A 288,358-nucleotide genomic window follows, 5' to 3' on the forward strand; every position below is an offset into this window, starting at 1 on the left:
TTATTTCCAAAGGAAGCACATTATTGAAGTATTCAATGTATTTTATTTGAGCTTGTAAGCCTAACCTGCCAGTTGTTATAGTTGTATTTTTATTTCCGTTAAATTGTTTGTGTAGGTCAGGGAATTGAAAAGCCTATATGCTTATTTTTCATAAATTACAGTGTATATCGTATGTTGTTAAGGCATGCACCTATGCATCTGGCTCGTATTAGGTCAGAAGTAAGAATTATCATGTGTCGCAAAAATAGACTGGAATTATAAGGCCTATGTGAACTAAGCCTGTTCGAGAACTTTATAGGCCTATAGACGTCCATCCATATTAACATGAATCACCTAAACAAATGATGCATTTGATTAGTAAAATAAATCAATTTAACAATATAGGCCTATGCCTATGAATTGGATAAGCATGATAGCACATGCTGTGAGGTTGAGGGTCTAGGATTGACATTTAAAAGAAAATAATAATGTGAAATATATTATTATAATTTTATTATATTATTATATATTTCTCTTAAATAAAATATAGGATGTGAATAGCCATAGCCATTCGAGCATTTTCGTAATTTAGATAATTATTTCGAAATAGTGGTAGGCCTTGTGGTTTACAACACGTCAACGATATTAGATATAGGGTCATTCCATTTGATTTCAATCACTTTTGACCGCACCCCTTTTGATTTCAATAAAACTTTCTATATATATTTGCCCATGGTAGAAGTGGTCAGAAAGTAACTTAGGGGACCTGAATGCCAAAACATTTAGGAGAATGAGGTGCTCAAAGTTGACTCATTTTGCATACTCCACCCTACCATGAGACATAATATTAATCAAATAAATTTTTCAATCAATCAAATGTATTTATAAAGCCCTTTTTACATCAGCAGATGTCACAAAGTGCTATACAAAAAAACAGCCTAAAACCCCAAACAGCAAGCAATGCAGATGTAGAAGCACGGGTACAGATGTAATATGTGTGTGTCTTCATCTCTGGATCGGATAAACATTTGAGTTTGACAATTTAAAAGCTTACAAACAGGGTTGTCAAACTATTTTATAAAAATGTATCTAAAAATGTCTGAACTCTGTTTTTATTATTCATTTTAGCATATGTTGTAGCTTAGACCCTATTTTACATCATCTGAGATGTTTGTGTTGTGCCCGCCATTGGTTGAGACACAGCATGCTCTTGAATACGGGGTGGGTGCACCATGCGTGCCAAGGTTTTGGCTGATAAATGTACTAAAATGGAATAAAATAACATTTTCAACTTTCAAATGGTAGCACAAAGATGGTTGCAGGTCCACACATCAGAGAATGTGGACTTGAATGGGAATATCCGTTGTTTTAAATTATACTGTCGGTCTTCAATGGGAAACCTATTGAAATCATAGAAATTTAGATAATAGAATAGAACTTCCTATTTATATGGATATTCAGGTGGGTTGACCGGTGGCCATCAATTGTGGTAGTAATTTAAAGTTTCATTTCTCGCATTCCTGATGGCAATTTCCCTTGTCACAACTGTGTTCACTGTAATGCTATGACCACAGGTTGGAGGTGGAATAACTTGTAACACAAATATGTTGTACATGTCCTTAAGTGTTGCTGTAACTTTCATTATGTGGGTAAGACCAAACGTGAACTTAAGACAAGGATTTGTATGCATGATGCCTCCATTCGTAACCAAAATGAAAAATCACCTGTTGCCAGCATTTCAATTGCAATAATCACGAACTGTGTGCCTTACATTATTTGGGCATTGATTAGTGAAGGCGTCACGTAGGGTATAGGAGATAGGGATAAATTACTTCTCCAAAGATCGACACATTGGATAGATCGCTTGGGCACCCTTGCCCCAGCAATAATGTTCCTTTTCTTGTTTTTTTTGTAGAAGGCTATAAATATGTAGGCTGAGTATACGCTCCCAACATTTAGGCTGATATCATAATGTATCTTTATTGTGTGTTTTGTGTATACACTGAGTATACAAAACATTAAGAACACCTGCTCTTTCCATGACATAGAGTGACCAGGTGAATCCAGGTTAAAGCTATGATCTCTTATTGATGTCACTTGTTGATCCACTTCAATCAGTGTAGATGAAGGGGAGGAGACAGGTTAAAGAAGGATTTTTAAGCCTTGAGACATTGATTTTTTATGTGTGCCATTCAGAGGGTGAATGGGCGAGACAAACGATTTAAGTGCCTTTGAACAGGGTATGGTAGTAGGTGCCAGGCGCACCGGTTTGTGTCAAGAACTGCAATGCAGCTGGGTTTTTCACGCTCAACAGTTTTCCGTGTGTATCAAGAATGGTCCACCACCCAAAGGTCATCCAGTCAACTTGACACAACTGTGGGAAGCATTGGAGTCAACATGAGCCAGCATCCCTGTGGAACGCTGTTGACCGACACCTTGTAGAGTTCATGCCCCAACGAATTGAGGCTGTTCTGAGGGCAAAAAAGGGTGGGGTGGGGTGGGGTGGGGGGGTGCAACTCAATATTAGAAAGGTGTTCCTAATGTTTGGTATACTCAGTGTATTTTCATGTTTTCCCCAAAGCTCCCTCTGCTGGGATCTCTTGGGCCAATATTGACTTTGTGAATCTATAATTATGCCCTCTTGTGTGTAGCCTGTATTGTTGTTGTAACATTACCTCCTATGCATTCTGAAGAAGGCGTCATACCCAAAACGTTTGTAAGGCAATACAAATATGTTAATTTAAGTTTATTTAGCGGAGAGCTGTCTTATTTTTGCTAAACTTCAATTTCAATAATGTACCAGCTAAATTGCAGTGATCTGAAGGAACATGTCCATTCTATTAATTATATTTCTATGATTAAAATGATGCCCGCCCTGTATTCAAGAGTATGCTATGTCTCAACCGATTGTGAGCACAACACAAACACCTCAGATTATGTAAAAAGGGTCTAAGCTACAACATATAGATGGGGAAAAAACACGAGTTTACATGTTTTTAGACTATTTGACAGCCTTGTTTGTAAGCTTTTGAATGATATAAAACTCAACCGTTTATTTTTTCCAGTGATAAAGACATGGATGCCTCGTGGTAGGGTGGGGTATCGGTATCACTTTCAGACAACTTCTACCATGGGCAAATAGAATGGAAAGTTATTGATGTCAAATGGAACGACCCAAAATGCTACTGGTTGACGACAATAGGAGACATGAATATCAGTGATGTACGGCTGAGTAGTGACATCTAGTGGATGATTCAGTGTCTGGTCAACACACATACGCACTTCTTATTCCTAGTCCTAGAGATATAATTGTTAAGTGCGCTCACAAGGTGTAGTTTACGGTAAATTCAATCGTCAAAATTATCCAAAACGGATCTCAAATACCTGGATGGGCTAAAGCAGTATGGTGTAAAAAAATTGGGCCAAAATGTATTACAAAATTCTACTTTATTCTGTCAAATCGCATACAAGTCAGGGGTAAAAGTAACGTTTAGACAAAAGCCCACAAAGACGGTCGAGGAGGAAGTGTTTGTTTGCACAACGTTCCACTCTGCCATAAAATAGGCTAGAAATCACGCATAGGCTATTGTTTCGCTGAACACCAAAGAAAAAGATGATATTAATATGGAAATTGTTCATTTATCTGTCAATGCCATGTTTATTTTGCTTTGCGTTCATGAAATTTGTCTTTCTCACGCTTCTGAATTTGATTTCACGAAGCTTGACCAAGAAACTTATCTTAAAAATGGGCGAAAAGGTAACTATGACCCAGAATCCGAAGTTCAAGTATGAAGATTGGGGACCAACTTTTATGTCATGGAATTTTGTCAAGACCATCCTAGGGCACATGTGGACTAATGTCGGTCAAGAAGCTTTTGTGGGCAACAATGCTCCCGACTCACCAGTGATTACATTGGACGGCAAGATTACCAGTATCTACAACTATTTGAAAGGTGAGTAGACGATTGCTCGTGTGCAGTAAGTATAGTCAATAGTATCATGCCAGTTATTTTATCAATTTCCTTTCTAAATACTAGGCTACTATAATGTTCTCTCTGTTTTTTGTCTGTCAGACAACAGACCACTGGTGTTGAGTTTTGGAAGTTGTACCTGACCCCCGTTCATGTATAAACTTTGCGAGTTCAAGCAACTCGTCAAGGACTTCAGCGATGTGGCAGACTTCCTGGTGGTCTACATTGCCGAGGCGCATTCAACAGGTGAATGATGTGGAGGTGGTCATTGGTCAAATATCCGGACACTTCCGCCTTTGCTCAATTAGCCTGGGAACGATGTTATTGATCAAACGAATAGTACTAGACCATATAGACCTATGTGATGATGTAATCTATCCTAAACCTGGAGAAATTATTATAATGATAATTTAAGAATTTAACTGATTGTGGCTTTTTTAAATAATCGGTTGTATTAAACTTTATAAGGTATATAGCCTAGGCTACACATATCAAGCCACTACAATCCTCACTGGGATTTTGTCTCCGCTTCAGATGGTTGGGTCTTTGCCAACAACTTTGACATTACTAAACACCGAAACCAGGAGGAGCGTCTGGCTGCAGCACAGTTCCTGGTCAAAGAGGACCCCCTGTGCCCCATCGTAGTGGATGAAATGAAAGACACCACAGCTAGTAAATATGGTGCTATTCCAGAGAGGCTGTATGTGCTGCAGGCAGGAAAGGTTGTTTATAAGGTAAGGACAGTTAAGAAAATTAAGAGTTAAGAAAAAAGGAAGTAGTAAAAAGACAACACATAGAATCAAATGTCATTTTTTTCTGCATAACAAAACTGATGGTGTGCAAAGGTAAAGAGAAATCAAGGTGCACTTCTTGTCTTGAGTTTTTGGAATCCTACCAAAGCATTCTTTGCTTTCTGGCTCACATGGACACATCCTGACTCAGTAGTTTTTCAGAATTATGGGAAAGGATATTTGGAACACAGTGAAGGCTGTTGAACTTCTGTTACACAGGTATTTTATTGTATTTTTATTTAACCTTTATTTAACTAGGCAAGTCAGTTAACAACAAATTCTTATTTACAATGACGGCCTACCAAAAGGCAAAAGACCTTCTGCGGGGACAGGGCCTGGGATTAAAAATATATAAAGAATAAATAACAAATATAGGTACAACCATATCATACAAAGGTATAGGCCTATAAGACCTGTTAGGCACCTGAATCTCACTTTCTTTTGTGAGCCTCAAAGAGAGGAGTCTGTCACTCACAGTTCACCAATAAATCCACTTGTTGCTCCTGTCCAATCACCAGTCTTCTGTCTGTTACCAGGGAAAGATTGGGCCAAGAGGCTACAGCCCTGAGGAGGTGCGCTCCTTCCTGGAGAAAATGAAGTAGGAAGAGGTGAATCACATCTGTCACTTAAACTCTGTTTTTCTGTTATTTTTTATTATCTTATCCCATATTATTGTGTGTAATTCTGCTCTCTGGGATCCCAATTATTCACCTTTGAGTTTGGAGACTGACGGACACAGATCAAGCCTACGGCCTCTGTAACCCGATGAAGAGAAACATGGAGAGAGACCATTCAATCAGAATGGGTGGGTTGATAAAACAAGGAATTTATCATAGGAAGTAAAGGTGGATGTTAATCCTGACTTTTTATAAATCCAGGTTCAGGTCAGAGTTATTATATTGTATTGACATAACTACAATATCATACCTTCCCAATGGCTGAATGTGAAACAAGCCCTTTGGCTGCTAGATTATCAATATATATGTTGTATTTGACATAACATTAAGAATTTCTCAAATGTAGGTAGGTCTATTTGATGTGTAATAGCCATATGGTAATTGCACTGGCATGTCTGTAACCATTCTCTTGATACATTGTCTATGAATGTTCGTAAGTTACTTTGGGATACAACTGCTTTTTCCATGATGGTTACAGTGCAAACCTCTGGTCACTGTAATTTGATGAACTGAAAGCAGTTTTTTGCTAAATCATTTAGGAGCATTTAGAGCATGTGGTGATGAGGATATACCTGCTTATTACTCTTCATGAACTGACGTTGCCCTTGGGATCATTGTTTATAAATAAAAATTTAAAAAATTGTTGCATGTTTTCATTATATGATTAATTGTTCAGAATTCTCACAAGATTATTGACTTCATACACTGAGTATACCAAACATTAGGAACACCTTCCTAAAATGAGTTGCCCTCAGAACAGCCTCTATTTGTCAGGGCATGGACTATACAAGGTGTCAGTCCTCGGCTGCTGACCCATGTTGACTCCAATGCTTCCCACAGTTGTGTCAAGTGGGCTGGATGACCTTTGGGTGGTGAACCATTGATGCACACAAAACTGTTGAGTGTGAAAAACCCAGCAGCATTGCAGTTCTTGACACACACCGGTGTGCCTGGCACCTACTACCATATCCCGTTCAAAGGCACTTAAATCTTTGTTTTAAACAGCAACATCAATAAGGGATCACAGCTTTCACCTGGTCAGTATGTCATGGAAAGAGCAGGTGTTCTTAATGTTCTGTCAACTCAGTGTCGTAACAGAAGACGAGACACAAAGAAGTTGTTCTCATCAGTCCATCTGCACATCACATGACTGTGCCTCACCTTGGACCTGTCCCAATGGCACCCTATTCCCTATATAGTGCACTATATGGGAATTGACTACCATTTTGGGACAAGCCGCACCTCACCTTGTTATTGAACAGGTCACCACTCAAGCAGGAAAAATAAATATTGCAGACGCCTGCCAGATCTAAAAACGCCTGGATAGGTGTTTAACAGATCAGCTAAACACATATGATATAGGAATCTGATAGCCGACTGCACAGTCGATTACGTGGCATGCCACCATTGGTTAATGCAATACAATGTCGGCCTGGAACAGGACCAAGGCCACAAACAGAACAAAGACAGAAGGAACTTTGGCCCAGACATCCACCCATTTTTACAAGATAAATCAATAATCTGGCTCCATGCAGTGTATACTATTCCCATGACAGCCTCAGCTCGTAAGACATAAACACACAAATAAAAAAGCACAGTGGGAAAATCAAAGAGAAACCTGAGGCATCATAACTCAAGGTTATATGTGAATTACTAGGATACAGTGAACAAACTGTTTAGTGTTGCTACAACTTTCCAAACAATCTTGTGAGGAGGACCTAAGCCAGCGAGGGAGAGGTTGGTTGGCTCGTCCCCAGCCAGGCCACATCCTGTTGCAGTGGATGTGTCCCAAATCACATCCTATTTCCTTTATAGTGCACTGCTTTTGACCAGCTCCCTATGGGTCCTGGTCAAAAGTAGTGCATTGCAACAGGACTAGCGTGCCATTTGGGATGCGTAAAGTGAGGAAAAACGACTGGATTCACTGGAGCAGTTTAGGCCTAGTTCCTATTGTGAGGCAGGAGCCAACATGCTAGATGTCTGTCAGACCTCTCCCCTATAAGACTGGCTGCATTTGAATCCAAAAATGTTGTATCCTTCCACACTGTTCTCCCCCTTAGCAAATCTGAAATAACTAAATACGTGAGAGCTATATAAAACTCTATACGAGCAATATGAAGCTATTGCCTAATCACCACAGCTATCCAGTGGTTACAGAATCAGAGAGGAGAGAAGTGGGCAATAGCTGGGACAAGTGGATGAGCTTTCGGATTGGAATACAGCCCTGAGCATAGTAGAGTGATGGGCTTGCCCAATGTGCAGAATACATGCAGAGCCTTATATTGGTTTGCTGTAAATATTTTGTACAGTGACAGGAGCTTGGCAGTGCTCCAACGCAAGGTGAGGGGGGCTGAGTGGCAAAGGCAACCCACAGAAAGCACATAAGGGGGAGGGAACAGGTACGAGTGTAACGATTGCTCCTGTCCATTCCCCATTACAGCAGAGCCAACCTGGGCAGGTAAGAGAAAAACCTCAGCAGAACCATCTATTCATCTGTAGTGGGTCACCGAGCTCTATCGGATCAGAGCTATGTTGCATTGTAAAACAAGACATTTTTTATAGTAGATATTGATTATTTGCTTAGCATCAATATCAGCTACATATTTAACAGTTTACAGTTGTTTAAAATTGAAATTATTTTCAAATGTGTGGTTTATGGGCAAAAAATATATAATGTGGTGTGGACATCATCACTTGTACTTACCACTACCGTTTAGAAATGGCAGCCAAGCACGCCAGAGGCAGCGAGGTTCCAGCCACTGCCTCAGTGAGAGAGAACCAGGAGAAGAGCAGCAAAGCAGTAGAGGTACAACAAGGGACCATATAAACCTATAACTATTGTAACGGGGGACAACATTTTATAATTTTTTTTAACAGTACATGAGTGTTGCCTGGTCAATTTCAAATGTTTTCGTGTCCAGCCTTGAAACAGAAAGTACACAATGATGAATGTCTTCCCAGTGGATCTACTAGATGTTTATTATTCAAATGGTTACCACCAAATGGGGTGTCCACTGATCTTTTGTGTCTATATGTTAAATCACAGGTGTCAGGGGGAGCCCCTTCATTGCTCCGTAGGCTGTCGTCTAGGCCAGCTCCCAGCCAGGCTCATGCCCACACTAAACCCCAGGCCCTCTTCAGCCTGAAAGGGCTCGTCGCCACCCAGAAGTTCTCCAAGGCACTCAAGGTGGGGGCACAGTATTCCCTACATAGTGCACTTACTTTTGACAAGGGCTCTGGTCAGAAGTAGTGCACTACATAGGGAATAGGTTGTACTTTGGGACATAGTCAAGGTAAAGCCCCTCAAGGAGCCAGAGGACCCATTCAAACCAATGGGACATGTTCAATAGGAAGAAAACATTTAAGAAGAGTGAAACTGGGAAGTTCACTATGAATATAAACGCATGTTGATGCAAACTGTTTTGCAATGGTGTGCCCTACTGAACACGACCCAGTGTTTCTTATTGAATACCTAATTGAATCACTACAGTCTGCCTGTTAAGTATCTCTTTTTAGCTTTCACGTTGTATTAATTCAGATGAATAAATGATGGATATAGAACATAAGTAGACATTGGTCGTATTCACTGGGAACAAAATGGAAGCAACGGTATGGGACAACCTGAACTTGTCCTGTAAGAAACGCTTGTTTTTGTATTTTGCTACGGTGTTCACTAATGAATATGACCCTGTTGTCATACTGGATCTCTCTGTTAAGTTTTTAATTGTGTGTACTCAGGAACGCATTGCACTGAAGATTGCAGTGAGGAACATCCCGGCAAGGAAACCTATTGTTATAGTCAATGAGCAGGTCAGATCAACACATTCATATGGCTACACACTAAAGTTGAACAGAACAGCCCTGATCTTTCACCAGTAGTCTAGCCACTTAGCCAACAGTTACCCCTCTCCCTGGCCTGGGCATCTCTCAGTCTAAAGTGGCTTCGTTTCATCTCATTTCCTTCATCTGCACTGATATAGAAGAAACCGGACAGACAAAAGCAAATTCCTGGTGGCCAACCGCCATGTTGCATTTACCTTTCCTCTGTTTTCAGAGCAGTGCCTATAAATGAGATAAATAAGACAATATAAATAAATAAGACAAAGGAATTTTAGACTGTTAAGACACATCCCTGGCTGTCTCTTCAGATTGAATCTCAATTTTAGGTCCTTGATTCCTCGTGTCTTCTCTCCTCACCTTCCCAAAGTGCATTGGAGGAGAACAGCAGAGGGGAGGAACCACAGATCTTGTCCTCCAATGCATTTGGAGAAGTAAGTGAGGAGGACTTGAGAAATCAAGGAAATATAATTGGGTTTCACCTCTGCTCTTCAGGTGCCAGCGGGTTCGGCCCAGCCTGCCGAGAAGTTCCCCTGCGGCCTGGTCCATCAGATGCTGCAGGACTTCCTGTCATCTCGGCTGGAGGCGGTGGGTTATAGCGCCCCCTCCTGTGGTGGTCTGGTCAAGGCGCTGAGTGAGGAGGTGAAGGCTCTGGTGAGGACTGTGTGTCCTGACCGCTACCGGCTGGTGTGTACTGTGGCGCTAGGCCAGCTGGGTCCAGAGGGGCAGCAAGGATATGGAGGGCTGGTACTGGCTAGTCGTAGTCTCTGGGATCCCCATACAGACACCTGTGTTGCCCACACCTACCGGAGCCAAGAGATATTCTGTACTGCAAATGTGTTTGCTGTGTACTTCGAGTAAGGTAGAAGTTGACAAAGGCACTAATCCGATATATGAAAGTGGTCCAAAAAAATTAAAAAAAAAGCTGTGACACAGGGTATGCATCCCAAATGGCACCCTATTCCCTATATAGAGCTCTGGTCAAAAATAGTGCACTATGGTCCCTAGTTGAAAGTAGTGCATTAAATAGGTTAAAGGGTGCCATTTGGGATGCAGACTCTTGAACTAGAGGTCACCAGCACTAGTCACTTCCTGTCTGTCCAATTTGTATGAAAGACTCATCTGCTGTTCTTTATAAAAACAGCAATAATCATATTTGGAGTGTACTTGAATAAAACAAATGTATTTATTTATGTATACAAGTTGTTAGGTTTAAATATTTGTTACTAGTTCTTCTCTTGGACACTTCCCTGATATCTATTGTCAGACATGGAGTGAGTCAGGGCGTTTTGTGTGTGGCTGCTTGTATTACTATCCTCGTGGGTACCAGAAATCCCCACACAGATAATGAAACAGTTATTTTAGGTTAGGGGTCAAGGTTAGTGTAAGGGAAAATAGGATTTAGAATTGAAATTAATGTGTTCAGACAAGGATAGTAAAACATGTGAGTGAGAGAGTGTCAAGGTAATTAAATAGTATCCAAATCACCCTACTTGCTTTGAAAAGTGGCAAACAGGAAAAAAGAAAATGGACAAGAAGTTAAGTTATTGTAAAATTATATTAACAGCACTTTCCCCAAATTTGAAAAAAAATTATATATACCAGCAACAGGTGTATAATGCTTAATATTCACAGAAAATGAAATAAAAGTTCACATTTACAAGACTGCCGCTAAGTTTATGATACTAGAATTGGTTTACAAAGCTTTAACTAATCTTGAAATAACTGGGCCAATATATGTAGTCAAATTTGTATCAAAATATATATAAAAAAAATTTAAAAAAATACCTTAAGAAAAAAAAAAACTGCCAATCTGCATCTCAGGTTACAATGGGTTTAACTTTCATCATCACCGTGATGGAACAGTAGGAAAACACTGACTGCTACAACGATGGCGAGAAAAAAAGGGCACAGAGTGTTAAGCACAGGCAGGGAAGAGGTTAAACACACCACATGTGGACTGGAGCAGCACTAGGTAGTATGATGTACAAAGATCTTAGTCATGCACCCCCCCCACCTCCCCCCCCCATTGCATCCACACCCATGGTTTAGCCCAAGTTAGCTTTCCCCTTGACAGAACAAGAACAGCAGTCCGACTGTTTAAATAAAAAGCAACATAAAACCAGAGCAGAATAAGATCGCTCTCCTCGACAAAAACAGAACCCACAAAACACATTCCCTATCGACGCGTCGCATCCGAGCCGACATTTTAAAAACCTCACTGAGCACTTCCAAACTGTTACAGGCCCTATTCTTACTGAGGCCCAATTCGATCACGCCACTTCCCTTTGAAAATGTGGCTAAATAGTGCGAGCTAGTACATCGGGACAGTCATTCAATGGAGTGGTCAGAGTAACAGGCAGATTCAGACTCCATGTTTTCAGACTAGTTTTGTGACATACTACCTGTGGCTGAACACGGGACCTGAAATATGAAAACAAAAAGATACATTTCTCCTAGTTCACAATGCACACTTCAGTGTTTTAGGTGGCAAAAACTGACACGTGTTCTGCACATCTTGCACTACAAAGCAATAATTAAAGCACGTATGCAGTAGTTTCCGTCGCTGGTTTCGTCACACTTGGGGTGGTGATTATAGAAGAACTGTCCTTCATTTGGAACGAGGAGGAGCAGAAGTCACCAGCCATTTTGAAAATGTGTATATCAGCATTCTGGAATTGTGTGGAACCAAAATGGCACCCTGTCCCTAGTTCTGTGCTGATGTGTTTTGGCCATGTCCTGTTATGAGCGCAGATCCTCAGTGATGGCAGATGGAGGGGGATGTCACACACTCATCGTCATGGTAGGGGAGTACTGCTGAGGGGTACAGACGGGAAAGAGTTAAAAATCAGGAAAGCCTATTAGAATGGCCTGACACAAACAAACAGTAGAGCACATACCGCAACCGTAGATATGAAGTGCACTTTCTCACTCCAGCCAAAACTGTTACTTGGCAACCGCCCAGTGCCCCCACACTACACCGCCACTCTAGTCAATGATGCGGTCACTGTGGCTTTGCCTGACTGTCAAGGTACCACCACTGGAGTCAATACTGCCCTCTAAGCCCTACAGTACATATAGGCTTCTTCAAAGCTTTTATTACTGGCAACAGTGGCCTCAGCTTGGTCGTGTTCATTAGGCATCAAACGGAACAAAATTGGACAGAAAAAAGTAGGGGACAACTCTTTTTTAAAACGTTTTCTATTGCATGCCCTAATAAAAACGGTCCATAGAGATATATGGTGGGGTAGGGAACTTACATTCTCACTCTGAAAGGAGTGCAGGAAGTTTCCGCCCAACTCGTCACCATCCCTCGGGGTTCCAGGAGGGTTGCTAATGCCACTTAGATTGTTTGGGGAGTTCTACGATAGGGCAGGAAAGAGAGTAAGTAAATTGGGCAACTAGCAGTAGCCTCAGTGCCAGTCTGTTGTGCCATCATGCCCACTCTTGACATTGACAGCAATGGAGTTGGCAAGAGCATAAACAGATCTGGGACCAGGCTAAACAAGTAGTAGTAGATGCAAACAAATGCATTGCTTACGTTTTATGAAGGAAGTCAAAATGATTTGATAGGAATCTAGATATATGGCCGTGTTATAATATTCACCTTGTTGAGTCCGTCCATGTCGCCAGAGCCTAAGAAAGAGAGAAAACAATTCACAGTCCAAAATTAAAACCTTCCTTTCTAACTTGAACTCGTAATGCAAAAGGTGCCCCCGGTGGAAGCGTTCCTTGCATCTTTGGCCAGATTAAGCGAAAGCCTGGCACCTCTGCTGAGAATCCGCCTCCTTGCTTCACATCACTGGTTTGTCTATTACACGGTGTTCGTCCCATAGGACACCCTATTCACTATATAGTGCACCCCTTTTCACCAGAACCCTTTGGGCCATGGTCAGCAGTGCACTACATAAGGAATAGGGTGCCATTTGGTACCGTACCATATGTTCAGATTGACTGAGTCTGCAACTATTCTCAACCAGTCATACACTAGTCAATACTGTTATTCCCTAAACCAAATCCCAAATTGAGACTTGCAGCTCCGGTGTTGTTGTGTTGTAACAGTGGCGGAGTAGAGTGTTACCTAGCGATCCATTCATGTGGTGTGGCTCCATGCCCGCCATGGCGCCTAGGGGTCCGTCAGAGCCGGGGCCCATAGGGAACTGCAGCATAGGAGACATAAGCACTGCCTTAGTGGTGCTTGTCCTGTTGACATGGGTACTATCAAACGAGACTGGGCCAGGGAGAAACCGTGTGCATCCCAAATGGCACCATATTCCCTACATAATGCACTACTTCTTACCAGGGCCCCCCTAAGGCTCTGGTCAAAAGTAGGGCACCATGTAGAGAATAGGGTGCCACTTGGGATGCAGCACAGTTTCATTATGGAGGACGAGAAAACTCGTAAAGATATGACTGGAAGAAACATCTGGCGATCATGAAACTACGTGACTGCAACAGATGTGAGGAGAGGGCTGGGGCGAGAAGGAGACTCACATTTGATCGGTTGCCAGGTCCAGTGTTGATCATAGTGTAGAGATTGTCCCCAGAGTTGTTAGAGTCTGAAAAGTGGTTCATACACAAGTCACTCTAGATTATGATGATCAATAGACTAGTGTACGTTGGGTAAATGAGAACAGACAGTCATTGAAGACTAAGGTTGACATGCATTCCTGTTCCTCCGTGAAGACTTGGTGTACCTACCAGCAGGGCTGGGCATAACGGGGGTTCCAGGGGGTCCCCCTCCACCAGAACCTCCCTTTAGAGTGGCAGGAGAACAAAGAATTATTACAATTCAACAGGAAATCACAATACCGGCAATGCATCTGTATCAGGTCAGATTCTACCTACACCAATACAATCAATTAAGAACCTTGAAAGACAATACTACAATAGTGGCTTCAAATGGGTGAAATATAAACACTGCCGTAATGGCCAGTGTGTGCGTTTGTGTGTGAGAGCTCATCAGAGAGAGTGCTTACCCCATACGCTCCAGGAGAAGGTGATGAGTAAGGCATCTGAATAAATCACAACAGAAACATTACCGCCCAGGAACAGGGAATGGGATTTATGTACTCACCTCTCAAAACATCACCATTCATCGTTTTAGCATCATCCTATCATCGTCAGTATCTATGGGGTGTGTCCCAAGTGTCCTTATTCTCCACGTAGTGCACTACTTTTGAACAGAGTCAAAAAGGCCCCTGGTCGAAAGTAGTACGCCAGAAAGGGAACATGGCGTAATTTAGGACGTAGCCTGGGATACATAATACTACAATTACATCCAGAACTGGGTAACTTGGTAATGCATTGGGCCTCCAGAGCTCTTACTGAGAGAGGACAGACACAGACCGGTGCAATCTGAGCCGATAACATCATGGTGTGTGTGTGTGTCTAAAGTGGAAATTGGACTCACAGAGTTGCCATTGTTCGGATTGGGCCATGGCCGTCCAGCACCTGGGCCCCTGCAATACAGCGAGAGAAACCCGTTAGATATCAACACACAGTGGTGATGTATAATGTATTAAGATGGAGAGGAGGCTCACATGTTCACTCCTGGCATCCCGGGGCACATAGAGTTGTGTGGTGGCCGCATCCCACCACCAAAGTTCTGCAATGACAACCAAGGGTCAGACTACCATAAACAAAACCAGAGAGGGGGGCGGGGGGGGGGGGGGGGGGGGGGGGGTTGGAAAGACATGGTTCGTGGGGAGGGTGTCTGAAGCGTAATCAACAACTTGGAATCCAAGGAGACCGACTGGAAGGGTGATGTTGCACGGGCAGTTTCAAAAACAAAATGGGCTAGTCTGAAAGACTACACGCAAACTGCTGAGAAATACTAGCTGCTCATAGATGAGTGTGTGTAACAGTACTAGTCTGACAAAAATAATAGAATTGGGGCATATCAGTAGTGTGGTCTACCTGGGGTCCTGGCCCCATAGGGCCCATGCCTCGAGGGCCACTCATTCTCTGCATCGGTCCCAAGTTAGGATGGCCTTGTGGTCGTGTGTGGTCCATGTTTTGGAGCATGGGATGGGGGCCAGGGCCACCGCCAGGAGGCTACAAGGAAGAAGAGGGGTGAACACACGTCAAATAAAAACGACGACTAGACATGTTATCAAACAGCAACTCATACTGAAGTTAGGCTCTTTTGTTAAACTGATGGTAGTACTGGTGGAGAATTATTACATTTACATTTAAGTCATTTAGCAGACGCTCTTATCCAGAGCGACTTACAAATTGGTGCATTCACCTTTTGTAAAGTGGTTGTTCCACTGGATATCATTAGTGCATCTAAATCTTTTAAGGGGGGGGGGGGGGGGGGGGGGGTTAGAAGGATTACTTTATCCATTATGGGTGCAGTAGTTTGTTTACCTGGTTGCCCATCCGGATAGGGGGACCTCGCGGGCCTCCAGCGACGCGTAGGTTCATGAAAGACTAAACCGCAATACATTTATCATTGTTTCCTTCACAACAACAACTACACTGAACAGCCATGCATTTTTCCCCCCCTCACTGATTTTTCAGACGGAGTAATACGTTTCACTTTTAATAGAACATAGCCTAGTTTATAACCTAAGCAAATACACAACACAAGAACTAGCTACACAAAATGGCGATCCTGCGTAGCTGTATCGTGTTACAAATATGCTATGAGAGTACGCAGAACGGCCATTTTGCGTAGCTAATTGCATAGGGTATAAATGAGGCTTAATGGTATAGTTTCCGATAACATTTTAAAACGAGTGTGATTATGCACTGCCGCATAAGCATCAAGCCAAATGACATAGATGGTACAGACATACATCAAGTGGGCATGGGTGGGGTGAAATGACCGTAGTCTTCCCAATATGAAAGCATATAAAGAAACAGGAGTGCCAACAGAGAGCAGTTGTGTCCCAAATTACACCCCATTTCCTAGATAGTGCACTACGTTTGACCTGGGCCCTGGTCAAATGTAGTGTACTATATCATTTGGGACATCCTGAGAGAACATCGGTACCTGGCTGTGGGGTCCCATCATAGTGTTAGGGGGAGGAGGCTGGGGATGAGGAGAGCCTTGGGGACCAGGTGGACCCTGTGGCGTCACAGAGAAAAAGTGGGAGGGAGAAAGAAGCAGAGAACGGAGGGTTACTGAGCGGAGGAGAGTGCAAGAGGGTGGTGGGCAAATGCAAAAAGCTGTGCTTAGGAAAGAGGGTTGGGTGTTTCCGTTGATCATTCTCTCCTTCAAGGCGCAGTAAGAGAGTGTGAAAAAAAGAGACGTGCAAGAGAGAAGGGTGGGGTGGGGGGGGTAGAGCGAGGCAGAGAGGATGTGTGCTAGCCAGAACAGCAGCCAGCTTGTGATCACTGGCAATTTACCCTATCTGCCAATTACCACCGAATCAATTAAGCCCTGCTTTACAGCAGCTGCCCCAAACACTGTCACTATGGAGCTAATGACTGGGTTGTCTAATTAACACCACTTGCATATTCAAATGACTGATAAAGAGTGTGTGTGTGCCTGCAGCGTTTCCCCTAGGGCGTTTTTCAGCAGCGGGGATTTACAGAACAACTGAGGTCACCTCTGGTGACTTTAAAAAGACATTCTACTCCGAAATGCATGGACATGTTGACACCATCTGAATAACTGATGCGCGCCACTGCGCTACAGGGAGCTGAGGAGAAAGCGGTGGCTGTGCGCTCGTGGCTCTCATTCGTGCCACTGCTCGCTCTGTTTGCTACAAACATAAGCCCCATTTCTACTTACCCAGAGTCAGATGAACTCATGGATACCATTTTTATGTCTCTGCATACCGTTTGAAGAAAGTTTCTAATTAGCGTTAGCGCAATAGCTAACTAGCATTAGCGCAATGACTGGAAGTATACAGGAACAGCTAGCATGCTAGTAAAAGTATTAATTTGAAATTATTCACACCTCTTTTCCACATTGTGTTGTGTTAGACTGAATTGAAAATGGATACAATTTAGATTTTTTTGGTGACTGGCCTACACACAACACAATGTCAAAGTGGAATTGTGTCCAAATTTTTACCAATTAATAATGAAAAAGCTGAACTGTCTTGAGTCAATAATTATTCAACCTCTTTGTTATTATGGCAAGCCTAAATAAGTTCAGGAGTAAATAAATGTACTTAACAAGTCACATAAGTTTGTGACGACCCTCCCACTGTCTGCCCAATTCTCTCTTTGCTCTTGTTTTCCTTAACAGGATGCCGGTGGGCAGAGCCGGGAGGGTCGTCAGCGACATGGGACACACCTGGGCCTGGGTGTGTCCTGGAATAAATAGACCTCTTCCCCATTATTGAGGAGACTCTCCATGCAGACACACTTATAGATGTTGGTTTGTTGCTGTTTTGTTTGTTCGCTTTGGCACTTTCAGCATCTCTCATTATCACATGTGTGTGCAACCACTCACACTACTGATTACACACACCATTGTTAATTGTATTTAGTTTACTTCAGTTAATAAATATATTTTGTTATTCCTTATCTCCACGTTGTCTCCCTCTTTGTTACGAACTTCGAGCCGGTTTGCGACAAGTGGGTTCTCATCCGGGATCTTGAAGGTATTGTGTTCGGGAGAAAACGTGGAGTTAATGTTGAGAACTCTAGGTGCTTTAACTTTTGTTACAGCTTTTGAGTTGTAATGTTTGGTAGGCCCAGTGTTTGCCTTTGTTTGGTAAACTTGCCACTGTGGTGGATAGTTGTGTGCTACGTTGGAGAAAGTATATCGGTTAGTTTCCAGGACCGAGGCTGGAGACTCTTGCTCTACTCGCTGTTGGGACATCGGTCTGAGGTGAGTACAAATCGGCTGTGTACCTCAGTGGGAGATTTGGGTAGGGTAGTGAAACTTGCTTCCGGGAGATATTGCCTTTCCTTTTCCCCTGTTAGACTTAGCGATGTGTTTCACTTTGGAATATGTTGGGCATGGTTATTTTGTTTATTTTTGTGTGGCATCTGGACGGCGCAGTTGTCTCGGGGGCACATCCATGGCTTGGGGGAATCTGCCAGCGTACTGGGTGGTTTATTTCCTTATCAGCGGGCTACAGTGCGTAATTACCCACCGCAAATCCGCACGAAGACTAGGGTTGAGTTACTGTAGATTATGGGGAAGCTCCATATCATCTCTATTCTGTGGTGCCCAGTGTGATTGTTATTTCTCTGGTTGTGGTCCGGTCTGGTGAGCTCAGCAGAGGGGAAGAGTGATATTTTCTTGTGACTATGGTGTCTTACGTACACGAGTTCATTCGCTTTCCGTCAGAAGAACTGTTAGAATTATGTACTAAAGAACAGCTGTTGAAGATTGCTGAACGATAAGGTTGAAATTAGTGAGATGTCAAATTCTATTAGGTTAATATTGAAGGCCAATCTGATGGAGTGTTAGTCTTGAAGTTACCACTGGGGCAGCCTCTGCTGAGGACTCGCCATCTCCCGGTAACATTACAATAGCCACGCCATCCGTTAGGCCGTGTCTTCTTTTTGAACAGCAGAAATAACTGCTTCTGTTACAGCTAGAGCATGATAGTGTAAAGTATGAAAAAGAATTGGCATTTAAACAAGATTTGAAGCGTGCTAAAATCAAGCTGCGACTAGAGCTGGTTAGGGAATATAAAGCTCTCAAGGGAGTTTGCTCTGGGAAGGTGACCCAGATTTACCTAGGGGTCGCTCCTCTTTTGGTCGTGCCCCGGACACATTTGACATGGTTGGGAACTTACGGTTGTTGCCTAAATTTAATGAGAAGGACCCTGAGACATTCTTTTCGTTGGAGCGTGTTGCTGACGCTAGGAGTTGGCCTGATTCTGACCGCACTTTAATGTTGCAGTGTCTGGACTGGTAAAGCGCAGGAAGCATTTTCAGCTCTTAGTGTAGCCGACAGTGTAAGTTATGTTAAGGTTAAAATGGCTGTTACAGATTTACGAATTGGTTCCTGAGGCTTACCACTAACGAATTAGAACTTTAAAAAAAGGGATAAACAGACTCAGGTTGCGTTTGCGCGACTTCTGTCTTCAGTTTAATCGCTGGTGTTCCGCCTCTGCAGTTATGACTTTCCAAGGGCTGTGTGATCTGATTATGCTAGAGCAATTTAAAGGACACAATCCCTGATCGTATAGCCACGTACATTAACGAAAAGTGAAGACTGTCGCTGAAGCTGCGGTTTTGGCGGACGAGCATGTTTTGACACCCAAGTATCTTTGCAGAGCCCCGTATTCGGAGTGGGGGCTTTCGGAGAGTTTTGGGCCTCTCTCACCGAGATACTCTGCTTCACGGGCAGTTTCATTCAACTAGGGTTGAGCCTGACTCCTGTGGTAAAGCTGACTTTGGTCAAGAGTGTCACTACTGTCAAGATTCAGGTCATTGGAAAAACAAATGTCCGGTTCTCAGGGCTAAGGGTAAATTCAGTACTTGCGCTTACGTTAAATCTAAGCCTACGGCATTAGAAGCGCCTGTCCCACATCAGTTCACTCCTGACACATTGTCTCAGGCGCAGGGGCATGTGAAAGTCCATATTGACCCAGACTATTTACCTTTCATTACAGATGGTTTTGGGTCTATGTTAGGAAGTAAGGACTTAGTGCCAGTGAAGATCCTGAGACACAGGTGCCTCAGTCCTTTTGTGTTGGAGTCTGTTACCCTTCTCTGCTGAGTGAGTCCGGAAGTGTTCTAATTAGGGGAATAGGTTTGAACACTCAGTTCCATTGCATAAACTGATGTTGGATTGTGGACCGGTGAGGTTGTTGTGGGGGTGCATCCTTTGTGGCCTATTGAGGGGATCAACGTTATCCTTGGGAATAACTTGGCTGGTGAGCGTGTATGGCCTGTCGTGTTTGCATATCTAGTGGCTTCTGCTAAGCCGTCATTTGTAGGGATTCCTGATGAGTGCCCAGAGTTTCCCCAGAGGTGTTCTCTGCGTGTGCAGTGATGCGTTCTATGAGCCGTGGCGACCTGGTCACTGTACCGGCTAACAAGAATGGCACAAAGAAATGTCACTACTTTCCCTGTTATCAGTACCCCGCTCTGATCTAATCAAGGAGCAAAGGGCTGACCCCACATTAAAGACTTGTGACCAAATTGTGCCTGTGGAACAGTTGGGAGATGTTGCCCATGGCTATTTTCTCCAAGAGGATGTCCTGATGAAAAAGTGGGTGTCATGGTAGTTTTCTGGGGGAGGCGATTAGTCAGGTTGTTGTACCAGTTAAGCTTCGTGAGTTGGTGTTGACAACTTCCCACAACAACATTGCTGGGCATATGGTGGTGAAGAAAACCTACAATCGCATATTAAGACATTTCTTTTGGCCTAGGTTAAAGAGGGATGTTTCTGAGTTCATCAAAACTTGTCAACTGTCAATTAATTGGTAAACCTAATCAAACTAAGCCGGTACCACTGTTTCCTATTCCTGTACTCAGCCAACCTTTTGAGTATCTGATTGACTGTTGGGCCTCTGCCCTGTTCTAAAAATGTACTAAATTGTTTCACCCCCTCCATACTGACAAAGCAAAAACCTTTTTAATTGCTACATTATATATATATATATAAACAGAAATTACATTTACAGTTGAGGTCAGAAGTTTACATACCTTAGCCAAATACATTTAAACTCAGTTTCACAATTCCTGACATTTAATCCAAGTAAAAATTCCCTGTCTTAGGTCAGTTAGGATCACCACTTTATTTTAAGAATGTGAAATGTCAAAATAAGAGGGATTTATTTCAGCTTTTATTTCTTTCATCACATTCCCAGTGGGTCAGAAGTTTACATGCACTAATTAGTATTTGGTAGCAATGCCTTTAATGCAATGTTGGCCCATTCCTCCTGACAGAGCTGGTGTAAGTCAGGTTTGTAGGCCTCCTTGCTCGCGCACGCTTTTCCAGTTCTGCCCACATTTTATATAGGATTGAGGTCAGGGCTTTGTGATGGCCACTCCAATACCTTGACTTTGTTGTCCTTAAGCCATTTTGCCACAACTTTGGAAGTATGCTTGGGGTCATTGTACATTTGGTAGACCCATTTGCAACCAAGCTTTAACTTCCTGACTGATGTCTTGAGATGTTGCTTCAATATATCCACAATTTTCCCTTTCATCTATTTTGTGAAGTGCACTAGTCACATGGAGACAATCTTTGTCCCCATGTGCAGTTGCAAACCATAGTCTGGCTTATGGCAGTTTTGGAGCAGTGGCTTCCTTGCTGAACGGCCTTAAAAAGGTTGTTGATATAGGACTCGTTTTACTGTGGATATAGATACTTTTGTACCTAAGGTCCTTTGCTGTTCTGGGATTGATTTGAACGTACTTTGGTGCGGCTGCGTGGTCCCATGGTGTTTATACTTGCGTAATATTGTTTGTACAGATGAACATGGTACCTTCAAGCTTTTGGAAGTTGCTCCCAAGGCTGAACCAGACTTGGAGGTCTACAATATTTTAAAGTCTTGGCTGATTTCTTTTGATTTTCCCTTGATGTCATGCAAAGAGGCACTGAGTTTTAAGGTAGGCCTTGAAATGCATCCACAGGTACACCTCCAATTGACTCAAATGATGTCAATTAGCCTATCAGAAGCTTCTAAACCATGACATTTTCTGGAATTTTCCAAGCTGTTTAAAGGCACAGTCAACAGTATATGTAAACTTCTGACCCATTGTGATAGTGAAATAGTCTGTAAACAATTGTTGGAAAAAATTACTTGTCATGCACATAGTTGATGTCCTACCCGACTTGCCAAAACTATAGTTTGTTAACAAGAAATTTCTAGTGGTTGAAAAACGAGTTAATGACTTCAACCTAAGTATGTAAACTTCGACTAACTGTACATAAGTATTCAGACCCTTTACTCAGTACGTTGTTGAAGCCACTTTGGCAGTGATTACAGCCTTGTGTCTTCTTGGGTATGATGCTACAACCTTGGCACACCTGTAATTGGGGAATTTCTCCCATTGTTCTCTGCAGATCCTCTCAAGCTGTCAGGTTGGATGGGGAGCATTGCTGCACAGCTATTTTCAGTTCTCTCGGGCTCAGGTCGGGCTACAGCTGGGCCACTCAAGGACATTGAGACTTGTCCCGAAACCACTTTTGCATTTTCTTTGCTGTGTGCTTAGGGTTGTTGTCCAGTTGGAAGGTGAATGTTGGACCCAGTCTGAGGTCCTGAGCGCTCTGGAGCAGGTTATCATCAAGGATGCCTCTGTACTTTGCGCCATTCATCTTCACCTTGATCCTGACTAGTCTCCCAGTCCCTGAAAAACATCCCCACAGCATGATGCTACCACCACTATGCTTCACCGTAAGGATGGTGCCAGGTTTCTTCCAGATGTGACGCTTGGCATTCAGGCCAAAGAGTTCAATCTCATTTCTCATGGTCAGAGTCCTTTAGGTGCCTTTTGGCAAACTCCAAGCGGGCTGTCATGTGCCTTTTATTGAAGAGTGGCTTCCGTCTGGCCAGTCTACCATAAAGGCCTGATTGGTGGAGTGCTGCAGAGATGGTTGTCCTTCTGGAAGGTTCTCCCATCTCCAGAGGAACTTCAGCGCTTTGTTAGTGACCATCAGGTTCTTGGTCACCTCCCTGACCAAGGCCCTTCTCCCTGACTGCGCATTTGACTGGGAGGACAGCTCTAGGAAGAGTTTGTGGTTCCAAACTTCTTCCATTTAAGAATGGAGGCCACTGTTCTTGGGGACCTTCAATGCTGCAGAAATGTGTTGGTACCCTTCCCCAGATCTGTGTCTTGGAGCTCTACAGACAATTCCTTTGACCTCATGGCTTGGTTTTGTTCTGCCATCCACTGTGGGACCTTCTAGACAGGTGTGCCTTTCCAAATCATGTCCAATCAATTTAAATGTACCACAGGTGGACTCCAATCAACTTGTAGAAACATCAAAGATGATCAATGGAAACAGGATGGACTGGAGCTCAATTTCAAGTCTCATATCAAAGAGTCTGAGAATACCTATGTAAATAAGGTATCAGTTTACTTTAAAAAAATATATACAAACCTGTTTTTGTTTTGTCATTATGGAGTACTGTGTGTAGATTGAGGACATTTTTATTTAATCCATTTTAGAATAAGGTTGTAACGTAACAAAATGTAGAAAAAAGGGAAGGGGGTCTGAATACATTCCGAATGCACAGTATATATATTTTTGGGGAGTGGCGGCAATGTTTTAGCAGTGGTGAGCGAAAATGGGGGAAATGCTGGTGTGTGTGCTTTGGCTCTCACCACACCATGCTACAAAGAATTGCTTCTCAATAAACATCTATGACTAAATTCCCATACACAACATACCTGCAAGTATATACTTAAAGGTCCAATGCAGCCATTTCTTATTATCATAATGTTCACAATATTACCTCAGGTGTGGAAATAATATATAGAAGATGCAGGAAAATCCCATTTTACTGCAATGGGCCTTTAAAGAAACAGAAGTGGATGCTTTGACTTGTGCTACAGAATAATACTGCATGGAATGTTGAAGTCAAATCCTCCACGGCTGCCAAGCGTTCATTCTCATGAGATATTGATCTACGGCAGGTGGTGCAGCACCTTTTAAAATGTCTTGAGTAAGGGCTAGGCCCAACCGCGCCTCCACGTTTCACTACAGTACACTGGAGTGGGTAGTCAGACAACAGCACTACACGGGACACGTCCCAAATGGCACCCTATAGAGTAAGTGCACTACTTTTCACCAGGGCCCATAGGGCTTGGTCAAAAGTAGGGCACTTTGTAGGGTGCCATTTGGGATGAAGACAGGCTCAGAGCAGAGACGAGACACAGCCTACAGACCAGAGCAGAAGCAGCATCATCATCATTGACACACGCAGAGCTTTAACACATCCTGATAAGCCCAGCCAAGTTCACAGGTACGAATGTGGAATGCACATCAGCAGGGCGGTAGAACAGGTGAGAGACAGAGCAGATGCCAATGTGAGGAGCAGTTGCGCAATAGTGTGTTCCATGCATGCACATACAGGCTAAATTCTTTACTTGAGAATCAGACATACAGTAAATCAACCCTATATTGACGACAAAGGAGTTCAGCAGTAATTGAAGTCAATTTTTCATGCTGGCGGAGCCCAAATTAGGATTCAGCCCATAGAGCAGTGGTCTACAACCTGAGAGACAACTTGTGGTCCACACATTCCCCCCATAACATGATAAAGATATGTTGGTCCTCAAAGGAAAGGGTTGGGATATATATACACACACAGCAAAAACGAAACAGCCCTTTTTCAGAACCCTGTCTTTCAAATATAATTCGTAAAAATCCAAATAACTTCACAGATTTATTGTAAAGGGTTTAAAGCACTTTCCATGCGTTTTCAATGAACCGTAAACAATGAATGAACATGCACCTGTGGAACGGTCGTTAAGACACTAACAACTTAGACGGTAGGCAATTGAGGTCACAGTTATGAAAACTTAGGACACTAAAAAGAAGCCTTTCTACTGACTCTGGAAAAACACCAAAAGAAAGATGCCCAGGGTCCCTGCTCATCTGCGTGAACGTGCCTTAGGAATGCTGCAAGGAGGCACGAGGACTGCAGATGGGGCCAGGGAAATAAATTACAATGTCCGTACTGTGAGATGCCTAAGACAGCGCTACAGGGAGACAGGACGGACAGCTGATCGTCCTCGCAGTGGCAGACCACGTAACAGCTGCACAGGATCGGTACATCCGATCATCACACCTGCGGGACAGGTACAGGATGGCAACAACTGCCCGAGTTACACCAGGAACGCACAATCCCTCCATCAGTGCTCAGACTGTCCGCAATAGGCTGAGAGAGGCTGGACTGAGGGCTTGTAGGCCTGTTGTAAGGCAGGTCCTCACCAGACATCACCGGCATCAACGTTCAAGTTTCCTATGGGCACAAACCCACCGTCGTTGGACAAGACAGGACTGGCAAAAAGTGTTCTTCACTGACGAGTCGCGGTTTTGTCTCACCAGGGGTGATGGTCGGATTCGCGTTTATCGTCGAAGGAATGAGCGTTACACCGAGGCCTGTATTCTGGAGCAGGATCGATTTTGAGGTGGAGGGTCCGTCATGGTCTGGGAAGGTGTCACAGCATCATCGGACTGAGCTTGTTGTCATTGCAGGCAATCTCAACACTGTGCGTTACAGGGAAGACATCTTCCTCCCTCATGTGGTACCCTTCCTACAGGCTCATCCTGACATGACCCTCCATCAGCCATACTGCTCGTTCTGTGTGTGATTTCCTGCAAGACAGGAATGTCAGTGCTCTGCCATGGCCAGCGAGGAGCCCGGATCTCAATCCCATTGAACACGTCTGGGACCTGTTGGTTCGGAGGGTGAGGGCTAGGGTCATTCCCTCCAGAAATGTCTGGGAACTTGCAGGTGCCTTGGTGGAAGAGTGGGTTGGGTAAAATCTCACAGCAAGAACTGGCAAGTCTGGTGCAGTCCATGAGGAGGAGATGCACTGTAGTACTTAATGCAGCTGGTGGCCACACCAGATACTGACTTACTTTTGACTTTGACCCCACCTTTGTTCAGGGACACATTCAATTTGTTAGTCACATGTCTGTGGAACTTGTTCAGTTTATGTATCAGGTTGTTGAATCTTAATGTCATACAAGTATTTACACATGTTATGTTTGCTGAAAATAAATGAAGTTGACAGTGAGAGGACGTTTCTTTTTTGCTGGGCACATACTTGTGTATATATTGTATGTGGACACCCCTTCAAATTAGTGAATTTGGCTATTTCAGCCACACCCGTTTCCGTCAGGTGTATAAAAATCGAGCACACAGCTATGCTATCACCATAGACCAACATTGGCGGTAGAATGTCCTTACTGAAGAACTCAGTGACTTGCATGGCACAGTCATAGGATGCCACCTTTCCAAAAAGTCAGTTAATCAAATTTCTGCCCTGCTAGAGCTGCCCCGATCAACTGCAAGAGCTGTTGTGAAGTGGAAACATATAGGAGCAACAACGGCTCAGCCACGAAGTGGTAGGCCACACAAGCTCAGAGAACGGGATTGCCGAGTGCTGAAGCGCATAAAAATCATCTGTCCTCTGTTGCAACACTCACTACAGAGTTCCAAACTTCCTCTGGAAGCAACGTCTGCACAATAAGTTTGTCGGGAGCTTAATGAAAATGGGTTTCCATGGCCGAGCAGCCACACCATGCACAATATCAAGCGTCGGCTGGAGTGGTGTAAAGCTCGCCGCAATTGGAGCAGTGGAAACGCGTTCTCTGGAGTGCTGAATCACGTGTCACCATCTGGCAGTCCGACGGATGAATCTGGGTTAGACAAATGCCAGGAGAACGCCACCTGCCCCAATGCATAGTGCCAACTGTAAAGTTTGGTGGAGGAGGAATAATGGTATGGGGCTGTTTTTCATGTTTCAGGCTAGGCCCCTCAGTTCCAGTGAAGGGAAATGTTAAAGCTACAGCATACAATGGCATTATAGATGATTCTGTGCTTCCAAATGTGTGGCAACAGTTTGGAGAAGGCCATTTTCTGTTTCAGCCAGCTAATCTTTATAGTTTAAATTTAGCCAACTAGAATCTATTTGCTAGCTAGCAAGGTAGAACTGTTGAATTATTATAAACACACCCTTCTGCAGTGGTGTAAAGTACTTATGTAAAAAATAGTCGTTTTGACAACTTAAATCACTACATTCCTAAAGAAAAGGTACTTTTTACTTCATATATTTATCCAGACACCCAAAAGTACTCGCTACATTTAGAATGCTTAGTATGACAGAACATTTTTCCATTCACACACACACTTAAGATAACATCCCTGGTCATCCCTACTGCCTCTGATCTGGCGGCGGAGTCACTAAAACACAAATGCTTAGATTGTAAATTGTCTGAGTGTTGGAGTGTACCCCTGGCTATCCGTAAAGAGAATTTAAAAAAACATTAACATTGTGCCATTTGGTTTGCTTAATATAAGCATTTAGAAATTATTTATACTTTTGATACTTAAGTTTATTTCACAGATACTTTTACTGGGTGACTCACTTTGAGTAATTTTCTATTAAGGTATTTTTACTTTTACTCAAGTACTTTTTCCACCACTGCCCTTCTGTCAGTCTCCAACTGTTTGAACATAATTCTAGCCTGTCCACTTATGTCGAAATCAAGTGGCCTAACTTATTTCTCAGAATGATAACAAGTAGTCAATTAACTATATACAGTGCATTCGGGAAAGTATTCAAAGCCCTTGACTGTTTCCACATTTTGTTAGGTTAAAGCCGTATTCTATTCTAAAAATGTATAACATTTTTCCCCCTTATCCACACACACAATACCCCATAATGACAAAGCAAAAACAGGTTGTTAGAAATGTTAGTAAAAATAGAAAACAGAAATCACATTTACATAAGTATTCAGACCTTTTACTCAGTACTAAGTAAACCTTAGGCAGCAATTGGCCTTGAGTCTTCTTGGGTATGACGCTATATGCTTGGCACACCTGTATTTGGAGAGTTTCTTCCATTCTTCTCCGCAGATCCTCTCAAGCTGTTAGGTTGGATGTGGAGCGTCGCTGCTTAGCTATTTTCAGGTCTCTCCAGAGATGTTCGATCGGGTTCAAGTCCGGGCTCTGGCTGGGCCACTCAAGGACATCGAGACTTGTCCCGAAGCCACTGCTGCATTGTCTTGGATGTGTGCTTAGGGTCATTGTCCTGTTGGAAGGTGAACCTTCGCCCTAGTATGAAGTTCTGAGCGCTCTAGAGCAGGTTTTTAAATCAAGGATCTGTGTACTTTACGCCGTTCAACTTTACCTCGATCCTGACTAGCCTACCAGTCCCTGCCGTTGAAATACATCCCCACAGCATGATGCTGCCACACACATGCGTCACCATAGGGATAGTGCCAGGTTCTCCAGATGTGACGCTTGGCATTCAGGCCAAAGAGTTCTATCTTGGTTTCATCAGACCACAGAATCTTGTTTATCATGGTCAGTCCTTTAGGTGCCTTTAAGCAAACTCCAAGCAGGCTGTCATCTGCCTTTTACTGAGGAGTGGCTTCAGTCTAGCCACTACCATAAAGGCCTGATTGGTAGACTGCCGCAGAGATGTTTGTCCTTCTGGAAAGTTCTCCCATCTCCACACAGGAACTCTGGAGCTCTGTCAGTGACCTTCAGGTTCTTGGTCACCTCCCTGACCAAGGCTCTTCTCCCCGATTGCTCAGTTCTAGGAAGAGTCTTGGTGGTTCCAAACTTATTCCATTTAAGAATGATGGAGGCTACTGTGTTCTTGGGGACCTTCAATGCTGCAGACATTCTTTGGTACCCTTCCCCACATCTGTGCCTCGAGACAGTCCTGTCTCGGAGCTCTACAGATAATTCATTCGACCTCATGGCTTGGTTTTTGCTCTGACATGCACTGTCAACTGTAGGACCTTATATAGACAGGTGTGCCTTTCCAAATCAATTGAATTTACCACAGGTGGACTCCAATCAAGTTGTAGAAACATCAAGGATGATCAATGGAAAGAGATGCACCAGAGCTCAATTTCGAGTCTCATAGCAAAGGTTCTGAATACTTATGTAAACAAGGTATTTCTGCTTTTTATACATTTGCATTCTAAAAAAAACTGTTTTCACTGTCATTGTGGGTTATTGTGTATATTGTTGATGATTTTTTATTTCATCCATTTTAGACGTAACGTAACAAAATGTGGAAAAAGGGAAGGGGTCCGAATACTTTCCGAAATCACGGTAATTGTGTTTTATGCTTAATGGCACATTTATAAAAACAGACTAGACAGCTAGTATAACAGTCTGTTTAAAATGCTGCTAGCATTACATGTTACGATATTCTGGAAAATGAATGCTCAGTTTCAATGTTCATCGAAAGTCCGTTTTAGTAGTCAGCTCACAATTTGAGGAGTTGACATAAAAAGGGTATCATTAGAAAGGCTAACCTTTATTACAATGAAATAATGTCTCACCGTGTTCCAGTGTCCATATGATCTATTCTGTTGGACCAAATAGCAAGTTGAAACCATTTGTCAGAGTACAAAGTGATCTCTCGTCTTCGCGGTGAATTGCAGGGGTAGGGGCTTGGTGTGTGTGTGTAAATGAGAAGGTGCACACAGCCTACAGTCACTGCACACAGCACAGAAGGAGCGAAGGAGACAAGACTAAAAAGACAACGAGAACAATTGGACAAACGCTAAAAAAATGGGGAAACCCCCCAAAAACAACACACTTGATGCACAAAAACGTAGATATCACCCAGCCCTAAAACCACTGCCATAGAGTGTAGATGGAGGTGTGTGAGAGAGTAGGAGGAGACTGACCTGGAAGAATCCGGGGGGCATGGGTCCACTGGGCATCCCCTCTCCAGGGGGCATCCCCCCCATCACTGGACTGGGGGCTGCAGCCGCACTCTGTAAAGATAAGACAACACAGAGGGGGGTTAGGGGGGTTAGAACTGAGATAAGGATATTTGGTAGTCACTATTGGAGTTTAATACCAGAGTTTCAGCATGAAATATCCTTTATATTTTTTCAGATAGGAAAATAAACTATGTCAAGGTCTTTGTTGCAAATGTTTTTGCGCCAAACTGGTGGCAGTTTTGAAAAAGTCAATAGTTGGAAGTGTTGCAGAGTTAATTGAAATTGTCATTGTTTCTCAGATGCTTTTTTCATTAATTAGGCAAATTCTCGACCCATATGGTTTATCCACTAAACTCAGACAATATGGACACAAATAAAATATTTTATTTCTTAAAAGCTATTCAAGTATAAATCACCTAAATTACCATAGATTGATGGTTACTTTGGTAAATTACCACTAGCGTTGCAACCAGTCTGGTATATTGATCGTTCAAGTTTATCATTGACTGGTTGGCTCTATGAGCTCTTTAAAGTTTAGAAAACCGGTCAACGTGTGTTATTATGCAAAATGCCAGAAGTCAAACCTTTAAAACAATTTGCATAGACAGAATGGTAAACATGATTTCTTAGTCCAAGACTAGGCTTAATCTGTGTCCATGAAACGGGCCCTTATAAGTATCACACACACCAGACAGAACAAGCCTCTCAAGTTTGACCGGGGTGGAATCTAACTGCACAGCCAAACGTGCTGATCCAGCAAGTACCCAGTAGATTTGATAAGAATCTGTGGGATTCATTCCAAAGTGCTCATATACAGCAAGGTCTCACTGCTAGGCCATTTCCTGTCCCAACCACAGCCATAATTCACTAATGTGCCATTTGCTTTGGTCGCACACTTGTAATTGACTTTTTTTTGTAGGAGCATTTCAGCAGAGGCTAATGCCTACATTGCACACTTGTATTAGCATCTGGTATCAAAGGCTAGTTATGACAGGTGGTTTGTGAGAGCATGGAGTAGTCACAAGTAGGGTAACAGGATATAAAGTACCGCCACCAAAAACGCACATCTTGAGAAAATGAAGTCACATCCAGGCACACACACCTTACCATCGCCCTCTCACCTCCCTGCACTCTCTTAAGTGCTCAACCTCCACAGACAACATAAGTGGATATAACCGAACACACTCGCAGTCCCTGGTATATCGACTGACTGCACCCCTTCCTAATTATATCTGAGCCGGGTCCTGCAGGTCCACTGTGAAATACCACAGTAGGGGGAGAAGTGAGGCCAGAAGGACCCATCCAGCCCAGCTGTACCTGGAACACTGACAGAGTTAGCTACATTCAGGAGGCATCCGTCAACCCTATGACACCTGGGGGTGGGCTGTGTCACAAAGTAGGACCAATGACAACCAGTCGACTTGCTTGAATGTTCAGAAATAACTTCACATTTCTAAGAAGATATTGTTAAAAATGGGACTATATTGAAATGTAGATTTGTTATATGACCCAGAAACAATGTATTTGTTTATCTAAGTTAGCTGGCTAACATGATCCTGCTTTGTAGGATCACTGGGTCGTAAGCTATTCACTGGGAACCAAACGGAAGAAAATTGACTAAAAACGGAATGGAGAGACTAACCTAAAAGGTAATGGGTAATGCTGGGTTTGGTTGCAAAAGGTTTTGCAACAGAGTACCCTAATGAGTACAACCCTGCCTTGAGCCTACAGGAGGCAGACCTGCCAACCCTGTCCAACTTTTGAGTACCAGACACGCGCGGCAAATTGGCGCTTCAACTCGCACGCATGGTATGCGCCGAGTTGGGGTCCCCCCCCCCTCCCATGCTCACGGGCTGTCTGTTAGTCTGATCGCAACTACAGAATTGTACCAAATGAAGTCTATAAAAAGGTTGGAATACTTTCTTGAAAGCATTCCATTTACACATATGGTCAAAGTCACTAACAAGATCTATTTAGAACACACAAAAGGGCCTTTATTCTTGGAGTTATTTTATTAAACAAGTTATTTGTTTAGGTACAAAATGTACAAAGGTCTTAGCCACGATAAAAAAAACAATTACTCTGATATGGAAACAAATGTTTGAAGCAGATCATCAAATAAATATGTTATCCATAATCAAAACGAAAAAGCTATGATAGGAAACAGTGGGTTAGATCCAATCTTCTGGAGACCTTCAAAATGTAGACAGATTTGCCTGGTAGCTAGCAGATTTAGCATTTTAGAGCCCACTGAATGTCCAGCTTATGTTCGCTAACGTTAGCTTGAAACAATTAGTGTTTACCTTCCCACAACACACAGAGTCAAAAAGGGATTGGTCCTTGTGTTGACGTACAGCTGACAGTCTGCAAACTCAGCATCACAACAAACAGGAGGGGCAGACACGGCGATTAATTATGTATTAATGTCCGTTAACAAACTCCGTACATGTCTGTGTGTTGCAGCTCGAGAATCAGGATGTTAGATTTACTCCATTCATGATTCATTTTTTTAAATTAAAATGTTTAAAAAAAATACAGGCCCTATTAATTTCTGCATATTTTTAACTCGGATCTCGTACCTTCGAACGTGGACAGAGAATAGGTTTATAGATAAAATGTCTCTGGGAGACTAGTATGGTTGTCATAGAATAGTGTGATCATCAAATCAAATGTATTTATATAGCCCCTCTTAGATCAGCTAATATCTCAAAGTGCTGTACAGAAACCCAGCCTAAAACCCCAAACAGCAAGCAATGGTGGCTAGGAAAAACTCCCTAGAAAGGCCAAAACCCTAGGAAGAAACCGAGAGGAACCAGGCTATGAGGGGTGCCAAGTCCTCTTCTGGCTGTGCCGGGTGGAGATTATAAACAGAACATGGCCCAAGATGTTCAAATGTTCATAAATGACCAGCATGGTCAAATAATAAGCACTGCTATGCATGAAATGGATGTCAGGTAGCTGTGGAGGGATATTAGAGCGTTGACACTTCATGGACTATGGGGATGTTAGTGTTACACCTAAGAATGATCTGTTACTTCAAAATGGTAACAATCATATTTATGTTCTAAAACAAGTCTACATTGCTCTTGTACCTTAACACATGAACTGTAAGCTCTCAAATGCACTAGTGTGCATGGAAAGTCTCCAGGAATGTTCCTTCTGATACTTATCTTCTGGTACTAGAGCCCACTGCGGTGCATATTCAACTGTAGCTCTGCATCCCCCACCAAATACCCTCTGGGCCCCTTGTGAAAAGTAGTGCACTCTAAAAGGGAATAGGGTGCCATTTGGGATGAACCCACTGTTCTGCTGCGGGAGGAGGGCCAAGACTCCCAGATGCTTTGGTACAGGAGGGGGCAGATGTCAGACTCCGCTGCCTGGGGGGCAGCTGAGTGGGGTGGTGCGGGGGCCCATCTCTAAACCTCCCCTAGGGGGGGGGCTTCTTTTTGACAGACTAGACCCACCCCCCTGGTTGTGTGTGTGTGTTGTAGGTCACAGCAGCTGTTGTCTCTGTACAAAGACAGCCAGAGAAAGTGGGGGAGCGAGGACAAATAAAATAGGAAAGTGGTTGACTAAGGTAGCTCTGAGAAGGTAGAGACAGAAAGGGACAAGGGGGATGCAGCACAGCTCGGAGAAAAGGGGACGGGCCAGAGAGACCACACTAAACTAACTGTCCATGACCTAACCTGGGCCGTATGTATCAAGCGTCTTGGAGTGTCAGTTGTCTTTTACGTCACAATGAATAAAACGTCACGGACAGTGATATCTCTAAGACGCTTGATACATACGGCCCCTGGACTGCTTTACCATCTCACTTCATCCACCTGAACCAAGCTATAAAAAGGAAGCCTGGGCCTAAGCTAGTCGATCTTCAACCATCCACCAACTCCATAAAAATTGCTTTGTTGTTTTCATAGCAGTCTCCTCCTTGTCCCTGATGGTGAAAGGTCTGGCAGTAGGACCCAGAGAAGAGAACTCAGGCTCTCTACCACTCCCCATCCCCCCCCTTTCACATATTCTCTCTGCTCCTCCCTTGGTTGCCAGGCATATGCCACAGTGGCCACTCCCCTTTTCTAGTCTGTCCCTCAGCTCCCTGACAGCCATCAATCAGCTGCTGACACCATGGCGACGGAGCCCCGGGGGAGCATCCATCCGACCAGGCGTGAATACGCCAGGGAGGAAGGGCCCTGCGCTTTACGAGCCGCGATGCATCACTGCTTTCCTGCTAGCAGCCCAGCCAGCCACCTCCCCCCACCTAAAGAGACAAAGACAGCACTGGGACTACTGGCCATGGAGGGAGAAAGATAGAGAACGAAAGACAAACCCTAGGCCTACTGTACGCAAACAGAGAGCAGAGAAAGAGAAAGTCTGGGCCCACGCAAACAAAGAGAGAGCACTGGACTCACATACATGTATTAGCCTAAGATGAACACAGAAAGAACCAACATCGATTCACAGAGATCCCATCTCCAAATGGGATCCCCGTTTGATGAACAGGACCTTTATTTGAATCTAGGTTTCTCTGTAGACAATTACAAATGATCTATAAAACAGAGGGTGGATAGGGCCCTGTATCAGTTTGACCAGATAGATCACCTGTTAAATGGTTATAACGAGGTTTGACCGTGTAGACAAATCAAAATGACCTTCGGAGATATGCTAAGTTGCAGTCAAAACAGCTCATAAAAGTCAGTCAGTGGTATGAATACTTAGTAAAACTCTAATACAGATACCAGTTACCCTCAAATGTACACAGTGCTGTATTGGTGTGTTTTTTTTTACTGAAAATGTGATATACAGTGAGCTGCAGAAGTATTGGGACAGTGACACATTTGGTTTGGCTCTGTACTCCAGCACTTTGGAATTTAAATGATACAATGACTAGGAGGTTGTCATCTTTAATTTGAGGGTATTTTCATCCATATCGGGTGAACTGTTTAGAAATTACAGCACTTTTTGTATTAATATATTAGGTTAGCATGTCTTAGGGGTATGATATTTGTGCATCTAACTTTCTCACTCATTATCCATAATCATGCTAGCATCCACATTAATGTAGAAATGTTTAGAAAAACATTTACCATTAGTTTCTATTGGGCACAAAAAGAAATCTGAAACCAAACGTAGTCATGGCGTGCTATAAATATGAGACCAAATACTTATGTTTATTAAAAAGTTAAGAGAATTTGTCCTAATACTTTTGGTCCACTAAAATGGGATTACAGCACTTTCTAAATACATGTTCCCCCCCCATTTTAGGGGACCAAAAGTAGGACAAATCCACTTATGTTTATTAAAAAGTTAAGTTAATGGCCCCCATATTCATAGCACGCAATGACTACGTTTGGTGTTTTCAGTTGTTGCCCTGTCCCTTTCTCTGCGATTATTAGTCTAGTGGAATCCAGAAAGAACAAGACCTTGTCCTCAAACATTTACATCAGAAGGTGCAATGTTATGGGCAAAGCAACCAAACATCCACAAATTAAATATTTTTCTTGATCAAATAACATGGAAACAACCACTTATTGTGCAGTATTAAATTGACCATCCATACAAACCAGTTAATGTAAATCACTGTATTGTACATAGGCTAGTCATCTAGGGTTGGTACCTTTAGACTTTGCATCACCATGAAGAAAAAGTGATTGAGACATCAAGGGGTTTGTGATGATTTGATATGTGGCTCAGTTGGTACAGTAGAGCTTAGCGCTCACAACGCTAGGGTTGAGGGTTCAAATCCCACAGGGGACCAGTATACACTCACTAGTGTAAGTTGCCCTGGATCAAAGCATATGCTAAAATGCCAACGGAATGAATATACCATTTCAGGTTACACAAAAATAAGTTGCATTTGCAAAGTATTTCAGGAAATTGGAAAACATAACAAGCAAGTATTTTTTATGCTCCACAAGTATTATCAGATTCACTGTTTTGTACAGATAATTATCAGACTCAAGTTACAAATGCTGGTTAAACACTCAAATACAAATATACAGAACAAAAATATAAAACGCAACATGTAAAGTGTTGGCTCCATGTTTCATGAGCTGAAATAAAGATCCCAGAAATGTTCCATACACACAAAAAGCTTATGTCTCTCAACTTTTGTGCACAAATTTGTTTACATCCCTGTTCGTGAGCATTTCTCCTTTGCCAAGATAATCCATCCAACTGACAGGTGTGGCATATCAAGAAACTGATTAAATAGCATGATCATTACGCAGGTGCACCTTATACTGGGGACAATAAAAGGCCACTTAAATGTGCAGTTGTCACACTTCAATATCACAGATGTCTCAAACTGAGGGCGCGTGGAATTGGCATGCTGACTGCTGGAATGTCCACCAGAGATGTTGACAGATAATTGAATATGAATCTCTACCATAAGACGCCTTCAATGTCATTTTAGAGAATTCGGCAGCATGTCCAACCGGCCTCACAACCGCAGACCACGTGTAACAATGTCAGCCCAGGACCTCCACATCCGGCTACTTCACCTGCAGAATCGTCTGACGGGGTGCTGAGGAGTATTTCTGTCTACAATAAAGCCCTTCTGTGGGGAAAACTCATTCTGATTGGCTGGGCCTGGCTCCCTAGTGGGCCTGGGGCCCTAGTGGGTGGGCCTATGCCCTCCCAGGCTGAACCATGGCTATGCTCTTGCCCAGTAATGTTAAATCCATAGATTAGTGCCTAATTAATGTCAATTGACTTATTCCTTATATGAACTGTAACTCCGTAAAATAGTTGCCTGTTGTGTTTATATGTTTCTTCAGTATACATTTAGTTTAAACGTTCACACAAAAGTAGCGCACTGGGCCTTCACTAGTCCTATATTAGCGGACTGATGTAGATGTCTCCAGCGCCGGCTTGGTAAAAGCACGGGCTAGTAATAGTTCACTTCCTGCCAAATTTCTTATACCAGTAATTTCTTTTCAAATCAGTAAAGGGAAGTGAACAAGTGCACACTTTGGGAGGAAGAGGAGATAATTGGGATGTAGCCATGGTTATTTGGATGCTTCCAATGGGGTTTCTGACTGCCTGTCCTGGGGCAGACTGACCTGACCAGCAGTAGTACGAGATAGGAATGAAGGAAGACTAAAGCCATTTCCCCAAATGCTGTGTTCTGAACATGTAAAGACCGTATGCAAATTGTCAATATGCAAGAGCAGAGTTTAGTGATAGGCCACAAGCACTGTGCATCCATTTTGGGAAAAATTATCTATTTGAACAGAAGAATCTTTAAAAAGTAACAGGCTCCGTAAATGACAGTTCCAATGGAGTACTACTATCCTGTTAGCTCAGGAAAAAAGCCCAATGTAGCTCAAGATGGAGATGGGTTCATCTAGAGTTTAAAATAACAACTCTTGGCCCCTGCCATCCTCAAGATAGTTGAGAATCTGAACCCATCTCTGCTCTTGAACATTGTGCAACAGTGACTGGCCACAACAAAGGGAGAGCTGGATCGTGTTCATTAGTACACACTTCGCAATGTTAAAGAAAAATAAGCATTTATTATTGGAAACATCTATAAGCAGAAGTGTAAGGTAACATGAGGTAACTAGCCCCCCTAAAAACAATGTCCAGTTGCTGACACAAAAAAGCAAAGGGAAATAAGTGGCTACAGTTTACACTTTAGTTATTCAATTAAATGTTTTTAGAAAAGGGGCATTTTTCCCCAATCACCGGAGTAACTGCCCCCCCACCCACAAAAATGTGTTATGGTTTTATTATGATTTTTTTTTGTAATACTCTTAAAAGCTCAAGGTACTTAATTTTTTATTAAATAAATAAAATATTGAAACAAAATGTCATGGCACATGTCCCAATTAATATCCACACTATGAGGTTGATGCAAGATCCCTACTTACATTTTCACACCAAAACATATATATTTTTAGATACTTTAAGATGAGCAATAGTGGCAGCAATGGAATGTGTGGGGGGATGTGACAAAGTAGTTTGTGAAAATTACAGGGGGGGGGGTCCATTTAAATTAAGAGTAGAAACAAACAGTCAGAAGAACATCTCTCCATTGCCACTACACATGGCATCAAAACTGTATGAGGTGGAACAAGGAAGATAGGTCTACATCAACAACAAAAAAGGTACTGATGGAAAATTAAAAAAAATTGCGTAAGCTGGGCTGAGGCCCATCTGGGTGCAATCTCATTCTACATTTGAAAATGTAGTAGGTGCAAATGAAACCAGGGTCCGTATTTATAGAGGGTCTCAGAGTAGGAGTGCTGATCTAAGATCAGTTTCCACTTTTAGATCATCTTCAAAACAATTATATGTACAGGAGGGGACCTGATCCTAGATCAACACTCCTACTCTGAGACCCTTTATAAATACTGCCCCAGGCTCTTCAGCAGAACCCCAGCAACATGTGCAGCAGCAAGTCTCATGAGGAGCAGAACTCACATAATCATGGAAGGCTTTCGCTTCACTGGAGTGGTCACATGTCTCTCTTCTCTCTGGTGCGGCACAATACAGGTCCCAAAATACACTGTGGACAAGACACACAAGTCATAAAGCAATAGAATACTGTACACGGTAGAACTTGGTGCATTGTTAACAGTGACATAAGTAACACTTACCACCACCAAGAGTGTAGGAACCCAGGGGGTTCCCCAAGTGTGATGTTCTTTTCCCATCTTATCTGGAAAGTAGAGAATAATTTATTTTTTTAACGTACATGAACAATAAGGCCTACTTATTTTTTTAAATAATGGCTTCATATGGAAATGTGTTTGTTAGTATGCTACCGTGTTTGGTAGTACGATACTCACCTCTGATAAAAAGGTCTGTGCGGACTTCTGTGCTCCTATGTGTAACAAATATTCATAGACGTATAAAGCTAACCTGTGAACACATTTTAAAAAAACAGTTTGAACAATACAACAACAAAAAGTGTTAGAACCACACAGTTTAGCCAACTCTAAACTAACCTACTTTGACTCTATTAGGACTAATGAGTGTCACTAATAAACTAATATTTCTTGCACTTTGGGGTACATGATCGACAGACATTCATTCTTCAGTAGTTTGCATGGACCGCCGAATCCAAAAGGCCTTTCTGACAATGGCTTTTCAAACACTTCAAATCGGAAACACTAATCAAGAAAACGCGTTATTATAAATAAAAGAGATTGCGTGTTGGAGACTGCCCTCATAGCCGCGAACTGAAACAAAGTAACGTTAGCAACCGAAGCACTGGTGGAAGCAAAAGTGTATCAATTAATGCAACAGAAACGACGTAAAACCAAATTGGACAGTACAATTTTTTTACGCTCATTTCACGTTTTCCGTAAAAAAAAAATACAAAGATAGTTAGACGCTGAATTGCAAATACAAACACCAATTTACGTTCAGTAATGAGGCCCAGGAATAATATAAAGCCGAAGGCAGGGCAAGGAAGGAATGGCGAGCAGACAAGGCGGTTCATTCAATTCCATCCTCGAATGAGGAAATTCGCTCCTTTAATTCAGCTGTCCAACAAACCACACACCCGAGGGGGGAAACAATTTGCATTAGGTAAGACATAGGTTTTAAAACTTACTTTTCCCGTGCTTGGCCATCCGACGGTACAGCGGACACTTTGCCTTTAGGGAACATGGTTTTCTGAGGGAGGAGGACGCCCGTCTTCTCTTTCTGTATTTTCGCTATTTCATCTGTCAGACCATCAGTCAGCCTCGGCCGCGACCCTCTCACACTCCAACCGCACTTCTCAACCGAGCCTGGTCAATGGGAAGAGATGGGGCTAAATTGACTGGCGATTATTTTTCACCAATGAGCGTACAGTACTTCCATCTAGTCCTGCCCTAAAGTTATGTCATGCCTTTTGTTGCCAATTGGAGGTGGTTGTTACAGTAGGCAATCTACTTTACATATCCCAACGTTTATTGTCATGCAATGTTAGAATAAAAGGCAAGCTATCTTCAACATTGAGAGGTATCATCTCTAGACGATTATTTCAGCATTTCAACAAATCATTACATACCAGCACACTCCAGTTTCAGCCCTCTCTATGATGACTTATTAAATTGTCAGTTATTATTAGAGCCTTATCCATAGTATACCTTATCCATAGGACATAAGCAAATAAAACACATTTTATGTATTTTTACCCATATCCTGTTCCATTTCCATGGTTAAAATAGCTTTTGTGAAATACAAAGGTTTTAGTCCCTTAATTTAATAGATAGGCTATTAAATTGTGTGTTTTTATCATAGGCCTAGGCTACCACCTGTTTCCATCTAGTCTAATATGTATAATTGACCATTCAAGAGACTAGGCTAGATCTGAACTGAAGTAACAGCATCTTCCCCTTTAAGGACACTCAAAGTAAAAAGAGACATCTTATTGGTTGTTGATATGGAATCAGTTCACGGGTTCCTTAAAACCGCTGACTGTTCTACACGCTCTTTCACGCGTCTGTCTATCACAATTGTTGCAATTAGAATGTCCTGTTATCACATTTCTACCGTTTGTATTGTCATTAGCCTTCTGCTATTGGGAATTTTGAAAATTATAGCCTACTGTAGGCTCACATGTAGTTGATCATTTTCCCAAAATGATTTAAGAATGTATTAATGTCTTCTCATTTTGTTTAAATCCGATTTGACTCAAACTAGGTCGCTGAAATACATTTTTCAGTTGTACATACATTTATCATCATACCTGGCGTTATGTAAATCAAATAGGCCTACAGTAGCCTTCAGATATGATAATGAATTTCAACTAAGCAGTCGATGTTCCACTATGAGAACCCACAGGATTCTGTCTAACTGGTCACAGATGGTTTATAGGGGGAACTTGAAACCGACAGTAGACTATTACTCATAGGGGTAAAATGTGACAGGACAAACCTGCCATAGTGCGGCGCTCGTTTCACTCTGCAATGAAGAACATGGCTTTAGGCCTACAGTAAATATGACCTATAAAACAATGTAACCTGTAACCTATAACCTTATAACAACTATAGACTATTTAAGCAATAAGGCACGAGGGGGTGTGGTATATGGCCAATATAGCACAGCTAAGGGCTGTTCTGATATCTATTAAAGGCAAATAACTCAAATAACAAAAATTAATTTACTATCTGTGTAAATAAAGTGATATATCCACGTTTCCATTTTTATTTTTTTGATGTATAGGGCCTACTTTCCTCCCAAACAGACTAAACAAATAAAAAAGCATGATTTGTGTGTGCCTATGCTACCACAGCCTCGGTCAAGAGGTCTGAACCCCTATGGCACAGTTAATAGTTCAGTACAGGGTCATTGGATCTGGATTAACTGGTGTGCCTGACTAACTGGTGTCTGTATGTAGCCTTGCTACTTTTATAGCCTCGCTACTGTATATAGCCTGTCTTTTCACTGTTGATTTATTTCTTTACTTACCTATTGTTCACCTAACACCTTTTTTGCACTATTGGTTAGAGCCTGTAAGTAAGCATTTCACTGTAAGGTCTACTACACCTGTTGTATTCGGCGCACGTGACAAATACACTTTGATTTGAAGCCCCATTTTTGGTTGTTTTCTCTCAATCGCTACATTGTTGTTAGTAGGCCAGCAACCGAAAGGTCGCTGGTTTGAATCACCGAGACGACTTTGTGAAAAAACAGTCGATGTTCCCTTGAGCAAGGCACTTAACCCTAATTGCTCCTGTAAAATCGCTCTGGATGAGAGCATCTGCTAAATAGCTGAAATGTACATTTAAATAGGGCCTAGGCCTAAGGCTTTTGATGGAAGTGTCCCCTGTTCACATTGGGGTTTGTATATGGAACACTTCAGGAGAGTGGATTGTTGTTACCTCCCTTGTACACTGCCAATAGGTCTGGACCTATGGCACGTGTATGTATGTGTGTCTTTCGGAGGGGTTGGGTTAAAAGCGGAAGTCAAATTTCGGTTGGACCTTGTGTGCAATCAGTGGCGGATTTAGGTATAGGCGACATGGGCAGCCGCCCAGGGCGGCATCTTGCCGGGGGAAGCACAGGGCACCCGCACAAAAAAAATCGGAATGTTGACATTTGGCGATCGGTTTTCTATCGCTCATTTGCACGTCACGTCAATGATATCATGTCACTGTGTGGGACTGTGGGTCAATTAACCTTGTCGGAGTGGGCGCCCTGATTCTAGTGTGAGCTAGGCAAGCTACTGCCTGGGAAGGTCTCCCACTCAGAAGTACTAGATGCAGAGGGGGGCGGGGGTAGGTTGACCTCCGGTCTCCCCACTGGAAGCCCGAGGTAGGGGGAGCAGGGGAATCTATCAAATAGCGCATCTCTAACTTTTACAGTACTAATGCAACTAGGAAAATCAGTCACACTACGAAATGCTACCAAATAAACCACAATTCATTCATAATACTGTGAATATATAGTTTCACAGACATATTGTTGCAATTTTTCTGGTTTGTGCGAAATAGTTAAGAATAATATAAAACCAGTCTACACACCACCAAGGTGAATTGGTTTAGTCTTGACTCTTGGTTGACAGTGTTGGGGGATGGGTAATGTAGTCTTGACTCTTGGTTGACAGTGTTGGGGGATGAGTAATGTATTGATGCTCAAGTGCCAAATCAACACAAATTTGCCAAATCAACACAAATTTGTTTATATTTGTCTTTATTACTTATTTTTAGATAATTATTAGTATAATTTTTGTATATATATTTTTTTATATATGTGTTTTAAATGTTATGATTATTTGTGTTGTTCCAAATGTCTGAATAAAAATTACAGTTAGTGCAGAATGGTGCTTTTTTGGGGGGGGCAGGGGGCGCTGAAGAGGGGAGGTGAGCCATGCAAGCTAGAACCGCCGCTATGTGCCGCCAATAAAGTGATATTGATCTTAAAATTCCACCTTAAAAAGTTTAAATTAAATTGGTCACGCAACTCTAACAACAGGAGGTGTGTGGTCTGTTTAGTGGCGACACCACACTGTTACGTCCGAGGAATGGGCAGAGAGGGGGTGGTGTTTGTTGTGCGGACTTTTCTCGGTGAGACTGCCTCTACGTACGTTTTGTTGTGCACATTCATTCAAGCAAATGTGACCGGGTCGTCTGCATATCATTTCAGTTTGGGTAAGTACTTTTTTGTGTCTTGGGAAAGTATGTAAAACGTTTAATAAGCGATTGCCTAATCTTTGTTTTTAGTCTGCTCTGTCAAATTACTCTGCAGACAGACTTGAGACTTTGTGTTGTGTGGATATATACCTATAGTTTTCTACTCCCTCGGTAGTTTCACCACGCTAATAGCCTATAGCCTATCTCATGAGTGTGGGATGATAACCGGATAATCGAATAACGGGATTGATAACGGGACCAATCCAGTTATTGGAGGTCACTGCTACTGCTCCGCTATGTCGCCATGTCCGGTGAGCACGAGACAGGAAACCATTCCATGAGAGCTGGAACAGACAGTTGATAACTTTATGCCAAATGGCCCTATGACGATTCTATCCTTCTCAGCCGTGATGGATGCATAGTCTTTAAATTGACTGTGTTTTAACCAGATAATGTGTCGAACATAAATACTGCTTTTCTTTGGAACTAATGTGTGGAATAGATTCCAATCCAAAACGATATTATACAGTATTTCTCACCATTCTTCGAGGAAGAAATAATGGTTTTAAACATATGTCAGAGGACAAACTGAGCTGCAGATTACTCCCCAGTAAAGCATCTTGTTTTGTGAAGCACAATAACTTTTGTTGGCGCAGTGGTCCAAAATTACTGCGCTGCTTGAGCGAATTGAACTGTAAAAAACAGCAATAAATTATTTATTTAGTTATTTGTTTCATTGAGAAATGTGACTCCTTCAGAAGTTATTTTTGAAATTTCGACGAGACCCATTGTATAAACACAGCAGTTTAGGGTGGGAATTGCCTCTTGTTCACCTCGAGCATTGTTTTAGACAGATCAAAGCCAAATCCTGCTGAGAGCCAAATTGTTTTCAGACAGGAAAAAAACTGTTTTGTTCTGTTTTCCTCATACCTAGTCATGATAGATTAGGATTTCCACGAATGGGGTGCTATTAAGACCTTTGCATAATGAAATAATATATTCAAAGAGCTTGATACAACTACAATATTCCTTGTTTGTGTTTTAAAACTATTCTAGGAGCACCTGTATGATGACGAAACGTTATAATATATAATTTCGTCCACCAAACAGCTACATCTCGGGTAACAATTGAGCCTGGGGTCAATGCTATGTTGTATTATGATCCGTGACCGAATTGCAGTGGGATCGCGAAAGTACATACAACTGTATGGGACGATATACTGTCCAGCAGGGGCACAACTTTGGTTTTAGAAGTGGGGGGGACATAATTATTATTATTTAAAAAATTATCCAGTCTGAAAAACACTCCAAAGGCCTACTTGATGCTCGGAGGCGTCCGCATGGTCCTAAAGCACACCGTTGCCTCGTTTTGTATCACATTCCAATGATAAAACTGGGGGGGACAAAAATACAATTTCAAAAGAATGTGGAGGGGACATGTCTCCTCCGTCCCCAGTGACAGTTTGCGCCCCTGCTGTCCAGTATGTAATAGTTATGCTCTTCTATGTTGTCACAGCTGAAAGACACACATGGTCTCCCTGTATTACCAACTCTGTTGATGACATCCACTTTGACCGCAGTATAGGGTAAGTCTTTCACTCCCTAAAACAAACCTTTTCAGTATGTTTATACTGCCTTTTAGGCTTTTGCTCAGCCACAGAAAGGAGGGCCTGCCATTCTTCCGTTTACACAGTAACCACTGTCCAATGTTGATTCTATAAATATAAATGCTTCTGTCTGTTTGCACGCAGAGTCGGACAGGTTGTCAACATCAAAGCGAAAGTCAACAGAGCCTTCACATCCAGTATGGAGGTTTGTGGGGACATCTTTTTTTTATTTTTTTTTATCTTTGTGTAGTACAAAGGAGAGAGAGTATAGAGTATTACTTTATTAATCCCAACTTGGGAAATTGTTTTATCACAGCATGCATCATCAATGACCAACACATGATAAAAAAAAATATAAAATGAACAGATTAAGACAAAGGCACATGTCCCTAAAATAATAGTCTGATTCAAGTGCTGTTTTCATTAAAAAGCCTCATGGCTGTGGGTAAAATTGATCATTTAAACCTCTCTGTGGAACATCTGGGCAGGATGAACCTGCTACTGAAGCTGCTTCAATGTGAATCCATGGAATAGTTGGTTTGATATAATGAATAATGTATGCAAAATAATATTTGCATACATAATGCTGCTTCACAATAGATGATACAGGTCTAGATCATGTGTTCTTTACAGTAGCATCTTCTCCTGTTTATTTCACTAATTACTTAATCTGCATCCTAAATGGCATCCCTTTCCCTATATAGTGCACTGCTTTTAACCAAGGCTCATAGGGCAGTGCTTCCCAAACTCTGGGGCGTGAGGCGTCGGTGGGGAAGGCGCAGGAACTCAAGTCGGGCTTTCAACTTACTCTTGAAAGTTGTAATTGTAGAAGGCACAAGGTGCAATCTTGAAATTGGGTAGTGCCTCAGCAGTTTTCCCTTTTGTCATTGCAGACCTTAGAGAGCTATTTCTAACTTGTCAATAATGTCCAGATCAACTAGCCCTTATCAGCTAACTTTTTTTAAACTAGGTTTTTAGCCCATGGATTCTGTTTGAGTCACTCAGATATCACATGAATACACATAAGACATGGCCAAATGTGTAGAATTGCAGGAAATTAGCTTTAAACCTGCAACATTTTCTCCACCAACAAACATGGTGTGTACAGTTTGTTTCATGTACAGTGCTTGTGCCCATAGAAATAGATGTGGTGTGGGGCAGGGGGTTACCAATTGATGGAATGGGGGGGCCAGAGGGAAGAAGTTTGGAAACCACTGCCATAGGGCATATAGGGTGCCATTTTGGATGCAGACTTAGTAATAGATGTGTTGTAAAAATATATCTGACATGATGTGATGCCATGTGGGCACTACCCTCAGGTGGGCATCGCAGTGAGCTGTGAGGACCCGTTCAGTAACTGCCAGTGGAACGTGCGCAATGCCACCTTTTGTGGTGTGACGCACTGAGGCGGGGAAGGTGAGGGCTGAAGAGCGAGAAAGAGGGAGAGAAATCACCCATCTAGGTTTGACAGTGTTGGACATATCAACCACATCAATATGTCATGCTCCAATAGGAGGACACACACCGCCCACCAACACTCTGTGTTTGCGTGTGCAGATGCAGGTGACTCAGGGGACGCAGACAGAGCAGATGGAGTACAGCATCGCGGCAGAGAGGAGGATGAGACTGATCCCCGCTGAGATCATCACAGACCTACTGAGCAGCAGCACCGCTCAACTAGGTACAGGCCAAACAGGAAGCATTGGAACTAAGGCATGGAGTTTTTCCTTACATGACCCGACCAGGAAGGTCACAAAATGCTTTAGACGTCCAATTTCCCTCTTATCTCGAATGTAAAATAGCTGCCCTTATCAGTGGTAGTCACACCCATGCCACAGCCTGTTGTCCAGTGCAGTTGCATTGCGCTCTCGCGTGTGTGTGTGTGTGCGTACTTGTGTGCCAGGAGTACAAGGACGCAGTGCCAGCCGAGCGGACGCAGGTAGAGAGCGTGGCGCTGGTGCTGCCGCCCCATGCCAACCACCAGGTCAGCACCGTGGGCGGGCAGATCCATGGCCTGGATGGAGAACGTGGCCACCATCGCAGCCCATTGAGTCCTATTATATCTGTGACCTGCCCGTCTTTCTGAACTCATAGAGATACTGAGGTTTCTTATTGTGTCAAAATGTGGATGTAGTTGTAGTAGACTGAGTAGATTGGCCACAACAGGGTTGAGCCTCCGTAGAAGAAGTGAGATGGATTAATAGTCTCCCTCCCGCCTTGTTCCTCTCCCCTCTTTCTCTCTCGCTCTCTTTCTCCCACTTTCGCACACACATCCATTCTCCAGTCGTCTGTGTAGCGCTCACCCCACTCTGAGGACCATAGATATGTTCCACTTTCGGGCTCCGTCTCACATTGGTGACCGGCTGGTGCTGAAGGCCATTGTTAATAATGCCTTCAAGAACAGGTGAGGAGGAATTAGTCTGAAAAGTACACTGAACAAAAATATAAACAAAACATGTAAGAAAACTGAACAAAAATATAAACGCAGCATGTAAAGTGTTGGTCCCCTGTTTCATGAGATGAAATAAAACATCCCAGAAATGTTCCATACACACAAAAGCTTATTTCTCAAAAAATGTGTGCACAAATGTATTTATTTACATCCCTGCTAGTGAGCATTCTCCTTTGTCAAGATACTCCATCCACCTGACAGGTGTGGCATATCAAGTAGCTGATTAAAGAGCAGGATCATTGCATAGGTGCACCTTGTGCTGGGGACAATAATAGGCCACTAAAATGCGCAGTTTTGTCACCTAACACAATGCCACAGATGTCTAAAGTTTTGAGGGAGCGTGCAATTGGCATGCTGACTGCAGGAATGTCCACCAGAGCTGTTGACAGAGAATTGAATGTTCATATCTCTACCATGAGCCACCTCCAACATCATTTTAGAGAATTTGAGAGTACATCCAACCGGCCTCACAACCGCAGACCATGTGTATGGCGTTGTGTGGGCGAGCGGTTTTCTGATGTCAACATTGTGAACAGAGTGCCCCATGGTGGCGGTGGGGTTATGATATGGGCAGGCGATTATCGATTGGCAATTTGAATGCACAAACTTTTTTTTGAATCTGTAACCAACAAATGCATATCTGTATTCCCAGTCATGTGAAATCCATAGATTAGGGCCTAATGACTTTGTTTCAATTGACTGGTTTCCTCATATGAACTGTAACTCAGTAAAATCGTTAATTGTTGCATGTTACATTTGTATTTTTGTTCAGTATAGCTACTGGACTAACAACAAACAAGAAATGGGAAACTGGTCTCATTCTATTTAACCTGTCAATGCGTGTTTGCTTGTCGGTGTGTGTGTGTGTGTCTCTGTGTGTTATGTTTCAGTATGGATGGTAGGTAGGTGTGTGCAGAGGCCTACCAGGGTGCGGGTGCTTTGCGGCACATCAACAATGCCTTTATGATCTTTTGAGGTGCTGGACAAAGGCAGAAAGCCACGCACGTTGCCCCGGATACGACCTGAACTGGTGGTGAGTTCTACAGAATCCCTCTGATGCACAGGCTACTGTACCTGTGGAGCGAGACAGTTTGTGTGTGTGTGTGGGGGGGGGGGGGGGGGGGGTACGAGTATGCATGTCTGTGTTTGAGAGAGATAGTATATGTATACGTGCAAGAAAGTGTGCATGTACGTGTGTATGGAGGTCAATTAAGCAATAAGGCATGAGAACCAGTGGACTATGAAGCAATAAGGTCTGAGGAGGTGTGGTATATGACCAGTATACCAGGGCTAAAGGCTGTTCTTAGGCACAACGCAACACAGAATGGCTGGACACAGCCCTTAGCCGTGGTATATTGTCCATATATCACAAACCCCCAAGGTGCCTTATTGCTATAATAAACTGGTTACCAACGTAATTAGAGCAGTAAAAATACATTTGTCATACCCATGGTATACGGGCTGATATACCATGACTGTCAGCCAATCAGCATTCAGGGCTTGAACCACCCAGTTTAGAATAGTGAATAACACACGGCTGTAATTAGGGGAAATAACCCTTAGGAGTGTCTTATTCACCATAATTCATGGGTCAAGTACCTTATTGCTTTTATCAAATGGTTAGTCAAATACAGTTGAAGTCAGAAGTTTACATACACTTAGGTTGGAGTCATTAAAACTTGTTTTTCAACTACTCCACAAATATCTTGTTAACAAACTACAGTTTTGGCAAGTCGGTTAGAACATCTACTTTGTGCAGGATACAAGTAATTTTTCCAACAATTGTTTACAGACAGATTATTTCACTTATAGTTCACTGTGTCACAATTCCAGTGGATCAGAAGTTTACATACACTAAGAAGTACTCTGTGCAGGCTTCAGTATCTGCGAGGAGGCCGACTCAGGGTGGGCCAATGGGGCTCTTTGTTAGCTCAGCGAAAAGCTAGCCTGGTCCAAGATCTGTTTGTGCTGTAAAGCCTACTTTGGTCGTTCTCATGCCAAACATGACAATGACCGTAGTTGGCAAGACAGTATAAATAGATCTAGGACCAGGCTAACTGTGCTTCTTTTCTTCACACTGTGTATTCACCCTTATTCTATAAGCTGAGAATGTGGAAATCTATATGGACCACTGATCTCATTGTCTCTGTGTATTTTGCCTCAGATCTCCTACTACAACCAGGCCACACCGGGAGTCCTCCATTATATCTCCAACGACATCGCAGGCCCTTCTTCCAGCGTCTACGGCACCTTTTACTCCTGCAGCAAGTACCGAGAGGAGAACAGAGACAGCCTAGCCACCCTGCCCCCTTCTGACCTGTGACGGAATGGTATCATCCTGATCCCCTCTGTCCTGTCACAAATGGTACAGTCCTGGAAGCTCTGCCCCTTTGACCTATGATAGAATGGTACCATTCTCCTGGCCGCCTTGCACCACTCTGACCTGTGAAAGATGGTATCACCCAGCCCCCTTCTGCCTTGTTACTGAATGACACCGTCCTGCTGCCCTGCACCCCTACCAATATGTGCACTTGGAAAGGACCAGGTAGCTTCTCCTTGGGAGACCTGATAACGCCAGTTCTGGAATATCCCCCGACCCCAACTGCCAAGGAAATCTGTACTTTTGCATTTCTAAAATGTGGGATTTTCAAATGTGGGACTAGTTTTGGGATTACTAATGTTTGTTACTCTTCCAGACCAGTGTACATTTCCACGCTACAGGTTACTCTTATCTCTTAAGACTGTCAGCTGGTGAACATTCATTAGAATAATATTATATAGAATTCACCTCACCTTTTGATATTATGTGCAATACTTAACAATACTTGTGTTTAGTTAGGACTTATGTGGACATTAAACAGTTAGTAGCCCTATGAACAGGAGAAGTATGCAAACTGGTTTGCTATGCAGTTGAGTCTGACATGTTTGTGCATGTTTTTGTCATGTCTCTTGCTACCGAACTGTGGATAAAAAAAGCAGACTAGTTCAAGTAGGAGTATTTACATGCAATTTTTTTTTATAATGGGCTATTTTCTACCTCCTTAAATCACATTCTTAATCCACCATTTGCCTTTCGAATCTGTAGTCGAGATATACATATACTGTATTTGTGATAGCATTTTGATTTGGGAGACTAGTGTACTGTATAATCTCAGAATGAGCCAAATACACTTTGCTTCACAACAGGAATTTCAACAAGAGTAGACGCCACGAGGTGAATAAATAGCCATGATTTCACTCAACAATAAACACAATAGACCAGTGACCCCTTTGTTCGACCTCTCCCTTGTGCCTTACTCCTTGTGGTTTCATAAACAGAATAAAAGAGAAACAAATACCCCCAAAAAACTGTACATAGCATTTAACCCTTGACAAGCGCTGCAATGGCGGATGGATACCGGGGGGACCAGAGGTGGCGATTATAAGACCTTCATAGATGCCTCTCAAATGATCAATAAGCTTGCGATGCTATGTAGGTGGTGGGGGAAAAGGGTCTGTTTTAACATCTTTTATACATTATGATTATAAATGTCATGTGAAGCATCTATGTTGGCTTTATAAAGGGTTTTCGAAATCATTCTGAATGACAATGATGAGATTAAGGTACATTTAGAGGTAGAGAACAGTTACAATCCACCTGTTGACCGTACAGTACCTGTCTTCTATGCATCCCTTGATGAGTTTCCAGTTTTCAATGATCTCCTCGTCAGAGATCACAAAGTTATCCAGAGTCTCCAGTGACCAGATGCTGTTGACGATGCAGTGTCTGTATTTACCCTTTAAGCACAGGGGGCTTGTCGTAGAGGGTCAACGCTGTGAGGTTAGGACAGCCTGACAGATCCTCAATGTTCTTCCTAGTCCCCATGTTGTTATCATGGAGATGGAGAAGCTGGAGTCATCTCAGGCTGTCCTAGAACACTACGCCAGGCAGGGAAAAGACAGATGGAAAACATCTAGCTCTGGTCCAGGGCGTTAGTGCTCGTTCCTCCACCAGTGTACCTCATGAACACTAGTGGAGGAACGTGTACTAATGCCCTGGACCAGAGCTAGAATGCATCATGCTCACATTTCATGTTCTGCAAAATGTGGAACAAGTGTTCCACATGTCACACACATGTTGTTCCACATAATTTAAAACTCCTTAAAAAAGGGGTAGAAGTCTGGCACATCCAAAGCATCCGTAAAACTCAAAGGCTGTATCTCATGACCAGAGCCCAATGAGGCATATATGGGACAATAGTGAATAAGGTGTCATTTGGGACAAAACATTTAAGAGAGTGAGATATTAGTCATGACTCATGATGTTATAGTACGATACAGAATATAAATGGATCACTACATTAAACAAATCACATACACAAAGATAGAGACAGTAGCATCCAGGTATAGCGAAGTAATAAGATATACCACATAAATATCAAGTGAATTGAGTCGTATCCAGGTCTCCCTTCCGAAAGAGGTCTTCTGACCTCAATGGGACTTCCTGGTTAAATAAAGGTTAGGCTTAAATAAATAAAAAAGTTTCATTTTATTCTAAATTACCTGCAGCATGCCCGATTGTCCAGGTTTTTCAGCAGTAAGCTGCCATAACAACCTGTTTAGGGTCAGTTTATTTCTCCTCCTTTTCCAAACCTGCCCATGGCTCAGTATAAAGTGCTCTGGGCATTGAGTGAATCATTTTCTCCAGGGGTATTCATATTTTCCCTCTGATTTGTTGAGGCATATTATAGGCTAGTTGTGAATATTACAATAGTAGCCTAGCCACATTTGTTGGAATTTACATCTAACAAAAAGTTAATAAAACCAAAAGTTGGGAATAAAGAAAAGACCCTACAATGATATTAAATAAAATATTAAGTTAAATATTCAGCTTTTTTTGTTGAGAATTAGATTTCTGATAACAATTAAGGTATTCACTGTGCAGTGTTGCCATCCCAGTGTCAGTGAACATCAATATGTTTCGTGTTGTCATGGCTACAATTAATATGCACACCTTCAAAGGTTTGGCTTTGCAGAGGCAGAGAGCAAGCAAGGTGTGTTTCTCGCTTTGTTGTCACCTTTTATCAAATAAAATACAAAGGTATTCTCATAACATTTCGTCCAGTTCCAATAAAAGACAACCAACAGTTGTAGGTAATGGGGCTAGGGCTATTTACATGGCTGAAAGAAATAAACGGATGACTAAATGTTGAAAATAAATGTTTCTCTGAATGTAGGCTATGAATTGGACTGCATTCATCATTGAACCTTTAGCATACACATTTCTACAAGCATCACAACTAGTCCTACACTAACTAGCCCAATTGTTTTGGTCTGTTGCCTGTTACAGCCTATGTTGCGCATTTTACACATGGCAGCACTGACCTGTGTGACCAAAAATTTATATGGAAAATCCAGTGTTGGGGAGTATAGTTACATGTAGCTAAACTAGTAATTTAACTACATCTTGCAGTGCCTTGGTGGTAGTTTAACTACATTCAAATCCTGGTTGTGTTTTTAGTAATAAATAACTTTTTTTGTGATGTAGCGGTGTAGCTACTGGAACTACACATTACTTATTTTGCAAAAATAAAAAACATATGGGTGAGGTAGGCAATAATTTGCTTTCTTTGTCAGCATCAGACCTGACATTTTTCTGTTAATAACATATGACTCCAAAGTGATTTGTTATTGCAATTTTGTAGTCTACATTTGACTCCAAAGTGATTTGTTATTGCAATGCTGTAGTCTACACATGACTCCAAAGTGATTTGTTATTGCAATGTTGTAGTCTACATATGACTCCAAAGGGATTTGTTATTGCAATGTTGTAGTCTACATATGACTCCAAAGTGATTTGTTATTGCAATGTTGTAGTCTTCATATGACTCCAAAGTGATTTGTTATTGCAATGTTGTAGTCTATGACATTGAAGATTTAGATATGATGATTCATCACAAAGTACTTTGGATATAGCCAACTACTTTTTTAAAGAAACTTTAGTTGAGTAAACTATATTTTCTTACAGGTAGCTTTAGTGTATCTTAACTTCTTCCAGTGTGAAATCATTGGTAGCTTGGTAAACTATATTTTAAGAGTAGCTTCCCAAACACGGGTAAAATCCCAAACGCTCTTCGTTACGTTCGTTTTTACAACTCACCCTGTTGCTTGTTTTGTGATGGATATGATGTCCACACCTTGTTGCCTACTGACACTTTTTCCTTTTTCTTCTTCTTTAAATTTGTATAGGCAGATCGCAACCAACAGAAAGGTGCATACACGCCACCTACCGTACTGGAGTTTGAGGCCGTTCCTATTCATCTATTTCGCTTATCTCGCCCCGTGTTCCCGCCTACTGTTCTGGAGTGTGAATTTGTTACACTGTGACACAAAAGGGAAGAGAAAAAAGGACAGGAAAAAGGGAAGAAAAATTGCCCTTCCAGCTAACCCTACACCCATTAAAACCCCACCACTATTCCACTACTTGACCCTATCTGATCCTACACCAGGCCGGCAGCCTGGGAGAACGGGACACTATCATTCAACACAACTTGTAACTCCTCTGCAGTAACACATCTTACACCCAAGTACTTCTCTGCAGCTGCCACCACAACATATATTTTCTGTGATTTATGTTCACTTTCTACAGTACAGTTGATAAACCATGGCCATAAACCTCGACCTGCCTTTCTCTCACCGGACACTTCTGATCTCCAGCACCATGGGTACCCCTACAGTTAACAGCTTTTTTAAACTGATACTACACATTCCTTTGTCTCATGCCCTCCCGTACACTTCTCACTTCTATGAACCTCCCTCCTACGCCCTGCTGCAACATAAGCATAAGCTTGACAAACTGTAATGGGTTTGGGACAAAAGCTCTCACGGGATAACTGACACATGCTAACTTGACTTTGTCGGGTAAAGACGGCATCAAAACTCAGCAGGACAGACAGCGTCTTCTGTTTCACCACGCTCTACACCAGGTCTGCGTCGCTCCAAACAGCGGGCATCACAGACACTGGGAATCTTCCATTTCAGTTGGTCCTCCTCAACACGTAACATCATTCGAGTTATCACTCCTTTCAATGGCGGCCTGATCCGGAAAGCAAAGCAAGTCACAGGTCTTGTCCCAAGGCACGTGGTGCGGAGCGCCTGCTACGTCTGGACAAAAAACACACAACAAATCATCACGATTTAACAGTCCCCAACCTCTTCTCCACCCACCCTGATACCCAGGGGCACAACTTTCACTGGGGACAGGGGGAGGACATGACATTCTGAAATTGCCCTTTTGAGCCCCCCCCAATTTTATGATTGGAAAGTGATACAAAATGAGTCAACAGTGTGCTTTAGGACCATGCGGACACCTCTGAGAGGTCGGGTAGGCTGTTTATTATAATTATGTCCCCCCCCACTTCTAAAACCAAAGTTGCGCTCCTGCTGACACCACATATGGGTCAGCCAGAAGGCAAGGATTCCTTCTCTCCAAAAATCTCACTCAAACTGGGCTCCCACAGGCGTGAACTCGGCGGTGTTTACCGCACCTCAGGCCCTTCTCGGAGGTCTCTGAAGATGCTCTGGGTTCAGTGCAGGGGGCAGTGGACTCCGAACTCAAATCCACATGTTGTGCACTTTTCTTTCTCTTCTTCTTCTCCAGGACGGTCCGCACGAGCCCAAAGACTGTCTCATTGATGTTATCAGCAGGGCTGTCTTGGGGCCGGGCAGCCTTCTTATCAATGGTCTTCCATATCACAACCTATGTGTTGTGACAATTGCTTTGTTTGCTCTATAACCTGTTAATGCATATGCCTTGCGACTATGATATAGAAGCCTAAAGGCCGAGACAATAAGACAGTGGCGGAATAAATTCAACACCTTTGATTTATTGCAAAATTGTATCGCAACCTCGTCCGGTGAAGTCCACAACGCATATTGCACGTAACAAACAGTTATATGACCTACAACATGGTCAAGCAAGTTAATGTTTCCGACATTTTCGGACCACTAAACAACTATTGATTTAGAACCACAGAGATTTACCACACGTCGCAAAGAAAAGCTGCCTCCAATATTCCAGCACCATTTCAACTTCAACATCATCAAATCACCTCTGCTTAGTCTAATACAGTGTCAACTAAAAGATACCAAAAACGATTTAGCCCAATCTCCATAAGCTAAATATGATGTGTCTGGCCATGGTTCTGTTTTCTGTTTGCGCATGTCTGCACGCGCGTTCGTGCAGTAGAAAAACATGTTGACTCACCCTACTTGTAGAGAAACGCCGATGTCATCCTCCTCTCTTTCTTGTTGATGAAACGTCTATCAACCACTCTGTCATATAGTACACGCTTTTATTTTTTGTTGTCCTAGTCTAACTTCCATTCATGGACAACGTGAGCTAGTTAACATTAGCCTTCTACATCTAGCTACATATTGCACTTCCACCCTCACAGGCCAGGAGCACAATGTATGAATTAATGGTTGGAGCAGAATCGCCGTTATAATCATTGGCCAGTACGGAGAACTAAGTAAAACCACAAGTCCAAATCACTATCTCCATCCATGGGTAATTTAGGAAAGGGACAATTTTAGCTAGCTAGCTAGCCACCAGAGGACAACAACACAATGAGACGCACCAATTCAAGTTGTTTATGTTATCTAAGTGATTTGATTGGAGAGACGCCAAATCCAAGCTGGCTTCCTTTCACACTTTTTTCAGGCAGGACCATTCACAGCTGAGCTAAACGCTGCTTGGCAAATGTTTTATACTTTTTTTGTCAAGTGATGCCAACTGCTCACTGCGTTCGCTTACATTCAATGCAACGGACGGCAACAATGTCATACTCGTTTGGACCAGACAGCATCAGATAGATGGCCTTCAAGTAGAGAGACAGAGGGGCGCTGTTTCGCTCGCTCGGATGCTTTCTCCTGTAAGATACATTCAGCCTCTTGCGAATTGAAGGAAAATTATGAAACACAAAAAAATATGAGACAAAAGATACATTATTATTATTTTTTATATATATTTTTTGGGGGGTACATTTTTGGGGGAAGCCTGGCTTCCCTTGGCTTCCATGAATACACGCCACTGCTCATCAATGTCATTTTCAGCCTACTGTAGCACTATATCAAACATGTTCTTGCAGGTGTCCATGTCTGATGGATTTATTTATAAAGACGAGTGTGCTCGCATACTCCCTTAATAAAAGACATTCGCTTGAAAAACGCCAGAGTGGTGGTCTAAGGCACTGCATCTCAGTGCAAGAGGTGTCACTACTGTCCCTGGTTTGAATCCAGGCTGTATCACATCTGGCTGTGATTGGGAGTCCCATAGGGCGGTGCACAATTGGCCCAGCATCGACAGGGTAGGCCGTCATTGTAATTAACTGACTTGCCAAGTTAAATACACTTTAAAAAGCGGCAATAGTACTGTTTGTCCATTGTGAGACGCCGTAGACAGTATACACTTCCTCAAAATAGCCAGAATTAATCTAAAATAACTCAAGAAATCGGTCATTAATTGCAGTATTTCTGGTGCAGTATTTCCAAGAAAAAAAATGCATTCAAATGATTCGTCTCTTGTTGAATGACAACAATGACTTTATTGAATAATCCCTATATATATATTTTTTTTTTTTATGTGTGTGTCGGACACCGCCAATCCACTAAAAACCTCTCGACCCACCAGTTGAGAATCGCTGGGCTATGTTGTAGCCAAAACCTTCTGTGTCATTGAATCGATTAAATAATTAGTTACTTTGTAACTAGTCTCTCGCTGCCAGACAGAATGGCTACTTTTTTGCAGTCTTGTACAACATTGTGGATAAATAAAGATGTCCTTTACCATTGAATAAAATGTATAATTTCCGGTCTACTTAAGGTCCCATAGACACCAATGCGATAGCAGCTGGGCCTGGTCTACTTAGTTCTTTGAATGTATATGAACGAGAAGAAAATGAGGGAGTGGGGTGTCTCGCATCCTCTTCTGTCTCTGATTGTAGCCCTCGGGCATAATAATAACCATGTGACCAAACCCGGAAATTAGGCAGGTGACATCACTGCACCAGTTTCGAGTCAGAGCATTTAAATTTCAATCCATTCCATATCCACAAGAACTGAATAGGCTACATTTAAAAATTGAATGACGCAAATGTGATGTTAGTTGTTCTGCGGACGCCCGTTTCGTATGCATTAGACCACTTGACTTTGAGCCAGGAGAATGAACGAACAAGGAAGTAAAAAGTTGCAAATTGCAACAATGGAGAAACTTGAGAGATTCGATACATTACGTGGTAAGTGTAGCCTATTGTAACTATTCAAACTGTAAGGGTTCAATGTAAAAGCTTTAGGATAGTGACTTCTACAAAATTTGATTGGCTGATTGATTGATAGGCAGTAGTAGCCTAGTCACCAGTCTTAGGCTATCAGTGTCATTTAAGTCATGTTTGCTTGTCATTTAGGTAAGCAGGTGCAACCTGGAGAGTTTTGGGATCTAGTTGTTTTAACCGCTGTAGATGACAACCAGAGAGAAGCATACGAGCTTCAGATCTCAGAGAAACTTGAGAGGAAAGAGATCCCACTTGGCATTTCATATCACGTGTTCTCAGATCCACCTGGAGCCAAAATAGGTGAGGATAACCCACCCTGATTTGTGCTGATTATGGACCAGTTTTGCCGGGTGGGTATAATTTGTGGAACGTTCCAACAGGAATCTGTTCTAAAAACGTAAAGTACAAGGTTGCCAACAAACAACGCATACAAAGTAGCACGATCAACTCACCACGTAGCTTATTCTTAATGTTTGTCCATAGGCTACCAGAGTGAGAACAGACATTTTCGGAATAAACATGGTGAGTGAAAAATGGAATGAAATAGCCCTCTCCCTACCCGGTGTCTCATTGGGCCGCTATACAACTTTGAATGCGTTGTTTGTTGACGACCTTGTTATTTACGAAGTTTTTGGTACAGATTCTCGTTGGAACGTTCCACAAATTATACCAACCCAGTTTTGCCTTTTGAATCACACTGAATAAGATTACATGGACAAGGCGGACCTGATCCTAGATTCCTACTCGGAGAACCTTGATACATACTGCCCCTAATTTCACTGAAGCATTTCACTTTGACTGAATTGAACTTCTCTCGCAGGAAACGGAGGCGCAACACTGTACTCTCTGCAACGGCTGGAAGACATCTATGGGAAGGCGCTGGGTGGATACAGGGTCCTTCTGATTCATGCAGGTATAATCGCTCATTACATTGTAAAACTGTATATTAGTTGGAAATTATTTGAAAGTGATATAAATGTAAGATAGGCCTATATTATTTAAAATAATTATGCAAGCACTACTGTAAGTCTATTGTAGGTAACTGCTAAATGGTGTATATTTTTGACTGTTTTCAAATAACTTTGATTTTCCTAGGTGGATTCAGTCAGCGTTTGCCCAATGCCAGTGCCCTGGGGAAAATCTTCACCCCCATACCCCTGGGTGACCCTCTTTACCAGATGCTAGAGCTCAAACTGGCCGTGTTTGTGGATTTCCCCAAGCACATGAAACCGGGTGTGCTGGTGACCAGTGCGGATTGCATAGAGCTCTACAGCATAGCGGAGGATGAGAACATCAGGTTTGACAGGTCTGGGTTCACCGCTCTAGCCCATCCCTCCCCCATCTCCATTGGAACAACCCATGGAGTATTTGTGCTGGACCAGAAGGAGAAGTCTGTATTGGCTGACATGGAATACAGGACCTGCCTCCATTTTCTGCACAAACCTAGCGTCAAGAAGATGCACGAAAATGGTGCTGTGTGTAAGAACCAGGATAGCTGTATGTCACTTCTGAGTGATGCAGAGTTTGTGTACACAGACAGTACATATTATGTAGATTACAACACTGCAATGTCATTGCTTAGTCTATTCCGAGAAGTGGGTCCTTTGGGCTGTGAGATAGATGCCTATGGGGACTTCCTTCAGGCCCTGGGTCCCCAAGCCACGGTGGCTTACACCAACAACACTGTCAACGTCACCAAGCAGGAGAGCAACCTGGTGGAGATGCGTCAGAAGATCTTCCACTGCCTTAAGGGAACCCCGCTCAACCTGGTGGCTCTCAACCACTCCAAGTTTTACCACATCGGCACCACCACAGAGTACCTCTTCTACCTCACAGAGGACCCGTGCCTGAGGGGTGAGCTGGGACTATACAAGGTGCTAGGCTACAGCCAAAACTTTAGCTGTAAGGTCTGCTGTGCGATGCACAGTGACGTGAAGCCCGGCTGCTCTTTAACACCAGGCTCGGTGGTAGAGTACTGTAGGCTGGAGGCCGGCGCTCATGTTGGCGGGCGGACCATTGTCAGCGGCTGCTGGGTAGGTGCGGGCCTGAAGGTGCCTGATGGAACCTTCATGCACTCCCTCTGCGTGAACCGGGAGGGCCAAACCTGTTTTGTTACCGTCGCCTTCGGCATCGAGGACAACCTCAAGAAGAGCGTGGGGGCCCCTGCGAATATGGAGAGCTTGAACCTGTTCGGGGACAGTTTGGTCGAGTGCCTGGCCAAGTGGGGCCTGAGTCCCGAGAGCCTGAGGTTTTCTGGTGACACATCGAGTTGTAGTCTTTGGAACGCCTGTCTCTTCCCTGTGTGCCCGGACATGCGCGACTCGTTCTCCCTGACTCTGGAGATGCTGCAGCCCGGCGGGTCCACTATCACGTTGCCCCCAGGCACCAAGCTGATGTCTCTACAGGAGGCCCTGCAATGTAAAAACTTGGAGGAGATGCTCAAGTACAGGAAGAAACTAATGGAGGATGTAAAGATGAAGAAATGGAGCTGACTGTGATCTATAGTGATAACTAGGCTACTATTGATTGTAATACCATTGTGCCTTTTGTAATCATGATGGGAAGGATTGTGTGTTAAATTGAACAGAAGTAGGGATACAATGTGGTGGGCATTTGGTAGCATTCAGGTACAATGGTTGGATCAGCTGTTTGATACAAACGGGACATTTGGATGTAGCTTTTTTTGTTACAAAGATGTTATTTCTGTTGTATTAAAAAAAATTGTCTATGGGGAAATTATTGGGTAAGACGATCCATTTTGTAATAATGACAAAAAATATTTGAAATTTGTGTTTGTCTCTTCATTGTCCTATGCTGGTGTGGGACACTTTCCTCAGAATTAAAATAGATTCTGGTACTGTGCTCAATTTTAGAGCGCAAGTGCAAGGGACAGCTTTTGACATCCTGTACAGCAGCGCAGTGCCAGCTCTAGCCTTTTGGGGGCCCTATGAAGCAAGATTTGGTTGGGGGCCCCCCACCAAGTGAGCAATTATTTTTGGTGGCCCCCCTCTTGACAACGGAGAGAACATTTGATGTTTTAAAGCAAGTTTTCTGCAGTTCTACTAATTTTGCAATGGGGCAGAGAGAATTATCTGCAGTTTTAAAGCTAATTTCCTGAAATTCTACACATTACTTATTCCATGTTAATGATATCTGAGTGAGAGTGATGAACAAAATCAGTATGGGCCCCCTGGAGGTCAGGGCCCCTGGGCACGTGCCCTGCTTGCCCGGTCGGTAATTCGGCTATGATTACTACAAGATTAGCAAACTGACTAGATTAATATATCAATTTAAAAATTGTCAGATGACATGGTTAATTGAGTGACTGAAAAAAACAAGAGGAAAACTGCTGATGCACAACCACATTTCGAACTTGCATCTTGTGTATGCTACTATTCTAACTCAACAGTAAGTTGAGCCCCGACTGTCGCTTATGCCTGGAGCCGGCCCTGCAGCAGTGGTTCCCAACTCCAGTCCTTGAGTACCCCCAAAGGCACACAATTTTGTTGTAGCCCTGGACAAACTCACTTGATTCAACTTGTCAACTAATCATCAAGCCCTGGATGAGTTGAATCAGGTGAGTTTGTCTGGGCGGGGCCCACAACAAAAGTGTGTGCTGTTGGGGGTACTCGAGGACAGGAGTTGGAGAAACAATGCTACACAGTAATATATAGGTAGTGGCCTATCGGCATTCATTCGGAGGCAAGTTTCTAGTCTATGATGTCATGCTGGTATGATTGTTTGGTTTCCCCAGAGAGAATATCAGATATCCACCAGTCTGAGGTCCTGAGGGCTCTGGAGCAGGTTTTCATCAAGGAACCCTCAGTACTTTGCACCGTTCATCTTTGCCTCAATCCTGACTAGTCTCCCAGTCCCTGCTACTGAAAAACATCCCCACAGCATAATGCTGCCACCCCCATGCTTCACCGTAGGGATGGTGCTAGGTTTCCTCCAGACGTGATGCTTGGCATTCAGGCCAAAGAATTCAATCTTGGTTTCATCAGACCAGAGAATCTTGTTTTTCATGGTCTGAGAGTCTTTAGGTGCCTTTTGGCAAACTCCAAGAGGACTGTCATGTGTCTTTTACTGAAGAGTGACTTCCGTCTGGCCACTACCATAAAGGCCTGATTGGTGGCGTGCTGCAGAGATGGTTGTCCTTCTGGAAGGTTCTCCCATCTCCACAGAGGAACTCTGGAGCTCTGTCAGAGTGACCATTGGGTTCTTGGTCACCAGAGGTGTAAAGTACTTAAATAAAAATACTTTAAAGTACTACTTAAGTCGTTTTTGGTGGTATCTGTACTTCACTGAACTATTTATATTTTTGACAACTTTTACTTTTACTCCACTACATTCCTAAAGAAAATTATATCATTTTTACTCCATACACTTTCCCTGACACCTAAAAGTACTCATTACATTTTGACAGGAAAATGGTCCATTTCACACACTTATCAAGAGAATATCCCTGCCTATTCCTACTGCCTCTGATCTGGTGGACTCACTAAACACAAATGCTTAGTTTGTAAATTATGTGTGAGTGTTGGAGTGTGCCCCTGGCTATAGGTAAATTTAAAAAAACAAGAAGATCATGCTGTCTGGTGTGTTTTAATATAAGGAATTTGAAATTATTTATACTTTTACTTTTGTTACTTAAGTATATTTATAACCAAATACTTTTAGACTTTTACTCAAGTACTATTTTACAGGGTGACTTTCACTTTTATCTTTACTTTTACTCAAGTATGACAATTGGGTACTTTTTCCACCACTGTTGGTCGCCTCCCTGACCAAGGCCCTTCTCCACCGATTGCTCAGTTTGGCCGGGCGGCCAGCTCTAGGAAGAGTCTTGGTGGTTCCAAACTTCTTCCATTTAAGAATGATGGAGGCTACTGTGTTCTTGGTGACCTTCAATGCTGCAGATATATTTTGGTACCCTTCCACAGATCTTTTCGTCGACTCAATCCTGTCTCGGAGCGCTGCAGACAATTCCTTCAACCTCATGGCTTGGTTTTTGCTCTCACATGCACAGTCAAATGTGTGACCTTATATAGACAGGTGTGTGCCTTTCCAAATCATGTCCAATCAATTGAATTTACCACAGGTGGACTCCAATCAAGTTGTAGAAACATCTCAAGGATTATCAATGGAAACAGGATGCACCTGAGATCAATTTCAAGTCTCATAGCAAAGAATCTGAATACGTATGTAAATAAGGTATTTCTGTTTTTCATTTGTAATACATTTGCAAAAAATTCTAAACCTGCTTTCGCTTTGTCATTATGGGGTATTGTGTATAGATTGCTGAGGAAAATGTTTTTTAAAATCTATTTTAGAATAAGTCTGTTATGTAACAAAATGTGGCAAAAGTCAAGGGGTCTGAATACTTTCCGAATGCACTGTAACTCAGTAAAGCAGGCTAACAATGTATAATGCTAACTCATATTAAGATGAGTGGAAGAAGCTGAGTGAGTCATACTGCGTGATCATCGAGAGGCTTGAGGATTACCTACGCATCAAAGACAGAGAGCTGATAGACCTCAAACTGGTTTTCAGGAAACAGTAGCTCTCTGTGACTAAAGTGATGCATTCATCCCTATTCCTAGTCTTTCACATGTCATGATATCGCATCATCATAACATCACAGAAATAATATGAGACTCATGCCCTGTCTCCATGTACATTTCATATTTCTAGACAATGTCCAAAGTTTTTGCAACAGTTGTGTAAAAAACGTATTCTGGGATGATTATTACTATTGGTATATGTTTTATTAAATATATTATATTTTAATGGCATTGATTATGTTTTACGTGAGTGTCCTTATTACAGTGTAAAGTACAATGTAATAACTATTGGAATTATACGTTTTTACACTCGATTTACAGTATGTTGTATTTGTACTGCTCAGCTCTGATTAAGCTCCCCAAAAGGTGAACTTCAATTACCGGACAGGGAGTGGGCTGTCCCTGTTGCGTCTCTGCTGCATATTTGGTGGTATGAATGACCAATTACTGTTAATATCCTATTGCCAAAACATGACAGCGTTTTGGCCTTTCATACAGTGATTGTGATGCATGGGGATATTTTATGGTGTTGCCACATGGTGGAGCACAAGTCACATCAAATATCACACATTATTGTCCTATTTTTCTTTCCTGATAAAATGCCTAGAGTGTGTCCTGTCCTGAGGTTTCAGGGAATCAGCAGTACAGATTTAGCCAGATCCCTGATCTGTTTGTGCTATCATGTCAACTCCTTGTCACTCATTGTCATGCCAAACACTCTGCTCAAACACTACAAGCGTCCCCTGGATGACTCCCCTTGCAATGAGTACTACCAGCCCGGAGGAGATGAGTGGAGGAGAAGGGGGTCACTGGGATACTCTGTCATACTCACTGACTGACTAATGTTCTCTATCTGATATTATACACTATATATACAAAAGGATGTGGACACCCCTTCAAAGTAGTAGATTCGGCTATTTTAGCCACACCTGTTGCTGACAGAGGTATAAAATTGAGCACACGGTCATGTAATCTCAATAGACAAACATTGGCAGTAGAATGGCCTTACTGAAGAGTTCAGTGACTTTCAATGTGGCACCATCATAGGATGCACCATCATAGGACGAAGTCAGTTCGTCAAAATTTTCCCCTGCTAGAGCTGCCCCGTCACTGTTATTGTGAAGTAGAAATGTCTAGGAGCAACAACGGCTCAACTGTAAATTGGTAGGCCACACAAGCTTACAGAGCGGGACTGCCGAGAGCTGAAGCATGTAAAAATTGACTGTCTTTTGCAACACTCAATACCGAGTTCCAAACTGCCTCTGGAAGCAACGTAAGCACAAGAACTGTTCGTCGGGAGATTCATGAAATGGGTTTCCATGGCCGAGCAGCCGCACACAAGCCTAAGATCACAATGTGCAATGCCAAATGTTAGCTGGAGTGGTGTAAAGCTCACCGCCATTGGACTCTGGAGCAGTGGAAACTCGTTCTCTGGAGTTATGAATCACACTTCACCATCTGGCAGTCTGATGGACGAATCTGGGTTTGGCGGATGCCAGGAAATCGCTCACTGCCCGAATGCATGCCAACTGTAAAGTTTGGTGGAGGAGGAATAATGGTCTGGAACTGTTTTTCATGTTAAGGGCTAGGCCCCTTCATTCCAGTAAAGGGAAATCTTCACGCTACAGCGACATTCTAAACTATTCTGTGCTTCCATCTTTTGTTTCAACAGTTTGGGGAAGGCCCTTTCCTGTTTCAGCATGACAATGCCCTCGTGCACAAAGCGAGGTCCATACAGAAATGGTTTGTTGAGATCAGTGTGGAAGAACTTGACTGGCCTGCACAGAGCCCTGACCTTAACCACACCAAACACCTTTGGGATTTGGACCAAGTCCAAATTAATGCCCATGATTTTGGAATGAGACATTTGATGAGCATTTGTTTTTTAGCAGACACTCTTATCCAGAGGAACTTACAGTAAGTAGTGAGTGCCTACATAAAAAAAAAAAAAAAAAAAAAAAATCATTCTGGTCCCCTGTGGGAATCAAACCCACAACCCTGGCATTGCAAGCAGCATGCTCTACCAACTGAGCTACACAGAAACAGGTGAGCACATATTTTTGGTCATGGAGTGTATATAATGTATATCTAATGCTAAACTCAACAAAACAAGAAATGTCCCTTTTTCAGGACCCTGTCTTCAAAGATAATTAGTTAATATCCAAATAACTTCACAGATCTTCATTGTAAAGGGTTTTAACACTGTTTCCCATGCTTGTTCAATGAACCATAAACAATTAATGAACACACACCTGTGGAACGGTCGTTAAGACACTAACAGCTTACAGACAGTAGGCAATTAAGGTCACAGTTATGAAAACTTAAGACACTAAAGAGGCCTTTTTAAAAGAAAGATGCACAGGGTCCCTGCTCATCTGTGTGAACGTGCCTTAGGCATGCTGCAAGGAGGCATGACAGGACTGGCAAAAAGTGCTCTTCACTGATGAGTCGCGGTTTTGTCTCACCAGGGGTGATGGTCGGATTCGCGTTTATCGTCGAAGGAATGAGTTTTACACCGAGGACTGTAGTCTGGAGCGGGATTGATTTGGAAGTGGAGGGTCCGTCATGGTCTGGGGTGGTGTGTCACAGCATCATCGGACTGAACTTGTTGTCATTGGAGGCAATCTCAATGCTGTGCGTTACAGGGAAGACATCCTCCTCCCTCATGTGGTACCCAACCTGCAGGCTCATCCTGACATGACCCTCCAGCATGACAATGCCACCAGCCATACTGCTCATTCTGTGCGTGATTTCCTGCAGGACAGGAATGTCAGTGTTCTGCCATGGCCAGCGAAGAGCCCGGATCTCAATCCCATTGAGCGCATCTGGGACCTGTTGGATCGGAAGGTGAGGTTCAGGGCCATTCCCCCCAGAAATGTCCAGGAACTTGCAGGTGCCTTGGTGGAAAAGTGGGGTAACATCTCACAGCAAGAACTGGCAAATCTGGTGTAGTCCATGAGGAGGAGATGCACTGCAGTACTTAATGCAGCTGGTGGCCACACCAGATACTGACTGTTACTTTTGATTTTGACCCCCCCTTTGTTCAGGGACACATTATTCCATTTCTGTTAGTCACTTGTCTGTGGAACTTGTTCAGTTAATGTCTCAGTTGTTGAATCTTGTTATGTTCATACAAATATTTACACATGTTAAGTTTGCTGAAAATAAACGCAGTTTACATATCTGTTGTAAAGGAGAGGATGTTGCCTATTAACATTATTCATGTTTAAGTCTAAGATAACACATTACCAAGAGTACTCATACAACAGAAGTAAATATGTGATTTTCTTCAAAGGAATAGATGTTGAGCTAGCTTGGTCGCCTGTCTGTTTCTGCTCTCTTGACAACCTTGTGATAGCACAGACAGATCTGGGATCAGGCTAATGTTGAGCATGGTTTGAGCAGAAAACATGGGTGTTTCAGTGAACATCCTGTCTATCTTGTCACTACTCTTTCAGATTGGTCCTACGTGTCTGTGCTGTCCCCCCCTGGGCAAGATCAAAAGCATGACTAAAAGTACCCCAGCACTTCAGCTGATACACACACACACACATATACACATGCACATACACACACTCTGCGTAATCCATCGTCCCAGCAGCACGTCACATCCCTGTCAGCTGGCAGTGACTCACTCACCGGTTCACTGGTTACTGTTGCTATGGGACTTATTACAGAGTGTCTACCAAATAAAATAATATGGTACAACAAGCCAATGTAAAAAAAAAGAAAATGTTCTCTGAAACTCCCTGGATACTTTATTTAACTAGGCATGTCAGTTAAGAACAAATTCTTATTTACAATGACAGCCTACCCCTGCCAAACTCAGACAATGCTGGGTCAATTGCACACCACCCTATGGGACTCCCAATCACAGCTAGATGTGATACAGCCTGGATTCAAACCAGGGACTGTAGTGACACCTCTTGCACTGAGATGCAGTGCCTTAGACCACTGCACCACTCAGGAGCCCACTGTTGCTATGTCACTCAGTAGAGTGTTTCTCCTAATTATTGGTAATCAATATATTAAACACCAAGCTAAACTCTCAGGAGCTCCTGAGTGGCTCAGTGGTCTAAGGCACTGCATATCAGTGCAAGAGGTGTCACTACAGACACCCTGGTTTGTGTCAAGGTGGTCTTTAGTGGGTTAACTTTGTCATCAAAGTCTGGCATTCTCTGGATTTATGGTGCTTACAAGGTCAAATCATGATGATGTCAGAGCTCTAGAGAGAGAGACCCGACTTGCAATTCCAAATTGGGTGACCGTTTAAAATATTTTTTCCCAATCGGAGCTTGTTATTTTCCGAGTTCCCAGTTTGTCTTGAACTCACTGAAGTCTGAGATTTCCCAGTTCCAAGTTTCCAGTTGTTTTGAGCACGGCAGAAGTCATGCTGGATTGAAAGCATGGCCAATGTTGAATGTTTATCCTTTTAAGATTGGAGAAGAGACCTTTAAACCCAGACTTGGACCACACACCCACTCCACTGAATAGCAGGCTTGTGATTGCTTTTCAAAGCTTGCAGTTAGCCACTAATTCCTTCCAAACCAGTCATTGTTTAATTGTTGATTTCCAACATGTTGTGTAATGTTTTTGGCCGATGAGCACTGATACGTTTTATCTATAATTTCTCTTAATTTCAAGGATTGAAAAGGATTTGCCAGTAGATTGTCAAGCGTGTGCAAAGCTGTCATCAAGGCAACAGGTGGCTACTTTGAAGAATTTCACATCTAAAATACATTTTGATTTGTTTAACACTTTTTTAGTTACTACATGATTCCATACAGTATGTGTTATTTCATAGTTTTGATGCCTTCACTATTATTCTACAATGTAGGAAATAGTACAAATAAAGAAAAAACCTTGAATGAGTAGGTGTGTCCAAACTTTTGACTGGTACTGTACATATTGGGGTGGTACCCTAAAAAAGCACATTTGAACCATAATAATCAGGGGCGTAACTTTGGTTTTAGAAGTGTGGGGGGGGGGGCATTTAAATATATATACAGTTGAAGTCGGAAGTTTACATACACTTAGGTTGGAGTCATTAAAACTCGTTTTTCAACCACTCCACAAATTTCTTGTTTGCAAACTATAGTTTTGGCAAGTCGGTTAGGACATCTACTGTGTGCATGACACAAGTAATTATTCCAACATTTGTTTACAGACAGATTATTTCACTTATAATTCACTGTATCACAAATCCAGTGGGTCAGAAGTTTACATATACTAAGTTGATTGTGCCTTTAAACAACTTGGAAAATTCCAGAAAATTATGGCTTTAGAAGCTTCTGATGGGCTAATTGACATCATTTGAGTCAATTGGAGGTGTACCTGTGGATGTTTTTCAAGGCCTACCTTCAAACTCAGTGACTCTTTGCTTGACATCATGGGAAAATCTAAAAAAATCAGCCAAGACCTCAGAAAAAAAATTGTAGACCTCCACAAGTCTGGTTCATCCTTGGGAGCAATTTCCAAACGTCTGAAGATACCACGATCATCTGTACAAACAATAGTATGAAAGTATAAACACCATGGGACCACGCAGCCGTCATACCGCTCAGGAAGGAGACGCCTTTTGTCTCCTAGAGATGAACATACTTTGGTGCAAAAAGTGCAAATCAATCCCAGAAGAACAGCAAAGTACCTTGTGAAGATGCTGGAGGAAACAGGTACAAAAGTATCTATATCCACAGTAAAATTTGTCCTGTATCGACATAACCTGAAAGACTGCTCAGCAAAGAAGAAGCCACTGCTCCAAAACCACCATAAAAAAGCCAGACTACGGTTTGCAACTGCACATGGGGACAGTGTGGTCTGATGAAACAAAAATAGAACTGTTTGGCCATAATGACCATCGTTATGTTTGGAGGAAAAAGGGGGAGGCTTGCAAGCCGAAGAACACCACCCCAACCGTGAAGCACGGGGGTGGCAGCATCATGTTGTGGGGGTGCTTTGCTGCAGGAGGGACTAGTGCACTTCACAAAATAGATGGCATCATGAGACAGGAAATGATGTGGATATATTGAAGCAACATCTCAAGACATCAGTCAGGAAGTTAAAGATTGGTCGCAAATGGGTCTTCCAAATGGACAATGACCCCAAGCATACTTCCAAAGTTGTGGCAAAATGGCTTAAGGACAACAAAGTCAAGGTATTGGAGTGGCCAACACAAAGCCCTGACCTCAATCCCACAGAAAATGTGTAGGCAGAACTGAAAAAGCGTGTGCGAGCAAGGAGGCCTACAAACCTGACTCAGTTACACCAGCTCTGTCAGGAGGAATGTGCCAAAATTCACCCAACTTATTGTTGGAAGCTTGTGGAAGGCTACCCAAAACGTTTGACCCAAGTTAAACAATTTAAAGGAAATGCTACCAAATACTAATTGAGTGTATGTAGACTTCTGACCCACTGGGAATGTGATGAAAGAAATAAAAGCTGAAATAAATCATTCTCTCTACTATTATTCTGACATTTCACATTCTTAAAATAAACTGGTGATCCTAATTTACCTAAGACAGGGAATTTTTACTAGGATTAAATGTCAGGAATTGTAAAAAACTGAGTTTAAATGTATTTGGCTAAGGTATATGTAAACCTCCAACTTCAACTGTATATTTTTTTATCCAGTCAGATAAACACTTCAAACCTGCAGGTAGATTTAAAAAAATATTTTTTTAATATCTGTGTTTTTGCATGTACATTGATTGATTAATCTTATGCTACACAAAGACAAATAAAAATGTGTAAACTAATCCATTCAGTTAGTTCGATTTTTTTTATTTTTTTTTTAGGTAGGTTCCTCACAATGTCCCTAACCCTGGTAGTCATTATGAATGCAGTTTGAGGGTGAATAAAAATTCCAACTGTTGGATATCCTTACTCTAGCTGGATTCCAAAAAGGAATTACACATCACTTTGCAAGCCAGAATAATGTTACATTTCTGGAAAAAATTGAAGGTTGGAAGATTTGACCACACGTAAGTGGAAATGTTGAACCGCTTTAAGTGGTTTATGGTAGAGGTACATTGTACTTGTGGACTACAGTATATGTAATAAAGGTACTATCTGAGGTATGAACTGGGAAATGGTGACCCGTCATTCAGGGCAGTGCCCCACCTTTTTTGAGCGCCACCTGCTTAGCAATTTTTATTTATTTTTATTAACAACAATTAAAAATCTTGCCTGTTTTGCATGTTATTTTGGCATTAATACGTGTCACATATCAGTTTGCGAACAATGTAAAAAATAAATAATAATTGAGTTAATAAAGTTGTATACAAACTTGGTCTCTTTTTTGCTTTCTTGAGTAAGGCAGCTTCAAAATGCAGGTGTTTCAGCCTAGCTCAGTGCTTTCTGTGGTGGTGGGGCAGCCAGCGGAAAATACGGAGTGTAGGGGTTGGTAATGTTATCTAGTTGCGCCATGATTGAATCAATGTTCTGTCACTCATGGGGACACGAAGGCAATGCACAATCTATGGGTGCTGCCCTAGAGTTACATTAGAAGTGCCCATCCAAGAAGGCTCAAGGTCATTGGCCACAGATAAAATGATGTCAAATCACGTTATATCTACAGTAGCTTTGATTGGACTGAACATGTCAACATCATACTTTCAAAATCTTAGCTAGCAGTCATCATCATGAATCAAGCAGTTTAAGGTCAGACCATTACTTTTTCACATCAGCCACAGTTCTGTCTTGCTGCCCCACCTCGTTCACTGCAGCGGCGACAGACTCCCAAGCTACCTGTTTAGCTTTGTTTGTCAACCCACTATTTAGTCCACTGAATATGTGTTGCCTGTCTTCAATCTCCTCTACCATCGCCTTGATCTCATCTTCCAAAAAGTTTGCTTTTCTCTTTTGGTCCATGGCTATTCCTGACTAAACCCTCATTTGTGCTAGCATTCTATAAGGGAAAATCGCTGATTGTAAGGGACGTTCAGGTGCCGCCAATTTTAAGATAATTTCAGATTTAAAGATCACAGGTGCGTAAATTACAAACGGGCTTCTTAGAACCTGCGTAAGCTAGGTTTTTTATGCTCAGTATCTTTTATGAATCGAATGCAAGCACACCGTCGGAAATGATCTTACGACTAAGTTCAGGTATAAATCTAAGATTTTTTTTAAATAAACGAGGCCCCTGGACTTTATTTGAGATAGGCACCAAAACTGCTCTGACACCAACGGAACTGTTATTGAGCTTCCTTGATAGATTTCTATCGTCTTCAAGAAGTGATTTTTTCTTTCAGTAATGCACGCCGGTTAGAAAAATTTGCATTCAGATGTTTTGAAAACAATTTGCCCAATGAGCTACAGATGCAGTTTTGCAGTCTGGTATAAACAGACTGGGTTTTTTCTCTTTCAATGAGAAAATAATTTCCTTTGAGTCTGTTTTTGAAACAGTGTTGACACTTTCAATCACAAAACTTGATTTATGGAACCATGAAATTGGGAACTACTCGATCGTCTGCAGTGGAAAAACTGTCAAGGGGTACAGGTACTCAGCTTGAATTTTCCTGATGGTGTTAAGGCCCGTGTTAATCTGATCTTGATCCATCATTTAACGAATCTCACCAACACGATTTCAATGATATCCCTTCTGAGCTCCCGAGTGAAATTAGCTTTGTGACACTCAGACGATTCCTGTCACACGGTTGAAGATACTTTTGTTTCAAGACTATCCTTTAGCAAACATCACTCAGATAACTTCTGTGGCTTGATAAATTCAAAATGGCTGGATTTAAGACGCTATCAAATCACCACTACTGTGGACTTTACATTTACGGGACTTGGTGAATTGGGATTCCTAGACCTAGGGGATAACAAGATCTCCCAACAGTTTATTTGGCCTGCAAAGCTTAGAGACCCTATTACTGGTAAATAATCCACTCATGCAAACTTCAGAATTTGCGTTCACCCGTCGCTGACGAACGTAGATTTAGGGAACATTCACCATCCATCCATCCATCCAGCCAATGTGAGAAACCTGCTAGTGTGAGTATGAATCTGACGCATATGTTCTGCTAAACATCACCGTCGGCAGTGACAGCACCCCGAAACCAGGCTTCCCCCTACAGCTCTTCACTCAATTGAGTGTGATCTTCCAGGACTGCTGGAGACCATTATTTCAGTCTGTTGTCCACTTTAAGGCTGTCACATGTGGGCCTAACTTCATCGCAAAGTACTTCCTCTCCATTGTCGTGTCTTTGCTATCGTTAAATTGAAGACTTATAGTTTTTATCAAAGATTCCTGTAATTAGGGATTACGCGATCACTTGAGTAATAACGTAACTAATTAACTATGAATTCGAGGGCACCAGGGAAAGTTATTAGATTATAAAGTTATAATTTCCCAATATAACCTTTCAGATATTTTCATATCTGATCAATAGTCTTCTGATTAATGATTTATTTATTTTTACCTCACGTTAGTCTCATTCCAAACGTCGTAAATTGTTGATTATCTGCACGAACCCAGTCTTCACTATGAGTCATCCATACATCAATTGTCTTAAATCATTTATTTATTACTAACTAATTAATTCACAGAAATGCATAAACAAACAAACTTAAAAATAGTTACATGAAATGGGAGAAATATGCCCTAGTGGCTGAACCGGCATGGCGGCTCGTTAGACAAAAGGGAGAAGGGGGGGGGGGGGGGGGGGGTCGATTCAGAAGTCACTACAGAGTATACTCTTTATAACAATTGACATGCTAATCCTTACACATGAACGCTCACTCATTCGGGAACAATTGCAATCAATATATATATATTTACGCTCGGTGTGTGTCGTCTTGATCGTTGGAGAGAAGTTTGTTTCTGTTGGAGATTCGTAGGTCTCTGTCTTGGCTATTGTGGATAGTTCAGAGTGACATTCGTTATAGAATGATTGTTTCGGCGGTTGTCTTTCTTCGCGTTCAATGATACCGAATTCCTAGCTGCAGACTAGTAGTCAATATCGAAACTTGTTCTTATTCGTATAAGAGTTTAACCACGTGGTATGGTTAAAGATTCAGCAATGTTACCTTAACCTTCGTTCTCCCCATGGAGAGAAAACATGGTCTAATGGTAATTTCTCAGAGTCGACTTTTATTCAGATAGCAGGAAGGGGCTGTCCTTGGATGTCTGACGCAACTGGCTCAGGGGCGGGTCCTCGGGTTTAGTTCAAATCAAAAAAGGGATTTGTATTTTTCTTAATTAAACAGTCCAAAATCATATTACACAATTATACAAACAGTATCATACTCACTCATTCATTTTATACTGCAAACAGATGTAAACCTCATATCTGAGGTTATTATATAAACAGCGGTATGGTAATGTAGTCCCACAGTCTCTCATGAGTTTCCCACGTGGTGGCCAATGGGCATGTTAATAGCTGGACTCCTCACCGATCTTTTATACTTTTGCAGGAACATGAAATATGTTCGTACCTCAAGTTCTGTGAGGTGGGAGAAAATTCCTTTGTCCTGAAAGTTTACCCTCTCTCTTAATACTGTTTGGCCATGAGGAGATTCTCAGGAATTTACGGCGTCTCTGTGATCACCGCACGGGTTGTGGTGGAAAGGGAGAGGCAGGGAGAGGGGGATGGGGTTTGCAATACCCAAGCAGGCAACATCATGACATACCCCCCCTGGTGGTTTGGATCTTGTTTGTCCTGCAAGTTACAAATCAACATAAAATCATGAACACGTGGTGTCCTGTTTGTAGATCTTCATTGCAGTCCCCTCTGCTGGTTGAACTTGGTAGGCTTCTCTGAAAGCGGAGCAGTCCACCACAAGGATGGCAGTTGATGTCTGGTTGGTGATCGCCGTTGCGGTCCCTTCTAGTGATGTACCTTGGTAGGTTCCCTGGAAGCTGCAAAGTACCCCAGGGAGGGCCAGGGGATGTCCTGGTTGGTGATCGCCGTTGTGGTCCCGCCCTTGGTGGTTTACCTTGGTAGGCTCTCTGACAGCGGGCATGCCGCCACAAGGATGGGCCGTGGGTGTCCGGATTTGGGGTCGCCGTTCCGGACCCGTTGTCTGGTTGTCGTCCAGACTGGAAGATCTGAGCAGTAACTTAGGCAGATGTTAACAACGCACACACACTCATGAAATATATATATAATTACATTCATTCCCCAATGAGTGGCGTTGTGGCACTAAGTGAATGTTGTATGGGGAAGTTGTTTATGGCTCTATCACTTCCTAAATGTCAAAGGAACTGAACCGAAAAGGAATGAAAGCATAAACAAAAAAAATATACAAAATATAGTTCTCACACAAAAATAATCTAATTGGACTGTATTCTATATACGTCCAATGTTCTGGCAAAATGACTATCATGGCATTGTCTCTAACGCCATATCTAGGGTTTTCCTACTTGGTGTGTTGCTTAGGCACTATCCTAAGTTGATAACTATATGATAACTTTACAGCTGGAAGGCACTAGTTTGGGCAGTCTACAGGGATGACCTATGGACTTCTGGGAAGAAAACTGGTGAGTGCTGTAGAGACAAAGGCCTAGAAGTAAATGTTCAACTTTACTGAGGCTGATATTTTGCTTGGACCCTTAAGTGATCCTAGCATAAATCCTAATTGGATGTTCCGTTGTGCATGTGCGTTTATGCTTAAACAAGCGCGCATGTCAAGGGAAGAAAACCAAGTATCCTGGCAGATTACAACTTGTCCAGAATGAGTCTGACGTAGTCAGGTAATTTTCAGGTCAATGCCTGGAGGTCAGTCAGAGTTGGTGTCGAGGGAGTCTGTAGTAGTTTTTATTAAGTCACTGTGTCTTCCACTATTGTAGTGGTGATAGGTATGAAGTCTATTTCATAGCTATGTTATCCACGGAGGAGCTAACCTCACGACGGAAGTACTATAAGTATTGGACCAGTCGTACGTGGTGTGATCATGGTTAATAATTCTAATAATTTTCCTCCTGAATGACGGATTCTATTTATTAGTGGCATGCGTGTTAACCATTGGAAGAGTGCACTGGAGATTCCCTTCCCCGTGTTGCACTCTGAGTGACTCCTATGTCGCTATTGTCAAGGGTAATTTGATTGGTTAGGTCTCTAACCTTCTTACTGATTGTAGCTAGACTGACTGTTGCTGGTATTGGTACTGGTGCTCAAAGGGACCAGTTATCCTACCGATTTATTCTGAAATATTATACTACCGGAACACATGATTGGAGCATTTTACTAGTTGTATTGTAGTTGAACCTACACATGGCAAGGAATGATTATTGTTGCCATTTGTTTTGGAGGTGGACAAGTCAACTGGACTTCCTTTACGACCAGTGTGGTACACCTCAGTAGTATTTTAGATGTGCTCTAAGATAATCCCCGTCTAGGGGCCTGTCTGCTCCTCAATGTTCTCATAGGGGAGTTTACAACTAGATTTGATTTATGCTCTGGCGGCCTCGTACGGTGTTGTCCGTAGTCTTGACCCCCCCCACCGGCCTCGATGAGGCTCATCATGGGTCTGGGCTACTATTCCCCCCCTTTGTGTCTCGGGACCCCCCCACCAGCGGGTGGTGTTGGTGTCCGAGGCGCAAATGAAAAGATCGGACCCTATGTACGAGTTGTCAGCGGCCGCGTTATGAGAATGGCTGTAACCTTTCAACCAAATTTCCTGGTGTTTGTGCTTCAAAACGCTCAGTGGCTGTCGAGGCATGTCAGTCACCACCGCGTCCGCGTGTGGCAACCTCTTCAGTACCTGCGAACGGAGACGAGGATATCGGTCTGTGATATCGCAAAGTGTTTCACCAGTGGGAATCATCGGGTCAGTTGCTGGACTGACGCCATTAGTGTCATTGTAAGGGTTGACAGTCCCCAACAAAGCGGAAGGTGTATCATCGGAAGCAGAGTATACTCTGCGCATCGATGTTTTTCTTGCTGAGACGGCGACAGTGCTTGGGGAAATGTCTGAAGGGCAAGAGGAGTTCATCTCAACTACCATATTGCACGACTGCACGGAGGAGGGAAGTTGCTTATTAACAGAGACAGCTGGCTCGAAATCATGAAAAGAATGGTCAATCAGGTTGGCTGTTGGAATGTGTCGAGATATCGTAATATCTCCTTGGATCTGATTCTGCCCCAAGAGGTTTTTAAACGTCTTTTTCCCAAGGGGTGCTTTTGACAGATATCCCTCGTGACTGACTGCGTTGCAGCTAGCGTTAGGGGAAGACAGTGTGGTCAGTGGAGAAGGCACTGTGGCCTGTGACCATACCTGGTTGGTTTTCCAATCCATCAATGGGAGTAACCGATCCATCAAGTCTGCTCCAAGTAGCAGGGGTACAGTTTCGAGGCTGGTAACATACACAGGGTGAATGAGCGATACGTCCTTGAAGTGTAGTTTCAGCATGACTCTCAATGTGAGAGCCGAGGTAGTCTGAGTGACCCCTCGAAGTGTAGTGTCGCATCGTTCCACTTTTAACCAACGTTTAGTTGGCTTCAAAGCCCTTTTTAGATCATCAAACAATGTTTGAGAGATGAGTGATATTGTCGCACCCGAATCAATTAGGGCATGACAAGTTAAGCAATCCTCCAGGACTGTTTCCAGGTACGGGCGTTTAGATTCGTGGTTAGTGGACATATTCCCCACAAAGTGGAGTGATTGTTCGCAACAACGTGAAGTGTCAATTCTGTTCAAGGTGGAAGCAGATCGACTTTTCAGATTTTGAGTAGGCTTGGCTTTAACGAAGCGTTTGACCTTTTTCTTCGCAACCTTTGTATCAGAGTCTATAGACAAAGCCCGGGGGCTTGTTTCTTGATCAAGCGGGCCCTGGATAGGGTCTTGAATGAGAGCGGGAGAAATTTGAACTTTAACGTCCTTGCTATGGGTGTTAATTCCTGCGGACCTGGTGTCCGGTAATTCCCCGTCTAGTCCTTGTGACTTATCTTTTACCCTTTTCTCAAATTGTTCTCGCTTTAGTTATTCCCGTAGTGGAACTTCTGGAGAACATTGGTCTACGTTTTGATTGTCCTTCAACCCTTTGTTACCCTTGTGCTCTGACACTTTTTGTGGGTTGGGTGCAGGAACGTAGCGAACAGGTCGATTGTAGCGGTAGTCATGTTGATTGCGACGTACTTTACAGTTATTTCGACCGCGGAGGTTATTGGAATCATGGTTTCGTGGTAGAAACTGTTGTTGTGCGTCATCTCTCAACGCTCCAATACCTGATAATGCACCCTCTAGCTGGAGTGAGTGCTCCTGGTCAAACTTCAAAACCGAGTGGTCAGGGCTCTTAGCGTTGTGAACTTTTGATGCCTCAAAAGCTGTGCTTGCAAGCTCTCTGAGTTGTAAGATAGGCAAGCCAACGTGGGCGGCAGGGCCCAAGTAGGTAATGAAGGTAGGATACATGTTCGACAGGAACATTTGTTTAAAAGGTAACAGGTCTTCCATGCCTGTTTCAGTGAGTAGACCAAAGTAAGCTGAACGAAGCCTATGATAGTAAGCTTGTGGGTGTTCGTTCCGAGCTTGTTTAACGGTGTTAGCCAGTGAGCTATTGTGTTTGCGAGTCGCAGAACCACTGAATTATACTTTCAAAGCTGTGGCAAGTTTAGCGTAGTCATTTAGCACGTGTTGCTGTTGTAGACGAATGAACCTTGTCACGTGTCTATTTGACGTTCGCTTCAACAGGTAAACCCTGTCAGAACCTGTAGCGTTCGGGTAGCCATCCAACGCGTCCTCTATGTCAGTTAGGAACGTCTCAGTATCGTTCGGCTGACCTGGAACGGGGTCAAAGGTGGGGAAATACTTGACGAGTTTGTCAAGGTATTCCGCGCCAAGCGGGCGGAGAGGGTTGGCTTCATCCTGTGGAGAGATTGGGGCCGAAAGGCCAAGAGGAGAAGCCAAGCCTTGTTGTTGTTGGCCAAGAGGTGCAATATTACTCAGTGCCGAATGGCCAAGAGGAGAAGACTGAGGGACACATGAGGGAGGCAAGGTCTGAAACCTATTGTCTTTACTCCTGTGAGTACAGGGCTCCGGTTGCTTGGATTGGTAGTCGCGCTGTAGAGCGTGACCATTCTGGACTTCATCCAGATGGTACCTAAGGGTGGTATTCTGCTGCATTGCAGAGTCCACTTGAGCGCTTAGAGTACTGATTTTGGACACGTGAGTGTCACACTTGCTCCTTTCGGTCTCAAACTTATCTGTCATGGTTTGCAAATAGAGGTCTCGAGTACGGAGCGAGAGATTCAGTGATGAGATTTCCGCTGCTTGCTTAGAAATCAATATTTCCATCTTCATCACCTGAGTTCTCTCATCATTCATTTGGTCAGCGACTTCAATGAGTTCTGCTGATTTGTCATCCAACTTTGTCATTATGTTCATTAACTGATCGTCTTTGGTCTGCAGCGTTTTGAGTAGAACCGTGTTATTTTGAGTAACGTTCAACATAACTGCATGCATGTTATCAAGTTGAGCGCTCCTGTTTGTAGATAACTCTTCAGATTTATCTAGTTTGGCGTGGACATCATCGTATTTAGTTTTGTATAAATCGAGTTGTTCCAATAGCATTTGATTTTGTTCCTGTAGAAAACGATTTTGTTGAAGAGCTTGTGCTTGTTCATCGTCATACGTTTTTGCAATTTTATTTAATTGTTCAGTTTTCAAGCACAGCTCCATAGCTAGCAGAATTTTTCAATTTTCTGCATTTGTCATTAGTTTCCCGGTTCTCTCCACCTGTCCCTCCATGTCTACCATCACCTGCTCGTGCTTCAGCTGTGCACTGCGGTATTGGACAGATGCCAATCTCGGGTGGCAAGACATCAGGGCTAGACTGGAGAGAACCTTTACGAGGCCTGCGCTTGATGGTTGATTTTGGAAAGCGTTGTTGTCTGCTTTTCCACTAAGGGCATAATTAGTGTTGGTATCGCTGCTGAGGTCAGAGATCAATACATTTGCGGGTGGAGGTTCACTAATTAGCGGGCGGGTGGGGATTACCCCCTCTGATTGCTTGCACATTATTAGAACATTTTTGAAACTAAAAATGTTTTTCCTAATTTTCCTAAATTTGGTTTTGGAATATATTGGGAGCTGCAAAGACGATTTTAATCTATTTATAGACGTTAATGAGCTATCAGTACTGGACAGTACTGTGGAAGTTGGACGTGAATGAATTTTGCAAAAGCAAATTGAATGAATAAATGATCATGATTAATCATACCTGGATAGGCTATCTGGGAATTAAACCTTAAATTAACCTGGGAAGTTGGTTCATCTAGGTTACTATTGCAAAGCTTAAAGTGTTTCATTTAACAGAAGAACCTAGAAAGGTATGTTCGACAATTTAAATAAATAAATTGAATGAGACAATAATGCCCAAGCAATTGAGATTGCTGGATTATTATAAAGGTAATGTTAGGTACATTTACAACTATGGTACACTTTCCCCTCAGGCCAAAGCCATATGGGATTCCCACTGGAGGCGGGACTGATTGATTATTCTTTGCAGAAGCAAATTTTACTGATTTATCAAATTTAATGAATAATCAAACCTGTATAGGCTATCTGGGAATTAAACTTTAAATTAACCTGGGAAGTTGGTTCATCTAGGTTACTATTGCAAAGCTTAAAGTTGTCTCATTTAATTGGAAGAACCTAGAAAGGTATGTCCGACAATTTAAATAAATAAATTGAATGAGACCCAAGCAATTGAGATTGCTGGATTATTTAAACATGATCCACGTTTGGATTTCGCCACCTCTTTTAAGGGATGTACTTGCGGTTCTTTACCACCAGGATGCGAAATGCTGAAATCAAACGGAAGTACAAAGGGCGGGACTTCCGACGCGCGAGGCGGAGGAATTTAAACAGCACACAGAAAGTGGAAAAAAAATTCCCTCTATGTTAGCTTGCATCTCGTGGATTTCCCCCCTCGTGCTAGCTTACCCTATGTTGTTCAGAAATATCACGCACAAAAGGGTTCCTCTCACCATGGAGAGAGTAGGTTTACTAGTGACGTCTCACGTTAAACCATTCGGCCTACTTTGCTAGCGTTATGTTGACCGGAGCGACACGGTACATAATAGGGTATGCCTGTAGTCAGTCCACACTGGTTTAGTTTGGTAGGCGGACAAAATACTTTCCGGCTCGGTCACCGAACGAATATCTTCTAATTTCTAACCTTATTGGCTCTAGAAGTTCATATTGGCCTACAGAAATAGTACCGTTTGGCCTAACGGACTAAGTCTGGAATTTATGACTCACTGCTCTGACGCTAAAAGACCGCTACCAGAGGCGCTAATGTAGCCTCTTCAAATAGGAATACGCATCAAATTTCTATTGAAAGTAGTCTGTTTGTTTTGTACGATTTCTGTTTGCACAATTGATATTTGGAATTACACAGCAGAGTCTAATTCTATTTTAGATCCCTCACAGGGGGCGTCATATATGTCGTGTTTTTGCTATCATTAAATTGAAGACTTATAGTTTTTATCAAAGATTCCTGTAATTAGGGATTACGCGATCACTTGAGTAATAACGTAACTAATTAACTATGAATTCGAGGGCACCAGGGAAAGTTATTAGATTACAAAGTTATAATTTCCCAATATAACCTTTAAGATATTTTCATATCTGATCAATAGTCTTCTGATTAATGATTTATTTATTTTTACCTCACGTTAGTCTCATTCCAAACGTCGTAAATTGTTGATTATCTGCACGAACCCAGTCTTCACTATGAGTCATCCATACATCAATTGTCTTAAATCATTTATTTATTACTAACTAATTAATTCACAGAAATGCATAAACAAACAAACAAACTTAAAAATAGTTACATGAAATGGGAGAAATATGCCCTAGTGGCTGAACCGGCATGGCGGCTCGTTAGACAAAAGGGAGAAGGGGGGTCGATTCAGAAGTCACTACAGAGTATACTCTTTATAACAATTGACATGCTAATCCTTAGACATGAACGCTCACTCATTCGGGAACAATTGCAATCAATATATATATATTTACGCTCGGTGTGTGTCGTCTTGATCGTTGGAGAGAAGTTTGTTTCTGTTGGAGATTCGCAGGTCTCTGTCTTGGCTATTGTGGATAGTTCAGAGTGACATTCGTTATAGAATGATTGTTTCGGCGGTTGTCTTTCTTCGCGTTCAATGATACCGAATTCCTAGCTGCAGACTAGTAGTCAATATCAAAACTTGTTCTTATTCGTATAAGAGTTTAACCACGTGGTATGGTTAAAGATTCAGCAATATTACCTTAACCTTCGTTCTCCCCATGGAGATAAAACATGGTCTAATGGTAATTTCTCAGAGTCGACTTTTATTCAGATAGCAGGAAGGGGCTGTCCTTGGATGTCTGACGCAACTGGCTCAGGGGCGGGTCCTCGGGTTTAGTTCAAATAAAAAAAGGGATTTGTATTTTTCTTAATTAAACAGTCCAAAATCATATTACACAATTATACAAACAGTATCATACTCACTCATTCATTTTATACAACAAACAGATGTAAACCTCATATCTGAGGTTATTATATAAACAGCGGTATGGTAATGTAGTCCCACAGTCTCTCATGAGTTTCCCACGTGGTGGCCAATGGGCATGTTAATAGCTGGACTCCTCACCGATCTTTTATACTTTTGCAGGAACATGAAATATGTTCGTACCTCAAGTTCTGTGAGGTGGGAGAAAATTCCTTTGTCCTGAAAGTTTACCCTCTCTCTTAATACTGTTTGGCCATGAGGAGATTCTCAGGAATTTACGACGTCTCTGTGATCACCGCATGGGTTGTGGTGGAAAGGGAGAGGCAGGGAGAGGGGGATGGGGTTTGCAATACCCAAGCAGGCAACATCATGACACCATGCAGGAATTAGAGTTTGAGTTGGTTCTCACACCAGAGTTTCTGAGAGAACAAACTGTGGACATGAATAACCTGAACAGGCTTTTGCAGCTGAGGTATCTCAAGATAATAGAAGTGGATCTCAGTGTGCAGCTAGTGCTGGGCATCATGTTCCATAACTTGACCAGGCTGGAGAGCCTCTGTCTGATTGAATGTAGGATCCTCACTTTGGAGGAGGAGCTGAGCAGAGACCTGCACTCCCTCAGTGTGATTCAAGTTCAATCCCGAGAGGAGTTTAGCATGTTTGAGGTTTTCCCAGAGCCCCTGACCAGCCTGCGGTAGTGTGCATGGACTTCTTCGGTCCTCGCCTATACCACTACTGTCATAACGCCTGGCTGGACAACTGGGCCAGAGAACAGAAAAATGTCCAGGTCATCTTTTGGCTTAATGGGGGGTTGCTTCTCTTTTAGCTGGTGGTCCTGCTCCATCAGCTGGCTTGGGGACTATGTTGGTCCTGGGCCACATTGCCTGTGGCTGGCTGGAGTAGGCAGTACAGAGGCCCAACACCAGAGGGCACCACCCCTACGATGCCTTTGTGTTTTACAAAGTGGGAGAGACGAACGCTGGGTGGTGGAACAGCTGCTGCCTGGAGCAGGGGGGGCCTCCCTTCCTGCGTCTCTATCTGCATAGCAGGGACTTCCAGCTGGGGAAGGACATTGTGAACAACATCACAGACAGCCACTACAGCAGCCACCACACCCTGTGTGTGGTGAGTCATCACTACCTGCACAGTAACTGGTGCTCCCTGTCCCTGGAGCTGTGACTGGCCACCCTGTGTCTGCTGGTGGAGCACAGGGACATTCTCATCCTGGTCTTCCTGTAGGACATCCCCCCCTAGGCAGCTGTCTACCCAAGACTGCCTGGCTAGGCTGGTCAAGACTAGAACCTACCTGGACTGGCCCCAGGACCCGGACCTGTAGCCTACCTTTAAGGACCGCAAGTGGACCAAACAGACTCCTCCTGAACCAGGCCCCAGATAGTAACACAACACACAGATGCACGATTATCAACAGCATTATTCAGGGCCGGATTAATGCAGGGTCTTACCAGGGCTGAAGCACTTGTGTCTAGGCTTGTACGGGGCTGAAGAGGCAGAAAAAAATACAGTAAAAAATATATATAATAATAATAAAGGAAATATGTACTGTATACAGTGCCAGTCAAAAGTTTGGACACATATACTCATTCAAGGGTTGTTTTTTGTTTTACTATTTTCTACATTGTAGAATAATAGTGATGACATCAAAACTTTGAAATAACACATATGGAATCATGTAGTAACCAAAAAGTGTTAAACAAATCAAAATATATTTTATATTTGAGATTCTTCAAAGTAGCCACCCTTTTCCTTGATGACAGCTTTGCACACTCTTGGCATTCTCTCAACCAGCTTCATGAGGTAGTCACCTGGAATGCATTTCAATTAACAAGTGTGCCTTGTTAAAAGTTAATCTGTGGAATTTCTTTCCTTCTTTAATGTGTTTGAGCCAATCAGTTGAGTTGTGACAAAGTTTGGGCATTATACAGAAGATAGTAAAAGACCAAGTCCATATTATGGCAAGAACAGCTCAAATAAGCAAAGAAAAACGACAGTCCATCATTACTTTAAGACATGAAGGTCACTTAATACGGAACATTTCAAGAACTTTGAAAGTTTCTTTAAGTGCAGTTGCAAAAACCATCAGGCGCTATGATGAAACTGGCTCTCGTGAAGACTGCCACTGGATAGGAAAACTCAGTTACCTCTGCTGCAGAGGATACGTTCATTAGAGTTACCAGCCTCAGAAATGGCAGCCCAAATAAATACTTCACAGAGTTCAAGTAACAGACACATCTCAACATCAACTGTTCAGAGGAGACTGCGTGAATCAGGCCTTCATGGTCGAAATGCTGCAAAGAAACCACTACTAAAGGACACCAATAATAAGAGACTTGATTGGGCCAAGAAAAACAAGCAATGGACATTAGACCGGTGGAAATCTGTCCTTTGGTCTGATGAGTCCAAATTTAAGATTTTTGGTTCCAACCACCGTGTCTTTGTGAGACGCAGAGTAGGTGAACGGATGATGAGGCATGGAGGAGGAGGTGGGATGGTGTGGGGGTGCTTTGCTGGTGACACTGTCTGTGATTTATTTAGAATTCAAGGCACACTTAACCAGCATGGCTACCACAGAATTCTGTAGCGATACGACATCCCATCTGGTTTGCGCTTAGTGGCACTATCATTTGTTTTTCTACAGGACAATGACCCAACACAACTCCAGGCTGTGTTAGGGCTATTTGACCAAGAAGGAGAGTGATGGAGTACTGCATCAGATGACCTGGCCTCCACAATCACCCGACCTCAACCCAATTGAGATGGTTTGGGATGAGTTGGACCGTAGAGTGAAGGAAAAGCAGCCAACAAGTGCTCAGCATATGTGGGAACTCCTTCAAGACTGTTGATAAAGCATTCTAGGAGAAGCTGGCTGGGAGAATGCCAAGAGAGTGCAAAGCTGTCATTAAGGCAAAGGGTGGCTACTTTATTAGTTACTGCATGATTCCATATGTGTTATTTCATAGTTTTGATATCTTCACTACTATTCTACAATGTAGAAAATAGTACAAATAATGAAAAAACCCTTGAATGAGTAGGTGTGTCTAAACTTTTGACTGGTACTGTATATATACAGTACATCTATTGCCTCTTAATATTGTACAATCTGTGTGTCGCTTCATTGGCCTGTGCTATTGTTTGTTTGAATTCAAGACCAGCTTGATCTCGGTTTGTCAGTATCAGAGCAGCCACTCATTTCGTTCATTTGTGTGGTATTAAACAAGATTCAGCTAATGTCTTCTGTCATGTAAAATAACGAAGAATTGCATGAAATGCGTTTTTAAAAAGCAGATTTTTTTTCGGACCCGGCAGCAACAAAAAAAGACTTGTGGAAATCCTAAAACGCCTCTGCTCAACTGTAGCCTATGCCACATGGCAATCATTATTATGGCTTTATTATAAAGAGGCTTTTTCTTCAACAGTAAATTTACCACGCATCCAATTGCATCTTGGTGCACGATTTTTTACAGAAAAGGGGGGGGGGGGTAGTGTACCTATAAAAAAAAACAAGGACCCAGACAATTTGTTAATCCGACCCTGCCATTTTTCCTTCCTCTTACATACAATATCAAACTGTATCACAACAGAACTATATAACAATTTAAAGAGTATGTTTGTGTAACTGGCTCTTCGTTAAATATTAGTATGTTATTATTTTATTAAGGATTGGCCAGTAATACATTACTTATAATGTTTGAATAAGGAAATACTTAATTAAAGCCTAATAAGACATAAGAAAGGCCTCATTAGCTACTTATATACACACTTATAAATTACACATTAGTTGCTAATATGTATACCTTAAAATAAGGGATACCTGTACCACAAATGGTGCTAGCAATGAAGAACAAAGTAATTCACAGTGCCCAGCTGGAAACGTGTGTATCATGATAAAGGTAGGCTATGCATTATAAATCTACGATGAATACTGTCTGTCTCCATAGTAACTGTTTCAAGTCTCATTTCTTGGTACTGTCTCTACATCAGTCTTTCCCATCATTGATCTATACTAAGTGTTACTCTGCGTCTAGATGAAGTCTAACAGTCTATGAGCTGGCTCATTGATCTACTGCTGTGTAAAGTGGTATCAGTTGATTGGCAGGGCCAGGGAGCATCGATCTGCGTTGCTAAGTGTCGCTGTTGCTCCTCTAATGATGTGTAATGATGTGTCAATGGACAGGATCATCGACCAAGCTCATCATCGCCATTGACTTGGCCAAGGGCATGGAGTACCTGCACAACCTTAGCCAGCCCATCATCCACAGGGACCACAACAAGTAAATGTGGAGGGTGGGGGTCACTGTGTGTGTGTAGGGGGGAGGGGTGTGTGTCAGATTTAGTAGCATTGGTAGTAAGGTTGAATTGTGACTATGAAATGAACTGTTGTGAGTTATTCTACTTATGATGATATTTGCCATTTCTAGTCACAACATTCTACTCAATGAGAATGGACATGACGTGGTGGCCAACTTTGGAGGTAAGCAGTTACAACAAACCTTTACAGTATAATGAAGACAGATTACAGTAAAATAGCTATTTCCTGTAGTTAATTAGTCATTGACATCACTAACATCATTATCAAGATCATGAACCCTTTTGTTCCCTCTTCAGAATCCAGGTTCCTGTCACCTGAGGTTGTGGACAATATGACCAAGCAGCCTGGGGTTTGTCCAACTTCCTTATTCACCATACTATAAATTACTACATAATGTGAATTAGGACCTGGAAGAAACTGCACTCAGGCAGAATGGGTCTAGATTTGCTGTGTCACCATTGGGGATAGTGCTAGGTCTGTGCTTTTCAGCTCAGATGCTGTGTGTGTGTGTGTGTGTGTTATGCTCACTGGGGGAAGCCTTCGCTGAAGAACAATTTGTATTCGGTAGCCAGAGTGTTTGTGCTGGTAATTGAACCTGGCATGGATGGCCCCAGAGACATTCACTCAGTGAACCCGCTACACTGTCAACGCAGACATGTTCAGCTATGCCCTGTGTCTGTGGGAGCTGCTCACTGGAGAGATTCCCTTTTCCCACCTGAAACCTGGTATTCCCTGCATGAATACAAACACACAAATCTGAAACGGTATTGGGAGAATGTGAAGCAATATGAGTAAATATTGAATTGTTCCAAACATGTAATGTAAACTCAGCAAAAAAGAAACGTCCTCTCACTGTCAACTGCGTTTATTTTCAGCAAACTTAACATGTGTAAGTATTTGTATGAACATAACAAGATTCAACAACTGAGACATAAACTGAACAAGTTCCACAGACATGTGACTAACATAAGTGGAATAATGTGTCCCTGAACAAAGGGGGGTCAAAATCAAAAGTCAGTATCTGGTGTGGCCACCAGCTGCATTAAGTACTTCAGTGCATCTCCTCCTCATGGACTGCACCAGATTTGCCAGTTCTTGCTGTGAGATGTTACCCCAATCTTCCACCAAGGCTCCTGCAAGTTACCGGACATTTCTGGGGGGAATGGCCATAGCCCTCACCCTCCGATCCAACAGGTCCCAGACGTGCTCAATGGGATTGAGATCCGGGCTCTTTGTTGGCCATGGCAGAACACTGACATTCCTGTCTTGCAGGAAATCACGCACAGAACGAGCAGTATGGCTGGTGGCATTGTCATGCTGGAGGGTCATGTCAGGATGAGCCTGCAGGAAGGTTACCACATGAGGGAGGAGGATGTCTTCCCTGTAACGCGCAGCATTGAGATTGCCTGCAATAACAACAAACTCAGTCCGATGATGCTGTGACACACCACCCCAGACCATGACGGACCCTCCACCACGAGTACAGGCCTCGGTGTAACGCTCATTCCTTCGACGATAAACACGAATCTGACCATCACCCCTGGTGAGACAAAACCGCGACTCGTCAGTGAAGAGCACTTTTTGCCAGTCCTGTCTGGTCCAGCGACGGTGGGTTTGTGTCCATAGGCGACGTTGTTGCTTGTGATGTCTGGTGAGGACCTGCCTTACAACAGGCCTACAAGCCCTCAGTCCAGCCTCTCTCAGCCTATTGCAGACAGTCTGAGCACTGATGGAGGGATTGTGCGTTCCTGGTGTAACTCGGACAGTTGTTGCCATTCTGTACCTGTCCCGCAGGTGTGATGTTCGGATGTACCGATCCTGTGCAGGTGTTGCTACACGTGGTCTGCCACTGCGAGGACAATCAGCTGTCCGTCCTGTCTCCCTGTAGTGCTGTCTTAGGCTTCTCACAGTACGGACATTGCCATTTATTGACCTAGCCACATCTGCAGTCCTCATGCCTTCTTGCAGCATGCCTAAGGCACGTTCACGCAGATGAGCAGGGACCCTGGGCATCTTTCTTTTGGTGTTTTTCAGAGTCAGTTAAAAGGCCTCTTTAGTGTCCTAAGTTTTCATAACTGTGACCTTAATTGCCTACCGTCTGTAAGCTGTTAGTGTCTTAACGACCGTTCCACAGGTGCATGTTCATTAATTGTTTATGGTTCATTGAACAAGCATGGGAAACAGTGTTTTAAACCCTTTACAATGGAGATCTGTGAAGTTATTTGGATTTTTAGGAATTAACTTTGAAAGACAGGGTTCTGAAAAAGGGCTGTTTCGTTCCTGAAAAAAATGTGATTTTTCCCATCCTCATCACAGCTGCAGACATGGCCTACCACCACATCCGGCCTCCTATTGTCTACTCGATCCCCAAACCCATCTCTGAAATGCTAATGAGGGGCTGAAACGACTGTCCAGAGGTCAGTGTCCTCGTACAATATATAGCCCCTTTCAGAGAGTGTGAAATGACACAAACTCATGTGAGCTTAGTTCAAGTATGCTATGTATGCTATGTTCATATGAGCTGAATGCTAATTATGCTAAGTTGAAATTAACTGAAAAAACATTTGTATAGTCACATACACCAGATAGGTGCAGTGAACTGTGTTGTTTTAAAGGGTCAGCCATAGTAGTACAGAACACCTGGCGCAAATTAGGGTTAAGAGCCTTGCTCAAGGGCAGATTTTTCCCCTTGTCGGCTTTGGTATTTGAACCAGCGATCTTTCGGTTACTGGCCCAATGCTCTAACCACTAGGATACCTGCAACTATATGTGACAACTGATTTCATGTTCTAAGTATGCTAAATTCATGTTGTAAAGTATGCTAAGTTCATATGAGCTAAGTTTACTGTACTTGTATAGACCTGTAGAGGTGTTTCCACCAGAGTCAATGCTAAGGTCAGATGCTAGCAGAGGGGTTTAGAACGTATCATCAAACCTATAATTAATGGAACTCTATTCCCCAGGTGCTGTGTTGTTGCATGAATCCACACAGCCACACAATCTACAGCTACTCATGAACCGCATGGCCATCCCATAGAGTCAGGCTGTGACGAACCCACTAGATGTGGCATAGCTTATTATTCCCTCATTACCTGTTGCGGGCAGGTTGCGGCATTCATCTCGTATCTCCCATGATGCTCCAGGGTCCTAGTTCTTCTGTTTGTAGGGCTGGGTTGCCAGACAACCGTCTCTCTGGACTGAAATGTTGTGCTGTGGTGCTGTTATCAGCAGCTCTGCTCTCACGATCTCAACCGTAGTTACCTTCTCTTGTTAGGGCTTGAGTGTCCCAGCCTACCCATTCCGAAACTGTGCCAAAGGTCATGTGCTTGAATTTAAGGTCCAGTTGGGGGCAGAATCAACATGCTTCCATTTTTTTGAGGGTCGCCATGTACACATAGTCCAACCATTTCTAGGTGTCCACGGTTGTTCATTTTTGACTTTCATGTTTAAAAGTGTAGAAACATGTGAATGAACGTTGATTAAGATGATTATTAGCAATATACATTGATTAAAGCCTTTTAATTGTTGATAAGGCTGATGAATATTGTGCATTTTAATAATAGACACTCTCAAGAAGCACAATTTGGATACTCTCTTGGGTTTGTTCAATGAAAACAGCACACAGACCATGGCCACTGTGAATGCAATGTATTATTGAGTACCTCTTCTCTGGTCTGTGTTAGTTCTCTTACAGTGAAGTAGGAGATCTAAAGCCTGCTTTTGAAGCAGGGTTCACCTTGGATGTATGCGTGGGTAGATCCAAATGACCACACAGACAGACTGAGAGAGCGCAGGTGTGTGTGTGTGTGTGTGTGTGTGTCTTTGTTCTGTTGAGAGTTGCTTAATATTATGAGGTGATTTAATTCTGCTTTGTCTCCTCTGAATCAGGATAGGCCTGAGTTCTCTGAGGTGCTGGCCACACTAGAGGTATACCTATGCAATGTTGAAGTATGGAGTTACTGCTTGGCTATCCACAAACATACAAAAAGCTTTCTAAAGTAAAAATCTAAATCAGGTGGGAATAAACATAGATGCGTGCTGCTTACATTTCAGACGTTTCCAGATTCCTTTCCTGACTGTCCTTATGATATGATACTTGTTGGATATAATGTCATATTTGTGTGTGTGTGCTTTTTTGTGTGTGTGATCCACAGTTGATGTCACTGGCCTCCCGTAACAGCAGCAGGTCCCTGTCGCCCTCGTGCTCCTCTGACTGCCTGGCGAGGGGCAGTCCTGGTCGGAGTCACGTGGCCGCCCTCTGCTCCTGCTTCGGGCTGGAGTACGCACTCAACGCCCACGCATACGCAGTCTGGACTCTGAGGTAGGGCATCACTATTTTGATCCTAGATCTGTCGTAGCCTGGCATTGATAATGATCGTAGGTGTTGACTACACAGCACAAAGTTATCTGGGACCAGACAAGGATAACATCCTCTCCTAATCATGCAGTGGGGGTTAGAGTAAGAGTGGGTTAAATTAAAGTTTCACTTAGGGAGTTAAGACATTTATCTCTTCTCTATCTGGGCATGTTGGCTTGCGTTTCCTTTCTCTAAGTGCACAATAAACTGGATTGCTAGGCATAACCAAGTTGAGTGTAAAGTCCAGTACTAGTAGGAATTCCATGAATGTCATGTCTGGGCCTGTAATGATAAAATTGAGCTTTGTTGCAGATATAGCACTCGCCTTGACCCATTGTTTGAGCAGGGCACAACACTAGAGATACTTTACTGCAACGGTTAGAGGTGGAGTTGCCCGGATACGGGTCAGGGAAAACAAATGCAAGCAAATGCAATAAAACATGAATGATATTCTGACTAAGGACTAAAGACTCCACTGGTGGCCAGCCCTGTGTGTGTGTGTGTGTGTGTGTGTGTGTGTGTGTGTGTGTGTGTGTGTGTGTGTGTGTGTGTGTGTGTGTGTGTGTGTGTGTGTGTGTGTGTGTGTGTGCGTGCGTGCAAGTGCAAGTGTGTGTGGAGAGAGAAGGGAATAGAGAGCAGTGAGCCTGGCAACGGTCTCCAGGGACACAGTAACTGGAGTTGGATTTGTGTATGTGTGCTCTACCGCTGAAGTGTCTGTCTGTCCGTTAGAAATGTCCTGGCAGTAGATCAAAAGTTTCATAAATTGTGTTTTTACTCAACGTGAAAGTGAGAGAGCGTGGTTATTAGGTCCTGGGGTGTCATGTTTGTCACGGATACACCCCGGTACTGATGCTCATTCTGTTCACCAGTTCCGGAGGTTTACGTCACCGGCTTTCTAGGCTTCACTGAACGGGATTCATTGTCATCAACCCCCAGACTGTCTTGTGTGATTACACACACACCTGGTTCCCATTTCCCCTGATTAGTATGCTATATATGTGCCCTCTGTTCCCTCGGTCTTTGTGTATTCCTGCGCCTGTCTCCAAATCCTTTATACCAGTGTGACAATGTTACCATCACACAGGGGGGGGGGGGGGGGTCATGCTAGATTCATCAGAAGACATCAGAGATGTGTTTATACCTGCCTCATCTAACTCAACCTAATTTATCTTTCATTGGGGAGCACATGCGAAATATACCCCAACCCTATGGCGCAGAATTGTCGTTTTAAGTTCCTTTAAAGTTGGAATCCATTGCGGTGACACGGCCACGTCCGTTTGCGATATTACAACAACAAAGACGCTACTTCACACAACCACCACGGTTTTCTTTTCCTCTGACATCATTGCACACAGGATAGAACAGCAGAGTACCACGGCACTGGATGCACATCGCCTCTGTTCGATAAACAAAACAAACAACAATAACAAATGCGCCAAGGCAAACAGTGCCAAGGCAAACACCTTTAGTGCAACTCAGCTTTAAAGTAAGTGGTGTAGTAGGGGTTATTTACTCTTTAAGCCATGGCATTGTTCAATACTCGTTTCTGATTGGCTAGAAGGGCATTCTAGAGTGGGAAGTACATTACAACCTTATAACGACTCGTGTATTTTTTGTTTTTAGCGAGGATGACGTGATTCCCAAGGTCCATCTCTGGATGAACTGAGGAGGAATATGCCGTTTCCACCAATTGACGGAAATGGTAAGAAGCATAGTAATGAATATACACAAAGCCATAGCCTTATTTATACGTTTATCACATAGACATATTGGTTTATCTAGTCTTGAGTGTTCAATTTGGGTAAAAGAAGAATAAGCTATATCGCTATCTGTATTCCTAAAGCTATCTACTCCGTTCTCTCTGTTCATGGTGTTGAACTATCTGAATAGGTTTTAGTTGGTTTTTATATCTTGTAAATATTTAGGCATTTTGGGGGTTTTGAAAATAGTATAGTATTCGGTTAAAACCATATTTCAGCCTCAGAATGCTCAGTCAATTTGTGCTTTTATTTTCAATAAAATAGAGAAATCACATGGAGTTTCATTCTAGATGATTTGACATTGATATAATATATATGTAAACAATTAATACGTAAACAAGAAGAATCCTAACCAAACTATGCCAAACTAGGCGACAGGTAGCCTAGTGGTTATAGCGTTGGGCCAGTAACTGCAAGGTCGCTGGTTAGAATACCCGAGCCGACAAGGTGAAAAATCAGTCGATGTGCCCTTGAGCAATGTCACTTAACCCTCATTTGCTCCAGGGGCGCCGTACTACTATGGCTGACCCTGTAAAACACCACATTACACTGCACATATTCGCTGTTTGTGACAATAAACACCTTACTTATTAAATACAGGATTCATAATGAATGGCAACTGAAGAAATAAATGAACCAAGAATGATACAGGTATTAAATGTGTTAGCCTCAACATATTTTGACACAAACTGTTTCCTACATAGGGCATTTCACAATTTCTCCAACTATTATTACTTGTATGTTTAACCTTTAACCTTTTATTTAACTAGGCAAGTCTTTATTATTACTGTTTGTGTAGTTGTGTACAGTAGGCATTAATTGTATGTTTTATGTATGACATACAATGTTTTCAAATGAACGGGGTGAATTTTATTTCAACGCATGTCCATTAAATTGGATAAGAAAATTCTCTAAAGGAATACATTGTAATTACTTTGAAAGTTGAATGGAAATGCAGGGATACAATTTGTGGCAACAGATCATGTACACATTACAGATAAAGTTAAACAAATCTCTGGAGAGTTATCACAATGTAAAATATGGAAATCTATCTCCTAAATCTGTGTATAAATAATGAACATTATCTGTGTAATTAAGGTTATACATCCAGTATAAAGAGCCAACTGTATTTCCTCGCCAGTGCCAAACTATAATCCAATCAGGTCTTTGTCATCAACGCAAAAGTGTTGTGGTGCTTTAAGTCAGTGGTGGCCGGGAGTATTTCATTTTCTCTCCAAACCAATCATCACACAACCATGCCTTGCGAAGTGTGTTAAGGTGCTTTGGGGCAAGCTGACCTCCACAAGGCTTAACAACTATGAATGATTTATGTTTTTGTGCAGTGTGAATTGAGGGGTATCTGTTTACAGGGGGCTGGTGACAGCACCTGTGCTTGATACCTCCAGCAGACAAGGCCTCACTGTTTGTCCCCAAAAAGGGATGGTTGTAAACATCTATGCTACTATCAAAACCTTTATAAACACACACATTTTCATGACCCAGACTTTTTTGTTGGTAAAAAGGGGGAAATCATTAAAGCTCTTAGTAAACTCAAACGTGCATTCACAATTGTGGAGCGACTGTTCCTGCAGTGTCATCTCATGAGAACCATTACAGCAAGTTCATCTCAAGAATAACGCAACTTCGGAAAGAATGTGATGTCGAAGAATACCCTTCCAGGCCATCCTGTAGTCATCTGATTGTCTCACGTGCTTTATAATATAGATAGAGCAAACGTCATTCAAAATAATAGGCCTATGTGTTATCTTACTTTCTTGTTCAGATGTCAACAAATCTCCGATATATAGAAATTGAATAATTGTGCAGCTTACCCTTGTGCCAGCCTGTTGCTTTCTTCTAATAATTACCGTCAGTCGGTGCAGTTGTCAACAGAGGGTATGAGGTGTGGCCAAACAGCGAAGAGTCTTCCACTGAGCAGGTGCTCAGCTGGTCAATCAGCTGTAGGTCTTCTTTGTCTCCACTCCTGCTTCCATCCAGTTGTTTGGAATGGAGCTGTACACTTTGGGAGTATTCCTGGCTCTCATTCTCAGATTTCGAAATGACTCTTAGCTCTGTTATTTCTGTAACCTCTGCAGCCTCTTGCTCTTTCGGTTCCTTTGTATCTTTGGTGTCTTCTGGTTCTCTTGATGTTGTGCCAGATTCAGAGTGATTCTTTGGACTCTCAGACGTTGTCAGGACGTTTATCTCTTCCAATGTTTGTTGCTCGTCTAACCCAGAATTGTCTTTGGTTTCTTCAGTCTCTGCTGGATTCTCAATGATATTTTCAGGCCTACCACTGGCAGCTGAATGGTTAGAGCCCTGTATACTTTCAACGTCAGTTTTGGACATTTCTGTCAGATCAGTTTCTCCCTGCATTGTCATATCTTTGTCCTTGTCATCCTCAGACATCCCTGCTGTTCCTTTGAGCTCCTCTGAAGAACTCTGACCCTCCTCCTGTGGCCCAGCTGTGTCTTCTCTGCTGCTGTGTTCAAGTTCAGTAGAGAGTGTGAAGAGAGTGACTTCTGTTTCTTCTTTCACCTCGAGAGAGTATTTCGTTATCCCAGTTTCACTGGCTGCATCGTCTCTTGAGTGAGTACTCCTGAGATCTGATTGGATCACTTCCACCTTGTTATTACTGTGTGACTCATTTGCATCTTTTGTTGATGGGGCTGCCTCTTTAAGTTCTGTTACTGTACTCTCAACAATGGTGTCACCTCCGCCTCCAACGGCTGCGCTCCTCTCTGAGGCATTGGTATCATGATCGTCAGGTTTCGGGTCTGGTGTCTTTGCCGTTTTAGTAGGTCTCTCTGGTCTAGAAAGTTCGGTCACGTGTGTTGGCGCTATAGCCCTGGCATCCGAATTAGACTCACTGATGACATTGTCAGAAGTAAAGTCATCTAGGGGCTCTATGAATGTCTCGAAGAACTTTGAGGATTGATGTACATTCACCCAGTTAGTTACAAGATCCCTATTGTCTCCTTTCTCCAAGGTCTCTGGAGTTGCAGCATGGTCCTCAGCTTTAACACTTTCCTCAAGTACATTAGCTTCTTTACCTGATGCACTGCTTTCTTTTTGTGGTGTTTCTGACTGAGGTTTGAGCACAACGCTGGCTCCGTCTTCAGATGGCTTGCTTGACCCTTCTGTGGATTCGTCTTCCGTTTTATGTTCTTTTTCCTTCAGATCTGATTCAGTCTCTGTAGTATCTTCTAACTCCATAGCTCTGGGTTCTGAAGCTTGAGCTTGTGTCTCTTCAGAAACAACAATCACCTCTGTAGTAGCATCATTAACTTTCTCTTTGCCGTCATCCAAGCTATCTGTGCTTGTATCTGGGTTCTTATCTTCACTCTCACGTGTAGCATCTACAATTCTGTCCTTTGACTGAGTTTTTTGTTCAGACTGCTCTTGAGACTCCACAGATGTCTCTATCTCCTTGACATTCTTAGTCTCCTTATCAGCATTCTCTGACATAGCCTCTTCTTTGGATTCAGCCCCAGTGTTAACTGGCTCTGGGTCTCCAACATGTGAACCAGCATGGCTATCTCTGTTAGATTTCTCAGCCTTAGATTCTTTGTCTTCTTTGTCTGCATCATGATCTACTTTGGTATTTTCACATTTGTCATTTGCCTCTTCCTGGTCTTTAGGATCTTCCTCTGTCTCCACCTTGTTTGGGTCATCTGTCTTTGTTTCTGCCTCCATGTCCTTTTCATCTACCTTGTCCTCTCCTGTATTGTTTTTGCCTTGGGTATCTTGGTTTGTGGACTCTGTCTCCTCTCTTGCAGTGTCACTCTGAACTTCAGAGGCTGCAGCTGTCTCTCCATTCTCAGAATCTACCTCACTGTCCTTTTTCTCTGTTTCTTTCCTGCTGACTCGGGTCTCATCTCTGGCCGCAGTGCTATCGCCAACAATTGGAGAAGAGCCATTCTCTTTATCAGATTCATCATTCTCGTCCACATCACATGCAGATTCTTGAACATTGTCTTTGATCTCAGTCTCTTCAACTTTGACCTCAGTTATTGTCATGTTTTCTCCTTCCTCTGCTTTAAGTTCACCGGCTTCCTCTGCATCCACAACATTTTCCTCAACTACTTCCTCTCCCTCTTTCTCTCCTGTTTCATGCTCAGATACATTTGCTGCTTTATTTTCTTCAACCATTTCCCCACTTTCTAGCTTGCCCTCTTCTTTTACAATTTCTTCTCCATCACTGTCTTCCTTTTCTGCCTGTCCAGCCTTCTTCTCTTCACACTCCACCTTATCTTCTACTTCTGCTGCTTTCTTGCTATCATCTGTTTCTTCCTCCTCTGCCTTATTCCCCTCTGCATTTTCTCCGCCCTGTGTACCCTCTTCTGCGTTATCCTCCCCATCTTTCTCACTTCTGTCTACCTTACCCTCACTAACTTTCTCTTCATCTCTCTTAGCTGCTCCAGTATTTACTTCCTCAGTCTCTTCCTTTTCTTCTTTATTATCATTTCCAGTCTTTTCACCGTCCTTTACTTTCCCTTCTTCAATTTGGGCAAAATCATTTTCTACCTCATCCTCTGTAGTCGTTTCTCCTCCAACTTCATCCTGACCAGCTTCTTTTTCTAGGCTGTCTTCCTTCATAGCCTCCCCTGTGTTCCTCTCAAGTTTGGCTTCGGTTTCTCCAGGTGCATCCTCACTCTTCTCAGCTCCCCCTGCTCTCTTTTCAGCACAGACAGTAGTATCTCCACTTTTCTCTGACACGCTGTTGGAATTATCTGCTGTGACTTCTGTCTCTGTGCCTCCAACCGTGTCCTCCTCCTCATCTCCCTGCCTGTCTTTGTCAGTTATAGACATCTCTTTATGGCTATGGGACTCTGAATCCTCTATGGGCTCTGCTTTCATCTCTACTGTTTCACTCTCTGCCACCTCAGTCCCTGCCTCACCCGTCACAGCTGTTTCTATCTCAGTCTTGCTCGCTGGTTCTTCTGGTGCAGATGACTCATCATCTTTAGTGCTTTTCATCTCCTCTGACTCACTAGGTGGTATGTCAGGATCTGCTGTGGTGTTCTCTTCCTGCTGCTCTTTACTAGTTACAGAATCTCTTGCTTTAGCTGGCTCGTCTGCCTGAAGATCCACAGCCTCATCTTCTTCCTGGTTGCCCTTAGTTTCTTCACCCTCTTCTTTCCCCTTTGTTTCTACTTTGCTGTCTGTCTCTTCTTGATCATCCGTCTCTGGACTGGCTTTTGGATCCTCCTCTTTCTCCTCTGTCACACCACTGGTTTCTTCAGTTATCTGTTCAGACTCCGGTGCACCATCTTCCTCCTCTTTCTTCAGCTCAGTCCCGACTTCTTTTCCCTCGGCAGCACTCTGTGAGGTCATTTCCTGTGCACTGAGTGAACTTTCCTCACAATTCACTTCCTCTGTACTGATCTGACGCTCCAGAGTAAAAGCCCCGGCTTGCTCTGGTTCCGTACCTGCGGAAAAAATAGGCGGTAGGTGAGTGACCAATGAAATTTTCTCACACACTAAATATACTGCACAGGTGTTAAGGACAAATAACTGGAGCTCTTACCAATGGTGTCCTGTTGTTGGTTTTTCTCAGTGGGGTCTTCCTCCGTCTCAGTGCTGGTGTCACTCAGCTCTGGCTCTGAGTGACTCTGAGCCTCCTTCAAAATGGCCTCTGCTAGTTTCTCCTGCACAGACTTGGCTTGGGTTTGGCGTGGGAAGGAGACAGAGACGTGAAGCATGCAATGAATGACTTTTACATGTCAACAAACACAAGCAGTATAATCATATACAAAAAGAACATCATGAGGAGCCATTAAAACAAAATAAACTGAAAGCAATGATTGGACATTAGACAGAACAAAGTAAAATGAAACTTCATTTCAGAGAGAGACTCATTTTAATATTTACATTAGCCAATTGAAGGAGAATAGTATAATGTATATCACATTCAGATGTTCAGCATGCATGAAATAAATGCAGGTTGACGTTTATTGTCATGAATCTGGCCCTGGAGGCAGAACTGACCAATTTCTGCTAGATAGGCCAGCTGCAAAGTAAAAATCAGCTATATTGTACAAATTCATGAAAACAAACATTTGCTTTTTGGTGTTAATTTAAGGTTAGGGTTTTAGGCATTAGGGTTAGCAATGTGGTTAAAGTTATGGTTATGTTTAAAATCAGATTTTATGAGTTTGTGGCCATGCCAGCTAGTGACCACTCTACAGAGCTGCCCCCAGACCAAGATTCATGACGAAAAACGCTAACCAGCTAAATAAACAAGCAAAAAGCAATACAGAGATAAAGTTCATGGGCCCAAACAAATAAAAAAATATATTTTGTGTTGGCCAAAATTACATCAACGTAACAAAGAACACAGGAGAGCAAACCCAAAACAGACCTCAGCTCAGTATTTTCAGACGTAATTTGTCAGGTATACAGTACAAAGTTGTTAATTAAGAATGTTAAATCTGTTCAACCAATTCTGAGGAAGAACTACGGCGAAGTAATACAAATTCCTCAGAGGCACTCTACAGATGTAGGATCTTAATTTGATCACGCTGTTGCAGGAGAACTTTCCTGCAATCCAGGAAATGTAAAACTTGTAGTGTATTTGAGGTTTAAAAAGCCTCCTGAAGTTCGTAATTTCCACTTTGAAATTTTAGACTACAAAAAGGTCCTTGAATTATAATCCACATAATAATTCACATTTCCTGTTGCTTTAGGATTATTTTCCTGCTGTAGCAAACTGGCTCAAATTAAAACCCTACATCTGTACATTACAATGTTTATCAAATTAAAGTCCAAAAACACTGGCACGCACTTGAATACAAACACAAATGAGACCAAAAAAAGCATGTTCCCACTTAGCTCCAACAGCCATCTTATTCATTATCACAATTACAAGGCGTGAAGGAGAATGAGAAAAGGACAGGCAGGTCCAAAATGCAGCAGGAAATGGTTTCTCCCAAGCAACACACAGAATCACCTTTTCCACCATCCGAACTGACCTGTTATCTCACAATACTCAGAATTAAATCGATGGATTCTTATGTAAAGGCCTGTATACATGGAAATATATAAAGCTCAACTAATGTATTATATAGAAAAACTGACAGCTCTGATTATGGAAAAGGCCCCAGAGAGGGGAGGGGTACAGCGCTCATTCAGGCGAGTCTGGATGTGACGGTACATACTTACCCCTCTCAGGCGCCTCCTCCTGTGTAGACTCACCCTCCGCCTTAGCCCTACTCTCCTTGTCTTCCTCCTTAGCCTCAGCACTCCCATCATCATCCCCTTTCCCCTCCTTCTCCGACAGCCCACTTGTGTCTGACACCTCAAGCTCTGTGGGTCTCGCTGTGCTGTCCCCAGGGCTGTACCCCAAGGTCCCTGTGTCTTCCTCCCCAGTCGAGGTGGTCTGGGGTGGGGTAGGAGAGCTGCTCTCTGTGGCTGTGGTGGGATCCTCTGTGGGTGGTTGGTCCGGATCAAGTGCTATGGTGGTGGGGTTGTCTTTTGCCTGTTCAGCCTGGGGAGGAGCCTCCTCTAGGTCAGCTGCCTGGTTGACTGCTTGGTCCTCCTTGGCCTCAGCCTCACTGTCGTCCATGTCACTTCCTGAGGAGCTGGAGTCTGACCTTGACCTTGACCTTCTCTCTTCTACAAGGGAGACAGTGTTAACAGGAGACAAAGGAATAGAACATTTATCATTTGAAGAGCTAAGATCTACGATGAATGGATGAAGTGGACTATATTTGGATTGAGATCTACGATGAATGGATGAAGTGGACTATATTTGGATTGAGATCTACGATGAATGGATGAAGTGGACTATATTTGGATTGAGATCTACGATGAATGGATGAAGTGGGCTATATTTGGATTGAGATCTACGATGAATGGATGAAGTGGACTATATTTGGATTGAGATCTACGATGAATGGATGAAGTGGACTATATTTGGATTGAGATCTACGATGAATGGATGAAGTGGACTATATTTGGATTGAGATCTACGATGAATGGATGAAGTGGACTATATTTGGATTGAGATCTACGATGAATGGATGAAGTGGACTATATTTGGATTGAGATCTACGATGAATGGATGAAGTGGACTATATTTGGATTGAGATCTACGATGAATGGATGAAGTGGGCTATATTTGGATTGAGATCTACGATGAATGGATGAAGTGGACTATATTTGGATTGAGATCTACGATGAATGGATGAAGTGGACTATATTTGGATTGAGATCTACGATGAATGGATGAAGTGGACTATATTTGGATTGAGATCTACGATGAATGGATGAAGTGGACTATATTTGGATTGAGATCTACGATGAATGGATGAAGTGGACTATATTTGGATTGAGCTCTACGATGAATGGATGAAGTGGACTATATTTGGATTGAGATCTACGATGAATGGATGAAGTGGACTATATTTGGATTGAGATCTACGATGAATGGATGAAGTGGACTATATTTGGATTGAGATCTACGATGAATGGATGAAGTGGACTATATTTGGATTGAGATCTACGATGAATGGATGAAGTGGGCTATATTTGGATTGAGATCTACGATGAATGGATGAAGTGGACTATATTTGGATTGAGATCTACGATGAATGGATGAAGTGGACTATATTTGGATTGAGATCTACGATGAATGGATGAAGTGGACTATATTTGGATTGAGATCTACGATGAATGGATGAAGTGGATTATATTTGGATTGAGATCTACCATGAATGGATGAAGTGGACTATATTTGGATTGAGATCTACCATGAATGGATGAAGTGGACTATATTTGGATTGAGATCTACGATGAATGGATGAAGTGGGCTATATTTGGATTGAGATCTACGATGAATGGATGAAGTGGACTATATTTGGATTGAGATCTACGATGAATGGATGAAGTGGACTATATTTGGATTGAGATCTACGATGAATGGATGAAGTGGACTATATTTGGATTGAGATCTACGATGAATGGATGAAGTGGACTATATTTGGATTGAGATCTACGATGAATGGATGAAGTGGACTATATTTGGATTGAGCTCTACGATGAATGGATGAAGTGGACTATATTTGGATTGAGATCTACGATGAATGGATGAAGTGGACTATATTTGGATTGAGATCTACGATGAATGGATGAAGTGGACTATATTTGGATTGAGATCTACGATGAATGGATGAAGTGGACTATATTTGGATTGAGATCTACGATGAATGGATGAAGTGGGCTATATTTGGATTGAGATCTACGATGAATGGATGAAGTGGACTATATTTGGATTGAGATCTACGATGAATGGATGAAGTGGACTATATTTGGATTGAGATCTACGATGAATGGATGAAGTGGACTATATTTGGATTGAGATCTACGATGAATGGATGAAGTGGACTATATTTGGATTGGGATCTACGATGAATGGATGAAGTGGGCTATATTTGGATTGAGATCTACGATGAATGGATGAAGGGGACTATATTTGGATTGAGATCTACGATGAATGGATGAAGTGGACTATATTTGGATTGAGATCTACAATGAAGGGATGAAGTGGACTATATTTGGATTGAGATCTACGATGAATGGATGAAGTGGACTATATTTGGATTGGGGTGTAAACTCTTCTATTAATGAATTTCCCTTTGATTATAAATCAAGATTTTTCAAGATTATTAACTAACCATCTTTGTCATCATCCTCACTGTCAGACCGGTCGTCTTTCTCTCTATCCTCTCCGTCTCTTTCTCTGGAGGGAGGAACACTTTTCTTGTCCTCAGCCTGCCCCTCGTCGTCCGCCTCAAAGTCCTCTTCATAGTCTGTTGGGAAAAACAAATAGCGCCTTATGACTCCATAGCATAAAAACTATTCTTGACATGATTAACTATCTTATTAAGATGATTTTAATCGTGTACCATAGATAGTTAAACAGAGCAACTACTATGCTTCTATTACGGGGCGGCAGGTAGCCTAGTGGTTAGAGTGTTCGGCCCATAACCAGAAGGTTGCTGGATCAAATCCCTGAGCTGACAAGAAAAATCTGTCTTTCTACCCTGAGCAAGGCAGTTAACCCACTTGAGCGCTGAAGACGTGGATGTTGATTAAGGCAGCCCCCCGCACCTCTTTGATTCAGAGGGGTCGGGTTAAATGCAGAAGACACATTTCAGTTTAATACATTCAGTTGGACAACTGACTAGGTATTATTAATAATTTTCACAAAAATATTGGTAACTTATGCCTTGTTTATGACAGCCTATGATGGATGTTATGTCTTCATGTACAGTTGAAGTTGGAAGCTTACATACACCTTAGCCAAATACATTTAAACTCAGTTTTTCACAATTCCTGACATTTAATCCTAGTAAAAATTCCCTGTTTTAGGTCAGTTAGGATCACCAGTCCCTCCTGCATCAAAGCACCCCCACAACATGATGCTGCCACCCCCGTGCTTCATGGTTGGGATGGTGTTCTTCGGCTTGCAAGCGTCCCCCTTTTTCCTCCAAACATAATGATGGTCATTATGACCAAACAGTTCTATTTTTGTTTCATCAGACCAGAGGACATTTCTCCAAAAAGTACGATCTTTGTCTCCATGTGCAGTTGCAAACCATAGTCTGGCTTTTTTATGGTGGTTTTGGAGCAGTGGCATCTTCATTGCTGAGCGGCCTTTCAGGTTATCTCGATATAGGACTTGTTTTACTGTGGATATAGATACTTTTGTACCTGTTTCCTCCAGCAACTTCACAAGGTCCTTTGCTGTTGTTCTGGGATTTATTTGCATTTTTCGCACCAAAGTACGTTCATCTCTAGGAGACAGAACGCGTCTCCTTCCTGAGTGGTATGACGGCTGCATGGTCCCATGGTGTTTATACATGCAGACTATTGTTTGTACAGATGAACGTCGTACCTTCAGGCGTTTGGAAATTGCCCTCAAGGATGAACCGAACTTGTGGAGGTCTACAATTCTTTTCCTGAGGTCTTGGCTGATTTCTTTTGATTTTCCCATGATGTCAAGCAAAGAGGCACTGAGTTTGAAGGTAGGCCTTGAAATACATCCACAGGTACACTTCCAATTGACTCAAATGATGTCAATTAGCCCATCAGAAGCTCCTAAAGCCATGACATCATTTTCTGGAATTTTCCAAGCTGTTTAAAGGCACAGTCAATGTAGTGTATGTAAACTTCTGACCCACTGGAATTGTGATACAGTGAAATAATCTGTCTGTAAACAATTGTTGGAAAAATGACTTGTGTCATGCACAAAGTAGATGTCCTAACCGACTTGCCAAAACTATAATTCGTTAACAAGAAATTTGTGGAGTGGTTGAAAAACGAGTTTCAACGACTCCAACCTAAGTGTATGTAAACTTCCGACTTCAACTGTAGCTGTTATAAAGGCTTTATAAATGCATGTAAGTGGGGCTACAGTAAAGTGTGACCAAAATGTCAATATAATATTGATATAACTCTCAGGTCTCCATCTGTGTAGCTCAGTGTACCGTCTTTGGGTTTGTCCTCCTCTTGTGGAATGTCTTCTTTGATCTCTGTCTCCATGTCCTGTGGCTGAGTTGTCTCAGGCTCTGGTTGAGAGTGACTGTCTTTACCAATCATCTCCTCCTCCACCTCTGCAGTGTCCTTCCCAGTGTCTAGAGGGCGGGTGCCTATGATTTCCTCTTTGACTCTCTTTGGAGGAGGGGTGGGCTTCTTGTCTAAACCCAAGGCTATGATACACCTGGAAAATGAAAATGGACCTCACATACTGTATCCTTGTGCACCTGATAAGACTGCAGACATTGAACGTGTATCACTGAGATTTCATCATAATTGGTGATTTATTGACAAATTCAGATAATAGAGGTGCTAAAAAAAAAGAGTTTGGATTGAATATACATTTTCGAAACACTCAGGATAACATCTTTGCTTTCGACATGACCACTCCATTCACAGACAGTAACACGTACTTTTGAAATCCTGCTGTTACTGTATCTTACCTGTAGCAGGGCGTGGCTCCCTCCGTGCTGGAGAATCCAAAATGTCCGTGGCGGCCGCCTAGCCGGGAGCCCTTCCTGTGTTTGAACTCACAGCAGGAGCTGAGGCGCTCCACCTGCAGCCCGTTGAGAAAGAACGTCAGGCTGAAGGGGAAGCCACGGTGGCGCCGCGACACAAACTGGAACGTCTCTAAAATAAATAGAGGTAAAGTAGATACTTTGTATTGTAGTATTTCATATTTTATGGGATGTTTACGCAATCTGCATGCAAATGGTTTGAGATTAGGAAAAAAATTAAGTGCTATTAAAAAAGTGTCTTTTTTAAATTTGGGCAAGACCGAATAGATCTGAATCTGTCTGTCACACACTCACTGACCTCCCTTCCTGCATGTTCCCATACTGACCTCCCTCCTGGACTCTGCCCTTGTACACACACAGGTTCTCTCCCCCACAGTGCTGCTGGAACACCTTCACCTCATCCCTCATGTCCATCAGGTCATGTGACAGGTGCACTGTCTTTCCAAAGAACACCATGCTCACACATACTTTACTCTGCACAGAGGTCCGCAGGAGGGTAGAGTCCTGGAAGCAAAAACAGATTTGTTTTCAATGTGTCCTGCGGCTTTTCTAATACTGCAAAGGAAGAATTAAGTCAGTAAGTACCTGCTTGGGCCATTCGTTCAAAATGTATATACGCATGACTGTAAGTCACTTCAGATAAAAGCATTTGCTAAATTGCACATATTATTATTATATTACACTAAGTAAGCACCATAAAACCTGAATGGTTTCTATTGGGTATGATAGAAGTAGGCAGATAACTTACAGTCACTGTGCCTATCTGGAGAGCCCTTGTAATCAAACTGTACTATAAATTACAGCTGTGCACTGGTACTGGAGCATAGTATATCTGAGAGAAGTGTGATTTGGTCTGACATAAAAATGGTTCACTGTATGTTTATTGTAGAGAATAAAAGAAATTATGTGTAGAATGTCCAATCAAAACGCATATTTTGACAAATGGGTAGAATTATGTTAATTATGTAGATAATCCTCTAAGAAAAGCAATGGTCCAAACCTAATTTCTGTATCAGATAAAAAAAGTTTTTTAAAAATCTGGAAAATTGCATCGCGTCAGCTAGGCTGGATTCTGTGCAAGAATTAAGGCTACTGGCTACCTGACAGGCTCACTTTCCCGTTGAACTCATCATCTTTCTTCCCGAATCCACAGGACATAAAAACAACATAGAGGTAAGATGGATATCGAGTTTGAAACATGACATGTAGTAGTTTCATATTGTAGTATACGATTTTAATATTAAGCGTATCTCTGTGAAATATTAACAGAGCTTATACCAAGCTTTTTATTTTCAAAGCCTTTTACATTTAATTCAGCTCGTGTCATGCTAATTTAGCTCTTTGCAACCCGCAGATAACGATTTTGAAGACGACGACCCCGAAATGTAAAATCCTCAACAGTTGTTACGAGAACCCTGCACCACTATGCCAACAGAGCTCAGTGATTATTATCGGATGTATTAGGTTACGAAATCTGACTTCTTTGATATAATGTTAATGATACGTTAGAGAAAGACCCCAATGAACAATTCAAAACATGAATAATCATATTTGTCTTGGTAAAGTGTATTTTATATCATAAGAAAGTGAAATTTGACAACCAAAGCACGTCTCCAACAACTCTGTTTGTTTATTAATAAAGGTACGTGGTGGAGCTCACGACTGTGCTGATTCTATTTATTTTATACCAACTTTTTTCGCCCAGCACCCCATAAAATAGTGTGCGTTTGATCAGACTTGACTATAGAATGGTTGGACACTCTACCATTTGTCATCTGAAGGGTGTAGGGAACTATGGCTGAAGAGGTAGAGGAGGGAGGAAGGGAGAAAAGAAGAGAGAGACCTCCGTCATTCCGGGGCCACTTGGGGCCGTGGTGGGGCGCAGTCTCCGTCCCCTGAAAGTGCCATTGGGGGTACCCTTAAAACCACCCCTCTCTTTCCTCTTAGTCGGAGGTGGCACTGGGGTAACAAAGTTGTTGATGACTGGAAGGCGGTAGGGGGATATACCACGGGAAAACTCTGTCCCGGTCAAATGTCTTCTGGAGTCTTTGTCCATCTGGAAAGAAAATACAAAATTCCTGTGATAATTCCGCTTCAATTACAAGTTGCCCGGATACGGGTCCGGGAATACAAAGGCAAGCAAGTGCAATAAAACATGCATGGAATTCTGACTAACGAACGGCTAAAGACTCCACTGGTAGCCAACCCCGTAAGTCTGTGTGTGTCTACGTGCGTGTGTGAGTGCTATAGTGTTATAAATAATACAGTCGACGTTGGTGGTCTCACAATGCAGTTGAAAGGCTGGTCCGTTTCATTGGAGGAGTCATGGGGCCTGTAGGGGGAGGTGTGTCTGTGGGAGGCTGTGGTGCTGTTACTATGGATGGGCTTCAGACGCACCGGCCTCTGCATCTTCCCTGGAGCCGTGTTGGGTCGAGACGAGCCCGGCTGAGGCACACACACACATCAACCATATATTATTTTTTTTCTTTCTTTTCTTTTTTTACCCCCTTTTTCTCCCCAATTTCGTGGTATCCATTTGTTAGTAGTTACTGTCTTGTCTCATCGCTACAACTCCTGTACGGGCTCAGGAGAGACGAAGGTCGAGAGCCATGCGTCTTCCGAAACACAACCCAACCAAGCCGCACTGCTTCTTAACACAGCGCGCATCCAACGCAGAAGCCAGCCGCACCAATGTGTCGGAGGAAACACCGTACACCTAGCGACCTGGTCAGCGTGCACTGCGCCCGGCCCGCCACAGGAGTCGCTAGTGCGCGATGAGACAAGGATATCCCTACTGGCCAAACCCTCCCTAACCCGGACGACGCTAGGCCAATTGTGCGTCGCCCCATGGACCTCCCGGTCGCAGCCGGCTGCGACAGAGCCTGGGCTCGAACCCAGAGTCTCTGGTGGCACAGCTAGCACTGCGATACCCGGGATGCCAACCATACATTCTAAGCAGGATACGTTTAAAAATAAAATTCTAATGGACATTTAAATGCTCATCATAGTAAATGTTTCAATATTTTAAACATGCTCTTATCTACACATTAACTATACTGAACAAAAATATAAATGCAACATGCAACAATTTTAAAGATTTTACTGAGTCACAGTTCATATAAGAAAATCGGTTAATTTAAATAAATTCATTAGGGCCTAATCTATGGATTTCACATGACTAAGCAGGGGCGCAGCCTTGGGTGGGCCTGGGAGGGCATAGGCCCACCCACTGGGGAGCCACGCTGAGCCAATCAGAAGGAGTTTTTCTCCATATAAGGGCTTTACTACAGACATAAAAACTCCTCAGACGATCCTGCAGGTGAAGAAGCCGGATGTGGAGGTCCTGGGCTGGCGTGGTTACACAGGGTCTGCGGGGTGAGGCCGGTTCGACTTACTGCCAAATTCTCTGAAACGACGTTGGAGGCAGCTTATGGTAGAGAAATTAACATTCAATTCTCTGGCAACAGCTCTGGTGGACATTCCTGCAGTCAGCATGCCAATTTAACGTTCCCTCAAAACTTGAGATATCTGTGGCATTGTGTTATGTGACAAAACTGCACATTTTAAAGTGGCCTTTTATTGTCTCCAGCACAAGGTCCACCTGTTTAATCAGCTTCTTGATATGCTACACCTGTCAGGTGGATAGATTATTTTGACAAAGAAGAAATGCTCATTTACAGGGATGCAATCATATTTGTGCAATTTTTTGTTGTTGAGAAATAAGCTTTTTGTGCATATGGAAAATGTCTGGGATTTTTTATTTCAGCTCATGAAACATGGGCCCAACACTTTACATGTTGCATTTATATTTTGTTCAGTGTATGTTTAACCAAGTGCTTTTAATGATATTTGAAGTATTTTCGGCAACACTATATAGTAAGATTTGAACAAGCCCCGACATGCTTGTGATACATCTGTTTGCAGATTTTGTCAAGAGACAGCATCTAACTTCTAGTAAATACAACGATCAAAGCCAGAAAAACCCAGGCAGGCGTTCACCCCTCGACATATGTTGATTCAGCCATTAAGCTGAATCTTACATTACCACATCTTACATTTCAAAAGCGTGAGATAAACTTGTGTAATCCCACCACTTCACGTTGAATACACTCTTAAACGAGACATTGAGCAAACACAAGAAGTGTTCTTCAGACCTGCTGACTAGAATGTCAACACCAACCTGGCAACTATCTCAGCACGTACAGGCTATGTTTGCATCCTAAATGGCACCCTATTCCCTATATAGTGCACTACTTTTGACCAGGGCCCATCCCTATATATGGAATAGAGTGCCATTTGGGATGCACAGGCCATGAATCAGCTCCACACACATCCATCAACATACAGCCTATAGCTACCAATGAAATACATTTTCTATGGCTGCTGTGTGGTTGAAACAAAGCTCAATTTGCTACATGTGTATAACTCTGGTAACAATAACTCTTAAAACTTCAAACGTGATCAAGTTTAAAAACAAACATCATAATCGCCAACACTGATACTTATTTTCCGAACCGTTGTCACAACTGTCCGGCTTTACCTTGTCACAATAATGCGACTCTTGAGCAATCATTATCAAAATTGTTATTAGAGATCCTAGTTGTGCATTTGCCTTAATTGCTATAGTCTCAGAGGCATCACTCACAGATTCCGAGGATTCAGAGCGCTCCCCCTCTGGCCCAGAATGCTGTGCGTGGGAGACCCTGGGGCCCGTGGGCGGCCGTGGAGACAGGATATGGATTACCTCCTCCTCGTACCTCTTGGAACGTTCCACCTTCACCAAGACAAAGACTATGGTTATAATGGCTTTACTCACGACTCCCTCCAAAATGCATGAGAGACATCGGGTTGCATACGATTATGTTTGATACAATAAATTCAAAGGAGTCACAGGTTATACAGAATATTAATATCCAAATGAGGCACCTTGATTTTATGCACTCTCTCCCTCCGGGCAAAATCCTCCAACTTCCTCTTGATCTCGATCTGATGGAGACGCTGGATGACAAGGACAATGTTTACGTTACATGCAGAGGCAGGAAGAACCCACCAATCGGAACAATGGGATCATGGTCTCTAGGACAGGGGTCATATTCAGGAGTGTAAATGCAATTTTATTTAGGCTAAATCATATTCTTATTGTTGTATGTTTGAATTATTTAATGTATTGATTGTTGCTGCCTTCTTGGCCAGGTCTCTCTTGAAAAAGAGACTCTGGCTCTCAATGGACTTTCCTGGTTAAATAAAGGTAAAACAATTACTAAAATAAAAAACACTAGTGGGGGAGAGGCAAAACTGACCCATGGTCAGCGTCTAGGGGCAACTTCTCCCTACTAGCCCTCTCACCTCCATGTCCAGCACCTTATGGAAGATGGCCTGGGCCAGGCATTCCCTCACATGCCTCTGGTGCGCTCTCTGCATCACATTGTGTCTGTACTCTTTGTCTGGGACAATCCGCCCACTCCTGGTGATCTGATAGAATATCACAATTCACATTAGGAAGTGTTATTATTAGCCTGTACGGTCCTCAAAAGAAGATTTTTACTATCTTACCATTCGGTCTCCCATACACTTCAGTATCATCACTACATCATGATCATCATCAATACAAAACTGGTTGTTTGGATCCTGGATGCTGATTGGACGAGCAACCTTCCAAGCCGTGCTGTATTGGCCGTCGCAGACACACCTATGCCTGCTATCTCAACTCTGTATTATTTCCCCTTACTTCAAAGCCTACAGTAGCATTTCGTTTGCTTCAGCGTTGGTTAATATAAGACTCGCTGTCTGCCTGTCCAACCTCAGAAACAATGTTTCACTTTTGAATTTCGATCTCTGTAGTACCATACATAGAGTGAACCGTGCCCAAACGAGACGATACAACTTTTTATGAGCCAGTCGAAATCACGCATCAACATCATTATCATGGACATACAGGCTGGTTCCAGGTATAGCGAAATCCTTAGCCTGACCAAAACATTAAGAACACCTTCCTAATATTAATCCCCCCACCCACCTTTTTGCCCTGAGAACAGCCTCAATTCGTTGGGGCATGGACTCTACAAGGTGTTGAAAGTGTTCCCCGGAAATGCTGGCCCATGTTGACTCCAATGCTTGACTGGGTGTCCTTTGGGTGGTATACCATTCTTGACACACACGGGAAACTGTTGAGCGTGAAAAACCCAGCAGTGTTGCCGTTCTTCACACAAACCGGTGTGCCTGGCCCCTACTACCATACCCACTTCAAAGGCACTTAAATCTTTTGACTTGCCCATTCACCCAATCGATGTCTCAATTGTCTCAAGGCTTTAAAATCCTTCTTTAACCTGTCTCCTCCCCTTCATCCTCACTGATTGAAGTGGATTTAACAAGTGACATCAATAAAGGATCATAGCTTTTTCATAGCTTTCACAAAGAGCAGGTATACTCATTGTATATATATATACAGTGGGGCAAAAAAGTATTTAGTCAGCCACCAATTGTGCAAGTTCTCCCACTTAAAAAGATGAGAGAGGCCTGTACTTTTCATCATAGGTACACTTCAACTATGACAGACAAAATGAGAAGAAAAAATCCAGAAAATCACATTGTAGGATTTTTTATGAATTTATTTGCAAATTATGGTGGAAAATAAGTATTTGGTCACCTACAAACAAGCAAGATTTCTGGCTCTCACAGACCTGTAACTTCTTCTTTAAGAGGCTCCTCTGTCCTCCACTCGTTACCTGTATTAATGGCACCTGTTTGAACTTGTTATCAGTATAAAAGACACCTGTCCACAACCTCAAACAGTCACACTCCAAACTCCACTATGGCCAAGACCAAAGAGCTGTCAAAGGACACCAGAAACAAAATTGTAGACCTGCACCAGGCTGGGAAGACTGAATCTGCAATAGGTAAGCAGCTTGGTTTGAAGAAATCAACTGTGGGAGCAATTATTAGGAAATGGAAGACATACAAGACCACTGATAATCTCCCTCGATCTGGGGCTCCATGCAAGATCTCACCCCGTGGGGTCAAAATGATCACAAGAACGGTGAGCAAAAATCCCAGAACCACACGGGGGGACCTAGTGAATGACCTGCAGAGAGCTGGGACCAAAGTAACAAAGCCTATCATCAGCAAGGGCATTGAAGATGAAACGTGGCTGGGTCTTTCAGCATGACAATGATCCCAAACACACCGCCCGGGCAACGAAGGAGTGGCTTTGTAAAAAGCATTTCAAGGTCCTGGAGTGGCCTAGCCAGTCTCCAGATCTCAACCCCATAGAAAATCTTTGGAGGGAGTTGAAAGTCCGTGTTGCCCAGCAACAGCCCCAAAACATCACTGCTCTAGAGGAGATCTGCATGGAGGAATGGGCCAAAATACCAGCAACAGTGTGTGAAAACCTTGTGAAGACTTACAGAAAACATTTGACCTCTGTCATTGCCAACAAAGGGTATATAACAAAGTATTGAGAAACTTTTGTTATTGACCAAATACTTATTTTCCACCATAATTTGCAAATAAATTCATTAACAATCCTATAATGTGATTTTCTGGATTTTTTTCTCTCATTTTGTCTGTCATAGTTGAAGTGTACCTATGATGAAAATTACAGGCCTCTCTCATCTTTTTAAGTGGGAGAACTTGCACAATTGGTGGCTGACTAAATACTTTTTTGCCCCACTGTATATATATATATTACTGTACCAGTCAAAAGTTTGGACACACCTACTCATTCAAGGGTTGTAGAATACATTGTAGAATAATAGTGAAGACATCAAAACTATGAAATAACACATATGGAATCATGTAGTAATCAAAAAAGTGTTAAACAAATCCAAATATATTTGAGATTCTTCAAAGTAGCCACCCTTTGCCTTGATGACAGCTTTGCACACTCTTGGCATTCTCTCAACCAGCTTCATGAGGTAGTCACCTGGAATACATTTCAATTATCAGGTGTTCCTTGTTAAAAGTTCATTTGTGGAATTTCTTTCATTCTTAATGCATTTGAGCCAATCAGTTGTGTTGTGACAAGGTAGGGGTGGTATACAGAAGATAGCCCTATTTGGTGAAAGACCAAGTCCATATTATGGCAAGAACAGCTCAAATAAGCAAAGAGAAAAGACATGAAGGTCAGTCAATCCTGAAAATATCAAGAATATTGAAAGTTAATTTTGTACCTTTATTTAACGAGGCAAGTCAGTTAAAGAACAAATTATTATTTACAATGACAGTCTAGGAACAAAATAATAAAGAAAAACCCTTGAATGAGTAGCCGCGTCCAATCTTTTGACTGGTACTATATATATCTTAGGAACTCAGTCTGGATCTCAACTTACTATTGAGAGTAAGAATAGTAGAATACACCAGGTGCAATTTCAAAATGTGTTTGTGCATCAGCAGTTTTTCTCTTGCTATGTCAGTCACTGACAGTCACTCAATTTGCCATGATCTCCACTCCATGGCAAAATGAGTAGAATTGCAGGAAGCTTGCTTTAAAGGTCCAGCTCAGCTGTTTTTTTAATCTCGATATCAAATCATTTCTGGGTAACAATTATGTACCTTACTGTGATTGTTTTTAATTAAAAGGATCAAAAAAGAAACAAAAAATTGCTTCTTAGCAAAGGCATTTTCTAAAGAAAGAATTTAGCTAGGACTGTAGTCTTGTGCCTTATTGCTTAATCACCATCATCATCATTAGCTCTGGTCCAAGGCGTTACGTGTGGCTTGTAACGCCCGGGACCAAAGCTACATCCTCATCAACTAATACAAACTTTGAGGGGAATGTTGCTGATGAGAGTTAACCACTGGTGTACTTGACGTACCAGGCCAACTCTCTGGAGATGTCTCCTGATCCGGGTGTTGTTGAAGTATCCAGTAAGGTGTTTGTCTGTCAGACTGTTGTAGGCTGAGAGTAGCCTAAAGAGAGAAGGCAAGTCCTATTACATTATGACAGAAAGGCTATTTATTTTGTTATGTGAAAACATCATACGAACTGTATCCATTTAATGTGCCTAATATGTCATGTATCAGTAACGTAATTCATTTGGGCTGTTCTCCTTTATAGTGGGTTGTATTATGGATTGAGAATACCTCTCTAATGAATTATAGTGGTTCACCAGTCTGCATCACCTCTGAAAGTAACAATTATGCTTCATTTCATCATTACAACATCTAGCCTAAATGTCAATGAATCATCTGCGCCATTAGTAAAATTAGTTTAAAAAAAAAATACTTCCATGTTGTTGTTTTTGTCATTAACTAGGCTATCATGGTGTCAGGTCTACCCTCGGATGTGTTCAACTTCAATGCTGCCTAGCTCTTTCCAACACAGGCTTGATTTCCTGAAGCGTTAGTCATTGGGATGACAGTATCCCCACAACTATCGGCTCTATTACCGGTGTCTGATGACCTTAGGAATTAAGGGATGGATAGCGCACTTAACCCAATCGCCCTTTTGTGCCCATGTCTTTCTCTCCTGCTCTAAATAACATCGGTACGGATTTCTCTTCCGGATAGGGTCACCAGAGCTTGTCCAAGAGCATGGGATACATTGTCATCCTATACAAAGATATTCTGAGTGGCCAAATGATTTAGATAAAATACTTAATAATAATATTGCAGCGAACTTAAAGGGATAATTCACCAAATTATAAAATTACATATTGGTTTCCTTACCCTGTAAGTACTCTATGGACAAGGTACGAAGGCAATCCTTGCTTTGGTTTGCTAATCTGACCACATCTTTTTTTCTTTTTTTACGTGTTTCACAAATCCAGTACAAGTCAATGGAAACAATATAAGCATTTTCACGCTTCACGTCCAAATCATCTCTAAGTAACAAAATCATTTAAATATTTTATTTGATACTTTAGGACGACTTGGACATAAAGTGTGAAAATGCTTATATTGTTTCCATTGACTTGTATTAGATTTGTGCCACAAATGCTAAAAAGTTATAATTTGAAACAGTGGCCAGGTAAACAAAACCAAAGTATGGATTTCTGTCATACGGAAATTAATATGTATTTTGTAATTTAAGTAAACTATCCCTTTAACACAACACCTAGTGAGTTTGTTAAGATCGGATCTCTTGGTGTAATGGCTAAAGTAAGGTGATGAAATTCACTGGACCAGCGTTCAAGTCCCGGTTGGGGCGACCCCCTGAATTCACAAAAAAACAGTTTTTGTCATAAGAGGGATGACGGACTTGAAGCCATCGGAGAGGCGTATACACACGAGGAACTTGGTTTATAGAAGCGTGGGACACGCTTTACCGAAGGAAGGGGTAATGTAGCGACCTGAACGCAACAACTTGCGATCTCGTCAAGAGGTTCGGATCTCTTGGCCTAACTGCCAAGGTGTTACAATGACAGTAGCTGGACCAAGGTTACGTTGCTATTTTCTAAACTATGATTAGCTATAAAGTCCTTAACAACTTTTATATTGTATATGAGCCACGTTACAATTCCCACCAATTCAGTTACGCCTAATGGCGAGATGCGTAGGGTGTAGGCTATGCCTTTCACGCCGGTGACCCGAGTTCGCGTCCCGTTCTTTCCATTCGCTACTAATATTTAATGTTCACTCAATTCCATAAAGCCAAGCATTTTTTAAACAGAGTCCAATAGCCTATGAATAAAAAAATATTTCAAACATGAATAATAAAGTCTTAGAATTGTCAACAAGTAGGCTACCCTATCGTTCGCGTCAGTAGACAAGCCCTACTAAAACCTCTATCATCACTAGGGAACGTCAACCTGTAGAAAATTTCCAAAGAATGGCACCTACCCTGGGTATAGGTGACTCATGATTTCGGGATGCAGTTTCATATAATAAACGGAGCACTCCGGGTCGGAAGACTGTCCTCCTTGCTCAAATACATGCAAATATAGAACCAGACGATAGAATACTGTCCTATTCGAATCCCCGACTTGGTAAACCCAGACTGCACTTGCTACACTTCTTTCCGAGCGGAACTGATGACAATTTCCCCGTTGCTATGGAAAGTCACGTGACGATGCTATCGAGGAGGCTGGTCTCCACTTACAACTACAGTAAGGATTATTTTACTTTTTCTGCAGGGTATTTTTCTATTGTATTTTATTCTAGAATAAAAAAACATGTCTGAATTATTGGACCTAAATTATATTATATTCTATCCATTATCAGATATGCATGGACCCAATCTGTCGTTTTTTTGTTTAATTTATTTTGTATTTTATTTGTTATTATAATGATGTAGGTAGCAACCCTGGACTGTATTCAGAGCCGGACTGGCCATAGGGCAGTTCTGGCAAATGCCAGATGGGCTGGGTCATCTTTAGTCTACTGGGCCTGTTGAAATTGGGGGTTTTGCACAAAATGTATTTATTGGGCTGATAATGGGGGCATAGAGGTATAAATAATGGTCCGGTGTCAAAAATGCCCGAGACGATTTCTGGTCCCAGTCCGTTCCTGACTGTATTCAATTCACCTCTACACTATAGATGTGTGTGGAACCAATATTGAACTTATGCATTGCACTACTGTAGGCCTACTACCAAGAACCCCTCACGGTATCCTTCTGCTGGAGATGAGAGACCAGACACAGTGATTACTAGTTACCAACAGCCCATGATATAGGAAATAACCCCAAATCCTCCTTATTGCAATGCATACCGTTGATCAAGTGACAAATTATACAAAATGCACTATTATATAATAATTAGGTGGGTGCTTACATTTGTCCTGTTTCACACATGTACAAGTGTGTGAACTGTAAATTGGATTGATGTGCAAAACAACAGCAACCCTGGAGCAATTAGGGTTAAGTGCCTTGCTCAACGGCATATAGACTGATTGTCACCTAGTTGGTTGTAGGGATTCAAACCAACAACCTTTCAATTACTGGCCCAATGCTCTTAACCAATAAGCTACCTGCCACCCAACACAACAGGTCACCGAGCTCCACATCTATGGTCCATTCCACACAATATGAAAAGATGTAATTAGGAATATGATGTAATCTATCTCTGCCAGACAGAGCCTGTGTCTGTCTCTTTGATCAAGGTTGCCAATCTTTGCTCAGGAACAGTTCCTGGTCCTTAAGAAATGCCTCTCGCTACTGTCAGAGAGCAGCTGTTTGCTGAAGAGGCCTCTGCAGTGCAGCAGTTGACCAGTAGATAGAGCCATAGGTCTTATACGAATGTTTGTGGCTTACAGTATGATGACAATAATCCTCACTGACCCTAGAGGCCAGCCAATCAAGGTATGGGTGTTGATTAGTTGTTTTTGTGCTAGGTTGAGACAGGAGCCTGCACATTCTGCAGCCCTCCAGGCAGGGATGGACTGGCCAAAGGGCAATTCTGGCAAATGTGTAGGAAATGCTTGTGATCCCAGTTTGTCAATGGTTGAAGAGCATGAGCTACTGAGTTCAGCATCTTCTTCACCCTCACAGCCCATACTCGTACAGTGCATTCAGAAAGTATTCAGACCCCTTCCCTTTTTCCACATTTTGTTACGTTACAGCCTTATTCTAAAATTGATTGAATTATATTTTTCCTCATTCTACACACATTACCCCAAAATGACAAAGCAAAAACAGGTATTTAGAAATGTTTGCTAATTTATAAAAAATAAATAAATAGAAATACCTTATTTACATAAGTATATAAGATACACAAGAAAATATTTAAAATATTCCTATAATTGTAATATCATATTTGATCATAATTATGCTAATAAATCTATTCATTTACGTCTCAATAACATTGAAATACACTACCAGTCAAAAGTTAGGACACACCTACTCATTCAAGGGTTTTTCTTTATTTGTACTATTTTCTACATTGTAAAATAATAGTGAAGACATCAAAACTATGAAATAACACACATGGAATCATGCAGTCACCAAAAAAGTTACCACATGATTCCATGTGTGTTATTTTATAGTTTTGATGTCTTCACTATTATTCTACAATGTAGAAAATAGCCAAAATAAAGAAAAACCCTCGAAGAAGTATATCCAAACATTTGACTGGTACTGTATATAAATTCAATATCAAGCTATTTTGATTGGTTTTTGTTTTCTAGTTAGATATTGAGAGCACAGAGGAGCAGTAATGAAGTCTGCTCTTATCTCTAGATTCCTTGACTTAGCTAGTGCCTAATTTGGTAATTATAACATAGTTGAAATAGTTAGAGTATTTGCAAGTACTGTAAAATCCAAGTATTGTAAAAGGATGTGGTACCAAAATGATTCCCTTTATGGTGAGTCAGTATGTACATTGCCTGTTCCAGGTATAAGACACATACAGTTGAAGTCGGAAGTTTACATACACTTAGGTTGGAGTCATTAAAACTCATTTTTCAACCACTCCACAAATTTCTTGTTAACAAACTATAGTTTTGGCAAGTCGGTTAGGACATCTACTTTGTGCATGTCACAAGTAATTTTTCCAATAATTGTTTACAGACAGATTATTTCACTTATAATTCACTGTGTCACAATTCCAGTGGGTCAGAAGTTTGCATACACGAAGTTGACTGTGCCTTTAAACAGCTTGGAAAATTCCAGAAAATTATGTCATGGCCTTAGAAGCTTCTCATATGCTAATTGACATAATTTGAGTCAATTGGAGGTGTACCTGAGGATGTATTTCAAGGCCTACCTTCAAACTCAGTGCCTCTTTGCTTGTCATCATCAGAAAATCAAAAGAAATCAGCCAGGACCTCAGAAAACTAATTGTAGACCTCCACAAGTCTGGTTCAACCTTGGGAGCAATTTCCAAACGCCTGAAGTTACCACGTTCATCTGTACAAACAATAGTATGCAAGTATAAACACCATGGGACCACGCAGCCATCATACTGCTCAGGAAGGAGACGTGTTCTGTCTCCTAGAGATGAACGTACTTTGGTTTGAAAAGTGCAAATCAATCCCAGAACAACAGCAAAGGACCTTGTGAAGATGCTGGAGGAAACAGGTACAAAAATATCTATATCCACAGTAAAACGAGTCCTATATCGACATAACCTGAAAGGCTGCTCAGCAAGGAAGAAGCCACTGCTCCAAAACCGCCATAAAAAGCCAGACTACGGTTTCAACTGCACATGGGGACAAAGATCGTACTTATTGGAGAAATGTCCTCTGGTCTGATGAAACAAAAATAGAACAGTTTGCAAACTGATATGTGACACGTATTAATGCCAAAATAACATGCAAAACAGGCAAGCCGTTTTTTTTTTTTGCAAAAAATGTGGGGCTCAAAACAGGTGGGGTTCTGGCCCACCTGCCCTGAATGACAGGTCGCCACTGATGCCAGGCCTAAATAAGTTCAGGAGTAAGAATGTACTTAACAAATCGAATAATAAGTTGCATGGATGCGTCCTGTGTTCAATAAAAGTGGTTAACATGATTTTTGAATGACTACCCCAACTCTGTACCGCACACATACAATTATCTGTAAGGTCCCTCAAACGAGTAATGCATTTCAAGGACAGATTCAACCACAAGGTGAGGTTTGTCAATGCCTTATAAAGAAGGGCACCGATTGGTAGATGTATAAAAATTTAAAAAAGCAGATGCTGAATATCCCTTTGAGCTTGGTGAAGTTATTAATTACACTTTGGATGATGTATCAATACACCAAATCACTACAAAGACACAGGCGTCCTTCCTAACTCGGTGTCCGGAGAGGAAGGAACTCTTTAGAGATTTCACCATGAGGACAATGGTGATTTTAAAACAGTTACAGAGTTTAATGGTTGTGATTCGAGAAAACTGACAATGGAGCAACAATATTGTAGTTACTCCACAAAACTAACCTAAATGACAGAGTGAAAACAAGGAAGCCTTTACACAATAAAAATATTCCAAAACATGCATCTGTTTGCAACAAGGCACTTAAGTAATACTGTAAAAAAATGTGGCAAAAAATATCATTTTTGTTCTGAATACAAAGCATTATGTTTCGGGCAAATCCAACACGACTGAGTACCACTGTTCATATTTTCAAGCATGGTGGTGGCTGCATCATGTTATGGGTATGCTTGTCATCGGCAAGGACTAGGGAGTTTTTTTTTAGGATAGACAGAAACAGGATACAGTTATAAGCACAGGCAAAATAATGGAGGAAAACTTGGTTCAGTCTGCTTTCCAACAGACACTGGGAGACGAATTCACCTTTCAGCAGGACAATAACCTGAAACACAAGACAACCAAGACAACATTGGATGTTCTTGAGTGGCCTAGTTACGGATTTGACTTAAACTGATCTAGCAATGATCAACAACTAACTTGACAGAAGGGCACAATGGCAGTAGGTGGCACTCGATATTCTGATGCTAGCAATTCTCTGGTTGCCATCTCATACTCCTAACAGATTTCCCATCTAACCCTGGGATTCAAACCATCAACCCTGCAGTTACTGGACTGCTTCTCTAACTTGGAGGCTAGTGTAGAAGCAGGAATCATAGACAGACAGACAGACACTGGCAGATGGGCAGACAACCAGACAGACAGACAAACATGGGCAGATTGACAGACAGACAAACAAACAGACAGATAGCCAGGTAGACAGACATGGACAGATAGGCAGACATACAGACAGACGGGCAGAAAGACAGACAAATATGTATTTAACGTTCCCCTCTCGTCAAGTTGGTGGACTCGAGAGGTACAGTGTGTGTGTATGAATACCTCCAATGCCCATATTAAACATAGTAATCAAGGCCGACATTTCCCTGGAAATAAACGTCTAATATAATTCTTAAAATAACAATTAGCCTGCAAATAGATGTGGGGTGATTATAAATTCCTTTCAGGAGGGGCGGCTTGGCTTTAAGCTGGGGGAGGGGTAGCAGGGAGATCTAGAGGAGTCATGCGGTTTGGGGATGAAGGGGGGGGGGGGCAACCAGTCTTTGCAATCAGTGTTAAATAGAGCAGTTTTGTGCCTGTGTGATTGTCAAGTGGGCCATTACTGGCTGATAAGGGCACTTTTTCCCCCACGTCGCCCTGATTGGGCCCGAGTACGTCGCACCACCTTGCATGCTGTCCTGATGCAATCAGAGCCCTTTTGCCACTGCCATTTTCACCGCCGTGATTTCTACTGAATCCCTCATCGGCCCCCAGTCAACACCAGGCCCCCTTGAGCCTCAACGAGGAACCATTCACATCAAGGAGAAAAGGTCATGCCAAAGTCATTGTTTCAATTATAAACCACCACAATTTGGCCTCATTTCAATGAAACAAATAAGTAGTTGAAGCCCCAAAGTTTGAAAGAAAGCAAGGAAGTAGCAAATTATGGGATTTTAGAAACTCCTTTTTGGCCAATGCTTGTAGTTTCTATTATCAATGATGCTCCAAATCTTGCACCGTAATCTTGATTTGATCAAGCTGAATTATTATCTGTTCAAAACCCCTTGAATAAAACTATTGATATAATGACAATGTTTTGTTTCAATCAAATTCTTAGAGGAATCTCAAATAATCTACTACACTTACATTTGGTTGTGTGTGTGACTGTGCCCGGTTCCCCAAAAGCATTAAGGCTATGTTCATCGTTAGAACCTTTGTAGGAGCATTGTTAAATCTCTGAGCTGTTTCCCAAAATCATTGTTACTAAGGTTGCTCTTGAAAGTCCTTGTTATTTAAGTTCATCGTTAGAACCTTTGTAGGAGCATTGTTAAATCTCAGAGCTGTTTCCCTAAACTATTCTTGCTAAGGTTGCTCTTGAAAGCGCTTGTTATTTAACGACTGTGTTTTTTTGTATATATGAGGATTGCCAAATCATTTTGGAAGTAGGCCTACACGGGGCACGTGATGTCACCGTGTAACTATATACACTACATGACCAAAAGTATGTGGAGAGCTGCTCGTCGAACATCTCATTCCAAAATCATGGGCATTAATACGGAGTTGGTCCACCCTTTGCTGCTATAACAGCCTCCACTCTTCTGGGAAGGCTTTTCACTACATGTTGGAACATTGTTGCTGGGACTTGCTTCCATTCAGCCACAAGAGCATTAGTGAGGTTGGGCACTGATGTTGCGCACTGATGTTGCGCAATTAGGCCTGGCTCGCAGTCGGTGTTCCAATTCATCCCAAAGATGTTCAATGGGGTTGAGGTCAGGGCTCTGTGCAGGTCAGTCAAGTTCTTCATCTCGACAAACCATTTCTGTATGGACCTCGCTTGGTGCACGAGGGCATTGTCATGCTGAAACAGGAAAGGGCCTTCCCCAAACTGTTGCCACAAAGTTGGAAGCACAGAATCGTCTAGAATGTCATTGTATGCTGTGGTGTTAATATTTCCCTTCACTGGAACTAAGGAGCCTAGCCTGATCCATGAAAAACAGCCCCACGCCATTATTCATCCTCCACCAAACTTTACAGTTGACACTATGCATTTGGGGCAGGCAGGGTTCTCCTGGCATCCGCCAAACCCAGTTTCGTTCGTCAGACTGCCAGATGGTGACGTGTGATTCATCACTCCAGAGAACGTGTTTCCACTGCTCCAGAGTCCAATGGAAGTGAGCTTTACACCACTCCAGCCGGCACTTGGCATTGTGCATGGTGATCTTAGGCCTGTGTGCGGCTGCTCAGCCATGGAAACACATTTCACGAAGTTCCCGACCAACAGTTATTGTGCTGACGTTGCTTTCAGAGGCAGTTTGGAACTCGGTAGTGAGTGTTGCAACCGAGGACAGATTATTTTTACGCACTGCGCGCTTCAGCTCTCGGTGGTCCTGTTCTGTGAGCTTGTGTGGCCTACCACTTCATGGCTGAGTCATTGTTGATCCTGGATGTTTCTGCTTCACAATAACAGCACTTACAGTTGAAGTCCCTTGGTCCTGTGTGGCTCAGTTGGTAGAGCATGGTGCTTGCAACGCCAGGGTTGTGGGTTCAATTCCCACGGGGGGACCAGGGTTCAATTCCCACGGGGGGACCAGGATGAATATGTATGAACTTTCCAATTTGTAAGTCGCTCTGGATAAGAGCGTCTGCTAAATGACTTAAATGTAAGTCGGAGGTTTACATACACTTAGGTTGGAGTCAATAAAATTAGTTTTTCAACCACTCCACAAATTTCTTGTTAGCAAACTATAGTTTCGGCAAGTCGGTTAGAACATCTACTTTGTGCATGACACAAGTAATTTTCCAACAATTGTTTACAGATTATTTTACTTATAATTCATTGTATCACAATTCCAGTGGGTCAGAAGTTTGCATACACCAAGTTGACTGTGCCTTTAAACAGCTTGGAAAATTCCAGAAAATGATGTCATTGCTTTAGAAGCTTCTGATAGGCTAATTTACATAATTCGAGTCAATTGCAGGTGTACCTGTGGATGTATTTCAAGGTCTACCTTCGAACTCAGTGCCTCTTTGCTTGACATCATGGGAAAATCAAAAGAAATCAGCCAAGACCTCAGAAAAAAAATTGTAGACCACAAGTCTGGTTCATCCTTGGGAGCAATTTCCAAACGCCTGAAGGTACGACGTTCATCTGTACAAACAATAGTACGCAAGTATAAACCGTTCAGGAAGGAGACGCGTTCTGTCTCCTAGAGATTAACGTACAGTACTTGGGTGCAAAAAGTGCAAATCAATCCCAGAACAACAGCAAAGGACATTGTGAAGATGCTGGAGGAAACAGGTACAAAAATATACATTTCTTCAGTAAAACGAGTCCTATATCGACATAACCTGAAATGCCGCTCAGCAAGGAAGATGCCACTGCTCCAAAACCGCCATAAAAAAAACAGACTACAGTTTGCAACTGCACATGGGGACAAAGATCATACTTTTTTGAGAAATGTCCTCTTGTCTGATGAAACACAAATAGAACTGTTTGGCCATAATGACCATCGTTATGTTTGGAGGAAAAAGGGGGAGGCTTGCAAACCGAAGAACACCCTCCCAACCATGAAGCACGGGGGTGGCAGCATCATGTTGTGGGGGTACTTTGATGCAGGAGGGACTGGTGCACTTCACAAAATAGATGGCATCATGAGGCAGGAAAATTATGTGGATATATTGAAGCAACATCTCAAGACATCAGTCAGGAAGTTAAAGCTTGGTTGTAAATGGGTCTTCCAAATGGACAATGACCCCAAGCATACTTCCAAAGTTGTGGCAAAATGGCTTAAGGACAACAAAGTCAAGGTATTGGAGTGGTCATCACAAAGCCCTGACCTCAAAACTATAGAAAATTTGTGGGCAGAACTGAAAAAGCGTGTGCGAGCAAGGAGGCCTACAAACCTGACTCAATTACACCAGCTCTGTCAGGAGGAATGGGCCAGAATTCACCCAACTTATTGTGGGAAGCTTGTGGAAGGCTACCCGAAGCGTTTGAACCAAGTTAACAATTTAAAGGCAATACTACCAAATACGAATTGAGTGTATGTAAACTTTTGACCCACTGGGAATGTGATGAAAGAAATAAACATTTCACATTCTTAAATAAAGTGGTGATCCTAACTGACCTAAGACAGGGAATTTGTACTCGGATTATATGTCAGGAAAAGTGAAAAACTGAGTTTAAATGTATTTGGCTAAGGTGTATGTTAACTTCCGACTTCAACTGTACAGTTTACCGGGGCAGCACTAGAAGGGCAGAAATTTGACGAACTGACTTGTTGGAAAAGTGGCATCCTATGATGGTCGAACGTTGAAAGTCACTGAGCTCTTCAGTAAGGTATTATACTGCCATTTTTGTCTATGGAGATTGCATGGTTGTGTGCTCGATTTTATACAACTGTCAGCGACGGGTGTGGCTTGAATATCCGTATCCGCTAATTTGAAGGGGTGTCCACATACTGTTGTATATATAGTGTAGCTCCCCTACACATTTTATTGTAAATGTCTACTGCTTGCAAAATCATTTTTTTCAACTAGGTTATGAAATAACGTTTTTTTGCAGGACAAGAATTGTCTTGACTTTCAAGAATGCCTAAATTGGTTTGTCTTACTATTCTGGTTGGCTGGCAAGTTTCACCATCAACTATTTCAGATTTACAGGTGTGGAGGTTTCACCATGGCACATACCGTGGGGACAAGTTGGCACATGATAATTATTAGAATATGGCCAATATTAGTCAATTATTACATTCTAGCCATGCTGGCTTTCACGACCTAGGCCTACGTGAGACATGAAACAGATATGCCCTCGAACCTACCGCGGATTTGTTTGCTTAAAAGGGTAATGGAAAAACTTCAACCACTACATTTGTATTGCAATAAAATACATGTTATTTATCTACACAAGATAGTTGGGCTGAATAGAAACACACCCTAGCATGCAGGCAATTGTGGCATCTATTTTCTGTCCGAACTTAAATGTCGAAAGAAATATCACTGGACAAGTTCATGGAAACATTGCTACTGATAATAATACAAAGTTACCAATTTCTTTGCATATCTAGTGAAAGATATAGATGCTCCAAATGAAAACCGAGATTACTGTATTAAAATTACTGTAATTTTTGCCTTGATATATTTCGTGATGTGTAACATGTGCGCAATGATGTGCCAAATCTTGATGTAGTACATTATTATAGGGTAAGCATTAGAATAAGCCTCAATATTTGTAACCATAGGTGATAATATTTCTCTAGAACAGTGGTATTCAAACATTTTCAGCAGTGACTTCTTTTTTTGGCACCAGAATTTCCGGGGACCCCATTATATCCCCAAGAATGTAACGATCGTCTGTGGTGGTAGAAGGATCGGACCAAAGCGCAGCGTGGTAGGTGTTCATGTCTTTAATATAAATCCAAAACTGAACACAGGAACAAAAACAATAAACGAATGATCAAACAAAACAGTACCGTGTGGCGACAAACACTGACACGGAAACAAACACCCACAAAACAAAAGTGAAACCCAGGCTACCTAAGTATGATTCTCAATCAGGGACAACGATTGACAGCTGCCTCTGATTGAGAATCATACCAGGCCGAACACAAAACCCCAACAGAAAAACACACATAGACTGCCCACCCCAACTCACGCCCTGACCATACTAAATAAAGACAAAACAAAGGAAATAAAGGTCAGAACGTGACAGTACCCCCCCCCCCCCAAGGTGCAGACTCCGGACGCAAAACCTGAACCTATAGGGGAGGGTCTGGGTGGGCATCTGTCCGCGGTGGCGGCTCTGGCGCTGGACGTGGACCCCACTCCACCATTGTCTTTGTCCGCTTTAGTGGCCTCCTAGGAACGGCGAGGACCTTGGCCTGGGAACCCAACTAAAGGGCCCCACTGGACTGAGGGGCGCCTCTGGACTGAGGGGCGCCTCTGGACTGAGGGGCGCCTCTGGACTGAGGGGCGCCTCTGGACTGAGGGGCGCCTCTGGACTGAGGGGCAGCTCTGGACTGAGGGGCAGCTCTGGACTGAGGGGCAGCTCCGAACTGAAGGACAGCTCTGGACTGAAAGGCAGCTCCGGACTGAAGGACGGCTCTGGCGGCTCCTGACTGGCGGGCGGCTCTGGCGGCTCCTGACTGGCGGGCGGCTCTGGCGGCTCCTGACTGGCGGGCGGCTCTGGCGGCTCCTGACTGGGCGGCTCTGGCGGCTCCTGACTGGCGGGCGGCTCTGACGGCTCTGGACAGACGGGCAGCTCAGACAGCGCTGGACAGACGGACAGCTCAGGCGGCGCTGGACAGACGGACAGCTCAGGCGGCGCTGGACAGACGGCCAGCTCAGGCGGCGCTGGACAGACGGGCAGCTCAGGCGGCGCTGGACAGACGGGCAGCTCAGGCGGCGCTGGGCAGACGGGCAGCTCTGGCCTGCTGAGGCGCACAGTAGGCCTAGTGCGTGGTGCCGGAACAGGTGGTACCGGGCAGGGAACACGCACCTCAGGGCGAGTGCGGGGAGCAGGAACAGGGCATACTGGACCCGGGAGGCGCACAGTAGGCCTGGTGCGTGGTGCAGGCACTGGTGGTACCGGGCTGGGGGCACGCACCTCAGGGCGAGTGCGAGGAGCAGGAACAGGACGTACAGGGCTCTGGAGACGCACAGGAAGCCTGATGCGTGGTGTTGGCACTGGTGGTACTGGGCTGGTGCGAGGAGGTGGCACCGGATAGACCGGACCGTGAAGGCGCACAGGAGGTCTCGAGCACCGAGCCTGCCCAACCTTACCTGGTTGAATGCTCCCCGTAGCCAGGCCAGTGCGGCGAGGTGGAATAGCCCGCACTGGGCTGTGCTGGCGAACCGGGGACACCATGCGTAAGGCTGGTGCCATGTACACCGGCCCGAGGAGACGCACTGAAGACCAGATGCGCTGAGCCAGCTTCATGACACCTGGCTCGATGCCCACTCTAGCCCGGACGATACGAGGAGCTGGAATGTACCACACCGAGCTATGCACACGCACCAGGGACACCGTTCGCTCCACCGCATAACACGGTGCCTGCCCGGTACGACGCTCTCCACGGTAAGCACGGGGAGTTGGCTCAGGTCTCCTACCTGGCTTAACACCAGTCCCCGTGTGCCCCCCCAAGACATTTTTGGGGCTGCCTCTCGGGCTTCCTTGCCAGCCGTGCTCCCTCGTAACGCCGGTTCCCTTTAGCGACTACCTCCGCTCTCCTGGCTGCCTCCACCTGTTCCCATGGCAGGCGATCCCTTCCAGACAGAATCTCCTCCCATGTGTAACATCCCTTGCCATTTAGAATGTCCTCCCATGTCCATTCCTCTTCAGATTTCGCCCGCTGCTGCCGCTGCTGCTGCTGCCCGTTACCACGCTGCTTGGTCCTTTTTTGGTGGGTGTTTCTGTAACGATCGTCTGTGGTGGTAGAAGGATCGGACCAAAGCGCAGCGTGGTAAGTGTTCATATCTTTAATATAAATCCAAAACTGAACACAGGAACAAAAACAATAAACGAATGATCAAACGAAACAGTACCGTGTGGCGACAAACACTGACATGGAAACAAACACCCACAAAACAAAAGTGAAACCCAGGCTACCTAAGTATGATTCTCAATCAGGGACAACGATTGACAGCTGCCTCTGATTGAGAATCATACCAGGCCGAACACAAAACCCCAACATAGAAAAGCACACATGGACTGCCCACCCCAACTCACGCCCTGAACATACTAAATAAAGACAAAACAAAGGAAATAAAGGTCAGAACGTGACAAAGAATTTCTCCCCACCCCAACCTAAATAAAAAAATTGGCAAATTTTTTGGTATTTGTCGATTTTTTACATCAACAAATATCATTCAACTCTAATGCATTTTCATCTCAAAGAAACCAGTAAATACATTTACTCAATATAATTTTTTCCCCTCAAATTATGTTTCTCAAAAACATTGTCCCATGGAATAATCTGTACTCTTAATTTTTGTTCCAAATTTTTTTTACGACTTTGAATATCACTGCTCTAGGAGCTGATCTATCATCAGTAGGCTATTGGGTTTGAAGGCTCCGTTGCGAGATCGACACGGCATACTTTTATTTTTTAACCTTTATTTAACTAGGCAAGTTAGTTAAGAACTAATTCTTATTTACAATGACGGACTACTGGGGAGTCCAGTAGAACGACATATTTTTACCTTGTCATCTCGGGGATTCTATCCAGTAACCTTTCGGTTACTGACCCAACACTCTAACCACTAGGCTACCTGCTGCCCCACTTGCTCTGTATACTTGCTCTGTATAGCTCCGCATTGACGTGATTGGTTGACGGTAGGTGAGGGCGGGGAGGTCCTGTATAAACACAAACTCACTTCCTTGACACTTCCTTCACAACAGCTCTGCACTGCTCGGCTAAGCACAATAAGTATTAATACCCTAACTTCTGCAGAGGCCATATAACCATAAATGCTGCACGGACGATGCAAACGTTGGATTGGCCATGTAGCGCTTTTAAGCCTAAAAGGCGCTGCAAGGTCAATCTGACGTCTGCATTGGCCGCACAGCATTTACGGTGATGAGCAGATGAGGTCCCAACATGTTCAGCATGTTTTTACCAAAAGATAGATTTAGAGTTAGATAAACTTAGATTTTTTGGAAGGGACATATACAGGATGCTACCCTCCACAACATAACCTTCACTCCAAATCAAAACTCCCAACCTACAACCTGATTTTGGACGGAATTACCTGGAAGGCTTCCTAATACCAATGATTATTATTCCCAAGCTATACAGCAAATGCTCTGGCAAACAAACAGAAACCTGAAAACACCATCCAACCTGGAACTGAGTGAGTAATGTTGAGTCTGAAGTAATTTTTTATTTTCAAAAGCCAAGAAGAAAAATACATTATAATGATATATTTTACTTTATAAGGACTGAATGCTAAGTTAAGGCTACCAAGCTTGCTAGGACAAAGAGATACAACTTAATTTAGCACTGACGTGGGAAGTGAGAGGCGTCAAAGCCCTTGAGCCCAACAATGGCAGGAGAGTCGCACAGCCTGCCCCAACCAAATGCAGAGGCCTTTGAAGCCCCCTCCTGCTGTTCAGAGGTAATTAAAATACAGTACCCTCTGTATGTAAAAAAACAATAAGGCACAAAAAGAGTACCAAATGAAACTCCTTATGGAAAATCAAGAGACACTTTTTGCTGACTGTTATAAAAATGGGAACATAAGCAACTTAATATTCCACACAGACCATCCCCACAGACAATGTTACCGATGGGTGGAAACTCAGGATACTAGACAACGAGGACTCTGAGTCAGCAAATGTGAACGTGTATACATCTGGAACAGTAAAGGTACAGGGAAACCCCAAACAGTTTCAGCTGGACTTTCACATTATCAAAGAGATAGCTCAGCAGGATAATCTCTCTCTTGAGAAAGATACCCCCACCCCGAACGTGTCATACCAGACCTCTTCATTACACAACCCCGCAGATGAGCAACCCCAAGCGGAAACCTCCCAGCACAGAGTACTACTGGTTGCCCTCTAGGTCACAGAAAGCTGGTAGTCCCATCCACCAAACTACCAGGTGTGAAACAGGGAAGGGACTCAGGGGGTATGCTAATTTGTTATAGAGCAGACCTAACTCACTCTATTAAATTAATCAAAACAGGAACATTATACATTTGGCTAGAAATTTCAACAGAGAAAAATGTCCTCCTGTGTGCTGCCTACAGTATATCCCACCCACTAGAATCCCCATACTTTAATGAAGACATCTTCTCCATCCTGGAGGGGAAATCAATCATTTCCAGGCCCATGGACATGTACTAGTCTGTGGCAACATAAATTCCAGAACTGGACAAGAACCTGACACCCTCAGCACACAGGGGGTAAAAACACCTACCTGGAGGTGACAACATTCCCTCCTCCATATGCCCCCCTAGGTGCAACTGCGACAACATAACCAACAAAAATGGGTCACTATTCCTGCAGCTCTGTCGCACGCTGGGTATGTACATAGTCAAAGGTAGGCTTCGAGGGGACTCCTGTGATAGGTACACCTATAGCTCATCTTTTGGCAGTAGTACTGGAGACTACTTTATCACTGACCTCAACCCAGAGTCTCTCAGAGCGTTCACAGTCAGCCCACTGACACCCCTATCAGAAAACAGCAAGATCACAGTCTACTTGAACAGAGCAATACTCAATCATGAGACATTAAAGTCAAAGGAACTGAATAATATCAAGAAATGCTATAGATGGAAGGAATGTAGTGTGGAAACGTACCAAAAAACAATTAGACAACAACAAATTCAATCCCCTTAGACAACTTCCTGGACAAAACGTTCCAATGTAATAGTGAAGGTGTAAACTTCGCAAGTAGAAAACCTAAACTGTATATTTGACCTCAGCCTCCCTATCAAATCTGAACATGTCAAACAGAAAACCTAAGAAAATTAACAACAATGACAAATGATTTGATGAAGAATGCAAAAAAAACAAGAAAGAAATTGAGAAACCTATCCAACCAAAAACATAGAGACCCAGAAAACCTGAGCCTTCACTATGGTGAATAACTAAAACACTACATAAATACATTACGGAAAAAGAAGGAACAACACGTCAGAAATCAGCTCAATGTATTTGAAGAATCCATAGACACTAACCACTTCTGGGAAAATTGGAAAACACTAAACAAAAAACAACACGAAGAGTTATCTATCCAAAACAGAGATGTATGGGTAAACCACTTCTCCAATCTTTTTTGGCCCTATAACAAAGAACAAACAGCAAAAACATATACATGATCAAATACAAATCTTAGAATCAACTATTAAAGACTACAAGAACCCACTGGATTCTCCAATTACATTGAGTGGACTACAGGACAAAATACAAACCCTCCAACCCAAAAAAGCCTGTGGTGTTGATGGTATCCTCAATGAAATGATCAAATATACAGACCACAAATTCCAATTGGCTATACTTAAACTCTTTAACATCATCCTGAGCTCTGGCATCTTCCCCAATATTTGGAACAAAGGACTGATCAGCCCAATCCACAAAAGTGGAGACAAATTTCATCCAAATAACTACCATGGGATATGCGTCAACAGCAACCTTGGGAAAATCCTCTGCATTATCATTAACAGCAGACTAGTTAATTTCCTCAGTGAAAACAATGTACTGAGCAAATGTCAAATTGTCTTTTTACCAAATTACCGTACGACAGAACACGTATTCACCCTGCACACCCTAATTCACAAACAATCAAACCAAAACAAAGGCAAAGTCTTCTCATGCATTGTTGATTTCAAAAAAGCTTCTGACTAGATTTGGCATGAGGGTCTGCTATACAAATTGATGGAAAGTGGTGTTGGGGGGAAAACATACGACATTATAAAATCCATGTACACAAACAACAAGTGTGCGGTTAAAATTGGCAAAAAACACACACATTTCTTTCCACAGGGCTGTGGGGTGAGACAGGGATGCAACGCTCATCAACATATATATAAACAAATTGGCGATGGCACTAGAACAGTCTGCAGCACACGGCCTCAACCACTAGAATCTGAAGTAAAATGTCTACTGTTTGCTGATGATCTGGTGCTTCCGTCACCAACCAAGGAGGGCCTACAGCAGTACCTAGATCTTCTGCACATATTCTGTCAGACCTGGGCCCTGACAGTAAATCTCAGTAGGACAAAAATAATGGTGTTCCAAAAAAGGTCCACTTACCAGGACCACAAATACAATTCCAAGTAGACACCATTGCCCTAGAGCAGACAAAAAACTATTACATACCTCGGCCTAAACATTAGCGTCACAGGTGACTTCCACAAAGCTGTGAACGAGCTGAGAGACAAGGCAAGAAGGGCCTTCTATGCTATCAAAAGGAACATAAAATTCGACATACCAATTAGGATCTTGCTAAAAATACTTGAATCAGTTATAGAACAAATTGCCCTTTATGGTTGTGAGGTCTGGGGTCCACTCACCAACCAATAATTCACATAATGACTCTGCATGCAGAATTTTGCAAAAATATCCTCTGTGTACAACATAAAACACCAAATAATGCATGCAGAGCAGAATTAGGCAGACACCCGCTAATTATCAAAATCCAGAAAAGAGCCGTTAAATTCTACAAGTATCATAAAGGAAGCGATTCCCAAACCTTCCATAACAAAGCCATCCCCTACAGAGAGATTAACCTGGAGAAGAGTCCCCTAAGCAAGCTGGTCCTGGGGCTCTATTCACAAACACAAACAGACCCCACAGAGTCCCAGGACAACAGCACAATTAGACCCAACAAAATCATGAGAAAACAAAAAGAGAATTACTTGACACATTGGAAATAATTAACAAAAAAACAGAGCAAACTAGAATGCTATGTGGCCCTAAACAGAGAGTACACAGCGGCGGAAAACCTGACCACTATGACTGACCCAAAATTAAGGAAAGCTTTGACTATGTATAGACTCATTGAGCATAGCCTTGCTATTGAAAAAGGCTGCCGTAGGCAGACCTGCCTCTCAAGAGAAGACAGACTATGTGCACACTGCCCACAAAATGTGGTGGAAACTGAGCTGCACTTCCTAACCTCCTCCCAAATGTATGACCATATTAGAGACACATATTCCCTCAGATTACACAGATCCACAAAGAATTCGAAAAATAAACCCAATTTTGAGAAACTCCCATATCTACTGTGTGAAATACCACAGTGTGCCATCACAGCAGCAAGATTTGTGACCTGTTGCTACAAGAAAAGGGCAACCAGTGAAGCACAAACATCATTGTAAATACAACCCATATTTATGTTTATTTATTTTCACTTTTGTACTTTAACTATTTGCACATTGTTACAACACTGTATATAGACATAATATGACATTTGAAATGTCTTCTGTGAGTGTAATGTCTACTCTTGTCACGCCCTGACCTTAGAGATCCTTATTATTCTCTATGTTTGGTTAGGTCAGGGTGTGACTCAGGTGGGAAATTCTATGTTTTCTGTTTCTTTGTTTTTGGCCGAGTGTGGTTCCCAATCAGAGGCAGCTGTCTATCGTTGTCTCTGATTGGGGATCATACTTAGGCAGCCCTTTTTCCCACCATTAGGTTGTGGGGTCTTGTTTTCTGTTTAGTTACTGTTGCCTGACAGAACTGTGCGTTTTTGATTTTGTTATTTTGTTTAAGTGTTTTTTGAATTAAAATCATGAACACTTTCCACGCTGCGCCTTGGTCTACTCTTTCTACCACCAACGAGAGCCGTTACAACTCTTAATTTTTATTTCACTTTTGTTTATTATCTACTTCACTTGCTTTGGCAATGTTAGCATATGTTTCCCATGCCAATAAAGCCCTTAAATTGAAAATAGAAAATAATTGATATGGCCTCTGCAGATGGCAGGAGATTAAAACGGTGCAGAGCTATTGAGCAGAGCTCTTGTAAAGGAAGTGAATTTGTGTTTATACAGGACCTCCCGCCCTCACCTACCGTCAACCAATCATGTCAATGTGGAGCTGTAGGGAGCCCTCCGCATTGTTATAACATTTGGGAGGTGCACGGCGATGCGGTACGGAGCTCAAATTGGCCTCTGCATGCCTCCAGAGCTCCACGATTGCATCACATCCTCCAACCACATTTTTGGATCAAATGTATTTAATCAAATGTATTTATTTATATAGCCCTTCTTACATTAGCTGATATATCAAAGTGCTGTACAGAAACCCAGCCTAAAGCAATGCAGGTGTAGAAGCACGGCGGCTAGGAAAACCCCCCTAGAAAGGCCAAAACATAGGAAGAAACCTAGAGAGGAACCAGGCTATGAGGGGTGGCCAGTCCTCTTCTGGCTGTGTCGGGTGGAGATTATAACAGAACATGGCCAAGATGTTCAAATGTTCCTAAATGACCAGCATGGTCAAATAATAAAAATCACAGTAGTTGTCGAGGGTGCAACAAGTCAGCACCTCAGGAGTAAATGTCAGTTGGCTTTTTATAGCCAATCATTGAGAGTATCTCTACCGCTCCTGCTGTCTCTAGAGAGTTGAAAACAGCAGGTCTGGGACAGGTGGCACGTCCGGTGAACAGGTCAGGGTTCCATAACCGCAGGCAGAACAGTTGAAACTGGAGCAGCAGCACGGCCAGGTGGACTGGGGACAGCAAGGAGTCATCATGCCAGGTAGTCCTGGGGCATGGTCCTAGGGCTCAGGTCCGCCGAGAGAGAGAAAGAAAGAAAGAAAGAGAGAAAGAGATAATTAGAGAGAGCATACTTAAATTCACTCAGGACACCGAATAAAACAAGAGAAATACTCCAGATATAACAGACTGACCCTAGCCCCCCGACACATAAACTACTGCAGCATAAATACTGGAGGCTGAGACAGGAGGGGTCAGGAGACACTGTGGCCCCATCCAATGATACCCCCGGACAGGGCCAAACAGGCAGGATATAACCCCACCCACTTTGCCAATGCACAGCCCCCACACCACTAGAGGGATACCTTCAACCACCAACTTACCATCCTGAGACAAGGCCGAGTATAGCCCACAAAGATCTGCGCCACGGCACAACCCAAGGGGGGGGGGGGGGGGGGGGGGGGGGGGGCGCAAACCCAGACAGGAAGACCACGTCAGCGACTCAACCGACTCAAGTGACGCACCCCTCCTAGGGACGGCATGAAAGAGCACCAGTAAGCCAGTGACTCAGCCCCTGTAATAGGGTTAGAGGCAGAGAATCCCAGTGGAGAGAGGGGAACCGGCCAGGCAGAGACAGCAAGGGTGGTTCGTTGCTCCAGAGCCTTTCCGTTCACCTTCACACTCCTGGGCCAGACTACACTCAATCATATGACCTACTGAAGAGATGAGTCTTCAGTAAAGACTTAAAGGTTGAGACCGAGTCTGCGTCTCTCACATGGGTAGGCAGACCATTCCATAAAAATGGAGCTCTATAGGAGAAAGCCCTGCCTCCAGCTGTTTGCTTAGAAATTCTAGGGACAATTAGGAGGCCTGCGTCTTGTGACCGTAGCGTACGTGTAGGTATGTACGGCAGGACCAAATTGGAAAGATTTGGATCAAGCATAAATTGTCTTGAAGTTCCATCTACTGGTTTTTCAAAAGCATCTGTCATATTCTGTTTTGTTCATATTCATTTTGTTACCACAGAGAAAGACTCTAGAGGATGGTAACATCATAAAGTTGAACAATGAGACAATATTTCTGAAATGGAAGGGTCCGTTGGTACTTAAAGAAAACGATGTCAGATCAGTCATTGTTTTGGTAGATTGTTACTGATGATAGGACGACAGAATTGTATCTTTGAAAGTCTACACATTCTAAACTCAGCAAAAAAAGAAACCTCTCACTGTCAACTGCGTTTATTTTCAGCAAACTTAACATGTGTAAATATTTGTATGAACATAACAAGATTCAACAACTGAGACATAAACTGAACAAGTTCCACAGACATGTGACTAACAGAAATGGATTAGTGTGTCTCTGAAAAAAGGGGGGGTAAAAATCAAAAATAACAGTCAGTATCTGGTGTGGCCACCAGCTGCATTAAGTACTGCAGTGCATCTCCTCCTCATGGACTGCACCAGATTTGCCAGTTCTTGCTGTGAGATGTTACCCCACTCTTCCACCAAGGCACCTGCAAGTTCCCGGACATTTCTGGGGGGAATGGCCCTAGCACTCACCCTCCGATCCAACAGGTCCCAGATGTGCTCAATGGGTGAGAGATCTGGGCTCTTCGCTGGCCATGGCAGAACACTGACATTCCTGTCTTGCAGGAAATCACGCACAGAACGAGCAGTATGGCTGGTGGCATTGTCATGCTGGAGGGTCATGTCAGGATGAGCCTGCAGGAGGGGTACCACATGAGGGAGGAGGATGTCTTCCCTGTAACGCACAGCATTGAGATTGCCTGCAATGACAACAAGCTCAGCCCGATGATGCTGTGACACACCGCCCCAGGCCATGACGGACCCTCCACCTCCAAATCGATCCCGCTCCAGAGTCAGGCCTCGGTGTAACGCTCATTCCGTCAACGATAAACGCGAATCTGACCATCACCCCTGGTGAGACAAAACCTGAAGAACACTTTTTACTAATCCTGTCTGGTCCAGCGACGGTGGGTTTGTGCCTATAGGCAACATTGTTGCCGGTGATGTCTGGTGAGGACCTGCCTTACAACAGGCCTACAAGCCCTCAGTCCAGCCTCTCTCAGCCTAATTCTGTGGTTCTGCGACTCGCAAACATGACAGCTCACTGGCTAACACTGTCAAACAAGCTCGGAATGAACACCCACATGCTTACTATCATAGGCTTCGTTCAGCTTACTTTGGCCTACTTACAGAAACAGGAATGGAAGAGCTGTTACCATTCAAACAAATGTTTCTGTTGAACATGTATCCCAACTTCATTACCTACTTGGGCCTTACCGCCCAAGTTGGTTTGCCAATCTCTGAACTCAGACAGTTTACGCGCAAAGCTTTTGAGGCATCAAAAGTGCGCAGCTCTGAGAGCCCTGACATCCCAGTTCTGAAGTTTGAACAGGAGCACACACTCCAGTTAGAGGGTGCATTGTTAGGTATTGAAGCGTCAAGAGATGACACACAGCAACAGTTTCTACCACAAAACCACAATACTAATACCCACTGTGGTGGGTATAACTGTAAAGTACGTCGCCAACGAAACGGCTACCGTTACAATCGACCGGATCATTACGTTCCTGCACCACATCCACCCGAAGTGTCAGAACACAAAGGTGATGAAGGGTTCAATAACGACTGAAACATACGTGAATACTCTCTAAAAGCTCTGCTAAGAGAAGTGGAAAAAATGTGATAACCCAGACAAGTCACTATGACTAGACGTGGAATTGCTGGACAACAGGTCCGCCAGAATTTACACCCTTAGCAAGGACGTTAACAATCAAATTACCCCCGCTCTCACTCAAAACCCTATCCAGGGCCAGCTAGATCAAGACACAATCACGCAGGCTTTGTTGATAGACTCTGATAAAAAGGTTGCGAAGAAAAAGGTCAAAAACTTCGCAGGATCAAATTCCACTCGAAACCTGAGAAGTCAATCCGTTTTCACAACCCGAGAAGTCAATCTGTTTTCACCATGAAGAAATGAAATGACACACCACGTCATTGCGAACGATCACCCCACTTTGTGTGCTACATGACCACAAAACGCAACTCAAGGCGCCCATACCTGGAAACAGTCCTGGAGGACTGCTTAACCTGTCATGTGCTAATTGATTCGGGCTCGACTATATCACTCATCTCTCAAACGCTGTTCGATGATCTCAAAAATGCTTTGCACCCAGCTAAACGTTTGTTGAAAACAGAAAAATGCAATACTTTCCTTTGAGGTGTCACTCAGGCTACCTCGCCTCTCACAACGCGAATCATGCTGAAACTACTTTTCCAAGGCGTATCGCTTGTTCACCCTGTGTATGTCACCAGCCTCGAATCTGAACCACTGCTACTCGGAACAGACTTGATGGATCGTTTGATCCCTCTGATGGATTGGAAGACAAACCAAGTATGGTCAAAGGCAGCTGTGCAGTCTCCATCGACCACACTGTCGTCTCCAACCGTTGACTGCAACACAGTCACCCACAAGAACCATTTATCACAAGGACCCCTTTTGAAAAAGATATCTCAACACTTCTCAGTGCTGTACCTGACCCAAGGAGATAGTATGATATCTCGTAACCTTCAATCAGCAAACCTGATTGAAAAGCCTGTTCATGATTTATAGCCAGTAGTCTCTGTGAATGGCCAGCTTCCCTCCTCCTTGGAGTCACGCGATTCTGTTGCTGAGATTAACCTTTCTAGCCCAGGGGTTCCGCTAGCGGAACACCCACAACATTCCGCTGAAAAGGCAGCGTGCGAAATTCAAAAATATATTTTTTAAATATGTAACTTTCACACATTAACAAGTCCAATACAGCAAATGAAAGATAAACATCTTGTTAATCTACCCATGGTGTCCGATTTCAAAAATGATTTACAGCAAAACACAACATATGATTATGTTAGGTCAGAGCCAAGTCACAAACACACACAGCCATTTTTTCAGCCGGCGATAGGAGTTACAAAATGCAGAAATATAGATAAAATGAATCACTAACCTTTGATTATCTTCATCAGATGACACTCATAGGACATCATGTTTTACATGTATTGTGTGTTTTGTTCGATAATGTGCATATATATATAAAAAAAATCTCAGTTTACTTTGGCGCGTTACGTGCAGTAATGTTTTGATTCCAAAACATCCGGTGATTTTGCAGAAATACTCATAATAAACATTGATAAAAGATGCAAGTGTTATTCACAGAATTAAAGATAAACTTATCCTCTATGCAACCACTGTGTCAGATTTCAAAAAAACTTTACGGAAAAATAATAATCTGAGAACGGCGCTCAGAACCCAAAATAGACAAAGAAATATCCGCCATTTTGGCGTCAACAGAAGCTACAAAAAACACTATAAATATTCACTTACCTTTGAATATCTTCATCAGAAGGCAGTCCCAGGAATCCCAGTTCGACAATAAATGACTGATTTGTTCCATAAAGTTCCATAAAGCCCATCATTTAGCCACTTGTTGTTAGCATGTTCAGCCCAGTAATCCATCTTCATGAGGCACGAGCAATTCCTCCAGACAAAAACTCAAAAAGTTCCGTTACAGGTCGTAGAAACAAGTCAAATGATGTATGCAATCCATATTTAGGATGTTTTTAACATTAATCATCAATAAGGTTCCAACCGGAGAATTTCATTGTCTGAAGAAAAGCATTGGAACGAGAGCATACTCTCTCGTGACCTCGCATAATGAGACCGAGGCTTTCTGCAGACCACTCAGTAAAAGAGCTCCTATAAGCCCCTCCTTTATAGTAGAATCCTACAACCAGTATCTAAAGACTGTGACATCTTGTGGAAGCCCTAGGAAGTGCATGCACATCCATAACTAACAGGGATTTCAATAGGCACTGTTTTGAAAATCGATTTCTCACTTCCTGTTTGGATTTCTTCTCAGGTTTTTGTCTACCATATGAGTTCTGTTATACTCACAGACATAATTCAAACAGTTTTAGAAACTTCAGAGTGTTTTCTATCCAATAGTAATAATAATATGCATATATTACCATGTGGGACAGAGTAGGAGGCAGTTCAGTTTGGGCACGCAATTCATCCAAAGTGAAAATGTTGCCCCCTATCCCAAACAGGTTTTAACTTCCCTTGTCCTCCGGACACTTCCACAAGCACTGCGGGCGTCTCAGGATTAAAAGCATCAACGAGCAGAGTGTACTCTGCTTCCGATGATACATTTTCTGATTTGAGGGGGACTGAAACCCTGTACAATGAATCTAACGGCGTCAGTCCCGCAACTGACCTGATGATTTGCAGGTACTGGAACGGTCGCTACACACGGACGCTGTGGTGACTGACAGGCCTCGACAGCCACTGAGCGTTTTGAAGCACAAACACCAGGAGATTTGGTTGAATGGTTACAGCCAATCTACAAACTACGCGGCTGCTGACAACTCGTACACAGGGTCCAACCTTTTCATTTGTGCCTCGGATACCCACACCAACCGCTGGTGGGAGGGTCCCGAGACACAAAGGGGGGGAATACCAGCCCAGACCCATGAGCCTCCTCGAGGCCGGTGGGGGGGTCGAGACTACGTGCAGCACCGTACGAGGCCGCCAGAGCAGGAAAAAATCTTGTTGTAAACTTTCCCATGAGAACAGAGAGGAGCGGACAGGCCCTTCGATGGGGATAACTCAGAACACATCTGAGATATCACTGAGGTGTACCACACTGGTCGTAAAAGAAGTCCAGTGGACCTTTCCACCTCCAAAACAAATGGCAACAATAATGATTATTTGCCATGTGTAGTAGCCACTACATTGCAACTAGTAAAGTGCTCTAATCATTTATTCCGGTAGGATAACATTTCAGAACAAATCGGTAGGATTCCTGGTCCCCTTGAGTACCAGTACCAATGCCAGCAACAGTTAGTCCAGCTACAATCAGTAAGAAGGTTAGAGACCTAACAAATCAAATTGCGCTTGACAACAGCGACAAAGTAGTTAGGAGTCACTCCAGATTGCAACACGTGGAAGGGAATCTCCAGAGCACTCTTCCAATGGTTAACACACATGCCACTAATAAATAGAACCCTCCATTCAGGAGGAAAGTTATTAGAAGACATGAACCATGATCACACCGCGTACGACTGGTTCAGTGCTTATAGAGTACTTCCGTCGTGAGGCTAGTTCTTCCGTGGATAACATAGCTATGAAATAGACTTCTTCATACATATCGCCCCTACAATAGTGGAAGACACAGTGGCTTGTAGTAAAACCACTACAGACTCCCTCGACACCAATTCTGACTGACCTCCAGGCATTGACCTGAAAATTACCTAATTGCGTCAGACTCATTCTGAACAAGTTGTAGGAGACCAGGATACTTGGTTTTCTTCCCTTGGCATGAACGCTTGTGTAAGCATAAACGCACATGAACAACGGTACATTCAATGAGGATTGTGTCTAGGATCACTTAAGGGTCTGAGCAAAACGCCAGCCTGGGTAAAATTGAAAATTTACCCTGAGGCTTTTGGCCCTACTGCCACCGTACTCACCAGTTTCTCCCCAGAAGTCCATAGGTCTTGTAGACTGCCCAAAACTAGTGCCTTACAGCTGTAGACTTAACATCTAGTTATCAACTTAGGATAGTGCCCTAAGCAACACACCGCAAAGTAGGTACGCCCTAGACATGACATTGCCAATGCCATGATATTCATTTTGCCAAGACCTTGGACGTATATAGAATACAGTCCAATTAGATGATTAAGGTGTGATAACGATATTTTGTATTTATCTTTTGTTTATGCTTTTATAAATGTTTTCATTTTCTTTGACACATAGGACGTGATAGAGCCATAAACAACTTTCCCATACAACCATCAGTTAGTGCCACAACGCCGCTCATTTGGGAGGAAATGTAATTATATATTTTGGGAGTGTGTGTGTGTTGTTAACATCTTCCTTAAGTTACTGCCCAGATCCTCCTGTCTCGATGACCAGACGACAGGTCCGGAACGGCGATCCCCAACCCGGATATCAATCAAATTTCTTTATAAAGCCCTTCTTACATCAGCTGATGTCACAAGTTGCTGGACAGAAACCAAGCCTAACATCCCCTGGCCATTCCTGTGGTATGTTGCAGCATCCAGAAAACCTACCAAGGTAAACCACCAGAGGGGGACAACAATGAAGACCCACAACCAGGAAAACCCACGGTCATTTTTATGTTGGTTTGCAACTTGCTGGATAATCGCAAGATTGAACCCAACAGAGAGGGACTGTCATGACTTTGCCCTGTTAGGTGAGGGTCATAACCCCCCCCCCCCCCCCCCCCCCCCCCCCCCCCCCCCCCCCCCCCCCCTTCTTTCTCTCCCCCCCCCCCCCCCCCCCCCCACCAGTTTATGACCTATCATAAATACCAAAACTCTCTCTCCACTCTACAGAATGGACTTTTGGAAAGCCCTTTTGTTACCACAGAGAAATACTACAAGATGGTAACATCAGAAATTTGAACAATGATACAATATTTCTGTAATGGAAGGGTCCGTTGGTACTTAAAGAGTATGATGTCAGATCATTGTTTTGGTAGATTGTTACTGATGATAGGACGACAGAATTGTATCTTTGAAAGTCTACACATTCTAGTTATCAGATTTACATCAAAATGTTGCAAATCTTGTGATTAAACATGAAACTATTTGTGAGAACATAAAATGTGATTTTAGATCCTGAATGAGAGAATTGTTTCATAAGTAAACTTATGCTCAATCAGTAACCCCACCCACGGGAGCACAGACATTGGTTAGAAGGATGAAACATGCCCCTTCTCCTCCCCAGTACAAAAGCCCCCATAACGATCATTAACATTTAGTTCCAGAAATGTGAGGACTGCTGTCCGAATGTTTAGAAGGGCGAATTTCAATTTGGAGGTGACGATCACCACGCTGGAATGGTGAATTTCGACTAGACCAGCCAGAATACAGCACAAGCTGATTATGGCAACTTGGTATGAACTTTAAACTATTATTCACTAAAGAAGAAGTGATAGATCCTAGAACTCAGATTATCAGCTGCAGCTGTAAACGTACGTGGCCTAGGAAATGACAGACAATCTCCTAAGAATGACAGGGTACTTCAATGTATCCGCTCTACAGCACTACGAGCAGAAAGATTCTTCAAAGGACAATGGCGATCTCTGCTGGGCAAACCGGTCTTCCATCTATCGAAGTGCAGCTCTGAGTAAATATATATCTTGCATTTTCCTTTTCCGAATGGGTGGTTATTAGTATGCATAAGATTCTGTATGTATGGTAGCATAGCTTCTCAAGGTTTTTATTCGGAAGACAGCAGCTCTATAAACATGCTTCCGTGGTGCCCAAGGTTATTAATGAGTTAATTGTTGCATGGTTTAATTCAATCAGACACTCAAGGTCCTAAACGATATCATAACCACCATCGATAAAAAACAGTTCTGTGCAGCCGTCTTCATCGACCTGGCCAAGGCTTTCGACTCTGTCAGTCACCGTATTCTTATCGGCAGACTCAACAATCTTGGTTTTTCTAATGACTGCCTTGCCTGGTTCACTAACTACTTCTCAGATAGAGTTCAGTGTGTCAAATCGGAGGGCCTGTCTCTATGGGGGTGCCACAGGTTTCAATTCTCGGGCCGACTCGTTTCTCTGTATATATCACTCTTGCTGCTGGTGATTCTTTAATCCACCTCTATGCAGACGACACCATTCTGTATACATCTGGCCCTTCTTTGGACACTGTGTTAACAAACCTCCAAACGAGCTTCAATGCCATACAACACTCCTTCCGTGGCCTCCAACTGCACTTAAATGCTAGTAAAACTAAATGCATGCTCTTCAACCGATCGCTGCCCACACCCGCCCGCCCGCCTAGCATCACTTCTCTGGACGGTTCTGACTTAGAATATGTGGACAACTATAAATACCTAGGTGTCTGGCTAGACTGTAAACTCTCCTTCCAGACTCATATCAAGCATCTCCAATCCAAAATTAAATCTAGAATCGGCTTCCTATTTTGCAACAAAGCCTCCTTCACTCATGCTGCCAAACATACCTTCGTAAAACTGACTATCCTGCCGATCCTTGACTTCGGCGATGTCATTTACAAAATAGCCTCCAACACTCTAACACTGCACGCACTCCAGCAGGTATATTTCACTGGTCATCCCCAAAGCCAACACCTCCTTTGGCCGCCTTTCCTTCCAGTTCTCTGCTGCCAATGACTGGAACGAATTGCAAAAATCACTGAAGTTGAAGACTTATACATGTATCTCCCTCACTAACTTCAAGCATTGGCTGTCAGAGCAGCTTACAGATCGCTGCAGCTGTACACAGCCCATCTGTAAATAGCCCATCCAACCAACTACCTACCTCATTTCCATATTTGTTTTCTGGGTTTTTTCTGCTCTTTTGCACACCAGTATTTCTACTTGCACATCCTCATCTGCACATCTATCACTCCAGTGTTAATTGCTAAATTGTAATTACTTCGCCACTATGGCCTATTTATTGCCTTACCTCCTTACTTCATTAGCACACACTCAATACAGCTTTTCTATGGTGTTATTGACTGTACGTTTGTTTATTCCATGTGTAACTCTGTGTTGTTGTTTTTGTCGCACTGCTTTGCTTTATCTTGGCCAGGTCGCAGTTGTAAATGAGAACTTGTTCTCAACTGGCCTACCTGGTTAAATAAAGGTGAAATAAAAAAATAATAATAAAAAAATCACGTAATCAATTAAACATTAGGTAATCGATTTGATAAAATAGCCTGTCATCTCATTTAATCATAGTCAGAGACATAACACATCTTAGGGCTAAATTCATCTTTAGAACCTAGAGCATCGTTAAATCTCCAAGATGTTTACCAAAACCATCGTTATTAACGTTGCACTTGAAAACTATCTTAATCCAACACCTGCCTCAGACCGCCTATAGAACAGCTAAGTGCGGTGTTAATTTTATCTACGGAATATCTCCACTAAACCTAGAACCACATGGTTTATCCATCTCTCTGTGACCGCCGTAACTTCAGATCAAAGTTGACTACAAGTACAAAGTTGCCAATGTCTTTGCAATTGATACAAACAAGAAATGTATAAAAACAATATGCTTCAAATGAAAACTGAGATGACTGCATTGAAACATAGATACATGTTGAAATACATTTCATGTTCAATAAATTGAGTTCTATTTTTCTACTTAGGCTACTGTTTATAATTTGTCTCAAATTAGCCCCAAATGTAGCCTCAAATGTGGGCAATGATGTGCCAAATCTGTGATTTTGTGAATTTCTTTGAGTACGCATTACAATAAGCCGCCTCACTGTTTGCTACCGAGGTGGTAATCATTGGTGCAAAAAGTACCCAAATGTGATACTTGAGTAAAAGTAAAGATACCTTAATAGAAAATGACTCAAGTAAAAGTGAGTCACCTAGTAAAATACTACTAAAAAGTCAAAAAGTATTTGGTTTTAAATATACTGAAGTATCAAAAGTAAATGTAATTGCTTAAATAGACTTAAGTATCAAAAGTAAAGGTATAAATAATTTCAAATTCCTTATATTAAGCAAACCAGACAATTTTCTTGTTTTTTAAATAGATAGCCAGGGGCGCACACATATTTTACAAACAAGGCATTTGTGTTTAATGAGTCTGTCACATCAGAGGCAGTAGGGATGACCAGGGATTTTCTCTTTAAGTGTGTGAATTTGACAATTTTCCTGTCCTGCTACAGTAAGCATTCAAAATGTAACAAGTACTTTTGGGTGTCAGGAAAAATGTATGGAGTAAAAAAGTACATTATTATCTTTAGGAATGTAATGAAGTAAAAGTAAAATAAATAAATGGTAAAGTAGAGATAAACTAAAAAAATACTTAAGTAGTACTTTAAAGTATTTTTACTTAAGCTCTTTACACCACTGGTGGTAATACAGTATCTCTCTAGGAGCTGAATTGAGAAAGAAAGGCAGCTCTGTTCTCAGATAATATTTCTCAATTCAAATCTTACCTTAACATTATAATTATTTCACAATACTGACTACGGATCAGCTCTTAGAGATAGGCTATTACCACCTAGTCTGCGAATATTGAGGCAGCTTACTCTAATGCGCATCCAATACAAATGCACTAAATCACCAGTTGAAATGTTTCCAAGGGTAAACACTACAACCACTACATTTTTATTACACACTTGGTTTTTGCTATATTTTTTATATATAGGTGTGACGTCATTACGTCCAGCTGTTTTTATCGACACAAGATAGTTAAATGGAAACGCACCCTATTCTGCTAACGGTGGAACAGGCTAAATCTGATAATAACACAACAACAACTTGATGGCAGTAGCCAACTACTGTAGCTAACTAGCCAACTAACTTCTGTAACTAGCCAGTAAGCTAGCTAGCAAAGCTAAAGGGATTGCAAACAGGTTAACATAACTCTAGCCAAACAACAACAACAAAAACATTTTGAAAATAAGCTAGCTGGCTAGCATTTATAAAACCATAAAACACGTTCCTCACACGCTAGGAACGTATTTCCTCCAACATTTAATGAAAAAAATTGCCTCTTGCTCCCAAAACACACATTTTCTGGAGACTTGTGGGCGGAGTGCTGCTGACATTGCATCACACTGTATGCGCTTTTGGTAGCCTGATTGCATCCAGACCAAAGGTGACCCGTCATTCATGGTTCACCTGTTTTGAGCCACACCTTTTAACCTCTTAAACTAGGGGGCAGTATTTTCACGTCCGGATGAAAAGCGTGCACAAAGTAAACTGCTTGTTACTCAGGCCCAGAAGCTAGAATATGCATATAATTAGTAGATTTGGATAGAAAACACTCTAAAGTTTCTAAAACTGTTAAAATAATGTTTCTACGAACTGTAATGGAACTTTTTTGACTTTTCGTCTGGACTTAGTTTCCGCATTTTGTGCATTTGGATTAGTGAACTAAACGCGCGAACAAAAAGGAGGTTTTCGGGACATAAAGATGAACTTTATCGAACAAAATGAACATTTATTGTGGAACTGGGATTCCTGGGAGTGCATTCCGATGAAGATCATCAAAGGTAAGTGAATATTTATAACGCTATTTCTGACTTTTGTTGACCTAGGCGGGTATCTGTATGGCTTGTTTTGGTGGCTGAGTGCTGTACTCAGATTATCGCATGGTGTGCTTTCGCCGTAAAGCTTTTTTGAAATCTGACACAGCGGTTGCATTAAGGAAGAGGTTATCTTTAATCCTATGTGTAACACTTGTATCGTTCATCAAAGTTTATGATGAGTATTTCTGTAAATTGATGTGGCTCTCTGCAAATTCACCGGATGTTTTGGAGGCTAAACATTACTGAACATAACGCGCAAATGTAAACTGAGATTTTTGGATATAAATATTAACTTTATCGAACAAAACATACATGTATTGTGTAACATGAAGTCCTATGAGTGCCACCTGATGAAGATCATCAAAGGTTAGTGAATAATTTTATCTCTATTTCTGCTTTTTGTGACTACTCTCTTTGGCTGGAAAATGGCTATGTTTTTTGTGACTAGGCGCTAACCTAACATAATCGCATGGTATGCTTTCGCCGTAAAGCCTTTTTGAAATCGGACACTGTGATTGGATTAACAAGAAGTTTATCTTTAAAATGGTGTATAAGACTTGTATGTTTCAGGAATTTTAATTTGGAGATTTCTGTTGTTTGAATTTGGCACCCTGCAATTTCACTGGCTGTTGTCAAATCGATCCCGTTAACGGGATTTGAGCCATATGAAGTTTTAAGCTTAAAAAAAGTTTTGCATGTTATTTTGGCATTAATACATGTCACATATCAGTAAGCAAACCATGTCAAAAATAAATGAAAAATCATTGCTCTGAGCCTAGCTCAGTACTTTCTGTGGTGGTGGGGCAGTCAGCGGAAAATATGGAGCATAGGGGTTGGTAATGTTCTCAAGTTGAACCGGGATTGGCTCAGTGTTCTGTCACTCATGGGGACACTACATCACCGCCAAATCCAAGGGTAGAGCTCGATAATTTGCGCCTCTTGTGTGCTGCCATAGAGTTACATTAGAAGTGCCAATCCAAGAAGGCTCAAGGTCATTGGCCACAGATAGAATTATGTCAAATCACGTTATATCTACAGCAGCTTTGATTGGACTGAACATGTCAACATCATACTTTCAAAATCTTAGCAGCAGTCATCATCATGAATCAAGTAGACAATCTAATGGACAATCCTTTTTAATCCTTGTCATATGAAGAAAAAGAATGACGAGAAATTATAGGTAACATGTATCGGTGCTCATCGGCCATTGGACATAAACATTACACAACAAGTTGGAAATCGCGAATTCAACAATCAGTGGTTTGGAAGGAATCACTGAAAGCATTGCAAAGCAATCACTAGCCTGCTATTCAGTGGAGTAAGTGTGTGGTCCAAGTCTGGGTTTAAGGGTCTCTTCTCCAAGCTTAAAGAGATAAACATTCAACATTGGCCATGCTGTCTGTCCAGCATGACTTCTGCCACGCTCAAAATAACTGGAAACTCAAAACTGGGAAATCTGACTTCAGTGAGTTCAAGACAACTGGGAACTCTGGAAAAAACAACCTCTGACTGGGAAAATAGATATTGAAATTATAAGTCAGGAAATCGGGCCTCTTTCTAGAGCTCTGACCTGAAGATCACTTGAGTCATCATGATTCGACCATGTTTTTTTCCGAGTCCCAGTTGTCTTGAAAGCACCATAAATCCAGAGAATGTCAGACTTTGATGTTTGATGACAAAGTTTTCCCATGAAGGATCGCCACCCCACCTTCCTGTTCAAGTGAGAACAGCACAACAATGTGAGTCCAATTATGTCTTGTATGAAGCTGCATAAATGATGTAATATGCCAGGGAAATATGTATACTGTAGCTAAGAAAGTCATACTAATTGTATGTTGTGTAGTAAGCTGTTTGTAGCCCATGTGCCTCACCCTAATAATTTGGTCCCTTTTCCCTTCTTAATTTCGCCTACTGTTCTGACTTGGTGGTGCACATGTAGCTTATAGCCTGTTTTAGAGAAATGTAATCATTGAATATTGTAAGAGCTTCCATTGTCTGGTTATATGCTCTCTTTATTTATCCTACGGTTCTGACTTGGTGTACAGGGAGAATATTGCAAAACGGCCCATATTTAGAATTCTGACGCTGTACATCTCAAAAGTGCTCAACAAATTGATATATTGACTACGTCCATCCTAGCTCGCTCATTAATGCCTTAATCGACATTGCGGATTGCCTCTTATCCGCTCGTCGTCCCCTTATCCCATAGTTTCAATTGCCATTAGAAGCCACATTTCTTTAAGCAAGTCAGCCATATCAGCTGTTTTTTTAAGGCAGTAAATGAGGATGAATGAACTGTTTCACTGCCGACAAGGCTTCGCTGATAGCCAGGTGTAAGGTGTTGGGACTGCTGTTGGGACTCTGCTGTTGGAACAGCTTTATGTAAGCCCTAAAAGTCTTTGGGCACCATTTGTCACAGTTATAGTGCAATTCATCTATTGTTTATTGTTGTGTTGTGTAGTGGCTTTGCTGGCATGCATCAAAAACATATATATATTTTTGCCCCACCAAGATTTACAAGCCAAAATTGCCACTGATCCAGACTGAAGAGAAATCTGCACATAATGTGTCCCTAATCACCTGAAGTGGTCAGCCAGATCTGAACCCAATCCAAGCACAATGCAACTTTTGTTTGTCTAGATCTGTAGTTTTTATGCTTTCTTCGTATTGTGATATCAGGTCAATGTCCCATGTAAGTGTCAAGTGTAGACACAGCCGTAGAACAGCTAAGTGCCCTCCCGAGTCACTTTATACACAGAAGATCTCTACTAAACATAGAATCACATGGTTTAGCTCAGGGGAAAGGCAACCCTGTTCATTGGCTGCAGTCCAAACACATTCGTTTTATCCCCCCAGCCCTTGCGCTAGCCACTTTCCCTCTGGAATCCCCGTCAAAGTCCAATTCATAAATTCATAGTGCTACGGAGCGAGTGAAGAACTTTGATCCACAATTCAATGCAAACTCTAGTCACATGTCAATCTCCGGTGGCCGCGAAGTGTAAAATTTAACCAACACTGATGCATTTTCAGCATGTCTGACAAAATTATGATTCTAGCTTGCTAAAATATATATATACTCTAGATACCATTGATTTTATCTTGAGTAAATTGGCTTAATCTTGTAGTGAAGAGCCTAAAACGTAGCTAGATTCATAAACATATTTTTGGAATTCTGAAATGTATTGGAATAAATGACCAAACTATTAAACTAGCTTGCCAGCTGGCCAGCTATGGGTAGCTAGCTACCTGGCAGGAGTGCTAGCTAGCTATGTTAGCTTGCTAGGTGCATTAATAGATTTAGGTGGGTTGCTATTAAGCTCAACTTCAAGATTTCCACAAAGGACTTGTGTCACGTTCTGACCTTAGTTCTTTTGTATTTTCTTTGTTTTAGTATGGTCAGGGCGTGAGTTGGGTGGGTAATCTATGTTTGTGTTTCTATGTTGGGTTTTTCGTTTGGCCTGATATGGTTCTCAATCAGAGGCAGGTGTTAGTCATTGTCTCTGATTGGGAACCATATTTAGGGAGCCTGTTTTCTGTTGTGTTTTGTGGGTGGTTGTCTTCCGTGTCTGTGTGTTCCACACGGAACTGTTTCGGTTTTAGTTCGTTCACTTTATTGTTTTGTATTTCAGTGTTCAGGTTTGTTCCATTAAATATTCATCATGAACACTTACCACGCTGCGCTTTGGTCCTCCTCTCTTTCTCCCAACGAAGATCGTTACAGAACCACCCACCACAATCGGACCAAGCAGCGTGGTAACGGGCAGCAGCAGCAGCAGCAGCGGCCGAAATCTGGAGAGGAATGGACATGGGAGGATATTCTAGACGGCAAGAGATGTTACACATGGGAGGAGTTTCTGGCTGGAAGGGATCGCCTTCCATGGGAACAGGTGGAGGCAGCCAGGAGAACGGAGGTAATAGGAAAAGGGAACAGGCGTTTCGAAAGAACACGGCTGGCTAGGAAGCCCGAGAGGCAGCCCCAAAAATGTATTGGGGGGGCACACGGGGAGTGTAGCTAAGTCAGGTAGGGAGACCTGAGCCAACTCCCCGTGCTTACCGTGGAGAGAGATGGTCCGGGCAGGCACCGTGTTATGCGGAGATACGCACGGTGTCTCCAGTACGTGTGCATAGCCCGGTGCGGTACATAGCAGCGCCTCGTACCGGCCGGGCTAGAGTGGGCATCGAGCCAGGTGCCATGAAGCCGGCTCTACGCATCTGGTCTCCAGTGCGTCTCCTCGGGCCGGTGTACATGGCACCAGCCCTACGCATGGTGTCCCCGGTTCACCAGCACAGCCCAGTGCGGGCTATTCCACCTCGCCGCACTGGCCTGGCTACGGGGAGCATTCAGCCAGGTAGGGTTGGGCAAGCTCGGTGCTCGAGACCAGTAGTGCGCCTCCACGGTCCGGTCTATCCGGAGCCTTCTCCATGCACCAGCCCTCCTGTGGCAGCCCCACGTACCAGCTCTCCTGTGGCAGCCCCTCGCACCAGCCCTCCGGTGCCGGCACCACGTACCAGGCCTCAAGTTCCAGCACCCCGCACTCGCCCTGAGGTGCGTGTTCCCAGCCCGGTACCACCAGTTCCAGCACCACGCACCAGGCCTACTGTGCGCCTCCCGGGTCCAGTATGCCCTGTTCCTGCTCCCCGCACTCGCCCAGAGATGTGTGTCCCCAGCCCGGTACCTCCAGTTCCCGGCACCACGCACCAGGCCTACTGTGCGCCTCGGCAGGCCTGAGTCTCCCTCCTGTCCAGTGCCGCCTGAGTCTCCCTCCTGTCCAGCGCCGCCTGAGTCTCCCTCCTGTCCAGCGCCGCCTGAGTCTCCCTCCTGTCCAGCGCCGCCTGAGTCTCCCTCCTGTCCAGCGCCACCTGAGTCTCCCTCCTGTCCAGCACCGCCTGAGTCTCCCTCCTGTCCAGCGCCGCCTGAGTCTCCCTCCTGTCCAGCGCCGCCTGAGTCTCCCTCCTGTCCAGCGCCGCCTGAGCCGTCTTCCTGTCCAGCGCCGCCTGAGCCGTCTTCTTGTCCAGCGCCGCCTGAGCCGTCTTCCTGTCCAGCGCCGCCTGAGCCGTCTTCCTGTCCAGCGCGGCCTGAGCCGTCTTCCTGTCCAGCGCCGCCTGAGCCGTCTTCCTGTCCAGCGCCGCCTGAGCCGTCTTCCTGTCCAGCGCCGCCTGAGCCGCCCGTCTGTCCTGAGCCGCCTGAGCCGCCCGTCTGTCCTAAGCCGCCAGAGCCGCCCGTCTGTCAGGAGCCGCCAGAGCCGTCCGTCAGTCAGGAGCCGCCAGAGCCGCCTGTCAGTCAGGAGCCGCCAGAGCCGCCTGTCAGTCAGGAGCCGCCAGAGCCGTCGTCAGTCAGGAGCCGCCAGAGCCGTCCGTCGGCCAGGAGCCGCCAGAGCCGTCCGTCGGCCAGGAGCCGCCAGAGCTGCCCTTCGGTCAGGAGCTGCCCTTCGGTCCGGAGCTGCCCTTCGGTCCGGAGCTGCCCCTCGGTCCGGAGCTGCCCCTCGGTCCGGAGCTGCCCCTCAGTCCGGAGCTGCCCCTCAGTCCAGAGGCACTCCTCAGTCCAGTGGGGCCCTTTAGTAGGGTTGCCAGTCCTAGGTCGGCGGCGAGAGTCGCCGCTCTAAAGATGCTACTGAAGCGGACCAAGACTATGGTGGAGTGGGGTCCACGTCCAGCGCCAGAGCCGCCATCGCGGACAGATCTCCACCCAGACCCTCCCCTATAGGTTCAGGTTTTGCGGCCGGAGTCCGCACCTTGGGGGGGGGGGGGTACTGTCACGTTCTGACCTTAGTTCTTTGTATTTTCTTTGTTTTAGTATGGTCAGGGCGTGAGTTGGGTGGGTTATCTATGTTTGTGTTTCTATGTTGGGTTTTTCGTTTGGCCTGATATGGTTCTCAATCAGAGGCAGGTGTTAGTCATTGTCTCTGATTGGGAACCATATTTAGGGAGCCTGTTTTCTGTTGTGTTTTGTGGGTGGTTGTCTTCCGTGTCTGTGTGTTCCACACGGAACTGTTTCGGTTTTAGTTTGTTCACTTTATTGTTTTGTATTTCAGTGTTCAGTTTTGTTCCATTAAATATTCATCATGGACACTTACCACGCTGCGCTTTGGTCCTCCTCTCTTTCTCCCAACGAAGATCGTTACAACTTGCCTCTCTGATCATCACTCTCCCTCGCTTGGGCAAGGGACATTTAAGGTACACTCGAATGTAACGATGTAAAACGTCGTTCCAGCTAGGTACCTCAACTGACCAACTGAGCAAATTGATCAGTTCAGTGATTGCCTGAATTCAACACACCTGGTCTTCCAGTTCAGTTCAACCAAAAACATGAAGTGCCTGCGGCACTCCAAGACCTGGGCTGCTTACCCATGGTTTAGCCTATCCATCTCTCTGTGACCACGATAACTACAGAACAAAGTTGACGACAAATAAAAAGTTGTCCGTGTCTTTGCAATTGATTCAAACAAGCAACATATACAAATACAAAGTTGCCAATGTCTTTGAAATTGATACAATTTGATATAAAAAAAAAGCTTCAAATGAAAACCCGAGAGGATTGCATTAAAATATAAACAGTAGGCCTAAGCTATTAGCCTATTCAGTGGCGATTTTTAGCATGTAAATCTTGGTGTGGCTAAAAAAAGAAAAGTGGGTTGCATGCCAGCAAAGCCACTACACAACACAACACTAAACAATACATTAATTGCACTAAAACGATGACAAAAAGTGCCCACAAACTGTTAGGGCCTACATAAAGCTGTCACAACAGCAGAGTTCCAACAGCAGTCCCAAAACCTTGCAACTGCTACCCCTGGCTTTCAGCGGAGCCTTGTCGGGCAGCGAAACTGTTCATTCAACCTCATTTACTGCCTTTAAAAAAAACATAGCTGATATGGCTGACTTGCTTAAACAAATGTGGTTGGTGCTGACAATTGAAATGTACAAACTATGGCATATGGGGACGACAAGTGGATAAGAGGAAATCCTTAATTTCGATTAAAACATTAATGAGCGAGTGGAAGTAGTTAATATAACTATTTGTTCAGCACTTTGAAATGTACAGTGACAGAATTTAGAACATGGGCCGTTCTTACAGTTTACTCCCTGTACAACAAGTCAGAACCGTAGGATAAATAAAGGGGGCATATAAACAAACAATGAAAGCTCTTACAATATTCAATGATTACATTTCTCTAAAACAGGTTATAGGCTACATGTGCCCCACCAAGTTAGAACAGTAGGCGAACATAATAGGTGAAAATAGACCAAATTATTAGGGTGAGGCACATTGAACGCCGTTTGTGTCTTTGCGTGTCAAAAAAGATACATGTTATATACCACTATTTGACGCATTAAAATAAGCTTTTAATTTGACACGTCAAATAACACAATTCTAAAATAGAATGTTGTTTGTGCTGAATTTGCACGTGCAAGCCAAGCGTCACCACTACTATCAGTAGCACTGTCAAAGCTGTACAAAAAAAGTTTGCAATCAAGCACACACCGGCCACGAAAGATGTGTTTACAATACCGCGCTGGTGAAAATAGATCAAAATAGACCAGGCACATGGGCTACTAACAGCTTACTACACAACATACACTTAGTATTACTTTATTAGCTGCAGTATACATATCTCCCTTGCATATTACATCATTTATGCAGCGGCATACAAGACATTTTTGGACTCACCTTGTGAAGGTGGCGCAGCGGTCCTTTGTGGGCAAATTTTGTCCTCAAAGTCTGGCATTCCCTGGATTTAAAATACACAGCCACTCTATTAAATAGCAGGCTAGTGGTTGCTTTGCAATGCTTGCAGTTAGCCACTGAGTCCTCATTGTTGAATTTGTTATTTCCAACTTGTTGTGTAATCTTTATGTCCAATGGCCGATGAGCATCGATACGTTTTTATAATTTCTCTTCATTATTTCTCTTCATATGACAAGGATTAAAAATGATTTGCCAGTAGATTGTCAACTTGATTGATGATGATGACTGCTAGATAAGACTTTGAAAGTAAGATGTTGACATGATCAGTCCAATCAAAGCTACTGTACATATAACGTGATTTGACATAATTTTATCTGTGGCCAATGACCTTGAGCCTTCTTGGAAGGGAACTTGTAATATAACTCTAAGGCAGGACCCAAAGGGCTGACATTTTGGATGTCTACACTTACTAAGGACTTAAACTTGGCGATGACGTACTGTCCCCATGAGTGACAGAACACTGAGCCAATCACAGCGCAATGCTCTTATTTACACCACCCCCACAGAAAGCACTGAGCTAGGCTGAAACACCTGCATTCTGGAGCTGCCTCACTCAAGAAAACAAAAAAAGAGACCATGCTTGTATGCGACTTTATTAACTAAATTATATATATATATATTTTTTTTTAATTATTTACAAATTGATATGTGACACGTATTAATGCCAAAATAACATGCAAAACAGGCAAGCCCCCCCACCCCCCAAAAAAAAAAAATCTATATTTTTTATATATTTTTGGGGGGTTGAAAATGAGGGGCCATCAATATTGTGAAATAATTCCAATGTTAAGGAAATATTTTAATGGAGAAAGCTGATCTGAGAGCAGCGCTCTCTTTCTTTCCGTCCCATCACCATCGGCACGTGCTCCAACGACGGACCTAGCGACCGTTATCTCTGCGTGGCGTTTTGGGAAAAGCATGATACATCTTCAGCCGTTGTAGGAAAGAAGCATCGTTGAGATACTTGTAGGACTAAGTTCCATCGCTATCTGGAAACCGGTCCCAGACCTCGCCAGAGCTCACCCACGACAGTAAGGCAGTGATGGCAAGACAAAGCTGAAAAAAACGAAGTAAAATCAGTCCATAAGCATGTTGATAGAGGAGGCACTTCTACCCTCTCTCTTATCTCTCATGTTTTGTCTGGTCTGCATCATGCGATACATTTGGGGATTCACTCAGCCATGCAAATGCCTATAACTGTTAGAAGGAAAACCTCATGCCTGGTTCAAACCTTACCCAGGCAACACTTGAAATCAGTTAAATATCCTATTGATATTGATTTTGTAATGTGATATACAGTGATGTAACGCAGGTAAAGAAGTAAATGTTATTGGTTTGGTTCTGTGTTTAGATATCTGAGATGATTCTATTAGGCGCTCACAGCCATGTGAATTTTGGTGGTGCATGCCCAGGGGTGCAGGACGCACATTGCATTTGCCCCAGGTCACTATTTTCATGCCACCCCAAAAAGTGTTTGTCTGCTACAATGTGCCATGCTTGAGATGAGTCGTCTGATAGGAGAGTATTCATCTCCAGAAGGTGGAACAGGACGCATCTCGACGGAAGCACGCTAGGCCCTTTATCCACCACTGCAGCGGAACTTAGATGGAATGATAAGGCACATTGCTCATACCACTGCAGGTCTCCTTTCTCCTTGTGTAAGAGTGAATGCGTGCATGTGCGTGTGCGTGCGTGCGTGCGTGCGTGCGTGTGAGAGAGAGAGAGAGAGAGAGAGAGAGAGAGAGCGAGAGAGAGAGAGAGAGAGAAAAACACTGCATGTGTGTGTCTGCTTGCAAGGCAGATATTTACAGAATTCCTTTTCCTCACTCCCACCCCTTCCCCTCATCTCACGTGTCTTGTTATCATCATCACTGACAAATGCGGTCAATCCAGACAATTTGAGTTGAAAGAAAAATTGGTAGTGAGTCTTGTATGATAGTAACATTTAATGAATAGCCCCATATCATAAGATGAGTTGAGATGGATATGTTGATGATTTGCATGCTGATTTCGAAAGTATGGTAATAGTCATAAACCATGTTTTCCAATAGCCACCTCTCAGTAATGCAGAAACACTGTCCTCATCTGAGTGAGTATGCATTTTGAGCGCATATGAGCTGGCTCAATGGACTTCTATGGAGACAGTCAATTCAATTCAAGTGCAATGGAGAATTTCATTTTGCATGTGGTTTATTATCAAAACCTAAGAGACTCACCGATCAAAAAAACAATAAAGTGAACCGCCTAATCGTTAATTTAATCAATGAATGAATAATCGTTTTACGATTAAAATAAATACCTACGATCAATAAAAGGAATGTAAAATAACACCCTGAAAATAAACATGACATTCTAACCGACTTCAGCATGTTTCCAGCCTTGGGTGTGCCATAAAAGCGAGATAAGATGACAAATGAATTTCACTGAAGGTAATACAGTATATGACAATGAGGTAAAACGGATAGGTAAAACTTCCTAGTACCGGACATGTGCTATCATGTCAAGTCCTTGTCCTGGAATGGCAAGGAGTGGCATGATGGCACAACAGACAGGCTAGAACTCTCCTTCATCGGGACATCACAAATAAAAATATAGAGGTTGAGAGAGGTTGAGCAAAAATGAACTTGAGGGTGAATTGAGATGACAAATCTTCACAATCTGATGGTATATGTAGAATTTGATAGTAAAATGACCATTGACTATGGAAAATCACTCAACACTCTAGCAAGCTTCGTGTAGAATTACTATTTCAATATCTTGTGAGATTTTGTCATAAAGCATTTGTTATGAAACACGAGATACAGGCTGGAACTAAGTGACATTTTGTTGCATCTTTTTAGTCAAATAAATTAGGTAGTCTAATGAACATATTCAGATACTATACAACCAGCCTTTCATTACCAATTCATTTAAATAAATGTTGTATTGTCAAATGCCCATGCTATAAAATCAAATACGCACACGGCCTAGCCTGTCGTTTCATTGTTTATGCTCAAAATGTTCTGTGCAGTTTCATAAAAACGAATTTGAATCGAAAGTGATTTAATTCGAAATAACCACTTCGGCATACACTTGCATGCCTTTACATAGGCTATCAAATGCTCAAAAACAATGGCACCAATTAGAATACTCCATTGGGGTTAATTATATGCCATTGAATGGCATTTTCCTCCTCTTAGGCCTATACAGTAGGTCTATTTTTTTTTTTTTTTACGATAGTGAATATTTGACGCGCGGTAGGCGCGGCCAAAGCAGACAGGGAAATATGAATTATGTCCCTCCCTCAAGAAAACAAAACCTCCTGGGTTGGTATAGGCTAAATCTATAAGTAGGCTATTCTCGGAGTCGAAGGAGACAAAAGGAATAATCTTACCACAAATTTAACTACTCTTGAAAGGGATATTGACATTTGAAACTGTCAGGAAGTTGCTGTTGGGTTGTTTAGTGCACTACCGATAATTACAATTTAAATGCACTGGAAAAGTGAACAGAAATTAGAATGTTGCAATGTTGTTGATGAGAATGAAAACGTTTCCAACGATGGGGTAAGTTCTGTTTTTCTAGCCTAGGACTAACCTACTTAAAAAAGAAAAGGACGCGTCAAGGATTCTGCTTTCATCGGAACAAGAATTGTGCCTTCCTTTCACCGCAGCCTGCAAAGATATAGCTATAGGTGTATTGTAAAAAAGTGCGCAAAATGACAACAAAAGGGGTTGAAATAGAATTGCTTGAAATTACTTTGCCAATTATACCTGTCAATATTATATTGTCCGTCTTATATAGCGGCAGGTTCAGTGTTTTCACTTCCTAAATATTCAGCAATTAAGACTCAAGTAGTTAATGAGAGCTCTTCACCTTTAGGTTGTCCCGGGCAAACGTTTGTGTCAAAATTAATTGGTGTTATTAAATAAATCAATTCCCTTTCCCTGTCTACCTCGCGCTGGTTTTGATTGACATGCGAAATTGATACGTTGGGGAGTCAAGCGATGTGCTAAGCAGTTCAAAATCACCAAATGCAAATCTCAAGAGCATAATGCACATTTGATAACTATTACCTCAAGTGTCGGCTGTTTTTTTTAAAGTAATGGCTATCCTTCCCTTTTTAAATGTAATTTTGATAATCGCTGGGGTTGTCATGTTAAAAGGTGAAGAGGATGATAGTTATGGGATGTAGCTTGGGGAGTTTTTTTTTTAAAAGCCGCTGAGTGTGACAGACCAAAATCCCCTGTTCCTATAGCTTGTGGTCATGTGTGAAGATTGCAAAGGCGACGTAGAGGTTATCAGCAGGTGGAGAGAGGGCAGGAGAGAAATTCGAATGGTAAAATTTCCTCATTTGATCTAATGAATAATTTGAAAACTAAAAAATATATTTTGCTAACAAATTCACCATGCGTTAGGCTACTCACATGCGATTTTTAAAAGTTATAAAAGGTAGAGATGTTTGTTTGTTTTGTTTCAATCGCATGAGCCTGTCAAAATATATTAAAAAAAATTAAAAAAGTAATTTAGCAAATAATAATAATAATTGGAATGGAGCGGATAACCTGAGACGTCTAATTCCCGCATTAGTAATTGGCACCAATGCGTAATTTGCGCCAAAGTTTTTGTTAGCAGGTGTATAAAGTAATATTCGGCAGAACCTGCGTCTTAACCGCGGTATGTTGTTCTATTCAGGGCACACCGGTGGAAGTCTTGGGTGACGATTCCTGCTCCCTCGGCTCATCCTCCCCGTCGCTACAGGCGATGGTGTCTGCACCTCTGTTGGGTAGAACTGTTTGTGCAAGTTGCAGCGAGGACATTTTGGATAAATACTTGCTGAAGGTAACATTTGTGATTGCATCTTGTTGCAACGTTTCACATTTTCTTTGGGTGGTCATTTTCGTGCATAGCTTGTACCTTTTTGTATTGATTTTAGTCGACTTACTGTACAACAATAGGCTATTTTTCTATTAGCATTAGCCTACTACTAAATAACGTAAGAATATTCTTGTTATTTCATTATTGTATGTTTTTTTTTCATAGGTTAACGACCTGTGCTGGCATGTGCGTTGTCTCTCCTGTAGCGTGTGCCAAACATCGCTTGGCAGTCATACAAGTTGTTACATCAAAGAAAAAGAGGTCTTTTGCAAATTGGACTACTTTAGGTATTTGAAATTGTTCAAGAATACATATCCAATAAAATGGAGTGTTTTTTTTGTTTTGTTTTGAATTTAAGGCATGTGTTTGCGTGTTCACGTCATCGTATTTGGCCTAAATAATAAACGAATAAATAAACATATTATTATAATTTATTTGTAACAGGTTATTTACAAGATTGGATAGCATGTTGCGGCTACATTTAAAAATATATATTTTTTTACCCTTATTTTAACATGTAAATTGACTGAGAACACATTCTCATTTACAGCAACGACCTTGGGAATAGTTACAGCGGAGAGGAGGGAGGGAGGGAGGGGGGGGATAAGTCAATATGCTTTTTAGGATGTCCTTTTATTTGATTTAGCATTTAATTCCACGACTAAACCACCATCTAACCAAAATGGCAAGTATTTACCTGACTATTAAAACCTGTAGACTGTTTATTGCAGAAGATATGGAACATGGTGCGCGTGCTGCGGTCGAAATATCCACTCTACAGACTGGGTCCGCCGGGCGAAGGGCAACGTGTACCACCTGGCGTGTTTCGCCTGTTTCTCCTGTAAGAGGCAGCTGTCCACGGGGGAAGAGTTTGCCCTGGTGGAGGAGAAGGTGCTGTGTCGTGTCCACTACGACTGTATGCTGGACAACCTGAAACGGGCCGTGGAGAAAGGTGAGCATTCTGCAGCAGAGTAATACAAATATTAGAACAACTTATACTGGTATAGCGACCTGAATTATGATAGAAAATAAATCGAATAACTCATTATAAAATGCAGCAATCTTTGTCAATAAAAAAATATACTAATGCTTATGTATTATCAACATAGGTCAAGTGGAGCCTAAATAAGTAGTACTAACAAAATAGATAATGTTGAAAGTGTTTCTTACTTAAATTTCTGATATGTCCACCTGTGCCTGAATAAACCAATGCTTAATGTGGTGCCTGGAGAACGACTGCACCAGCAGCTCGCAATCTTTCAACAATGTATATTGTATTATGTTTGTTAATACGTTCTGGAAACCACTGAGGAAATAACAATACAATGAATGCATTGTCTTTGATTCATAATTTCTGGTCAAATTGGTCATATATATGTATACCTTTACTATACTGTAAAATACATCAACCAAAAGATAAAGCCCCTTGACATTTATAATAAAACAGCCTAAATTAGATTGTCAATTGATTCAAAAATGTAAAAACTGCCTATTGTCTCTGATAGGGAACAAAGTAACTTCCCATTTCTCAGATAAGAAGCCATTTGGTGTCTAGATGTCAATAAACAAGATAAGCTTTAATATTATTGTCTTACGCTTGCCATGTCGAGTATCATGATTATGAGCTCATTAATTAAGAAGATCCATCATCTCTAATTAGGAAATGGTGTGAACCTAGAGGGGGCGATGCCAACAGAACAGGAAGTGAATCAGCCCAAGCCGTCGAAAAGAGCGCGCACCAGCTTCACCGCTGACCAATTACAGGTGAGTATCACCGTCCTGTCAATCTCTCCCAAACATAGCCACAATATATATTACATAGCATTGTGAGATAGCTGGATATTGAATTTTGGTTCAATATGGATTAATGCCACAGGTTTGTTCTATTGAGATTTAAAATCTTAATGGGAGCATAAATTCTGCTTGACAAGCATTAATTGTCAATAGTGTCTGACTGTCCCCAGTCAATGGGTTCAGGCCAAGTGAGGAACAATGGATGTGATTGACCTGTGATTGACCTCTTTATACCTTATGATCCCTCCAGGTGATGCAGGCCCAGTTTGCCCAGGACAACAACCCAGATGCCCAGACCCTGCAGAAGCTGGCAGAGCAGACAGGCCTGAGTAGGAGAGTCATACAGGTTAGATATTCATACACAGTTCTAATCAACGCATGCCTTAATCAACATAGGATATTACTGAATTTCTGCAGTTCATTTGTAATATTTCTGAGGATTTGTTATGTTGAAAAAAAACTACTAAAAACACCTTCCGGGTTTCCCGAAATTTCCTCAAAAACAGCATTCTGGGATTGGTACATCTGTTTACCAAAACAAGTGGTGGGGTGGCAGCTTTGTTGTTGTTTGAATTTCAGATTTCCCCTTTAACCCTCATACTACCAACATATTTTACATAAATGGATTACCAACTGGGATCATTTTGACCCAATAAGAAACATCATTAGACATGTAAAAATCAGTAATAAAAAACGCATGAAAACACTGTTTAGTAAAAGTACAGTTAATTAGCATATTTTGTTAAACAAAAAATTATATATAATATATACACAACCGTTTAAATGTTTGGGGTCACATAGAAATGTCCTTGTTTTTGAAATAAAAGCTACATTTTTTGTCCATTAAAATAACATCAAATTATAGATTGTAGACATTGTTAATGTTGTAAATGACTATTGTAGCTGGAAACGGCTGATTTTTAATGTAATATCTACATAGGCGTACAGAGGCCCATTATCAGCAACCATCACTCCTGTGTTCCAATGGCACATTGTGTTAGCTAATCCAAGTTTATAATTTTAAAAGGCTAATTGATCATTAGAAAACCCTTTTGCAATTATGTTAGCACAGCTAAAAACTGTTGGTCTGATTAAAGAAGCAATACAACTAGCCTTCTTTAGACTAGTTGAGTATCTGGAGCATCAGCATATGTGAGTTCAATTACAGCCTCAAAATAGCCAGAAACAAAGAACTTTCTTCTGAAACCTGTCAGTCTATTCTTGTTCTGAGAAATGAAGGCTATTCCATGCAAGAAATTGCCAAGGAACTGAAGATCTCGTACAAAGCTGTGTACTACTCCCTTCACAGAACAGAGCAAACTGGCTCTAACCAGAATAGAAAGAGGAGTGGGAGGCCTGGTGCACAACTGAGCAAGAGGTCAAGTACATTAGAGTGTCTAGTTTGAGAAACAGACGCCTCACACGTCCCCAACTGACAGCTTCATTAAATAGTACCCGCAAAACACTAGTCTCAACATCAACAGTGAAGAGGCGACTCTGAGATGCTGGCCTTCTAGGCAGTATATATGATATATTATATATATATATATACATACTACCGTTCAAAAGTTTGGGGTCACTTAGAAATGTCCTTGTTTTTTAAAGAAAAGCACACTTGTTGTCCATTAAAATAACATCAAATTGATCATAAATACAGTGTAGACATTGTTAATGTTGTAAATGATGTAGCTGGAAACGGCTGATTTTTAATGTAATATCTACATAGGGTTACAGAGGCCCATTATCAGCAACCATCACTCCTGTGTTCCAATGGCGCGTTGTGTTAGCTAATCCAAGTTTATAATTTTAAAAGGCAAAAAATGACAATTAAATCCATTTTAATCCCACTTTGTAACACAGCAAAATGTTGAAAAGTAAAGGTGTGTGAATACTTTCTGAAGGCCCTGTATGTGGATTGTACTTTGGAAATATTATATATATATATATAATTGATTTAATTGTCATTTTTTTGTCAACGATCTACACAAAATACTCTCTAATGTCAAAGTGGAAGAAAATATTATATATATATTTATATAAATATATATATATAATATTTCCAAAGTACAATCCACATACAGTGCCTTCAGAAAGTATTCACACACCTTTACTTTTTCAACATTTTGTTGTGTTACAAAGTGGGATTAAAATTTATTTAATTGTCATTTTTTTGTCAACGATCTACACAAAATACTCTCTGATGTCAAAGTGGTAGAAAAATTCTAACATTTGTAAACTATTCATGAAACTTAAAACACTAATATATCTTGATTAGATAAGTATTCAACCCCCTGAGTCAATACATGTTAGAATCACCTTTGGCAGCAATTAGAGCTGTAAGTCTTTCTGGGTAAGTCTCTAAGAGCTTTCCACACCTGAATTGTGCAACATTTGCCCTTTATTCTGTTCAAAATTCTTCAAGCTCTGTCAAGTTGGTTGTTGATCAATGCTAGAAAACGATTTTCAGATCTTGACATATATTTTCAAGCCGATTTACGACAAAACTTTAACTCGGCCACTTAGGAACATTCACTGTCTTTTTGGTAAGTAACTCCAGTGTAGATTTGGCCTGTTTTTTTAGGTTATTGTCCTGCTGAAAGGTGTCTGGTGGAAAGCAGACTGAACCAGGTTTTCCTCTAGGATTTTGCCTGTCCTTAGCTCCATTCCATTTCTTTTTTATCCTGAAAGACTCTGTAACTGTCTTAAAGTCACCATTGGCCTCATGGTGAAATCCCTGAGCGTTTTCCTTCCTCTCTGGCAACTGAGTTAGGAAGGACACCTGAATATTTGTAGTGACTGGGTATATTGATACACCATACAAAGTGTAATGAATAACTTTACCATGCTCAAAGGGATATTCAGTGTCTGCTTTTTTTTTTTTTTTTTTTTTTTTACACATATCTACCAATAGGCGCCCTTCTGCGATGCATTGGAAAACCTCCCTGGTCTATGTGATTGAATCTGTGTTTGAAATTCACTGCTCGACTGATGGACCTTAAAAATAATCGTATGTGTGGGGTACAGAGATGAGGTAGTCATTAAAAAAAGTATGTTAAACACTATTCTTGCATACAGAGTGAGTCCAACTTATTATGTGAAACGTTAAGCAAATTTTTACCCCATGAACATATTAGGCTTGCCATAACAAAGGGGTTGAATACTTATTGACTTTACAGTTTTGAATTTCTTATTAATTTGTACAAATTTTGAAAAACATAATTCCACTTTGACACTATGGGGTATTCTGTGTAGGCCACAACAAATCTCAATTTGATCCATTTTAAATTCAGGCTGTAACACAACAAAATGTGGAAAAAGTCAAGGGGTGTGAATACTTTCTGAAGGCCCTGTCAGTACAAAAAATCAGATTTAGCGTCAGTTCATTGTAGTATCATTTCGTTTTTAGAAGTTTTAAGTAAATACTAATTACGTCATATTTATGTGGTAAAAAACAATACTAAAATTCGAAATATACTTCATTTTATTGACAAACATTTATTCATCCATTGATCCTGAGAGACAAGGACCATGAATATGGTGTAGTTTTCTTTAAGTACTTACCCCACAGCCAGCATTAGCATCACAGATAGTGAAACAATGGGAGTGGTAGTACCTATCTATTGCAGGATGCTTCAAAAAGCATGCCCAAATCCTAAAAGTCACTTCAAACCAAATGGTATTTATATAACATTTCCCAAGTAATACTTTTTTTTCAGAGAGTAAACACCAATACAGCACTATGTACAGTGCATTCGGAAAGTATTCAGACCCCTTGACTTTTTCCACATTTTGTTACATTACAGCCTTATTCTAAAATTGATGAAATCGTTTTCCCCCTCATCAATCTACACACAATACCCCATAATGACAAAGCAAAATCAGGTTTAGAAATGTTTGCAAATGTATAAAATTAAAAAAAACTGAAATAACACATTTACAAAAGTATTCAGACTCTTTACTCAGTACTTTGTTGAAGCACCTTTGGCAGCGATTACAGCCTCGAGTCTTCTTGGGTATGACGCTACAAGCTTGGCACACCTGTATTTGGGGTGTTTCTCCCATTCTTCTCTGCAGATCCTCTCAAGCTCTGTCAGGTTGGATGTGGAGTGTCGCTGCACAGCTATTTTCAGGTCTCTCCATAGATGTTCGATCGGGTTCAATTCCGGACTCTGGCTGGGCCACTCAAGGACATTCAGAGACTTGTCCCGAAGCCACTCTTGCGTTGTCTTGGCTGTGTGCTTAGGGTCGTTGTCCTGTTGGAAGGTGAACCTTCGTCACAGTCTGAGGTCCTGAGCGCTCTGGAGAAGGTTTTCATCAAGAATCTCTCTGTACTTTGCTCCGTTCATCTTTCCCTCAATCCCGACTGGTGTCCCAGTCCCTGCCTCTGAAAAACATCCCCACAGCATGATGCTGCCACCGCCATGCTTCACGGTAGGGATGGTGCCGGGTTTCCTCCAGACGTGGCGCTTGGCATTCAGGACAAAGAGTTCAATCCTGTATTCATCAGACCAGATAATCTGGTTCCTCATGGTCTGAGAGTCCTTTAGGTGCCTTTTGGCAAACTCCAAGAGGGCTGTCATGTGCCTTTACTGAGGATTGGCATCCATTTTACAACTGTACCATAAAGGCCTGATTGGTGGAGTGCTGCAGAGATGGTTGTCCTTCTGGAAGGCACTCCCATCTCGACAGAGGAACTCTGGAGCTCTGTCAGAATGACCATTGGGTTATTGGTCACCTCGACTGACCAAGGCGCTTCTCCCTCGATTGCTCAGTTTGGCTGGTTGGCCAGCTGTAGGAAGAGTCTTGGTGGTTCCAAACTTCTTCAATTTAAGAATGACGGAGGCCACTGTGTTCTTGGGGACCTTCAATGCTGCAGAAACTTTATCGTACCCTTCCCCAGATCTGTGCCTCGACACTATCCTGTCTCGGAGGTCTATGGACAATAACTTCGACCTCATGGCTTGGTTTTTGCACTGACGTCCACTGTCAACTGTGGGACCTTATATAGACAGGCGTGTGCCTTTCCAAATCATGTCCAATCAATTGAATTTACCACAGGTGGACTCCAATCAAGTTGTAGAAACATCTCAAGGATGATCAATGGAAACAGGATGCACCTGAGATTAATTTCGAGTCTCATAGCAAAGGGTCTGAAAACTTATGTAAACAAGGTATTTCTGTTTTTTAATTGTAATACATTTCCTAACATTTCTAAAAAACATTTTTTTCTTCGTCATTATGGGGTATTGTGTGTAGATTGATGAGGATTTTTATTTGTATGTAATCCATTTTAGAATAAGACTGTAACGTAACAAAATGTGGAAAAAGTCAAGGGGTCTGAATACTTTCCGAATGCACTGTATACATTTAGAGGGTTGCTGGTTTCTGTGTTACAGTTCTACCAAGTATTCATACCACTGAAATACTTTTATGAGCTGTTTTGACTGCAACTAAGCATATATGTAAGGTGATTTTGATTTTGTACAGTGTCATACATAGTTATAACTAGGTATAACCATAGGACAGTACATAAGGTGCTCCATATCTGCAGGTGATCTGTCTATCTGGTCAAAATAGTTCCATAAGGGTTCTTTGCGGAGAGATAGGGTTCTACCAATAACATTTTTGATCAGAAGAACCCTTTTCGGAAGTCAAGGGTTCTTTGTAAGGCACAGGGTTCTACCAAGAACCTTTAACATATTAAGAACTGGTTTTGGAAGAAAGAAAAAAAGGTTCTTTGATGATTCTTTGGAAGGCAAGAAGGATTATTTCAAATCAAATCAAATGTTATTGGTCACATACAGATGGTTAGCAGATGTTAATGCGAGTGTAGCGAAATGCTTGTGCTTCTGGATGCAGTAATATCTAACAAGTTATCTAACAATTCCCCAACAACTACCTGTGAATGAGAATATGTACAAATAAATATATGGATGAGCGATGACTGAGCAGCATAGGCAAGGTGCAATAGATGGTATAAAATACAATATATATATATATATATATATATATATATGATATGAGAAGTGTAAGATATGTAAACATTATTAAATTGGCATTATTTAAAGTGGCATTGTTTAAAGTGACCAGTGATTGGTTCTCCATGTAGGCAGCAGCCTCTCTGAGTTAGCGATTACTGTTTAGCACTCTGATGGCCTTGAGATAGAAGCTGTTTTTCAGTCTCTCGGCCCCAGCTTTGATGCACCTGTATCGACCTCGCCTTCAGGATGGTAGCGGGGTGAACAGACAGTGGCTCGAGTGGTTGTTGTCTTTGATGATATTTTTGGCCTTCCTGTGACATCGGGTGCTGTAGGTGTCATGGAGGGCAGGTAGTTTGCACCCGGTGATGCGTTTTGCAGACCACACCACCCTCTGGAGAGCCTTGCGGTTGAGGGCGGAGCAGTTGCCGTACCAGGCTGTGATACAGCCCGACAGGATGCTCTCGATTGTGGATCTGTATAAATTAGTCAGGGTTTTGGGTGATAAGCTACATTTCTTCAGCCTCCTAAGGTTGAAGAGGTGCTGTTGCGCCTTCTTCACCACACTGTCTGTGTGGGTGGACCATTTTAGTTTGTCGTTGATGTGTACACCGAGGAACCTAAAACTTTCCACTTTCTCCACTGCTGTCCCTTCGATGTGGATAGGGGGGTGCTCCCTCTGCTGTTTCCTGAAGTCCACGATAATCTCCTTTGTTTTGTTGACGTTGAGTGAGAAGTTGTTTTCCTGACACCTGACACCACACTCTGAGTGTCCTCACCTCCTCCCTGTAGGATGTCTCATCGTTGTTGGTAATCCAGCCCACTACTGTTGTGTCGTCTGCAAACTTGATGATTGAGTTGGAGACGTGCAGGGGGCTGAGGGAGGGGGCGGGGCTGAGCACGCACCCTTGTGAGGCCCCAGTGTTGAGGGTCAGCAAGGTGGAGATGTTGTTTCCTACTTTCACCACCTGGGGGCGGACCATCAGAAAGTCCAGGACCCGATTGCACAGGGTGGGGTTGAGGCCCAGGGCCTCCAGCTTGATGATGAGCTTCGAGGGTACTATGGTGTTGAATGCTGAGCTGTAGTCAATGAACAGCATTCTTACATAGGTATTCCTTTTGTCCAGATGGGTTAGGGCAGTGTGCAGTGTGATGGCGATTGCATCGTCAGTGGACTTGTTGGGCGGTATGCAAACTGAAGTGGGTCTAGGGTAGCCGGTAAGGTGGAGGTGATATGATCCTTGACTAGTCTCTCAAAGCACTTCATGATGATAGAAGTGAGTGCTACGGGGCGGTAGTCATTTAATTCAGTTATCTTTGCCTTCTTGGGTACAGGAACAATGGTTGCCATCTTGAAGCATGTGGGGACAGCAGACTGGGATAGGGAGCGATTGAATATATCCGTAAACACACCAGCCTGCTGGTCTGCGCATGCTCTGTGGACGCGGCTAGGGAGGCCGTCTGGGCCAGCAGCCCTGCGAGGATTAACACGTTTAAATGTTCTACTCACGTTGGCCACGGAGGGAGGGGGGGGGGGGGGGGGGCACAGTCTTGTTAGCGGGCCGCGACGGTGGCACTGTATTATCCTCAAAGCGGGCAAAGAAGGTGTTTAGTTTGTCTGGAAGCGTGACGTCTGTGTCAGTGACGTGGCTGGTTTTACTTTTGTAGTCTGTGATTTCCTGTAGACACTGCCACATACGTCTCGTGTCTAAGCCGTTGAATTGCAACTTCATTTGGTCCCTATACCGGCTTTCTGCTTGTTTGATTGCCTTGCGGAGGGAATAACTACACTTTTTATATTCATCCGTATTCCCAGACCTCTTTCCATGGTTAAACGCAGTGGTTAGGGTAGGGTTGGAAGGGAAGCAGGGTTTCACATAGAACCATGAATTATATTTCCCAGCATGCTCTATTGCAGGGAGATTTTCAGAATTGTTTATTTTACTTTGTAAACTGGGTGGTTCAAGCCCTGCATGCTGATTGGTTGAAAGCCGGGGTTTATCAGATCGTATAACATCGGTATGACAACGGTTTTATTTTTACTGCTCTAATTATGTTGGTAACCAGTTTATAATAGCAATAAGGCACCTCATGGGTTTGTGATATATGGCCAATAAACCACGGCTAAGTGCTGTGTCTGAGCACTCCGTGTTGCGTCGTACATAAGAACAGCCCTTAGCCTTATTGCTGAAGTAATATCTGTGTTTTTCCATGCACATTGATTGGTTGATTAATTTAATGCTACACAAAGATAAATAACATACTGTTTTCTAAACTAATCCAATCGGTTAGTAATTGGATTTATTGCACCAGTTACTGAGATGGTTGTTACAGTTTAGATGATTCAGGTAGTCTCAGTATTCAATCTTCCCTACCTTGGCAGTCATTCTGAATGCAGGTTGTGGGTGATTAACAAATCCACTTGTTGGATACCCTAACTCTGGCTGGATTCCAATAGGAATTACACATCACTTTGCAAGCCAGCACAATGTGACTTGCAGGCCTGATGTGGCCTGTAAACCAGGGGATTCCTAACACCTCTGTGTTAGGGTATAACTAGGCCCTCAAAGAAAGGCCTTATGACATACAGTACAGTATGTAATGTATTGTCATAAATAATACAATTTTAAAGGCTAATAAGGCTGGTGGAACCGTTTATAGAGGGTTCTAGGAAGAACTCTCCAAAGATAAATGGGTTCTTGTTAGAACCCTTCATAGAGGGTTCTAGGTAGAACCATATAAAGGGGGTTATTTGAAGAACCCTACATATATGGTTTTAGAACCCTCTGCAAAAGATTCTACCCAGCACCAAAAAGGGTTCCCCTATGGGGACAAACCGAAGAACCCTGTATGGTTCTACTTAGCACCTTTTTTTCTAAGAGTGTAAAGGCAGAATTAGGTCATTTTGGCTGGGTTCAAAATTACCCCAAAGGTCCATATTGATACAGAAACGCTAAACAATTATATGGATTTATTAAGAACAAGTTGATTGACACAGTCATGAAAATAAAATGACCCCATTTGGTAGGTAGTAAGTATGAGGGTTAATTAAGTGTGTCACTATTGAATGCCAGTACTAAAACATGACACTTCTTATATCCAATCCAGGTTTGGTTCCAGAACTGCAGAGCACGCCATAAGAAGCATGTGAGCCCCAACCACTCCTCAGCCACCCCCCTGTCCTCCCTGCAGCCCGGTCGCCACTCCCAGCCCACCCCGGCCCCAGAAGAGCTGCAGTACACAGCCTACGGCACCCCAGAGGGCTCCATGCTCACCGCGCTGCACTCCTACATCGATGGTAAGCTGAGAGATAGCCTGCGAGATAGCTTGCGTCCCAAATGGCACCCTAGTCCCTTTATAATGCACTACTTTTTGGCCCTATGAGCCCTGGTCAAACGTAGTGCACTATAAAGTGAATAGGGTGCCATTTGGGACATACAATAGGCTGCACAAGAGCCATATAGAAAGACATATGAGTATATCTCTGGGCTGCAGTGTGTTTAGCAGTCAAATAGAGTTATAGGAGCAGTAATCTCTTCTGGATAGACTGGAACATAAATGGTATCATTTAAAGTTATGTCTGTCAAAAGACTGTGGGTTGCGATGACTTAAAAAAGGCAGTATTTCCGGTGCTCTGGTTTTCTGCCACTGGTTATTTGGACGTATCAGGATTGGGTGATGGTGGTGCTTAAAGTGGGAGGGGGTATTTCTAGCAATGATTTCAAGCTTAACGTTTCGGAATGGGTCGAGTATCTGACCCAATTACTCAAGATTTTAGTTCTGGTTTTCTGAAATTATAGAAACAGATTTAATAGAAGAGATATTAGGGCTTTGACGAAACATTTGTTTTCAATATGGGATACTTCCCTAATGGCACCAAATTCCCTATATAGTGCCTCTACTTTTGACCAGAGCTCTATAAGACCAGAGTAGTGCACTATAAAGTAGTGATGGATGTATTATTAGTGTCTCATGCTTGTCCTCTATCTCCACAGTGCACTCCCCTCAGTCTATGCTGTTCCATCCCCTGCTGCCCCCCCACGCCATGACCTCCCTTCCTGTGACCCACGCCTGAGCCAGACACACACACACACACACATGCACACAATTTGCCAGAGCCTCACACACCACCAGGGATCTTCAGTCTAGTAGGTTTCTTCTTAACAAATTAATTAAGTGTAACATTTCATGTGACTTGTCAGTAAGGGTCATGCTAGAAGCCTTATCTGTCTGAAAGGAGCCCCATACACACTTAGGTTGTACAACTGATGTTCAATGCATTTGTCACAACGGTTGATACAGCAGTTTTTTTCCCCCTTCCAAAAATATATACACAATTACTACACAAGTACAATGGTTGAGTAAACATGTTTGCGCGTACAAACTATTTTTTGTACAATACAAATATGAGTTGCATCAGAACCATTGTGTCATACTTTAAACATCAGTTGGATAACCGGAGTGTGTACAGAGCTTTGTGTATTTATTGCAAAGTGCCACAGTTTGATGCCGATCTTTTATCTAAGGGGGGAAACTAGACTGCCATTGACAAACCATTGTGAAGTTTATCTTAAATTATGAATTATTTGTACATCAGTATTTAAATTATTGTTGTTTCATGTATTTATTGTATGTGATTAAGGAAATAAATGTTTATTGACAAAATGACTTTATAGAATAGTGACAGTTTCTACTCACAACAACATCAACCAACAGTACCACAATGAAGCAAAGCTAAACGGGAAAAATGGACTCGGTCAACGTCATAAAAGTAATGTACATTTTTTGAGAATGACACATGGCATGGAAGGCATGTACTCAATAAGACACAAATGGTTGATTAGCATCAATTTATAAAAAAAAAAACTAAAGCAAACCCCAATCAAATATTCTTGTTATTAAATAATATGCTTATATACAGTCCAAACATTCATACATACTCACCGTTTAAAATAAAGTATAGATAAGAAAAATTCTTTACATAAAAAATAAAAAAAATCTCTGAACGAAGTTAGGAATCTACCATTGGAGAGAAGATACAGTAGACATACTGTATGCATCAGTCACAGACATGTCAGGCACTCTGTCCGCAAGAGTCTTTTAGCATCCTGTCGCCGTGCTGTTTGTGATCCGTCCATGCGATGTCCTTGAGAGGTAGAGGGGAATGTAAGGCACACACTAACCATGTGTCTACTTGTTTACTGTGGTAAACCAAAAGAGTTCACTTCCCAAAGGAGGGAGGGATTCCTCTTATTGATCTCCTCATCTGATTTGTCAAAGGTACAGTGTTCTACCACATGGTGATGGAAATGAATGGGTGAGTAGAAAGATAAATGACTCTACAGACTGTATATTCTTTTGTCATCTTGTACAGTGCCTTCAGAAAGTATTCACACCCCTTGCCTTTTCTACATTTTGTTGTGTAAACTTGATTACGTTTAGATTTTGTGTCACTGGTTTACAAACAATACCCCATAATGTCAAAATGGACTTATGTTTTTAGAAATGTTTACAAATGAATAAAAAATGAAAAGCTGAAATGTCTTGAGTGAATAAGTACTCAACCCCTTATGGCAAAACTAAAGTTCAGGAGTAAAAATTTACTTTAATGACTACCTCATCTCTGTACCAACATTAAATTATCTTGAAGATCCCTCAGTTGAGCAGTGAATTTAAAAACACAGATTCAATCACAAACACCAGGGAGGTTTTCCAATGCCACGCAGAGAAGGGCACCTATTGGTAGATATGTAAAAACAAACAGACATTGAATATCTCTTTTAGCATGGTGCAATTATTCATTACACTTTAGATGGTGTATCAATAAACCCAGTCACTACAAAGATACAGGCGTCCTTCCTAACTCAGTGGCCGGAGAGGAAGGAAACCGCTAGGAATTTCACCATGAGGCCAATGGTGACTTTAAAACAGTTACAGAGTTTAATGGCTGTGATAGGAGAAAACTGAGAATGGATCAACAACATTGTAGTTACTCCACAATACTAACCTAAATGACAGAGTGAAAAGAAGGAAGCCTGTACAGAATAAAAAAATTACAAAACATGCATCCTGTCTGCAATAATTCACTTACAGTACCAGTCAAAAGTTTGGACACACCTACTCATTCCAGGGTTTTTCTTTATTTTGACTATTTTCTACATTGTAGAATAGTAGTGAAGACGTCAAAACTATGAAATAACACATGTGGAATCATGTAGTAACCCAAAAAGTGTTAAACAAATCAAGATATATTTTATATTCTTCAAAGTAGCCACCCTTTGCCTTGATGACAGCTTTGCACACTCTTGGCATTCTCTCAATTTGTTTCACTTACAGATTATTTAGTGTAGATCGTTGACAAAAATTACAATTAAATCCATTTGAATCCCACTTTGTAACAACAAAATGTGGAAAAAGTCAAGGGTTGTGAATATTGTCTGAAGGCACTGTACATACTATAGCATATGCATAGTCATAGTTTATTGGCATTGTTGCATTAAAGTGGGACTGTTCTTTCATGGCAATAACAGGGAGAGAAGAAAGCACAGGCGCCTGTAGTAATCCATTCAGATTATTCTCGGATATGCATTACTTCCATATTTACATGATCATAAAGTTGTTGTGCCCTTACACAGGTCGAATTTCAATAACAAAAATGGTATGGACATGTGCTACTGTACTGTATCCCAGTGGAAAAGGATGCTCTATCTCTGATACTGGCAGTGATGCCACTATGGGACAGACGTAGTAATGGCACATTATCTGTCCCCACAGTGCTGCTGCACAAAGAAGGAATGGGACGAAGACCTTAGACCAAAAACCTTGAATGGCATACAAGAGGGAAACATAATTTGTAACACTGTGCGATTTATGGTCAATGGAGGCCAGAATCCAATACATACAGGTAAGGGTCCTCGACGCTGCATTCCTGCTGATTTCCGTTGCACTTTGGCACTTACTGAAGCACCTAATTGTAGGGCTATTACATACTTACAATTGGACAAGTTAGAAGGTTGCTACAACGAGACATTAGCACAATGGACAATGTATGGCAAATAGCTTTCTCAATAGGAGAAAATAAAAGTTAGTGCTCCAAGGAGCTTGAAGAGCATAATTATACATGGTAACTATGGACATTTCATGTACAGTATTAACCCAAGCAGCCGTTCACTCAGCTGTCTTGGTGTAACCTTTCTTAAAAGGCCCAGTGCAGTCAACATTCATATTTCCTGTTTTGGTGGGATGGAGTTTTGGCCTGCCTGGTGACATCACCAGGTGACAAATGAGCTAATAGACCAATAAGAATGAGAGTTCCTAACCTCTCTGCCAATAAAAGCTGGTTTTCCCCTCCCGACTCAGACCAGTCCCAGACAGTCCTAGCATAATTCTTGCTTGAGAAATTGCTCTTTTGCTGAGAAGCTATTTTTGTTTCTCTCTGACCTCTTTAATTGAAACCACAGTAACGTACTTAATTGTTACCCAGACATGATATCGTGATTTAAAACTTCTGTACTGGACCTTTAAGATGTCCACCTTAAGAGTACCATCTTGTGGCTGGTTTGAGTTCCTGCATACAGTGACATGGGCCTGCTGACAGGTAGTATGTGGTGCAACCTATTATTATGCAAATGTACACTTCGCTGTTCACTCAAGTAAGTGCTTCACAGTACATTGGTAAAACCAAGAACTTGCAGTTGCCTTTAAATGCACGATTTGGCCACAGTTAAGCTAACCGCACTGTTGTCATTGTTTATGGTGATAGTTCGTTAGTACATCCAAGTACTGTAAGGCAAGATAAGACAATTCACATATTATGTCCAAAGAGCATAATAATAATGGTAGCAGGTACAATATGGACCAGGATTAGAATTGTCTGTCTTCCATCTCTACATCATGCACAGGTGCCTTCCCCCATCTCCATCACCTCTCCTGCCTGTCTCCTCCAGTCACCCTGTATCTGTTCCTCTCTTCTCATCTTCCCCGCTCTCTCTTGTCTTTCCTCCTCTTGCTGTTCTTCTTGTCGAGAATTTGCCTCAGGGTGCTGCTCATGTAGAAGGGTCTGGCAGCAGAGCCGCTGTTCACCTCCAGATCCACCACTAAGGACAGGAACACACAGCCAGTCACATACCACAGACACTATGTTACATACCCCTTAACCTACCATTAAACATTCTCTAACACAGTCATATTCCTCCAAATCTATTTGAAATACCAAACTCATTTTTCAGATACTTACTCTCAAAGCATGGTTTCATAAAATCCACTTGATCCCAACCAAACCATCTTTTATTACCTCAAACCCATTGTTTGACAACAGGTCTTCCCCAAATCCTGTGCAATACCACAAACCCAGTGTCAATGTAAACATTTCATAAACCCTATGTTTAATACAAATCAAGATATCAATTACCCAAGAGTTGTGCTATAATTGAACCATTCACAAAAACAACCCCCCCCCCAAAAAAAAAATGGAGTCATTGATACAAAATAGTTCCGCTGTACAAAAACATTAAAAATCCTCCATACAGATGCGAGTTACAGTACCTAGTATTAAAAACAGCACTACTATTCCATATAAAATGACTAAAAATGGCTTTAACATCCTTTTAGAAACGGTATTTCTTTTAGAAACGGTTCTCGGCGTTAGAATGTAAAACCACAAAACAATAAGAGGAACATTTCTCCTGTGTAGAATTAGGCACGTTTACTAGCAACTGCATTCGGGAATTCCTGAAACGTGTCAGGGTCTATTCAAATCTCATTCTTAGCATCAGCATCCGTGTGTACAAAAAGTCTTGAACCTTCGTCAGCCAAACATCATATCTGTCACTTACAGTATACCAATGATTGTTAAACCAAACAGTCCTACGAGTGTCTGTGACCCTGTAGACTCATGGGTGCGTTCGAGTTTATCTATGTAGCGTTACACATTACGTTTGGAGCAGTGTTCTTGTGCCCAGGACTCTGTAGAAGTATCTGTAACAGTGTCTATAAATATGGTGGACCAAAAGTGCCTCTTCAACTAATGTTAAGCATAAACAGCCAAAAAAACGATCATGCTTGACAGAAAAGCCACCTCAAGGTTATTTTCCACACATGAGTGCCTAAAACAGCTCTGGGGTTGGGTAAATCCTCCCCCAATCCTAACCTTAACCACTGGTGAGGAAAATGCTATACAGGCCAACCCAAGATCAGGGTCTAAGGGCAACTTCACCTTAAACATGACCTTACATTACAGTACATATAACCATTGCACAAACACAGTAGTGTCAGAAGGGGGTGCCCTTGTACTGTGTCACCCCACAACTCCATAATGTTTTGACCATCTGAAAAAGTACATCAATTGCATCCGAAATACAGAGATCTCATTTTGCAGTATGTGTGCCTCTTGCTATGTGTTGGGCTAATGGCAATTTCACCCTTGTCTCTCTCACACACACACACACACACACACACACACACACACACACACACACACACACACACACACACACACACACACACACACACACACACACACACACACACACACACACACACACACGTCCACTGTGCTGTTGCAGCGCTCTCTAAGTACGGCAGAGAAAGAAAGGGACAGAAGCATGACAGAGAAAAAAGGCAAGTATCAGAAGTATCAACGGCGGTGGCAGCGAGAGGGAGGAAGTTGAATAGACATAACCCCCACCCACATACACCACCCTCTTGGGTCCTGCCATGTCCTGCCAAGGCCTTTCTGGTCAGTCCTGGCCAGTCTGGAGTCCAGCCCAGCCATTAGGCTCTGCTCTAGTATGCTCCAGACCACAAACACTCCCACACAGACGGTGAATGGGCCAGTCCTTCAGTGAGTCAGTGTTCTGGCCTATCACTAGGCAGATGTTCAGTGTGGTGGCCTATCAGGAGGCAGCATAGAGTTTGGAGCCCTGCTCTCTGCGGAGGATTCGGTGCAATTGAGGGGACATGTAAAAGGGCTTGAGGGGCGAGCCGTCATTCCTCTCCAGGTCTTCACCTTAACCGGGCCCCACGGGATAGGAAGCATTGCCACAGAGGAGAAGGAGGAGAGGAGCAGACAACATGTAGGTAGGAAGGCAGAAAGAGAGAATACGAGAGAAAGGAGTTAGCAGAGCCAAACGATTTAGAAAGTCAAGCAGCAAAATTAATTTGGAGAAAAGTTTAGAATGGTTTAAGTCAGCCAAAATGGCCAGTGAATTATAACCATCTAGTTCAGTGATTAGAGTGCAGCCAAGGCAAGGTTTGACAGAGGACATGCAAATAACAGTCTCCATACAATTCAAAAAGTTTAATAGTCTTCACTAGTTCTTCACTGTAAGAACACGTGATAGAAATCATCAATAATTACAGTGTAAAAAAAATTAAGCTAGAATAACCTTTTGCCTGACTTATTTAAGAAAACGGTCCATCACTAACTTTCTAATAGGGTCATATGACATGGAGAACCTTTCAATTCACCAACAAAGTTCCAACACAGACCTTTGTGTCTTTGTATCATATAAACGCCCTCGCACCCCCAGGCTGGGCTGTATTTAAAGAGATGAATGGTGTACTTACAGAAACAAAGGAATAAGGTGTCCACACACATAGCGTAGACGTTGAAGAAGCCATGGGCGATCAGGTAGGATCCAAATATCACCGTCTGTCAATGAGAGAAGAGTCGAAGTCCGTGAACACACTTAGCAACAAGCAATGCTAACCCAAACTACATTTGATGTGATGATATTTCTTACCAGCAGGGGGACCCAGTAGTAATTTAGTGATGGCACTTCTTCTTGAATAACTGGTATCTTACGGGTGAAGAAGAAGAACGCTAAAACACCTGGGGGGGGGGGAGGGGATAACAATAGAAAAATTAACGACTAATAACGAGAATACAAATAGTGCCTTTCAAAGAGACGCCTGAACTCAAGCATGCACAGTGTCACTGTTTCATACAGTGGTTAGACATTGTCAACACACCAGCGTGTGGGAAAGACCGGGAACTCACCAACACTCCCTGAAATAAGCACTTTTCCCAAGAAGAGCAGAAAGTCTGTCACCTTGTCCAGCACTGCCACCCTACAGAGGAGAGGAAACTCATTGGAGAAGCCCAGAGGCCCAGAGAGAGACAGTCACCCCCATGACAGACAGACTCACTCTATTCTAACGGACAGCAAGCTTTACAGTGCCTTACCTCACTACGTTCCTCATCAGGAGGAAGAAAGCATCCTTAGCCGAGGTGCAGAAGTTCTTCCCATATATCGCAATCTGGTGCGAGAAAGTATTCATGATTCCAACAGTTTGCGTAAGATGGTTATCAGAACTGCCTGAGCAGCTGTTCTTGAAGAAACTGTATCGAAAGTAAACGTCTGAAAACAAGAGATTTAACTCTGCTCCGTCCCAGACTCACCATGATGTAGGCGTTCCTGTTCATGAACTTGATGAAATGCTCCAGGCACCAGAAGCAGCATTTGAGACAGCAAATCAGGAAGCGGGCAAAAGCATTGTGCGCACCTGAAAAGACATGATGATCATCGTCATGAAATGAAGGTCAAATAAATGTACACCACTGTATATAAACATAGAAAAAAAGGCAGTGGGTTTAGTGTGAGCACAAAACCCACCTTTGAGTTTGTGATCCAGGTACTCCAGAACAATGCGGAACATCTGCACTATGGCCAGGATCAGAGAGCCAAACGCCAGAGAGCCTGTGTGGTACCTGGACGATACACTGTATTACCAAACTGCTCATGTGTGTGTTGAAAAAATTTGCTTACAGTGCATTCGGAAAATATTCAGACCCTTGACTTTTTTCACATTTTATTACATTACAGCCTAATTCTAAAATTGATGAAATCGGTTTTTTCCACCTCATCAATTTACACACAATACCCCATAATGACAAAGCAAAAACAGGTTTTTAGAAATGTTTGCAAATATATTACAAATAAAAAACTGAAATATCACATTTACCTAAGTATTCAGACCCTTTACTGAGTACTTTGTTGAAGAACCTTTGGCAGCGAATACAGCCTAGAGCCTTCTTGGGTATGAGGCCACAAGCTTGGCATACCTGTATTTGGGGAGTTTCTCCCATTCTTGAGATCCTCTCAAGCTCTGTCAGGTTGGATGGGGAGCGCCGCTGTACATTTATTTTAAGGTCTCTCCAGAGATGTTAGATCGAGTTCAAGTCGGAGCTCTGGCTGGGCCAATCAAGGACATTCAGAGACTTGTCCCGAAGCCACTCCGGTGTTGTCTTGGCTGTGTGCTTAATGTTGTTGTCCTATTGGAAGGTTAACCTTCATTCATCTTTCCCTTGATCCTGACTAGTCTCCCAGTCCCTGCAGGTGAAAAACATCCCCACAGCATGATGCTGCCACCACCATGCTTCACCGTAGGGATGGTGCCAGGTGTCCTCCAGATGGTGCCAGGTTTCCTCCTTCAATCTTGGTTTCATCAGACCAGAGAATATTGTTTCTCATGGTCTGTCCTTTAGGTGCCTTTTGGCAAACTACAAGCGGGCTGTCATGTGCCTTTTACTGAGGAGTGGCTTACGTCTGGCCACTCTACCATAAAGGTCTGATTGGTGGAGTGCTGCAGAGATGGTTGTCCTTCTGGAAGAATGATGGAGGCCAATGTGTTCTTGGGGACTTTCAATGCTGCAGAAATGTTTTGGTACCCTTCCCCAGATCTGTGCCTCGACACAATCCTGTCAATCCTGCTCTATGGACAATTCCTTCGACCTCATGGCTTGGTTTTTGCTCAAGTGTGTGCCTGTCTATATCAATTGAATTTACCACAGGTGGACTCCAATCAAGTTGTACATCTCAAGGATGATCAATGGAAACAGGATGCACCTGAGCTCAATTTCGAGTCAAAAGGCAAAGGGTTTGAATACTTAAGGTATGTTTTTTATTTGTTATACATTTGCCAAAAATTCAAAAAAACTGTTTTCGCTTTGTCATTATGGAATATTGTGTCTAGACTGATGAGGACCATTTTTTTTTTTTTCATCCTTTTTTAGAATAAGGCTGTAATGTATCAAAATGTGGAAAAAGTCAAGGGGTCTGAATACTTTCCCGAATGCACTGTATACATCCACCATACACACACTCATTTCCCCCTTCAAATCAACACCTAAACACACTTAGGGTCAGTTTCCTGGACACAGATTAAGTGTAGTCCTGGACTAGAAGGCATGCTTAATAGAGACTCTCCATTAAGATAGATTTATAGTGCAGGACTAGGATTACTCCCTCAGGGGGAAATCAACCCAACACTCTCCTCCTTATGTGCTAATCCCATACAACTGGGAAAGTGAAAGTCAGTTGTACAACCTTCAACTGAAATGTGTCTTCCGCATTTAACCCAACCCCTCTGAAACAGAGAGTTGCGGGGGCCTGCCTTAATCAACATCCACGTCGTTGGCGTGCGGGGAACAGTGGGTTAGCTGCCTTGCTCAGGGGCAGAACGACAGATGTTTTACCTCGTCAGCTCGGGGATTCGATCCAGCAAACATTCGGTTACTGGCCCAACGCTCTAACCGCTAGGCTACCTGCCACCCCATTCAATGAACGTGGGGGTTTTCTTACGAGTGAAATGATTTGAGCCAGCCTACCTTACAGCCCTACTGAAGGAGGAGAACAGTGGACAGGATGGTATATCCTGGGGCTTCCTCAGGGCCCAGTAGTAGGAGGCGAAGGCCCCGGCCAGGGTGCATTGTCCCAGGGCGATGGTGAAGTTGACCAGCCACAGGAACACCAGCAGGTTACACAGCTGCAGCACAAAGATGTAGCGGTGGTAGAGGCTCTCACCGCCGTAGAAGGCAAAGGTGCACTGGGAGCCAGGGCACACCTTGGTCACGTTGGTCTGACTGAAGGTCTGGAGAGATAGGGGAAGTTATTGGGTTAGAAGGAAATGGCACCCAATTCCCTATACTGGTCAGAAGCATACAACAGCACCCTTCTCCCATTCTCGATTTCCCTAGAATAGGGACTAGGGTGCCATTTCATGAAAGACCAAATGTAGCCAGAGCTCACAGATGTTGTCACTGGCTAGCGATTTCACAGCTGAATGATGTGTATTCCTGTTCAGGATTTCAAGGCCAATAGCATACAGTCGTTCTCAATGCAGTAATAACACCAATGTGATAAAGAGGAAGAGAGTAGAGAGAAAAGCAAACCTCTGGATCACAGGTGAGGTTGGCATACACGCATTTGTCCTGCGTCGACATGACCTTGTAGACAGCATCGCCAGAAGACGCCAAGAAGCTGAGGGCAAAACCAGTTAAGGGCAACACAGAGGAATGGAAGCCGAAACAAGCATCACAATTTGTACCTGCCTATGAGCCATCAATATTGGGATTTCCACTAAGGGGTCAGCAGTTTTATTAGGTTCAATTCAAGACCAGTCAAGTTCAAGTATATTCCAATCACTATGACTCCATGGGTGATAGCTCAGAATGCTTCACCCGTAGCTACAATGGGTAACGCTGCATGTCAAGATAACTGTGTAAAGTGTGCACATAGTACAGTGAGGATGAGGCTTGGTAAATATATAGAGAGGATACACAGCAGTGACCGCCCAGTACGCTATGCAGATGGCCAGCAGCACAAAAGTGATGATCGGGTAGAAGAGAGTGGACATGATGTAGCCAATGGCCCTGGAGAAGAGAGAGAGAAAGAGAATGGAGAGAAAATGGGGTGGGGAAAAAGAGTAGTTAAAAGTTAGGTTAATGTTCCAACACTGAGCACACAGACGATGGGTTCTATTCAAAGTGACACAAAAAGAGAAGGTCAGAGTCACTCTCCTGAGAAAAGATTGCCACTCACCTGCTCCCCTCCTTCAGCAGAGCGATGGCGATGCGTACTCTCCTCCTCAGGAATATCAGGATTACTATGATGACTGCCTCAATGACCGATAGGGAGATCACTGCAATACAAATGATTACTACTAAGCAGAAAAAACGTGCTATTCCTCAGACCATAGCCTCTCCTGGCGTTTGACCAATTCATTTAAGCAATACCAGGTTGCATACAGTTAACAGGAAATCCTATGGTTTCCCCATCTCTAATTAATTTACTGATTGAGAAGCAAAAGCAAAACCAGCAGACATGTTTGGCACCCAACTGCTTCACAGCTAGTCCAAGAGACTCTGCACCTTGTGATAAACACAGTAAAACTGAGTTGACAGCTTTGTGCTAGGCTAGTATTTCCTGTGCTAAACAAATAGATGGGAGAAGTGGATGGCCACGCACTGAAGATGAGCCAGGTCTGACTGAGCTGCAGGTAAACTCTGAAGTCCGTCTGAAAGCCGATGTCAGAGATGGTGACGTCACCATCCCCATGCGGCTTCCCTCTCAGTGTACTGAACTCCCAGTAGCAGTGCCAGATCCCTGAGAGAGACGGAGAAGAGAGAGAGAGAGAGAAAGAGATGTGACACGGTGAGATACTGCACATGTACATCCGCTACATTTAGCTTGCCATGACAACAGAGGGGTTGACTGACAGCTGGAAGTGAGAAGATGTGGACACTGTCTCGCACACAAATCTACATACAGTAGCGGTATGTTTACCTTCAGTACAGTATGGGCTGGTGAAGTGTGGATAATGTACTCAGGCTAAAGATAGCATTGTCCTCTTTTAGTGAGGCTAAAGTAGCTGTTGGGTCAGTGACGGAGAGCGTACTGTATTACTAACCGTAGCCCACCACAGCGATGACTCCGAAGATGATGAGCCACAGGAGCACTCCGGCTGTGAACCGCAGCAGCAGGATAAAGGCCAGGCTGACCACCATGGTGATCACCAGACCTCTAGAAACACACACACACCTTTTATGTAAGAGTGAGGACCACAGTAAAACATATACACATACAAAAATACATGCATGAATGCACATGGACACACTGGTGTCGGTCTTACATTAAGATCCAGTACCAGGAGTTGGCATAGTCCTCAAAGATCTTCATGCCAACCTCCTTGGCGTCTAGCAGACTGGTAATGCCGCTGTGCGGGAGGGAGAGGAGAAGCGAGAGAGAAAGATTGAGGGAGAAATAAAGAATGAGAGCATGCTCATTTACGGAGAGAACATTGGCCTGTGTTGTGTTGCAACCCCTCTCACTTGCACACACAGCACAGGGTCACGACACACTGCAGTTTATGAGGGCGCTGTACAACCCTGGGAGACGGCACAGGTTGTAGGCAGGCGTCCCTGATAAATGTGTCACACGCCAACATATTAGTGTCATCAAAGCGCTAGGAAGCAGCAATGCTCTCTATGACTCTGAAGCAGCAGGTTACTACTCCACCACAGTGGCAAAGGAACCCTCAGGAACGAGGATTATTAACAGGAAAAATACATACAAATGGGTCTTGAAGCTTAGTTATTCCTGTAGGCATCTCTTTCTGTCATAACTACACGAACAAGCAGAAAATGGTAACAGTTCAACATACAGTACAAGCTGGACAAAGAGCTGATGTCAAAAATCACCAGGAATACTTCATCAGATATCCACTGTAGAACCACTGTACCTACAACTCTTCCGCGACAAAACATTGTGCAAATATCTGGCTTTGTGAGTCCTCATTACTGCATTGGTAAACTGGCAACGCTACACTCTCTATCTAAAACCTTAGTGTTCTTCGGCTGTCCCCATAGGATAACCCTTGAAGAATCCTTGTTGGTTGCAGGTAGAACCATTCTACAGAGGGTTCTACATGGAACCCGAAAGGGTTCTACCTGGAACCAATAGGGGTTATCCTGTGGGGACAGCCAGTGAACCCATTTGGAACCTTTTTTTCTAGAGTGTTATTGTAGATATCTGACCCAAAGTATTCCCTGATGCTTTTACTCACTAGATTATCAGCCTCTACAGGACTGGTGAAGAGCAGTAGCAAGAGACTAGAACCAACCTTCCCCTGGAGCTGTGCAGAATGTCTCGTGAGTCGAGCACCAATCTCGGTCTGTTTTATGAGGACAGCTACCACACGTCAGGAGGAAAGCTCACTCTAGGCATTCATTTCATCTGGACCATCATATTTCTCTAAAAAGCCCATGACCATACAGCTATAATAGCACATAATGCAACCTACTAAAGTAATTTTGTTATGAAAAAGGAGCCCCAGTAATTCTGTGTGTACCAATGAAAACGTAAGTGCTGTGCTATTGTGCCTAACGCACTCCACAGACCAGGCTTTAACAGATGGAGTTTGGCCGAACCTGTCGAAAACAAAATAATTGATGCTTTGTTAAAGTTTTTGGGGGGGAGGCAGTGTAATTGGAAGGAAATTCTCTGTCCTTGGACAACTCTTTGAAGTGCTTGGCATTCAGGGGGAAATATGTGAAAGGCACTGGTGGGCTGTTGACATCTCATGCGTGAGGGTGAGATGAGCCATGCCTGAGGGTTCACCATCAGGCATAACAACAGAAGAATAGCTGGAGAGATGTTTTTTTTTTTTTTTAATTACTTTGACAAAAACGCCCCTCTACAAAGACTGTAATTTCTAATAGGAAATGGTGGCGCAGTCATCCTAACTACAGATGCTGAGGACATACACAGCTCAAAGTTTGGGCGAGATGAAAGATGGCATTACACCTGTCATAACAAAAGCATTACACCAGTCAAAACAATGACATTACCAGTCAAAACAATGACATTACCAGTCAAAACAATGCAGATGACATTCGATGACTAGTCCCCTGTGGAACTCTATTTGTGTTCAAATATATTCTATGAAAGTCAGAGGTAGGCCTATATATATAACTTGTGGTAATTACTGTGGCAATAATGCTAATTACTGCATTCATCTGATGCTGAGGCTGCTCTTATCCAGTTTCACGAAATGAAATCTTTGCAAACATTATGATAAGAAAATATCACTGAAGGAAGATGTTGAGGAAAGCTAGGGGGTGACGTAACTCTCAGCTTTTAAAGACCAATACAGTAGATGAACTGTAAGCTAAGTTGTTACTCTTTGTTAGGGCTTCAATATGGATGTTAGCTCCACATCAGGCAACATTTGAAGGTAATCTGTCCTCTTTCCTTTCCACAGCCACAGTCGGAGAGGAACAGCAGCAGATTACCCATGACGCACAGTCAGGTGGGAAGGTTAGTTTGCAGACAGTGAGCTCGGGGCTACAGAAGGTTACGGTTAAAGGTTCAAATACTGTAATTAGTTTGAGACCTTTCCACTCCTTGCTGCATGGCGGTAACTCGGCTAAAAAGGAAAAGCATTCAACTGGTCATAACATCCTTCTTTCAAAGGCAAACATGATGTACTAATGATGGCAGCTCGTTAACACAAAACTATCAAGACCCTGCATCTGTCTTAATTGCTCTTCTCTTATCTCTCCCACAAGTGAATCCATACGTATTGATTGTTTTATAAACTGTATATGCATAGCATGAGGAAAGTCACTTAATTGTACTGCTCTGAAGCTACAGCGTGAGCTGCATTTCCATGCAAACATGCATAGACGGCTTTCAATGTGCATGAACGATCCACACTACACACTCTACTGGGCATGAGTGATCATGGCCCAGTTGTCCTACCCTGCAATAGCTGTCCAGTTGACTCTGGGTTCCAAGTTAGAATCCCTATGACAATATAATAGTTTAAATGCATTTGAATTCCCTAACATGGCCTCAACGAGGCCACAGTGAACAGATTTGTACAGCGTTAATTCATCTTTCAGGTCTACTGGTCAAAAATATTCAACCATGTGAATCCACCACCCCTAATAGGCCTCCCACTTACACAATTCATCCCATAGTCTCTCTCGGCAGAAACTCCAAGATTTCGACAACAACAAAGGCTTCTGCAGAGCGACATTGGGGAGAGCAGGACTTACTTGGCAGCGTCTCGGAGATCGATCACGCTCCTTGTTTTACCTAAGCCGTCTTTGAAGACTGTCTTGTTGGCGACAGTTAGCGTCCCGTTCCTGGTGATGAAGTCTGGGAAGCACCGCTGGAGGACTGAAACACACAAACAAATATTTTGACAATTTGGTATTTCAATATCATACACTGTGATATATATATCCTCTTTTCCAACCCGTCACATACCCTCCCCTCCCACAGAATCTAAGTCTTAGGAATAGACAGTATGAAAGTCACAATAATGATAGTGGATGAACTGTGTGCAGAACTTGGATTCACTTACAAGGTCTGCTTGGCACTATCATGGAAGGGCAGTCCTCATCTCTCAAGACTTGTGCAACGGACTAAACAGAGAAAAGGGGAGAGGGAGAAGAAGTCAAACAATACCCACTTGGTGACGTCAAAGCCTCAGACTTGAGTTTTTATAAGTCGTCTGTTCCTTCGACTAATAACTTGGTCTGAATATTAAAACGTGTATTTTAGGTTAGGATGACTGGTAAGACATCCTATCATCATATCCTATGACTTTGCCATTATCCAACAGGACCATGAGCAGAGTGGGCGTGTGGCTGAGTTGACTAGGAACAGACGACTGTCTGTCATACAGTACAGAACAGACTGGTAGGGAACCCTTTCTGCTCTATCTTCTATTCCTCAGTTTAGCACTCTGCTCTGGGTACTGACTGAGTAGACAGTGTGGGTGGGAGAACCAACGATTCAGCAGTAACAGTGTGATTGTGTGATTATGAGTTCCCACACACCATCTCTCACACTCTCCCTTCCCCCCTTTCTCTCTCTTTCTGTCTCTCTAAGTCTCATCTGAGGTGCCATGCCAGCATGTCTGACGAACATGGACCAGTATCACAGTCTGTGTCCCACAAAACCAACTCGTCAGAGCTGTGAGTGACATCAGCAGATGCCGCCTTCCTCACGCTTTTCTCTCACAGGACTTTCAAATGACATTCTCATTATGTTTCCTTTACATAGTACATTAGGCCTAGTACTTACAGAAAAACACATCCAATGATATTGCTTTGTATCATTTCTATACAACAAGATATATTCTATGCAACAACTAAATGACTCAATCTGACTCCAATAAGATTTGAATTCCTGAAGAGGAAGGGCCTTGGTCGCTACTATTGAACACTATTATTGATCTTATTTTAATTCCAAAAACAGAGAAAGTTCCTTTAAAGGCCCAGTGTCGTCAAAATCACGATTCTCCTGTGTTTTATATATATTTCCACTAGGGCTGTCCCCGTCTAAAACAAATCTTGGTCGACCAAAAGTCGTCTGTTCTTTCGACTAATCGATTGGTCTAAATTTTAAAACGTGTATTTTCCATGTATAAACACACCCTTTGTGATTAAATAAAATCAACTATATATATTAAGCTTATCTGATGCTTTAAGCACACTGTTTGATGAAATAAGAAACAAATTACTCAAGAGGGAGCCAAATAACAAGAAGAAAAAAACCTTAACCTGACCCGATCATCCTCTCCCTCCTGCTGGCTTTCGCAGCTAATGCCGTTACTCTCCTGAAGTTGCTGGTAATAGGCTACACGAGGATTTGTCAACCTTTCTCATGTGGAATGCCAATTTATCTTACCATTTCTACCCATCTGCCTTCCAGTTATGGTTTTCATATGCACATTTTCGTGGAACTGTTTCATTTCATTCATAATAACGTCTTCATATCTCAAAATCATTGTCAAGTGGTTCATCTAAATTCTATCCAAATCTAAATCAAAGTGACACAAACCTAAAACATAACTTTCATTGCCATTGCCAATGATGATATGCCTACTCCCGCTCTGGTGCTTGACGCCGCCAGACTACTAACCACCGGTCCTTGCAACCTACATTACGCACACCTGGCAACTATCATTACAGACACCTGCTCCCCATCGTTATGCACACCTGGACTTCCTCATTACTTTTAGTACTTCACCTTTATTTAGCCCTCATTAGCCTCAGTCTTGAGGCAGTATTGGTTTTGTATATCTTCATGTTCCTTGTTATTAAACCTACCAACTGCACTTGCTTCCTGACTCCCTGTGTCTTCATTACAAACAATGTAAAAAAAAGCCTACATAAAGCCAACAAACAAAAACATTGCAGCCTGCTGGTAGAAAATATCCGGATAAAAATAAATATCATATAAATCACATTGGCAATGCATGGCCTGTCTGCAACAAACTTGAAGCATTGTATCAACTTGGGTCAGGCCCAAAGCTTGTGCTAGCAAACTTGCAACATTGTATAAAATATCCTGGGAGCTTATTGTCTCCTGCACCAGTGAGCTCAGGACAGACACAGTTGTAGGCTATTTTGCGCAAGGGATAAGAGGTCATTAGGCAGGCCTGTTTCATGACGTTTCCACTGGATCCCAGCATGATATTTTTTCCCTTTCATGCTGAGTGGTTATTGAAAGGAAGAGCTGGAAATATTTTTCAAATACATTGAAGAACTAATGTCATTCTCAATGGATGTAAAAACAGACTTTGTTTGCTTGCTGTTTGAGGTGAAGAAAACATTACTTTGAGAAGCTCCACCACTCATTAGTGGTGGTGCGTTAAGCCAATCAGAAATACTATCAGATCCCCAAATGGGCACATTTACATGCCTACATTTGTAGCCTATAGGCCTACTTCTATGCGTAATCAGGTGCGTGTCCTTACTCAACATTGACATGAGCACTCCAAACAAAAGACAATGACTAAATTGACAAAACTCGTAAATGGAATGAAATAAACCAAAAATTGTTTTTCACAAGCATAGGTTGTGTGTTCTGCAAACAGCGTGTCCACTCCGACAATGAGAACGGTAAAAGACTGGAATAATAATATATTGAATGCATTAACAGAAATTACCGTCACATTGTAGATTAGAAATTATAGGAATTAATGATAAATGTACTACTGGAGATATATGTAATGGGGAATTGATATACACTAACAATACAACGCAAACAATTCACAAAATGAAGTTATGAAAGAAACAATAAATGGGCACAAATTGTCGGGAGAGAGCGCCTTCTGCAGAGAGATGTGCATTGTGCATTTTAGTCACACTCCCCTTCTTCTTGGGCTGTGCCATCCCTACGGCCTCCGCAATGGATTCGTTTACTGAGATGGGTGCGAATCAGACAGGTTTCTCGTTTGCCATAAAATATATATATATATTTGCTTCTGCTCCAAAATGTTTTTATCTTGGTCAACCAACAGCCTATCGACCAAACAATCAACCAGTCGACTAATTGGGGTCAGCCCTAATTGGAATAATACTGTGGAATTGTGTAAGAGCTGTCTGAAAAGACTGCCTGAAATTTCTGCCTATTTTGGTGGGATGGAGTTTTGGCCTGTCTGGTGACATCGCTAGGCGGAAAATTAGTTAATAGACCAATAAGAAAGAGAGTTCCAAACCTCTCTGCCAATAACAGCTAGTTATCAGTTTTCCCCTCCCCACTCAGACCACTCCCAGACAGTCCTAGCAAAATTCTTGCTTGCTCTTTGCCAGGAAGCTATTTTTGTTTCTTTTTGAGCATTTTCATTTAAAACAATCACAGTAATGTACTTAAACGCTCCATAGAAAATATTTTAATATTGAGATGAAAACGGCTGCGGTGGACGTGAAAAAAAACATTACAGAAGATATGTTTCAGAACACTCAAGGACTTGATAAGTGAGATCATAAGTGACTGGAGGCATCAGTCTCGGTACCTTTCTAGGATTGTCGAAGCCCGGCTTGCAGAACTGCCTGTAATACTCCCAGTAGCTGTTGTTGTACCTGTAGTTGTACTGCATGTCTAGGTATGTGGCAAATCTGTCTGGGCACTTGGAGACACAGAGCTGGGAAGAGACGAGAAAGGGACAGCCAAACATGAATCAACGCTTAATGACAGAGAACAAGCGAGGGAAAACGAGCGGGAACATAATAGCATAATGTCTGCGGCGTTAAGAGGCAGCTCTCACCTGGGTTGTAGGGCACTGGAGGTTAATGAGAACGGCAGGATTGGCACATTGCAATATGTTGAAGTAGAATAATATGGCTTTGTTGCTGTAACCACAGGGAAATGGAGAGAATAGTCATTAGTTTCCCAACACGAAGACAATGACAGTTTTATTAGCGAACGCTGAGGACAAACGTTGTATTGAAAATCTAACAGCAGATTGATCTGTCTGTCAAACAGTGTGTAAAAACACAGGGAGCAGGAAAGTCCGTGGTGATTGTTAATGCTTCTTTATAAAGCGATTTTCATACACGGTGCGCAAAGCACTCAATAAACTAAATATTACAGACTAATACAACTAGTAGGCAGCCAGTGTGATGCAGGGAAACCTATAGAAAAACTATACTCAGATTATATTGACAAAGAATACGTATAAGGAGCAGATCAGCCTATGATTGTCATAACAGGAAGCACAACTGCAACGTGTTTCAACTATAGTTTTCTTCAGGCAACGTTGTTCCTTATTTGTATTATTATAAATCTAACTTGCATATAGTTAAAAAAAAAAGAAATCTGCATCATACTCACTGAGACTAATACTACTGACATGCTGAGGCCGGATATTAAATCGTAGGGAAAAGCAGTTTCTCTGCATTATGTTTTGTCTCAGATTGTTTGTGCCGTATTGCAGGTGTCAAAAGTGTTAAAGCCGACACACCTGCCAAGGTGCTTAGTATCTCTTCCAAGTGCACTAAAAGATTGGCATCTTTCTTTATACTCACGCGTTGGGGGTCCCCTGTTGTCCACAGAACTGTCCGTGGCTGTCAGTAGGGTAGACCACCTTCCTGGGGTCGCCATGGATCCAGGCTGCAACCAGACAAACGGCCACATCATTAGCCTCATTCCCTGGCCCTTCAACTGTCAATCACTCTGTGCATTTATGAGTCAGTGACAGGACCTCCCTGGCTGTGTGTGCATGGGAATATTCTGCCCGCCTGTAACACACACTAACATAATCACTTCCGAATAAAAAAGCAGGTCAAACGGGATCAAAAGGTAGACTCCTATTATGAATCACAATCAGAAAAGCCAGATATGAAAAGATTAGCGAGTCAAGCTGAGAGCTGGCTGTTCAGCAATTACAGGACAACCTGAAAACCTTGTGAGATTACCCTTACAGAATACAGAGAGATAATAAGAGTGAAAACCACTGGGTTGTTCCACCAATTCGGTACCTTTTGAGAAGTGTAACTTTGTATAAAAAATTAAATACGTTTTGATTTCAACTACTTTTAACATTGTCATAAAGAGCACATGTTTAACTTCATAACTTTCCCATCTCAAGAGGTTATATTTTAAAAATGACTTCAGTAAGTGCCTGTTAAGTGCCATATAAAGTAACAGCCAAAAATCCCCTTGTGACAGGGGGAATGGAAGCTTGATTTGTGCAACAGGGAGAGACAATTGAATGCAATACATTTAATTGTAAAAAAATAAAGTGCCTATGGGTTACAGGGTTTACGTATTATGGTCAGTTTTCCATCACAAAACACCAGAAAATGTCCAAAAAGGGTAAAACCAGCTCACCTGCTTTTACACGATGATTTGACTATTAGATGTTCAATGTTTCGTTAGAAAATAATATTTAAAAAGGAACAGTTTACTCATATTAAATCGAGAGTTCTGCTTACGTAACAGGGTTGACCTTAAAATGAGTCACTAATCACATTAAATAAATAATAATATTTTAGAAATGACTTTGTCAAGGCAACAAAATAACTAGGGTATAACAACAATGGTGAAAACTTGTTGACATCTTGGGATTAAGCGGGTTAAAATCTCCCTAGAAGTCACAGAAGGTGCCCGGAGGGACATGTAAAAATGCTGAAATGTGGCACTTTAGCAAGTCTTTATACATTTAAAAAATGTGATTTGTTGAATTTTCCTTGAGGTCTATATTAAAAGGGCACTATATTAAAAAGGGCACTTCAAAGTCTTTTCAAATTCAATATTGGTGCACAATTTTTATTTTAAATATCAAAGTAATGCAAAAAGCTCTCTTCATGGAATGACGCCACCAACAAAACCAAGGCCAAGGTCACCCAATTATTGGAATACTCTTTCAACACCAGTCTGTATCTTTTGAGACTACTCTGAAATTCAATCCAAGCTGCAAATTTGTTTTTCTAACCTGTTCAAGACATTAACAGAAAATAATTACTTTAGAGGACAAGGCATTCTATTCTATTCCCTTTCTAGCCAACGACACTGTACCTGCCTCACCCAATAGTCCGGATGAAACAGAGAGTTTATGCATGAGGAAGACCACGGGCGAGGAGAAAGAATGAAAAGCTGTTCACGTAATTGCAAACACGCCAGCGTCTATTTGAAGTCACCTCCATTTTCATGGCTCTGGCTCTCTTAAAGTAATTGGGCAACAGACAGTCCTTCCTCTGCCCAGACTGAGACGTGACTCCACTGCACACGGGAGTCAGAAGGGCAGCACTTTGAGAAAAGACAGCCGATTTGACTAATTTAGGGTGTGTGGGTGTGGGGGTGGGGGCTTGTGTGTGTGTGTGTGTGTGTGTGTGTGTGTGTGTGTGTGTGTGTGTGTGTGTGTGTGTGTGTGTGTGTGTGTGTGTGTGTGTGTGTGTGTGTGTGTGTGTGTGTGTGTGTGTGTGTGTGTTCGGTTTTACTATCCTTCTGGTTTTCACAAGGAAAAAGTATATTTTAGTCTTAGGGGTAGGCTTTAAGGTTAGGGTTAGAATTAGGGTTAGGGTTAGGGGTAAGGTTTAGGAGATAGGGTTTTGAATGGGAATCAATTGTTTGGTCCCCACAAGAATAGTAAAACATGTGTGCACGTGTGTGTGCACGTGTGTGTGTTTAAGCATGCATGTCTGTGTCTGTACAGACTGAGGTGTGTGCGTGTGAGGAGAGTCACATGATTGATTCCAATCTACTGAGAGGAACACACTGCAGTAGGCCTGCGTTTACGTCGTCATGCACAACTACTCTAAGTCCCTTAAAAGGAATGGAGGCCAGAGGATGTCACCCATAACTCTGGAGAACATGGTCAAACCCCCAATCAAGAGATTAGACGCACAGATTAGGGAGATGCCATTCAGTAACCTCAGAAAGTGACTCACATAAAATCATTAGACTCTGATGTTGCTGACTCCCACTCATTAAGGAAGGGGTCTGTCTCTGGGGAAATTCAAGTACTTATATTTCCACCTCCCACACACTTCACAATACCAGAGGCTCTGTTGCTCAATGCAAAACGGGATCCAATACAAAACGTTATCTAGCATTTAAATGGCAACGCAGTCGGTGACACGCAGTTCGAATCCCCGAGCCAGCAAGGTGGAAAAAATTGCTCCCTGGGCGCCGATGACGTGAACATCGATCAAGGCAGCCCCCCGCACCTCTCTGATTCAGAAGGGTTGGGTTAAATGCAGAAGACACATTTTGGTCGAATGCATTTCCCTTTCCCTTCCCCACCCAAAGACTTTGTCAAGATGAGAGCTAGGCAAGCAGAAACTCATGAACGCAGACGAATGCACACACACACACACACACTACATTCACATGGGACGTCGACTCGCACAACGTGGAGCATCATCATAGGGTGGGCTGTGGTGTTGCGAAACCAACATGTCTGATGAAATAAGCAGCAGCATGACAACTCACCCACGGTGCCCAGAGCGATGTAGCCGAGGATGAAGATGACGAATACGACACAGCACACCACATCCGTGCAGCCCCTGGAGAGAAGACAAAGAAAGAGGGACAGAAGGAGTGAGAAAAGAGAGAAAGAGTGTCAATTAGATGAGCCTAGTACCAAGGGCTCTGCCCTTGCCATGGCATCCCTGACAGTGGGCTTGTACTTGAGCTCCTAAACTGGGTGCAGCATTTGCCACCTGACAAGACCAGGTGGCATCTCAAGACACAGGGCTCAGAGAAAAACATTCCGAGCTCCAATTTCTAATGAGACATGCTCCAACCCCCAGAGTTTATGCTCTCCACAGAGATCCCTCCAACAGAGGTTTTGAAGGTTGGATTGCACAATAGTATGTTACATCTCTGCTTTAGAGAGGGGAGGCTCTCTCTCACACAGCTGGGGTTTCTCCTCCAGTCCACATATAAGAAGTCCTCTCTCATCTCTCACACTTCTCTCACCCCAGAGGAGCTGTCAGCCTTGCCCCGCCTTGGCCCCGTCTTCAAAAACCCTCCCCAACTTCCACCCTGTGGTGTCCCCTCAGAGCAAGTACAATCCAAGTCTGAACTTTATCATACAGAGCATGCTCTGTGAAGGCTACAATAAGGAACTACACAATCAAAAGTAAGACCTTCAAGCCCTCGTGCTTTAACCTGTTTGGGCTGCAGGGGCAGTATTGAGTAGCCGGATAAAAGGTGCCCATTTCAAACGGCCTCGTACTCAATTCTTGCTCGTACAATATGCATATTATTATTACTATTGGATAGAAAACACTCTCTAGTTTCTAAAACCGTTTGAATTATATCTGTGAGTAAAACAGAACTCATTTTGCAGCAAACTTCCTGATAGGAAGTGGAAAATCTGAAATCGATGCTCTGTTCTAGGGAGTGCCTATAAATGCCCTTGATATATATCAGTATACATGCACTTCATACGTCTTCCACTAGATGTCGACAGGCAGTGAGAGAAGAAATTGAGTGTGTAACTTGATCTGGGGTCGAATAAATGCTCTTTGTATGACGTGTCACCAGTTTCCTGTTTTCTGGAGAGCGCGTGAAGGGACCTGGTTTTGCCTTCTGTACAGCTGTCGTTATAGACGACTAATATCTCCGGCTTTGATTTTATTTGATACATGTGACAATATCATCGTAAAGTATGTTTTTTCAATATAGTTTTATTAGATTATTGAAATTTTTTCGGGACGTTAGGCGTGTTGCGTTGTCTGCGTTTGTTCACGAAGGAGAGCTTAGCGCCACTTTGCTAGCTTTCCGTGCTAATTGACTGGAGAAGAGGACATTCTAAATCCAAACAACGATTGTTCCCGACAAAGGACCCCTTGTACAACATTCTGATGAAAGATCATCAAAAGTAGGACCCATTTTATGATGTTATTTCATATATCTGTCGAACATGTTGTACTAGTAGTTTGCGGCCAGGTTTTGGGCACGCTCTCGCCATAACGTAAACTGCATATCGTAATGAAGTTATTTTTTAGAATTCTAACACGGCGATTGCATTAAGAACTAGTGTATCTATCATTTCCTATACAACATGTATTTTTTAGTTATGTTTATGAATAGTTATTTGGTCAGAATATGTGAGTGCCAGAAAAATATCCGGACGTTGTGGGAAAAAGATGCTACGTTAGCACAATGTATAACCACTGATTTCAGCTCTAAATATGCACATTTTCGAACAAAACATAAGTGTATGTATAACCTAATGTTATAGGACTGTCATCTGATGAAGCTTATCAAGGTTAGTCAAAAATTATATATCTTTTGCTGGTTTGTTACAATCGCTAACTTTTGCTGCTGGGGAATGGCTTGTGTTTCTGGCTATTGTGGTAAGCTAATATAATGCTATATTGTGTTTTCGCTGTAAAACACTTAAGAAATCGGAAATATTGTCTGGAATCACAAGATGCCTGTCTTTCATTTGCTGTACACCATGTATTTTTCAGAAATGTTTTATGATGAGTATTTAGGTATTTGACGTTGGTGTCTGTAATTACTCTGGCTGCTTCGGTGCCATTTCTGACGGTAGCTGTGATGGTAGCTGCAATGTAAAACTGATTTATAGCTCAAATATGCACATTTTTCGAACAAAACATAGATTTATTGAATAACATGTTATAAGACTGTCATCTGATGAAGTTGTTTGTTGGTTAGTTTGGTTGGTTCTTGGTTAGTTAGGTTGGCTTTGCGCATGCTACCTGTGCTGTGAAAAATGTCTGTCCTTTTTTGTATTTGGTGGTGAGCTAACATAAATATACGTGGTGTTTTCGCTGTAAAACATTTTAAAAATCGGACATGTTGGCTGGATTCACAAGATGTGTACCTTTCATATGCTGTATTGGACTTGTTAATGTGTGAAAGTTAAATATTTCTAAAAAATATCTTTTGAATTTCGCGCCCTGCACTTGAGCTGGCTGTTGTCATAAGTGTACCGACGTCGGGCTTGCAGCCATAAGAAGTTAAACACTCTTCGTTCATCCCCAGGAAGAAAGCCTGTGTCGAGTGGAGGCCAGAGGCAGTTCTGCCGTGGTGCTCCTTTGAGGTAGCTGCTTGTCCTTGTTTTGTATGCAGCGTGGTGGCACCATAGACTCCACGAGCAGCACATACGCACATTGCTTTTGAGCCTCCGAACACCATTTTGTGATTAAATAGCAGATGGTCCCGCGGTGCTCAGGCCACTGATGCACATAGAATATCAATTTCATTGTAATGGATATTAAAAAGGATAAACTACTTAGATAGAGACATACACAGAAACAAATATGCTGTATACACATACAAACACACATGCAAAAACGTTTAGGTTACTAAGGGTGGCTCTTAGACTGATTTAGACTGAGGCAGTTGCACAGTTCAATCTTTGCATCACAAATGATCCAGGATTGTGCTGTTGCTACTAAGCAGAATGATCATAGCCCTACATAAATACTGTAGGTAATTGCAACTGGATTTGCATTCCATGCTAATGAGTTGTATTGGTGAAAATGGGGCTTGTTGAGTTCAACATTAGTGAAGATTTAGATTCCTTTCCCAGTTAAAAATGGCTGAGATCCAGAACTACAGTACCTATAATAAACGTATTTCTCACTGCCGAATTAAAATGGGCCTATTATTACCAATCTCATCTGAATTACATGGGCTTGATTGCAACAAACAGTCAGAACTTAACATGCTCCTGCAGGTTAACGCTGGATTCCTTTAAATCAAATCCAAATGTATTTGTCACATGCGCCGAATACAACAGGTATTCGGCGCATGTCAACTGTGAAATGCTTACTTACAAGCCCTTCACCAACAATGAAGTTCAAGAAATAGAGTTAAGAAAATATTTACTAAATAAATTAAAGAAATAAATTAAATAAAAAGTAACAAAAAAATAACAATAACTAGGCTATATCCAGGGGGTCCCGGTACCGAGTCAATGTGTGGGGGTACAGGTTGGTCGAGGTAATTTGTACATGTAGGTAGGTGTAAAGTGACTATGCACAGATAATAAACAGCAAGTAGCAGCAGTGTAAAAACAAAGGGGGTCAATGTAAATAGTGGCCATTTGATTCATTGTTCAGCAGTCTTATGGCTTGGGGGTAGAAGCTGTTAAGGAACCTTTTGGACCTAGACTTGGCGCTCCGGTACCGCTTGCCATGCGGTAGCAGAGAGACCAGTCTATGGACTTGGGTGACTGGAGTCTTTGACAATTTTTGGACCTTCCTCTGACACCGCCGAGTATATAGGTCCCGGATGGCAGAAAGCTTGGCCCCAGTAATGTACTGGGCCATACACCCTACCCTTTGTAGTGCCTTGCGGTCGAAGGCCGAGCAGTTGCCATACCAGGCGGTGATGCAACCGGTCAGGATGCTCTCGATGGTGCAGCTGTAGAACTTTGAGGATCTGGGGATCCCATGCCAAATCTTTTCAGTCTCTAGAGGAGGAAAACATGTTGTCGTGCCCTATTCACGACTGTCTTGGTGTGTTTGGACCATGATAGTTTGTTGGTGATGTGGACACCAAGGTACTTGAAACTCTCGACCCGCTCCATTACAGCCCCGTCGATGCTAATTGTCCTGTAGTCCACTATCAGCTCCTTTGGCTTGCTCAAAATGAGGGAGAGGTTGTTGTCCCTATAGGCTGTCTCATCTTATTTATTTTTTATTTTACTTATTTTTATTTCACCGTTATTTAACCAGGTAGGCCAGTTGAGAACAAGTTCTCATTTACAACTGCGACTTGGCCAATAAAAAGCAAAACAGTGTGACAAAAACAACAACAACAGAGTTACAAACAAACGTACAGTCAATAACACAATAGAAAAATCTATGTACAGTGTGTGCAAAAGTAGAAGAGTAGGGAGGTAAGGCAATAAATAGGCCATAGAGACAAAATAATTACAATTTAGCATTAACACTGGAGTAATAGATGCAGATGATGATGTGAAAGTAGAGATACTGGGGTACAAAAGAGCAAGAGGATAAATAACAATATGGGGATGAGGTAGTTGGGTGTGCTATTTACAGATTGGCTGTGTGCAGGTACAGTGATCGGTAAGCTGCTCTGACAGCTGATGCTTAAAGTTAGAGAGGGAGATATGACTCCAGCTTCAGTGATTTTTGCAATTCGTTCCAGTCATTGGCAGCAGAGAACTGGAAGGCGGCCAAAGGAAGTGTTGGCTTTGGGGATGACCAGTGAAATATACCACTATGGTGTTGAAAGCTGAGCTTTAGTCAATTAACAGTATTCTCACATAGGTGTTCCTTTTGTCCAGGTGGGAAAGGGCAGTGTGGAGTGCGATTGAGATTGCATCATCTGTGGATCTGTTGCGGCGGGATGCGAATTGGAGTGGGTCTAGGGTTTCTGGGATTATGGTGTTGATGTTAGTCATGACCTGCCTTTCAAAGCATTTCGTCTACTGACGTGAGTTCTACTGGGTGCTAGTCATTTAGGTAGGTTACTTTCGCTTTCTCGGGCACATGGACTATGGTGTTCTGCTTGAAACATGTACACTACCATTCAAAAGTTTGGGGTCACTGAGAAATGTCCTTGTTTTTGAAAGAAATGTTTTAAAAATTGTCCATTAAAATAACAGCAACTTGATCAGAAATGCAGTGTAGACATTGTTAATGTTGTAAATGACTACTGTAGCTGGAAATGGCAGATTTTTTAAATGGAATATCTACATAGGCGTACAGAGGCCCATTATCAGCAACCATCACACCTGTGTTCCAATGGCACGTTGTGTTAGCTAATCCAAGTTGATTATTTTAAAAGGCTAGAAAACCATTTTGCAATTATGTTAGCACTATTAAAATATATATATATATTTTTTAAAACAGCTGAAAACTGTTGTTCTGATTAAATAAGCAATAAAACTGGCCTTCTTTAGACTAGTTGAGTATCTGGAGCATCAGCATTTGTGGATTTGATTACAGGGTCAAAAATGGCCAGAAACAAATAACTTTCTTCTGAAACTCGCCAGTCTATTCTTGTTCTGATAAATGAAGGCTATTCCATGCGAGAAATTGCCAAGAAACTGAAGATCTCGTACAACGCTGTGTACTTCTCCCTTCACAGAACAGCGCAAACTGGCTCTAACCAGAATAGAAAGAGGAGCAGGAGGCCCCGGTGCACAACTGAGCAAGAGGGCAAGTACATTAGTGTCTAGTTTGAGAAACATATGCCTCACAAGTCCTCAACTGACAGCTTCATTAAATAATACCTGCAAAACACCAGTCTTAATGTCAACAGTGAAGAGGCATCTCCAGGATGCTGGCCTTCTAGGCAGAGTTCCTATTCAGTGTCTGTGTTCTTTTGCACATCTTAATATTTTATTTTTCTTGGCTAGTCTGAGATATGGCTTTTTCTTTGCAACTTTACCTAGAAGGCCAGCATCTCGGAGTTGCCTCTTCACTGTAGATGTTGAGACTGGTGTTTTGCGGGTACTATTTAATGAAGCTGCCAGTTGAGGACTTGTGGCATTGCACATGGTGATCTTAGGCATGTGTGCGGCTGCTCGGCCATAGAAACCCATTTCATGAAGCTCCCGATGAACAGTTATTGTGCTGACGTTGCCTCTAGAGGCAGTTTGGAACTCTGTAGTGAGTGTTGCAAACGAGGACAGACGATTTTTATGCGCTTCAGCGGTCCCGTTCTATGAGCTTGAGGCTGAGCCATTGTTGCTCCTATGTCACACCCTGATCTGTTTCACCTGTCTTTGTGATTGTCTCCACCCCCTCCAGGTGTCGCTCATCTTCCCCATTTTCCCCTGTGTATTTATACCTGTGTTCTCTGTTTGTCTGTTGCCAGTTTGTCTTGTTTGTTCAAGTCAACCAGGGTTGTGTCTCTGCTCCTGTTTTTCCCAGTCTCTCTTTTCTCGCCCTCCTGGTTTTGACCCTTGCCTGTCCTGACTCCGAGCCCACCTGCCTGACCACTCTGCCTGCCCCTGCCCCTGAGCCTGCCCCTGACCTGTACCTTTGCTCCCCTCTGGATTACCAACCTCTGCCATACCCTGACCCTGAGCCTGCCTTCCGCCCGGTACCGTTGCCCCACCTCTGGATTGTTGACCTCTGCTGACCCTGAGCCTGCCTGCCATCCGGTACCGTTGCCCCACCTCTGGTTTACTGACCCCTGCCTGCCTTGACCTGTCTATTGCCTGCCCCTGTTGGAATATTAAACTATTGTTTATTCGACGTGGTCTGCATCTGGGTCTTACCTTCATACCTGACATCCTAGGCGTTTCCACTTCACAATAACAGCACTTACAGTTGACCGGGACAGCTCTAGCAGGGCAGAAATTTGATAAACTGACTTGTTGGAAAGGTGGCATCCTATGACTGTGCCACATTGAAAGTCACTGAGCTCTTCAGTGAGGCCATTCTACTGCCAATATTTGTCTGTGAAGATTGCATGGCTGTGTGCTCAAATAGCCGAATCCACCAAATAGCCAAATTCACATACTTTTTTATATGGAATTGATAGACAATTAAAATGTAATTATAAAACAAAACACTTTGCAACAGTTTCTTTGGTTAAGATAACGATTTCCAAATAATAAGAAATTACTCTTCCTACCACATTTCTTTCCAATTCAGAAATCCACGTTACGGAGTGGTAAATCGGTGACGGATGATGGTTGCAATTGACATCAGCTGTGCGGGTGATTTTAGAACGTAATGATGGTTTAACGAGAGATCAGCTGGTGATAATCTAGTGGCCATCAGTGATTGCAATTTTCCCATTAAGACCCGATCCTTAATTGTGAATGTCCAATTTGAGATATCTCTCCAAATGACATTGCCCATAAATCCCCTCCAGCTAATAGCTGACCCATAGACCATCTGTTCAGATCTGCATTCCCCTGTCAAAGACCATTACCCTCAAAAATCCTGACCGTAAATCAGATTTGATGGAATAGACTCAAGGAATGACACAAGTTTATAACATGATGGTTATGGAACTGAGACTTTAAAGGCTAAGCCATATTTCAAAGAAACCCAGTCCAAGGGAGCCGAGGCGGAAAATGTCTCCATCCTCACACCGACAACATTCCTGTAGAGACAATGTGATACAGTGTGAAGTGGACCTGCGGTGCCCAAGGCACTGCTGGCTCTAATATTAAACACGGTATTAAAAAGAGGCAGACGAGGGACTACTTTTTCATTTCATTCAAAAGACAAGGAACAAGAGCTGTCGAGGTTGCCATAGTGAGGACTGAATTTCTCAGTGTCCATTAGGAGTTGAGTCAGGTAGTGTAGCGGACCAGAGGGCAGCTAGGAATCATGGGTGATTAGTCGATGAGATCCCAGGGGGTGGGACCCTGAAGCAGACCTTCTGTCACCTCTTCACTGTGTTACCATGAAGTGAGTCTCCACTGTCTTCTACCCAAACCCCCAGGGCCTAGAGACTTCCTTGCTGATGACAAGCATACCCATAATATGACGCAGCCACCACCATGCTGAAAATATGAAGAGGTACTCAGCAGAGTATGTGAGCGGAGTTGAGCAGTCAGAAATCCCGCTTATCGCTCATGGAGGGGTGCTTTCCGGTGCTCCAAGTCCTTTCCAACTGCACCGCGAAAAAACGCTCCTCGCTCACAAGGGGAAAAAAATGCCACTCCAAATGTGTTCGAATCATTAAAAATCACAATTTAACCAACACCCATCTATTTTTGTGACTACCTGGACCTACCATCTGGTTTTGAAGTATTGAAACCAAACTGTACGACTTGAATGAAAAGTATTTTCATTAAAAACAGGAAAAGGTGACTGTAAGAAGCACTCATCATTTCAAATAGGCTACATTAAACAGTAGAGACTACCTATTAAGGCAAAGTCAAAGCTAGCACTACAGAGCTAATACAGAACAACCTTTGAGTCAGGTGAACGCTGAAAGGAAGCTGGTAAACGAGACTAAAAAAACTAGGTCTCTTTCTCTCATCTCTGTGACGCAAACGCAGCCCGACTGCAAATGTGGTCCAATGCCAAATCCCAGTCATAGTCTAAAAGTCTTAGGTCTCCATAGCTGAACCAAAACCTGTCGGCTAGAACCATTTCCTTTCCCCTGCTGGGTGGGTATGTATGTGTGCTGCTACTCTAAGTGCTGTGAGGCAGTGGGTACCGGCTGGCATTCCTGTCAGTGACATGTGAAGCTCTGTGACAGAGTGTTCTATTCGTAAAGCTGACTCCACTTGGGGAGCCATGGCTGCCATGGCTGTGGTGGTGATGACCGGTCGACGCTGCCACAGAATAGCGTGGCTGCAGTTCTGGTGTGTCACCATTGGCCGCCTGTTTCCACCACATAATGAGAATTAACAGGGAGAGTTTGGGAGAGAGGGGTAGAGATAATGGATTCCCACATGTTAGAACACACCGAGAAGTTTCTCAAGGTCTGGAGAGCCAATAGATATAGCAGTAGAAGGCACAGGGGTTTTGAATGTTTTTCAACTTCCCTGCAGAAGTCTCAAGGACAAATTTACAGTCCATGTATGTGTCTTGACTAAAAGGTGTGAAGTCCACTATTCAGGCCGGGACGATACCAGTATCGGGATATTTTTTTCACGGCAAAAATGAAAACAAAGCAGACCTTCTGTATGTAAAATATATTGTGTGCTGTAGCTTACAAAATAAATAACTCTGACTCTGGAAAACAACATAATGATGTTGGTTTCCAAAATCAGCGATGTTTTCCTAAAGAAGTTAAAACCGCTTCGTATTTTGTTTCCTTGCCACGATACTAATGGGAATCCTGATACTGGTATCGTGCCGGCCCTAGTCAATGGCATTATTCAATTCATACATTATTCAGATGTACTTTATGGATTGATTTATCACCCGTACCGCAGCATAATGGAAGCCGGAATTATTCAGAGCTACAATGCATCTCCATTTTCTCTACTCTTTGGAGGACTGTTCAACAACCACAGATACAGACTTAATTTAGGCAGTGAGCTTCTGAGACAAAAAGACAACTGGAGGAGAGTCAGTTCTCTCTCAGTTCTTATTTAAAAACACCTCTAAGCCAAATAAACATCAAAGTGTCTTCACTTTAGTCCACAGCTGTAGGAGAAAAACGAGCTGGAGAGGGTGAGATAAAGGCTCGGGGGGGGGGACCGGAACATGCTTTCCCCACCAGTGTATGAAGCTGGTCTTGAATATGTCTATTCTACGCAGTATGAAGTAATGATACGCTTTAGGACAGATATTAGTGGTGTAAAGAGTAAAACCACGAAGTTGAAAGGCTATAAGACATACACAGCTGCATCCTAAATTGGTAATTGAGCAATCTTGTTTACCATGTTGTCTTGTGGGATGGCGGACTCAAGTGAGAGCCAATGACAATCCAAACAAATGTAAACAAGACACAGCAACAGGACATTGGTATATGTACGAGATAAAGCCAGGCATTCAAATAAAAAGGACGTAGCCAGGTTATACGTGAATGGTATATGTGGAAAGAAGTACTTAATTGGCTGCTTCCCTGTGATATATGAGTTTGTGTTCCTCCGGTCTCCCAGGTTGGTTAACAATGCGTGTCATTGGGCTAACGCCAGCCAATCGTGTGACTAACAGCTATTGATCTGTGTGATGTAGCGAAGACAGCTGCCAGCACTCAGCCTCCCTCTCTGTTAACAGTGCCTGACAAATTATCAATCCGTCAACAGTGAGTGACGTGCAAAAAAAGCTTATGAAACAATAAGGTCCATATTTTCATTTGGGGGGGGGGGGAAAGAATGATATAAGATGTGTCGTGGTTTTGATGGAGTGCACAATTCAATTCTATGGCAGATTGAGAAGATGACTATAGGCCTATCTTTGGCGCAAATCAAAAAGAGAGAGAGAGAGAAAAAAACTTTGGGGAATAACTAGCAATACGCTGTTGAACGTCCATCATGGAGTCAATTACAAGCGTATTACTGAACATGTTTCTATTGCTTCCTCATGCAAGGGAAGTTGGAGGAGACCAGAGGATACAGTACCTGTTATGGATAGGTCCTCTGAAGCCCGGGTCAAACTTGCGCGGCTCACCTGTAGGCGAAGCAGATCATTGCACGGTTAGCCTCTAACATGCAAAACAACTGTGCCCCTTGGTGAACAACTAGGCTTAGAAACAGGAACATCCAGAGTAAATCTCCAATAACCAGACAAGTGACGTCATGTAAGAGAGCAAATGATAAGTTGTTGCATGTAGACTCAGACTATAGAGCAGAAACTGTCCTCGAGAAACATACGATAACTGCACATGTCATTACTGACAGGAATGCTCATGGTGATCAATGAGAGAGTAAAACAACAGCACATCTACCTGTAGTCATAACATTGTGTCTGGTCCTGTCCTGCAATAAACATAACATGCAACTGCCTGGGAGGGCACTAACTAGGTCAGTTCACAGCTCCTCTCTGTGTACTGTGTCCAAAATGGCACCCTATTCCCTATATAGTGCACCACCTTTTTTTTTACCAGGACCCATAGGGCTCTGGTTAAAAGCAGTGGACTATGTCGGGAATAGGGTGCCATTTTGGGACACAGCCTCTGTAGCTGTACTGAGGTGCTAACATGATGCCAAGCTACTATAGAGCAGGGGTTCCCAAACTCAGCACTGGGGAACATCCCACGTCTATTTCTGTCTAATACTCTGCACACAAGCCTCTTGTTGGTGGAAGGCTTATTTCCTGCAATCCTACACATTTTGTCATAGGGTGAACAGAACATTTTGCAGTTTTAAAGCTAATTGTCTTGCATTTTGCCATGTCGTACGTGTATTCATGTGATATTTGAGTGACTCAAACATTACAACAAAATCTATGGACTTAAAAAACATTAGCTGACATAGGCTAGTTGTTCTGGACATTTCTGACAAGTTATAAATAGCTCTCTAAGGTATGCAATGACTGACATGACAAGAGGAAAACTGATGATGCATTACCCAATTTCAAAATTGCACCTTGTGCATTCTACGATTACACCTTTCAAGAGTAAGTTGAAAGACGGACTGAGTCCCACCCCACAGTTTGGGAACCACTGCTACTGTAACGCTCTGGGTGTCGGGGGGTGTGAAGTCAGGCGCAGGAACAACAGAGAGTTCAATATAGTGCTTTTAATGCACACACGGTAAACAATGTCCCCACGAAAACACTGGGTGTCACAAACAAATGTCCCATACACAGGGGACAAAAACCCAGTCCAAATACACTCTATAAATGAAACAAACAATACGTTCGTCTACTCCCGATACCAATGTACAACAGAATCAATCCCGCACAAAGAAACGTACGGGCTGGCTGACTAATAAAGCCCAACTAATTATAATCACCTCAACACAGGTGTAACAAATAAACACATAAGGAGGGGGAGGAAAAAGAGTCAGTGGCAGCTAGTAGGCCGGCGACGACGACCGCCGAGCGCCACCCGAACGGGAAGGGGAGTCACCTTCGGTCGGAGTCGTGACAGCTACAGATAACAGAAAGTTCTGTGTTTCGCACAGAGCCTTTGGGGGTTTATAAATCATCTAATTTTACTGCACAGAAGCACAGAAGGCATATCTGGGTCACTGCACAGGAATCTCCACTTGACCCTGTAAATGTTATCAGTCCCACTTTAAACCCACTATACACCACCCCACGTAGCCCTCCTAAAAATCTGGTTGTGTGTGTGTGTGTGCATGCGCACGTGTGTGCCTGTTGCGTGTATACGAGTGTGTGTGTCGACGTGTATGCCCACACGTGTGTGTGTCGACGTGTATGCCCACACGTGTGTGTATGCATAATGCATATGTTTGCTAGTTCCCCCATGGAGTTGCAGTATGAACGGTTCCTGTGAGCACATTCATCATCACACAGAGTGTAATTTCTCAGAGCAGCATGAGTGGGCTTATCTCCCATCTGCCTGTCTCTGAAGACTTGCTTCTGCTCTGAGAGATACAGCTCACTTGGCAGAACCCAGCACCATGGATACTGTACTATGCACTTGCCCTCCTAACTGAGCACTCATTAATCACTGGATGTCATTGGCTGAGACGGAGAGAGAGTGAGAAAGACGCATGGAATTGCTCTTACGTTGATGATCAATCCCATGGCTGTGATGTTCATCATTTCTGGTTTAAGACATTTTCTCAGCAGCACTGTTAGGATATTCAGGGATAACATTCGGAAGAGTCATTAGTTAATTAGCATAACATTCGGAAGAGCCATTAGTTATTTAGCAGATGCTTTAATCCGAAGCGATGTACAGAATGTAAAGTATCAGATCCAAGGGGATTGAACCCATAACCCGTGCGAGAGAAACACTATAATCCAAACCACTGAGTATGCAGCCTATTGTTCTGTACTGCTCTAGAGTTATGCACTGCTGTTGTGTTTTGATTCTAAATAAAAGATGGGACCTTGGAGGATTTCTTGGATAAATCTGCATCTCTCAGCCAAGGACACGTAGACACAGGACCAGGTGCAGTCGTAGTTGACGTGTGTTAATAGCCTGGTCATGTTTTGCATGACAATGACCACAGGAGTTTGCAAGACAGCCCAAACAGATTTGGGACCAGGCTAATGTGTTACCGCCTTATAGAGCACATTTACTTATTTTAATTGGCAAACTACATCGATATGATTGAGACACGGATGTACTATGGCAGTATGCTTTAGCCTGCCATGTTCCAAGACCTGAAGGTCATGACAGCAACACCATCTATTTCCTCAGGCAAAAGCAGCAAAAAAAAACTCTGCATTACATCAGTGCAAGATGTAGGAATGGGACCCAGGACACCTGCACCAGCATGATGCTATTCAAACTGGGATCCGCAGACGAGGTACTGCAGGGGGCCCACGATTTTATTTGGGGGGGGATTTTGTATGTGGACATTATTATTCTATGACCATCACTAGCTGCAACAGAATACCTTCGTGGATAGCCTTTTTATGTCTCTGCATCCAGGAAATTACAGTCATTGGAGCAAAGTTTTTTTTTTGTACAGAAAATTCTTAGGCAGGTCGTCTAAGTGTTCATTTTAAAGGATGGAAAATCTGTCTATCTTACTATCTTTGAAAACTAAAGCCTCGTTCACACTGCAGGCCTTAATGGTCAAATCAGTTTTCCTTCTCAAATCCTTTTTCTTAGAAGTGACCAAATCGTATGTGTGTGTTCTGACAGCAGTCCTTTGCTGACATGGCTATGCTAGTTGTCATGGTAACGATGGGTCCGTGCACAGTGGTGTAGGCTGATTTATGGTGGTGCTCGTGCTTCCTATCACTCAGAAGTTATGTAGCAAGCTAAGGTGACAACAATGCCTGTCATGGACATTTCCCAGTTGCTTTGAAGGTTTAAAATCATAGTGTGATAATGATCTGACTTACGAAACAAGTCCTTTTTGGCTAGCCACAGCAGTCAACTAGCTAGCTGGGTAGATGCTTAGCTTTCTAGCACATTCCCTATTTGTTTGTGAACAATTAACAAGCTAGTTAACTACCACATGTCCTCGTCAAACTGTCAACAGAGTAGCTAGCAAGCAACAAGATATTCCAAATAACAGTCTAAAAACCACTTGAGGGGCAAATATATCCGATTGGCCAGGAATCAGATTTGTATCTGACTTCAAACAACCTATGAAGTTGGTTTTAAAATGTGGCTTAAAATATCAGATTCCATGTGCTTTTTGGCTGTTCAGACTTCAAGAAAAAGAACAGTTTTGAATTGAATATGATTTTTTTTTTTAAATATGATTTGAGTCACTTCAAACTGCCAATAAGAACAAGGCTTTACAGTCAAATAAAAGCTAGACACTCAGGGAGAATCAAAAGCGGCGGAACATAGCATTAGCCATGGCAAAATGCATAGAATTGCAGGAAATTAGCTTTAAAACTGCAAAATTGTCTCTCAGCTCCATGCCAAACTGTTTAGAATTGCTGGAAATGATCTTTACAACAGCAACATTTTCTCTACACCGCCAAGATACCTTTCTAGCTAATAGACTTAGATGTTAGTTTATACTTCCTCTTCCAATGAACTGTGCGGAGGTCAAAATAATGACACTGTCTACCAAATCTATTCATTTGAAATGTTGATTACTTATTTGCCATTAACATTCACTTCATGACAAGACAAGAAGTGACTTTATTTTGTTGATAACATGATGGGGGTCCCGGGGTTGCCGGTTTGCCTGTGTGGGGGGTCCCTGGGCAAGAAAAGTTTGAAATCCCCTGCTATAGACACTTCCAACAGAACTTTCACAGCCAGTTCAAGTAACTGGCAATGACTATTGGCCAAACAGATTCACCATTGACAATTCCTACAGTATATGGCTTCAGAGTAGATATTGAAAGTGGGTTCTGTGCAGTAGGAGATTGGTTGGATCTGTGTCAGCACTTCCGCATGGCGTATGATACTAATAGAAACTTGCTACCTCTCTGTGATGCATCATTAGTTGCCTTAAGTTGCTTTTATATCCCGGTGGATGTTCTTACAAACCAGCGGCTGGCCGGTTGCATCACATTAACTCATATCAGAGCTAATTAGAGCTCCAGCTGCCGGGGGTTGTGAGCTGGCTATCTGTTGGACGGGGACTCAAGCAACCAGGCAGAATGCAAATAGACAGAAAACATTTTTTTTATTGATATTGCTATGGTGTGTGAATATTCCAAGCGACTGAGTGCTCCCTGGTGTTTGTCAGCCATCGTGGTGAAAACAGACTGGTCGGTATCAAGTGGAGGATTGAGGATGTGAATTCATACAGAGATGAAGGGAAGCCAACAGCAAGAGGACAGATTGCGCAACAGCAAGGGGCAGGAGGAAAGTCTTGGGAGAGCCTGAGATATCGCTCTGTCTCTATGTCAGTGATGAACACTCAGTAAGTCCATGCAGAGGCCTGCCAGTGTGTTCTACTGGGGAACCAATGGGGGCCGTGGGCATCAGCCTCTTGTTAGGGTGTAAAAAGCGGCCACCAGCTTGGCGATCAATGTCACCATACTATTGGGTGCATATACTCACAGAAATACCTAAATGCAAGTTTCCAGAGCACTCTTACAACATTAATCAACAACATGAGTGGCTGAAATTCACTAGATTATCATCAGTACAAACACACTAAACCAGGATTTGCTTAAAATGGGCTCAACCTGTGAATCCTGAACGCTTGGCTTCATTGGTGTGCTCACCACAGTAGCCTGGCGTTTCCTCCTCTCAGAAGGCCTCTGAGCTTTACTCTGGTTCACAACACTGACTATAGTCCCATTATACATTACCGGGGGGCCTGACATTCATCAGTAACACTGAACCACCAGTATACTTGGCCTTGGTTGATGACTGTACTTAGACTTAGCCAGTGCAAAGAGAGTAGTTGACGTGTGATGTGTTTGCTGGGGTCAGGATGAACGAAGGGCTATAGTCAACAACATTTGGAAAATGCCTGCGAGGCATATTGTGGCAGTTAGATAACATCATTGTGTTGGCTCTGTTGAACCCGTGCACAGCAACATGGAGGGTGCAAACTGATGGTGCCTAATGTCCTAAAGATAGCAGCATCATTTTTTAAGGTAAATATTGAACTTCTGCTAAATAAGGTGTTCAATAAACAGTCAAGTAATATATATTTATTTCAAATTTGATTCACCAGTATTTATACCTGCATGATTTTCTAAGCTTTGACTGTCATGTTTCTAACTAATTACTTCAAGAAATGTCTTCAAAATGTGCTTGTCCCATTTTGTTTCCAAAGGCTGAAGTTAATGGAGAATGTCTGTTCAGCCCTGAAGATCATACTGTATGTGTAAGCACTAAGCAGAGATGAATAAGGCTTGGAATTGTGAGTCAATGCTAAGAATTTTGTCGAAGGGAATGGACTAAATGTGGAAGAAAAATGTTAGACACGCTGCAATCCTTTTTCAGGACAATGCACATCATTTTAAATTCGAAATTGCTGATCTGCAATGAATACACCTAATTACTAATTCCACTGTCCACACCAACATTGATGGTTTTTGGTCGCAGGTTAAGGAATGGCGGAAGATTTAGCTAACTCTGCAAATAGCACTGCTAGGTGATTTGAAAAGACATAATCAATCAATCAATAATGTAATACTCTTATCAAAACATTGTATCTTTAATTTACAATCTGTAGAAACTATGTGAATAGAAAGGTGCAAGACTTTTGTGAAACATCACAGCACAGTTGAAAAATATATGGCTAATAGAAGCTGAAGGGTCAGACTAAAAATAACAAATGTAACAAAAAACATAACTAATGTAAAATATGTGTCTGTAAAATGTATATATAAGCTGGAAGTAGAAGCCTAAGTATTGTTGTCCATTAGTTTACTCAAATTAGGGGAGGGATGATAGGGTTAGGGTAAAATAAGAAAGATGGAAAATATATTAAAATAAATATTTACCAAAAAATTATATGATGCAGATAATTACATTGACAGAAGCCACAATCTGTCTGCAATATTAAAGCAGTTCCACCCCCTAAAAATCTACCCAACACACTGATGGTGCAAACTGATGGTGCCTGCCTGATGTCTTTATGATAGCAGCATCATATTTGATGGTAAGATTGAACTTAAATTGAATATCTGTTCAATAAACGCTCAAGCAATATACATGATTTTATTTCTCAATCTGATTCAACATTTCCTTTTTCTTTACAGCTATCAGATGAAAAAACCCACCAAAGGCAATCAACAACCCAGATTCAGTTCTAGAACCGTTTTAAATAAAATATTTAATTCAGTGTGTTTATTTTATGTTACATTTAAAATACATAGATTTCTAGATACATAGATTTCTAGATTCCACAATACATGAGATAATATAAAGATTTGGCCAAATCATATATTTTTCTAAAATATATTTCATACATTTATCAGAAACATTTTTAAATGCAATTGTCTCAAGGCTTCAAAATCCTTTTTAACATGTCTCCTCCCCTTCATCTACACCGATTGAAGTGGATTTATCATCAATAAGGGATCATAGCTTTCACTTGGATTCACCTGGTCAGTCTATGTCAGGGAAGGAGCAGGTGTTTATAATGTCCAGATGTATTTCAATGTATTAAATACATTTTTGATAAATATATGATTTGATCAATTCATAATATTTCCTTATACATCCAAAAATATGTTTAAATCAATTTTTCTTGTAAGGGCGACTGGTGTCTGCTAGGCCCCTCTACTGACACTGTGTTAGTCTATCTCACATTGAGACTTTACGTATGAAATTAGGGATGATGGTGCATGTTGTGCCCGTAGGGCAAGTATGTGTGATGTGTGCTGTAGTGAGGGGTTTAGTCTTGCGAAGCCAGATGCCGTAGTCTAGATATCGAGGCTAGTGAGGGGTTAACATGGCCATTATTTGTCCGGGCAAATAACAAGCCTCAGCAAATCTCTCATGTCTAATGTTTGCCATTTCTGTAGGAGAAAAACAATAGGATTTCATCATCCACCGCAAATGAACTGGTCATTATAGCTACTCTCTGGGGCATTGAGAGCAGACTGGGTATAGAATTACATATCACAAATCATTGTACTCCAATCTCAGTTGCATCCTCTGTCTGCCAAAGCAACAGATTATGGGTCAATCTACACAACAGCATTGACCTGCCATCATTGATGGTTTAACAAAGTTGTGTCACTCCCCTCAAATTCCACATTCCAATTCCAATCATTCAGTGGTTAATCAATGGATGTCCTTGAAGATATACACTCACCGGACAGTTTATTAGGTACATCTAGTACCAGGTCAGACCCCCCTTTGCCTCCAAAACAGCCTGAATTCTTCAGGACATTCTACAAGGTGTTGGAAACATTCCACAGGGATGTTGGTCCATGCTGACGCGATGGCATCATGCAGTTGCTGCAGATTGGACGGTGGTACATTCATGCTGCGAACAGCCCGTTCCATCTCATCCCAAAGGCACTCTATTGGGTTGAGGTCTGGGGACTTCGCAGGCCACTCACTGTCATGTTCCAGGCTATGTTTTCACACTCCACAATTGTTCAGTGTTGGTGATCGCGTGCCCACTGGAGCCGCTTCTTGTTGTTTTTAGCTGATATAAGTGGAACCCGATGTGGTCGTCTGCTGCAACAGCCCATCTGTGACAAGGATTGACAAGTTGTGAATTCCGAGAGGCCGTTCTGCACACGACTGTTGTACTGCGCCGTTATTTGTCTGTTTGTGTCTCGCCTGTTAGCTTGCACGATTCTTGCCATTTTTCTTTCGACCTACGACATCAACAAGCTGTTTTCGCCCACAGGACTGCCGCTAACTGGATGTTTATTGTTTATCGCTCCCTTCTCGGTAAACCCTAGACACTGTCGTGCGTGAAAAGCCCAGGAGGGCGGCCGTTTCTGAGATACTGGATCCGACAATCATACTGACGATCATACCACGCTCAAAGTTACTGTAGTAACCTGGTATATTTATGTTTACCAATAGATGGCAGTATTGACTCACCACGGGGGTTTGCTTCCCGCTATCCGTAGCTATTTGCTATGTCTGCCTATATAACTATGATTTAAGAAAGCTTCAGGTAGCTTAAGCCAGGTGCATTAGAGAATGTAATTCTAAGTTACAATTAAATACTAAACTGTACTTAAGTCTCATGAGTCATAACTCTAAGAAGCCTTTAAGGATACTACAGTTACTTAGGTGACTTGTTTTGCCCATTTTAACATTCAATCGAACAGTAACTGAATGCCTCAATGCCTGTCTGCCTGCTTTATATAACAATCCACAACCATTTTCCTAAACGGGGTGGTGTACCTAAAGAAATTGGCCGGTGAGTATTATAGGAGAGCCTCAACTAGACAGTCTTCATTTCAGTCAGGCCGATTCCAAACAGTGCTAAAGTAAGCTGAGTGGTGGGAAGCAACTTCAAAATGCCTGTGCTGGAGCCTTTCCAAACGTAACAGCCCGGCGTGGAGTGATAAAGCTCAGCGCTTCAGTGAAAATAATTTGAGGGTGTTTTTCATCATGTTGTATTTCAAGTTTTTTTGGTAGAAGAGAAAATAATGCTGTTATCCCTCTACTGGAGCCCTCCTGATGGGGCTGGTTGTAATAGTGTAGACTTATGAGTTATGGAGACAGTTAGTGACCAAACTGATTCACCAGGCAAATAGTCTGTCTGATTCTGCATAATTTATCAATTAATTCAGTCAGTTCTTGGTCTAGTTCCATGTGAGAGCAATGTAGATAGAGCAGAAACAAAAATGTATCTTATTACTGGAAAAAAAACTACTGGGCAAAGATCTTTTCAAAATCACTGTAAATGTGACCTTTTACTGAACTGAATTGTGTCAGTATCCTTGGTAGGACTAGATGTCCTTGGTAGAGGACTGTGATAGGGCTGAAGAGGCTTTGTAAAAGGCTAGAAAGGGATGCCAGACAATGTATTTGTGTCTGTTATAAAATCATTATTCGGGGATGTGTTAAGGCCACAAAAACAGCAGTATATTCCTTGATTAAATGCATCTTTATGGAGATATATTGGGCTTTTGTATTTTTGGTTGTCCTCATATACACTGTTGTCAATGTCAACACAAGTACAGTATGGCACTGTTTCCCCCTGCTCACTCTCATCTCTCTCCCCTCTTCCTCCGACTTTCTCAGCCTTTCCCCATAAACACATCCAGTACACAGACACAACAACACAGGCGGACACAGGCACCAGTGTCCTCATGTTCCACTATGTAACACAGGCTTCTTTCATAGGGTGGCCAGGCAAACGGCTCCACCACTGCAGGTGCAGCGCCTGGGTTGGAGCTGAGACGCCTTTCAGTTGGCCTTTTCCATTCTGCCCATTCATGAACATAATTAGACAGGGAGTGACTGGCTGCAGAATGTCGGGTGTTTCTCATCTTCGAGGGTCGGGTGTTCCTCAACCCCTTTCACCCTTCTTTCAGCATGGTGTCATGCAGAAAAAACATCTTCAACGTTCTGCATTGCAAATATCAACAACTTAGCAAAGCAAGCACAGCGTGCAGGTTTGAGAGAACTTCTCTTTTCGTTCATATTTGATGAGGCAAAGCCCTCAGCAGATCCATAGGAGTCTCGACGTTTCAGCCTTATTCTAAAATAGATTTTTTTTTAAATTCCTCATCAATCTACACACAATGCCACATATTGACAAAGCAAAAACAGGTTTTAAGAAATTTTAAATATCACTTTTAAATAAGTATTCAGACCCATTACTCAGTACTTTGTTGAAGCACCTTTGGCAGCGATTACAGCATTGAGTCTTTTTCAGTTTCTCCCATTCTTCTCTGCAGATCCTCTCAAGCTCTGTCAGGTTGGATGGGGAGCGTTGCTGCACAGTTATTTTCAGGTCTCCAGAGATGTTCGATCGGGTTCAAGTCTGGGCTCTGGCTGGGCCACTCAAGGACATTCAGAGACTTGTCCCGAAACCACTCCTGCCTTGTTGTCTTGGCTGTGCGCTTAGGGTCGTTGTCCTGTTGGAAGGTGAACCTTCACCCCAGTCTGAGGTCTTCAGTGCTCTGAAGCAGGTTTTCATCAAGGATCTCTCTTCACTTTGCTCCGTTCATCTATGCCTCGATCCGGACTAGTCTCCCATTCCCTGCCGCTGAAAAACATCCCCACAGCATGATGCTGCCCCTACCATGCTTCACCGTAGGGATGGTGCTATGTTTCCTCCAGCTGTTTCCTCCAGCTCAATCTTGGTTTCATCAGACCAGATAATCTTGTTTCTCATGGTCTGAGGGTCTTTAGGTGACTTTTGGCAAACTCCAAGCGTGCTGTCATGAGCCTTTTACTGAGGAGTGGCTTCCGTCCGGCCACTCTACCATAAAGGCCTAACATAAAGGCCTAATCTTTTCGATTTGGTCGTGGCGTACATACCTACACGTACACTACGGTCACAAGACGCAGGCCTCCTTACTGTCCCTAGAATTTCTAAGCATACAGCTGGAGGCAGGGCTTTCTCCTATAGAGCTCCATTTTTATGGAATGGTCTGCCTATCCATGTGAGAGACGCAGACTCGGTCTCAACCTTTAAGTCTTTATTTTATTGAAGTCCTATGATTGAGTGTAGTCTGGCCCAGGAGTGTGAAGGTGAACAGAAAGGCACTGGAGCAATGAACCACCCTTGCTGTCTCTGCCTGGCCGGTTCCCCTCTCTCCACTGGGATTCTCTGCCTCTAACCCTGTTACAGGGGCTGAGTCACTGGCTTACTGGTGCTCTTCCATGCTGTCCCTAGGAGGGGTGCGTCACTTGAGTGGGTTAAGTCACTGAAGTGATCTACCTGTCCGGGTTGGCGCCCCCTCCCCCTTGGGTTGTGCCGTGGGGGAGATCTTTGTGGGCTATACTCTGCCTTGTCTCAGGATGGTAAGTTGGTGGTTGAAGATATCCCTCCAGTGGTGTGGGGGCTGAGCTTTGGCAAAGTGGGCTCGGTTATATCCTGCCTGTTTGGCCCTGTCCGGGGGTATCGTTGGACTGGGCCACAGTGTCTCCCGACCCCTCCTGTCTCAGCCTCCAGTATTTATGCTGCAGTAGTTTGTGTCGGGGGCTAGGGTCAGTCTATTATATCTGGAGTATTTCTCCTGTCTTATCCGGTGTCCTGTGTGAATTTAAGTATACTCTCTCTAATTCTCTCTTTCTTTCTCTCTCTGAGGACCTGACCCCTAGGACCATGCCTCAGGACAACCTGGCCTGATGACTCCTTGCTGTCCCCAGTCCACCTGGTCGTGCTGCTGCTCGTTTCAACTGTTCTGCCTGCGGCTATGGAACCCTGACCTGTTCACCGGACGTGCTACCTGTCCCAGACCTGCTGTTTTCAACTCTCTAGAGACAGCAGGAGCGGTAGAGATACTCTGAATGATCGGCTATGACAAGCCAACTGACAATTACTCCTGAGGTGCTGACCTGTTGCACCCTTGACAAACACTGATTATTATTATTTGACCCTGCTGGTCATCTATGAACATCTTGGCCATGTTCTATTATAATCTCCACCCGGCACAGCCAGAGGAGGACTGGTCACCCCTCATAGCCTGGTTCCTCTCTAGGTTTCTTCCTAGGTTCTGGCCTTTCTAGGGAGTGTTTCCTAGCCACTGTGCCTCTACACCTGCATTGCTTGCTGTTTGGGGTTTTAGGCTGGGTTTCTGTACAGAACTTTGTGACATCAGCTGATGTAAGAAGGGCTTTATAAATACATTTGATTGATTGATTGATTGGTGGAGTGCTGCAGAGATGGTTGTCCTTCTGGAAGGGTCTCCCATATCCACAGAAGAACTCTAGAGCTCTGTCAAAGTGACCATCGGGTTCTTGGTTACCTTCTTTTTTACTCTGACAAGCACTGTCAACTGTGGGACCTTAAACAGGTGTGTGCTTTTCCAAATCATATCCAATCAATTGAATTTACCACAGGTGGACTCCAATCAAGTTGTTGAAACATCTCAAGGATCATCAAGGGAAACAGGATGCACCTGAGCTCAATTTCAAGTCTCATAGCAAAGGGTCTGAATACTTATGTAAATAAGGTATTTCTGTTTTTATTTTTAATACATTTCAAAAATGTTCTAAACCTGTTTTTGCTTAGTCATTATGGGGTATTGTGTGTAGATTGCTGAGGAATTTGTTTTATTTAATCCATTTTAGAATAAGGTTGTAAACGTAACAAAATGTGGAAAAAGTCAAGGGGATTGAATACTTTCCGAAGGCACTGTATATTTTTTTGTAGCTGTCTATTTACCACCACAAACCAATGTAGACACTAAGACTGCACTCAACAAGCTGTATAAGCAAAACTAGAAAATGCTCAGAGGCGGCGCTCCTAGTGACCGGGAACTTTAATGCAGGAAAACTTAAATCTGTTTTACCTCATTTCTACCAGCAACCAATGAAAAAAAAAAAAAAACTCTAGACCACCTTTACACCACACACAGAGACATGTACAAAGCTCTCCGTTGCCCTCCATTTGGCAAATCTTACCATAATTCTATCCTGCAAAGCGCTACAGAGGGTAGTGCGTATGGCCCATTACGTCACCGGGGCCAAGTTTCCTGCCATCTAGGACCTCTATACCAGGCAGTGTCAGACGAAGACCCAAAAAATTGCCAAAGAATCCAGCCACTCTAGCAATACACTGTTCTCTCTGCTACCGCACAGCAAACGGTACCGGAGCATCAAGTCTAGGTCCAAAAGGCCCCTCAACAGCTTCTTCCCTCAAGCCATAAGATGGGTGAACAGCTAATCAAATGCCTACCCGGACTATTTGCATTGACCCCCCCCTCCCCTTTTTTACGCTGCTGCTACTCACGGTTTATTATCTATGCATATTCACTTTACCCCTACCTACATGTACATATTACAATACACCCGGTACCGGTACACCCTGTGTATATAGCCTCATTATTGTGTTATTATTCTTTATTCATTATTCTTAAAACTGCATTGTTGGTTAAGGGCTTGTCAGTAAGCATTTCACGGTAAGGTCTACCTGTACCTGTTGTATTCGGTGCACGTGACAAATACAATTCCACTTGATTTGATTTGAAAACAGTAGCAGTTCTTTGAGGCTCATCTTCTTCTCTCTGGCCTGTATACTGTATCGACCCGGTCTGTCTGTGTTCTGTCATAACACTCCACCAAACCCAACTTATCACAAGCTTGATCGGAGCGGATCTTTAGGGCAGACCTTTGGCTTCAAAGTGCTATTAGTATATTAGATATTAGTAAACCCCACCGAACGTGCGAGCACGCACACACACACACACACACACACACACAGTGAGAATGGCCTTAACATAAAAGCACGCTGAGCCTCACATTGGGTGCAGCATGCTGATCACACTACCCACTCTCCCTGCTATGGCCCAACCTAAATAAAGGATTTGGAATCCCTCACAGAAGAAATCAAAGCAGTCTAAACACTCTAGAGGGCTGTATTATATTTCAGTTTATTAGGACATGCATACACAACCGCCCTGTCTCTCGCAGCACTGTTCCCTCTCTCTCTCACTAATGTCACATACACCTGGAAAAGTCTATCTTCTCCTTTAACAAACTAGAACTCCCAAATGTCTGCACTTATATCACAGACTCCTGAGTCCTCACTCAGCTTAACTCAATTCCCCCAATAGATCCCTCTGCCTATGCAGGAATCAAATCCACAACTCTGGCTTAACAACCACCATGCTCCAACCAACTGAGCCACCAGAACCACAGATGCACTGTGGCTGGCATATCTGGAGTGGACTCCAGATATGAGTGAGTACATCAACATATGAGCAATATTTAAACAGCCCGCTGTTCCAAAACAGTAAGACACCACACTGACATCCACTCTGTAGGGGGAGAGAGGCAGCAGGGCACAGGGCGGGCTCCCCCAGGGGGTTAGGGTTAGCATTTCAGTGTCGGCCTCTGACAGCTAGCCTGCAGCAGACAGAGCCAGAGTAGAGAGAAAGAGGCAAGCAGGCAGTGTGTTTGGGGGACTGTGACCTTGGCTACTTGTTTGATGTAGCAGGGTGTGATGGGAGGGGGGAAAAAGCTAGGTCCCCAGGCATGTCAGTAGCAGCCCTGTTTTCCTGTGAAATGAGTCTCATGCTGGACCAGTGACAGGCTCAACTGGCTTTGGTTTGGGTTTATATGGATTTTAGGGGTGAGACGCGGGAACGACGTCTGTTTATTTATCCCGATTCACCTTCGGTGGCTTGTGTAATATGTAGGTTTGGGGCACCACAGCTTAAACGCTAGATCAAGTACACACACACACATGCAATGTTCTTCCTTTATTGCTATTAACACTACATATTGCATTACAGACTAAATCCTCTCCCTAATACAGTGATCAAATCATATGTGATTGGTCACATACACGTATTTAGCAGATGTTTTTGCGGGTGTAGCGAAATACTTGTGTTCCTAGCTCCAACAGTGCAGTAGTATCTAACAATTCACAGCAATACACACGGCAAGCGGTACCAGAGCGCCAAGTCTAGGTCCAAGAGGCTTCTAAACATCTTCTACCCCCAAGCCATAAGACTCCTGACCATCTAATCAAATGTGACACTTCAATGACGTGCACAACAACTCTCTAATATCAGTCTGTTGCCAATTTGACGAAAGTGGCATGTGGCGTTACAGCCAGTACCCAAAACAATCACTTAGTTAACTTAATTGATTAAGTGACAGTAAGAATTGATTTTGGGGCCTTGAGGGAGGGCCAGCCTCTTAATAACCTCTTATGGCTGCAAGCCCGAGGTCGGTACACCTATGACAACATCCCCCACCCCCCCCACACTGATTAGCATCGCTAGCATAGCGTCACAATTAAATAGTAGCATCTAAATATCATTAAATCACAAGTCCAAGACACCAAATGAAAGATACAGATCTTGTGAATAAAGCCACCATTTCAGATTTTTAAAATGTTTTACAGGGAAGACAAAATATGTAAATCTATTAGCTAACCATGTTAGCAAAAGACACCATTTTTCTTTGTCCACCATTTTTTCTCAACACCAGTAGCTATCACCAATTCGGCTAAACTAAGATATTGATAGCCACTAACCAAGAAAAAACCTCATCAGATGACAGTCTGATAACATATTTATTGTATAGGATAGGTTTTGTTAGAAAAATGTGCATATTTCAGGTATAAATCATAGTTTACAATTGCACCCACCATCACAAATCGACTAGAATAAATACACAGAGCAACGTGTATTACCAATTTACTCATCATAAAACATTTCTTAAAAATACACAGCACATAGCAATGGAAAGACACAGATCTTGTGAATTCAGACAATATTTCAGATGTTCTAAGTGTTTTACAGCGAAAACACAATAAATCGTTATATTAGCATACCACATATGCAAACGTTACCAGAGCATTGATTCAAGCCAAAGAGAGCGATAACGTAATCATCGCCAAAATATATTAATTTTTTCACTAACCTTCTCAGAATTCTTCCGATGACACTCCTGTAACATCATATTACAACATACATATAGAGTTTGTTCGAAAATGTGCATATTTAGCCACCAAAATCATGGTTAGACAATGACAAAAGTAGCCCAGCTGGTCAGAAAATGTCGTGCGCCATATTAGACAGTGATCTAGTCTTATACATAAATACTCATAAACGTGACTAAAAAAATATAGGGTGGACAGCGATTGATAGACAATTTAATTCTTAATACAATCGCTGAATTACATTTTTTAAATTATCCTTACTTTTCAATACAGGTTGCGCCAAGCGAAGCTACATCTAACAAAATGGCGGCATAAGCGATTAACATTTTTCGACAGAAACACGATTTATCATAATAAATTGTTCTTACTTTGAGCTGTTCTTCCATCAGAATCTTGGGCAAAGAATCCTTTCTTGGGTCTAATCGTCTTTTGGTCGAAAGCTGTCCTCTTGCCATGTGGAAATGCCCACTGCGTTCGGCATGAACTGGAAACGTGCCCAGAGGTTCAAAGTGTCTCAGAAAGCAATGCCTCAAAATCGCACTAAACGGATATAAATTGCTATAAAACGGTTTAAATTAACTACCTTATGATGTTTTTAACACCTATAACGAGCAAAAACATGACCGGAGAAATATTACTGGCTAAACTAAAGCTTGGAAAAAGAGCAGGTCCGTGTCCACCTTGCATCAGGCGCAGCTGGAAAAGGGACACTACCTACACGTTGTGTTGTTTTATAGAGGCTCTGATTGCGCAATCGACTCCATTCAAAGCGTCACCACGTAATGACATCCAGGGGAAGACGTAAGCAGTGTTTGTATCCTCATAGCATTCACAGGGACCTTTAAACTGACTCCAGATCAGGGGCCAAGATGTCTGAAATCTGACTCCATGTCAGGGAAAGTGCTGTAGAATGAGTTCTGTTCCACTCAGAGACAAAATTTCAACGGCTATAGAAACTAGAGAGTGTTTTCTATCCAATAATAACAATAATATGCATATTGTACGAGCAAGAATTGAGTACGAGGCCGTTTGAAATGGGCACCTATTATCTGGCTACTCAATACTGCCCCTGCAGCCATAAAAAGTTAATGTGGTTAATGTTAATAAGAACCTCTTGGTGCTTATCCTCAGGCTAAGGGATTCTCATAAGCCTATGCCTCTAGCGCTTTTTCCTTTTTCGCTCTCCTCTCTCTCAGTCATTTTCTAATTCACATCAGTGTGGAGTTGGCTGAGAACCCGGTATAATAGCATATCCCTGAAGTGTTTTACATAAGGCCCTCACCTCTGCAGCCCCACATACAGAATAAATAGCACGGGAGCAGCAATCGCTGACTTTCATCTCAGGATAATGATCCAGCTGTGTGCGGAATCTGTTGATAGACCTGAATCATTCGACACAGTGCATGCTCCACCCCAGTCATCATCACCACCGACCTCACAGTATCACAGACTCAAACAAAGACCTGAAGCTGTTTGCATGCTGTGATTGCAGCCGTCTCATTCACTTGGTCTTTGGGTTGTGCTTAATAAATCACTGTCATTGTAAGTTAGCCCAGCAGTCCAACACAGAGAGGGACTGTATCCGTGCTGCAAATTGGATATTGAAGCAACGCCTGTGTGCATAGCGTTGCCTGAAACAAAGAGACATAGTTGTCCATTTAGAGCCAACTCTGTTCAATTTGCGCAGGGTCAAGAAAAGGCAGTTCATGTTCGCCTGACTTGATACAACGTGAGTTTGTGGAAGTTTTTAACTGACTCAAGTCTGTCATAATCTCCAAAACGTCAGGCAACCGTGATAAGCTCCACTGTGATAGTCTGAGAAAAGTGCTGAGGCATTTCACAGGGGAAGAACATAACCTTGGTCAAAATAATGAGTACGAGCACCATAAAGAGTAAACGAAGGTGTGTAGGAGTACCACACTGTGATACCATCAGTCTTCATATTGAGTGAGTGGTAGCAGAGAGCCGAGGCACTTAAAAGCCAATCATGGGTGTAAAAATGCCACACTCAGGCAAGCTGATCATGCGAGAAATGTGTTAATTATCAAGGTGCCCAGCTCATCATTTTTTGACGGTGAACGCTACTCTATCTAAATAGTCACTTAATAACGGTTTCTGATTGTCTGTGAAAAAGCACTGGAAGTGTGAAAGTTGGTGTGTGATAGAATGTGCACAAACTGAGCATGTCTGCAAGTGTGTATCGAATCAATGTGTATTGTTGCTTGCTTGCCTAGTGTGTGTGTGTGTGTGGGTGTGTGTGGGTGTGTGTGTGTGTCGCCATCTCATCCATTTCCATTTTGCTAGAGGCAGGTTGGGGAGGATGAGAGTTTTTACCCCTAGTATCCCTCTCTGCCTGTGAAAGACCATTTGGACAGGCTGTCTGACTGAGCAACAGCACCAGAGAGAGGCCATTTGGACAGAGCAGCTGACCTAAACATGGGGAGTCAGCACAACTCCATCCCATGCTCCACTGACTAAGTCTCCAACTGCACAGGCTGCATTTAAAGACGCAGAGCCTCAATTCCCTTCTCAGATGGAGGAGCTTATTCCAATCCTTTTGATAAATTACAGCAACATGTTGCATTGGCACTCGAGTGATCAGGTAGTTTACACCATAAGCATACAAAAGTACAATCAAATGTTGAAACTTTATGTTCAGATTGTTGTAGTAAAGCTTTCTCTCTAGCTCTGCTTCACCACTGTGTTAAAGGGATAGTTCAGGATTTTGTGTGAAGCCCTTTATCTACTTCCCCAGAGTCAGATGAACTTGTGGTACCATTTTTATGTTTCTGCGTCCAGTATGAAGGAATTTGGAGGTAGTTTTGCGAGACAACGTTATCTAGCTTAGCGCAAAGACATGCTAGCTTTTCCCGAAGACATCCAGTCTTTGCGCTAAGATAGCTCTAACACTAGTTAGCAGTGGACACGGAGACATAAAAATGGTACCATAAGTTCATCTGACTCTGGGGAAGCGGATAAAGGGCTTCATTGCCAAAATCCCGAACTATCCCGTTAATTAAAGTGTGGGCTGAATCCTGAGTTTGGGGTAAGAGGTCAAACTCCAGCTGACATGCTAGAAACATGATTGGCAGGGGCCTGGAGTCATGGGAACCGAGTAACACACAGGGTTAGTGTGGAGAGAGATGACAGACACTGCAGCTTTCCCATGAAGTCATACTGAGTACACCGACCATGTCACTCACAAACAACGACAATTAGGTCTACTATATACACTCCCCTACGTATTTATTTAGAATTTGGCTCTATACTTTGGCTCTATACTCCAGCATTTTGTTTCATGAGGTGGCAGTACATAATGTCACCTTTTATTTGAGGATATTTTCATACATACAGTATATTTTTTTACCATTTAGAAATGAAAGCAATTTAAGTATCTAGTCCTTCCATTTGAAGGTGTCACAAGTATTTGGACAAATTCACTTATCGTGTATTACACTTAGTCAAACGTCTAGTATTTGGTCCCATTTTCCTAGCACGCAATGACGACATCAAACTTGTGACTCGACCAACTTGTTGGATGGATTTGCAGTTTGTTTAGGTTGTGCTTCAGATGATGCTATGCCCAATAGAAATGAATGGCAAATAATGTATTGTGTCATTTTGGAGTCACTTTTATTGTAAATAAGAATAGAATACGTTTCTGAAGACTTCTACATTAACGTGGATGCTGCCATGATTAAGGAAAATCCTGAAAGAATCGTGAATAATGATGAGTGAGAAAGTAGCAGATGCATAAATATCATACAACCAAGAAAATCCTAACCTCTCCAGTTGGTGGTAATGGTGATAGGTTAGCATGTTATGGGGCATGACCTTTCTGCATCTATAACTTTCTCACTCATCATTATTCTCAATTAATTCATGATTATCTGTAAAGATGGTAGCATCCACATTAAAGGGATACTTCAGGATGTTGGCAATGAAGCCCTTTGTCTCCTACACCAGAGTCAGATGAACTCGTGGATACCATTGTTAATGTTTCTGCGTCCAGTCTAAATCACGTTAGAGGTAGTTGGGCCAGCCAAGGCTAACTAGCGTTAGCGTAATGACAAAGTCTATGGTAAAACTAGCCTGCTAGCTTTTACCATAGACTTCCAGTCATTGCGCTAAAGCTAGTTAGCAATTTCCTTCAAACTGCACGGAGAGAGATAAAAATGGTATCCACAAGTTCATCTGACCCTGGTAAGTAGATAAAGGGCTTCATTTTCATAATCCCGAAGTATCCCTTTAATGTAGAAGAGTTCAGAAACATATTCTATTCTTATTAACAATAAAAGAGTGGCTCCAATATGACACAATACATTATTTACCATTCATTTCTATTGGGCACAACATAATCCCGAAACACAACCAAAACAACTGCAAATGCATCCATCATGTTTATAGAGTCACAAGCTTGTTGTAGTCATTGCATGCTCTGAATATGGGCCCAAATACTAAACTTTTGATTCAATTGAATACACTATATGACACATTCAAATGGGGGGACTAGATACACTATACAGTCGCAAGAAAAAGTATGTGAACCCTTTGGAATTACTTGGATTTCTGCATAAATTGGTCATCAAATTTGATCTGATCTTCATCTAATTCACAACAACAGACAAAATAGTGTGCTTAAACTAATAACACACAAATTATTGTATTTTTCTTGTCTATACTGGGTACATATTTTAAACATCCACAGTGTAGGTTGGAAAAAGTATGCGAACCCCTTGGCTAATGACTTCTCCAAAAGCTAATTGGAGTCAGGAGTCAGCTAACCTGGAGTCCAATCAATGAGACGAGATTGGAGATGTTGGTTAGAGCTGCCTTGCCCTATAAACAAAATTTGAGTTTGCTATTCACAAGAAGCATTGCCTGATGTGAACCATGCCTCGAACAAAAGAGATCTCAGAAGACCTAAGATTAAAAATTGTTGACTTGCATAAAGCTGGAAAGGGTTGCAAAAGTATCTCTAAAAGCCTTGATGTTCATCAGTACACGGTAAGACAAATTGTCTATAAATGTAGAAAGTTCAGAACTGTTGCTACTCGCCCTAGGAGTGGCCGTCCTGCAAAGATGACTGCAAGAGCACAGCGCAACATTTTCCTCTTCTGTCTCTGCTGCTAAAGCCACTTTCTACCACTCTAAATTCCAAGCATCTGCCTCTAACCCTAAGAAGCTCTTTGCCACCTTCTCCTCCCTCCTGAATCCTCCTCCCCCTCCCCCCCCTCCTCCCTCTCTGCGGATGACTTCGTCAACCATTTTGAAAAGAAGGCCGACGACATCCGACCCTCGTTTGCTAAGTCAAACGACACCGCTGGTTCTGCTCACACTGCCCTACCCTGTGCTTTGCCCTCTTTCTCCCCTCTCTCTCCAGATGAAATCTCGCGTCTTGTGACGGCCGGCCGCCCAACAACCTGCCCGCTTGACCCTATCCCCTCCTCTCTTCTCCAGACCATTTCCGGAGACCTTCTCCCTTACCTCACCTCGCTCATCAACTCATCCTTGACCGCTGGTTACGTCCCTTCCGTCTTCAAGAGAGCGAGAGTTGCACCCCTTCTGAAAAAACCTACACTCGATCCCTCCGATGTCAACAACTACAGACCAGTATCCCTTCTTTCTTTTCTCTCCAAAACTCTTGAACGTGCCGTCCTTGGCCAGCTCTCCTGCTATCTCTCTCAGAATGACCTTCTTGATCCAAATCAGTCAGGTTTCAAGACTAGTCATTCAACTGAGACTGCTCTTCTCTGTGTCACGGAGGCGCTCCGCACTGCTAAAGCTAACTCTCTCTCCTCTGCTCTCATCCTTCTAGACCTATCGGCTGCCTTTGATACTGTGAACCATCAGATCCTCCTCTCCACCCTCTCCGAGTTGGGCATCTCCGGCGCGGCCCACGCTTGGATTGCGTCCTACCTGACAGGTCGCTCCTACCAGGTGGCGTGGCGAGAATCTGTCTCCGCACCACGTGCTCTTACCACTGGTGTCCCCCAGGGCTCTGTTCTAGGCCCTCTCCTATTCTCGCTATACACCAAGTCACTTGGCTCTGTCATATCCTCACATGGTCTCTCCTATCATTGCTATGCAGACGACACACAATTAATCTTCTCCTTTCCCCCTTCTGATAACCAGGTGGCGAATCGCATCTCTGCATGTCTGGCAGACATATCAGTGTGGATGACGGATCACCACCTCAAGCTGAACCTCGGCAAGACGGAGCTGCTCTTCCTCCCGGGGAAGGACTGCCCGTTCCATGATCTCGCCATCACGGTTGACAACTCCATTGTGTCCTCCTCCCAGAGTGCTAAGAACCTTGGCGTGATCCTGGACAACACCCTGTCGTTCTCAACTAACATCAAGGCGGTGACCCGTTCTTGTAGGTTCATGCTCTACAACATTCGCAGAGTACGACCCTGCCTCACACAGGAAGCGGCGCAGGTCCTAATCCAGGCACTTGTCATCTCCCGTCTGGATTACTGCAACTCGCTGTTGGCTGGGCTCCCTGCCTGTGCCATTAAACCCCTACAACTCATCCAGAACGCCGCAGCCCGTCTGGTGTTCAACCTTCCCAAGTTCTCTCACGTCACCCCGCTCCTCCGCTCTCTCCACTGGCTTCCAGTTGAAGCTCGCATCCGCTACAAGACCATGGTGCTTGCCTACGGAGCTGTGAGGGGAACGGCACCTCCGTACCTTCAGGCTCTGATCAGGCCCTACACCCAAACAAGGGCACTGCGTTCATCCACCTCTGGCCTGCTCGCCTCCCTACCTCTGAGGAAGTACAGTTCCCGCTCAGCCCAGTCAAAACTGTTCGCTGCTCTGGCACCCCAATGGTGGAACAAACTCCCTCACGACGCCAGGTCAGCGGAGTCAATCACCACCTTCCGGAGACACCTGAAACCCCACCTCTTTAAGGAATACCTAGGATAGGATAAAGTAATCCTTCTAACCCCCCCCTCCCCCTTAAAAGAGTTAGATGCACTATTGTAAAGTGGTTGTTCCACTGGATATCATAAGGTGAATGCACCAATTTGTAAGTCGCTCTGGATTAAGAGCGTCTGCTAAATGACTTAAATGTAAAAAAAAAACATTGCTGCACGTCTGAAGTTGGATGTTCCACAGCGCTACTGGCAAAATGTTCTGTGGACAGATGAAACTACAGTTTAGTTGTTTGGAAGGAACACACAACAATATGTGTGGAGAAAAAAAGGCACAGCACACCAACATCAAAACCTCATGCCAACTGTAAAGTATGGTGGAGGAAGCGTCATGGTTTGGAGATGCTTTGCTGCCTCAGGGCCTGGACAGCTTGCTATCATCGACACAAAAATGTATTCCCAAGTTTATCAAGACATTTTGCAGGAGGCTATCTGTCCGCCAATTGAAGCTCAACAGAAGTTGGGTGATGCAACAGGACAACGACCCAAAACACAGAAGTAAATCAACAACAGAAGAAAATACGCTTCAACAAAAGAAAATATGCCTTCTGGAGTGGCCAAAGGAGGGTCAACCAGTTATTAAATCCAAGGGTTCACATACTTTCCCCACCCTGCACTGTGAATGTCTACACGGTGTGTTCAATAAAGACATAAACTTATAATTGTTAGTGTGTTATTAGTTTAATCAGACTGTATTTGTGTTTTGTTGTGAATTAGATGAAGATCAGATCACATTTTATGACCAATTTATCCAGAAATCCAGGTATTTCCAATGGGTTCACATACTTTTTCTTGCCACTGTATATACACACATTCACTTACAGTGTTTTCAATTTAGTCAAAAGTTTAGTATTTGGGTCCATACTCATAGCATGCAATGACTACATCAAGCTTCTGACTATAAACTCGTTGGATGCATTTGCAGTTGTTTTGGTTGTGTTCCGGATGATGTTGTGCCCAATAGAAATGAATGGTAAATAAGGTATTGTGACATATTGGAGTCACTTTTTTTGTTAATAAGAATAGAATATGTGCAGTACCAGTCAAAAGTTTGGACACACCGACACATCCCTGTGTCGCGAGCGACTGGAACGAGCTGCAACAAACACTCAATCTTTTCATTCAAAGACTCAATCAAATCAAATTGTATTAGTCACATGCGCCGGATACAACAGGTGTAGACCTTACAGTGAAATGCTTACTTGCGAGCCTCTAATCAACAATGCAATTTTAAAAAATTGCAAAAATGCAAATAAGAAATAAAAGTAACAAGTAATTAAAGAGCAGCAGTAAAATAACAATAGCGAGACAATATACAGGGGGGTACCGGTACAGAGTCAATGTGTGGGAGCACCGGTTAGTTGAGGTAATATGCACATGTAGGTAGAGTTATTCATTAAAGTGGCTATGCATAGATGATAACAACAGAGAGTAGCAGCAGTGTAAAAGGGGGGGGGGGGGGGGGGGGGGCAATGCGTTATAGTCTGGGTGGCCACTAAGGAACTTGAAGCTCTCAACCTTGCCAGTTGGTCAGCGCATGCAGCGCAGTACACGTCCTGGTAATCCGTCTGGCCCTGCAGCCTTGTGAATGTTGACCTGTTTAAAAGTCTTACTCACATCGGCTGCGTAGAGCGTGATCACAAATTCTTCCGGAACAGCTGGTCCTCTCATGCATGTTTCAGTGTTATTTGCCTCGTGTCACTGGGCAGCTCTTGGCTGTGCTTCCCTTTGTAGTCTGTAATGGCTTGCAAGCCCTGCCACATCCGATGAGAGTCAGAGCCGATGTAGTACGATTCGATCTTTGTCCTGTATTGACGCTTTGCCTGTTTGATGGTTTGTCAGAGGGCATAGCGGGATTTCTTATAAGCTTCCGGGTTAGAGTCCTGCTCCTTGAAAGCGGCAGGTCTAGCCTTTAGGTCAGTGTGGATGTTGCCTGTAATCCATGGCTTCCGGTTGGGGTATGTACGTACAGTCACTGTGGGGACTATGTCATCGATGCACTTATTGATGAAGCCAATGACTGATGTGGTGTACTCCTCAATGCCATCGGAGGAATCCCAGAACATATTCCAGCCTGTGCTAGCAAAACAGTCCTGTTGCTTAGCATCTGCTTTATCTGACCACTTTTTTATTGATAGAGTCACTGATGCTTCCTGCTTGAATTTTTGCTTGTAAGCAGGAATCAGGAAGATAGAATTATGGTCAGATTTGCCAAATGGAGGGTGAGGGAAAGATTTGTATGCGTCTCTGTGTGTGGAGTAAAGGTGGCCCAGAGTTTTTTTCCCCTCTGGTTTCATGTTTAACATGCTGATAGAAATTTGGTAAAACTGATTTAAGTTTGCCTGCATTAAAGTCCCCGGGCTACTAGGAGCGCCGCCTCTGGGAGAGCGTTTTCTTGTTTGCTTATGGCGGAATACTGCTCATTCAGTGTGGTCTTAGTGCCAGCATCAGTCTGTGGTGGTATGTAGACAGCTACGAAAAATACAGATGAAAACACTCTAGGTAGATAGTGTAGTCTACAGCTTATCCTGAGATACTCTACCTCAGGCGAGCAAAACCTTGAGACTTCCTTAGATATTGTGCACCAGCTGTTATTTACAAAAATTGAGCACACAGCCAAGCAATGTCCATAGACAAACATCGGCAGTAGAATGGCCTTACTGAAGAGCTCAGTGACTTTCAACATGGCACCATCATAAGATGCCACCTTTCCAACAAGTCAGTTCATAAAATTTCTGCCCTGCTAGAGCTGCCCTGGTCAACTGGAAGTGCTGTTTTTGTGAAGTGGAAACGTCTAGGAGCAACAACAGCTCAGCCGCGAAGTGGTAGGCCACACAAGCTCACAGAACGGAACCTCCATCTGTCCTCGGTTGCAACACTCACTACCAATTTCCAAACTGCCTCTGGAAGCAACGTCAGCACAAGAACTGTTCGTCTGGAGCTTCATGAAATGGCTCTCCATGGCCGAGCAGCCGCACACAAGCCTAAGATCACCATGCGCAATGCCAAGCGTCGGCTGGTGTTGTGTAAAGCTCGCCGCCATTGGACTCTGGAGCAGTGGAAACGCGTTCTCTGGAGTAATGAATCAGGCTTCACCATATGGCAGTCCGACGTACAAACCTGGGTTTGGCGGATGCCAGGAGAACGCTACCTGCCCGAATGCATAGTACTAACTGTAACGTTTGGTGGAGGAGGAATAATGGTCTGGGGATGTTTTTCATGGTTCGGCCTAGGCCCCTTAGTTCCAGTGAAGGGAAATCTTAATGCTACAGCATACAATGACATTCTAAACGATTCTGTGCTTCCAACTTCAAATCAAATGTTATTTGTCACATGCGCCGAATACAACAGGTGAAATGCTTACTTACAAGCCCTAACAACAATGCAGTTTCAAAAATGTATTAAAAAAAATAAGAATAAGAAATAAAAGTAACAAATAATTAAAGACCAGCAGTAAAATAACAATAGCAAGGCTATATACAGAGGGTACCGGTGGCAACAGTTTGGGGAAGGACCTTTCCTGTTTCAGCATGACAAAGCCCCCGTGCACAAAGCGAGGTCCATACAGAAATGGTTAGTCGAGATCGGTGTGGAAGAACGTGACTGGCTTGCACAGATCCTTGAACTCAACCTCATCGAACACCTTTGGGATGAATTAGGACACCGACTGTGAGCCAGGCCTAATCGCCCAACATCAGTGCCCGACCTCACTAATGCTCTTGTGGCTGAATGGAAGCATATCCCTGCAGAAATGTCTATAACATCTATTTGAAATCCTTCCCATAAGAGTGGAGGCTGTTATAGCAGCAAAGGGGGCACCAACTCCATATTAATGCCCATGATTTTGGAATGAGATTTTTGACGAGCAGGTGTCCACATACTTTGGTCATGTAGAGTACATGAAGTGCATTCATTTCTAAATGGTAAAACAGATAGCTATGCATGAAAACATTTGATCTCAAATCCAAAATGCTAGAGTATAGAGCCAAATAAAAAAATTGCTTCACTGTCCAAATAAATACGAGGGAAGTGTAGACTACCTTTGCCTGTTGTCTCAAAGACTACATTGTCGATAAGATACTGTATGTGTTCAGATAAGCTGCTTGGACTGGGCTGGCTCACACACTGGTCTTGTGACTCATTCAGCTATTTTATGGATGACCCAATGATAATGATTGACCATGCACAGTAATGATTGATTATAATGAGGGTCAAGCCATCCTCTAATCATGACTGTAAAATCACTACTTATAAGATGTTGTGACATGTACTTTCTGTAATAACAACAGACATGAGTAAAATAGCCTTCAGTGTATTGACTATTACTCTGTAATTACATAAACCACAGCTAGAGTTTACATATCTCTGCCTGCAATACTGTAGCAGTGCTCCTTTGTCTAATAATCTGCGGTAAACTGTGTTATTACCGTATTACTGCTCATAAAAGCTGTCATTTCACACTTGAAATACTGTAGTTATGTGGCTTCTATGGCATCTGGCACGAGTCCAGGATTATATCGTTTTCATAAACAACCTAACAAAGGGGACCAGCTAATGGACAGTAAATCTGCCCAGAGATTGAATATCCATATGCCAACCATTCAGAAAACTGTCACTTAGGGACAAAAGGAAACATATATTGTATTTACACTGTTTGCCTATTTGCCAAATAACAATGGACATTGTTTATGTTGGCTTTCAGATGCAATTCACTTGTTTTCTTAATGAAAGCAATACATTTAAGTCATCTATTGTCAATCGTTGAACAGGAAAATGGAAAGTTTCAATAATCATTTGAATTTAACTAGAGTATGTGTTTAAAACTGTAACAATAACCTTTGTACCAATATGTTTGTGTACACTGCACGCCAAGTGTTAATCCCCAAGAGGGTGCACTGTGTTCTGTGATCAACAAAAGCAGAGTTCCATAGCAAACTATAATAGAAAGTTTCACTTGTGTTATATTTCATGACTGGAGTGAATTAAACAATATCATGGCATTATTATATCCAGTAGGCCTACTTTCGAAATTAAAATATATTTTTTGTAGCCTTCACTCATGGTTAATTCGGCATCCAGTTTTGTAACAAAGTATCGCTTTATATGAGCGTTACATTTGCATAATATTGTATTGTATCTTGCTTCAATGTTACATTTAGAAAATCTGTGCTAGCGCCAGAAGCGAGCCAATAACAAAAGTCAGAATAGCGTTCGAAGCATACTGTTGTAGGCTATCCTTTGTCATGTCTTGAAGAAAGAACGGTTGCCGACATTAAACAAAGACGAATGTGGCGACTCACCATAGTATGAAGGAGGAATGTCCGTCTTCCTAGCCATTGCACCTCAGACAGGAGATTCTGCAGATATCATATGAGGATGTGAATAGTGTTTTAATGGCCCAGTCTACGTAAATACAGTAGCCTACCTCGAGCCCTTGGTATGAGCTGTCTCCGCCACGCAGCTGAGCGAGCCTTGTTTACAGCACGAGAGAGCGTCATCAACCGTGTGATAAAACACTCTTAAAGGAGACGCATACAGAGACTGGCACCAAGGTAGGCACACTGATGGCAAATAAAAATGTTATACATGAATCTCGATATAGCCCTGATTCACACTTGACACAGTCACCATAATCTATATTGTGAATGTATTAGTAAAATTGGAAAGCAAATGTATCAATCAAATTTATTTATAAAGCCCTTCTTCATCAACTGATGTCACAATGTGCTGTACAGAAACCCAGCCTAAAACCCCAAACAGCAAGCAATGCAGGTGTAGAAGCACGGTGGCTAGGAAAAACTCCCTAGAAAGGCCGGGACCTAGGAAGAAACCTAGAGAGGAACCAGACTATGAGGGGTGGCCAGTCCTCTTCTGGCTGTGCTGGGTGGAGATTATAACAGAACATGGCTAAGATGTTCAAATGTTCATAGATGACCAGCAGGGCCAAATAATAATAATGACTGTGGTTGTAGAGGGTGCAACAGGTCAGCACCTCAGGAGTAAATGTCAGTTGGCTTTTTTTTGAGTGAGTGATACGAGAACACTTTAAAAAACATAATTTCTTTGATGAAATCTATAGCTAGCTATAGGTTGACTGATATAGTAGGTCCATATCCAGTCAGCTCTATTGCTAATATCCACCAGAAGTTAGAATGGATTGGTAGCATATAACCTAATTCTGTGGCCTATACTTAGAGCTTTCTCTCAGACAACTTTCACTATTTCACTGTGCAGCATCCCTTGACTTTGACATGGACCCTTTGTGGAGATTCACTGTCCTCTGCAGGGATTCTTGTGGCAGCACAGATCCCATCTCTGCCTGCCAGTATTTGGGAGAAATGTCATGTTAGGGTCAAGGCAAAGCAATGGCTATAAGTGTTAAGCTCAAGTAAAGTATCCAATTAACATTACTAGTCTTGAATGACACAAAGTCTGTACCCCTAACCAGTTAAGAGTGGTTTGAGATAGTCCTCACATAGAGCTCCTTTAAGCATGTGACATCCAGTGGAGAAAAGTGGTGTTGAGCTGAGAGTGTCCATCGCAGTGTGACAAGTTAATTATCGAGTGACTCTTACCATTGCTCAAATTCTTTGGGAACGTCACACACACACACACACACACACACACACACACACACACACACACACACACACACACACACACACACACACACACACACACACACACACACACACACACACACAGACAGAATCACTGTCCTCTGCAGGGCTTCTGGTGGCAGCACAGATCCCATCTCTGTCTGACAGTATTTGGGAGCAATGTCATGTTAAGGTCAAGGCAAAGCAATGGCTATAAGTGTTAAGCTCAAGCAAAGTATCCAATTAACATTACTAGTCTTGAATGACACAAAGTCTGTACCCCTAACCAGTTAAGAGTGGTTTGAGATAGAGCTCCTTTAAGCATGTGACATCCAGTGGAGAAAAGTGGTGTTGAGCTGAGAGTGTCCATCGCTATGACAAGTTAATTATCGAGTGACTCTTACCATTGCTCAAATTCTTTGGGAACGTCACACACACACACACACACACACACACACACACACACACACACACACACACACACACACACACACACACACACACACACACACACACACACACACACACACACACACACACACACAAAAACAGTAGATGAGCATGACCAGGAAGTGGCAGCAGAGGGTAGAAAAAGCCATAAACATACTGTAGGTTTGGTACTGGCAGGATGTAATGTGCATATCTGCCTATTCGTACTGAATATTTATGTTTTATGTACTTTAACATGAAATACAACTTCTTTATCATTATTTTACAACCCATACCCTGTGTTCAAATAAGGGAATCTGTTTTAAAGGGATGGTTTATCCAAATTACAAGATTACATATTGTTTTCCTTACCCTGTAAGCAGTCTATGGACAAGGTATGACAGCAATCCATGTTTTGGTTTAGTTTCCCTGGCAATGTTCCCACATGCTAACGTTTTAGCATTTGTGTCACAAATCCCATTAAAGCGCATCATGTTCAAATCATGTATGAGTCAGTTTGTTGAGCTTCACAATAAATTTGAGACACTTTCGAATGATTTGGATATTAGCGAAAAATGCTAACATCGGTACGATAACTTGAATGGGATTTGTGCCACAAATGCTCAAATGTGCCATGGAAACAAAACCAAAGCATGGATTGCTGTTATACCTTGACCAAAGACTGCTTCTGTCTCTCTCTAATGCTGCCGTCGATGAAACCCATTTAAAGTACTAAAGTTTCAGAAAAGCAATCAATAAAAAGAGATTGATTTCCCCCAGGCAGATTATATGGTGATTTACTGATTTTCTGCACTGAAACGAGGAGTTGCTTTTTTCTGCTCTGAAGAAACTTTCATCTACATCCTGATTAGTCCTGGATATCAGAATGCATTCAATGGAGTTGAAGATATTCAATTCCCTCCGAAAATACATCTCTGCTATTATCAGTGGTGACTCGTCATTCAGGGCAGGTGTTTTGAGCACCTTTTTAAAAAATGTATATGTATAAATATAGAGTACCAGTCAAACGTTTGGACATACCTACTCATTCAAGGGTTTTTGTTCATTTGAACTATTTTCCACATTGTAGAATAATAGTGAAGACATCAAAACTATGAAATAACACATATGGAATCATGTAGTAAACAAAAAAGTGTTAAACAAATCAAAGTATATTGTACATTTTAGATTCTTCAAAGTAGCCACCCTTTGCCTTGATGACAGCTTTGCACAGTCTTGGCATTCTCTCAACCAGCTTCATAAGGTAGTCACCTGGAATCACTATTTTTCTCGCCCTCCTGGTTTTTGACCCTTGCCTGTCCTGACTCTGAGCCCGCCTGCCTGACCACTCTGCCTGCCCCTGACCCTGCCTGCCGACCTGTACCTTTGCCCCACCTCTGGATTGTTGACCTCTGCCTCCCCTGAGCCTGCCTTCCGCCCGGTACCGTTGCCCCACCTCTGGTTTACTGACCCCTGCCTGCCTTGACCTGTCTATTGCCTGCCCCTGTTGGAATATTAAACCATTGTCAATTTGACGTGTCTGCATCTGGGTCTTACCTCGATTCCTGATACACTCCACTGAATAGCAGGCTAGTGATTGCTTTGCAATGCCTGCAGTTAACGTTAGCCACTGTCAGTGATTCCTTCCAAACCTGTAACAGCTGTCTATCTCTTCCTCCTCATCTGACGAGGAGAGGCGAGAAGGATCGGAGGACCAAGACGCAGAGTGGTAAGTGTCCATGTTTTAATAATATAAACTGAACACGACAACAAATACAAAATAACAAAAGTGAAACTAACCGAAACAGTCCCGTGTGGCACAAACACTGACACGGAAGACAAACACCCACAAACCAACAGTGAAAACAGGCAACCTAAATATGGCTCCCAATCAGAGACAATGCAAAACACCTGCCTCTGATTGAGAACCATATCAGGCTAAATGAACAAACCTAAACATAGAAACAAATAACATAGACTGCCCACCCCAACTTACGCCCTGACCATACTAAATAAAGACAAAACAAGGGGAAATAAAGGTCAGAACGTGACAGTACCCCCCCCCCCCCCCCAAAGGTGCGGACTCCGGCCGCAAAACCTAAACCTATAGGGGAGGGTCTGGGTGGGCGTCTGTCCGCGGTGGCGGCTCTGGCGCAGGACGTGGACCCCACTTCACCATTGTTTTTGTCCGCCTCCTTATCACCCCAGTGGCCTCTTATGAGCGGCGATCCTCGCCGCCGACCTTGGCCTGGGAACCCTAGCCATGGGTCCCGAATGGACGGGAGATTCCGGCAGCACCGGAGTGAAGGACAATTCCGGCAGCTCCGGACAGGCGGGGGACTCCTGCAGCTCCGGAATGAAGGACGACTCTGTCAGATCCTGGCTGACTGACGGCTCTGGCAGCTCCTGGCTGGCTGGCGGCTCTGGCAGCTCCTGGCTGGCTGGCGGCTCTGGCAGCTCCTGGCTGGCTGGCGGCTCTGGCAGCTCCTGGCTGGCTGGCGGCTCTGGCAGCTCCTGGCTGGCTGGCGGCTCTGGCAGCTCCTGGCTGGCTGGCGGCTCTGGCAGCTCCTGGCTGACTGGCGGCTCTGGCAGGTCCTGGCTGACTGGCGGCTCTGGCAGGTCCTGGCTGACTGGCGGCTCTGGCAGGTCCTGGCTGACTGACGGCTCTGGCAGGTCCTGGCTGACTGACGGCTCTGGCAGGTCCTGGCTGGCTGGAGGCTCCGGCAGCTCCTGGCTGGCTGGCGGCTCCGGCAGCTCCTGGCTTGCTGGCGGCTCTGGCAGGTCCTGGCTGACTGACCAGACGGGCAGCTCAGACGGTGCTGGACAGACGGGCAGCTCAGACGGCGCTGGACAGACGGGCAGCTCAGACGGCGCTGGACAGACGGGCAGCTCAGATGGCGCTGGACAGACGGGAGACTCTGGCGGCTCAGGACAGACGGGAGACTCTGGCGGCTCAGGACAGACGGGAGACTCTGGCGGCTCAGGACAGACGGGAGACTCTGGCGGCTCAGGACAGACGGGAGACTCTGGCTGCGCTGGAGAAGAGGAAGGCTCTGGCAGCGCTGGACAGGCGGGAGCAACTGTAGAGAGAAACCGGAGAGACAGCCTGGTGCGGGGGGCTGCCACCGGAGGACTGGTACTTGGAGGTGGCACCGGATATACCGGACCGTGAAGGAGTACAGGAGCTCTTGAGCACCGAGCCTGCCCAACCTTACCTGGTTGAATGTTCCCTGTAGCCCTGCCAGTGCGGCGAGGTGGAATAGCCCGCACTGGGCTATGCTGGCGAACCGGGGACACCATGCGTAAGGCTGGTGCCATGTACGCCGGCCCGAGGAGACACACTGGAGACCAGATGCGTTGAGCCGGCTTCATGGCACCCGGCTCGATGCCCAACCTAGCCCGGCCAGTGCGGCGAGGTGGAATAGCCCGCACTGGGCTAAGCACGCGTACTGGGGACAGCGTGCGCTCCACCGCATAACACGGTGCCTGACCAGTACGACGCCCTCTCACTCCACGGTAAGCACGGGGAGTTGGCTCAGGTCTCCTACCTGGCTTAGCCACACTCCCCGTGTGCCTCCCCCCAAGAAATTTTTGGGGCTGACTCTCGGGCTTCCAACCGCGTCGCCGCGCTGCCTCCTCATACCGGCGCCTCTCTGCCTTCGCTGCCTCCAACTCTGCTTTGGGACGGCGATATTCCCCTGGCTGAGCCCAGGGTCCCTTGCCGTCCAGAATCTCCTCCCAAGTCCATGAGTCCTGTGTCTTCTGCCGCTGCTGCCTTTTACCACTCTGCTTGGTCCTTGGTTGGTGGGTGTTTCTGTAATGGCTGTCTATCTCTTCCTCCTCATCTGACGAGGAGAGGCGAGGATCGGAGGACCAAGACGCAGAGTGGTAAGTGTCCATGTTTTAATAATATAAACTGAACACGACAACAAATACAAAATAACAAAAGTGAAACTAACCGAAACAGTCCCGTGTGGCACAAACACTGACACGGAAGACAAACACCCACAAACCAACAGTGAAAACAGGCAACCTAAATATGGCTCCCAATCAGAGACAATGCAAAACACCTGCCTCTGATTGAGAACCATATCAGGCTAAATGAACAAACCTAAACATAGAAACAAATAACATAGACTGCCCACCCCAACTCACGCCTTGACCATACTAAATAAAGACAAAACAATGGGAAATAAAGGTCAGAACGTGACAAAACCACTCATTGTTGAATTTGAGATTTCCAACTTGTTGTGTAATATTTATGTCCAACGGCCAATGAGCACCGATACATTTTATCTATAATTTCTATTCATTATTTCTCTTCATATGACAAGGATTAAAAAGGATTTGGCAGTAGATTGTAGACTTGATTCAAGATGACTACTAGCTAAGATTTTGAAAGTATTATGTTGACATGATCAGTCCAATCAAAGCTACTGTACATATAATATGATTTGACGTCATTTTATCTGTGGCCAATGACCTTGAGCCTTCTTGGATGGACACATCTAGTGTAACTCTATGACAGCACCCAAAGGGCTAGAATTTTCTAGCTCTCCCCTTAGACTTGGTGGTGACGTAGTGTCCTCATGAGTGACAGAACACTGAGCCAATCACGGCGCAACACTCCGTATTTTCTGCTGGCTTGCCCCATTACCACAGAAGGCACTGAGCTAGGCTGAATTATCTGCATTTTAGAGCTGCCTTACTCAAGAAAGCCAAAAAAAGACCATGTTTGTACGCGACTTTGACTCAATTATATATACAGTTGAAGTCGGAAGTTTACATACACTTAGGTTGGAGTCATTAAAACTCGTTTTTCAACCACTCTACAAATTTCTTGTTAACAAGCTATAGTTTTGGCAAGTCGGTTAGGACATCTACTTTGTGATTGACACAAGTAATGTTTCCAACAATTGTTTACAGACAGATTATTTCCCTTATAATTCACTGTATCACAATTCCAGTGGGTCAGAAGTTTGCATACACTAAATTGACTGTGCCTTTAAACAGCTTGGAAAATTCCAGAAAATTATGTCATGGCTTTAGAATCTTCTGATAGGCTAATTGACATAATTTGAGTCAATTGGAGGTGTACCTGTGGATGTATTTCAAGGCCTACCTTCAAACTCAGTGCCTCTTGTTTTGGCATTATGGGAAAATCTAAAGAAATCAGCCAAGTCCGCAGAAAAAGAATTGTAGACCTTCACAAGTCTGGTTCATCCTTGGGAGCAATTTCCAAACGCCTGAAGGTACCACGTTCATCTGTACAAACAATAGTATGCAAGTATAAACACCATGGGACCACGCAGCCATCATACCGCTCAGCAAGGAGACGCGTTCTGTCTCCTAGAGATTAACTTACTTTGGTGTGAGAAGTGCAAATCAATCCCAGAACAACAGCAAAGGACCTTGTGAAGATGCTGGAGGAAACAGGTACAAAATAATCTATATCCACAGTAAAAACGAGTCCTATATCGACATAACCTGAAAGGCCGCTCAGAAGCTTGCAAGCCGAAGAACACCATCCCAACCGTGAAGCACGGGGGTGGCAGCGTCATGTTGTGGGGGTGCTTTGCTGCAGGAGGGTCTGGTGCACTTCCCAAAATAGATGGCATCATGAGGTAGGAAAATGTATGTGGATATATTGAAGCAACATCTCAAGACATCAGTCAGGAAGTTAAAGCTTGGTCTCAAATGGGTCTTCCAAATGGACAATGATCCCAAGCATACTTCCAAAGTTGTGGCAAAATGACTTAAGGACAACACAGTCAAGGTATTGGAGTGGCCATCACAAAGCCCTGACCTCAATCCTATATAAAATGTGTGGGTAGAACTTTAAAAACGTGTGTGAGCAAGGAGGCCTAAAAACCTGACTCAGTTACACCAGCTCTGTCAGGAGGAATGGGCCAAAATTCACCCAACTTATTGTGGGAAGCTTGTGGAAGGCTACCAGAAACGTTTGACCCAAGTTAAACAATTTAAAGGCAATGCTACCAAATACTAATTGAGTGTATGTGTAACCGATGTAAAATGGCTAGCTAGTTAGCGGGGTGCGCTAATAGCGTTTCAATCGGTGACGTCACTCGCTCTGAGACCTTGAAGTAGTTGTTCCCCTTGCTCTGCAAGGGCCCCGGCTTTTGTGGAGCGATGGGTAACGATGCTTCGTGGGTGTCAGTTGTTGATGTGTGCAGAGGAGCCCAGGTGCAGAGGAGAGGGACGGAAACTATACTGTTACATATGTAAACTTCTGACCCACTGGGAATGTGATGAAAGAAATAAAAGCTGAAATAAATCACTTTACTATTATTCTGACATTTCACATTCTTAAAATAAAGTGGTGATCCTAACTGACCTAAGACAGGGAATTTTTACTAGGATTAAATGTCAGGAATTGTGAAAAACTGAGTGTAAATATATTTGGCTAAGGTGTATGTAAACTTCCGACTTCAACTATATATATTTTTTACATTGTTTGCAAACTGATATGTGACACGTATTAATGCCAAAATAACATGCAAAACAGGCAAGCCCCCCCCCCCCAAAATAAAATATGGGTATCAAAACAGGTGGGGCTCTGTCCCACCTGCCCTGAATGACAGGTCGCCACTGAGTTGTTATCTAGCAGGCTCCATACACCTGTTCAAATCAAGGTTCTCTGATGCCATCTCACCCTTTAAATAAAATTCTAGGAGCACTAGGTTTCACTACAGAAAATAAAGGGATATTCCACGTAAATAAACAGTTTTCATACAATTTCTATACCACAATAAATAAACCAATTTTTATTTTATTTTATTTTTTATTTTATTTTTTTATTTCACCTTTATTTAACCAGGTAGGCTAGTTGAGAACAAGTTCTCATTTACAACGGCGACCTGGCCAAGATAAAGCAAAGCAGTGTGAACAGACAACAACACAGAGTTACACATGGAGTAAAAAATAAACAAGTCAATAACACAGTAGGAAAAAAAACAAAAAATCTCATAAATACATCTTCTTTCACATGCAAAATCGGTCTAACACACCACCCCCAATATTGTGACAGCCATGAAGCTAAACAATAACAATTTCAGTACAGTCCAAAGAAAATTACTATACAATGCACAATACTTGGGTCCTTGAGTGAGTCTTCATGTGTGCATGTTAACCAACTTCATATAGCCAACCAGAAGAAAGGCACACGGACACCCACACTTCAGGTTGACTTGGTTTTTATCTGCAGTAAAAGACATCAAACTAATGACAGGCATTGAAAAGACGGTTACAGCCACACGTTCACTGATCTCAGAATATCTCTCTCAGACTCAATCCACAAAGTGATCGTATAGTATGTATTATTTAAAAAGAAATTATAACAAAAATACAGAAAAGCATACCTGCAGTAAAATATTTAAACAGTGATAACAGGCATTGACAGGACGGTCACAGCCACACCTTCACTCGTTAGGTAGGACACAATATATATTTTAGATAGGAGCAACAGTAATGATACATGCCCTCAATGTGAAGTGATATTAATCCATAAATACCGAGCACAACCCTTTTTATATAAACCTTTTAAGGTAGTAAGAAAATAAACATTCACTTAATATTTCAATAAAGAAGTCTTGAATTACGAATAAATCACCTGCTAGCAATAGCTAGCGTGACATTACAGTGCACTGACTAACGGTGTCACGCCCTGACCTTAGAGATCCTTATTATTCTCTATGTTTGGTTAGGTCAGGGTGTGACTCGGGTGGGAAAATCTATGTTTTTGTGTTTTTGGCTGAGTATGGTTCCCAATCAGAGGCAGCTGTCTATCGTTGTCTCTGATTGGGGATCATATATAAGTTGTCATTTTCCTTTTGGGTTTTGTGGGATCTTGTTTTCTGTATAGTTTATTTTGCATTTGGTGTCATCAATAAAGAGAACGATGTACACCTACCACGCTGCACCTTGGTCCGGTCATTCCACAAACGAGAGCCGTAACAGAAGATCCCACCAAAAACGGACCAAGCAGCGTGGCCAGGATGAGTGGACATGGGAGGAGATCATGAATGGAGAAGGACCCTGGACGCGGGTAGGAGAGTATCGCCGTTCAAGGGAGCAGATGGAGGCAGCGAAAGCAGAACGGCGACGATACGAGCAATTAGAGCAACGGAGCAAGCACGAGAGGCAGCCCCCCCAAAAAAACATTTGGGGGCACACGGGGAAATTGGCGGAGTCAGGTTTAAGACCTGAGCCAACTCCCCGTGCTTACCGTGGGAGAGTGTGACTGGTCAGGCACCGTGTTATGCGGTGATGCGCACGGTGTCTCCAGTGCGCACTCACAGCTCGGTGCGCTCTGTGCCAGCTCCTTGCAGATACCGTGCTAGAGTGGGCATCCAGCCAGGACGGATTGTGCCGGCTCAGCGGTCCTGGTCTCCAGTGCGTCTCCTCGGTCCAAGATATCCTGCGCCAGCTCTACGCACGGTATCCCCAGTTCGCCAGCACCACCCAGTGCGGCCTGTGCCAACTCCCCGCACTTGCCGTGCTACAGGGGGGATTCAGCCAGGATGCATTGTGCCAGCTCTGCGCTCCAGACCTCCGGTGCGCCTCCACGGTCCAGTGTGTCTTGTGCCAGCTCTCCACACTCACCGAGCTAAAGTGGGTATCCAGCCAGGATGTGTTGTGGCAGCTCCACGTACCAGGCTTCCAGTACGTCTCCTCAGTCCGGTGAGACCTGTTCCGGCTCCACGTACGAAGCCTCCTGTGATGATCCGTGGCCCGAAGCCTCTAGTGATGATCCGTGGCCCGAAGCCTCCAGCGACGGTCCCCGGTCCGGAACCTCCAGCAAAGTTCCGGAGCCTCCAGCGAAGGTCTGGAGCCTCCAGCGATGGTCCGGTGGTCCGGAGCCTTCAGCGAGGGTTCCCGGTCCGGAGCCTCTGCCGACGATCTACGGTCCGGAGGTGCCGGCGATGATCCGTGCACCAGATGCGTCACCGAAGTGGGGGGAGCCTCAAGCGGAGCGGGGTCGGCGTCCCGCACCGGAGCCTCCACCGAGAGTAGATGCCCACCCGGACCCTACCCTATAGGTTCAGGTTTGCGGCCGGAGTCCGCACCTTTGGGGGGGGAGGGGGGGTACTGTCACGCCCTGACCTTAGAGATCCTTATTCTCTATATTTGGTTAGGTCAGGGCATGACTCGGGTGGGAAAATCTGTTTTCTATTTCTTTGTGTTTTGGCTGAGTATGGTTCCCAATCAGAGGCAGCTGTCTATCGTTGTCTCTGATTGGGGATCATATAGTTGTCATTTTCCTTTTGGGTTTTGTGGGATCTTGTTTTCTGTATAGTTTATTTTGCCTTACAAAACTGTGCGCTTTCGTTTTTGTCGTTGTTATTTTGCTTTTGGTGTCATCAATAAAGAGAGCGATGTACACCTACCACGCTGCACCTTGGTCCGGTCATTCCACAAACGAGAGCCGTAAAAGACGGTGCTAGTTAACTCGTCATTAACATGGCTAGCTAAGCCAGCAAACACTTGATTAACTTGCCAAAATAGGCTTTAAATACATTAACGCAACATAAATATATACATAGTCACATTCGTTATTGACTTTGGGATATATGAACCAGTTTTCCAAAGACACTATTTTGTTATAGAGTTGTCAACAGTTTTTCTATACAGAAGAAGGAGACACAAACCTGCTCTCAGAATATCTCTCTGACTGAAGAGCAGACAGACCAACTTTCCAAATAGGGGAGAAGCACTCAAAACCCACTAGTTGTTCTTTCAAGGAAAATATTACAAAAATGTTAAGTCCGAAGACCTCTCGCATTGCCAACCTTACTACAATGGCAGCAAATATTTTTATGAATTCGACAACACATAATGAAAGAACGTCACACCTTTTTCTGAAGTGAACAGCAGTGTTCTTTGATATCTACATTTTCCGCAGCTCGAGCAAGGTTGATCAAAACGACATTTTTACTGTGTCACACGTGTAATGTCGGATCTTCATGAACGAAGGTATGTTCTTTGGCAGGTAGCCTAGCGGTTAAGAGCATTGGGCCAGTAGCTGAAAATGGCTGGTTTGAATCCCTGAGCCGGCAAGGTGGAAAAATCTGCTGTTCTGTACTTGAGCAATGCAGTTAACCCAAACAACTGCTCCCTGGGCGCCGATGACGTTGATTAAGGCAACCCCTTACACTTCTCTGATTCAGAGGGGTTGGGTTGAATGCATTCAGTTGTGCAACTGACTAGGTTTCCCCTTTCTTTGTGTATTTATGTGATGGTCTTCATGCAACGGGTGATGGGTATGAATATACTGTATGTGTGCTTGGGCTGAAAGAGAAGACTAGTTAGACCGGAACAGGTTTGTCCTCTCCCTCCCCTCCCGGAGGATCTGAGCCCTAGGACCATGCCTCAGGACTACCTGGCCTGATGACTCTTTGCTGTTCCCAGTCCACCTGGTCGTGCTGCTGCTCCAATTTCAACTGTTCTGCCTGCGGCTATGGAACCCTGACCTGTTCACCGGATGTGCTACCTGGTCCCAGACCTGCGGTTTTCTACTCTCTCTACCGCACCTGCTGTCTCGAACTCTGAATGCACCGCTATGAAAAGTCAACTTACTTTTAGTCCTGAGGTGCTGACCTGTTGCACCCTCTACAACCACTGTGACTATTATTATTTGACGCTACTGGTCATCTATGAACATTGGAACATCTTGGCCATGTTCCGTTATAATCTCCACCCGGCACAGCCAGAAGAGGACTGGTCCCCCATCAGAGCCTGGTTCCTCTCTAGGTTTATTCCTAGGTTCCTGCCTTTCTAGGGAGTTTTTCCTAGCCACCGAGCTTCTGCATCAAATCAAATCAAATTTTATTGATCACATACACGTGGTTAGCAGATGTTAATATGAGTGTAGCGAAATGCTTGTGCTTCTAGTTCCGGCAGTGCAGTAATAAGTTATCTAACAATTCCCCAACAACTACCTAATACACACAAATCTAAAGGGATGGAATAACAATATGTACATATAAATATATGGATGAGCGATGGCCGAGCAACATAGGCAAGGTGCAATAGATGGCATTTGTTTTTATTTATCTAGGCAAGTCAGTTAAGAACAAATTCTTATTTTCAATGACGGCCCTTGTTCAGGGGCAGAACGACAGATTTTTACCTTGTCAGCTCAGGGATTTGATATTGCAACCTTTCAATTACTAGTCCAACGCTCTAACCACTAGGCTACCTGCCGTATAAGGTACAGTATAGACATATGAGATGAGTAATGTAAGATATGTTAACATTATTAAAGTGGCATTGTTTAAAGTGATCCATTTATTAAAGTGGCCAGTGATATGAGTCTCTATGTAGGCAGCAGCCTCTCTAAGTTAGTGATTGCTGTTTAGCAGTCTGATGGCCTTGAGATAGAAGCTGTTTTTCAGTCTCACAGTCCCAGCTTTGACGCACCTGTACCTCGCCTTCTGGATGATAACGTGTTGAACAGGCAGTGGCTCAGGTGGTTGATGTCCTTGATGATCTTTTTGGCCTTCCTGTGACATCGGGTGCTGTAGGTGTCCTGGAGGGCGGGTAGTTTGCCCCCGGTAATGCGTTGGGCAGACCGCACCACCCTCTGGAGAGCCTTGCGGTTGCGGGCTGTGCAGTTGCCGTACCAGGCGGTGATACAGCCCGACAGGATGCTCTCGATTGTGCATCTGTAAAAGTTACACTGGCTTGTCTGGCTGTCATGTTTTTATTTTAACCTCCCATTCCCTTATCTACACTGAAATAATATCATTTCAGCAGGCCTCTATTATTATGATGATTTTTTTCTATCTCGCATAGCTCATTAGTACACTCTGGTGGTTGATTATATATGTCTATATTGTAGGTCCTAGGATACAATAATGAATCATGTGGAACAGCAGTGAAAACCAACATGCCAATATATACATAATATATATAAAAATAATTGGTACAGTTATGTCATTCATTTATTTTCACAGATTTTTTTGTACACAATCAAAGTCTAAAATACTGAATTCTGGTGTGTGGAATATAGAGGAGGTGGTTGCTGTGTGGGTGGAAGGTTCTGCCTGTCACTTGTTCTCAACAGGCAGCCAGTCTCGGAAGGGGGACTTGAAGAGGGAGACTGCAAAGTCCAGGCACTGCTGCTCTCTTTGTTCTGAGTGTTTGCAGTGCTAGTGTTTTCAGTTCATCTGTGTATCTCACATATTATAAGCCCGATATGATAGAGCAAGAAAACCTTCTAAGCAGATAATGACAACAACAGTAGCTGTAGAGGATGTAATGAAAGGTTGGAGGGTGGTTGGGAATGGAGGACATCAGGTGGATCCACGTCTGGGTGTTGGGTAGAACCCCGAGGTCCTGGAGAACAGGAGCAGAGTTAAACGGAACAGGGTAGGACTCAGAGACGTAAACAAGCAAACACAGATTACACTTTACTAAGAGAAAATTTGATGGATTAGTGCAGTGTTATAAATGGGAGATATGTACCTTTCAACACTTTTGGAAGATATAGCCTACCTCAAGCTGGTCCCCCTCCGACTCAGAGCACAGAGAATCAGACTGATCCAAACTCACTGGTGGGTGGGATACCTCCTGGGGGGCTCGGACAGTGTGGTCCTAAAGTCATCTGGAGAGATAAATTGAAGAGGTACATTTTTACAAGCTCAGCAGAACTACCATTTCTTGCTTTCTCAAATGTCAACAAAAGCTTAACACACTTTGTCTATTGGGCTTCCCTGAAGTGTAGGGCGTCAGTGCTTTCAGTGATCGACCGTCCAACTGCTCCAACTGGAGAAGATTATTGGCTTCCACCGAGGTAACTCTAGGAAGACAGAGTAAAAAATATCAGTGTTAGGGAAACTAAAACTAGCTTCAGGACATTTTGTGTTGTGTGCAAAGAGAATTACCTTCAGGTTGTTCTCCCAACCTTCCTGATACCAATCAAGGGACTTGCCCATGGCAGTCTTTAGAGTCTGGTTGGTCCATCACCAAACCTGGAGGAAGGGTTAGGAAAGCGATATCTATTGACAATGTAAAATAGTAAAATATTGAAATATGTCTGCTTTATGTACCACAGAAAAACTAAAACAAATTGTAAAAAATAAATAAAACAAACCATTGGTGACAGAATATAACCTATAACATCCGTACCTTGTTCCAGCGTCCATGACCTCGGTCACTCAAGATGACCTCAGGAGAACCGTGGGTGTTGAAGATGTCCATCATCGCCTTGGAGGTGGCCTCGCCACTCTTGTCCTTGATGGGTATCATACAAAACGAAAATCTATTTCTGGTTCCAAGCACCCTTTTTAATGGGTTATAGAAGGGAATTTAGAGTTAACCACGTACTCTTTCTTTACTGACCTTAATGTGTATTGCCTCCATCCACTTGGTAAAGTGATTGGTCGCCGTCAGACACCAGCTGTTGCCATTCCTGGATTTAGTGAAGGGTCAGATGAGGACCACCTCTAACATTTAGAGTGTTAGAGAGATTACTTTATTCTTACCCCTATCTGTGTCATACAGTATGCACATTTTCATATTTGTAAGGATTCTGACACACACATTCTATAATATTGAACTCTGCTGTGGTCAAATAAAGGGACCATTGCAAAAAAAAAAATTGAATTGGGACACTTACCGATCATGTGCCATCGTGAAACAACTTTGATGGGCTTCAACTCCGGCGCCACAGTCTTCGCCCTCTCAAAATTCTGGCAGGCTAGACAGGCTGCTGACCTTTTAAGCAAAAAGTGACAAATTGAAACATTGATATGATATTCATTGAAAACCTAATAATTTCAGATATAATAGAACGTGATTGATAACCAAAAGGTTATTTCACTTGCCCAGCTGTCCCACTCCTTGACAATTCCCCATCAAAAGAAGCTTAGGTTGACTTTGGCAATCATGCGCTTCACTCCGAAATGCCCAGCATGCATCTCGGTCAGCACAGCCTCTTTCTCCTCCTTAGTAAAAATCACCCTCCTGTGTGGCTGGCCATCCTCCCCATGTAGGTACATATGATTGCCTAACAAGTTGGAAGAGAAGAGTTGTTGAAATACTCAAGTCTAAGTACATTTGCACTGCTATCTTTCTCTCTGTTTCTCTCTCCATCTCTCTCTCTGTCAGTCTTCCACTCTCTTCCCACCTCTCTCTCCCGGTCTCAATTTCATCCTATCTTTCTCACTTTATTCCTCTCTCTACCCCCCAATGTTGGCACATTGGCCATTATTTAGAAAAATGTATGGAATCATTCTTCTAAAACTGGCTGGCTAGCTAGCTAACAAACAAACAGTGCAGATAATCTTCAAATTCATTGTTTTACACTATCTTATCACAGCACTGGCAAGCCATGGTTGACCAATAACACACCTCACGATTGTATGTATTAAAACAGACACCAACTATGTGTGTTCCTATCACTTTGTGGACAAGAGGCCGACTGAAGAGCATCCTTTCCCTGAGAAGTGGCTGGGCTATGGTGCTCCAGTACAGACCAGAAGGTGACATCTCATCAGGACATCAACACATACAGGTAGCTGTTAGCTAGCTGCTACTCACTAGCTATCGTCACAGACGGGTGTCCTGAATCGGGCAGAAGTTAGCTAGCTTAGCTAATTATGTTACTAGTTGGTAGCCACTCCTAAGTCCTAACATACTGTACCTAGCTAACTGTTGCCTAGCTTACTCACTTAGCTGGCTAGCTTGAGGACAGCCCATCTGATACAGTTTTGTTTGCTAACTAGCCTAGCTAGTTAGTCCCTACATTGTTAGCTATCAAACAACTTCTGTCTGACAATGTCACCCCCATGCCATGAGTATCCCCATCATTGCTGGCATGCCACTGGCGATGCTCATGACATGTCTAACTAGCTAAATTATTAAACGTTCAACTATTTTCTTTTTTCTTTGTCTGTGTATTTTATTGTGTTAAACTTGTGGTCTCTCTTATGTTTGTTTGACAGATGAAGACTGTTGTCATCAGGCCAGGTAGTCTGTGGGGATGCAGAGTCTGATCTGTGTGCCAATGCCACCGCAGCATAAAGATGCTGATACTTAATGGGAGGTTCCAGCACTGACTGATCACAGCTACGTGTCAAGAGAACCAGTCAACAAACAAACCCAATGTGGTGGTGCAGAGCCTTTGACCGACACCATCCTGAAGAATGACACTAGCTCAGAGTTGTATACTGGCCTTCCTTTTTGTGTTTTCTTTGACCATGTAGCGTTTCTGCAGCAGTTCTACACGGCTAACTTCAAAATGCATATCACTAATCAAATACTGGTAACCTTGATGAATCTGAATCTACTCCAGGCTGATCTTGTTGAACACTTTGCTGTGTCCCAGGGAGTATTGAGCAGAATCCTTTCCTATTGGATTGACACAATGGAGGAGCACATGAGGAACTACATTCCATGGCTGCCGAGGGAGACGATCCAGAACACAATGCTTCAGTGCTTTAAAGAAATGTTCCCCAACACCACTTGCATCATTGACAGCTCTGAAACCACTCATCAGAAAGCACACAATCTCGATTCCAGAGGGGAGTCATACAGCCACTATTATTCCAGCAATACTCTACAGTATTTGGTTGCCATTGCTCCATGTGGGGGCAGATGCAGTGACAAGTTCATCACCCAAAACTCTGGCTTCCTGGAACACCTTAGGCCTGGCGATGACGTTATGGTAGACAGGGGCTTCACCATCCGAGATCTGCTGTATGAGAGGAAGGTAAAACCTTGCCATACCAGCCTTCACTCAGAAAGGAGAGCAGTTGTCTGACGAGGATGTCACAAGCACGAGAAGAATAGCTAATGTACGTATACATGTTGAGAGATGACTCAAGGTGTTCAAAATCCTCTCCCAGACTGTTCCCATCAACCTGACACACAAAATGGACAACGTCCATAGAATCTGTGCAGCACTTGTTAACATGCATGGGGAGATCATCCATGAGGATTCCGAGTGAGCAGTGATAATGTTGACACATATGAAATGTAACTCTATACACTATGATTTTATCCACATGAGATACTGTGTGTATATATAGATTCCTATTTAATGTGAATCATTTTTAATGTTCCTACATTAGAAATGCACTGTAACTTTGCCTGTTCCTGATTATTTACAGGCATCCAATAGGTGCCGTTATCATGCCTTCTTCAATCTATTTCAAATACATTTTCTTCAACACCAAAATGTCTCTAAAAGACCAACAGTGAAGACAACTGCTTTCAGGGAACAGGGAAGACACTGCTTTCGAAATTTGTGCCCTTGAAAACCAAAACCCAGAATCAAACTGAAAACACAATTTGAAACCTTTAGACATGCCTCCTCGTCCTTCATTTCAAAATGTTAAGTATCAAAAGAAAATGTCAACAAAGTTTAATTTCACAGTGTTTTTATTAACACCAAGTGCAAGATGAATTTATGGTATGCTTAGATAAGTTCATGAAGTGCCATATGAAAAAAGCTACACAAGGTACAATACAAATATTAATAAATCTTAAGGAGTTAGATAAACATGTATGAAGAGAGCTGTACAAGGAAATCTTTTTTTTTAAACAACAAGAATTATGCAAATATAATCAGGTAAATGTGCATATGAAAAGACCTGTACAAGACTAACAAAACACCAATCAAGAGCTATGCTTAGATAATAAGGTAGAGCTGACAGAGAGCTTTACAAGGCACAACATATAGGAACTATTTAAAAACACTGAAGTATTAGGCATCTAGATACCACATAGATTAACATATTTGGAGCACAGAGTTAGTCTGCCTGACAGGAACTCATCTACTGTCCTTGGCAGTATATGTGTGAAATACAATGCCTTCAGTTTAGAGATATCAGCACAGAACACTTCACTTCGAAAGGCACATGAATAACAATCTGCTCGGATGGAGCCCAGGCAAGCAGTTTGCATCTCTCCAGTCCTGTGCAGAACATGCCCATTTGCACCTGCATGTAGTACCCACGGGCTCCATTAGGTTGCAGCTGACGAACCCCATCCACCTGCTTCACATCGGTGAGTTTGCCAGAGAACAGTTCAGTCAGAGACTCACACGTCTTACTCAGAACAGGACATTTGATTTCTAATAGCTCTTGGGAGTTTAACACTCCATCTGGGCTTGCAGAAAGCCATGGCTCCTTGACACTCACTACTGTGCCTCTACTCTCCAGACTAAACCCACAGCTCTCCGTCCATGTGTAGGCCACCTGCTCGTTCTCGTTGCCATATGTGGCTGCGGAGTTCCTATGGAACCTGGGGAAGAGATGCTCCCGCACAAAGTTGCCGGGATTTGTTGAGGTGCGCACAAGAACCTTCTTTGCTGAGCTAGCAGTGATCCGAAGTTTTGCGCACGCCATACCACGCATGGGAGGCAATCTGTGCTTTCGTGACCTCCTCCAAGCCGGCACATTTACACTCCTCCAGCTTAACATAAACGTCATAAAATGACAAGCATTTCTGACACCGCATGTTGATGCCGTGTTCACCATGAGGCTGCTGTAGCTCTGTGGCTGCTGCTGGAACCTCATGACTGTTTGGTTAAGCTTTGATGCACTTGTGCGGAAGGCTCCCCACTGGAAAATTTGGCCCTTTCCAAACTATTCTAAAGTGTGCTGTGGGAGTGGTACGCGGGAGTTGGAGGTAGAGATGGAGAAGCGGCTGGGGTGCTGTCAGAGAACTCGTCACTCGGTTTGTGACGTTTGAAACGGATCTCGCTCAACCTTTTTGGAACTAAATTCCGATGCGTCCCTGAGTTCCACTGGCATTGCTCATCTGTACAGGACACCCCTATCAATCCTCCATACACAGCATTCTGCACATTCAACAAAATACTACTGTTAGAATTGTCAATTACAGTACAGAACACTAGTTTACATGGTGTACACAGCTGACTAGTTTACACGGTTTCCTTAAAAAAAATGTAACCTTTATTTAACTAGGCAAGTCAGTTAAGAACAAATTCATAGTTACAATGATGGCCTACTAAAAGGTAAAAGGCCTCCTGCAGGGACGGGGGCTGGGATTAAAAATAAAAATGTTAATAAAAATAGGTCAAAACACTTTCACGTCAAGAGACACCACAACACTACATAAAGAGAGACTTACGACAACAACATAGCATTGCAGCAACACATGAAAACACAGCATGGCAGCAACACAACATGACAACAACATGGTAGCAAAATAACATGGTAGCAGCACAAAACATGGTACAAACATTATTGGACACAGACAACAGCACAAAGGGCAAGAAGGTTGAGACAACAATACATCATACAAAGCAGCCACAACTGTCAGTAAGAGTGTCCATTATTGAGTCTTGAATGAAGAGATCGAGATAAAAAGTCCCCGTTTGAGTGTTTTTTTGCAGCTCGTTCCAGTTGCTAGCTACAGCGAACTGAAAAGTGGAGCGACCCAGGGATGTGTGTGCTTTGGGGACCTTTAGCAGAATGTGACTGGCAGAACAGGTGTTGTATGTGGAGGATGAGGGCTGCAGTAGGTATCTCAGATAGGGGGATGTGAGGCCTAAGAGGGTTTTATAAATAAGCATCAACCAGTGGGTCTTGCGACGGGTATACAGAGTTGACCAGTTTACGGAGTAGTATAGAGTGCAGTGATGTGTCCTATAAGGAGCATTGGTGGCAAATCTGATGGACGGATGGTAAAGAACATCTAGCCGTTCGAGAGCACCGTTACCTGCCGATCTATAAATTACGTCTCTGTAGTCTAGCATGGGTAGGATGGTCATCTGAATCAGGGTTAGTTTGTCAGCTGGGGTGAAAGAGGAGCGATTACGATAGAGGAAACCAAGTCTAGATTTAACCTTAGCCTGCAGCTTTGATATGTGCTGAGAGAAGGACAGTGCACCATCTAGCCATACTCCCAAATACTTGTATGAGGTGACAAGCTCTAAACCCTCAGAGGTAGTAATCACACCGGTGGGGAGAGGGGCATTCTTCTTAACAAACCACATGACCTTTGTTTTAGAGGTGTTAAGAACAAGGTTATAGGCAGAGAAAGCTTGTTGGACACTAAGAACGCTTTGTTGTAAAGCGTTTAACACAAAATCCGGGGAAGGGCTAGCTGAGTATAATAAGACTGTATCATCTGCATATAAATGGATGAGAGAGCTTCCTACTGCTTGAGCTATGTTGTTGAGGTAAATTGAGAAGAGTGTGCGACCTTGGATCGAGCCTTGGGTTACTCCCTTGGTGACAGGCAGTGGCTGAGACAGCAGATGTTCTGACTTTATACACTGCACTCTTTGAGAGAGGTAGTTATCAAACCAGGCCAAAGACTCCTCAGAGACACCAATACTCCATAGAATGGAATGTTCTACCGTATCAAAAGCTTTGGCCCACAAGAATGGAATGGTCTCCCCTATCAAAAGCCTTGGCCAAGTCAATAAAAATAGCAACACAACATTGCTTAGAATCAAGGGAAATGGTCATTTAGGAACTTTAAGGTTGCAGTGACACATCCACAACCTAGCTAACGTCAAACGTATCAGTCATAGAAAGGGTTATGATAAATAAAAAACCAGCGAGCTAGCTACCTTCCATAGTATTACATCTGCATGACTGCAAGATTTCCCCTGCCCTGCAACACAAGAACACCCTGCAGTCTCCACCGTGCAGACAGATGATACAAGAATCCAGGCAGAATGATGGTGTGTTTTGCTCTGACTGGGCTGGACATCTACTTTGAGGAACACCAGGTTGTCATCCTCAAGACAGTGAATAAGCACCACCGAGGTAAAGACAGTTTCAAGTTGGATATTCAACGGATATTCGCGCTTTCAAACCTCAATAGCTTTCAAACCACTTGAGCCACAGACTCCAAATAAGTGTCATGACGTTGGAAAAATTGCACACAACACTGCACAGGTCTTATTTTCACGATTTGGACATTTATTTGCTTTCCAAAGCTAATAAACATGTGGAAATGTGAGCAGCATTTTTTATTCCTAGTTGAATTAGTTAGGGAGCGTAAACAAAGTACAAACGTTATTTACATTCAAATTTCAATAGCTCCTTGGTCATGTGACCTAGTGATTTCAAACAAGGCTAAGAATGTCCACTGACTACCCTTCTATATTGCACACCATTTAGTTTGTCCATTTTCATCTCACACGTTTTTACATGAATTTGTCAAAACAAATCATTTCAATAGCTCCTTGGTCATGTGACCTAATGACTTCAAACAAGGTTCAGAATGTCCACTGACTACCCTTCTATATTGCACACCATTTAGTTCATCCATTTTCATCTCACATGATTTTACATTAATTTTTAAACATTTAGAATTTCAATAGCTCCTTGGTCATGTGACCTACGGACCTCAAACAAGGTTCAGAATGTCCACTGACTACACCTTCATATCGTACACTCTGATGTTTGTCTACTTTCATCTCATGCTATTAGACTTAAATCTGTAAGCTTTGCAGGCCTTCATTTTACATGGGTGTTAAAAACAAATTTTGAAGTTAACAAATGTTCCATCCTCGCAATAACTATCTTTCACATGGACACTGAAAAGATCCACAAATGGCTGTATGTGGTGTGGATCAAGGACAGGAGAGGTGTTCAAACAGAGGTTCTTAAAGGAAGGCGCACAGGTAAGCCTCATGAAAAACAAAAAACAATTTCATATGCTCTTTTTAATCACAGTAATAGGCAGTGATTTGTCAGTCACAGTGAGCTTGATAACGTGAAAGAATCCTTTTCATAGCATCACTTTCATATACTGTACATTAAGACAAATCCTTCTACGTTGAGTATTAGATCGCAGTTTACAGAACCTGATAATGACTTGATATTTGAGTGCATTCACAACAAGCCACCTGCAGACAACTTACAAAATGCTAAAGTGCATTTGAGGGTTCGTTTTTCTGATGAAAATAGTTATTTGATGCATGGCCTACTATTTCTAACTGGAAAAATAAATTCCTACGTCTTTTGTGAGTAAAATCCTTTTTCCAAAATTGATTTAGGTACATTTTTGTGAAGAGGTATGAGGGTTGTGATATGGGTCATTTAATAGTAAAATCATTTAAGGGATCAATACATTTCTATATTGCTTCCCCAGTATCTGCATGAACCATCAGGCCCAGTGTTTTTGGTTGACCCTGCTGGACAGAAAGAGAAGGAGGAATCGGAACACGCTGCATTCAAATTCAGGTCTTAGTTATTCCATTGTACTGGATCTAATACATATTAGCATTTTACATACATTCACAAGTGTAATAATTTTGTATGACATACTGTGAAAAACTCTTGGCTGCTGGCTCTGTCACTTTCAGACATGCGCAGAGCAGACTGAAAAGGGAAGGGTAGCTCTTGACTTGAACCACAGGGGTTCTCTGTAAAGAGAGAGTAATCCAAAAGGCACAGACACACCCCTTGACTTTCAATTGGCACCGTTGACCTGTATGTATTCTCTCCTGATTGGCTCTGGTGCACAGTCTGACTAAAGTGCCAGAGGTATGAGGAGAGACATCCTCCTTTATATTTATGGGAACAAATATTTCCTAAAACTTTGGATCCTATTCTTGGGACAGTTAGAAGACACAATGCATCAATGCAAAAAAAAATCTCAATTACTAATTACTGTCCATGAGTAACCTCAACCTTGTGGGTCTGTGGGTGTTTGGGCCAATAAAGTGCCAACTCAATTCTACCACTGACTAGTCTCTCATGCCTCTATGAACGGGGACACATGGCAATAGTTTTTAATCTAAACCAGACCTTTTTTACTGGAGTACACTAACCCCTAATTGGGGCTCTTTTCTTGACAAACAGTAGCAGTTTAGCAGATAAGAAGTCAAGAAGATCAAAAAGTAGATGGTTGTAAGGGTGTATTACATCCTGTGCTGCCCCATTGTCATATCCATTCTAGATTCTGAGTGCTAAAATCATAGCTGAAAAATGCCTCTATGTATGTGTATACATTTTCCGCCAAGACAGAGCTGCCAAAGGGGGTGGAGTTGCAATCTACTGCAGAGACAGCCTGCAAAGTTCTGTCATGCTATCCAGGTCTGTGCCCAAACAGTTCGAGCTTCTACTTTTAAAAATCCACCTTTCCAGAAATAAGTCTCTCACTGTTGCACTGTTACAGACCCCCCCTCAGTCCCCAGCTGTGCCCTGGACACCATATGTGAATTAATTGCCCCCCCCATTTATCTTCAGAGTTCGTAGGTTAACCTGGTTAACACCCTGGCCATCATACAATCTAAGCTAGATGCCCTCAATCTCACACAAATTATCACGGAACCTACCAGGTACAACCCCAAATCCGTAAACTTGGGCACATCCTGACCAACCTGTCCTCTAAATACACCTCTGCTGTCTTCAACCAGGATCTCAGCGATCACTGCCTCATTGCCTGCGTCCGTAATGGGTCCGCGGTCAAACGACCACCCCTCATCACAGTCAAACGCTCCCTAAAACACTTCAGCGAGCAGGCCTTTCTAATCGACCTGGCCCGGGTATCCTGGAAAGATATTGACCTCATTCTGTCAGTAGAGGATGCCTGGTTATTCTTTAAAAGTGCTTTCCTCACCATCTTAACCTTTACCGAACCTCAACCCCGTATCCGGGATCACCCCCCACCCCCCACACACTGATTAGCATAGCTAGCATAGCTTCACAAGTAGATAGTAGCATCTAAATATCATTAAATCACAAGTCCAAGACACCAGATGAAAGATACAGATCTTGTGAATAAAGCCACCATTTCAGATTTTTAAAATGTTTTACAGGGAAGACAAAATATGTAAATCTATTAGCTAAACACGTTAGCAAAATACACCACTATTCTAACTCCATCAGTTTCTTACTCCTTCAGGTGCTATCACCAATTCGGCTCAACTAAGATATTGATAGCCAATAACCTATAAAAAAAACCATCAGATGACAGTCTGATAACATATTCATGGTATAGGATAGTTTTTGTTAGAAAAAAGTGCATATTTCAGGTAGAAATCACAGTTTACAATTGCACCGACCATCACAAATCGACTAGAATTACTAGATAGAGCAACGTGTATGACCAATTTACTCATCATAAAACATTTCATAAAAATAGACAAAGCATAGCAATGGAAAGACCCAGTTCTTGTGATTTCAGACCATATTTCAGATTTTCTAAGCGTTTTTCAGCGAAAACACAATAAATCGATAAGTTAGCATACTACATGTGCAAACGTTACCAGAGCATCGATTCCAGCCAAAGAGCGCTATAACGTCAACATCGCCAAAAGATATTAATTTTTTCACTAACCTTCTCAGAATTCTTCCGATGACACTCCTGTAACATCATTTTACAACATACATATACAGTTTGTTCGAAAAGGTGCATATTTAGCCATACAAAACCGTGGTTACACAATAAAAATACTAGGAAATCAAGCCTCAATATGTCTGACGTCATCTATCAGAGTGATCTAGTTTAATTGAAAGCTAATCATATACTTGACTAAAAAATACAGGGTTGACAGGAATCGAAAGACAAATTAGTTCTTAATGCAACCGCTGATTTACATTTGTAAAATTATCCTTACTTTTCAATACAGGGTTCGCCAAGTGAAGCTATACCAAACAAAATGGCGAAATATGCGTTTAAAATATTTCGACAGAACAACAATTTATCATATTAAATATTGCTTACTATGAGCTGTTCTTCCATCATATTCTTGGGCAATGTATCCTTTCTATGTTATAAACGTCTTTTGGTCGATAGATGTCCTCTGTCCTTCGAAATATCCACTAACGATCGAACGGGACCCCAAAACGTGTCCAAAGTTTCAGAGTGCACAACAAAGAAATTCCTCAAAATCGCACTAAACGGATATAATTTCCTATAAAACGGTTTAAATTAACTACCTTATGATGTTTCTAAGTCCTATATCGAATTAAATTACAGACGGATACATTTCAAGTTGATAACCGAGCCTGTGAAAATGGCGTCCGGAGGTCCCTTCCTGCGTAAGGGCGAGCGTCGAAAGGGGGGCTACTCTCACTCCTTGGTCTTTTATAACCTCTGAGAGCTACGGAGAAGGCCCATTCCACTTCTCATTGGTTACTGACATCCAGGGGAAGGCGGGTGCAGTTCGTGTCGTTCCATAGGATAGACAGAGACCTTAAAAACTGATCTGAAACCAGAGCTTCGCTCTCAGACCTTTCACTGTCTGTCATGGATTTCGCTGTAGAAAGAGTTCTGGGTCACCCACAGACATCATTCCAACTTTGTATGAAACTAGAAAGTGTTTTCTTTCCAATAGAATTAATAATATGCATATTGTACGAGCAAGAATTGAGTACTAGGCAGTTTAATTTGGAGACGACAAAATGCTAATTCGGAACAGCACCCCCTGTAGTCGCAAATAAGCATGCCCCATTTAAAAACAATGTTGGCCCAGGAACAGATACAGCCCTTGGTTCATAAGCATCGAATAGCCCCCGCAATATACACATTTTCAGGGAAGTTAGGAACCAATATACACAGGCAGTTAGGAAATCAAAGGCTAGCTTTTTCAAACAGAAATTTGCATCCTGTAGCACAAACTCCAAAAAGTTCTGGGACACTGTAAAGTTCATGGAGAATAAGAGCACCTCCTCCCAGCTGCCCACTAGACTGAGACTAGGAAACACTGTCACCACCGATAAATCTACGATTATCGAGAATTTCAATTGCATTTTTCTACGGCTGGCCTTGCTTTCCACCTGGCTACCCCTACCCCGGTCAACAGCTCTGCACCCCCCACAGCAATTGCCCAAGCCTCCCCCATTTCTCCTTCACCCAAATCCAGATAGCTGATGTTCTGAAAGAGCTGCAAAATCTGGACCCCTACAAATCAGCTGGGCTAGACAATCTGGACCTTCTCTTTCTAAAATGATCCGCATCAATTGTTGCAACCCCTATTACTAGCCTGTTCAAGATTGGAAAGCAGCCGCGGTCATCCCCCTCTTCAAAGGGGGAGATACTCTAGACCCAAACTGTTACAGACCTATATCTATCCTGCCCTGCCTTTCTAAAGTTTTCGAAAGCCAAGTGAACAAACAGATCACCGTCCATCTCGAATCCCACCGTACCTTCTCCGCTATGCAATCCGGTTTCCGAGCTGGTCACGGGTGCACCTCAGTCACGCTCAAGGTCCTAAACGATATCATAACCACCATCGATAAAAAACAGTACTGTGCAGCCGTCTTCATTGACCTGGCCATGGCTTTCGACTCTGTCAATCACCGTATTCTTATCGGCAGACTCAACAGCCTTGGTTTCTCAAATGACTGCTTCACCTGGTTCACCAACTATTTCTCAGATAGAGTTCAGTGTGTCAAATCGGAGGGCCTGTTGTCCGGACCTCTGGCAGTCTCTATGGGGGTGCCACAGGGTTCAATTCTCAGGCCGACTCTTTTCTCTGTATACATCAATATTGTCGCTCTTGAGGCGGGTGATTCTCTGATCCACCTCTACGCAGATGACACCATTCTGTATACTTCTGGCCCTTCTTAGGACACTGCGTTAACTAACCTCCAGATTAGCTTCAATCCCATACAACTCTCCTTCCGTGGCCTCCAACTGCTCTTAAACGCAAGTAAAACTAAATGCATGCTTCAACCGATCGCTGCCTGCACCTGCCCGCACGCCTAGCATCACTACTCTGGACGGTTCTGACTTAGAATATGTGGACAACTACAAATACCTAGGTGTCTGGTTAGACTGTAAACTCTCCTTCCAGACTCATATTAAGCATCTCCAATCCAAAATTAAATATAGAATCGGCTTCCTATTTCGCAACAAAGCCTCCTTCACTCATGCTGCCAAACATACCCTCGTAAAATTGACTATCCTATCGATCCTTGACTTCGGCGATGTCATTTACAAAATAGCCTCCAACACTCTACTCAGCAAATTGAATGCAGTCTATCACAGTGCCATCCGTTTCATCATCAAAGCCCCATATACTACCCACCACTGCGACATGTATGCTCTGGTTGGCTGGCCCTCGCTTCATATTCGTTGCCAAACCCACTGGCTCCAGGTCATCTATAAGTCTTTGCTAGGTAAAGCCCCGCCTTATCTCAGCTCACTGGTCACCATAGCAGCACGCGCCGCAGCAGGTATATTTCACTGGTCACCCCAAAGCCAATTCCTCCTTTGGCTGCCTTTCCTTCCAGTTCTCTGCTGCCAATGACTGGAACGAATTGCAAAAATCACTGAAGCTGGAGACTCCTATCTCCCTGACTATCTTTAAGCATCAGCTATCAGAGCAGCTTACAGATCATTTCACCTGTACATAGCCCATCTGTAAATAGCCCATCCAACTACCTCATATTGTAGTTATTTTATTTATATATTTTTTGCTCCTTTGCACCCCAGTATCTCTACTTGCACATTCATCTTCTGCACATCTTTCACTCCAGTGTTTATTTGCGAAATTGTAATTATTTCTCCACTAAGGCCTATTTATTGCCTTACCTCCCTAATCTTACTTCATTTGCACACACTGTATATAGACTTTTCTACTGTGTTATTGACTGTACGTTTGTTTATTCCATGTGTAACTCTGTGTTGTTGTTTGATGTCACACTGCTTTGCTTTATCTTGGCCAGGTCGCAGTTGCAAATGAGAACTAGTTATCAACTGGCTTACCTGGTTAAATAAAGGTGAAATAAAAAAATAAAAAAATACTGTATGTGGGAATGTCTGTCCTACAAGTAGTGTTGGTGCATGGAATATTCCTCACCTGCATATATCATAAATTGCAATTGCAAATTGAATAATTATGTTCAACAACTGACATTTTCAGATATTATTTTGACACACACTTTGGTGCTTACAATTCATTCTCTATTGTCATAGATTTGGTGGGCACTGTCATCTGTGATCTTTGTGATATGACTTTCTTTAAGCACGTACTGATGAAACTGTCACTTAATATTTTTTTCTTAAAGTCTACAAAAGCTCTACATTTATTCACTCTGTGATAGGGTTGGAAAGTAAATATGCTACTTTTATTATTGTCCTGTAAATGGTTCAGTGCCTATAATTTAGGCTGTGTGTAGAATGGGGCATAAAGGAAATTACCTCTACTACTAAATTACTACTAGATTATAGTGATAAGGAAAACAGCATACAAATGTGGCTTGTGTACTCAACAACTAATCAGAATTCCATTATGTTTACATAAAAAAGAGAATACTTCGAAATGAGAAGATCCTGCCATGGAAAAGACGACTGGGTGTACATAAAGTGGAAAGGAGGGGAAATAACTCCCACCATGCAGCAGGACACCTTCAGCTGCAAGGTCTTTGTAATGCAGGTTTGATAGTTATATTTTCAATAATGAATGGTTAGCTGTTATGTGACAATTAGGTCAAAAACTCAATTTTATTTTTTGGTGTAGATGGCCAAGGAAGTTGCACAGAACTTCGACCAACATCCCCTCCCAAATTGATATGGAACCTTGGAAAACACATGGAACAACTGCAAAAATAAATGGCTGAGGATATACTAAAAATGTCTGGTATGTAATGACATTTAATTCAAAGTAAATGTAAATTCTTTATTTTTATGTAGTTGTGTGGGACAGCCATATGTTCAGTTCATGCCTATGATTTCAGAGTTCAACAAAGCCAACAACTGCTTCATGTGTGCCACTGATAAAGAACCTGGATGTGGCCCAAAGACTGACTGGGTTAGTAACTTTATTTAACATGTTTATAATCTTTTGACAACAGTGACGGCATGTAAGACAATTTATGATATAACACAATGGATAGCTAATTCGTCATTCGTCATACGGCATTGATAATTTATAACGTGTTATGTTTGATTTTGTTTTAGATTGAATGTTTTGCATGCCAACGGTGGTTCCATGTGCTGTGCCTAGAAATGAAGACAAAAGAGTTCAACAGAGTGAAGAACACAAACTGGAAGTGCAGACTGTTGTTGAAAATGTATGCTATTCCCCATCCACACTGAAGAGGCTCTGAAATGTACATCAACCAGGGATAAAGAGAAAGTTAACACTGTGAAATGTTTCATACTTATTTGAAGTTAAGTGTCTGTTGACATGTTGGAAAAGATTAAAGGTCTACAATTTCTGTTTAATTTGTCAACATAACATTTTTATTCATTGATTTACTGGCCACCATTACTGTGGTTACATGTTCAGTATATGTATTGACCAGCAAACCCACTGCAGCCTACCTCACCAGCTCACTCTCCATCCCTGCTTTGGACAATTAATAGCATGACTCTCGTACTTTGCCTTTTTCCTTTATGGTTGATATTAACGACAAAAGGAGATATTATCTGTCTCTCTCCTATTGAGTACCGCTGTTAAAAACTGTGGGGGGAAAAAACAGGGAAAATAAGTACTTAGAACTACCAATTATTATAGATAAATATTAAAGAAAAGGGTAAACACAACAATGGACTGAACCCCCTAATTGTCAATCTAATATTAATGTACAACAATGTAGAAGAGACATAACTAGAGGTTATACAATATGGGTGTATATCCACTGCACGCTTCTTAGGTGTGTAATTGACATGACCAAGGAGCTATTTAAATGTAAAACTATGAAAAATGTACTTTACACCGCATGATTTTACAGTACACAAACAAGAGTGTGCAATATAGAAGGGTAGTCAGTGGACATCCTGCACCATGTTTGAAGTCACTAGGTCACATTACCAAGGAGCTATTGACATTTGGAAAAATTCATGTAAAATCATGTGAGTTGAAAATGGACAAACTAAAGGGTGTGCAATGTGTAGGCCCACTGAGTGGACATTCTGAACCTTGTTTGAAGTCACGAGGTCATATGACCAAGGAGCTATTGAAATTTGGAAAAATTTATGTAAAAACGTGTGAGATGAAAATGGACAAACTTAAGGGTGTGCAATATTGAAGGGTAGTCAGTGGACATTCTGAACCTTGTTTGAAGTCACTAGGTCATATGACCAATGCGCTATTGAAATTCAAAAATGTAAATAAATCATTTAAAATAGTGTGAGATGTAAATCAACAAAAAAAGTGTGTGCAATGTGTGTCTATGCCATCGGGTTAGCTACAATCAGTTTTGAAAGTTTTAGAAGTAATGGTTAAAGAGCTATTGAAATTTGAAAATGTTGATTTGTCACTATGTTGACGGTCCCTAACTGCTGTTGGTGGACGTAAGGAAAACTACAGGCGAATATCCAACCTGAAACTGTCTTTACCTCGGTATAAGCACCCGCTCAACTTTGCTGCTGTGGAGGTATTGATATGCCTCTGTTTTGTAGCTCCTCATCTCTGACCCATCCACACCGAGAGACGAGACGAAATAATTGAAGATGTCATCATAGGTCATATGTGGCCATTTTTTCATATCGTCCCCCCACTCTTGAATAATCCGCGGATGTGGCACAGATTTGCCATTCGAAGGTTTTTCTTATTATGATCCCGCGACATTTTGAGCTAGCTAGCTAACGTTCGCAAACGGCAAAAACGCCACAACGGAAGCCCTCCACAAACAGAACGTTCGGACATTGTTTTGTATCCGGGTTCTTAAATAAGGTGAATGGGTAATTGTTTACAAGTTGTTAGTTATCCCATAAAACCATCACCGAAAACTCATATTTTAATTTTCTTCTGTGGTTTGGTAACTTCCTGTTTTTCGACGGACTCTGGCTGGACTGAGGACAACGCACAGTTTGAAAAATTTAAAAGTTTGCGGCGTCCCTTCAACCGAAAGGGGGGCATTGCATTTCCAATCCGTTGTGGATGTTCCCATCGAAATGCATGACATCAGGCTCAATGTAATGCAGTGCTTATGCGTCATTTGAATGAGGCTTGAGGCTAAGAATGTAAAATTTATTATATATAAAAAAAAAAATATCCCCCCCCCAAAATATATTTAAAAACGAGGCTTGAGGCTTCACTCCTTCATTGCAATCCTAGCGAATGATTCCATTCCACTTTCAATGATACTTCACTGGGCCCACACTGGTTGACTCAAAGTTGTTTCCATGTCATCTTAAATAAATTACGTTGAACCGACGTGAAATAGACATTTCATTGACGTATGTACCCAGTAGGACTGTTTCACTTATCTGAAGTTGAAAATCCGCTTTTTTCGGACGTTGAAATCATATTTTTTGTCATTGATTTTATGGCCAAATTTCAACTGTGCGTACATTCTCAATTAAGTATGCTTCATATCACAATAATATTCTCAAATCAATTGAATATAGGAAAGAGGAGCTGCTGAAGATTGCAACATAGAATATTTATTATTTCTCCCATCTGTCACATGTACTACAGTATGTAAGCTTTAAAAACGTATTTTAAACTGGCAGCGATGATAATCAAAGTAGTCTAACCTACAGGATAAATCAACAGACCACTTCAACTACAGTAACATTCTCAGTACCGGTTATAGAAATATATTTTTCTTGTTATGACTGTGATATGTTGTTGTTTATCTATCTAAATTGCATGCACTGGCTGTAAGTTGCTCTGGATAGGAGTGTCTGCTGAATGACCCCCCCCCCCCCAAAAAAAAACAACAACATGCAAAGTGTGCTTAGACAGGTTCCAATTAACATTTAATATTGGTAAAAGGTACAAAAACTATCAAGATAAAAAGGATGAAATGAAACAGTATAAAGAACGTTAAAATAATTAAAAGAAAGATTGAAAACTGTATCTTAACTCGCCGCCTATCTAGCAGGCTAAAGAATATCTTCAATGTTTTTACTTTCACATGCATAATGTCTCTAACATATGCTATCACATAAGCTTCCCAATGTTATTCCTTGCATGTCTGTATTAATAATGTCATAAATGAATCATGCATGTATTATATAGTACATAATATATCATACACATAGTCTGGAGCATGTTTAATATTCATCCGTGTTCATCTAACATCAGAAGCAAGTCCAATTTGACCTCTGGATCATGAGTGATAAGGATTTTCCCCCTCATTAATTGTGTTTAGCTATAACACGTAATCATTTGCACAGACATTAAAGTTGCATTAAGCATATTAAACAGCCTGATTAACAAAAATCCCTAAAATGTCCCGGAGTAGCCAAAAAGCTGCCTGTCACACCATCTGATCTACAGCCATTGGAAATGAGGGGAAAGCAACAGCTTGATAATGACATCATCTGTAATGTTCCCATTTTGTTTCAAACTTGATTACTTGCTGTTGCTGTACTATTTGCAGACACAACGGGTAATTTAACCCAATGCAATTTTCCATTTGCAATTTTTGAGCTGAAGTGAGTTCATAATCAGAGCGGACAGGGCAGAGTAATGCTTATCTAGACTATCTCTGTTTCAACTCAGTGGATAATAAGGAACTGCAGTTGCAATCGACCCCAGTGACTCCCTATAATTGAAACCCATGAAGTGAAAAGGGAAGTGATTCAATAGAGTTCTCTCTGCTATTGCTCTCAGAAAACAAACAAAAACAACAAAACAAAGAAAAATTATCCCAATAACAAAACAAACCTGAGAGTATTATGCTGTAAAAGATAAGGTCTATATCTGTAAGAGGAAATTTAATCCATAATTGGTATGATGGGTATTGCACTGGTACACCGCCAGTTTCCTTAAAGACGAAGTGACTCTCCGGCTTGAAATATAGGCCTGTGTGGTGTACACTGGGCATTAGAGAACTGGACAATCAACTTCGGTAGTAGTATGTTCTGTCGGATATCCATTCACTGGTAGCTGTTGATATGTGGAGTCTCTTGGCAGTTGGAACCGTCTGAGTCATGTACTCAGAAACTGCTCTTAGACACCCCACCCGGGGACCGCAGAGTCAAAGCTCCCACCCAGCATCTGTCCAGAATACATTAACATTCAGCAGCTTTGTCCACCTCTGACCTGCTATTATCTGTTGCAGATTGTGTAATGTCCACTGCACTGCCTTCCGTATAGCTCCTTTTAGTTTGTGTGGCTATCTATCCATACACTACCTCTTATGCTTATTTGCTCACCAATATGTATTCCTATCAAATACAAGATAATAGAATATACAATTCACATTGAATAAGTTTGTCTGAAAGTTATCCAGTAAGTACATCTAATATACAAAGCCAAAATGGGATTGCCCATAATCATTATCACATAGATGACACTTCACAGAGCTGGACTATGGAGTGAGTGACAAAAAGCGTGTGGAATATCAAACAGATGGGGGCAGAGCTGCTTATTCCCCTCCTGCATCGTGCTTGGGCGAGCCGGCCATCTGCCATTTTACTGTAAAAGACAGCCTATTTAATAAAAATAAAAAATGTTGTTCCACAGACAGCATTTGCTTTCTTTATGTCACTGTGGTCCCCCTTAAGCTCATCTCTGAGATGCATAATACCTCAGGGTGCTATCTAATTAAACACATATACTGCTTGTGGGAAACTAGGGAATAGCCAGCTAATCCATCCAAGCATGGTCTTTCACTTCAGTAACAAACTCATCGGCCTTGGTTCTACTGCACATTTTGAAGCTGCCCTGTGCAACACCTGTTGTTAGTTGGTCTCCCTAGGCAGACAGTTTGCCTGCTATGTAAACAATGCGGGTCCAACTCAAGGTGTCATAGAAAATGCACCCCCCTACCCATCCACACAGGGCTACTGGTCAGAAGGCTCAGGGATCGTCGACTACCACACAGGAGCTCACTCTCCCTGCCTGCTTCATTACTTCACGATCAGAGCCGGTTGCAGACAAGGGGGAAATGAGATTTTCAACATTTTGATGCCATATTAACAATTATATAAAATATATGCTAAGAATTTTCCACCAACAGGTTTCTGTGCCAATGTAACACACAACCAATAAACAAAACATACCGACATGGTTTGAATTTTCAACACCATAATAAATAGACTATGTCAATCTTGACAAACAGAAAACAGGGCTGCTTCTGAACCATGATGTGCAGACATAATCAAAGTGACAGTGGACTAGCGCACTTGCCAGAGTCTTTAGGGTGTCTATAGGTTTCCATCCAATTGGCGACAGATTTTCATGCGAAAAATCAAACCTGCATAAAAACAATATGCACATTTCTGGGTTTCCTGTAGGAAAATTTGGCGCGGGACAACATGACTGGGAAGATTTGAATTTACCGGACATCCATTTGCATTCAGATCCGACTTGGCGCAGCCAGTTCCATCAATAAACTAGGGATATTGGCCAAATGAGCCACATTTACATGTCCTTGAAAACAGCCTATAGCAAATTACAAAAAAACTATTCCCTGTGTTTCGATGTGAAGCACATGCAGAACATTGTAACTAGAATCCTGACTAGAACCAAAAAATGTGATCATATTACTCCAGTGCGAGCCTCCCTACACTGGCTTCCTGTTAAGGCAAGGGCTGATTTCAAGGTTTTCCAGCTAACCTACAAAGCATTACATGGGCTTGCTCCTACCTATCTTTCCGATTTGGTCCTGCCGTACATACCTACACGTACGCTACGGTCACAAGATGCAGGCCTCCTAATTGTCCCTAGAATTTGTAAGCAAACAGCTGGAGGCAGGGCTTTCTCCTATAGAGCTCCATTTTTATGGAATGGTCTGCCTATCCATGTGAGAGACGCAGACTCGGTCTCAACCTTTAAGTCTTTATTGAAGACTCATATCTTCAGTAGGTCCTATGATTGAGTGTAGTCTGGCCCAGGAGTGTGAAGGTGAACGGAAAGGCTCTGGAGCAACGAACCACCCTTGCTGTTTCTGCCTGCCTCCCCTCTCTCCACTGGGATTCTCTGCCTCTAAACCTATTACAGGGGCTGAGTCACTGGCTTACTGGTGCTCTTCCATGCCGTCCCTAGGAGGGATGCGTCACTTGAGTGGGTTGAGTCACTGACGTGGTCTTCCTGTGGGTTGGCGCCCCCCTTGGGTTGTGCCGTGGCGGAGATCTTTGTGGGCTATACTCGGCCTTGTCTCAGGATGGTAAGTTGGTGGTTGAAGATATCCCTCTAGTGATGTGGGGGCTGTGCTTTGGCAAAGTGGGTGGGGTTATATCCTGTCTGTTTGGCCCTGTCCGGGGGTATCATCGGATGGGGCCACAGTGTCTCCTGACCCCTCCTGTCTCAGCCTCTAGTATTTATGCTGCAGTAGTTTATGTGTCGGGGGGCCATGGTCAGTCTGTTATATCAGTATTTCTCCTGTCTTATCCGGTGTCCTGTGTGAATTTAAGAATGCTCTCTCTAATTCTCTCTTTCTCTCTTTCTTTCTCTCTCTCTCTCGGAGGACCTAAGCCCTAGGACCATGCCTCAGGACTACCTAGCATGATGACTCCTTGCTGTCCCCAGTCCACCTGCTGCTGCTCCAGTTTCAACTGTTCTGCTTGCGGCTGTGGAACCCTGACCTGTTCACCGGACGTGCTACCTCTCCCAGACCTGCTGTTTTCAACTCTCTAGAGACAGCAGGAGCGGTAGAGATACTTTCAATGATCGGCTATGAAAAGCCAACTGAAATTTACTCCTGAGGTGCTGACTTGCTGCACCCTCGACAACTACTGTGATTATTATTATTTGACCATGCTGGTCATTTATGAACATTTGAACATCTTGGCCATGTTCTGTTATAATCTCCACCCGGCACAGCCAGAAGAGGACTGGCCACCCCTCATAGCCTGGTTCCTCTCTAGGTTTCTTCCTAGGTTTTGGCCTTTCTAGGGAGTTTTTACTAACCACCGTGCTTCTACACCTGCATTGCTTGCTGTTTGGGGTTTTAGGTTGGGTTTCTTACAGCACTTTGAGATATCAGCTGGTGTAAGAAGGGCTATCAAATTAAATTTGATTTGATTTGATTTATTATTATTATAATAATTTTTTAAATCACATTTACATAAGTATTCAGACCCTTTACTCTATACTTTGTGCAAGCACCTTTGGCAGCGATTACAGCCTTGAGTCTTCTTGGGTATTACACTTCAAGCTTGGCACACCTGTATTTGGGGAGTTTCTCCCATTTTTCTCTGCAGATTCTCTCAAGCTCTGCTACTTTCAGGTCTCTCCAGAGATGTTCGATCGGGTTCAAGTCCTAACTCTGGCTGGGCCACTCAAGGACATTCAGAGAATTGCCCCGAAGCCACTCCTGCATTTACTTAGCTGTGTGCTTAGGGTCGTATCATCAGACCAGATAATCTTGTTTCTCATGGTCTGAGAGTCCTTTAGGTGCCTTTTAGCAAACTGCAAGTGGGCTGTCATGTGCCTTTTACTGAGGAATGGCTTCCATCTGGACACTCTACCATAAAGGCCTGATTGGTGGAGTGCTGCAGAGATGGTTGTCCTTCTGGAAGGTTCTCCCATCTCCACAGAGGAACACTGGAGCTCTGTCAAAGTGGCCATCGGGTTCTTGGCCCTTCTCCCCCGATTGCTCAGTTTGGCCAGGTGGCCAGCTCTAGCAAGAGTCTTAGTGGTTCCAAACTTCTTATCTTAAGAATGATGGAGGCCACTGTGTTCTTGGGGACCTTCAATGCAAAGGGTCTGAATACTTGTGTATATAAATGAGCAAAAAAAAATATAAAACCTGTTTTCGCTTTGAGGAAAAATGTGTATTTAATCAATTTTAGAATAAGGCTGCAACGTAACAAAATTTGAAAAGGTGAAGGGGTCTGAATACTTTCTGAATGCACTGTATATTGACTTGCAGTATAGTTAAGCAATAATGCCCGAGGAGGTGTGGTATATGGCCAATATACCACGGCTAAGGGCGGTTCTTATGCACGACGCAACGTGGAGTACCTGGACACAGCCCTTAGCCATGGTATATTGGCCATACAGTGGCAAGAAAAAGGATGTGAGCCCTTTGGAATTACCTGGATTTCTGCATAAATTGGTCATCAAATTTAATCTGATCTTCATCTAAGTCACAACAATAGGCAAACACAGTGTGCTTAAACTAATAACACACAAATTATTGTATTTTTCTTGCCTATATTGAATACATAATTTAAACATTCCTAGTGTAGGTTGGAAAAAATATGTGAACCCCTAGGCTAATGACTTCTCCAAAAGCTAATTGGAGTCAGGAGTCAACTAACCTGGAGTCCAATCAATGAGACGAGATTGGAGATGTTGGTTAGGGCTGCCTTGCACTATAAAAAACACTCACAAAATTTGAGTTTGCTATTCACTAGAAGCATTGCCTGATGTGAACCATGCATCAAACCAAAGAGATCTCAGAAGACCTAAGCTTAAGAATTGTTCACTTGTATAAAGCTGGAAAGGGTCACAAAAGTATCTCTAAAAGCCTTGATGTTCATCAGTCCACGGTAAGACAAATTGTCTTTAAATGGAGAAAGTTCAGTACTGTTGCTACTCTCCCTAGGAGTGGCCGTCCTGCAAAGATGACTGCAAGAGCAGTGCAGAATGCTCAATGAGGTTAAGAAGAATCCTAGAGTGTCAGCTAAAGACTTACAGAAATCTAACATACTAACATCTCTGTTGATGAGTCTATGACACGTAAAACACTACACAAAAATGGTGTTCATGGGAGGACACCGCGGAAGAAGCCACTGCTGTCCAAAAAAACATTGCTGCACGTCTGAAGTTTGCAAAAGAGCACCTGGATGTTCCACAGCGCTACTGGCAAAATATGTGGACAGATGAAACTAAAGTTGAGTTGTTTGGAAGGAACACAACAATACGTGTGGAGAAAAAAAGGAACAGCACACCAACATCAAAACCTCCTCCCAACTGTAAAGTATGGTGGAGGGAGCATCATGGTTTTGGGCTGCTTTGCTGCCTCAGGGCCTGGACAGCTTGCTATCCTCGACGGAAAAATGAATGACCAAGTTTATCAATACATTTTGCAGAAGAATGTAAGGCTATCTGTCCGCCAATTGAAGATCGACAGAAGTTGGGTGATGCAACAGGACAACGACCCAAAACACAGAAGTAAATCAACAACAAAATGGCTTCTACAGAAGAAAATACGCCTTCTGGAGTGGCCCAGTCAGAGTCCTGACCTCCACTGGATTGAGATGCTGTGGCATGACCTCAAGAGAGTGGTTCACAACAGACATCCCAAGAATATTGCTCAACTGAAACAGTTTTGTAAAGAGGAATGGTCCAAAATTCCTCCTGACCATTGTGCAGGTCTGATCCACAACTATAGAAAAAGTTTGGTTGAGGTTATTGCTGCCAAATGATGGTCAACCAGTTATTAAATCCAAGGGTTCACATACTTTTTTCACCCTGCAGTGTGAATTTTTACACAGTGTGTTCAATAAAGACATGAAAACGTATACTTTTTGGTGTGTTATTAGTTTAAGCAGACTGTTTGTTTATTGTTGTGACTTATATGAAGATAAGATCACATTTTATTACCAATTTATGCAGAAATCCTGGTAATTCCAAAGGGTTCACATACTTTTTCTTGCCACTGTATATCACAAACCCCAGAGGTTCCTTATTGCTATTATAAACTAGTTACTAGTAATTAGAGTAGTAAAAACAAATGCTTTGTCATACCCGTGGTATATGGTCTGATATACCACGGCTGTCAGCCAATCAGCATTCAGGGCTCAAACCACCCAGTTTATAATAAAAGTTAGCACATGGAAAAGTGTAGTGCGTAAGGGCAGTACAAAAACAGCTTGATATAGGGGAAGTGCATGCAAGCAGGTGAAGACATTTGGCTAGGATGGAAAAAATGATATAGTAAAACCTGCAAAAGAGTGAATGTAAATCAGGGAAAAAACACACTGTCCAATACAAAAACACAAAACCAAGCTGATTGATAGATTGATAGGTAGTTCAAATCAAATCAAATTTTATTAGTCACATGCGTCGAATACAACAGGTGTAGACCTTACAATGAAATGCTTACTTACGAGCCCCTAACCAACAATGCAGTTTAAAAAAATACGGATAAGAATAAGAAATAAAAGTAACACGTAATTAAAGATCAGCAGTAAAATAACAATAGCGAGACTATATACAGGGGGGTACCGGTACAGAGTCAATGTGCGGGGGCACCGGTTAGCTGAGGTAATATGTACATGTAGGTAGAGTTATTAAAGTGACTATGCATAGATGATAACAACAGAGAGTAGCAGCGGTGTAAACGAGGGGGGGGGGCAATGCAAATAGTCTGGGTAGCCATTTGATTAGATGTTCAGGAGTCTTATGGCTTGGGGGTAGAAGCTGTTTAGAAGCCTCTTGGACCTAGACTTGGCGCTCTGGTACTGCTTGCCGTGCGGTAGCAGATAAACCCTTCCCAAAGCACAAAAAAAGTTTGACAACATTCCCCTATTTGGACCACCCCTCCCCCCCAGTAAATTGTGCTCTGTCCCTTTGGAGACTGAATGATTCTTGGACAGAACAAATTACCTTCAGGCTTAATTCAGTAAGATTAAAAAAATAGATGTCTTTAGAGTAGAATAAAAAGGTACACCCAAACAAATGGTGTAAAAGCTCAAGCAATACAATTCAGAAATCAACAGATCAGTTAAACAACACACAACCAATCATTATGGTATCATGCTCGAGAACTAGTCTCTGTCTATGACGGAGGTGACTGGCTAAGGTTAGCTAGCTAGCTTGTGTTAGCTAGCTAGCGGATAATAATATGGTGCATTTTAAAGACATCTGCAAACAACAACAAAAACATTGAATCATGACGTCAGTGATATTCAGGTCGGGAAAGTCTGCCTTTGAATTCCGAGTTGGACGATCGTTCAAAACAGTTTTTCCCATTATACAGCTACACACAGCAGGTCTTTTCAATACAGCAACAGTCACAGCAGTCTGTCATAGACTGTTTTAAACAGCATTTTTCAGTAATTTCAATTTTTGATATAGAATTTCGTTAGAACCGTATTTATTATTTATGTGTGTGAATTAATATTTCACATAATAATATTATTGTGTGTCTGTGTTTATGCGCGCCGCATGTAAATCCATTGTGAAAGGCTATGGAGTTTGTGTTGCAAACTATTCAGGTGAAAACTGTCCATATACTGGTCTTTTAGACCACCTATTGGTTCTAACTGTGTATGCTGTATTTGTCTATGGCAGAGCTGAGTTGAGCACTGTGTCATTTTGATGGCATATCGCGTGTGTATCTTGGCTAAATTGATATTACATTTGATTGTTGGAGCTATCTGTTTTATGGTAAACTTGGGCTTCATCAAGGTTTATTTGTGAGTAAATCTTCCTACCCAGCCAGTGACCTCACTGTATCCTATACTGTTTATTTTCTATATAGCATCTAAAATTGATTCAGAGATGTTTAGAACAATAAAACAACATATTTCAATATATTTTAGAATATCTAATGAAAGGAAATACATTTAAATTGATTCAAGTTAAATTTTGTTGTAACGATCTTCGTTGGGAGAAAGAGAGGAGGACCAAAGCGCAGCGTGGTAAGTGTTCATGATGAATCTTTAATAGAACAAACTGAACACTGAGACACAAAACAATAAAGTGAACTACTGAAAAGCGAAACAGTTCCGTGTGGAACACACAGACACAGAAGACAACCACCCACAAAACACAACAGAAAACAGGCTCCCTAAATATGGTTCCCAATCAGAGACAATGACTAACACCTGCCTCTGATTGAGAACCATATCAGGCCAAACGAAAAACCCAACATAGAAACACAAACATAGATAACCCACCCAACTCACGCCCTGACCATACTAAAACAAAGAAAATACAAAAGAACTAAGGTCAGAACGTGACATTTGTGCATTTTCTATTGCTGAAAAGGTCCCTGTTCCACTATTCAAACACCATTCAGGGGAAGTGGGACATTTCTATAAATCTGTTTTTCATAAAATATATAGTAACTGTTTACAAGAATGGTTATTATATTTTAAAACACTACCAATAACTAGTTATGTTAACACCAAAAGCTAGATTGTGGAATTGCAATTGACAGAATGAAAGCTTTATCATTCTAGCGCAAGGTTTCATTGGTAATGTGGTTTTTTATGCGTTTTAATGGGTCTCCCCATCTAGGAAATCTGACCACACACACTACAATGTCCCACTAACCAAAACCATTTTTTTTCATGCACCGAACACATTCAGCAACAACCCAATAACATTTGTTGTGATTGGGTTGCAAAATTACCAAAGTACAGTAGTACCCTCAAACACAAATGTACCACTACACCAGATGTCCCACATGCTGACATCGCCCTTTCTATATCAGAACAGCAATGATGAAATGTTCGAATACATTTACAGAACTTCTGATCATTTTCTTGCCTTAGTACCCGACTTTCATATCTTAGAACACATTTAGCAAAACTTTAAATACATCAGTGAATACAGAAGAAAAATGTGATGCAATTGTGCTCACTTTCTCTGAAATCAGGTAACACTACTGCTCAAAATTCTAAATTGCCCCATCAGTGTCATACCATGTACAATATACTGTATTTAAAGATCTAGGAAATGGGGACCTCCTAATTATTAGGACTTTTTACAATATTTTGGACATGCAGAAAATGAAGTGGGGTTACTTCTAAGTAACCTTTGGTCACTCCTATGTCATCATCTTCAACATTGTGACCTTCCATTATAGAGCTTTGCTTTGGTGTGGATTAAGGCCTAAACTCTTAGAAAAAAATGTGCTAGCTACAGTAGAACTTTAAAGGGTTCTTTGGTCTTCCCCATAGGAGAACCCTTTGAAGAGCCCTTTTTGGTTCCAGGTAGAACCCTTTACACAGAGGATTCTTCATTGAACCGAAAAGAGTTCTACCTGGAACCAAAAAGGGATCTCTGTCACGTTCCTGACCTGTTTTCTTTTGTCTTGTATTTATTTAGTTGGTCAGGGCGTGAGTTGGGTGGGTTTGTCTATGTGTGATTTTCTATGTTGGGATTTTGTGTTCGGCCTGGTATGATTCTCAATCAGAGGCAGCTGTCAATCGTTGTCCCTGATTGAGAATCATACTAAGGCAGCCGGGGTTCACGTGTGTGTTTGTGGGTGTTTGTATCTCGTGTCAGTGTTCGTGCCACATGGGACTGTTTTCGGTTTTGTCACGTTCGTTGTTTTTTTGTATTTGTAAGTGTTCAGTTTCGTTTTGATTAAATCAATATGAGCACTAACCACTCTGAATTTTGGTCTGACCCTTACTCATTCTCCTCATCCGAGGAGGAGGAATTAGACAGCCGTTACAGAAACACCCACCACAAAAGGATCAAGCAGAGTGGGAACAGACAGCAGCAGCAGCAGAGACCGAGGACACAGGACTCGTGGACTTGGGAGGAGATCCTGGACGGCAAAGGACCCTGGGCTCAGCCAGGGGAATATCGCCGTCCCAAGGCGGAGTTGGAGGCAGCGAAGGCAGAGAGGCGCTGGTATGAGGAGGCAGCGCGGCGACGCGGTTGGGAGCCCGAGAGTCAGACCCAAAAATTTATTGGGGGGGCACACGCGGAGTGTGGCAAAGCCGGGTAGGATACCTGAGCCAACTCCCTGTGCTTACCGTGGAGTGAGAGGGCGTCGTACTGGTCAGACACCGTGTTATGCGATAAAGCGCACAGTGTCCCCAGTACACGTGCTTAGTCCAGTGCGGGCTATTCCACCTTGCCGCACTGGCCGGGCTAGGTTGGGCATCGAGCCGGGTGTCATGAAGCCGGCCCAACGCATCTGGCCTCCAGTGCGTCTCCTCGGGCCGGCGTACATGGCACCAGCCTTACAAATGATGTCCCCGGTTCGCCAGCATAGCCCAGTGCGGGTTTGGCAGGGCTACGGGGACCATTCAACCTGGTAAGGTTGGGCAGGCTCGGTGCTCAAGAGCGCGTGTCCTCCTTCACGGTCCGGTTTTTCCGGTGCCACCTCCACGTACCAGTCCTCCGGTGGCAGCCCCCGCACCAGGCTGTCTCTCCGTCTTCTCTCTCCAGTTGCTCCCACCTGTCCAGCGCTGTCAGAGCCTTCCTCCTCTCCAGCGCAGCCAGTGTCTGAGCTGCCTGCCTGCCCAGCGCTGTCTGAACTGTTTGTCTGCCCAGCGCTGTCTGAACTGTCTGCCTGCCCAGCGCTGTCTGAGCTGCCTGCCTGCACAGCACCGTCAGAGCTGTCCGTCTGTCCCGAGCCGTCAGAGCTGTCCGTCTGTCCCGAGCCGTCAGAGCTGTCCGTCTGTCCCGAGCCGTCAGAGCTGCCCGTCTGTCCCGAGCCGTCAGAGCTGCCCGTCTGTCCCGAGCCGTCAGAGCTGCCCGTCTGTCCCGAGCCGTCAGAGCCGTCCGCCAGACAGGAGCAGCCAGAGCCGTCCGCCAGACAGGAGCAGCCAGAGCCTTCCGCCAGACAGGAGCAGCCAGAGCCTTCCGCCAGACAGGAGCAGCCAGAGCCTTCCGCCAGACAGGAGCAGCCAGAGCCTTCCGCCAGACAGGAGCAGCCAGAGCCTTCCGCCAGACAGGAGCAGCCAGAGCCTTCCGCCAGACAGGAGCAGCCAGAGCCTTCCGCCAGACAGGAGCAGCCAGAGCCTTCCGCCAGCCAGGACCAGCCAGAGCCAGCCAGCCAGGATCCGCCAGCCGGCCAGGAGCTGCCAGAGCCAGCCGGCCATGAGCAGCCAGAGCTGCCAGCCAGCCATGAGCAGCCAGAGCCGCCAGCCAGCCATGAGCAGCCAGAGCCGTCCACCCAGGACCAGCCAGAGCCGTCCAGCCAGGACCAGCCAGAGCCGTCCAGCCAGGACCAGCCAGAGCCGTCCAGCCAGGACCAGCCAGAGCCGTCCAGCCAGGACCAGCCAGAGCCAGCCAGCCAGGATCCGCCAGAGCCAGCCAGCCAGGATCCGCCAGAGCCAGCCAGCCAGGATCCGCCAGAGCCAGCCAGCCAGGATCCGTCCCTCAGTCCGGTGCTGCCCCTCAGTCCGGTGTTGCCCCTCAGTCCGGTGCTGCCCCTTAGTCCGGTGCTGCCCCTTAGTCCGGTGCTGCCCCTTAGTCCGGTGCTGCTCCTTAGTCTGGTGCTGCCCCTTAATCTAGTGGGGTTAATTTGGAGGAGGCTACGGAAGAGGGGATTGACTATGGTGGGGTGGGGACCACGACCAGCGCCAGAGCCGCCACCGTGGACAGACGCCCACCCAGACCCTCCCCTAGAGTTTATGCTGGTGCGCCCGGAGTTCGCACCTTAAGGGGGGGGTTATGTCACGTTCCTGACCTGTTTTCTTTTGTCTTGTATTTATTTAGTTGGTCAGGGCGTGAGTTGGGTGGGTTTGTCTATGTGTGATTTTCTATGTTGGGATTTTGTGTTCGGCCTGGTATGATTCTCAATCAGAGGCAGCTGTCAATCGTTGTCCCTGATTGAGAATCATACTAAGGCAGCCGGGGTTCACGTGTGTGTTTGTATCTCGTGTCAGTGTTCGTGCCACACGGGACTGTTTTCGGTTTTGTCACGTTCGTTGTTTTTTTGTATTTGTAAGTGTTCAGTTTCGTTTTGATTAAATCAATATGAGCACTAACCACTCTGCGTTTTGGTCTGACCCTTACTCCTTCTCCTCATCCGAGGAGGAGGAATTAGACAGCCGTTACATTCTCCAATGGTGACAGCCGAAGAACCCTTCTTTTTTTGTTGTTGTTTTTTGTTGTACTATTATTAAAATAATATTTAAACAATACAAAACATACACATTCAAACGTCAACATACAGACACACACAAAAGATTCACAAAATCACCACTGCCCAAACCCACCTGCTCACACTCCCATCTCCCGCATCACTCACCACATGGCCTCAAACTGCACCATTTTGTTTCTCTCCGTCACCCACACACTTTCAACATTAAGACAATAAAGCATTTTGACCTTTCCGTTGTGTTAACGCTGGAAAATTGTTTGCTTTCCAGTTTTTAAGTATACGTTTTGTCAAGATGATTGACGAGAAAAGTATTGTCTAACCGATCCGGTATCTCACTGCACCCTCATATGCCAGGTCTTGTAATATGCAGAGAGATGGATTAAGTGTTTTTTTTAACAAACGTTTGTCATTTAGCAGACGCTGTTGTTATCCAGAGTGACTTACAGGAGCAATTAAGGTGAAGTGCCTTGCTCAAGGGCACATAGACAGATTTAATGGTAAACATAACAAAATTTAAACTTATTTGCAGATTATCTCCTAATATACCTGACCAATTGAAAACTAAATTGCCCCTTGTGACCCTTTCCAAAGCAATTTCATCAGATAATGCATTATTTGTGTATATTTTTGCTTTAGGACATTTGTTTATATTGTTATTAAATCTATTATTTCAGCTGGAAAGTTGAACGCTTCTAAAGTTTTGATTAGAACATTCCATTCAAGATGGCCAAAAGCCTTTTTGATATCAACAACCATTATTGATAAATCTATATCTTGTTTTTCAGCATATTGTATTAAACTTACACATGTTCTTGTTTATCCTTGTTTGAGTGATATGTATCAAGTCTGATTGTTATTATTACACTTTATTAAACTTATGAGTCTATTTTTTCTTTATTTTACTAGGCAAGTCAGTTAAGAACAATTTCTTATTTTCAGTGACGGCCTAGGAACAGTGGGTTAACTGCCTTGTTCAGGGGCAGAACGACAGATTTGTACCTTGTCAGCTCAGAGGATTTGATATTCCAACCTTTTGGTTACTAGTCCAACGCTCTAACCACTAGGCTACGCTGCCTAGTGGGGGACTCTCCAGGTTTTCCTGGTTTTAATATAACCCTTTTTTCTGTGTATACATTTATATCGGTTGTGTTCCTCCATTTTATTCACCTTTCCTTATTTCTATTGTGGATAGTGTTTTTGTGCACCAATGGAAAGTCTACAAAACAATGAGCAAACCAGCCTTTGTATTGAATACATGGAAATGGATTGTAATGACACCGGTGAATGAATCCTGCACACAATGTGCTTATTAAAAAAATATATATATATATTATCAGGAGTAGTATTTGATTTGATGTATGAAATTGTTTTGTCGAAATATCAATAAAAGGAGAGTAATTGCCTATAACTCTGCACCTTTGTATAGTTGTACTTCCAATTTGGATAATCGTGAATAAGTGGCTGCAAAGAAAATATGTTGATCTACTGGGATTTTTAAAAGTCAGACTAACTTTCTGTTTTGTCTGCTTGGACTCGAGATAAGTATGGTTGTGTTCATCTTTTTTGCTCTTTTGATGAATGTATTTATGATTTGAGAAGGCAATTCATTTTTTTTTAAAGCATTTAGTATTTTGCAAAAGGCAACATTGTTCCCAATTTTTTTTGAAAGTGATTTAGAAAAACTGTAATTTTTGGGGGTCCTGTGCTGTTGTAAATCAACCAAATACACGTGAACACCAAAACGTTTTTTCAATTTCAACTTATTTTATGTAGCAGCAATAGTGAATCATGCAAGGGTGCCAATATATTCAGCCTGGTCTCATAGACTAGACGTAACATAGTAAATGTAAATCGGGGACACTCAAATTAGTATGATATGTTACTTTGGTATGATTAAATAAGACAGATGGTTACTTAAAGTAGGGTGGTTGGTCGGGGTGGATGGGTGGACGTACAAGGCGAATGTCTAGCAACCCAAAGGTTGTCAGTTTAGATCTCATCACAGACAACTTTAGCATTTTAACTAATTAGCACCTTTTTCCAACCACTTACTACCCACCCAGGGAGGGGAGAGACCTTGGGCTTGTAGTAGATTGTATAACAGGTGGCAGACACTGTACGACAGGAAGACTTGTGAACTATGTTGCCATTGTATCTGAGAGGAGGAGGGACATTTATGACGAAATGTGAGGTATATAGACCAATGTACAGGAAATGATAGGCAGCGCGCTCTCGTAAATAAATGATCTGACTATTGTGACTGGGCCTCCGTCTGATTAATTCCAACCAGTTTCCTACAAATTCTGGGTTTCAGGCTGAGTAATTAATTCAATTGGATTTATTAACATGGAGAACATAATTCTCGTGACATAAACTTAACCCTAACCTCTAGCCTAGCTAACATTAACCACCTAGCTAGAATTCGTAACATATCATACTTTATGCAAATTTGTAACATATTGTACATTTTGCAAATTCGTAACACATCATACGAATTGTAATTCGTAACGTATCATAGGAAATGAGTGATGGACATCCACAAATTAATACATACCATACAAAATGTAACATATCACACTAAATGGAGTGTCTCAGATTTACGTACAGAATTTCCTGAATGGCCCCAGTGATGTACTAGGCCGTACGTACTACCCACCGCAAGGCACTACAGTGGGTAGTGCGTACGGCCCAGTACATCACTGGGGTCAAGCTTCCTGCCATCCAGGACCTCTATACCAGGCAGTGTCAGAGGAAGGCCCTAAAAATGGTCAAAGACTTCAGCCACCCTAGTCATAGACTCTCTCTGCTACCACATGGCAAGCGGTACCGGAGTGCCAAGTCTAGGTCCAAAAGGCTTCTCAACAGCTTCTACCCCCAAGCCATAAGACTCCTGAACAGCTAATCAAATGGCTACCCAGACTATTTGCATTGCCCCCTCTTTTACGCTGCTGCTATTCTCTGTTATTATTTGGTATTTGTTATTTTATTAGGATCCCCATTAGCTGTTGGAAAAGCAGCAGCTACTCTTCCTGGGGTCCACACAAAACATGAAACATAATACAGAATGACATAATACAGAACATCAATAGACAAGAACAGCTCAAGGACAGAACTTCATAAAACATTTTTGAAAGGAACACGTAGCCTTAATATCAATGCATACACACAAATTATCTACGTCAAATAGGGGAGAGGCGTAGTGCCGCGAGGTGTTGCTTTATCTGTTTTTGAAACCAGGTTTGCTGTTTATTTTAGCAATATGAGATGGAAGGAAGTTCCATGCAATAAGGGCTCTATATAATACTGTACGCTTTCTTGAATTTGTTCTGGATTTGGGGACTGTGAAAAGACCCCTGGTGGCATGTCTGGTGGGGTAAGTGTGTGTGTCAGAGCTGTGTGTAAGTTGACTATGCAAACATTTTGGGATTTTCAACACATTGTTTCTGATTAAAAAAAAGTGATGCAGTCAGCCTTTCCTCAACTCTTAGCCAAGAGGGACTGGCATGCATAGTATTTATTTCAGCCCTCTGATTACAATTAAGAGCAAAACGTGCCGCTCTGTTCTGGGCCAGCTGCAGCTTCTTTCCTTGCAGCACTGGACCACACGACTGGACAAGAATCAAGATTAGACAAAACTATAGCCTGAGAACTTGCTTTTTGGAGTGTGGTGTCAAAAAAGCAGAGCATCTCTTTATTTCGGCCAGACTGCTCCCCATCTTAACAACCATTGACTCTATATGTTTTGACCATGACAGTTTACAATCTAAGGTAATGCCAAGTAATTTAGTCTCCTCAACTTGTTCAACAGCCACACCATTCATTACCAGATTTAGATGTGGTCTAGAACTTAGAACTTGATTTGTACCAAATACAATGCTCTTAGTTTTAGAGATGTTCAGGACCAGCCACCCATTCAAAACAGACTGCAGCTCTTTGTTAAGGGTTTCAGTGACTTCATTAGCTGTGGTTGCTGATGCGTATATGGTTGAATCATCAGCATACATGGACACACATGCTTTGTTTAATGCCAGTGGCAGGTGATTGGTAAAAATAGAAAAGAGTAGAGGGCCTAGAGAACTGCCCTGCGGTACACCCCACTTCACATGTTTGACATTAGAGAAGCTTCCATTAAAGAAAACCCTTCGAGTTCCATTAGATAGATAGCTCTGAATCCAAGATATGGCAGAGGTTGAAAGGCCATAACACATACGTTTCTCAACAACAGGTTATGGTCAATAATATCAAAGGCTGCACTGAAATCTAACAGTACAGCTCCTACAATCTTCTTATTATCAATTTCTTTCAACCAATCATCAGTCATTTGTGTCAGTGCAGTACATGTTCAGTGCCCTTCTCTATAAGCATGCTGAAACTCTGTTGTTAATTTGTTTACAGAGAAATAGCATTGTATTAAGTCAAACACAATTTTTTCCAAGAGTTTGCTAAGAGCTGGCAGCAAGCTTATAGGTGTGCTGTTAGAATCAGTAAAGGCCGCTTTACCACTCTTGGGTAGCGGAATTACTTTGGCTTCCCTCCAGGCCTGAGGACAAAGACTTTCCTCTAGGATCAGATAAAAAATAATATGACTGATAGGAGTGGCTACCATCCTCAGTAGCTTTCCATCTAAGTTGTCAATGCCAGGAAGTTTGTCATTATTGATTGATAACAATCATTTTTCCACCGGTCCCACACTAACTTTACAAAATTCAAACTTGCAATGCTTTTCTTTCATTATTGTTTTTTTATGCATGAATACAATTACTCACTGTTCGTTGTTGGCCCATCTCTTTCAACCATACATTTTTTAAATTCCTTATTAATCCATGGAGCCTTAACAGCTCTAACAGTTGGTTTCTTAACATGTGCATGTGTGTCAATAATTGGAAGAAGCAATTTCATAAATTCATCAAGTGCAGCGTCTGGATTCTCCTCATTAATCACATCAGACCAACACATATTTTTAACATCATCCACATAAGAGTCACAGCAAAATCTTCTGTATGCTCTCTTATACACAATTTTAGTCCCAGCTGTAGGAACTTTGGCTTTCCTGGATATAGCCACTATATTGTGATCACTGCATCCAATGGGTACGAATACAGCTTTAGAACAAAGTTCTACAGTATTAGTAAAAATGTGATTGATACATGTGGATGATCTTGTTCCTGTAGTGTTCGTAAACACCCTGGTAGGTTGATTAATAACCTGAACCAGATTACAGGCACTGGTTACAGTAAGACGCTTCTTCTTGAGGGGACAGCTTGATGAAAACCAGTCAATATTCAGGTCCCCAAGAAAGTAGACCTCTCTGTTTACATCACATACACTATCAAGCATTTTACACATATTATTTAGACACTGCCTGTTAGCACTTGGTGGCCTATAGCAACACCCCAAAAGAAAGGGCTTTAGATGTGCCAAGTGAACCTGCAACCACAACACCTCAATTTTCACGCCCTGATCTGTTTCACCTGTCCTTGTGCTTGTCTCCACCCCCCTCCAGGTGTCGCCCATCGTCCCCATTATCTCCCTGTGAATGTATACCTGTGTTATCTGTCTGTCTGTGCCAGTTCGTCTTGTTTGTTCGAGTCAACCAGCGGTTTTGTGTTTTCAGCTACTACTTTTTCCCAGTCTCTCTTTTCTTGTCCTGACGGTGTTGATCCTTTCCTGTCCTGACTCTGAGCCCACCTGCCTGACCACTCTGCCTGTCCCTGACTCTGAGCCTGCCTGCCGATCTGTACCTCTGCCCCTCTCTGGACTATCAACCCCTGCCTGCCTTGACCTGTCTTTGCCTGCCCCTGTTGCTACATTAAACATTGTTACTATGACAGTCTGCATCTGGGTCTTACCTTGGTTCTGATATCAATAACACTTGACAAAAGATCTTCTCTAAGCATTACAGGGATATGGCTCTGAATATATACAGCAACACCTCCCCCATAAGCATTTCTGTCTCTTCTATAGATGTTATGTCCTTGTATTGCTACTGCTGTCACATCAAATTAATTATCTGAGTCTCAGAAATGGCTAATATATGAATGTTATCTGATGTTAACAAGTTATTGATTTCCTTAGCCTTATTTCTAAGGCTACATATATTCATATGGGCTATTTTCAGCCCTTTCCTGGGTAGCTTATCAGAGATAGACATAATTGTCACGTTCTGACCTTAGTTCTTTTGTATTTTCTTTGTTTTAGTATGGTCGGGGCGTGAGTTGGGTGGATTATCTATGTTTGTGTTTCTATGTTGGGTTTTTCGTTTGGCCTGATATGGTTCTCAATCAGAGGCAGGTGTTTGTCGTTGTCTCTGATTGGGAACCATATTTAGGGAGCCTGTTTTTCTATTGTGTTTTGTGGGTGCTTGTCTTCCGTGTCTGTGTGTTCCACACGGAACTGTTTCGGTTTTAGTTCGTTCACTTAATTGTTTTGTATTTCAGTGTTCAGGTTTGTTCCATTAAATATTCATCATGAACACTTACCACGCTGCGCTTTGGTCCTCCTCTCTTTCTCCCAACGAAGATCGTTACAATAATACTGAAAAGAGCAAACAAAGCAAGAGAAGAAAATATACATTCAGCAGTCCATTAATCCATTGGTATGTGTGTGTGCTGTCACTTTAACTCTACCTACATGAACAGATTACCTCAATTACCTCGACTAACCGGTGCCCCCGCACAATGACTCTGTACCGGTAACCCCTGTATATAGCCTCGCAATTGTTATTTTACTGCTGCTCTTTAATTATTTGTTACTTTTATTTCTTATTTTTTACTTATATCATTTTTTTACTTAACACTTATTTTTCTTAAAACGGCATTGTTGGTTAAGGGCTTGTAAGTAAGCATTTTACTGTAAGGTGAACACCTGTTGTATTCGGTGCATGTGACAAATACACTTTGATTTGAATAATACGAAACGCTCTGAGACAAGATTGATATATTTGACCAGAACTGTATGTCAAAGTGTATGTGTGCGTGTGTGTGTGTGTGTGAGAGACAAAGAGATAGAGAGAGAGAGCGAGGCTGAGATAAAGAGAGACAGAGCATTTTAGATTCTACTCCATTGTATATACAGTACACTACTCTTGCCCCATGACCCCATCAGGGAAATGTAGATAGAAAGCCTAGTGGAATAGAACTATGAATGGAACCCATTAGAGATCAATAAGCCCAAAGCCCGGATTCCTCTGGTTGCTTTCCTCACGTGAAGCACGTTTATGTGGCCTTGTAGGACCTTGAAATCGATGTGGTATAATTTCTTCCCACCCAATTGAATATCTCCCTACCAGTTTCAAAGAGTTGTAAATTCCCGCTATTCAAATAATTGTGTCTTTGCATTGATTTCTGATGTGACAGTACCCCTTTGGCTGACCAATGGTTAGCCATGACCACAGCTTTTTCACAGGAAGAATGAACAGTATTATTCACTTCCTGCCATGACATCTCCTCTAGTAACCTCCACCAGTCTCTCTCAGGTCCTATTTGTCAGGTTATTTTTCAGGTCATTTTTACGTGTCCTCATTCTCTCTTTCATCACAGTGGAATTATTGCAGTGTTAAACTTGTTTGAATTAGCTACAGGTACAACATACTGGCGCCATATCCCTCCCAGCCCAAATGTCTTAAGATATATCAAAAGATAATATAGAAAAATTATGAACATAAGCATCTGAATATAAGGCTTTGATTATTATGAATTACCCTAAACCATGCCAATTTCACTAATTAGGTCAATGGTATCATTAAAATGTACATCTAGGCCAGAGTGAAACGACCTGAATATTACCCTATTTTACTTCAAGTATCATAGGCTGACTGAATGTATCGTTTTCTATTGAGATTTAAAAGGACTTTGTTTACCATCTCCCTCAAGCTGCCGCACACCGTATCTTTTAACTTCTTGGTGAGAACCATCTTCCAGCGATGTCAATAAGAGATAAAAAGTCGGGGAGGCAACAACTCAGAGGGCGGCTAAAAAAAAAGCCTGATTCCCATTTCCCAGCAGCTCCAGACTAGATTACAGTTTCTAGCAAATCTGCTCTCCCGTGAGGAGCGCTGGTGCTCTGCTCTGGTTGCCATTTTTAGATGAGGATATGCTATCTCTTCGCATTGGGGTTACCAGTGTCTGTTGTTGGCATGTGTTTGGTACTACTGTTGAGGCTACGCGGCACTTGTGATCACAGCCTAGAGGTCAAGAACTCTAAGGCATAGGTGGTAGTGCACACACAGGTGGTACCGCAGAGTTGATGGTTCAAGCCCTGCCCCAGGTGCTTTTCCACTACCTTATGCATTATGTTTACATAATTTGAAAAATAAGAAATAGAATACCTTGTCTAAATTAATCTGTAGCCTACCTATTATGAAAAATTATCCCACAATCTGCTTATTAGGCTATGATATAACATTAAAATGACTTAAATAAACATTATTCCACATGTTTGCAAAGCCTTTACAATTACATAAACTACATCTATTGAATTTCATTATTCAGCTTATATGAACCAGTGGTGTAAAGTACTTAAGTAAAAGTACTTTAAGTACTATTTAAGTCGTTTTTTTGAGTATCTGTACTTTACTTAATGATATATTAACTTTATATTTCTGACTACTTTTACTTTTACTTCACTACATTCCTAAAGAAAACATTGTACTTTTTACTCCATACATTTTCCTTGACAACCAAAAGTACTAGTTGCGTTTCGAATGCTTAGAAGAGGAGGCAGCTGTCTTTCATTGTCTCTGATTGGGGATCATCGACATTACGAGGAGTTAGCTCAACGTAGCAAGCACGAGAGGCAGCCCCCCCAAAAAATTGGGGGGGGGGGGGCACACGGGGTGATTGGTGGAGTCAGGGTTCAGTCCTGAGCCAACTCCCCGTGCTTACCATGGGGAGCGTGTGACTGGTCAGGCACCATGTTATGCGATGATGCTCAGGGTGTCCCCAGTGAGCAGCCACAGCTCGGTGCGTTCTGTGCAAGCTCCCCGCAGTTGCCGTGCTAGAGTGGGCATTCAGCCAGGACGAATTGTGCCGGCTCAACGCTCATGACCTCCGGTGCATCTCTTCGGCCCAGGATATCCTGCGCCAGCTCTACGCACGGTATCCCCAGTTCGCCAGCACAGCCCAGTGCGGCCTGTTCCAGCTCCGGAGCCTCCGGAGCCTCCGGCGACGGTCGGCAGTCCGGTGTCTCCGGCGACGATCGGCAGTCCGGAGCCTCCGGCGACGAGCTGCAGTCCGGAGCCTCCAGCGGGGGTTCCCAGTCCAGAGCCTCCGGCGACGGATCTGCATTCCGGAGCCTCCAGAGGGGGGTTCCCAGTCCAGAGCCTCCGGCATCGAGCTGCAGTCCGGAGCCTCCAGAGGGGGGTTCCCAGTCCAAAGTTCCGGTGACGATCTGCATTCCGGAGCCTCCAGCGGTGGTTCCCAGTTCAGAGCCTCTGGCGATGATCCACGGTCCGGTTCCAACGGCAACGATTCACGGTCCGGAGTCTCCGGCGACGATCCACGGTCCGGTTCCACAGAAGCAGAGGGATCAGCGTAGGGAGCGGGGGAAACGCCCCGAACCCGGAGCCGCCACCAAGATTAGATGCCCACCCGGATCCTCCCCTATAGGTTCAGGTTTGCGGCCGGAGTCCGCACCTTTGGGGGGGTGGGTACTGTCACGCCCTGACCTTAGAGATCCTTGTTATTCTCTATGTTTGGTGAGGTCAGGGTGTGATTTGGGTGGGCATTCTATGTTCTCTATTTTTTTGTGTTTGGTCGAGTGTGGTTCCCAACCAGAGGCAGCTGTCTTTCATTGTCTCTGATTGGGGATCATACTTAGGCAGCCCTTTTTCCCTCATTCAGTGTGTGATCTTGTCTTTGTTTGAATTCATGTAGTTTGCACGACGAAGCTTTTCGTTCGTTATATTTTTTATTGTTTTTCTTGGATGGAATATTTAAATAAAAGAATGTGCACCTACCACGCTGCACCTTGGTCTCCTTCTGACGACAAACGTTACAATCTTCTGTAAATAATGTCTGAGTGTTGGAATGGGACCCTGGCTATCCATACATTTTAAAAACAAGAAAATGGTGCTGTCTGCTTTGCAGGAATTTGAAATGATTTATAATTTTACTTTTGATACTTAAGTATATTTAACCAATTACATGTACCTTTGATACTTAAGTATATTTTTAAACCAAACACTTCTAGACTTTTACTCAAGTAGATTTTTACTGGCTGACTTTCACTTTTACTTGAGTAACTTTTTATTAAGGTATCTATACTTTTACTCAAGTATGACAATTGGGTACTTTTTCCACCACTGATATTAACTGCTTATTAATAGTAATTAACAGCCTGTAAACTCTTTGTTAACACCGATATTTTTTACAAAGGTCTCTTTTACAAGGAAGCTCTGCAATTTACAAATACAACACAATACAAATATATATATACAATATTTCAAACACATCCAATAGAAAGAGTTAGGCTACATTCCTCAGTAAAGAGATCCCCAGTCAATAAGTTGAATTGTGCGAAATTGTACCATCCTTGAAAAGGCGTTCATTATGACCACGCGGAGTTATCATACTGGGCGCTCTGGATCCTGCGAGAGAGAAGTGGATCGTTGATGTATCAGTGCGAGTGCTAATCTGCTACATTAGGGATGCGCTCTTTGTCAAAAAGTCAGTCAGTTGTTATTTGGCGTAAACAGACACGGCTGCGACGATTTCAGCAACGTGAATGCTCTGGCTTCTAAATCGTTATGTAAAGTGAAGAATTTTACGGAGGACATCCACAAAATGAAGGCTCAGGTGGTAGGCTTTTTGAAACTCTTTTGGAAAGATGGAAGTTATGTGAGAAAATAGACATCTCGCCTACTGCTACTGTATCATGCTCCTTGCCTATTCTACTCTACTGTTTAAATAGTCTACTCTATCTTTATGACAATGGGTTGGATGATGGATTTAAAGATTATAACGTGAAGAGTGCACAGCTGTCAGTCTTTTTAAATCATAGAGCGCATCTGTTCCCACATGGCAAAAACTGGTTGGGTCAATGTTGTTACCACGTAATTTCAACAACAAAGATAATATGTGATGAAGTTGAATCAACGTGGAAAACTGAGTCATCAGCACAATAGAATTTCCCCCAAGAAATTCCCCCAACTTTGAACCTAAATCATTTTTTTTGTTGATTTTACCTTGAATTCACGTTAGTTGACAACTCAACCAAATGTAAATCAAAACTAGACTGAACTGACATCTGTTCACAGTGGGTTGTTTTGAGTGGCGGTTTCGAGAATTGAAGTGTGATCACAGAAAGAAGAGATGTGATATTATTTGTTATCTAGAAACCATTATTGCAAGCTGCTAACAGAGTTTAAAGTTCTAATTTGTCATTATATTCTAGAATAGAAATGCTATAAATAAGTAATTGTAGCATACTGCAGATATAAGCTAATTTCGTTTTTTGCATATATATATTTTTTAAATAAACCGGCTGAATACCTCATAATGTAGCCTATTTTACCAATTTTCTCCTTATTATAGCGCCATGGGGTTATCGTCATTATAGTTATTACCATGGGTACCAGTCTCATCGTTGTGTACAACAACAGCTTCACGGACACGTCAGGGACAGCGTATCACACGGATGCTGCTGCTACTGGGCCGCTAATGGATAAGCCCAGGAAAGCGCAGCCTAAACCAGGAAGAGCCCTGTCACCAACCCTACAGGGCTACACTGGAGTCATCGATCAAAAGGTAAGCAGTATACTGACTATAAGAACGCAGCATCTGTAGAAATGTGTCAAGACATTTAAAACATGTATGGACAACCAATGCTGTCAACAAACAGCGGTTGTTTCCTGTGTCATTTATTCAAAAGGCTTTGTAGATATTTATTCAAAAGGCTTTGTAGATATTTATTCAAAAGGTTTTGTAGATATTTTGAAATTGTAAGTAGGTATTCGGCAAAGTCTACAGTATATTCCAAAGTACCATCGAGAGCACTATCACTAGACCTTTCAATTACCCAATGCCTTTGTTGCCACGTATCTTCAGTCTGTCGCTTAAGGTTCAATCGTTTAGAACTAAGATGAGGGTTAATCGATTCAGTGTCTTGTGAGTATAATTGTAATCAGTGGCCATAGCCAATATGTTGGCCATTAAGCACCTGAGAAGCACATTGTCTGCTCTAGTGATGTTGTGCATGAATAAGACGAGCTGCGCCTTCTGATCTGTATTCAGACTGTCATTCAGGTAAAGCTGACAGGCCGGCTCACAGACAAATATCCCAGGTAGGCTACACTCTAAATGGCTTATTGATAAAGCTTTGGAGATTTCTTCTTGGAACCACATGAGTGGGTGGGACTTTGAAATTGGCAACCGTCTGCGGTATGTTTGATT

The 288,358-nt window shown here is 42.8% G+C and overlaps 9 protein-coding genes and 1 pseudogene across 15 annotated transcripts in view; 7 read left to right on the top strand and 3 right to left on the bottom strand.

Annotated features, from left to right (window-relative positions):
• The first annotated feature begins 3,461 nt into the window (after positions 1-3,461).
• dio1 (iodothyronine deiodinase 1) lies at positions 3,462-6,061 on the top strand. Its single transcript, XM_039002121.1, has 4 exons — positions 3,462-3,932; positions 4,053-4,196; positions 4,485-4,684; positions 5,278-6,061. Exons 1-4 carry the CDS (start codon positions 3,593-3,595, stop codon positions 5,341-5,343), a joined length of 750 nt encoding a protein of 249 aa, XP_038858049.1. The 5' UTR covers positions 3,462-3,592; the 3' UTR covers positions 5,344-6,061.
• Positions 6,062-9,766: 3,705 nt separating this feature from the next.
• LOC120054403 (tctex1 domain-containing protein 1-B-like) lies at positions 9,767-10,366 on the top strand. Its single transcript, XM_039001818.1, has one exon. It carries the CDS (start codon positions 9,808-9,810, stop codon positions 10,114-10,116), a length of 309 nt encoding a protein of 102 aa, XP_038857746.1. The 5' UTR covers positions 9,767-9,807; the 3' UTR covers positions 10,117-10,366.
• Positions 10,367-10,495: 129 nt separating this feature from the next.
• LOC120054633 (single-stranded DNA-binding protein 3-like) lies at positions 10,496-39,281 on the bottom strand. Of its 6 annotated transcripts, none has more exons than XM_039002122.1 (17): positions 39,120-39,281; positions 38,350-38,422; positions 38,158-38,219; positions 37,982-38,066; positions 29,522-29,611; positions 16,256-16,330; positions 15,628-15,690; positions 15,175-15,312; positions 14,799-14,863; positions 14,669-14,717; positions 14,235-14,270; positions 13,957-14,011; positions 13,750-13,814; positions 13,337-13,415; positions 12,863-12,891; positions 12,516-12,617; positions 10,496-12,072 (listed from the first exon to the last, which is right to left on the bottom strand). In XM_039002122.1, exons 1-17 carry the CDS (start codon positions 39,173-39,175, stop codon positions 12,040-12,042), a joined length of 1,155 nt encoding a protein of 384 aa, XP_038858050.1. In that variant the 5' UTR covers positions 39,176-39,281; the 3' UTR covers positions 10,496-12,039. The 6 variants fall into 6 exon arrangements, with proteins under 6 accessions (XP_038858050.1, XP_038858051.1, XP_038858052.1 ...); XM_039002123.1 differs by having other exon boundaries at positions 10,496-12,069; positions 39,120-39,175; XM_039002124.1 differs by lacking the exon at positions 16,256-16,330.
• Positions 39,282-42,445: 3,164 nt separating this feature from the next.
• On the top strand, positions 42,446-49,009 carry LOC120055144 (acyl-coenzyme A thioesterase 11-like). Its single transcript, XM_039003069.1, is given in 8 exon segments — positions 42,446-42,645; positions 44,144-44,213; positions 44,379-44,439; positions 45,554-45,606; positions 45,608-45,650; positions 45,792-45,947; positions 46,138-46,299; positions 48,851-49,009. Coding segments are annotated over 8 exon segments (831 nt in total). The 5' UTR covers positions 42,446-42,518.
• Positions 49,010-56,721: 7,712 nt separating this feature from the next.
• Positions 56,722-59,782, top strand: LOC120054404 (fucose-1-phosphate guanylyltransferase-like). The gene is made up of 4 exons (XM_039001819.1): positions 56,722-56,960; positions 57,129-57,296; positions 57,817-57,909; positions 58,092-59,782. Exons 1-4 carry the CDS (start codon positions 56,888-56,890, stop codon positions 59,486-59,488), a joined length of 1,731 nt encoding a protein of 576 aa, XP_038857747.1. The 5' UTR covers positions 56,722-56,887; the 3' UTR covers positions 59,489-59,782.
• A 21,589-nt stretch (positions 59,783-81,371) lies between these two features.
• LOC120055145 lies at positions 81,372-82,330 on the top strand (annotated as a pseudogene).
• Positions 82,331-93,295: 10,965 nt separating this feature from the next.
• On the bottom strand, positions 93,296-114,296 carry erich3 (glutamate-rich 3). The gene is made up of 14 exons (XM_039003070.1): positions 114,277-114,296; positions 112,311-112,404; positions 108,844-108,969; positions 108,424-108,495; positions 108,143-108,271; positions 105,784-105,942; positions 105,341-105,553; positions 103,824-104,001; positions 103,423-103,609; positions 102,931-103,163; positions 101,116-101,250; positions 98,603-99,055; positions 96,969-97,103; positions 93,296-96,870 (listed from the first exon to the last, which is right to left on the bottom strand). Exons 1-14 carry the CDS (start codon positions 114,294-114,296, stop codon positions 93,296-93,298), a joined length of 5,709 nt encoding a protein of 1,902 aa, XP_038858998.1.
• Positions 114,297-117,951: 3,655 nt separating this feature from the next.
• LOC120055147 (LIM/homeobox protein Lhx8-like) lies at positions 117,952-169,551 on the top strand. The gene is made up of 8 exons (XM_039003071.1): positions 117,952-117,981; positions 157,522-157,668; positions 157,870-157,991; positions 158,436-158,656; positions 159,365-159,468; positions 159,749-159,844; positions 168,585-168,774; positions 169,472-169,551. Exons 1-8 carry the CDS (start codon positions 117,952-117,954, stop codon positions 169,549-169,551), a joined length of 990 nt encoding a protein of 329 aa, XP_038858999.1.
• A 2,146-nt stretch (positions 169,552-171,697) lies between these two features.
• LOC120054635 (choline transporter-like protein 5-B) lies at positions 171,698-230,854 on the bottom strand. Of its 2 annotated transcripts, none has more exons than XM_039002128.1 (22): positions 230,686-230,854; positions 202,503-202,551; positions 191,993-192,066; positions 189,085-189,169; positions 188,325-188,409; positions 188,073-188,201; positions 184,629-184,689; positions 184,318-184,441; positions 181,389-181,472; positions 181,167-181,279; positions 180,725-180,862; positions 180,299-180,398; positions 180,037-180,129; positions 179,650-179,737; positions 179,086-179,348; positions 177,092-177,186; positions 176,878-176,981; positions 176,662-176,735; positions 176,476-176,546; positions 176,219-176,307; positions 176,043-176,127; positions 171,698-173,572 (listed from the first exon to the last, which is right to left on the bottom strand). In XM_039002128.1, the coding sequence occupies exons 1-22, from the start codon at positions 230,720-230,722 to the stop codon at positions 173,448-173,450; spliced, it is 2,166 nt and encodes a 721-aa protein (XP_038858056.1). In that variant the 5' UTR covers positions 230,723-230,854; the 3' UTR covers positions 171,698-173,447. The 2 variants fall into 2 exon arrangements, with proteins under 2 accessions (XP_038858056.1, XP_038858057.1); XM_039002129.1 differs by lacking the exon at positions 171,698-173,572 and adding an exon at positions 173,838-175,482.
• A 54,039-nt stretch (positions 230,855-284,893) lies between these two features.
• Positions 284,894-288,358, top strand: part of LOC120055149 (alpha-N-acetylgalactosaminide alpha-2,6-sialyltransferase 5-like) — a 16,025-nt gene continuing 12,560 nt past the window's right edge. Inside the window, exons 1-2 of the mRNA XM_039003072.1 lie at positions 284,894-284,929; positions 287,501-287,713. Coding sequence (XP_038859000.1) covers positions 284,894-284,929; positions 287,501-287,713 — 249 coding nt within the window. The remainder of the gene's footprint in view (positions 284,930-287,500; positions 287,714-288,358) is intronic.

Source organism: Salvelinus namaycush, chromosome 10 (genome assembly GCF_016432855.1).
Source record: "Salvelinus namaycush isolate Seneca chromosome 10, SaNama_1.0, whole genome shotgun sequence".
Classification (NCBI taxonomy): domain Eukaryota; kingdom Metazoa; phylum Chordata; class Actinopteri; order Salmoniformes; family Salmonidae; genus Salvelinus; species Salvelinus namaycush.

Coding starts and splice junctions, on each gene's coding strand:
- LOC120054403 (XM_039001818.1), top strand. CDS start 9,808: ATGCTGCAGGACTTCCTGTCATCTCGGCTGGAGGCGGTGGGTTATAGC.
- LOC120054633 (XM_039002122.1), bottom strand. CDS start 39,175: ATGTTCCCTAAAGGCAAAGTGTCCGCTGTACCGTCGGATGGCCAAGCA. Junction 29,612..37,981: donor CGAAAGCCTTCCATGATTAT/GTGAGTTCTGCT, acceptor TTATCTTTACAG/AGTGCGGCTGCAGCCCCCAG. Junction 14,012..14,234: donor CTTCTCCTGGAGCGTATGGG/GTAAGCACTCTC, acceptor GCCACTCTAAAG/GGAGGTTCTGGTGGAGGGGG.
- LOC120054404 (XM_039001819.1), top strand. CDS start 56,888: ATGAACGAACAAGGAAGTAAAAAGTTGCAAATTGCAACAATGGAGAAA. Junction 56,961..57,128: donor GAGATTCGATACATTACGTG/GTAAGTGTAGCC, acceptor CTTGTCATTTAG/GTAAGCAGGTGCAACCTGGA. Junction 57,297..57,816: donor TCCACCTGGAGCCAAAATAG/GTGAGGATAACC, acceptor CTTCTCTCGCAG/GAAACGGAGGCGCAACACTG.
- erich3 (XM_039003070.1), bottom strand. CDS start 114,296: ATGAGTCACCTATACCCAGG. Junction 108,496..108,843: donor ATAAGGTGCTGGACATGGAG/GTGAGAGGGCTA, acceptor CTTGTCATCCAG/CGTCTCCATCAGATCGAGAT. Junction 105,943..108,142: donor GCTCTGAATCCTCGGAATCT/GTGAGTGATGCC, acceptor TGTGTGCCTCAG/CCGGGCTCGTCTCGACCCAA.
- LOC120055147 (XM_039003071.1), top strand. CDS start 117,952: ATGCATTTCAAGGACAGATTCAACCACAAG. Junction 117,982..157,521: donor AGGACAGATTCAACCACAAG/GTGAGGTTTGTC, acceptor TGTTCTATTCAG/GGCACACCGGTGGAAGTCTT. Junction 157,669..157,869: donor TGGATAAATACTTGCTGAAG/GTAACATTTGTG, acceptor TTTTTTTCATAG/GTTAACGACCTGTGCTGGCA.
- LOC120054635 (XM_039002128.1), bottom strand. CDS start 230,722: ATGGCTAGGAAGACGGACATTCCTCCTTCATACTATG. Junction 202,552..230,685: donor CATTCCTCCTTCATACTATG/GTGAGTCGCCAC, acceptor CTTCGCCTACAG/GTGAGCCGCGCAAGTTTGAC. Junction 184,690..188,072: donor GCTTCGACAATCCTAGAAAG/GTACCGAGACTG, acceptor TTCTCTGTTTAG/TCCGTTGCACAAGTCTTGAG.